Raw genomic sequence first — 248,178 nt, 5'->3', positions numbered from 1 at the left:
ACTATCTGTCTGTAATTTTAAATCAACAGCCCTCCACTAAATCATATGTATTTTACATATCATACGGTACTTACATCAAACAATAATTTCAATAACCTTTATCTGTATGTCTGTTTGTTCTTACTAATTTTTGTAATGGCTGCACCAATATTGACGCGACTTTCACTCGCAGATAGATTAATAAAAAAAAAATTCACGCGAACAAAGTCACAGTTATTCTGAAATATAAATTGGCACAAAAAGATTTTTATAATACCAGATTCGAACTCTAGATCTTTCTAAGTCAATAATAAACCACTGTGCCAAAACGTTTATTTTATAAATACACATATATAAATAAATATATATATACATATATACATATAAATATATATATAGCTTAGGTATTTGTGACAATATGACTGCATCTTCATTTGGCAGACGCCCAAAGTCATTAACCTATCACAAACAATTAGCTACAAAGTCGCAAAATGATTTTAAAAAAATAACTTTGTCTATAGTCTATCACCTAGAAGTCATCACCTAACTGCCTGTAACTTCATGTTATCCTGGTACTTTCACTGTATTACACTCATTATTTTATAAGAGGATGGAACTGACCCTGGCCTCAAACTCATCCTATCATCCTCCACTGGTGCCCCGCCAGCGCCTACCATCAGCACAGGCGGGGCCACAATATTATTATTATTATTATTTATCATGTATTTATTATATATGAACAGTGCCACAGACCACTGAACTGCCTGTAACTTCATGTTGTCCTGGTACTTTCACTGTATCACACTCATTTATAAGAGGATGGAACTCACCTTCATGGTCATCCTATCATACACCACTGGCCTCGCCAGCGTATACCGTAAGCGCCATGGGTGCACCATACAACAAAAACACTGATAACGTCATCACTGTACCAGACACCTTCAGTTCTACAATGTATAGAGTGTCAACCGTCGCCTATATACATGAACAGTACCAAAGACATCACCTAACTGCCTGTAACTTCATGTTATCCTGGTACTTTCACTGTATCACACTTATTACTTTATAAGAGAACCTGACATCATTCTCATCCTATCCTATACTGGTGCCCCGCCAGAGTATACCGTCAGCACAGGGCACCATATTGTTATTTATCAAGTATATTATGTATGATATATGAACAATACCAAAGACATCAACCAACTGCCTGTAACTTCATGTTATCCTGGTACTTTCACTGTATCACACCTATATGTTATAAGAGTTCTATGTCCTTTCTCAGAGACTATCTGTGTACCAAATTTCATTTAAATCGGTTTTGGCGTGAAAGCGAGTCAGCCAGACAGACAAACAGACAGAGTTACTTTCGCATTTATAATGTTAGTAAGGACTAGCTGTATCCGCGATTTCGACCACGTGGAATTAACTTTATTTTTCTAAAATAAAAGTAGCCTAAGTTACTCCTTATTACATCCGCTACCTGCCAAAAAAAGTACCGTCAAAATCGGCACAGCCATTTCAGAGATTAGTCGGAACAAACAGACAGACTAGCAAAAATTGTAAAAAATCTTACTTTAGTGTATGTACCGTTTTTATATTCATATGCATGTAGTAAAAAACGGTTATTTCAATATCACAAACAGACACTCCAATTTTATTTATATGTATAGATGTATATTGTTAAATATATACAAACACAGAATCAGCTGTTTAAACAAATGACATTTAGAAATATTTACATGTCACGCTGTTTCTCATTATGAATTAATGAGATGGTACATGGTAGGGTTTTGCCAGTGACATTATAAGGTAAACGCGTACCTTCTTATTCCACTGTAATGTCAACGGATTTGACGTATCACGGGTGTCACATGATAACGTGATATCCGTAGTGCTGTTCATGTATATAGTCGAGAGTTATTTACCATCAGGCGGGACGTCTGTTTGTTTGATTTCTCGATGGTAAATTTATATTTATTTGGGGTTTTATTTTTTTTCTCTAACTGACTAATCTCTTTATCACACATATAACATTATTATCAAAAATGATAACAAAGTATAACAACTTGATACTTTATCAATACTAGCGACTTGCTCCTGTCTCGCTCGTGTGAAATTATATTACCTAATTAACTGTCCCCGCGACTTCGTCTGCGTATTAACTTTATTTTCTAAAATAAAAAGATTTTTTTCTAAAATAAAAGTAGCCCAAGTTACTCCTTATTACATCTGCTACCTGCCTAAATAAGGCCCGTCAAAATCGGTCCAGCCATTTCAGAGATTAGCCGGAACAAACAGACAGACAAACAGTGGAAAAAATGTTCTATTGGTGTATGTACCGTATTTATATTCATTTAGTAAATAACTGTTATTTCAATATTACAAACAGACACTCCAATTTTATTTATATGTATAGATATAAACCTTCCTCTTGAAACACTATCTATTAAAATAAACCGCTTCATAATCCGTTGCGTAGTTTTAAAGATTTAAGCATACATAGGGACGGACAGACAGCGACAACGACTGTTTTATACTATGTAATGATTTCAATAGACATCTCAGAACTCGTAATTCTAGATACATAAAACCAAACCATATCCTTTTTCGTATGAAATTCAAATTCAAATTCAAAACATCTTTATTCATGTAGGTCTATTACAGACTCTTATATGTCAAATCTACCGTCAGTTCGGAATGATTTCGAGATGAGAAGAACTGACAAGAAACTCAGCTCGTATTCTTTTCAAATAAATGTTGTACATGTTTACAATAATACAGATTTATTATTAAATTCAAATTTGGGAGAATATAGTGACCACCAGCATATGATATAGCAATTTTGTCAAAAGCAAGGCACACAGAATACATTAAGTGCATTTTCTTTTAATTTACGTTTTACAGCTCTGGATACAAGTCCTTCTGAGTCTTCTCTATTCAAATTCAAATTCAAAATATCTTTATTCCTGTAGGTCTATTACAGACTCTGTTGTTGTTTTAAAATTCGTCCAATTTGGACAGGCTAAGAGCACTGCCCATACTGCCTATTATGATATGTCAAATCTACCGTCAGTTCGGAATGATTTCGAGATGAGAAGAACTGACGAGAAACTCAGCTCGTAATCTTTTTAAATAAATGTTGTACATGTTTGTAAACATACATGTCCTAAATATTATTATTATTATTTAAAAAAAAAAACAAAATCACATAGTGTGCACAGATTAATGCACACATAGACAGTGTGTACGCTTTTCAAACAGTCCTTTATCTATATATTAATTATTTTCAACCTTATAACTATGCTTTATAAGGTTTAAATTCCTTTGCGGTGTATTTTTATTATTACATGATACAGATAATGTACGTTCATACAGATTCATTTCTCGATTCGTTATAATATTTTATAATTAATTAATTATTATTTGCACTTTAGAAAATATTTGCTTTCATCTTTCACCCTATTGGCGCAGTGGTGAATGTGGTAGTGGGTTCTGTTCTTGTTCATTACATAGTATAAAATAAAGTCGCTGTCGCTGTCCGTCCCTATGTAGGGTTAGATCTTTAAAACTTTGCAACGGATTTTGAAGCGGTTTTTTTAATAGATACAAGTGATTCACGAGTAAGGTTTATATGTATACACATGCGAAGCCGGGGCGAGTAACTATTAATAACAGGTTCTTACGTTTTTGTCCAAGAACGGGGTCACCAGTTATAGGCTGTATCAGAGTAATATTTATGTACTAGCTCTAATTTGACTCTATTTTTCTAAAATAAAAGATTTAAGTTACTCCTTATTTTACGACAAGTATCTGCAGATTCCGCCAAACTGAAGAGGAAACGTCGCTTCACATCCTATGTGGTTGTAGCCCACTCATGCATAAACGAAATATCTCCTTTGGAAAGTTTACACTCTATCCTGAGGAGATAAAACCATCGCTCCTAAGAATATCCTTCAATTCTTGTCCCTGACGGGTCTAGGTAGCGAACTCTGAAAAGAGCGAGCACAATAGATCTATGTAGGTCGCAGTGCTACAGGTGCTACACATCTGACAATAGCCCAAACAACCCAATAAATAAAAAAATACTCCTTATTACATCAGCTACCTGCCAATAAAAATCCCGTCAAAATCGGTCCACCCATTTCAGAGATTAGCCGGAACAAACAGACAGACAGACAAAAATTTAAAAAAATGTTATTTTGATGTATATATCGTATTTATATTCATATGTATATATCGGCGCAGGCATGATTCGTAGTTGTATAAATACAAATATTCATAAATCAAAAGACGTATTATAGAGCATATCTCGTAAAGTGTACCCAAATGTTTTCGGACTGCGAAAGTCCGAAAACATTATCCGTAAAACTATAGCGTGTTTTTTCTACAAAAATTGAATAAAATTGTAGCAATTTCACATAAAAATTAAGCGGAAATCTAAATTTAAAGTGAATATCTAAAGATAAACATATTCTTCATATTCTAAATGTGGTCACGTGATCGCTCAGGTGTAATTTTTTTTACTTTGGTTGTCGTTGAATCTGCTTCCAGTTCAGCTTCCGTTCTGCTTCCAGTTTGGAATTAAAAATGGCGACTGTATGTGCTGTGTGTATCTATTATATTTAATAAGAATCTCATGCATCTAATATACATATATACATATAAATGACTTTGGATTGTCTGTTTGTAATATTGAAACAACCGTTTTTTACTACATGCATATGAATGTAAATACACCAAAATAACATTTTTTACAATTTTTGTCTGTCTGTCTATGTTCCGGCTAATATCTGAAATGGCTGGACCGATTATGACGGAACTTTTTTTGGCAGATAGCTGATGTAATAAGGAGTAACTTAGACTACTTTTATTTTAGAAAATTAACGTTAAATTCCACTCGAACAAACAACCATTGTAAGGATTATACGAATAAAATATAACAGTATAAATGAACATAAAAAAATTATTGAATTTTTTTTTACTGTCCGCGATATTATTAAAAAACATCCTTTAATTAAATTATTATTATTTCTCACAATATTCTAATCAACTTATCAACTAAATCGTCTTACAGACGGACACGAGTGTTTTTATTGTATTATAAAATAATATTTAATAGTGTAGCGGTAGCGGAGTGTGTACGCGATCTAAACAGCAATTTCAAGCAAATGGATACGACACGCGGCGGTCGCACACGGGGCGATTATTGCTGATACATTATTATTATTCATTTTTTTTCCCAAAAAATCTCATCTCCCCTCTTAAGGAGAGGAGATGGCAATTTACCCCCGGCAGAAGCACAGTCGGCCGGGGTTCAGGGCCCCAGGGAGAGAAACCGGCGTACAATGCGGGCAGAATCTAAGAGCACCGCTTTCTGCATCTTTCCCGGGAGTGAGCCGCCTCGGAATCCCAACCGTCTGAGATGTTGTTCCAGACTGGTTGGGATAAGACCGTTCACCGATATAACGATTGGAATGATTTCTTTATTATTATTATTATTATTATTTTTTTTTTTATATTATTTTGTCTCGACTATCGTCGGTAATCTTGGTATGTACGGGCCTAAGCCAAGTACATAACAATGTTCTATCTTAGCTGGATATACCATAATACAAATGTAGGCCTAATCTGTCTGTAGACACTTTCTAACAATGCGGCATGTGTTTAGAACTACAGCCTTCTGTAGTTGGCGGTATATATTAGGAGGCAAGTTCAGGGTATTTAGTGACTGATGCATGTGTTTCGGTATGACACTTGTAGTTGAAAGGACGATTGGGACTATTGTTACTTTTTGTAAGTACCAGAGTCGGGTTATTATTATTATTCCTAACTTCCAAAAAAGGAATAATAATAATAAACTTTATTCATAACAATATTATTATTTCCACCGTTTCACAATATAAATATCGGTTGTTTTATAGTGATAACAAGGACGGGCTTATATCACCAAGTCACATGTTCACACAATTAAATTTTTAGACATTGTTTACTGGGCTGTTTAAAAATTTCCTAACTATTGAACACGTATCCAATATAGTGGATTTCTTATTATTATTATTAGTATTAGTACAATTATTATTATTCATAATATATTAATTAGTATGTATTTATATCAGTTGTCTAGTACCCATATTACACGCTCGGCTTACCGTGGGACTAGATGGCGCTGTGTTAATTGTCCAGGGTTATTTATTATTATTATTGAAATATAATTTGCGCGTAGTGTGAACACACTGACCCGTACAATGTTCGCTTCGCCCAAATGAATGTGCACAGTCGCGGCTCACACGGAGCGATTATTTTATTATAATGTATCAAATATATATTTATACTCATATTAATTATATATATATATATATATCGTCGGTTAAATAGAAATTATTATTATTATATTTAAAACGTACGTTTTGTTTTAACAACACTAGCTATTAAATTTATTTTTTTAATTTATTTAAATTAATTTTTCCTTAAAAGTCTTAAATTTACACACAAGTATTGTATATCATTTTAAAAGTATTTAGATAATGATTAAGACGGCGTGGTTAATTTAATTGACTTATATAAATGGAGGCAATTGTAGCTTATAATTTTGAAATATTACCACTTTCTATTATTTGATATAAATAATTGAGCCTTAAAACTTAATATAGCTATATCCATTAAATTATATATAGTTATTAGTTATATTAATAATATAGTTATTAGTTATATTAAGTTCTTCTCAATTGGATCTATATACCGAACTGGACGGTAGGGAAAAAATAAAATTATAATGTAAAAATTTGACGTTCATGAGCGGCTAAAATGTCCTACATGAATAAATTATTTTTGAATTTGAATTTAATATAGATTCTATAAACTCGTCCGCGTGTGTACCTCAGTCTCAGCTATTTGAGCCGTCAAGCAGCTTGCTTTGTAAGCTATTTGGTTGTAGGGTGCAGATTAGGCAGTGAAATTACAGGGTAAGAGACGTGACAGCTTAGTACTCTGGAATGTTGACGCATGTGAGGTATCACGGGTGTATTTTCATGTATATGAGTTAGGGTTACCATTTACTATAAGCCGGGGCGTATGGTTGTTTACTATATTCATGTAGAATGTATAAACATAGTGTAACATGATTGAACAGATATTAAGTGCGTAGCGGTTTCTATGTTGATTGTCGCATGCCTAATCCTTGTTGTTAATTAAATATAAGTAAATCAATATTTATTTAAAAGAGCAACACACAAGTTTCTTGCTTATTCCTCTTGTGATGAGTCTGCATTCCGAATAAGCGGTAGAATCAAAAAACTTGACTATTCAAAAGTGCTTATATTAAGTTTATTTGAATAAAGATTATTTTTCTATTTCTATTGTAATATTACAGAAAAAGTACTAGGACTACATGAAGTTGTAGGCAGTTTTTTTTATCAATGTAGACTTTGAATAAACTTGTGACCGTGTGTACCTCAGTCTCAGGTATTTCGGCCAAGCAGCTTGCTTTGTAAGCTGTTTCGGTTGTAGGGTGCAGATAAGGCAGCGAAATTACAGGGTAAGAGACGTGACATCTTAGTACTCTGGAATGGCGACGCGTGAGTGGTATCACGGTTCTCACATGATAAAGTGATGTCCGTAGTGCTGTTACCCCTTACCATCAGGTGGTCAGATTGTTTGCATCAATATTTCTTTAGTAGAGCAACGCGCAAGTTTCTCGCTCGTTCTTCTTGTGATGAGTCTGCGTTCGTAATGAGTGGTATAGCATAAAGAAATTTGACTATTCAAAGATTATTTCTATTTCTATTGTAATATTACAGAAAAAGTACTAGGACTACATGAAGTTGTAGGCAGTTTTTTTTAATCAATGTAGACTTTGAATAAACTTGTGTGCGTGTGTACCTCAGTCTTAGGTATTTCGGCCAAGCAGCTTGCTTTGTAAGCTGTTTCGGTTGTAGGGTGCACCTTTAGACAGTTAAGGGTATCTTACTAATATTATAAACGCAAACATTTGTGAGTATGGATGATGATGATGATGATGATGATTATGATGATAGATGTATGATGTATGTGTAAGAGATGTAACAAACATGGGTTATAAAAAAAAATCTTTTTTAAAACCGTAGTTACTAAGAGTTGTGCGTACAAACAAAATCTTCAGTACTATTACATTACTATTATTTATTATTATAATAATATATATCTATATAAAAGTAAAGTGTCTGTTTGTAATTGCAAATTAACAATTTTTACCTAAGTGCTTATGAAGTATTCACGGCACCTAGTTTACAAAATTAATTTAAAAAAAAAATTGTCGTTTTGTTTGTTCTCGCCGATCTCTCGCCAATCTCTGAACCGATTTTGACAGGACTGTCACCAACAGATAACTAACGTTATGAGGAGTAACTTAGTCTACTTTTTTTTTATTGCATTATCTAAATATATATAATTCAAAGGTGACTGACATAGTGATCTATCAACGCACTGCCCAAACCACTGGACGGATCGGGCTGAAATTTGGCATGCAGGTATATGTTATGACGTAGGCATCCGCTAAGACAGGATTTTGATTAATTCTACCCCCAAGGCGATAAAATAGGGGATGAAAGTTTGTATGAAACTTTGTCAATTTTAAACCGATCGGGCTGAGACTTTGCATGCATAAAGCTACTATGACTTAGGCGTCCCCTAAGAAAGTATTTTGATAAATTCCACCCCTAAGGGGTAAATTAACGCGAGTGAAGCCGCGGGCAAAAGCTAGTTTAAAATAAATGTACAACGGACGAGCCACCTTACAACTATTTTAAAAATTGTATTTATTTCAGACTAAAAAAAAAGTTAAATTGCCAATATATATATATATATATATATATGAAGTAGCGCCATCTATTATCCATTTCTGTATATTATAATACTAGTGTGAACACTACACATTTGTTTCAATACTCCACTAAATTAGAATTGCCATATAAAAAATGTAAAAAGACTTAATAACACATTAAAATACACAATAACCTTTCTTTTATATCGGTTAAAAGTGGGCATAAACGGGAATTCATTGAAATATATTCTCGTAAAAACTGAACAACGAAATGCATGGAGACGCCTTGCTGTATTTAGTTTTTTTATTGATGATAAAGGAATGGTGCAGCCGTTTGCGTTAATGGTGTACTCTGGCGGGGCACCAGTGGAAGATGATAAGATGAGCATGAGCTCAGGTCAGTTAGCACATCGTGACAAATTCACCAGGACTTTATTAGGATGTTTTTTTTTTATTAGTGACCAAAAGCTAGCAATCTATGTTTGATTATGACGGCTTCCACACGGCATCCCTGTAAATATTTCGAAAAAAAAAACAACGAAATGAAACACAAAAAATAATCAGCGAGACGGCAGCCACTTACCATCATGTGGATCAATTGAATTTGTTTTTTGATGTAAATTTTGTTTCTTACCAGAAATATACTTATGTTGATTTTTAGATAGGATATTTATTTTTATCTTAACACAATTGTAGAAGGCATGTACAATTCGTTAGTAAACTAAACATTTGTGTAATAAATTTAACAATATAACAAGGCGGCCTTATTGAAGAGGGCTTTTTTTTCAAAACAACGCTTAAAAACGAATTAAAATTTTTAAATGTTGTATTGATATCTCTATGATTAATCCCAAATAAATATAATTAATGAAAACATCTCCATTCATTTTTATTTCCACACCATCCTTTCCCTCAGAAAGCCTGCGCGACAAAAGTTTTAATTATATCCCCGTCTCGCTCCTACATACTAACCCTCGATGGTGCCTTCTCTCTCACTTCTACTTTTGCCATCTCCCTCGCACTCGAGGTTGAACGCGGTGTCTCTTTCTGTAGAAAAATCGTGATCCGGTGTTTTTGAACCTGCACACAGTATATGATAATTTCACAGCTTTGCTTGTTTAATCAATGAATAAAAACATACCATCACGACTATTATCTTTGATGAGGTAGTCAGAGTCATTGTCAACTGTGGATGTTGTGAACGTAACACTTGACATTTCCACATTACGCTCGGTATATATGAATAAAAAAACAACACATTACTCCAATAGACGGTAGTAGGCTGTAGCGTACTTGAGAGTCATGTTCTCCTGGTACTTTCACTGCAGTATACCTATACTATATATTACCAAATAGTGAGATAACTTCACGACTGTTATCTTTGATGGGGTAGTGAGAGTCATTGTCATCTGTCGATGTTGTGGTGAACATTCCAGAGTACTAAGCTGTCACGTCTCTTATCCTATAATACTCCAATAGAATGTTAGTAGCCTCTGGACTACTAGCGAGTCATGTTCTCCTGGTACTTTCACTGCAGTATCGGTAATAGTAAGATAGCTTCACGACTGTTATCTTTGATGGGGTAGTCAGTGAATCAACTCTCGATGTTGTGAACGCAACACTTGACATGTCCACATTTCGCTCGGTATATTTGAAGAAAAAAAAAAACATTACTTCAATAGAATGTTAGTAGCCTCTGGACTACTTGCGAGTTATGTTCTTCTGGTGCTTCGCTCGCGATAATATATCCCCTTAGGGGTGGAATTTATCAAAATCCTTTCTTAGGGGATGCCTACGTCATAGTAGCTTTATGCATGCAAAGTCTCAGCCCGATCGGCTTAAAATTGACAAAGTTTCATACAAACTTTCATCCCCTATTTTATCCCTTTGGGGGTAGAACAAATCAAAATCCTTTCTTAGCAGATTCCTACGTCATAACATCTACCTGCATGCCAAATTTCAGCCCGATCCGTCCAGTGGTTTGGGTTGTGCGTTGATAGATCACTACGTCAGTCACCTTTGAGTTATATATATTTAGATAGTGTGCTTTTGAAGTGAAATAGCTTATAAACCAAGTGGCTGAAGTACGTGAGCCTGGGGTACAAACAGACGAGTGCACAATGGGTACCTCAGTTAAATCAATTAAAATATATAATTGTACAGTAATGTATGCATGTTGTATGTAGCCTTGACTTCTCCTAACTATTGATCAACCAGTCAACACGTAAATAAAGAATTTGAAACACGAGTTCAGGATTCCGTACATTAATTATACGGCTTCACAGGGTGGAATAGAATAATAGAAGAGAACAGAATAGAAGATTAATTTAAATAAAGTTAAATGTAAGCACCTTCTTTTTATTCTTAAAGCTGTCTTATCACATGAACGAGCGAGAAATTTACTCTGTATATTTATCAATATAAAAAAATGCCATATAAAATATTGCCATATAAAAATGGCCATATAAAATGTTCCATATAAAAATTGGCATATAAAATATTGCTATATAAAAATTGCCATATAAAATATTGCATATAAAAATTGCCATATAAAATATTGCCAAAAAAAAATCTCATACCAAATATTGCCATATAAAATAATGCCATATAAAAATTGCTATATAAACAATTCCATATAAAATATTACCATATAAAAATTGTCTTACAAAAAATTTAGGATTGTATATACTTTTTAATGTATGAAAAATTGTTTACGTCCTATTCTCAGACCTACTGAATATGCATACAGAATTTCATACGAATCGGTAAAGCCGTTTCTTAGGGGTTTCGTTATAGACACTATAAGACACGAGAATTTCATATATTATATTACGGTTGTGCAAAATTTCAAATGCAAACTCAAATATCTTTATTCATGTAGGTCTATTACAGACTCTTATGATATGTCAAATCTACCGACAGTTCGTAATAATTTCGAGATGAGAAGAACTGACAAGAAGCTCAGCTCGTATTCTTTTTAAATTAATGTTGTACATGTTTACAATAATACAGATTCATTTTTAAATTCAAATTTGGGAAAAATAATCGGTAATCGATAAAACGAATTTATTCAATCGATTGTAACCGATATTTTTCACTTCTTACAGTATGTCAAAGGATCGGGACATTTTTTTTATTATATTATTATTATTACAATCTGTAAAAAAAAAACATACAAAGTTATGGATTCCACTAGTATAAAATATAAAACAAATCACTGATAAATTCTTTTTATCATAAACATTTTTATGATAAAAAGAATTTATCATAGTTTGAACTAACCGACACGAACACAGAGCAGTCTGCATGTACAGAGACGCGTGTGTGCGTAATACTCTGTATTAGGTCGGTCGATCTCGAGGACATCTGTACCTACACATAACAGAATCTAAATATATAGTAATAAATAAAATTGAAATGTCTGTCTGTAATGTCAAATCAACTAAATGCATATGCTAAATACATTTTTATTCGTATATGATTTTATATACGAAGCATAAATGAAAAATAATTGTCTGTTTATCTGCCTGTTTGTTCTCACGAATATCTGAAACGTGTAGATCTATTTTGACGGGACTTTTACTCGCAGATAGAAATCCTAATGAAGAGTAACTTAGATTATTTTTTTACCTAAGTGCCGTTTGATATTCAAATTCAAATTCAAAAATCATTTATTCATGTAGGACATTTTAGCCGCTTATAAACGTTAAGTTTTTACATTAGAATTTTTTTCCCTACCGTCGATAAAATCTAGTACTTAGTTTTATATAAATTACATAAAGTTTTACAACAAACTGTCAGAGTTTGTCCTCAATTTGCCAGAAAAGAGATTCAAATGTCTTATAAAACACTATCTTTTTTTGTTTTATTTATTATATACAACATTTTTACTGTCAGACTGTGTGTTTTCTGAAACGTCTTATTTATATATGCTTATATTTTTTTTATATATGTATATTTATACATATAAATTAATAATTTATTTATATATATAATAGTTGACAGTGTAGAACGACCCTAATGCCGGTTAATAATAATACGAACCTACCTTGCGCGACTCTCCTCGGCAACGCGAGGGATTGCACTACGTCGATATCGATATATCGATAAGACTTTATTATTATGAAATGAAATGTAAACACTTCATTGTTCCTCTCACAGATAGAATAATTACATAATTTATTTTTACATCAAATATAAAAAGAAAAACAACATAATTATAGGTAACAATGGGCGGCCTTATCGCTAAATAACTATTTCTTCCAGGCAACCTTAGGATAGAGAGGAGTCATTAGACTGTCTGGTCGATGTATAACAATTAGTTATTACAATTTACTTTATTATTATATTTGAGCAAAGCCCCGATCGACCCCCGTCCAATTCAAACGGGGATCGATATTACGACGGCCTGAGCCGAGGTTCGAACCCCTAACGGTGTCCTCAGTCGTATCCGTCAGGCGGGAGCTGACTTTCATCTCCATAAGTCCACTTTCGTTTCCACTCGCCTTCTATCATCTGGTGATGCTGTAAAGGCCAGTTGCGGCCAACAGCATTTGAGTAGTCCGAAAAAAAACTCCGCCCGGAGTGATCTTAGAGATGAGATTTGCACTCTTTGTAGCGATACTCCTCCGAAACGACTTGACTGATCGAGACTAACATTTTAACGAAGGTCTGCGGAAAAAGTCGGTCAAGGTTGAGTTTTTAATAAGAAACGCCCTGTTATATTTATTTATTAAAACTTCAATAAATAAATATACAAATTATTTATTTATTTAATTCAGGCTACGTGGCCCATATTATAAATAACTTATAGACTAACATACATAAGAAATAATAATAAAATTGTCTCTATGGTCACGGCACTGACGACGGCAATCTGCCACGGTAGCGCCGATAGACCACCCCCATCGGCCAGTAGTCCTCCTTCATGAAGGTGGGCAGCATGTTGGTGGGGACCAGGGCCACGGACGCTTTGAAGCTCGCGTTGTGACTCGATTCCAACTGCGTCACCCTCAATGTCAGGTTGCTTTTAGTCCGGATGTAGTCAACAATGTCCTGTTCCTTGGTAGCGTAGTGTAGGCGGATAGGTACATTGCCGTGGTCGGTGTTGCGGCACATAACAAGAAGTTGGGCCCTGTCAGTGCTGTGCCACAATGGTTTCGATTGACCCTCTTTGTGAGCCTCTTCTTTTGTACCTCTCCTCGCCTCTTGTTTTGTATAATGGCAGACATATTGGCACATGGCAGACTTAAGACGACCAATTTACGACCTCGGTGGTCTAGTGGTCTAGCACACCGCTTTACGTCCGATGGTCGCGGGTTCGATTCCTCGCACGGCACAAACATATGTATTCATGAGTATGATTGTTAGTATCGGTCTGGGTGTTTTCTATGTATAATTTGTATCAGTTATCTAGTACACATAACACAAGCTTTAGCTAGCTTAACTTGGGTCTAGATGGCGCTGTGTGAATTGTCCTGAGATTATTATTATTAAGATGTAGAGGCATCATCATTATCATTACATAGTATAAAACAATGTCACTGTCGCTGTCTGTCCCTATGTATGCTTAGATCTTACTACGCAACGGATTTTGAAGCGGTTTTTTTTAATAGATAGAGTGATTTAAGAGGAAGGATTTATACAGGTACAGTTCATATACGTAATATGTTATGTTATTAATTATTTTTTTTCTATTCTTGTGCCACCTCCCACCTTTTGTCTTTTCTGCTCTACCCAGGTTATCTGGAAGAGATTGCAGCAAGCTGGCCGGTAAACGAACGATGCTGGGATGGTTCACTCCAGCAGAATGCTCGGGTAAGGATGCTCGAGGCTCGAACCCTGCGGTCCGCAAGGACCTGTGAAAGACACAAACTGGAACCCCGTCTGTATAAAAGTTTCAGTTCAATAAAATTAATTAGATCATTAAATTTATCGATATGTGGTAATTGTCCCATCCCTACGCACCGTATCCATTTAGTTTGACAAGCATTCGGTTTCATATATCCGTCGTATCGATGTGTGTGTGTGTACAAACAATGAGTGCAGCTGTGTTGGTGGACGCAGGGTTGTCACTTGTTAGTATTTCGTCAAATATTTTAATGACAATTTCGATGGTTTAGCGATTTATTTCCGTTGGTCGCGGGTTCGATTCCTCGCACGGTGCGAACTTTTGTATTCATGATCGTTTGAATTCGTCTGGCGGTTTCTATGTGTAATCTGTATGTATTATTTATTTATTTTATACTGTTTCGTAAGGTTTTTTATTTTGGTTTTAATATGTACATCCAGTCTCGATGCCATAGTTTTTTTTTAAGTGGATGACAATGGAATGGTGCACCCGCCTGCGCTATCGGTTTACGCTGGAGAGGCATCTGTGGAGGATGATAGGATGAACATGAGGTCAGGTCAGTTAGCCCATCGTGACAAATTCACCAGAAATTCATCACGATGGTTTCCAGGGGGAACCGCGTGGAGATCAAACTGACATGGTACATTACTAGTAATGGGGTTCCATACCTTCCCCCGGGGGGGGGGGGGGGAAGGTGATTGGTAGTAATGTGGATTCATGACCTCATTACTAGCGTAAACCGATGTTCATTCTATCATCCTCCACTGGTGCCCCGCCAGCGTAAACCGATGTTCATTCTATCATCCTCCACTGGTGCCCCGCCAGCGTAAACCGATGTTCATTCTATCATCCTCCACTGGTGCCCCGCCAGCGTAAACCGATGTTCATTCTATCATCCTCCACTGGTGCCCCGCCAGCGTAAACCGATGTTCATTCTATCATCCTCCACTGGTGCCCCGCCAGCGTAAACCGATGTTCATTCTATCATCCTCCACTGGTGCCCCGCCAGCGTAAACCGTTAGCGCAAGCGGGTGCACCATTCCATAATCACCCATAAAAAAAAAACCTCCCCCCGACGCAATAGTAGAAGTGTGTTTTGCTTCTTGAGTGATTCTCTACACTGAGCTGTGTCATTTTGTATTACTGTAGCACACTCATGCAGGTTTACCCATATTGTATTGTATTGGTTTAAATAATCGATTTGATTTTTTGATTTAAGTAATATATCTGAAAAAAAAATAAACAAAATTTGCATTGGGTACTACATTAGTTGCTCTACTAAATAGTAGAGCGGCAACCCTGCCCGCGTCCATATCAACAAATAACGTAGATGTACACACACAAACAAACACACACCACAGTGAGGTAACACGATAATTCTTACAAGTTGGCAAATTCTATTTTCTTACATTTGTACATTCTGTGTATTAAAATGATTAAATATTCACAACCGACTTCCGAGATGGTGCTTCTATTGTTTGTTTTGATTCAATAATAATAATAATAATCTCAGGACAATTCACACAGCGCCATCTAGACCCAAGTTAAGCTAGCTAAAGCTTGTGTTATGGGTACTAGACAACTGATACAAATACATATTATATATAGAAAACAGACCGATACAAACAATCATACTCATGAATACAAATGTTTGTGCCGTGCGAGGAATCGAATCCGCGACTATCGGACGTAAAGCGGTGTGCGAAATATTTATATTAGATTATTTCGGTTTTATACAAGATTGTTTTAATTTTAATTTATGTATATATATACTACATACTATATATATATATATATATACACTCGCGTTAAATTTCAATATAAAATATAGCCTATCATTACATAGTATAAAACAAAGTCGCTGTCGCTGTCTGTCCGTACCTATGTATACGCAACGGATCTAATCGGATCGGATACTATCTATTAAAAAAAACCGCTTCAAAATCCGTTGCGTAGTTTTAAAGATTTTAACATACATATGGACGAACACACAGCGACTTTGTTTTATACTATAGAGTGATAAAAATATCTTCCTAAGTAGATATATTGAGAATAGAACAGAATAGAAAATCATTTATTCAAATAAACTTACATTGAAGCACTTTTGAATAGTCATTACTTATTTACTCCAATCTACCGCTCATTCGGAAAGCTGTCTCATCACAAGAAGAACGAGCAAGAAACTTGTGTGTTGCTCTTTTAAATAATTTAGTTCTAAAGGTTTAAGCTATTACTCTGTGCTAAAGAGCCCTATGGTACTGCGACCTTCCGATCGATCCCCGTCCAATTCAAAAGGGGATCGAAATTACGACGGCCTGAGCCGAGGTTCGAACCCCTAGCAGTGCCCTCAGAGTAAAGTCGTATCCGTCAGGCGGGAGTTGGCCTTCAGCCGCTCCATAAGTCCTTCCTTTGGTTTGGAGTGCCATCTGCACTCGCCCCCTATCGTCCGGTGAAGCTGTAAAGGCCAGTTGAGGTACTGATGCGTATATAAACCTCTATTAATATTAAGAAAATGTATTTGTGTTTTCTTCTAAAGAAAATATATTAATTTGTTTTTGAGATTCGAGTCGATCTGACAGCGAGTAATAAATGAGCTACATAATAAGTTGGACGTTTTAATTCATATATATTAGGTACACACGCAGACGAGTTTGTATAAATTTCTCGGATCTATCGAGTATACATATAAAATTTCATCAAAATCGGTCAAGCCATTTCGGAGAAGTATAATAACTAACTTGTGACACGAGAATTATATATAGATATATAGAAATCTTGTCAGCCAATATTATATACACATAGCATCCAACAAACACTCGTAGCAACCATCTCCTTTACGGAAGTCGGTTAAAAACTAGCGTAGTCAACATCAAAATTAGAAAATTTATCCGAAAAATGATGTTTCCCAAACATTATTTACCTAACATGAGGACATTGGAGCGGTTAATAAAAAATGACATCGCACGACGCGACGCGGCGTAACTCACGAATTAACAAAAACAATATATTTAAATTTGTCATCTAATCGATGTAACTCACGTATTAACAAAAACAATATATTTAAATTTGTCATCTAATCGATGTAACTCACGAATTAACAAAAACAATATATTTAAATTTGTCATCTAATCGATGTAACTCACGTATTAACAAAAACAATATATTTAAATTTGTCATCTAATCGATGTAACTCACGAATTAACAAAAACAATATATTTAAATTTGTCATCTAATCGATGTAACTCACGAATTAACAAAAACAATATATTTAAATTTGTCATCTAATCGATGTAACTCACGTATTAACAAAAACAATATATTTAAATTTGTCATCTAATCGATGTAACTCACGAATTAACAAAAACAATATATTTAAATTTGTCATCTAATCGATGTAACTCACGAATTAACAAAAACAATATATTTAAATTTGTCATCTAATCGATGTAACTCACGTATTAACAAAAACAATATATTTAAATTTGTCATCTAATCGATGTAACTCACGAATTAACAAAAACAATATATTTAAATTTGTCATCTAATCGATGTAACTCACGTATTAACAAAAACAATATATTTAAATTTGTCATCTAATCGATGTAACTCACGAATTAACAAAAACAATATATTTAAATTTGTCATCTAATCGATGTAACTCACGAATTAACAAAAACAATATATTTAAATTTGTCATCTAATCGATGTAACTCACGTATTAACAAAAACAATATATTTAAATTTGTCATCTAATCGATGTAACTCACGTATTAACAAAAACAATATATTTAAATTTGTCATCTAATCGATGTAACTCACGAATTAACAAAAACAATATATTTAAATTTGTCATCTAATCGATGTAACTCACGTATTAACAAAAACAATATATTTAAATTTGTCATCTAATCGATGTAACTCACGTATTAACAAAAACAATATATTTAAATTTGTCATCTAATCGATGTAACTCACGAATTAACAAAAACAATATATTTAAATTTGTCATCTAATCGATGTAACTCACGAATTAACAAAAACAATATATTTAAATTTGTCATCTAATCGATGTAACTCACGAATTAACAAAAACAATATATTTAAATTTGTCATCTAATCGATGTAACTCACGAATTAACAAAAACAATATATTTAAATTTGTCATCTAATCGATGTAACTCACGAATTAACAAAAACAATATATTTAAATTTGTCATCTAATCGATGTAACTCACGTATTAACAAAAACAATATATTTAAATTTGTCATCTAATCGATGTAACTCACGAATTAACAAAAACAATATGTTTAAATTTGTCATCTAATCGATGTAACTCACGTATTAACAAAAACAATATATTTAAATTTGTCATCTAATCGATGTAACTCACGTATTAACAAAAACAATATATTTAAATTTGTCATCTAATCGATGTAACTCACGTATTAACAAAAACAATATATTTAAATTTGTCATCTAATCGATGTAACTCACAAAAACAATATATTTTATTGAAGAATTCGTTAACGACAATAATGTTTTTATAGAAAAACTTAAAATCTATAGCACTGACAACGTCGGATCCAGTGGGGGTTCATGGCGGTCATGACCCACCGCGTGGAATTTAACTTTATTTTCTAAAATAGAAGTAGCCTAAGTTGCTCCCTATTACATCAGCTACCTGCCAAAAAAAGTCCCGTCAAAATCGGTCCAGCCATTTCAGAGATTAGCCGGAACAAACAGACCGACAGACAAACAGACAAAAATTGTAAAAAATGTAATTTTGGTGTATGTACCGTATTTATATTCATATGCATGTAGTAAAAAACGGTTATTTCAATATTACAAACAGACACTCCAATTTTATTTATATGTAGAGATGTTTATTTATTTATTTATTCTTTTGCACACAAAAATGTATACATGGCAGACTTAATGCCTGATGGCATTCTCTACCAGTCAACAGTCGCGTTGATCAGAGATAATAATAATAATGAAATATATAGAAATAGAAAATCATTTATTCAAATAAACTTACATTGAAGCACTTTTGAATAGTCATTACATTTTTTTTAAACTACCGCTATGTATAATGTATAGATGAAATAAATAATTGTGAAAAATAATATCATAAAAAGGGACTTACGTCGCTTTGCATCGTATCCGGACTAGAGGCGACCCTAATTCGTTACTTGCCGCTGTGTGCGTGTGTATATTTGTGTGTATTGATAAAATGTAAGGGTTGCCACTTTGTATCTATTTTTATTATTATTATTATTTATTTATTTAACACTAGTCTTTACACGCGACTTGTCTTCTCAAATTTTCACCCTTAATATGTATATATATTTTTCATATAGGCGACAAACAAACTAAAAAGTAAAGGTTGTTACTTCGTATCTATTTATTATTATTTATTCATTTAACACCATCAACAAGCTCAGAGTCACTCAGAGGGCAATGGAGAGGGCTATGCTCGGAGTTACTCTGCGTGATCGAATCAGAAATGAGGAGATCCGCAGAAGAACCAGAGTGACCGACATAGCCCGAAGAATTGCGACTCTGAAGTGGCAATGGGCAGGGCACAGTTCGTAGGACAGATGGCCGTTGGAGCAAAGTCCTCGAGTGGCGACCGCGGACCGGAAGACGCAGCGTAGGTCGAATCTCGAAATTCGAGATTCGACCTACAACCTAAAAATCGAATTTCGAATTTAGAACATTTACCATTGTAAAAGTTACAAATAAATACATTTAAAAATCGAATTTCGAATTTAGAACATTTACCATTGTAAAAGTTACAAATAAATACATTTAAAAATCGAATTTCGAATTTAGAACATTTACCATTGTAAAAGTTACAAATAAATACATTTAAAAATCGAATTTCGAATTTAGAACAATCACCATTATAAAAATCACAAATATATCGATTTGTAATTCGAATTACGAATTCCAAATTCGAATTTAGAACATTCACAATTATAAAAGTCACAAATAGATTTAAAATCAATTATGCTACATTGTATTTTATAAGTTAAAAATAACGCTAACAATCCAAAACGTACATAAATTAGAAATTCTGTCAATTTATTGATGTTTTGGATGTAGAATATGTGTACATATGAATACGTGTACAAAATGCAATAATTTTGCAATAGCAAATTCGAATTTAGAATAATCACAATTATAGAATTCACAATGAATACATTTGCAATAAACGAATAGCAAATTCGAATTTAGAATAATCACAATTATAGAATTCACAATGAATACATTTGCAATAAACGAATAGCAAATTCGAATTTAGAATAATCACCATTATAGAATTCACAATGAATACATTTGCAATAAACGAATAGCAAATTCGAATTTAGAATAATCACCATTATAGAATTCACAATGAATACATTTGCAATAAGCGAATAGCAAATTCGAATTTAGAATAATCACAATTATAGAATTCACAAATAAATTAATAATAATAATAATAACAGCATCACCCAGCCCTGTACAGTTTAGTTTGCATTCCGCTCGTTCGCCGACACGCGCGCACAATCAAGTACAATACCAGACTACCACGAAAGAATTGTATGGATATGACTATGCATTTATTTTGGACGACTTTAAAAAAAAATACAAAGCTGACTAAAATAACTTATTTGTGCAGACCACGATCTGATAGGTTTTTATAATGTGAACAAGAAGAAAATATACCTACTAAATAATGTATTTAAATGCAATAATTGTTATATATAATTTTTTTTAATATATATATATATTACGCAATTTTGTACCAAATAAACGTTTGTGAAAATCGCTATCAGTTACGTTCGTTATTTATGTTAAAAACAACATTTATTTAAAAGAACAACACGCAAGTTTCTCGCTCGTTCTTCTTGTGATGACGCTATATTCCGAATGAGTGGTAGAATAAAAAAAATTATCTATTCAAAAGTACTTATATTAAGTTTATTTCAATTAAGACTATTTTTATTTTATATTCTTTATTGCACAGATAATACAAAGATATTATAATTTAGGGATAATGTGAGCAAAGGTGGACTTATCCCTAGAAGAAATCTCTTCCAGTCAACCTAAAACAGTGGGATATGTGGTACTGAGTGGGTAATAACTGGTGCAAACAAAAAAAAATGTCAAACGCTATATACTAAATAAAATTAAAATTTTATGTCTATTTAAATAATTGTTGATAACAAATTTCGTAAAATATCGCCCCGGCTTCGCACGGGTGTACATGTATTATATATATAAACCTTCCTCTTGAATCTGTCTATCTATTTAAAAAAACCGCTTCATAATTGTAGTAGCGGAAGATAACAAATTGCGTCCAATTATATATATAAATAATAACCCATGTTGAATCACACAGCGCTATCTAGTCCTAAAATCAGCTCGTAACTAAATTGTATAGGGTACTAATCAACTGTTAGAAATAATTCATTTATTTTCTAAAAAAAATTGTACGTAACATATATAGAAAACACCCCGACCAATACAAACAATCACACTCATGAATACAAATGTTTGTATGGTGCGAGGAATCGAACCTGTAGTAAACTGTATCAATATTATTCCTAACACATAAAAATTTATAATCATTACATAGTATAAAACAAAGTCGCTGTCACTGTCTGTCCCTATATAAGCTTAAATCTTTAAAACTACGCAACGGATTTTGAGGTGGTTTATTTTTAATAGATAGAGTGATTCAAAAGGAAGATATATTATGTCATACATGTACACCCCTGCGAAGCCGGGGCGAGTAGATAGCAACGGCGGTTCCAGAGGGTCATGGGGGTCATGACCCCCTCTGAGCCCAGGACTTAGATGGACCACTAATTGAAAATAATGATTTTATTTTGTCACCATACAGATTTTATTAATATTTTTAAGTACAGTACTTACGTACATTAATAAAATACCTACTTTTTACTTGTATCTATTGTTATCAATATTAAATAATAAGTTCTTGACTTGACCACGACTATGTGACCCCCTCCTGGTGCCAAAGGATACACTCTTGGTAGCTAGTTGTATAAAATATTATGATCCATACTATTCTATCGCTAACTCACACAAGCGCACAGATAACCTAACATTACAAATCGCTATATACCAATAACTTATACATTATGTAAGTACACGCACACAACCGCGCGTCGAACGCACACGAGCGCGGGAAAGTTTTTAATTTTAAAATCGTACAGAACGTTATGTAGTCGTTAAGTAGCTCTGTGTTGTTAGTAATTTGTTTAGAATGACGTTTTTAAATATAAATTGTTCTAAATTTAAATATTTTTGTTTATATATAGAACATTGATTTATATTTGAATAAATTTTGGCGCCATTATTTATGTAAGCATTATATATAGTAGGCATGTGTCACTTCATTAGGAACACATAAGGAATAGAAACATTTTTGTATTAATCTGTGTTACTTTTTTTTCTGAACGGCATATATGGAATTTGAAATATTTGCATGTCGTCACTTTGAGGGTTTTGTCCGGATATGCAAGCGTGACTCGTTAAAAGCAAAATATTCCTTTTGTGAACCGAGCAAGGTCTACTTTTCTTTTTTATATTTCGAGATACATTGATTTTTGAATATAGAATTTTGGTTAAATTCTAATAAAGGACAACGTTATTTAACATATATGGTGTTATTTACTTAATCTGTGGTTCGACCACAGACTACACTCCTAAATAGTAGCTCAGAGATAAGAGAACATTACATACTCTATACCCGCGGTTTGCCCGTGCCCGTATAGCTTTATTTATTTCTTAGTGATCTTTATGGAATGAAATTCTTAATTATATATAAGGAAAATAAAGTAGATTTCGTCAGCCAATAAATATATATATATTTTGCCTATACCAAATAAAAAAATAGTGTTTTTTCTAATATATATAGATACATATTTCAAATTTATCTAATAATAAAGTAACAAACAGATTGTTTACTAATTCTAAAAAAGAATGATGTAAAATTTGATATTTTTTTTTATAAGCATTTATTGTTTAGAACGAATTTTTTTTAATAGTTCCGTTCTAAGAGGGGCAGGGAACGTAGAGAAAGGGTAATAGATCACGGCTAGCAATGCTCTGACTCAGGTAGACCTCCACGCGGTCCCTCCGGAAAACCATAATACGACACGATGGGCTAAACCACTCATCCTACTTTCACAACTGGTGCTCTGCTAATACCATTAGTGCAAAGGAAACACCATTACAGCATCAACTTTTAAAAAAGAATTATAGAAGGATTCAAGCCACGTTGAAGTAATATAAGCTAGTAAATGAATTTAGAATCACAAGTAGTGACATCTAGGTTCTAATTAGAGATTTGCGTAGTTCAATGTTTTGTTCTGAAATAACTTCGACGACTTTCACTAGATGGCGCCACAAGAAATAAAGTATAATATTTTGTCAAATGAAATGTCGCTAGTAACATTATATTTTGTTATAAATGTATTTTGGTTTGATTTTTATTCTTTATTAATTAATAATTTTATTCTTTGCTCAATTTGGTAAAAGAATTCAATCGGTTTAATGGCTTCTATAACCGAACTTATTTGGATATATATTTATTTTGGGAATTGCGCTAAAGTTCGTTCTGAATATTTATTCGCAACATAAATATTGCCTTTTAATATACATAAGATTATTACATAAATATATTATGAATACTAATTTAAAATTTATAAAATGTATATTACATTATGATTGAATATATTGTATAAAATTTAAAGGAATTCATATAAAATATGGTTTTTATTTCCGTTGAAATTGATGGATACTGTTCTATTGTATGTTTTAAACATACGTCCATGAATAAACGTCAACCAGTCAGGCATGACATGACTCTTAAATTTATTCGCGTAAACTTCTATTGATGTATGAGATTTCGACACATTAATTGTTTGTTATTGTCGCATTATTGCGAATTTGCGAATTGTTTTATAAATGTTTTATTATTTATAATACAGTGTCTAGTGTTCATATAATTATTAAGTGTTTAAAATTAAAAAGCAGCCGTGGATCCCAATATTAGTGGTTTGTTTTTATATTTACTTCGCAGTGCGGTGCATTTCCAAATTTAATTTTGTGAGCGGATATAATTTAATCAAATGTAAAACTTTTAATATTAATAATTAGCTAAATAAATAATGAAATTAATGTATCGTAATAAATTTATCGCAAATATATTATTTTGTATATATCTATAAATAACTTTATAGATTAATTTCTAATATTTTAAATAGTAAATATTTGATTTTTTGTTTATAATACGTAAGCCCAAAGACGAATAAATCGATTAGATATTCTTTAATATATATAAAAACTACATTATCGGTAAATAACGTGGGTTGTCTTTCACGTGGGTAGTGCGATGTTAAATTATTATTTTACATATGAATGATATTTATAGTATTAAAACAAATATTTTTTTTAAGCGATGATAATGTAATGGTGCACCTGCCTGCGCTAATGGTATACGCTGGCGGGGCACCAGTGGAGGATGATAAGATGAACATGAGTTCAGTTCAGTTAGCACATTGTGACAAATTTCGGTGCAGCGGGTCTAGAATAATCTTTTAGTAATTGTCATTTATTGATTCCAGTTGAAATGTGCACCCCGGAGACGTGGAGGGGAGGCGGAGTGGCCCGCTCTCCCTCCCATGAGTCCGTCACCACAGAGCTGTCGTTGTTCAGTGTATCATCGGCTGCCTCAGATGCTAGAGTGCTCAAGTTGTTGGCTTGCAAGGTATTCATTTCTTATTTTATTTTTATAGCTTTAACTTCCACATAATATTTCTCAAACATATAGTTATTAATGATGCACCAGGCTGCAACGGTATACGCTGGCGGGGCATCTGTGGAAGATGACAAGATGAGAATGAGGTCAAGTCAGTTAGCATATTGTGACAAATTCATCAGGAATTTACCACCATGGCTTTCAGTGTCCACCGTGTGGAGGTCAACCTGACATGACATTGCTAGCAATGAGGTTATCAATCCACATTACTAACAAGCGTAAGCTATTAGTGCAGGCGACTACAACATTCCATTATCATCATTAAAAAAAATGCTCGTTGCAGGCTGGACAGGGTCCAGATCCATCGCTGAGGGTAGCCAGTCCAAATCCGGACAGCAAAACTTTAAGGTGAGTAGTCTGAATTTTATTTGATCTTTGTAGTACTTTTTCTATAAAAGCCAGTTTATTTACAATGTATATTTATATAGGTGTCTATGTCTAACATTAAATGAAAATCCAGTGCATGAACAACTATTGCCATGCACGCTCGTCATTCAAGTAATCGGTTAGTGAGTAAGGCTTTGCTCAGTAAATATGATTTAACAGATGTTTTGAATTTATTTATGAGTAATTCCAGTACCCAGACTGTTGAGTCTGAGCTTTCTTACGGATATTAAGTATTGTAGTCAGTACTTAGATAATATTTTTTTTTAGGTTAGGGTACGGTGATAAAATGTCTATCTATGTATGGTGATGAAACGTCTATGTATGGTGACGAAACGTCTGTGTATGGTGACGAAACGTCTGTGTATGGTGATGAAATATATTTATGTCTGGTGAGGAAACATCTATCATCTATCAATTTCTGGTGATGAAACATGTACGTGTGTATGGTGTGCAGGACGCAGTCGTCGCTGCGGCTGCAGGCGGACCCGTGCGGCGAGGTGCTGGCGAGCTGCGGGGCGCTGTGCGGCCAGCTCGGGCTCCGCCGGGCCTTCAGTGCTGGAGACGTGGCCGCCGCACACACGCACCACCACGTGCGCAGGTATGTTTTGTTTGTAACACTGGTGCAACATGAATTAGTAATTTGAGTGATTGTTGACTTAAAGCCTAGAAATTCGAATACATTAATATTGATATAATATAATAATAATCTCAGGACAATTCACACAGCGCCATCTAGACCCAAGTTAAGGTAGCTAAAGCTTGTGTTATGGGTACTAGATAACTGATACAAATACTTACATAGATATTTTTTTAAATACATACATCATGATTACATAGTATAAAACAAAGTCACTGTCGCTGTCTGTCCCTATGTATGCGTAAATCTTTAAAACTACGCAACGGGTTTTGAAGCGGTTATTTTTAATAGCTACGAGTGATTCAAGAGGAAGACTTATATATATAATACATGTACACCTGGGCGAAACCGGGGCGACTAGTTAGTAATAAGACATAGAAAACACTCAGACCGATACAAACAATCATACTCATGAATATAAATATTGGTACCGTGCAAGGAATCGAATCCGCGACCTTCGAAACTAGTGTGTTTAACCACTCTACCACAGAGGCCGTCAAATTTATTCTTTCTTTTATAAAATGTTCGTTCTTTCTTTCTTCTTTCTTTGATTTACTACATTGTGCTATATTTCGTATATATATTTATAGTGCAACGTCAGAAGTCGGTCTGTGCGCTGCGTTGGAGGCGCTCACCCTCAGCGCAGCCTCCAGATCTTGCAGCACGTGGGTTGCTGGTATGTACTGACAGACACATCAAAAATTAAAAAAAAAACTTTTATTAAAAAAAAATGTATAAATATACTAAATGACATTGTTGTTTTAATGGTTTTCTTAAGAGCTCACAACACGCACGTGATACCTAGGTGTTTCAGGTGTCCATAGGCTTCGATAACCGTTTACCATCAGATGAGCCGTATGTTTGTTTACCATCATTGTATAAAAAAAATTTTTTTTTTTATATAACACGGGACAAACGAGCTCGCGGCTCACCTGATGGTAAGTGACTACCGCCGCCCATGAGCACCCGCAACACCAGGGGAACTGCAAGCACGTTGTCGGCCTTTTAAAAAGGAATAAGCTCTTTTCTTGAAGGTTTCAATATCGTATCGGTTCGGAAATACCATTGCTGGAAGGTGATTCCACAATGTGGTTGTGCGCGGCAAAGTTTCTAGAAAACCGCACTGTGGAGGACCCCGTTCATCCAGATGATCAGGATGGTATTTCAGTTTCCGGCGGGTGGTACGGTGTTGAAACTCAGCAGCTGGTATTAATCCGAACAATTCCTCAGAACACTCCCCGTGATATATGCGGTAGAAAATGCAGAGGTGCAATATCTCGCCGCAAAGCCAATGGGTCGAGTCTGTCACATAGACGTTGATTACCAATGTATATAATTGCAGTGGGGGGCTCCCAGCTGCCGTCGCCTCAACGGTCACATCCGATGCTACCACCTCACCGTCCGGTGCCCATAGACAACAGAAAGGTAAACATGTCTTACTAATATTATTGTTAAAGTTTAAATAAATTGTAATCATTGAAACAATAGTGTTTGCATTCATCGCCAATAGATGGCGCTGGATCAAAATTGAAACGCGCTAATGTTTCGTTTTATTAATTTATCATATGTTATTTGTAATATTAAAGTACTTGCTTCCACCGATCGTTTCCCTGTCCAATTCAAACGGGGACCGATGTTACGACGACCTGAACCGTGGGCTAATTATGTAACTTCGTTCGCAACGATTTTCGTATGTAACGTAGTGAAAATGACGTCATCTGTCAATAATGCGATCATATAGACGCCATTTGACGCTGTCAACTAGCATTGCAACGTAAACGCAACTTTACATATCGATAAAAATTATTTCTATCGAATGTCGATTTAGTAACCTCGTTGCAACGTCACGTAATCGCTATTTTGCCGAAATGACAGCGTGGAATTGAAACGGTTTTTACATTATGAGAAACAATTTAGAAGGTGTTTCTTTTGGTTACAATCTTTAAAATATCAGCATTAGCAGCATTATTTATCTTGTTTTGGTAATTTTCAGTATTACATATATTTTTATTATATTAAATATTACGTAGAAAGTCGTGAAAAGGTTTTAAATTTATTAAAATGGGAAAATTGTCACGACTCACAACACGACATCAGTGTTGCCAATTCGATATTTTATTTTCGTCCCAAATCACATAGAATGTTGTATTAACTAGAGTAAATGTTTAATATAAAATTAGGGTTGATTATGATATTAATATAATTAAAAAACTATTTCAATGAATACGGTGCTCTGTGAACGGAATACAACGTTTATGATGCTCTGTGATTTGTTTAAAGTAAATAAATTTATTTGTTTAAAGTTTTTACAATTATGTACAAATTTAAAAAGATGTGCCCATATCATTTTAAATTTATATGGATACCTACATACTTAGCTAGGTATCTATAGCAGAAAAGAAAATTTAATTTGTAGGTTAGATTAATATTATTAATGATTATAAATAGTTTGTATAAAATATGCTTTTATATTCAAAATTATTAACCTTATTTTTTCATTAGAATAGAATAGACTTTCTTTATTTTATTTTATTAAATGTCTATTAATAAAATTAAAATAAAAGAACAAGTGAACGCTACAGTATATTTTGTAATTTTTGAACGCAATAAAAATTGTTTCAAATCAACCAACTAGTGTAACAACCCAATAAATTAAAATGTATCCCTCTAAAGGTGTAAGCTATCTAATGTACTGACTTTTTAAATTGGTCGGATTAACAATATTCCGCTGCAACTTCATAGTAGTGTTTTATCGATAGAAATGATTTATGTTGCGGTCATTCGACCTTACTTGATCGCATTTTTTAAATTGAAATGATTTCATATTGCATCACAACTTCAACAGAAACAATTTCATATCGTGTTACATAATTAGCCCACCGAGGTTCGAAAAAACAACTAGATGACCAATGATGAACCCCTGGGGGTCGATATAGTAGACCACTTTGGGAATCACTGGTCTATGCGAACATATTTTCAAAATTCAAATTTATATTAAAAAATAATTTATTCATGTAGGATATTTTATCCGCTTATGAACGTCAAGTTCTTACATTATAATTTTTTTTCCCTACCGTCCAGTTCGGTATATAGATCCAATTGAGAAGAACTGGCAAGAAACTCAATTGAATTACTTTTTTTTAAAAGCCAGTTTATTTACAATGCATAGGTATTTATATAGGTGTCTATGTCTAACATTAAATGAAAATCCCGAACATGAACAACTATTGCCATGCACGCTCGTCATTCAAGTAATCGTTTAGTGAGTAATAGGCCTTGCTCAGTAAATATGATTTAACAGATGTTTTGAATTTATTTAAGGGTAATTCCAATATATCCTTTGGTATCTTATTGTAAAATTTTATACCTATTCCCATAAAAGAACTATTGACTTTTTCTAAACGATACTTGGGGACAGCAAGTTTGTCTTTAAATTTAGTATTAATATTATGAATATTGCTGTTATATTATATTATAATATTGCTGAAATAAGTCAAGATTTTATGAACATATAGGATATTTGAATATATAAATTGAGAACCAACGGTGAGAATATTTGCCTCTTTGAATTTCTCTCTTAATGAGTCACGACTCTTCATACAGTAGATCGCTCGAATGGCACGTTTTTGTAATATGAATATATTTTTAATATCTGCCGCTTTTCCCCATAATAATATTCCATAAGAGAGTAAACTATGAAAATAACTGAAATAGACCAATCTAGCAGTATCAGTATCAGTGTACTGTCTTACCTTACGCACGGCAAAAGCAGCCGAACTCAGTTTCGCTGCAAGACTTTGAGTTTGTGCACCCCATTGTATTTTATAATCTAATGTGATTCCTAGAAAGACAGTAGACTCTATAAATTCGAGAGATTCGTCATTTAATTTTATGTTGCAATTAGTATTAAAACTTTTAGACAGAGAAAAATTAACACATTTTGTTTTTTTAGCGTTTAACATAAGATTGTTAGTTGTAAACCAGTGCAGGAGACGCCGCAAAGCACTATTTACATCGTCATAATTATTAGTCATTCTATTAACTTTAAAAATCAATGAAGTATCATCTGCAAATAACACTATCCCGCATCTATCCTGCATGGCATATGGGAGATCATTTATGTATACTAGGAATAAAAATGGTCCGAGAATAGATCCTTGAGGTACACCCATTTGCACAAGTGACCCGTCAGACATAGCGCTGCTAACCTTTACAAGGGACGCCGCAAAGCACTATTTACATCGTCATAATGATTAGTCATTCTATTAACTTTAAAAATCAATGAAGTATCGTCTGCAAATAATACTATGCCGCATCTATCCTGCATGGCATATGGGAGATCATTTATGTATACTAGGAATAAAAATGGTCCGAGAACAGATCCTTGAGGTACACCCATTTGCACAAGTGACCCGTCAGACGTAGCGCTGCTAACCTTTACAAGGGACGCCGCAAAGCACTATTTACATCGTCATAATTATTAGTCATTCTATTAACTTTAAAAATCAATGAAGTATCGTCTGCAAATAATACTATCCCGCATCTATCCTGCATGGCATATGGGAGATCATTTATGTATACTAGGAATAAAAATGGTCCGAGTATAGATCCTTGAGGTACACCCATTTGCACAAGTGACCCGTCAGACATAGCGCTGCTAACCTTTACAAGGGACGCCGCAAAGCACTATTTACATCGTCATAATTATAAGTCATTCTATTAATATTAATATAACGAAAGCATTTTCATTTTATACTGTGCAAGGTTTTAATGAATTTAATTTTATATATTTTGTTTGTAGGTCCGTCAAAACTATATCAAGAGACGTCTCCTGACCACGTACAGGGCGCTGGAGAGAATGTCCCAATCGGAATTTAACTTGGACAGGCTCGAGGTATGGTTTTTTTCTGATTATGATGGTACTAGCTACTCGCCCCGGCTTCGCACGGGTGTACATGTATTATATATGAACCTTCCTCTAGAATCACTCTATCTATTAAAAAAACCGCTTCAAAATCCGTTGCGTAGTTTTAAAGATTTAAGTATACATAGGGACAGACAGCGACAGCGACTTTGTTTTATACTATGTAGTGGTGATGATGAGGATGATGAGTTTATAAATATAATTATCAGCTGAGCCGTATGCTTAGGACCTATTTTTTTTAGGACAATTCACACAGCGCCTATACCCAAGTTAAGCTAGCTAAAGCTTGTGTTATGGGTACTAGATAACTGATACAGATATATAGATATTTTTTTTTGTAAATACATACATATTATACATAGAAAACATCTAGACCGATACAAACAATCATACTCATGAATACAAATGTTTGTGCCGTGCGAGGAATCGAACCCGCGACCATCGATCGTAAAGCGGTGTGCTAGACCGCTAGACCACCGAGGTCGTCATACCTATGCATAACAAACGTCATACCACAGATAAGATAATAATACATACATAAAATAGTGTTAATTAATTTTTTAAATTTAAAGTGTGACGAGTTACCGTTCCTTGTCACACTATGTCACACTTAATCGGTCTCTAGTACTTTCATTGTCCTAATTTTATTCTAGCGAAGATAATATTATATAATAATAATAATAATGTGGTATTATTATATAATATTATCCTCGCTAGAATAAAATTAGGACAATGAAAGTACCAGGACTACATAAAGTTGTAGATAGTTCAAAAGTCAAGATATCATAGTGATGGGTTGGCATAGACAAGGAATACTCTTCCTACGAGTAACTAATGGTAGATTTTAAAAACTCGTCCGCGTGTGTGCCTCAGTCTCAGCTATTTGAGCCGTCAAGCAGCTTGCTTTGTAAGCTGTTTGGTTGTAGGGTGCAGATTAGGCAGTGAAATTACAGGGTAAGAGGCGTGACAGCTTAGTACTCTGGAATGGGTACGCATGAGTGGTATAACGGGTGTATATGCATGTATATGAGTTACGATTACCATTTACTATAAGCCGGGGCGTATGGTTGTTTACTATATTCGTGTAGAATGTATAAACATAGTGTGATATTACAGAAAAAGTACCAGGACTACATGAAGTTGTAGGCAGTTTGATGGGATGTGCCAGTGAAATTACATATAGAACTTGAGTGATGACGGAGGAGTGGTATCACGGGTGTTATGATAATGATGTTCATAGTGCTGTTCATGTATATAGACGACAGTTACCACTTACCATCAGGTGGTACAGATTGTTAGTAATTTCATTTCATAAACACGTTTTATATGAAGTGCTTTTTACCTTTTGTGTACTGTATTACAAATATGAGTAAACTCTTTGTTACTGACTAACCACTTACGTCTTGTTTGCCATTCCATAACATAAATAAGTTAAACAGCAGGCAGCAGCCAGTGCCAGCGGTGCGGCGACCGGGGGGCCGCCCCGCACCACACTTGCAGTGCCGCCCCCGCACGCTAGATATGTACACCCCGGTATGTATTTACGCCGTTAGTTGTAATTGTATTTAATGATTACTATATTCCCAGATGGTCCTGGGTTCGATCCCCGCATAATGATATAATTCATAACTATATACATTTATATATTTACTAACTGTAAGCCGCGGCGTCGTCTGCTTTTATTTAGATATAATATATAATAATTATTTATTTCAGGCAACTAGGCCCTTATTATAAATACCTTATAGACTAACATACATATAATATAATATTTAAAAACTAATACAATGATATTGTCTGTGTGATCACGGTACTGAAGACGGTAATCTGCCACGGTAGCGCCGATATACCACACCTTTCGGCCAGTAGTCCTCTTTCATGAAGGTGGGCAAGTCAGTAGGGACCAGGGCCACACGTTTTGAAACTCGCGTTGTGACTCGACTTCGGCTGCGTCACCCTCAATGTCAGGTTACTCTTGGTACGAATATAATCGACAATGTCCTGCTCCTTAGCGGCGTAATGTAGACGGAACAGGTACAGTGTCGTGGTGGGTGTGGCAGCACGCAGGTAAATGATGGTACCGTGCGAGAAACCGAAGTCGGGACCATCGGAACTAAAGCAGTGTGCTGAACTTTTTTTTTTATAACACACGGGACAAATGAGTATGCGGCTCACCTGATGGTAAGTGATTACCGCCGCCCATGAGCACCCGCAACACCAGGGGAATTGCAAGTACGTTGTCGGCCTTTTAAAAAGGAATAAGCTCTTTTCTTGAAGGTTTCAATATCGTATCGGTTCGGAAATACCATTGCTGGAAGGTGATTCCACAATGTGGTTGTGCGTGGCAAAAAAAACTGCTAGACCACGAGGTCGTCAATTCCCATTTATTTAATGATAAATAAATGACCGTGCTATTTTCATTTCTAATGCCAATTATAATATAAGTATATTAAAATCTTAAGTGTATAAATATTTTTTGATTTGTGTAATATATATCAACTCTATGTACTAGTAAAAGTATGTATTATAATAAAATAACAACTATATAACATTAATTTAATTATATCTCTAATACAATTCACTTTAGCATTTAAAATACAATCAGCACATCCTGTGCACAAACAAACCGAATGCCGTGGCTTTTTTTTCGGACTACTCTAATGCTGTTGGCCGCAGCTGGCCTTTACAGCTTCACCGGACGATAGGAGGCGAGTGCTGATGGCACTCTAAACCTAAGGAAGGACTTATGGAGCGGCTGAAGGCCAACTCCTGCCCGACGGATACGACTTTAGTCTGAGGGCACCACTAGGGATTCGAACCTCGGCTCAGGCCGTCGTAATTTCGATCCCCGTTTGAATTGGACGGGGGATCGATCGGAGGGGAACAATGTGCGGCCCCAACTCGTTTATAAATACTGTTGCCTCCGCCCCCCACACCCCTGTAGTTTCGAAAATCCAGTCGTTCATCTCCAAGACCCCTTACTTACTTATTTAATGAAATTTAAGTTATTAATAAAAAAATTGTCTACTTAATATTGTTTTAAATAACTTGAATAAATAAGAATATCATCGTTCAATTCTCACTTAATTTATTTACCATAAAAATAAACAATAAATACTGTAACACGCCATATAACAGTCAAATGTGATGGGAATATCGATCGGAGGGGCTTACAAAAACCCACCCTTTTATACAGAGAAGATATGAGTGGGGGTTATATGCAACTAGTTTAACGATACCGAGTAATAATGAAACTACCTTCTTTTAATATAAAATATCAGATTTTCGACAATATCGATGTGAACCCTAACATTTGATGATTTTTTTTTCTAAAAGAGTATCATTTCAGATGTTATTTATTTACTAAATTGCTTGATGCTTGAAGTAGCTGATGTAATAAGGAGTAACTTAGGTTACTTTTATTTTAGAAAAATAAAGTTTAATTCCCAGCAGACGAAGTCGTGGGTGCAGCTAGTACATACATAATATACATAGTAAATATCCACATATATATATATATATATATTTACATAATACTAGCTGTCCCGGCAAACGTTGTTTTACCTTAAAATAACAAAAAAAATAGGGTGGACTACCCCTAACATTTAGGGGGATGAAAAATAGATGTTGGCCGATTCTCAGACCTACTCAATACGCTCACAAAATTTCATGAGAATCGGTCAAGCCGTTTCGGAGGAGTATGGGAACGAAAACTGTGACACGAGAATTTTATATATAAGATATATAATAAACTTTATCTGATTAAGATTTTTTGATTTTTTTTATTTTTTTATATATCATATGCTGGTGGTCACTCTATTCTCCCAAATTTGAATTTAAATGAAATAGTATTATTGTAAACATGTACAACATTAAAAAAAAATACGAGCTGAGTTTCTTGTCTGTTCTTCTCATCTCGAAATCATTCCGAACTGACGGTAGATTTGACATATCATAAGAGTCTGTAATAGACCTACATGAATAAAGATATTTTGAATTTGAAACTCACACATATACATACATATATACAACATATTGGAAGATTTCAGAAATAAATAGGAAAAAAACGAGAATCTATAGGGACAGATAATGAGACCTTAGACGATTTAGTTAGAGTACGAATTATCTTGTACAAAATATTGAAGTATATATCAATAAATGATTTTTGATTTGTTTTGATTTGATTTTCAGAAGCAGCACATCTGGCCCTTACCGCGGCAGATCTGGAACGCGAACGCGGCCGCCCTCTGTCGAAATACGAGCGTAACATGATGATATTCAATTGGTTACACACTCTAGACGAGGCTGCGCCCTTCTAGAACGCTCTAGAAGGTTACAGAAGTTGTTAAATGGACACAGAAGAATATGCCAGAATTGTCATTCTTTTCTAAATTCTATATAACTTATTAATATTAAATAAATGCGAAAGTTTGTGAGTATAGATGGATGTTTGTTACTCTTTCATGTAGAAACTACTGAACGGATTTTGATTGAACTTTACAGTTATATAGCTTATCAGAATAACACATGGGCTATAAATTTCACGCCTTTTTTTTTTATAACACAGGGGACAAACGAGCATGCGGCTCACCTGATGGTAAGTGATTACCGCCGCCAATGAGCACCCGCAACACCAGGGGAATTGCAAGTACGTTGTCGGCCTTTTAAAAAGAAATAAGCTCTTTTCTTGAAGGTTTCAATATCGTATCGGAATACACCTGTGAAACCGCGTGCTCAAACGCGATATAGAAAATGAATCAATATCTGTTGCTGTTTCACACAAAAATTACTGAACTAATTGGAAAGAAATTAAGTACACAGGTAGATCATATACTATATTAACATACAGCATACAGAACATTGTAAGTAAAAGTAAAGTTTTTGTTGTTACGAACAGATATACACGTTACGAAATCATGAAACATTGAAAACGCAGCGGCCTCAATACGGCGCATCGTACCATGCGCCGTAAAAACTAGGGCTGTAGACTTTTTATCTTACAGACAGTTTCCGCCTCATAACTGTATTGTTATATGTAAAGATGTTATTCACGTCTTTATCTATTGTACCAATTGTCCCTATTTAAGACTGTTTGTCCCTGAGCACATGTTTGTATTTAATTTTTTTTATTATAACGTGTTTGTGTGGGCCGCAATAAAAAAAAAATTAAATTATTCGATGACGAAAAAGGTTGCTCACTTCTGCTCAAGACCATTTGTCGAAAATCGTAAGATCGTAATTCATTTGAAGATTGTAAATCAATAGTTTAGGCGTGTTAAAGTAACAGATAAACAAACAAAATTACATTCGCATATATAATATTAGTACAGAATCGAGAAGAGGATAAAATAATGACAATTTTGACGTGAATTGTTGGAATATAACTTCTAGATATTTCTAGAAGACAAAAGTAGCTTCTAGAAGCTATGTATAGCTTTTTAAGCGATAATTTAATTTGACATTGTAATTATATAGCTAAAGGTGTTATTACATATTTGCAGACGTGCTTTTTACATTCCATGACTACTTCCAGTAATGTATAATATAAATTGTTAAAAAAAAACCCCGACGCAACGGTCAGATTGTTATGAAACACTAGCTTTGTCTCACGGCGGTGTCTGTACAATACAGTACATGTGATTCGCTGATTACATAGATTGGATCGTATTGGGAAGGAAATAAATAATAGTAAAATTGGTTAATTGAAAATATTCAGATGAAAGAATTTTTTATTGTTTATTGTGTAATTTATTTAGAAGTTATGCCCAATTTACATTCAGCCCGAGTGGGCAGGGAAGTGAGTAGCGCGAGAGTGTAAACACTTCCCATGCCATTGTCGGTTTTTCGCGAGTCAAAGGACTGGCGACAGCGCGAGTGGCAGCGTGTTTTTACATTCAGCCCTCTCGCTCAGTTGTCGCCCGGCAATTTCCGGCAGCGCGAGTGGCAGGGGAAGCGGCTGAATGTAAACGTAGCATTACAGACGTGAAGTTAGATCTCTTCCCAATATAATAGTGATTAAAACAAATGTAAACTATTATAGCACCAAAACTCTTTAGTAATATGTCAATCGGTTCTGTAGCAATGAGGTTTCATAAGTTATGTCTCATTTAAGTAAAAAAATGGCGAAGTGTGACATAGTGTGACAAAGTACGGAAGAAAGTGACATACCTCACATTTGTACACCCTATATTAAAATATTGAAACGCAAAAACTTTGCGTTTTAAACAAAAATCCAAAAGACATTTATAAAACTATGTGACATATTACAATATATGAGTGTCTTGAAGTATTTTGTATTGTCAAGATAAGTGTAACCGAAAAATGAAATGTTTGTATTTTACAATGGTATTTACGTGATGTTACAGACAAACATATAAACGAATCTTTGCGTCGGGGATTAAATATATTTTGTAAACGTTCTTTTTTTTTTTTTATTAATAATGGGATTGCGCTTGGTCTTACCTCATCTGATGGTAAATGATGGTAAGACCTAGGATGTAGCGCGCTAAACTAACTAAACGTTCATTGTGAATAATATTATACAAAGACTAATTATTATAAATATTCAACAATTTTGGAGGATTTCCATCTCAATGCAAATGATACTCTAAATTAATTGATATAATAGTCATTTTTCTGAGATCACAATCAGAAAATTAAAATAACAAGACAGTGTTACAATGACCTTTGAAACTGGATTGTTATTTTAAGTTATATATATGTATATATATATGCGTTCATTATTTATACGTGAAATTAGAAAAAAATCACGGGATTTTACCACTTTTTATTTATTTATGTTGAGTTCTCGATTGGTATTTGTGTTATTTTTAATTTTAAGTAAATTACTTAATCGTTTGCTTTTAAGAAATTTTAAATAGCAAGACAGTTTTACAGTGACCTGTAAGACTGTCTTGTAAGTCTAATATTCTTATTTATACAGGCTTAGTCGTAAATCGGGAAGGAGAAATCTCATGAACGTGACAAGATGTGACAAAAACGGTCACACTTTTATTTATTTTTTAGAAAATGTATTTTGTGTCACTCTTGATGTATGGCACCATACAAATTAAGATAATATATCGACAAAATAATTTATTGATGTATTCTAAGAACAGAAATTTTATTTATTTTCTATTCAGGAGGTTGCTTCAAAGTTTTAATATTATGAATATGTGACAGTTGGTTATTAATATTACAGTATTATAACAAAATGCACAAAAATGTATACAAACGAACCGCTTATACTGTTATTTTTGATCCAATAATGACTTGCAGTGGCGTAGCTATTTAGGGGCTATGCGGGGCAGTGCCCCGAGGCCCTCAAGTTCAGGGGCCTTCGAACCCTCGACAGAAAATCTCGATCAACTGAACTAAACGTACGAAAAATTTTAATTTTTCGTTCGTTTAGTTCGTTTGTTTAGACAGGTTGCAACCCAACTTTAATCATGGCTACTCAGTTGAGAGAAATTAGAAATATATACCTTCGGAATTTCCCGAAATTCTTTCTGTTGCTTGGCAGTGTTGTCAATTTGACGGATGGCGATATATGGGTTTTAATAAAACTGTAATATAGGACACGACTGCTGAGCAGTGGGATCCTATATTACTATTGTTGATTTGCCCCAGGGCCCTTGGTTACCTAACTACGCCACTGGTCTTTTGTGATGAGTCTGCGTTCAGAATAAGTGGTAGAATAAAAAAATACGACTATCCTCAAAAGTGCTTATTTGACTTTATGTGAATAAATATAATTTCTACGTAAGTAGCAACTTTATATGAAGAATATTGTCATTAATTTCGTATAAAATAAACTTTTACGACTTATCTTTGATGGGGTAGTCAGTGAATCAACTTTCGATTTTGTGAACGCAACACTTGACATGTCCACATTTCGCTCGGTATATATGAAGAAAAAAAAACATTACTCCAATAGAATGTTAGTAGCCTCTGGACTATTCGCGAGTCATGTTCTCCTGGTACTTTCACTGCAGTATCGGTAATAGTAAGGTAACTTCACGACTGTTATCTTTGATGGGGTATTCAGAGCCATTGTCGACTGTCGATGTTGTGAACGCAACACTTGACATGTCCACATTTCGTTCGGTATAAATGAAGAAAAAAAAACACATTACTCCAATAGAATGTTAGTAACCTCTGGACTACTTGCGAGTCATGTTCTCCTGGTACTTTCACTGTAATATCGGTAATAGTAAGACAACTTCACGAGTGTTATCTTTGATGGGGTAGTCAGAGAATCAACTGTCGATGTTGTGAACGCAACACTTGAAGTTATATCCACATTTCGCTCGGTATATTTGAATACAACGGGGCGAGTTTCCTGCAGTCTGTACTATAATTTAGTGATTAAAATATTTAAATTATGTGATTGTGATATGGTTCAGGTATTGTGCTTATATGTCCCTGGTTATTAACTGTTTTAATGTGACCATGTACCATTAATGTTTAACAACTGCCTTGATGACACCAAATTTTAAATTTGTAATCGATAATATATAATTAATTAGACATTTATACAGAACTATCCATAAGTTACGTCGCTCAAAATTATATATTTTTTACAATCCTAGTCACAGTCTGTCATATATGATGATGTGACGCTCCCCGTCTCTAGTGTTACGAACTATATTTTATAATTATACATCTAAAAATTATAAAATTAACAAACATTTTCATGATATTTTATACCATTGTCACAGACGGTTCCTCTGCCTAGTGTGACGAATTACGTTTTACAATTGAACATACAGAAAGGATTAAATTAAAAAACAACATTTTTATGCCTTTTTGTCATCCTTTTCACAGTCTGTCACATTTGTAACGACCTATATTTTACAATGAAACATCTAGAAATGATTAAATTATCAAACAACAACCTATTTTTATCTGTTGATTAATTAAAGCTACTCACACTCTTTGTCACACTATGTCACACTTTATCGACCCCCTCCCGTAAACATGTGACGTAATTTATGGATAAACCCCTTGTAAATATTATACAAAAGTGAAGTGTTGAATTGCATTAGACTGTTAGCCCAATATACGTGTGTAAGGACAAATAACGGTCTGAATTTGATCACCAATAGAGAAGGTCGTGACGCTTCCAGTAGCGGTGGTCAGGTTTCCACACTGAATATTTGTGGTCTCACACATGATAATGATAGCGGAATTAAACAAAATAATATAAATATATTAACCTTTCGAATGTCTGTCGTATGTCGCAGCGACCGAAAGTGAAGAGGCGGTATGAGCGCGCCAGCTGTATTTTCTCAAATACATTTCGATCTTATTTCGTTTTAAATAAGGATTAAATTTGTTAAAAAGAAGACACGGTTGCGGGCACAGATCTGTGGCAAGACGGTAATACGGTTTAAGAGGGGTGCACAGATCTGTGACAAGACTGTAAAACGGTTTAAGAGGGGCGCACAGATCTGTGACAAGACGGTAAAACGGTTTAAGAGGGATGCACAGATCTGTGACAAGACCGTAATACGGTTTAAGAGGGATGCACAGATCTGTGTCAATACGTTCGAAGGGTTAAGTAATGAAATGGACTTCCGCAAAATAACACCTATGTAAATTGATAAAATATATAAAATATGTGTTGCAAATTGAATATAAGTGTTAATAAAATATGTACCTATTTTGGTGTGAATTGGTACCCATAGAAGTTCCTAATATTTGGTTTAATAATTTATTCCCATCACATTTGACTGTTATATGGCGTGTTACAGTATTTATTGTTTATTTTTATGGTAAATAAATTAAGTGAGAATTGAACGATGGTATTTTTATTTATTCAAGTTATTTAAAACAATATTAAGTAGACAATTTTTTTATTAATAACTTAAATTTCATTAAATAAGTAAGTAAGGGGTCTTGGAGATGAACGACTGGACTTTCGAAACTACAGGGGTGTGGGGGGCGGAGGCAACAGTATTTATAAACGAGTTGGGGCCGGGCATTGTTCCCCTCCGATCGATCCCCCGTCCAATTCAAACGGGGATCGAAATTACGACGGCCTGAGCCGATGTTCGAACCCCTAGTGGTGCCCTCAGACTAAGTTCGTATCCGTCAGGCAGGAGTTGGCCTTCAGCCGCTCCATAAATCCTTCCTTTGGTTTGGAGTGCCATCTGCACTCGCCCCCTATCGTCCGGTGAAGCTATAAAAGGTCAGCTACGGCTGACAGCATAAGAATGCGAAAAAGAAACGGGTGCATTGCAAACCTTTCAATATATCATCTTTTCTGTACTATACATATTATACAAAGTACCTACTCGAGCCAGAGACTTTTTATCGTCAATTTCTTGCCTCCTATTGAGGCAAGTGTGGAGCGCCCGGTTGATTGCACGGTATGGTGTGGTTGAGGTCATCGTCTTCGCCAGCGAGGACGGTGTCCACCTAGCCAGGTCGCTAGACTTTAATAAAACAATTTATTGAATTATAAAATTTTTATTTCTTTCGACTCGACAAAAATTACAAATATAAATTCTTATACAAAATGAATTATTTTTTATACAAAAATTACACGTCGAAATCGGTACAGTCAACAAATAAGTACTTAAATTAGCGTTTAGATAAAATGTAGTTAGAATGGAAAACGAATGAAGCCTGAAAATTATTGTTGTATACAGATATAACAAAATGTTTGAGATTCTATATGTCTTGTATGCGAAAAATATGGCGTTATAACGTTGTTTATAAAAGAAATTTATTTTTCTTTCTTCTCGATATTTCACATAACGCCATCTAGTCCCAAACTAGGCTGAGCTTGTGTTATGGGTACTGGACAATTGATAAAAATACTTAAATATACTTAAATATTGGTATAGCAGTGCAATACAGTGCATGAATGTCGATGATGAAAAATAAGACATAATTAACCCGAAATAATATCTTAAAATATCGAAATAAAAGTTTAAATTATTAAAATTCAATTATAATATTAGAGAAATTCAAAAACATTAATTTTAAATAGTTATTTTTATTGAAACAAAGAACAATTACAAACATAGCTAAGGAACACAGCTATACAACCATATACTTCGCATTTTACACTTTCTTTTCCAAACATTTAACAATAACTTGCATATTTATATAACTACGTACCGGAATTTAATATGGTTTCACATTTCGCAAAAATTGTTATAATAATATAAAAGCAAAATTTAACGTAAGTTTTAATAATAATTCATAATATATATTGTTATAGTGATCACTGGACCTTTATTTTCAATTAAAGATCGTATTTTAGATATTATAAAACAAAAATATTTTTTTATGGTTTTCTAATAAAAGACATTATAAATATTATTAAATAACTATAAATAAACTCGTGGTATGTACATGTGGAATGAATCTTTGTTTAACAAGTTAAATTATAAGTGATCGATTTATACATGTTTTATTTTTCTTAAATATACAGAAATAAAGAGGAATTGATCGATACAGCTATATTTTCATGAATATAAAAAAAAAAGAAATTTAAATCCTCACAAATTTTAAAGCAAATAATTATTGATTTTGAAACGGATAATGAGTGAAATTAATAATGGAATATTTTTATAAACTTACAAAATTTTATGAAATAATAATCAGGACACTGCGTTTATATATTTATTAATACATTAATTCTTTTTTATTTTATTACTCGATATAGGGAATTTTGGAATGACATTAGCTCTAGAAATTGTATCGCAGTGTATACATTTTTTGACAGATGTTTTGTATGTAATGGCGCCATAAGTACAAAATTGGCGCGAATTTGTTTTTGTTTTTATTAGAAACAAATTGATTGTTTTTTATTTATTAGTAGCCAGTTATTTACGACGCACAATATAGTTTAGTTTTATAAGTACGTACGCAGTTTATTGTAAAAAAAAAAAGGTAGTGATAAAAGGTAATGAAAGGTACTTGCTCAGTGCTTGTGTATTCATATAAAGTTTTTAATGCAAGTAACAAAAATATATTTTGGTATGAATTTATATTTTCATATTTTAGCCAAAAATTTTTTTTTTTATTTTTTATTACAGATTAGACAAATTACCAAACAGCTAAACTCTTTAATTTTGATATAAAAGTTTACAAATATTTGGATAGAGTGACAAAACAATGTTTTTTCTGATTCATTAAAGGTGCAGATGTAGTGACAAACGTTACGGAATCGATCCCGTGTAGACAAATATTGCTGCCGGTACCCCCGCGCGACGCATGTGCTTCAATATATTATTTAAAAAATATCACATTTCAAGCAACTTGTGTATAATATTGTATATGGGCTATGGAGAATGAGAAGGCAGAGTGCATGGTTTACAAAAACATGTATCAATTCTGAGTATACTTTGGCTGTATAATTCCTTTCCTTTGATTACATTTTTTTTTAAACCATAGACAATATATTGCCAACTCAAAAATGATAATGTAATTAGAAACAGTACACTCTGACTTGTCAATCTTTAACTATTGTACATTATGGAGGAATGTAGAGGGGAAGAGGGGGGTGTGTGTATATCAGTGTGTAAATAACTCTGTAACACTATTGCTAGGTGGCGCGCCGGGCGGGTAACTTGCAACCAGTACGGACAACTATTCAGTCTTATTCTACAGTCATTAGAGCCTTCACTATGATCGAATTGTTTATTTATAAAAAGAAATATAATTTAAAATTAGAACAAAAAGTATTCCAATTTAAATTCATATTCATTTTTATAAAAACAATGTAAAATACGATTCGATTATTCTTGTCTATGACTCACTAAGGAAATAAGTCGTTACTTCACAATTATAACATTAATCTGACAGAACTTAACCTATTGACAACTATAAACATATTGTGTGTTAAATACTGTCAGATATTCATATATATGGCAATATTGGAAGACATCTTGTCTATGGCAAGGCAACTGTCATTAATAAAAAAAAATCTTTTTTATCCAAAACTGTGCAGAACTTAATGCAAGCAACACCATATCTCCAATTTAAGGCATTAAAAATCTATTTCCCTTGCTTCGGACAACTGTGAAAACGTTAATTCAAGATGGCATCCAATAATTTCCCGCCAAAACGATTTATTTTTTAAATGTCATAATGAGAAGGCTCAGACCAGCGCGTCTACATCGGACGGATTCCGTTGCGTTTCTTGGTGCGCTGTGCGCTGGTATGGGCCCGCGCGGGCAAAGCTGCGCGCGGGTACTGTAATAACGGACTTATTCTATCTTAATAATTCTATAAATGAAACCTGATGGCATGATTACAGAACCGCCATTTTGAAATTTCACATTTCAAACAAAATGGCGGGCATCTGTTTTTTCCAATGTACTTCATATTGTTATAAGAATGATGTTTAGTAAAAATGAACAAATATAGCGTAAGAATTATGAATATTGTCATTTCTTTAATTTAAACGAATATTTCTTTATTTTCATATAGTTTTAAAAACTATATAAAATTAATAAATTTGAATGAATATCCCGTTGAATGATTTTTTTTTAAATTTAAAACTAATATTTGTTTGTTCGTGTTTAAATTCTATATACTTCTCATATAAAGCTATACTTTAGAATATATTTAATTATGAACAATTGCTATTAATTCCAATTTGAAATGAAAATCATCGCTGGAAGCCTTGTTTCCAGCATTATGCTGAGTTATGGTCTGTTTTGTGATACGTAAATTGCTATTTTTTTGTCATTATTCTTCTATATGTGCAAGTCAATAATTTCTATTCTTTTCTATTAATAATGACAGTTTCGATTCATTTAACAGCTATAATTAACAAACTATAAAACTTAAGTTGCCAAAGACTAAAATAATTTATTTATGAATATCTATCAATATTATTTGTCACAAAATTTTGTCACTATTTTATTTATTAAATAAGATCCTGTGACAAAAAAAACGATTTCATATTCATAATTTATTTTTAAATTTTGTTAGTCATCCAGTTGGGCTAGCTACTTTTGCTAAGAACTGGCTACAATATCAACTTGTACATATATTTTGTATATCTTGTAACTGTAACTGTCAAATTGAATCATATAAAATCGAAAATCAATCTGTTGCAATAACGTTTGTAACTGACTTATATAATCAAACAGCACTTTCAAACATTGCAACCGGGAATGTCACACCTACTTTCCATACATATATACCATCAGGTTCCGTAAACAGGTCTTAACCCACAGTACAGTCATACATAAAAAAACCAAAACCTTCCATACATGAGTTAAACAATATTTACATTTCACCGTAAATTGTGTATGAGTGTACTATTGTGCTATCGACCATACAAAAATTAATACAACACTTAAGACTAAATAAATGTAGGCTTGTTAGGTGCATATGTACCGAATAGATGAAGAATATCAACGAATTAAAACTTAATTCCCATCGTAAGTGGGTTGTTAACGGTGTGTTCTTTACACCAGGTCATATGAGCGGAGCAAGTTTATTCCTAAAAAAACAATTTTAAACAATTTCTTTGAGTGGTAAACGATGGAGGCTTAAGGTCGACCTTCGATAAAATTTTGGTCTCGATCAGTCAAGTCGTTTCGGAGGAATATCATTACAATGAATGGAAATCTGATCTCTAAGTTCACTCCATTTGGTCTCAATCGGTCAAGTCATATCGGAGGAGTCTCGTTACAAAGTGTGCAAATCTGATCTCTAAGATCACTCCACGCTTCCCGCTTATACATCATTTTCGGTGCCATTTCCTCGTCAATTTTATGAGAATAAAGAATTTATCTATCTACATAAATATTGATATTTAGCACAAGAAAGAGCAAGAAACTTGTGTTACTCCTGTGTTGAATAAACTAATTCTTTCTTTGTACAACTTATAGATAAAATTTATTATTTATATATGACATTTTCGGCTTCATATTCTTGTAAATTTTACTAGGATTGTTACCGTGGTGCTGTTTACACACCAGCTCACATGTTGAGCGGAGCGCGATTATTATTAAAAACTTAGTCTTTGAAATTAAATTTTTTGCAGCAGCGCGTGAATTTTTCTGTCTTAGCATAGACAGAAACTTTATCAATGACCATTCCTCGAGGACGCGGCTGAGCGGAATCTTTTTGAGTGGTAAACGATGGAGGCCCAAAGGTCCATCTGATGAAATTTTGGTTTCGATTGCCCAAACCGTTCCTGGAGTATCATAACAAAGAGTGCAATTCTGATCTTTAAGATGGCTCTACGTTTGCGTTCCACCCAATAATTCTATAGAATTTATCTACGTATCTTAGCGTGGGAAGGCCTCCAGCAAGGTGGACCGACGATCTGGTCAAGATCGCTGGAAGGCATTGGATGCGAGCAGCGCAGGACCGATCGTCGTGGATATCTTTGGTGGAGGCCTATGTCCAGCAGTGGACGTCTTCCGAGCTGATGATGATGATCTATTTATCTACATTTGCATTTACTAAGAGTTCTAACCTGTTCTCTAAGACCGCTCTGCTTTTCGCGTTCCACCCAATAATTTTATAGTACCTATTTAACTACATTTGCAGTTACTAACATCGCTCTGCGCTTTGTGGTCCGCTCTATAATAATCAAGCATCTAAATAAGTACATCTGCACCGTCCAAATCCTACGATATCACATGTTTGCAACACAAAATGTGACCCTGCAGGTCTAACATGCGACGACGTTCGTGCAACTACGCGACGAAGTCCAGCGGCCTGTTGAAGCCCCCTTTCCTGTTCATGTACTGCCGGTACTTACGCTTCAGCACCACGTGTACGTCCCCTTCGACGTTATCCTCCACCTTTTTCCCTTTGGTCGTGTCGAACCCACAGAAACCCATTACCTTTAACATTTCCTGTTCCTCTGGCGATTTGCCCTCTAAATCCGCCGGGGTGACAATGGGCCGTTCTCCGAAGGTCTTCTTCGGCTTTACGAACGAGGTGGTCGGGCCTGGAGAGATGGAGCGGGAGCGTCGCCTGCGCGGGGAGGGGCTCCGGCGGCGGTCGGGGGAGCGCCGCCTGCGTTCGAGGGAGCGCGAGCGCGACCGCGTGCGAGGCCTGCGCCTGTCTCTGTCTCTGTCTCTGTCGCGGCGCTCCTCCCGCCGCCGGTCGTCGCGTCGACTCGGCGACCGACCCATGCCTCTGAATATAAACATATTTTTTTAAATTACACTGATGTTTTTTTATGGATGATAATGGAATGGTGAACCCGCCTGCGTCAAAGGTTTACGTTGGCAGGGCACTAGTGGAGGAAGATAAGATGAGTATGAGGTCAGATCAGTTAGATAGTTCCTAGGGGGACCCGCCCCGACTAGTTATGTACCCTGTCAGGTTGAATGAATAAACAGTCCACAAACAAAATTCAATTACAAATACATACTATTCAGTAGTGTGCAGTATAATTTACAATTTACATTTTTAATTCTTTGTTTTTTATTTATTATTAATTAAATTTGTAAATTCTTTCAAGATTATATAAAACCAGCTGTACTTGTGACTTTGTCTGCATGGAATTTAAGTTTATTTTTCTGAAATAAAAGTAGCCTAAATTACTCCCTATTACATCAGCTACCTGCTAATAAAAGTCCCGTCAAAATCACTCCAGCCATTTCAGCCGGAACAGACAGACAGACAAAAATTGTAAAAACTGTATGTACCATATCTATATTCATATGCATGTAGTAAAAAACGGTTATTTCCATATTACAAACAGACACTCGAATTTATATGTATAGATTACATGTTATGAGAAATTTACATGACCCCTAGAATGGTAATATAGAAGTGGCATTACAGACAGCTTGTCTACCACCAACATTACATAAAACAATTGGTGTTTAAGTATAGATAAGTTTTATATTGTCCCTAACGGGTCTAGGTGGCGAACTTTGATACAGGGCGAGCACAATAGTTCTAGGTAGGTCGCAGTGCTACAGGTGCTACAAACATCTGACAATAGCCCAAACAACCCAATAAAAAAAAATAGATAAGTTAATGTATTGCTGTTACTAACAATTATCCATTGTAACCAATATTTCTCTACGTTATTTAAATTATTAACCGGGTCTTAACACAAATAATTTTATGGCAAATAAAGGTATTTACCTCTCTCGACATTTCGATTAGGTTGCACTAGCCGTGGTCATGAGCTGACTGCTCGTCGGTTAATAATTTAAATAATCTACATTTGTCTGATGTTTTATTAACCATTTTAGAGTTGCAGATGCCAGTTCAGTCAAAGGGTTCTAAGTTCTGTTCATGAAATGGTTGTTACATAAATGAAAAATTGTGGATTTGAAATGAAAATGCTTTTACTCCGTAGACAAATATTTTGATGACTGACCGTTACTGTGGCTCAATTTGGAAATTAATATTGGTATTACTATTATTGATTTTATCGTTATTGGTATTATTATTTTGACATTGTTATTTTAGATTTAGATTTAATTATGTATTTTGAAATTCGACACAACAATTATTGTTATGAATAAAAAATTAAATCATGAATAATTTATTCATGTAGGACATGTCAGCCGGTTATGAACACCAAGTTTTTTGTATTAATATTCTTTCCCTACCGTCAGTAGTTCAGTATACAGATTCAATTGAGAAAAACTGGAGATAAACTCAACTGATTTTCTATTTTTTAAAAGCTAGTTTATTTACATTGTATACGTGTGTATGTCTATATAATCTAAGTGGAAACCTCGTGTAATTTAAAAATATTAATAAACACCTTGGTTGTTCAACATTGCTCCATAACTTACATGAATTTTTTTAGTAATACAAAACTTTATAAAACATGTGTGTGCAACAGACGCGGCTTGTCATTACCGACATTTTTAATGTACAATATAAGTAAATAAATTAATAAAGTTATTTTTCAGTTGGTGTTAAAACAGGAAATTACATTTATTACACAAAAAAATAGTTAATAAAAATTGGTATTCATGTTGAGATAACCTAACCAACAAATATTTTGTATTTTTATTAACAATGAATTCCGAATTATAACAAAAATTATACATAAAACATAATATTAATAGAAATAAATATATTTACCTTATTATCTGGACAACAGTTTTAAAATTTTGTCTAAAAATAAATAAAAAATAATGCAACAAACAAGCTATTAGAACGCCATTTTTTTAGGACTAAATTTTTTTTTTAATCCGTTTCGTTTGGTATGTTTGGAAGCGTAAATCCATGTATAAAACGAAAATATTTTTTTAACAGTGTCATTTTAATTTTTATACCAGTTTTAAAATATTCATTGTATTCATGAATAATAAAAATAAATTATAATATAGTTTTTGTAATTTTCCATATATCTGCATTGTGTACCACACTAAGTATGCGTAAACGGGAACGTAACGTAGCTACGGGTGTTAACACTTTACGAAAATTTCCCGTATATAGAGATATTTAGATTACTAGTGAAATAGGTGAATAGTAGATCTATTTCGATTTATTTAACATTTTTTACTAGATGTATACTGTAAAAATTTGTCTGTCACCTATTTCAGTCGCAAAAAAGCTGCCTTTTGTCTGTCTGTCTGTAAGCGGTAGTTTGCAATTAGGTTGTGCACTTATAGGATAAGAGGAATGACCTCTTAATCTTTTAAGCAACGCATGAGTGTATAGTATCACAGGTGTAAAATGATAACGTGTTGTCCGGCGGACGTTAGCTTGTTTGCAAAACAAACGAAATAGGTTTATGGCTGAATACCTATAAACACATTATGTAGGCAGTGCGCATGCGAAGCTTCGCACGCACCTTATAAATGTCATTCTGTTTGGTCTTATGGATAATTTTAAGTCTTATTGATAAATTTATATGGTATTGTCAAGGCTGTTATTAAAAAATGGGTAATCAGGGGCATTATCAAATGTTAATGTCATAGTGAAGACAAATTTTGACAACCCCACATACCTATGTCTGTATGCATTTGAAACCAACATGCCAGGGGTGAGCCTACCGTTGTCTCACAGATAATTTTTGATTTGTTGCCGATGTTTCCTTCTATGTGTATAAACAAAGCTTATTTTGTGTCGCTGAAATTTGAATTGTAATTCGATCTAGTAAACCAGTGGAACAACTACCCATGCAATGTGCAATAAATTTATGAGATACACCACCACTTAACCACTTAACATGTACACAAAATTTCATAAGAATCGGTCAAACTTTTTTGTAGAAGTTTTGTTACGAATACCGTAAAATTAAAATTTTGTATATTAGATATATACGCCAAGACGACTAACCTATTAAGGCCAAAATTAAGTATCTTTTTCCGTAATAGGATTCGTATTGTATTTGCAATATAATTTGCATTTATTTAAAAAAGTTACAGAAATAAATAAATTTTAAGAAATATTTTTAACAATATGAATTTAAGTATTTTAATGTTTTGGTGGTAATTAGTCATATTATTATGGCAATAACTACGCCAGCGCCATCTGGCCAAGAAAACGTGATAGCCGATTATAGCGACGCCGCGGTGCCGCGGTGAAAAAACGAAACTCGGGTCGACATCGATCTACTCGTGTGGCGTTCGGACTATATTCTTTTTTACGAACGAAATATTGAAATAAACGCGTTTAACCGTAATGTATTTGGTGCTAGTGGATTAAAATATACTTAAAAACATTCTGTGCGTGTAATTCTAAATAATGTTACGTCATTCCCGTGCTTAGTGTTAGTTACTTAGCTTCTATTAGTGAGAAGTGATTTTGTGAAGTGACTGCGAAAGATTCGACATTATCGCCTCTCGGAGCCAACTGCCGGTGCGTATTGCATGCAATCAGCTTTCTTTTGTATTATTATGTTTACATTTCCTCTTAGAATGCGGTCATACGCGCGTGAGAAAATCTAATATCTTTGTTCGTTTAGGGTGTGTCTGATTCTTCTATAGCCAAATGAGGTCGCTTTTTTTTTTTAGTTATAACCATGTCAATTTAGGCGCAGACGCCGAGATTGAGTGGCCTATTCTACTATAATTTTAAGGTGCACCTCTTATTTCAAATACTTGCACAGACTAATCTTTAGATTTTGAAATTAAAATTATAATGTTGTTTTCCCTTTAAAAATTGAAAATTACGATTTTATTATTCACTTAGTGATATCGTTCTGTAATCTGTATCGTTATTTTGGGCGTGACTGCAATCAATTCCCTACATATTATCTATCAAGTCAATATAAAAGGATGATGTCACCGGGCGGATGGCGGTATAACCCGACCGAATATGATTGACCGCTATCACTTACTACATCCATGATTTAAGCGGCGTTTTCACTTGTTGGACTGATAACTACACTACATGAAACTAAATTGCTGTCTGATACAGCAATACAGATTCGAATTATACATTTAATTGAGACATATCGTGATTTTAAACTGATTCACAATTTAAAAACAATTTTATAAAGTACACTTAACAACATACTTTGGTATTTGTACATCTTTTCATAATACATTGTTCTTTTTTTTTAAATATAATATAATAATTGTCTTTGACAATATTTGCGTGTTTTTGGCGGTAAATTTGTAAATAATGTATGGATGTTAGAATTTTTATTGTAATTCTTTGAAGCAATTTAATATATAAATTTAATAAAATTAGCATCAATAAAATATATAGGTTTTCCTTCCCTTAACATGGGTTTAAATTTAACTAGTAATAATTACTTAAAATAATCTGCAAATTTGTCTAATTTTAATATTATTATAATGTATTTAATACTTCTTCTGATCCATGTCCCATTTCCTACATCTATTAATTGTTTGTTACATAATAGTGATAGTGATTTATATATAGAATATTAGCCACATATATTTCAAGTAATAATATAAGATTGTAATATATTCATTTGTCCATTATATTGTAATTATACACCCAACCTCCTCTTTTTCCTTCAAAATTCCATTCCATTCCTTAGTATTTAAATTAAATTTCCTTAACTTGATATTGGAAAGGCAAAGCCAAAAATGGAGGAGTGAAAAAAAAGTGTTTTTAATAATAAATTAAACACTCCAAACTCAGGACAGAATTATTCTATACTGTCTGTAATAGAATAGAAAATAATTTATTCAAATAAACTTAATTTAAACACTTTTAAATAGTCATAACAATTTTTTTTTATCTACCACTCGTTCGGAAAGCTATCTCATCACAAGAAGAACGAGCAAGAAACTTGTGTGTTGCTCTTTTAAATAATCCTTGTAAGTTTACATTTACAAGTCGAAACATGTGAATATAAACTTATACACACCATATTTATTCATATACATTAAGAAAAGAACAGTTATTTTAATATTACAAAACAGATACTTCAATTTTATTTATATGTATAGATGTATAGATTAAAATATAAAGACCCCATTACAAATTAAAAGTAGTAATATTGTCTCTGAATGTAAGTATGAAGTAATATTGTCTCTCTATAATATACCTAGAAGACAGTGAAAAGGTTATTTGTTTTTTACATTTTAACAGGTTATCTGCCAGTGTGACCTCTCTTCTGACTCAATCCTAAAATAGTGCATGCTTTTTTTATCTCAATGGAAATATTGAGTGGACTCATTTAGTTTTTTTTGTTTTTTTTTTTTATGTTAACAGCCGGAAGGTAATTGGCACATGTTACCTATATACATGAACTCTATGAACTTCATATTAGTAATTTATTATTGTTTTTTGGTTATAATCTAAACTGTTTGTAGGAATTTTGTTACCATTGGCACATTTTACCTGTACATTACTGTACACTGTGGATGTCACATTGTCATTTTTTTTATTATCTAAATTGGATTTGTAGTTTTTGTTGCTAAATATACCAACCCTGTTATATATGGAATTGATCTGGGTGTTTTCTATGTATAATATATATGTATTTACGAAAAAAATATAATTTTATATATTTGTATCCGTTATCTAGTACCCATAACACAAGCTTTAGCCAGCCTAACTTGGGTCTAGATACCGCTGTGTGAATTATGTACACTTAATATAATAAATTAAAAAAAAATACTAAATTTATTACATAATTGTAGACTGAAAGGGACCTATTCATCAATGCACACAAACTACACATAAACAAACACAAATGATACATGTACATATACCCTTTCCCCTACATTTGAATATTGCACATCTGCATACGATTATGACATATTTTACTTACTCAATACATATCTGTTTACTTATATCTTTTAAACTATGCAACGGATGTTAATGTACTTTCCAGCAATAGATAGAGTGATTCAAGAGGAAGGCTTTTATATATAATACACGCTTGTTACAGTATAGAACATGCAGAGAGATTCTAAGATTTGTAATACATCCGTGTGAAGCTGGGACGGGGCACTAGTCTATACATCTATACTCTATACATATAAATAAAATTGGAGTGTCTGTTTGTAATATTGAAATAACCGTTTTTTACTACATTCTTATGAATGTATATATGGTACATACACCAAAATAACATGTTTTACAATTTTTGTCTGTCTGTCGGTCTGTTTGTTCCGGCTAATCTCTGAAATGGCTGGACCGATTTTGACGGGACTTTTTTTGGCATGTAGCGGATGTAATAACAATAGGAGTAACTTAGGCTACTTTTATTTTAGAAAAATAAAGTTAAATTCCACGCGGACGCAGTCGCGGGAACAGCTGGTTTGATATAAATTGTCATGGCACCATTGTATGTTGGACTCCAGTCTCCGCAATTAGCCTCTCATTCGGGCCGTTGTGCGTGGTCATGGGACCATCTACCTTCTTGTCAATTTGCATGAAGAACTGTTTAACCCATCCGATCGATCCACCGTCCAAATCAAACGGGGATAGATATGCGACGGTCTGAGGTCCTAGTGGTGTTCTCAGACTGAAGTTGTATCTGTCAGGCCGGAGTTGGTCTTCAGCCGCTCCATAAGTCCTTCCTTTGGTTTGGAGTGCCATCTGCACTCGCCCCCTATCGTCCGGTGAAGCTGTAAAGGCCAGCTGGTGGCGATAGCAGTACCCTACTGCTATCGGAACGGATGGGAGTCGGAATAATGTGAAAAAAAAATATAGTAACTGTTTAAATATGAAATTGTACGGTATTGTAATCTGTCTGTTGCTAGAATTTGTTCTTATTCCATGATGGCAATCAAGCATACGGCCTATCTGATGGTAAACGGTTACGTAGACTATGGACGCCTGAAACCTGGTGTCACGTGCGCGTTGCCAACCCTTAAGAAACCTTAATCGAGAGGCAGGAGGTTTTCAAAGAGGGTATCTCTTTGAAAACCTGCCTCTCGAGAAAACCTCGGCTTTCGTTCCACAATCTAATTGTAAATTTTATATTATTTACTAGCTATAACGGCAAACGTTGTTTTGCCTTAAAATAAAAAAAAATGTTAGGGGTGGACTACCCCTAACATTTAGGGGGATGAAAAATAGATGTTGGCCGATTCTCAGACCTACTCAATACGCACACAAAATTTCATGAGAATCGGTCAAGCCGTTTCGGAGGAGTATGGGAACGAAAACTGTGACACGAGAATTTTATATATAAGACATATGTATTATGTAATAAATGTATGATATGTATGTCATACAATAATTATACATAGAGACACGTACATTAAGTACACGAAACATAATAAATATTGATAAGGTATCAGTCTTTAACAATCCTAAGGTTATCTGCATTTTAGGGTTCCTTAGCTCTATCTATACATCTGTACATATAAATAAAATTGGAGTGTCAGTTTGTAATATTGAAATAACCGTTTTTTACTACATGCATATAAATATAAATACGGTACATACACCAAAATAACATTTTTTGCAATTTTAGTCTGTCTCTGAAATGGCGGTACCTATTTTGACGGGACTTTTTTTGACAGGTAGCTTATGTAATAAAGAGTAACTTAGGCTACTTTTATTTTAGAAGAATAAAGTTAAATTCCACGCGGACGAAGTCGCGTGAACAGCTAGTACAAAATATTAGTATAGCTTTTGTATAATAATATCTCAAGACAACTCAAGCGCCATCTAGTCGCAAGCTAAGCAAAGCTTGTGTTATGGGTACTAGACAACTTATATACATACATAGATACATATTTTTAGTGAATACATAGGTACTTGTATACTATATACCTTTACTTGTATATCGTATACAACTTTTTAATTCTTACTAATGTTATAAATTAATACCAAATGTCCACCGAAATCATTCCAATCGTTATGTCGGTGAACGGTCTTATCCCAACCAGTCTGGAGCAACATCTCAGACGGTCGGGATTCCGAGGCGGCTCACTCCCGGGAAAGATGCAGAAAGCGGTGCTCTTAGATTCTGCCCGCATTGTACGTCGGTTTCTCTCCTTAGGGCCCTGAACCCCGGCCGACTGTGCTTCTGCCGGGGGTAAATTGCCATCTCCTCTCCTTAAGAGGGGAGATGAGAATTTTTGTAAAATAATAATAATATATAAATTGCGGAACCAACATGGAGAAGAATGGCGTTAGACAGGGGAGGCCTATGTCTTGGGACAAGCTGATAATCGTCATCACAAAGGCTATAAACAAATATTATAAATACGAAAGTAACTGTCTGCCTGTCTGTCTGTCTCACTTTCACGCCAAAACTATAGAACTGATTTAAATGAAATTTAATACAGAAATAGATTAGAACCTGAGAAAGGACCTAGGCTATTTTTTAATCCGAAACAAGCGTTGTAAGGGGTTGAAAGGGGGGATGAAAGGTTATATGGAAGTATCGACAATTTACGCGGGCACATCTAGTTTGAGTATTATAAATTAAAAATACTCATATAAAATTCAAAATTCAAAAATCATATATTCATGTAGTACATTTTAGCCGCTTATGAACGTCAAATTTTTACATTATAATTTTATTTTTTTCCTACCGTCCAGTTCGGTATATGGATCCAATTGAGAAGAACTGGCAAGAAACTCAATTGAATTACTTTTTTTTTTAAAGCCAGTTTATTTACAATGTATTTTTATATAGGTGTCTATGTCGAACATTAAATGAAAATTCAGTGCATGAATAACTATTGCCATGCACACTCGTCATTCAAGTATAGATTTTTACAGTTCAAGAATCTTTCCCGAAGTAAAATATGACGGTGCCATACTGCTAAACCACCGAGACCGTAAAAGAAGGGTACCGTATAAAGTTTACAGAATTTATAACCTCTACATTAAAAGGATATTGACACCGACAGACAGTCCCGTCTGTGTGTCTATTGTTGGCGTTGTGCCATCTTTTAATGCTGACATATTTGGATCAATCGAGTGAATCTCTAACATTGGAAAAACATCGTACAAAGTCTGCTAAATGTAATGCTGAACAACGTTCGTTTGTTAAAGGAACACCAAAGACTGATGGTAAAAAAAATACTGTTCTCAAGTAGTTATATCGAGATGGTCTGATAACTATCAGAATCAATCGACATATTAAAGATATGGACGAAGCAAACAATGCTATTTCTGGTGTAAGATCGGAAGAATCTAGTGTTAAAATTGGTGTTCTTCAGGGATCTATTCTAGGTCCTTTTTTTATTTTATATATTTGTACACTTTACATGTTATGGTATTGTAATATATTATAATATGGTATGGTAATGGTTATAGACAAAATATTTAACAGCAATCCCTGTACTAAACTCAATCCTTGAGCTTAGTGCAGGGATTGCTGTGTCGCAGCAATCAGAAACTTTGGGACAGTAATTAATCTTTTTCGAATAAATGCTTACTTTATAAGCACTTCTGAATTATACAATATGTTTTTATTCCACCATTCATTCGGAAAACATTCACAAGAAGAATGAGCGAGAAACTTGCGGTGTTGCTCTTATAAATAAAAGTTATTCAGAATTACATATTCAAGATAAAAGCAAATAAATATAATAGCAAGTAGCTATTATATTTATTTGATTTGTGTATCAAAATAAATCAGTCGGTTAACGTAAGGCTAATTATATTATTTTGTTCATTCCTCTACCAGTAGCAAGTGTGAAACTACAAATATTCACTTATGAGCAAACGGTGACTATCGCAGAACTATTGTGGAACACTCGGATATAGGTTTGAAAGCCTAGTGTGGACTAGTCTTCCAACCTGTATCCGAGCTCTATCCTCTGAACGAGGCATCATTAGTTATTACCATATCACACCTAAACCAGAACCTATCTTATAAACAAAATCTGCTTAGCGGCTGGAATAGGTGAGACGGAGGCACCCAAAGTAGATGTTGTACAAAATTTACCGTGGTTCCGAGTCTATAAACAGAATCCTCTAGTCGCGAATTCAACGCACCGTTGTCCCGGTGTTTGTTTTTTATAATATCTGCTCTATTTACCTCAAAACAAACATCATTTGTACAGTCATTGACGGATATCAGTTCTGCGAAGTATGCATCACAGTTGGATGTAGTCCAAATGATGTCAGGCACTTGATCCGTAATAGTTACAGTAAGTCATTCAATTGAATGTATATAATAAAACAATAATGATCCTGGACAATTCATTCAATATATACTATTATATGTAAAGTCTTGTGATAAATTCCTGCTGAATTTGATTGGCAAATTGACCTGAATGCATGCTCATCCTATCATCCTCCACTGGTGTCCCGTAAGCGTATACCTTTTGTTTTTTTGATGGATCGTAATGGAATTATACACCCGCCTGTGCTAATGGTTTACGCTAGCGGAGCACCAGTGAAAGATTGAAAAATGAGCGTGAAGTCAGGTCAGTTAGCCCATCTTGAGAAATTCTCCAAGAATTTGTCATGATGGTTTCAAGGGGAACTGCGTTGAGATCAACCTGACATGGTACCATTGCTGGCAATGAAGTCAACAGTGCATATTACTGACAATCCACTTCTACCCAAAGCGTATACCGTTAGCAGCACAGGAGGGTGCATCATTCCATTATCATCCATTAAAAAAATATTTCATTCATTCATTTTTTCATTCTAATTTAAGAGCGACGCTCTTGTCAGCGGAGCTCTTGCCACTTTCCACGATCTACCACCGTCATACTCTTTATACCTTAATACGACATGACTCCAATTCTGTCTTTCATTTGCTAGATGTAGCTGTGCCTTGGTCTTCCTCTTCCCCTCTTTATTATTGAAAGAAAGAGGGGGAGAGGAAAAAATATATTAGAAAAAAAAAATGAGACCTAAAGTACCAGGACAACATAAACTTATAGATAGTTCGAAGACATGTTTCATTAAATACAGCCATAACATCATATTACACAACATAATGCACTGGTTAATCATACATTGTGTGAAACATGTGGTGCACAATCAGTTTCCAATATCGGAAACCGCCTTTGTTTACAAAACACGCTTCGTGCTTGGCAACCGATCAAATTTCTGCCATAGCTCTAAATCGTATACACACGACCTTTACACGTTGAAGACCGCATGCCCATCGGTGGGCCACTCCGCAACGAAAGCAAATTTACACGTTGGGACCGGATGATCACCCGTGGGCACTTTAATTGAATTAAATCTAGGGGTTAAATAATGTCTACCTCAAATTATTGTACACTAAAAATATATTTAAAGGATAATATAGGTAAGTAACAATAAAAAATACCGGTCCCTATGTGAGAAATAAGGTTTTTCAACGCGGGTCTTCAACGTGTTAAGACTACAGTTCTCTCTACAAAACGTAGAATCTTATGGATGATGATGGAGATGCACACGCTTGCGCTAACAGTTTACACAGGCGATAGAAGATGCTGAGTAGGAGTTCAGAACAGTTAGCCAATCGTGCCAAAAAATCACCAGGATTTATCACGATGGTTTCTAGGGCGAACCGCGCGGAGGTCAATCTGACAGGTTGACTTCCGCGCGGTTCTCCAGGAAACCATCGTGATTACTTCATGGTGAATTTACCACAATAGGGCAATCTGACAGGTTGACTTCCCCGCGGTTCTCCCTGGAAACCATCGTGATAAATTCATGGTGAATTTACCACAATAGGTCAATCTGACAGGTTGACTTCCGCGCGGTTCTCTCTGGAAACCATCGTGATAAATTCATGGTGAATTTACCACAATGGGCTAACTGACCTGACTTCATATTAATCCTGTCATCCTCCACTGGTGCCACTATTCTATTATGCAAGACCTTATACATACCTTCATGTTATCCTGGTACTTTTACTGTATCACACTTATTTTACAAGAGCATGGAACTTACCTGATTGATCTCATCCTATCATCCTCCACTAGTACCCCGCCTGGGTAAACCGTTAACGCAGGCGGGTGCACCATTTTTTGTTCGGTTTTTCCCGTTTCAGGGAAAGGCAAAAGGACTCAGACTATACAGCCATTGTCTTCAGTAGGATTTTCATATTATATTTTTTTCTAAATAATTGTCTTCAAATCTTAAATATCTTGACTAGCTACAAAATCCGTTGCGTACTTTTAAAAATTTAAGCATACATAGAGACGGACAGACAGCGATAGCGACTTTGTTTTATACTTTGTGTTGATATGACGATCTCAAAAATATGTTTATAAATTTCTGGGTTCTTCAATAGATTCTGGATAGAGCGCTGGACTGACCGTCATGTTGTTTGACATTCGAAATACATGAAGAATATCGGATAGTGCCTTCGGTAAATACCTAATCAGCTATAAGTATACAAACGCTATCTGCGTTGTATTATCTTATCGTTGCATAAGCACTTAAATAAATGGTATAGAAATCATAGACTAGTTACGTTGCGATCGTTATGTTGAGTCTTAGATTGCGTCAATATTTTATTCTTGTTAGGGCTCACATCGATATTTTCGAAAAATCTGATATTTTATATTAAAAGAAGGTAGTTTCATTATTACTCGGTATCGTTAAACTAGTTGCATATAACCCCCACTCATATCTTCTCTGTATAAAAGGGAGGGTTTTTGTAGCCGCGGCATTCGGTCTTTGAGCACAGGATGTGCTGGTTGTATTTTAATTGCTAAAGTGAATTGTGTTGGAGACATAGTTAAATTAATGTTATATAGTTGATATTTTATTTTAATACATACTTTTACTAGTACATAGAGTTGATATATCTTACATTCTATTCATAGAAGTAACTAGAGATGTGTTAACTCGTATTAAAATTGACTCGAGTTAACTCGAGTTGAAATTATGTTGCGATCACTATGTTGAGTCTTAGATTGCGTCAATATTTTATTCTAATCATAGAAGTAACTAGAGATGTGCTAACTCGTATTAAAATTGACTCGAGTTAACTCGAGTTGAAATTATGTTGCGATCGCTATGTTGAGTATTAGAATGCGTGAATATTTTATTCTATTCATAGAAGTAACTAGAGATGTGCTAACTCGTATTAAAATTGACTCGAGTTGAAATTCAACTCGAGTTACCTGGAATTAACAGTTTTTTTAATGTTTTTGGCCGCAGGTCAGCTTCTCCTATTTGAGTGCTATTTCCTTAATATGATTCAATAATGAGCTCGTGTTTCCTACATATTTGAAATGAATCCGAGCAATTTTTACATTTTACACTTATACTCACTGGCGATTTGAAAAATAAGGAATTTCTTCTTAAGTCCCGTTATTTATAAACTATATATATAGAAGTAACTAGGGCTTGCCCAAGCTAGGCGCATAAGTAATACATCAATTTTAACCATACTAAAGAGGAAACGTCACTACACATCCTATGTGGTTGTAGCCCACTCATGCATAAACGTAATATCTCCTTTGGAAAGTTTACACTCTATCCTGAGGAGATAAAAACCATCGTTACTAAGAATATCCTTCAATTCTTGTCCCTGACGGGTCTAGGTAGCGAGCTCTGAAAAAGGGCGAGCACAATAGATGTATGTAGGTCGCAGTGATACAGGTTCAAGCACCTGACAGTAGCCCAAACAACCAAAAAAAAAATCTAATCAAAAGTCATTTATTCATGAAGGAAATTTAATGCGACGACGACAGCCTCGAGGTCTAGCGGTTTAGCACATCGCTTTCATTCCGACGGTCATGGGTTCGATCACTCGAACGCTGCAAACTGTATTCATGAATATGATTGTTTGTATTGCTCTGAATGTAATCTAAGTGTAATATAATTATATATTGTAATACTATCAGTTGTTTAGTACCCATAACACAAGCTCTGCTTAGCCTGGGACTAGATGGCGCTGTGTGAATTGTAAAATATAATCTAAACATAAAGAATAAAGGTTTTTTTTGTATAATGTTATGGTGATAGATTACCATTTAATTTAAAGGTTTTTTTTTGTATAATATTATGGTGATAGATTAGCATTTAATTTAAAGGTTTTTTTTTGTATAATATTATGGTGATAGATTAGCATTTAATTTAAAGGTTTTTTTTGTATAATATTATGGTGATAGATTACCATTTAATTTAAAGGTTTTTTTTTGTATAATATTATGGTGATAGATTAGCATTTAATTTAAAGGTTTTTTTTTGTATAATATTATGGTGATAGATTAGCATTTAATTTAAAGGTTTTTTTTTGTATAATATTATGGTGATAGATTAGCATTTAATTTAAAGGTTTTTTTTGTATAATATTATGGTGATAGATTAGCATTTAATTTCAGCATATTTGCTATTGCAAGTCTATAAAAAAAAAGAATAACAAACGCTGTTAAACTCCTGTTACCTACATAGTACGCTTCCGGCATTGAACCGGCTATAAATAGACGCGAAATGGGGGTACTCGGGGAACTCGGCCGTACTCGCTATACAAGTTTCAATCCTTCATAAAATTATTTTAGGATATTAAAAAAAAATATTGAATATATGTCTAGATCGGTACCTTTTTTATGTAATTATAATTCTTACTTCCTTAGTAATATTATAAATGCGAAAGTAACTCTGTCTGTCGCGCTTTCATGCTGAAATTACTGAACCGAATCAAATGAAATTTGTTACACAGATAGTCTAGAATTTTAGAAAGGATATAGGCTATTTTTTAATGCGATAAAAGTTGTAAGACGTTGAAATGGGAGAGGAAAGGTTTTATGAAAGTATTGCCATTTTTGAATGTAGAAGCTTGAAACTTATTTTTAGGCTGTTGAGTAAATGTAAATAAAACAAATAAGACGTACAAAGTTACTGAAAATTTTACTCTTAAGGGGATAAAATAAAATAGGGGATGAAAGTTTGTATAGAAATTCGTAATTTATGGAGCTAGAACGAACTGACTTTTTTTGTGTTAGATTTTTTTAAATTTGGTATCACTATTCCACACGGACGAATACGCAGGCACACCTAGTCAAAATATAGTTGGAAAATATTTGTCTGTCAGACTGTTCTTGCTAATCTCTGAAACGGCATGACCGATTTTGACGGTATTTTCACTCGCAGATAGCAATTTTTTTAAGGAGTAACTTAGGCTACTTTATATTTAGAAATAATTTAATTTCACATGGAGTCACGGGTAATAGTTTTTAATAAGAAATGACAGATACATAACACAATAGGTCATCGACTCGATGATAATGATTTGATGATGGTCATAGGAAACAATTGACCCGCATGTCATTGTACGATAGTGATTTGTAACAATTATAATGGTCAATTGATGATTTCATATGTAATGAATGATTGTCGAAGTCAATATATATTTTTTTTATTAATAATAATGGAGTCGTGGACGGTAGACGTTGGTGGGGTACCAGTGGAGGATGATAGGATGAGCATGAGGTCAGGGTCAGTTCCATGCTCTTATAAAATATAGGTGTGATATAGTGAAAGTACCAGGATAACATGAAGTTACAGGTAGTTAGGTGATGTCTTTGGTACTGTTCATGTATATACGAAGTGAATTGTAACAATTACAATGGTCAATTGATGATTTCATATGTAATGAATGATTGTCGAAGTCAATATATATTTTTTTTATTAATAATAATGAAATCGTGGACGGTAGACGTTGGCGGGGTACCAGTGGAGAATGATAGGAAGAGCATGAGGTCAGGTCAGTTCCATGCTGTTATAAAAATGATACAATGAAAGTGCCAGGATAACATGAAGGTACAGGCAGTTAGGTATATAGGTATAGAACTAAAGGTCTTGCATAATGGAATGGTGCACCCGCCTTTGTAAAAGGTTTACGCTGGCGGGGCACCAGTGGAGGAGATGAGCATAAAGTCTAGTTAAAGTACCAGGACAACATGAAGTTACAGGTAGTTAGGTGATGTCTTTGGTATTCATGTATATAGTACGAAGTGATTTGTAACAATTATAATGGTCAATTGATGATTTGTAATGAATGATTATCGAAAACATTCATAGATAATGAATGTTTTTTTTTTAAATGGATGATAATGGAATCGTGGTCGGTAGACGTTGACGGAGGATGATACGATGAACATGAAGGTCAGGGTCAGTTCCATCCTCTTATAAAATATAGGTGTTATATAGTGAAAGTACCAGAACAACATGAAGTTACAGGTAGTTAGGTGATGTCTTTGGTGTTCATGTATGTATATAGTACGAAATGATTTGTAACAATTATAATGGTCAATTGACGATTTCATATGTAATGAATGATTGTCGAAGACATTCATAAATAATGAATGTTTTTTTTAATGGATGATAATGGAATCGTGGTCGGTAGACGTTGGCGGGGTACCAGTGGAGAATGAGCCTGAGGTCAGGGTCAGTTCCATCCTCTTATAAAATATAGGTGTGATACAGAGAAAGTACCAGGATGACATAAAGTTACAGACAGTTAGGTGCCCATATTTATAAGCGAGTTGCTACTTTCTATTATATTATAGAACCAATGGTCTTCCATAATGTACTGGTGCCCGCCCTTGCTAACGGTATACGCTGGCGGGGCACCAGTGGAGGATGATAGCATGAGCATGAGGTCAGGTCAGTCCCATCCTCTTATAAAATAATAAGTGTGATACAGTGGAAGTACCAGGATAACAGAAACTTACAGGCAGTTTAGAGGGCTCCTTTACTCTATCTATAAGTTATAATAGTGAAGTCATAACATACTAAAGTGAACACCTTAGTTTTGAAGAGCGATTACCTCACGCGAACCATCTCACCTAATTTTGAATACACACTAGCTGTACCCGCGACTTCGTCTGCGTGGAATAAATCATCTATTTTTCCAAAATAAAAGATTTTTCTAAAATAACAGTAACCTAAGTTACTCCTTATTATATCAGTTATCCGGCCAATAAATGTCCTGTCAAAATCGGTCCAGCCATTTCAGAGATTAGCCGGAACAAACAGACAGACAGAGAAAAATTGTAATAAATGTTATTTTGGTGTATGTACCGTACCGTATTTATATATGAGCATGCATGCTGACGACCTCGGTGGTCTAGCGGTCAAGCACACCGCTTTACGTCCGATGGTCGCGGGTTCGATTCCTCGCACGACACAAACATTTGTATTCATGAGTATGATTGTTTGTATCGGTCTAGGTATTTTCTATGTATAATATGTATGTATTTACGAAAAAAAAAACATATCTATGTATTTGTATCAGTTGTCAAGTACCCATAACACAAGCTTTAGGTAGCTTAATTTGGATCTAGATGGCGCTGTGTGAATTGTACAGAGATTCTTTATTTATTTATGCATGTAGTAAAAAGCGGTTATTTCAATATTACAGACCGACACTCCAGTTTTATTGTATGTATAGATTAACTATATCAATGCAACAACATATAGTATCTTATCACGATTTCTTATCACAACAGGGTATGTTTACTTCACAAATATACATACTTATACCAATATCACATTATAGCTTTATGGTACAGAGTATACCAATCTATACATCTATACATATAAATAAAATTGGAGCGTGAAATAAACGTTTTTACTACATGCATCTATTATCTATATATATATAACTCAAATGTGACGGACATAGTGATCTATCAACGCGCAGCCCAAACCACTGGACGGATCGGGCTGAAATTTGGCATGCAGGTAGATGTTATGGCGTAGGCATCCGCTAAGAAAGGATTTTGATTAATTCTACCCCCAAGGGGATAGAATAGGGTTTGAAATTTTGTATGAAACTTTCTCAATTTTATACCGATCGGGCTGAGACTTGGCATACATAAAGCTACTTTGACGTAGACATCCCCTAAGAAAGGATTTTGATAAATTCCACCCCTCAGGGGATAAATTAACGCGAGCGAAGCCGCGGGCAAAAGCTAGTCTGAATATGTAATATAATATGGTACATACAACAAAAAAACATTTTTTACAAAGCAATTAAATTGAGTGTCTCTTGCCAGTTCTTCTCAATTGGATCTATACACTGAACTGGACGGTAGGGAAAAAAAAAGAAAAGTATAACATAAAAAATTTTACGTTCATAAGCGGCTAAAATGTCCTACATGAATAAATGATATTTGAATTTGAATTTTGATGGCTATTTTATATTTAAAAAAAGTGGACGAGAAATTGCAACCTGGTTTTGATAAAGAACCTGCAAGATGAGGCGCGCATTTGAATTTGGAATCTCCGATGCTTCCAAATACAAACATGAAAAAAAAAATATTCCCCACAAAAAAGGCGACATATTTCAAAACAGTCCGTTACCGAGACGCGTCTTCCGTCCCTTTCTAACTTGCAGTCGTCTCGGCCGGCGCAGGATTTCGTTAGACCGGTTGGGTTGGTGTCGTGACTTGTTCCTTTTTGGTGAAAAAAAAAAGACAAATGTGTACACTCAGACGCATATATATGTGTATAAATTTTGTTCGAGAATGTTACATTTTTAACTCTGCGCGTGGTGAAAGCGGTGTCTGATTGAAGGTATTTCTGGTAAATGGATTGCACGATTCGTATGGGGTTGTTGGAAAAAGTATTTTATGGCATTGATTTAAAGTTGAGTTTTACTTAAATTAAACAATCAATTAAATACATTTATTGTATATGTGATACCTTAAAATTTGTTTTCCTGTCGCTTGTTCGTTTGCTTCCTCAATTCTGAAGCCCTTTGGATTTTCAATCGATCCCACTACCAATTCAAACGATCTAAATTACGACGGCTCTAGCCGAGGTTTGAACCCCCTAGCGGTGCCCTCAGAATGAAATCGTATCCCTCAGGGAAGAGTTGCCCTTCAGCCGCTCTTTAAGTCCTTCCTTTGGTTTGGAGTGCCATCTGCACTCACCCCCTATCGTCCGGTGAAGCTGTAAAGGTCAGCTGCGATTAGAATTAGAAAACCAACTGTTTTTCCAACTCTACCCCTCTGTGGTCCGGTTAGCGCACCGCTTACTCTATGGTCGCGAATTCATTCCTTGCTTATATTTATGAATATGGTTGTTTGTATCGGTCTGGGTGTTTTCTATGTATATTATTTATATATTTATAAATAAACATACGAAAGGTACACCAGTGGAGGAGGATAAGATAAGATCAGTTGTTTATGTATTTTTTTTTATGGTTGATATTTTTTTATTTTTTTATTTATAATTCTTTATTGCACCAATATTAAAAGTAGATACATAAAAAGAAAATAATATACAATACATTAAAGAAAGAAGAAAGTACAGAAGGCGGTCTTATCGCTAACGCAATCTCTTCCAGACAACCTTATGAAAAAGAGTATAAATAAAAATAAAGTAGTAGTAGTAGTAGTGGAAACAAGGTAACAAAATATAAAATATATATATAAACTTACTTAAATAAATTAAAATTAAAAAATACATACATACACATAAAAATTATACATACATATAAATATTACAAAAATAAAATTGATAATGGAATGGTGCACTCGCCTGCGCTAACGGTTTACGCTGGCTCAGGCTCTGGCTGGGCACCAGTGGAGGATGATAAGATGAACATGGTCAGGTCAGTTAGCCCATCGTCACAAATTCACCAGGAAGTTATCACGATGGTTTCCAGGGGGAACCGCGTGGAGGTCAACCTGATATGGTACATTGCTAGTAATGGGGTCATAAGTCCACATTAGTAACAATTCCCTTCCCCCCAGTTGTTTATGTAAGATAATGGAATGGTGAATACCAAAAGATACACCAGTGGAGGAGGATAAGATAAGATCAGTTGTTTATGTATTTTTTTTATGGTTGATAATGGAATGGTGCACCCGCCTGCGCTAACGGTTTACGCTGGCGGGGCACCAGTGGAGGATGATAAGATGAACATGAGGTCAGGTCAGTTAGCACATCGTGACAAACTCTTTACGAATTTATCACGATGGTTTCCAGAGGGATTCTTATGGAGGTCAACCTGACATGGTACATGGCTAGCAGTAAGATCATCCGCATAAGGTCAGGTTAGTTAGCTGTGGTAAATTCACCATGAATTTATCACGATGGTTTCCAGGGGGAATCTGACATGGTACATTGTTTGCAATAGAATATAATAGAAAATCATTTATTCAAATAAACTTAATTTCAGCACTTTTGAATAGTCAACATTTTTTGAAATCTACCGCTTATTCGGAAAGCTGTCTCATCACAAGAAGAATAAGCAAGAAACTTATGTGTTGCTCTTTTAAACAATCCTTGTAAGTTCACATTTTACAAGTCGAAACGTGTGAATACAAACTACCAACCAGCACTAATTTATTTAGGCTCAATGGGGTTATTGGCCCCCATTATTAACAATCCCCTTCCCTCCAATATATATATATATATGTTCTTAAAACACCATCCTGATCATCTATATGAATGGTGGTCCCCCACAGTGCGGTTTTCTAGAAACTTTCCCATGCACAACCACATTGTGGAATCACCTTCCAGCAATGGTATTTCCGAACCGATACGATATTGAAACCTTCAAGAAAAGAGCTTATTCCATTTTAAAAGGTGCTTATGAGCGGCAGTAATCACTTACCATCAGGTGAGCTGCATGCTTGTTGGTCGTCTGTGTTATATAAAAAAAGTGTCCTATACGTTGTCTAGTACTCCACATTGGTGCCGACTGTACCATAGATATGCGTCTGTTATTTATGGCTTCGGTATTAGATCTAGGTAGATTTAACGGCCATAGATTTTATGATGCAAATCATTTTTAAGTCAGTGTCATTGATCTTTACTCGATGTTTTTAATACAGTACACAAAAGCAAAAAACTGCAGATCCTCTAAAATGTGTCTTTCTATGATCTATACATATAAATAAAATTGGGGTGTCTGTTTGTATGTATGTACATTGAAATAACCGTTTTTTTATTACATGCATCTGAATATAAATACGGTACATACAAAATAACATTTTTTACAATTAATTATCTTATATATAAAATTCTCGTGTCACAGTTTTCGTTTCCATACTCCTCCGGAACGGCTTGACCGATTCTCATGAAATTTTGTGAGCGTATTGAGTAGGTCTGAGAATCGGCCAACATCTATTTTTCATTCCCTTAAATGTTAGGGGTAGTCCACCCCTAATTTTTTTTTTTATTTTTCAAAACTACCTTTTGCCGGAACAGCTAGTATAATATAAAATGAAATCGCTGTCTCTGTCTGTTCACTTTTTTTTATTTGTTCATTTATTTAAATGTATGTATGTCACAAATGAACAGCTGCATCATGATCTGGAGATAGACACTGTCAAACAAGAGATTTTAAAACAAACCAAATCATACGATGAAAGAATGACAAATCATCCCAACCGCCTGGCAAAGACACTGATGAAAGTGAGCCAATCTAGGCGTAGACTAAAACGCAGAATGCCTCAGGACCTTGTCAAGTAAACAGTGCATATATAAAGTAAAGTAGGATGTGTGTAACACATACCGAGCCTGTCACGACGAGATAACCCAACAAACATACTACTTAATGTTCAGTTGTGACAGATTGTAGTACACAAAAATAAATATTAAAAAAAAAAAAAACAGGCAGCTAATGGCCCCTATTATAAATACTTCACAGACTAACATACATATGAATGATATAATTATAAGAATAGAATAGAATATAAAATCATTTATTCAAATAAACTTACATTGAAGCACTTTTGAATAGTCATTACATTTTTTTAATCTACCGCTCATTCGGAAAGCTGTCTCATCACAAGAAGAACGAGCAAGAAACTTGCGTGTTGCTCTTTTAAATAATTTTATTATTACTGTACATTTTTAAGTTTAAGTGTGTGAATACAAACCACCAATTAGCACTAATTCAATTAAATACTCAAATAGAACAAATATTGAATATATAACCAACTGGTTAAACAATTAATAAGAGGAAATCAGTCATAGTGATTAGAGCAGACCAGTCCCTACAAGCAGCACCCATTCACGGGTATGGTAACTAACATTGACACGATGGGGGAAGGTGGATTGTTAGTTATGTGGACTCATGACTCCATTACTAGCAATGTACCATGTCATGTCAGACTTCCACGCGGTACCCCCTGGAAACCATCGTGATAAATTCCTGGTAAATTTGTCACGATGTGCTAACTGACCTGACGTCATGCTCATCTTATCATCCTCCACTGGTGCCCTGCCAGCGTAAACTGTTAGCGCAGACGGAAGCGCTATCCATTACCATCCCTTAAAAAAAACATTGACACGAGAATGTTATGTATTAGACATGTACGCCCGTACTAAGTTTCAACAGTCATAATATGAATCGCAAAGTATCAATTTTAGCCCTCCATAGCCCCTTCTCATTAGCTGCAGACAATGGCATTTCGTCGGCCATCACCTTGGTCATTGACCTTCATTGTCCCATGCATTGTCTATGCATGGCCCGAGGCACCATAAGAACCATAACATTTTCATTGTAACCTATACATCAATACATATAAATAAAATTGGAGTGCTGTTTGTAATATTGAAATAACCGTTTTTTACTACATGCATATGAATATAAATACGGTACACACACCAAAATAACATTTTTTACAATTTTTGTCTGTCGGTTTGTTACGGCTAATCTCTCAAATGGCTGGACCGATTTTGACGGGACTTTTTGGCAGGTAGCTGATGTAATAAGGAGTCACTTATAGTACTTTTATTTTAGAAAATTAGTTCAATTCCACGTGGACGAAGTCGCGGATGCAGCTAGTACATACATAATATACATAGAAAATATCCACATATGTATATTTACATGATTCCATTACATGGTGATTGTTAGCAATGGGAACTGGTAACTCCCATAGCTAACAATGTACCATGTTAGGTCGACCTCCACGTGGTTCCTCCACGTGGTGATGAATTATTGGTGAATTTGTCACGATGGGCTAACTGACCTGACCTCATGCTCATCTTGTCATCCTCCACTGGTGCCCCGCCAGCGTAAACCGTTAGCGCAGGCGGGTGCACCATTCCATTATCATACACAAAAAAAAAACCGCTACACCACCGAGACCGTAAAATGGTCAACACATTGATTGAATTTTCTGCCGTGTGGTAAATGCAACTCACGACCATCATAAGTAAAGCGGCTAAACCAGAGAGCTGAAATGGTCATAACATCTGACCTGAATGTGTTCACAGCATCCGATCTCTGAATTACGCGACCTCGCAATGTATTACACATCACAATGACATCAGTGATATGACGGCATCTGGACGAGGTCGAATTAAGGAAGCTGTGAGTGTTACAATTGTATTGGTGACTGGCTTTTGCCCGCGGTTTTGTTCGCGTGAAATTATTTTTTTTATTAGGTCACCTACTAGTTTTACATAAGTGTACTATACTAGCAGTACCCACGACTTCATCCGCGTGGAATTTAATAGACAAGTTTTTTTTTATTTATTTTAAAAACCAATAGCGAAATACAAATAATAACTAATAATTTGTACTTAAAAATAAGGCCAAGTAAAGGTTTTCTCACAATTGCAATATTCGGTATTACATCACTAAAGTATTAACATATTATTGTTCTGTTTATCCACAAGTCTAATTTATACAATACTAGATGTGCCCGCGACTTCGTCCGCGTAAATTGTCGATACTTCCATATAAGCTTTCATCTGCCCCTTTCAACCCTTTTTCGGATTAAAAAGTAGCCTATGTCCTTTCTCAGGTTCTAGACTATATGTGTACCAAATTTAATTTAATTCGGTTCAGTAGTTTTGTCGTAAAAGCGAGACAGACAGACAGAGTTACTTTCGCCTTTATAATATTAAGTAAGGATTAGTAAGGATAAAGCTTATACCATCTAATTTATGCAAATTTTACTAGTAACGGAACAATACTTCACATCATCATCATTGCCTTGCCTTTATCCCATTATTTGGGTTCGGCGCAGTATGTCATTCTCTTCCACTGCTCTCTATCAGTCGTCATATCTAAACATACTCTTCTTTTATTCATATCATCTTTCACACAATCCATCCATCTTTTCTTAGGGCGTCCCCTCCCTTTACATCCATACTTACAGAACAATACTTCACAGCATCTCAATTTAAGTTAATTAGAGAATTTTTCTAAAACAAAAATAGCCTAAGTTACTCCTTATTACATCAGCTACCTGCCAATAAAAGTTACGTCAAAATCGGTTCATCCATTTCAGAGATTAGCCGGAACAAATAGATAAACAAAAATTGCCTGAGCCGAGCCGAGTTTCGAACCTCTAGCGGTGCCCTCAGACTAAAGTCGTATCTGTCAGGCGGGAGTTGGCCTTCAGCCGCTGCATAAGTCCATCCTTTGGTTTGGAGTGCCATCTACACTCGCCATCTATCGTCCGGTGAAGCTGTGGCAAAAACATAAGTTAAGTTTATTTGCATAAAGGATTTTCTATTCTATTCCATTCCATTCTAGACGGTGTAATCAGAGGCATTATTATTCATGTTTATACGCGATTGTTATGTCTATCCGTCATCTTTTCTATTTTAATGATATATTAATGTTTTTTCTAATACTTACATCGTAGATTCCGCTTGTTTCTTGATGGGGTTAGTGTGATTCACAGCTAATCCCAAAAGCATTTGAGCGGTCCGAAAAAAAACGCTAAAACTACTGATCGGATTTTGATGAAAATCTCGACAGGTAATGAATTCCATAATGTAAGTGTACGCGGGAGGAAGCTCCTCTGAAACTGCTCTGACAGTCAAAATTGCGTTTATTGATCAGCATCATTGCCTTGCCTTTATCCTATTATTTGTGGTCGCAGTATGTCATTCTCTTACACTGCTCTCTATCAGTCATATCTGAGCATACTCTCCTTTTATTCATATCATGATGTCATGATGAGCAGCGATGGCTGGCTCATCCGGCATACTCGTGAACGGGTGCTGCTTGTAGGGACTGGTCTGCTCTAATCACTACGACTGATTTCCTCTTATAAATTGTTTAACCAGTTGGTTATATATTCAATATTTTTTCTATTTGAGTATTTAATTGAATTAGTGCTAATTGGTGGTTTGTATTCACACACTTAAACTTAAAAATGTAAAGTAATAATAAAATTATTTAAAAGAGCAACACGCAAGTTTCTTGCTCGTTCTTCTTGTGATGAGACAGCTTTCCGAACGAGCGGTAGATTAAAAAAATGTAATAACTATTCAAAAGTGCTTCAATGTAAGTTTATTTGAATAAATGATTTTCTATTCTATTCTATTCATCTTTCATACAATCCATACATCTTTTTAGTGCGTCCTCTCCCTTTCCATCCATCCACGTTCATATTATACACTTTCCATAAGACATGATCCTCGCATAACTTCCCAATATTGTGTTCATTACCCAAATTAAATTTGTCCCCTATGCTATGAAACAATATTTTATCGCGGTCAGTGAAGGCCATGCGGAAGTAGTGGTGTGCAGAAGTTAGTAGGTCTATAATTGGATTTAAGGATAATATATTCATCTGTACATATATATAAAATTGGAGTGTCTGTTTGTAATATTGAAATAACTGTTTTTTTACTACATGCATATGAATATAAACATATTTTACAATTTTTGTCTGTCTGTCTGTTTGTCTGTTTGTTCCGGCTAATCTCTGATTTGGCTGGACTGATTTTGACGGGTCTTTTTTTGGCAGGTAGCTGATGTTATAAGGAGGAACTTAGGCTACTTTTAGTTTAGAGATATTCTTTATTTTTTAGAAAAATAAAGTAAAATTCTACGCAGTCTGTAATTTCAAAACGTCTGTTTGTAATTTTAAATTAACTAAATGCATATGAAAGTTTCTATCGGCCTGTTTGTTCTTGCTAATCTATAGCCGCAGGTTCGATTCCTTGCTAGATACAAATATTTGTATTCATAAGTATGATTGTTTGTTCAAGGTGTTTTCCATGTGTGTTCTGAAATATAATAATAATAATCTCATGACAATTCACACACGCGGGAACTATGGAACTAAATTAGTAGGCCTAAATATAATATTTAGGTTAAGATAAAACATACCGATACGGAACTGAACCGCAATTAGTGTCCCTGGACTAAAATAGAAGGAATTACGTAATGTATTTATATTAAAGTAGTGGATCATAATATTAAATAACTAGCTACTACGTATTAATAACTAGTGTATATGTATTATATATATAAAACTTTCTCTTCAATCACTCTATTTAAAAAAAACCGCAATTAGTGCCCCGGGGGAAGGGGATTGTTAGAAATGTGGACTGATGTCCCATTGCTAGCAATGTACCATGTCAGGTTGACCTCCACGCGGTTCCCCCTGGAAACCATCGTGATAAATTCTTAGTGAATTTGTCACGATGGGCTAACAGACCTGACCTCATGCTCATCTTATCCTCCACTGGTGCCCCGACAGCGTAAACCATTAGCGCAGGCGAGTACACCATTCTATTATCATCCACAAAAAAAAAATACCATATCATCTTTCACACAGGCCATCTATCTCTTTTTCGGCCTAACTCACCACATTCTCATGTATATCATCTCAGCACGGAAGACGTCCACTGCTGAACAAAGGCCTCTCCCAAAGATCTCCACAACGATCGGTCCTGCGCTGCTCCCATCCATCGCCTTTCTGCGATTTGACCAGATCGTCGGTCCTTCCCACGCTGCGTCTTCCGGTCCGCGGTCGCCACTCGAGGACCTTATTGCGCAACGGCCATCATATGTATATATGTCAGGGTTACTCGTTTATTGCAAATTGCACGCCAATTGTGTAGAGGACACTAATGGTGACACCCGTCGCGCTTCACTGCCCGCACCAGATGACCAGAGTATCAGAGCGTGGCAGCAATTCGTACAATTGGTACCGACCTTTTGTCACATGTGAACAGGGATATCAACAGTACAAAAACCGACATTTGTACGACAAATAAGGAATTTTTAGCTTTTGTATTGTTTGAGAATATCTTCACCCTTAAGTCAGTTTGATGTTTTGATGTATGAAAACGTCATTTTTTTATATATTATAATAAATATTAGTTCAGTTTGGAACTAGATGGTCTTTTGTCACATGTGAACAGGGATGCCAACAGTACGAGAAATTAATACGGTTTTTTTATAGTACATTAGTTGTGCCTGCGACTTCGTCCGCGTGGAATAGTAACCTTGACCAAATAAAAATGTAAACAAAAAATCCAACAAAAAATTTTTTCATACCTGATAGTTTTTATTGGACGACAATAGCCCCTGAGCTAACGGTTCACCCCCTTAGTTCCGATGGTCGCGGGTTCGATTCCTCGCACGGCACAAATATTTGTTTTTATGAATATGATTGTTTGTATCGGTCTGGGTGTTTTCTATATGTTATATGTATGTATTTACGAAAAATATATACATCTGTGTTTTTGTATCAGTTATTTAGTACTCATAACACAAGCTTTAACTAGCTTAAGTTGGGATGTTATGGATATGAAATTTCGGATACGGATAGGTTTCGGATATATGAATGATTATTATATCGGATACGGATATGAAATTATTTCGGATTATCCGTTAGTTTCGGATAATTTCGGTTACAGATATTAATTTTTTAAGGAATTTCATAAGTATAATACAAATAGCTTATAAAATGGTTACATATCGTAATTCTATTAGACTCCGCCCCTATCCGATATTATCCGAAACTTTTATTTCGGATTCGGTTACGGTTACGGATATTTTTTTATATCGGATATCCGATAGTTACGGTTACGGATATTTTTTATATCGGATATCCGATAGTTACGGTTACGGTTACGGATATTTTTTTATATCGGATATCTGATAGTTACGGTTACGGATATTTTTTTATATCGGATATCCGATAGTTACGTTTACGAATATTTTTTTATATCGGATATCCGATAGTTACGGTTACGGATATTTTTTATATCGGATATCCGATAGTTACGGTTACGGATATTTTTTTATATCGGATATCCGATAGTTACGGTTACGGATATTTTTTTATATCGGATATCCGATAGTTACGTTTACGAATATTTTTTTATATCGGATATCCGATAGTTACGGTTATGAATATTTTTTTATATCGGATATCCGATAGTTACGGTTACGGATATTTTTTTATATCGGATATCCGATAGTTACGGTTACGAATATTTTTTTATATCGGATATCCGATAGTTACGGTTACGGATATTTTTTTATATCGGATATCCGATAGTTACGGTTACGAATATTTTTTTATATCGGATATCCGATAGTTTCGGTTACGGTTACGGAGCTTTCTAACATCCCTGGTCTAGATGGCGTTGTGTGAATTGTCCTGAGATTATTATTATTATTACTATTATCTGATTTTCTAAGCTTTTGGTGTTCTTTTACGCTTTGTGGCGTTTTTTTTTTCTCTTTATTTATTTAGGAGCTTAGCACAATAGTGAGCATGTTAGCTCCGTGCTGTCTTCTTAATCAATTACATAACATCTAAACTTTAAATTACTATAAAAACAAATATTACCTACTTTTGCTTTGGGCCGTTATTTTATTGTTATTTCTTTTATTGTTTCAGAGTTGTGCATGATTCCAGCAAAACGTCACTAATAAGTACCAGGACGACATATTAAGTAAGTGGTGTAACATTCTTATTTATTTATTTAAAACTTTATTTATTTATTTCAGGCAACTAGGCCCATATTATAAATACCTTATAGACTAACATACATATAATATAATATTTAAAAATCAATACAACGATATTGTCTGTGTGATCACTGCACTGAAGACGGCAATCTGCCACGGTAGCGCCGATACACCACACCTTTCGGCCAGTAGTCCTCTTTCATGAAGGTGGGCAGCAAGTCGGTAGGGACCAGGGCCACAAACGCTTTGAAACTCGCGTTGTGACTCGACTTCGGCTGCGTCACCCTCAATGTCAGGTTACTCTTGGTACGAATATAATCGACAATGTCCTGCTCCTTTTGATTTCGTACAATAGGCAGGCTTAATGCTAATGGCATTCTCTACCAGCCAACCTTAGGGAGTGCAGAGATACTCGAAGGCGGTTTAGTTTTAAGAAATTAAATGTAATTATATTAAATAGATATAAGATCATACATATACATGATAATATACTACATACAAACGAATTATGAGCATACATACATACATATTTATATATATTATAAACATACTACACATATAAATAAGATTCTTGTATTGAACCTAGACTTTTTTTCTTCTGGCTCCGACAGTATCTAGAATTTGACATCCGTCATACTCGTGAACGAGTGCTGCTTGTAGGGACTGGTCTGGTCTTATCACTACGACTGATTTAATCTTATTGTGTATTTATATTTGACCCTAATATATTAGTGCTGGTTGGTAGTTTCAAACTGTAAAATGTGAACTTACAAGGATTATTTAAAAGAGCAACACACAAGTTTCTTGCTCGTTCTTCTTGTGATGAGACAGATTTCCGAATGAGCGGTAGATTTCAAAAAATTGTCATGACTATTCAAAAGTGGTTAAATTAAGTTTATTTGAATAAATTATTTTCTGAATTTCCGAACTGACGGTAGATTTGACATATCATAAGAGTCTGTAATAGACCTACATGAATAAAGATATTTTGAATTTGAATTTGAATATGTACTATTCTATTCTTTTGTAAATAGTCGCTTTATGGGGGTATGACGCCATTATAAAATGTAGTAGTCTAGCCTTCGCTAGAAATAACCAGGCGTTTATAAATTGCCATAGATTCCGTCTAGTCGGCGTCTGTTGTAGACCAGAGACAGCGCAGAGGTGACACTTGTACGAGTAATTTAATGCCTACTAGAGACCCGTCCCGATGTCGCACAGATGCATTTCCTATCTTTGAATATCTCGGCTTGTTCTATACTACAACACGCATGTATTATACATATAAACGTTTATCTTGAACTAATCTATCTATTGCTGAAAACTGCATTAAAATCCGTTGCGTAATTTAAAAGATATAAGCGAAGAGACAACGGCGGAGACTTTGTTTTATACTATGTAATTTTTTTTATTTATTTATTTATATAAAATGTATAAAATAAAAGTTGCCTAAGTTGTAAGTTACTCCTTATAACGTTAGCTATTAGTGAGTGAAAGTCCCATCAAAATCGGTCCAGCCGTTTCAGAGATTATCAGGAACGATAGACAAACAGACAACATTTTTTAATATAAATTTTTCGATGTAATGGCCCTACTTTCGTATGCATTTCCTGAATAGATATTAATTAGAACTTACAAATTACACTTACAAACTTCAATTATAGTTAATTGTAAAGATTAGTTTTGCAGAGAATGTACAAGATGTTCGGACAATTCACACAGCGCCATCTAGTCCGAAGCTAAGCAGAGCTTGTGTTATTGGTACTAGATAACTGATATATAAATACTCAACCTGCAACCGTCGCTAGTAAAGCGATGTACTAAACCACTAGACCATCAAGACCTAAAATAATCTATAAAAAAGACTGAATTTTTTTTATTCCGTCTGCGGTATATATTCTTTAGTCACCCCCATGGTTCACGATACGCTAACAACCCTATTAAAATATTTATTCATATCCATACCGTAATGAAATGTAAGGGTGGCGCGGCGGCTGACTGAGTAATTGTATATTTTATCGGTTTTTTTAAATTGCATTGATTTTTATTACTGAAGAGAATTGTACAGTCTGATGTGGACTAGGTTGTTGATGATAAAAACACCTTTTGCTTGACCAAACTAGTTATATAGAATAGACAATCAAATAAACTTAATTTAAGCACTTTTGAATAGTCAACTTTTTTTTAAATCTACCGCTTATTCGGAAAGCTGTCTCATCACAAGAAGAATAAGCAAGAAACTTGTGTGTTGCTCTTTTAAACAATCCTTGTAAGTTCACATTTTACAAGTCGAAACGTGTGAATACAAACTACCAACCAGAACTAATTTATTTGGGTCAAATATAAGATTAAATCAGTCGCAGTGATAAGAGCAGACCAGTCCCTACAAGCAGCACTCGTTCACGAGTATGTATAGTATTTTTAAATTATACAATATCTTAATTACACTGAGCAACGTATAGCGCCTGTTAGACAATATCGTGGAAGAAAGTAAGATAAAAAGGAATTCAGTCAGTTTGTCTGTCTGTTTGTTCCGGCTGATCTCTGAAATGGCTGGACCGATTTTGACGGGACTTTTATTGGCAGGTAGCTGATGTAATAAGGAGTAACTTGGCTACTTTTATTTTAGAGAAATTCTCTAATTAACTTTTTTGTTAAATTTTACGCGGACGAAGTCGCGGGTATAGCTAGTATAATATATAATTATAACCATTCACAATCATATGGTACACCTTACTATGAACGTAACATGAAATAAAAAATATATCGCACGCATTAGAAGAAGACAAAACATAGAGAGGTTCCGGGAGCGGCGTTCCGCAGGACGCGTCCAATTGGGGTCGCGGCGGAAGCGCGCCGGTGCGGGAAGATGGTGCGATTTGAAATTCGAATCGGCGTTCGAAATTTGAATCTTTTTGTTCATTTCACATCTGACCGTTGACGTGGGCGGACGCGTTTGTTAATTAGGTGGCAATTTAGAGTTATTATAGCTTCAGTATTATGTCAGTCATAACCGTAAACTATGATGTAACGGATGCATATTTATATTGGGTTTATATTGGTCGACTAGTATTGTATGCAGTAATCATTAGAATGCATTTTTTTTGTTATAATTGGAATGACATAGCTGGCAGCATCCCCTCCGATCGATCCCTCGTCTAATTGAAACGGTAATAGAAATTACGACAGCGTAAGCCGAGGTTCGAACCCCTAGTAGTGCCCTCTTACTAAAGTCGAAGGTCAGGCGGGAGTTGGTCTTCAGCCGCTCCATAAGTCCTTCCTTTGGTTTGGAGTACCATCTGCACTCGCCCCCTATCCTCCGGTGAAGCTGTAAAGGCCAGCTGCGGCCAACAGCATTAGAGTCAGAAAAAAAAGCTGGCGGCGTACCTGACGGTAAGTGGTAATTATGTGTGGTAAGGTCACGTGACACCCGTGATACCATTGCGTAACCATTTCTGAGTACTAAGAGGCTTCTTATCCTGGCGACTGAAATAGCTTAGAGTTAGGTATGTAATAAGACGACTTTTGGGTCTTTGGTAACTTTGGTAAAAGTGTGATTTCTAATTAAATCACATTCATACCAAACAAGGTGACTGCTATGGTTGAACTGGCGTCTATCTATCTCTGTCTGCGTGTGTAGATAGAGCGAACCTCGTGCGCCTACGCACGGTCAAGGACCGATGAGTCATAGACTAGTAGAGTGCCCTTTAGTATTCACTGAGGTGATGAGATTTTCTTGCGTCTCGTATTTATCACGTAACTAGCAGTTTAGAGCAACTTCGTTGGCGTGGAATAACACAAAATATATGAGACCTAAAGTACCAGGACAACATAAACTTATAGATATATTTTGACGACCTCGGTGTTCTAGCGGTCTAGCACACCGCTTTACGTCCGATGGTCGCGGGTTCGATTCCTCGCACGGTACAAACATTTGTAGTCATGAGTATGATTGTTTGTATCTATTTACTTTAAAATCAATCCTTACCAATCCTTATTTCCTTACTAGATTTTCACGCGACTTCGTTCTCCAATTTAACTTTATTTTTCTGATATAAAAGTAGCCTAAGTTACTCCTTAGCTTACATCAGCTACCTGGCAATAAAAGTCCCGTCAAAATCGATACAGCCATTTCAGAGAAATAGAAATAATCTTTATTCAAATAAACTCATTACAAGCACTTTTGAATAGTCATAAGCCATGAATAGAGATTAGCCGTAATAGACAGTCAGACAGGCAAAAATGGTTAAAAATGTTATTTTGGTACCGTATTTATATTCATACGCATGTAGTAAAAAACTGTTATTTCAATATTACAAACAGACACTCCACTTTTTTTTAATTTATGTATAGATTAATATTATCGGATATAGTAGTGAATGGTACAAAATAGACACGGTCCACGACCTCCCATACAAACGTCTCATTCACAACGTTAATTACTGTAATTAATTTATGCTCAAGTTAATTAGCATAGCCACATGATACCCTATATAAAGTATAGAGTTCTCGAGTCACAGATTTCGTGTTTAAACTCCTCCGAAACGGCTCTACCAATTTTGATTAAATTTTATATATATTCAGTAGGTCTGAGAATAGGTTTATAAAAAGTTTAAGTCTTTAGAGAGGCTCACCCAAAAAATATTTTTTTAATATTTTCAACAAAATTTTGTATATATATTTATTATTGAAAATACGTATAACAAAATTTTCACCCTTCTATCACGAAGCCCTAATTTTAATTGTAATTTAATAGAAGAATTTAATTTTAATTTGATAATAGCCTTTTTGTTTTGCCATATAAATTAATAACGCTATAAAAAATAGGGGTTGATGATAGAAGAGTGAAAATTTAAGATTGTATGTATTTTTGTATGTTGTATCATAAAAGAATAGAAACTAAAAATTGTGTCTAAAAAATAAAAAAAAAAATTAGGGGTGAATTACCCCTAACATTTAGGGGGATGAAAAATAGATGTTGGCCGATTCTCAGACCTACTCAATACGCTCACAAAATTTCATGAGAATCGGTTAAGCCGTTTCGGAGGAGTATGGGAACGAAAACTGTGACACGAGAATTTTATATATAAGATGAAGAGGAAACATATACATATATATATATGTTTCCTATTCAGCTTGAAACTCCTTACCTAGCAACATGTCTTACTACATATCCAAATTTGTTATTGCGTCATAAATTAACATCTCAGTTAGAGGGGTAATCTTCATTCTGAAATAGGAACTAGGTGTTTGACCTTCCTCATAATACACGCGTTCATAGGTTTAATTAACATAATTAGGTAATTTTTTATGGCACGTTATATGTTTTCTGGTCCTCCTTCTTTTTTTTTACAATGTTTTCGTGTTACAAGTTAGTCGTCTGACGTCACTGTGTCTCTCAAACCATCTATATGTTTATGTTCTCCTGATACTTTCACGTTAGTTGCTACACTGTATTTCATAGCTTTTTTTTGACTACTCTAGTACTGTTGGGCGCAGCTACCATCTATATGTTCATGTTCTCCTGGTACTTTCACGATGGCTACACTGTATTGATTTTTTTTGGATTACTCTAATGCTGTTTGGTCGCAGCCGGCTTCAGCTTCACCGGACGATAGGGGGACGAGTGCTGATGGCACTCCAAAACAATGGAAGGTCTTGAGCGGCTGAAGGCCAACTCCCACCTGACAGATACGTCTAGCGGAATAGTAATTTCGATTCCCGTTTGAATTGGACGGGGAATCGATCTGGGGGCTACTGAGTGCGCTGGTGTGGAGCGCCCGGACTTAAGCCATCCACAGGACAAATGGACTATCCAAGGCAAAAAGAATTTTTCAATTCGAACCGTCGAAGTTCTTGAGATTAGCACGTTCAAACAAATAAACTCTTCAGCTTTATTAGTATAGACTTACGGTTGAATTTCAACCACCGGGCGATCATAAGTACATGTGAAATAGGTCCTATGGTGACACAGATATACCTACGCTATGGTGCAGTAATTGTACGTTGACCCCATATCGACCCGACTTACCTAGAATTGGGAATGATATCATTAGGGGTGTCGATATTGGAATTAAGTTTTTTTGATACCTACCCCTTACTATAGTGTATTCATATTTACCCTTTTATTATACCATTGGGGAACTTTATACAAAGTAAGAAGACGTTTGGGTTTATTGCTTCCAAGTAGTTTTTTTACCAGTGTGTGTAGTGTGATACTACAGTGAAAGTACCAGGACAACATGAAGTTGTAGACAGTTTGATTATTGAGATATATATTTTTATTATACCAGTGGGGAACTTTTTACAAAGTAAGACGACGTTTGGGTATATTGCTAGCGAGTAGTTTTTTTTATGAGTCTCTGTAGTGTGATACTACGGTGAAAGTACCAGGACAACATGAAGTTGTAGACAGTTTGATTATTGAGATATATGTTTTTATTATACCAGTGGGGAACTTTTTACAAAGTAAGACGACGTTTGGGTATATTGCTAGCGAGTAGTTTTTTTTATGAGTCTCTGTAGTGTGATACTACGGTGAAAGTACCAGGACAACATGAAGTTGTAGATAGTTTTATTATTGAGATATATTACAGTGAAATTACAGGACACAATGTGGAATTAGTACCAGGACAACAGGAGGTTGTAGATAGTTCGATTAACGAGATATATGACAAGAAATTACAGGCAATGTGAAAGAGTACCAGAACAACATGAAGTTATAGAAAGTTTGATTGGTGAGATATGTAACAGTGTAATTACAGGTTACAGAAGCTTAACCTTAGTCCTCGTAAACCACAGATGTCACGTGAAGACGTCATGTGTGTGGTAGCTGGTGTAATAAGGAGTAACTTAGGCTACTTTTGTTTTAGAAAAATAAAGTTGAATTCCACGCGGACGAATTCGCGGGATCAGCTAGTTTTGATATATAATTTTGATATGTAATTTTGGTATGTAATTTCCGATAAGTTTTTATACATACTGTTTAAATACATACATAACATTTGACGGCCTCGGTAGTCTAGCGGTCTAGCACACCGCTTTACGACCGATGGTCGCGGGTTCGATTCCTCGCACGGCACAAACTTTTTGTATTCATGAGTATGATTGTTTGTATTGGTCTGGGTGTTTTCTATGTATAATATGTATGTATTTACGAAAAAAAAAATATCTATGTATTTGTATCAGTTGTCTAGTACCCATAACACAAGCTTTAGCTAGCTTAACTTGGGTCTAGATGGCGCTGTGTGAATTGTCCTGAGATTATTATTATATTATTATTATTATAACATAAATAAAAAACAGCCGTACCGATACAAACTATCAACACGGTCTGTACCGTACGAGGAATCAAACCCACGAGCATTAAAAGCGGTGTGCTAAACAGCTACACCTTTATGCCGTCATACATATAGCTGAGCCATCAGGTTCCTTTACCATTACAATAAAAAAAAAGTTCTACACTCGCCAATTACATTAATTCTCAACCACGATTGGCACGTGCAAACTCGAGGTGCGTGCGCCAAATATCGATCAGACATAATGGCGCCAAACGCGAGGATAGCCGAACTACGAGTATGTACTTACTGACAGGTAGGCACGCATCACTTACAACAATAAAACATAGGTATATAGATAGATGAAGAGTAATCGTCTATCATGGTATGGACATGTAATGCGTAGGAACGAGGATAATATTTTAAGAAAGATGTTACAAATGAATGTGGATGGTTATAAGGGCAGAGGAAGGCCAAAAAAGAGATGGATGGACTGTGTGAAAGATGATATGGTAAGAAAGGAAGTAAATAACGCGATGACTGCGAACAGGGATGAATGGAAACGAAAAACATATTACGCCGACCCCAAATAAATGGGATAAGGATGAAGCAGATGATGATATATAGATAGATACAATTTTTATTTACCACTAGCTGAATCCGCGACTTAGTTCGCATGGAATTTAACTTTATTTATCTATAGTAAAAGTAGCCTAAGTTACTCCTTATTTCATGAGCTACCTGCCAATGAATTTCCCGTCAAAATCGGTCCAGCCATTTCTGAGATTAACCGGAACAAACCAAAGACAGAAATTGTAAAAAATGTTGTTTTGGTGTATGTACCGTATTTATATTCATATACATGTAGTAAAAAATGGTTATTTCAATATTACAAACAGACGCTCCAATTTTAATTATATTTATAGAGTGGAAATTAACTTTTTTCTAAAATAAAAGTAGCCTAAGTTACTCCTTATTACATCAGCTACTTACCAAAAAAAGTCCCGTTAAAATCGGTCCAGCCATTTCAGAGATTACCGTATTTATATTCATATACATGTAGTAAAAAATGGTTATTTCAATATTACAAACAGACACCCAAATGTTATTTATATATATAGATTACATATTAAAATTTCTTACAAAAATAATTCAATACAATGACGTCACTGTTGATATTTGGGTAAGGGTACAGCCGACCCTGCCCGCAATATCCTTCGAGGGTGGGCCGGAATTAGGTCACTTTTTTCCGTCGCAACCCTTGGAAGCTTTCTTTGTTGTCTGATATTTGGGACCCTGGCAACAAAGTAGTATTTTTGTTTTGATATCTGCTAGATTTGACTGACTATCTTTTGGCCGCAATTTAAGATAGCACAGTATATCATATGCTATTTTTTTTTGTTGTGTATATAATAGCACAGTATGTCATATGCTATTTTTTTTTGTTGTGTATATAATAGCACAGTATTTCATATGCAATTTTTTGTTGTGTATATATTATGTTCATCGCAGCCCGGAAGACGTCCACTGCTGGACATAGGCCTCCCCCAAAGATCTCCACGACGATCGGTCCTGCGCTGCTCGCATCCAATGTTATGTTCACATTATTTTTAATTTGTATTTATTCTAAATTATTATGTTTTGATTTAATTTAATTGTAAATGTAATTTATAATATCTAAGCTAACCCCGCGAAATAATATGTCATGAGTTTTGTGAAGTTTAGCAAATCAATAAATTAATATATATATATATATTTTTTTTATCTTTATGTATATTGTATTAGTATCTGTATTTTGGACATTATATTTTTATGTTTAGTTTTAATTATTTTGACATTTTCATAAAAAATATAATTTGCACATTTTAACCCACTCAACACTTCCTATGCCACGCTCTATTGGGTTGACTGGAAGAGATCTCTTTTAGAGATAAGTCCTCCTTTGTTAACATTAGCTGTAATTAATATACTTACAAATGTATTTAAGTGCAATAAAGAATATTTAAATTTCTGAACGCACCCTGTTTGACAAGTACGAATAGTTTGTATGGAAAAAGAAAACTTGTTTTTATTATTTTCTATGCAACTTTTTCATATTTTATTACCGTTTAAACCTTCTCTGGAGTTCCACGAATATTTCAAGACCAAAATTAGCCAAATCGGTTCAGGCGTTCTGGAGTTTTAGCGAGACTAACGAAAAGAAAATTGTAATTAAATTTTAATAGAAATAGATAAAATTAACAGTGGCACGGACCGTTGTCTGTCGAAATAAACAAATAAATAAAAAAACTATTTCATAAATAGAAATAATCTTTATTCATATAAACTTATTTATTCTACCACTCATTCGGAGCGCTGACTCATCATAAGAACAAATTCAAATTAAAAAATCATTTATTCATGTAGGACATTTTAGCCGCTTATGAACGTCAAATTTTTTACATTATAATTTTAATTTTTTCCCTACCATCCAGTTCCGTATCCAATTGAGAAGAACTGGCAAGAAACTCAATTGAATTACTTTTTTGTTTTAAAAGCCAGTTTATTTACAATGTATATGAACGAGCGAGACACTTGCGCGTTGCTCTTTTAAATAATTGTTCAGAATTTAAATGTTTAAATGCAACTATAGGTCGTCAACTTACTAAATGCTTTTTAAATGAAGCAACAGCCCAATTGTTGGTTGCAACAATATTGTGCAAATAAGACGAGGCGCTGAGAAAATAAGGCAATTTGTTTAATAGCGTTTGCGTAAGTCAACTTGGTTTTTACGGTGTTCCGTGTTACAAGTGTTGCGTAATGACGTTGCGTCTCGGGGCTAGTCATCTTAAACCATCTATATGTTTATGTTCTCCTGGTACTTTCACGCTACACTGTATTTCATTGCATTTTTTGACTACCTTTGCTGTCGGCCGCATCTGGCCTTTACAGCTTCGAACGATGAGTGAGTGCAGATATCACTCCAAACCAAATGAAGGACTTATGGAGAATTAACTTCATTTTTACGGTGTTTCGTGTTACAAGTGTTGCGTAATGACGTTGCGTCTCGGGGCTAGTCATCTTAAACCATCTATATGTTTATGTTCTCCTGGTACTTTCACGCTACACTGTATTTCATTGCATTTTTTGACTACCTTTGCTGTCGGCCGCAGCTGGCCTTTACAGCTTCGAACGATAAGGAGTGAGTGCGCATTTCTGTCCAAACCAAAGGAAGGACTTATGGAGCGTTAACTTCATTTTTACGGTGTTCCGTCTTACAAGTGTTGCGCTATGACGTTGCGTCTCGGGGTTAGTCATCTCAAACCATCTATATGTTTATGTTCTCCTGGTACTTTCACGCTTCACTGTATTTCATTGCATTTTTTGACTACCTTTGCTGTCGGCCGCAGCTGGCCTTTACAGCTTCGAACGATAAGGAGTGAGTGCAGATATCACTCCAAACCAAATGAAGGACTTATGGAGAATTAACTTCATTTTTACGGTGTTCCGTCTTACAAGTGTTGCGTCTCGGGGCTAGTCATCTCAAACCATCTATATGTTCATGTTCTCCTGGTACTTTCACGCTAGCTACGCTGTATTTCATTGCCTTTTTTGGGATACTCTAATACTGTTGGCTGCAGCTGGCCTTTACAGCTTCACTGGACGATAGGGGGCGAGTGCAGATGACACTCCAAACCAAAGGAAGGACTTATGGAGCGGCTGAAGGCCAACTCCCGCCTGACGGATACGACTTTAGTCTGAGGGCACTGATAGGGGTTCGAACCGAAGATCAGGCCGTCGTAATTTCGATCTCCGTAGGGGATTTCGTAGCTGTACTTTTTCTATATAGTCATTTAACAGAAAACCATCAACATCTACATGTTTATGTTCTTCTGGTACATTCACGCTAGTTGTACCGTGTTTATCACAGCTTTTTCCTATATGGATTTTTTAAAGTTTAATTATTATTATAGCATTTATGCAGTGAAGTATATATCATAAGGAGTACGAATTAAGATTGTTTTTTGAACGGACTTAATATTGTAGAGTAAACGTAATAACAAAGTACACGCCTGAGCATACAATGTTGTCCGTCGTTGCTTGTATACAAATAAAAAAAAAAAGTTCGTGAAAATTTAAAATTGGAACGGGCGGAAGCGCATTCCTCGTCTGCACTTCGTCTATTTCGGTCGTGTTGTTAGCGAGCTATAAAAACATTTTTTTTTCTCGATTTCTATAATGGGTGCAGTGTAGTCTTGTACACAATAGTTCGGTACTCAGAGCATTCGTTTTAGTTCGCAGCTGAGATGACTCATCTAGAGCGACACCTTGAGGAAGTTCAATCACAAAGTAAATCTTTGTTGGATCACAGGCGTTTGAGCAGTTATAACGAGACCATGGATCTGTATACAGAAATGTTAAATGCTCTGCTGCTTGTGATCATAGATTTGATACATACACCAAGCTCCTATATGTCCTTTACGGCTAAAATGTCCTACATGAATAAATGATTTTTTATTAGAATTTGAGAACTAGTTCGTTAGTTCTCGTCATGAGTTGCATAAAGACAGTACAGTTTCAGTTGGACCTCTATTGTTTTTTTACACCGGATTTTTTTTTAATGAATTTCAAATGATTGAAATTTATTTTTTAAATGTGTTACCGAATTATTTCTGCGTGAACGGAGTTTAATGTTTTTTTCTTTTATTTGAAAGCTAATGTTTTACTTGTAGTTGTATTAATTTGATCAAGATCTGTATCTCACCAGTAGTTTTTGAGTTGTCCTCAACAACACGAGCGGGTTAAGATCCTCAGGTCACGTCTTTTTGCGTAGTCACACTTTTTTTTTAATGAACTAAAGATGCCTGCGAGGCGTCGACGAACTATTGTATACTGTGCGCTCTTCTGAACTAGTTCCTTTGCGAACTACACAACACTAGCGTATTGTTGTGTGTTAGGAATGTAGTTACAAAAAAATATCTAAGTATTTATATCAGTTGTCTAGTACCCATAACACAAGCTCTGCTTACCATGGGACTAGATGGCGCTGTGTTAATCGTCCAGGGTTATTTATGATTATTATTATTTACTGAAATGCAACCGCGACATTGTCCGCGTGGTTTTTAACTTTATTTTTCTAAAATAAAAATAGCCTAATTTACTCCTTGTTACATCAGCTACCTGCCAATAAAACTCCCGTCAAAGTCGATCCAGCCACTTCAGAGGTTAACTAGACAGACAGACAGACAAAAATTGTAAAAAATGTTATTTTGGTGCCTATACCGTATTTATATTCACATGCATGTAGTAAAAAACGGTTATTTCGATATTACAAACAGACACTCCAATTTTATTTGTATGCATACATTATTATTGTAGTAGATAAAGGTAGCCGTAGAGATGGCAGCCATTGTCATGTCACAGTTCCGTAACGGAACGAATGTGAAACTGTATGTACGATTATAACGCGTGAATAGTTCCCCGTCACGCCAATGCGCTATCAGTCTACGTGACACAGGCCGTCACTGCGAAAAAACGGTTCCATAAAAATATAAACGGTACTTTTGAAACGAGCCGAGAACTGTTTCAAAAATGGAACAGGTATTTGTGTTAAAAGATCAAACTTGTGGCGGCGTGGTGGGTCGGGTCGATGTCTAATATGGTTGAGTGCAATGATGGCTGGCTCATCCGTCATACTCGTGAACGGGTGCTGCTTGTGGGGACTGGTCTGTTTAGGTTGCGATCAGTGATTGGATTTTTTGTTTTTTGTTTTAAATAACATATGCTGGTGGTCACTCTATTGTCCCAAATTTGAGTTTAAATGAAATTGTATTATGTAAATATGTACAACATTTTAAAAAATAATACGAGCTGAGTTTCTTATCAGTTCATATCATCTCGATATCATTCCGAACTGACGGTAGATTTGACATATCATAAGAGTCTGTAATAGACCTACATGAATAAAGATATTTTGAATTTTATTCAAATTCAAATTAAAAAATCATTTATTCAAGCGGCGACTATGAAACTAAATTCTTTTTTAGAATGATTAATAGCAAGGCCTCCAGCAAGGTGGACCGGCGATCTGGTCAAGATCGCTGGAAGGCATTGGATGCGAGCAGCTCAGGACCGATCGTCGTGGATATCTTTGGGGGAGGCCTATGTCCAGCAGTGGACGTCTTCCGGGCTGCGATGATGATGATGATGATGATGAATCGCAATGAACATTCTATCCATTGCAACTAGTATTTGTAGCTAGTATTAAAATACTAACATAACTAATAACAGTTCCGCGTTACGGCCTGTCATCGCGCGGAACACGAACTGTTCTATGAAGCTCCATAAAGAGACCTAGCGTTGAGAGGTGTACTTGAAACGTCTGTACTTATAAACTGTGCGTATTTTAGTAACAGATGACTATTTTAGTGACATACTTCGTCCGTGTGGAATTTGACTATAATTTTATGAAAAGAAAGAATATTTCTAAAATAAAAGTAGCCTAACTTACTCCTTATTACATCAGATACTTGCCAAAAACAGTCCCGTCAAAATCCTAGCCGAAACAAACAAACAGACAGACAAAAATTGTAAAAAATGTTATTTTGGTGTATGTACCGTATTTATATTCATATGCATGTAGTAAAAAACGGTTATTTCAATATTACAAACAGACACTCCAATTTTATTTATGTTATATACTAAGCTGTATCCGAGACCTCGTTCGCGTGGTTTTTAACTTTATTTTTCTAAAATAAAAGTAGCCTAAGTTACTCTTTATTACACCAGGTACCTGCCAATAAAAGTGCCGTCAAAATCGGTCCAGCCATTTCAGAGATTAGCCAGAACAAACAGATCGACAGACAGACAGACAGACATAAAATTATAAAAAATGTTATTTTGTAGTATGTATCGTATTCATATTCATATGCATGTAGTAAAAAACGTTTACTTCAATATTACAAACAGACACTCGTTTTATTTATATTATTATATAATACTAGCTGTCCCGTCAAACGTTGTTTTGCCTTAAAATAAAAAAAAATAGGGGTGGACTACCCCTAACATTTAGGGGGATGACAAATAGATGTTGGCCGATTCTCAGACCTACTCAATACGCTCACAAAATTTCATGAGAATCGGTCAAGCCGTTTCGGAGGAGTATGGGAACGAAAACTGTGACACGAGAATTTTATATATAAGATATAAATTTTATTATGACATAACGTAATGATCATTAATTAATAAAATAATAATCATTTATTCATGTAGGACATTTTAGCCGCTTATGCTAAAAAGTCCTACATGAATAAATGATTTTTTAATTTGAATTTGTTCTTCATGTGATGAGTCTCCGTTCCAAATGAGTGGTAGAATAAAAGAACATAAAATAGAAATAATCTTTATTCAAATAAACTTAATAAAAGCACTTTGAATAGTCAAGTTTTTTTATTCTACCGCTCATTCGGAATGCAGACTCATCACATGAAGAATGCGCAAGAAACTTGTGTGTTGCTCTTTTAAATAAATATTAATTTACTTATATTTAATTAACAACAAGGATTAGGCATGCGACAATCAACATAGAAACCGCTACGCACTTAATCTCTGTTCAATCAGATAACATTGTCAGCGCTATGAATTTTAAGTTAGATATTTTCTACAAAAACATTATTATCATTTATAAATTCTTCAATTTTATAATAAGCTTTTTTACAAAGAAAATATTTTATGACACATTTGAATCTTTTTTCTGGCAAATTGAGTACAGACTCTGGGAGTTTGTTGTAAAACCTTACGCAATTTCCATAAAACGAATTACTAACTTTCGTCAAACGGCACTTAGGTAAAACTATATGACTATTCAAAAGTGCTTGTATTAAGTTTATTTTAATAAATATTATTTCTATTACGTATATAAGGTATGTGGAGTTTTGTATAACATTTCTCAATGTATAATGTAACACTGTGTTCATATTACAATTGTAATCTGTCCGGCCATGACTCTACGACCCCGCGAAGCCATACAGTACGTCCGCGCAACTCGATCACTGGGGTACTTGGGTCATATACCTGTTGTAGTAATAAGAAAAGACTAGGTAAACGGAGAAAATATATTAATACAGACTACTGACAATTAGGAATAGAATGAAGGAATTGAAGTATCAAAAACAAGAATGTAATATAAAAGAAGTATAAATTTAAATAGAAATTTAGAATATAAAATACATATATGATTAGACAGTTACAACAACACCTTTATTAACTGACTTTGTAATTGTAATGACACACAATCTGAAATGTCACTTGATGGTGAGTGGTAACTGTCACCTATAAATTAGTAAGTTTATTTGAAAGTAGCTGTTCCCGCGACTTCGACTGCGTGGAATTTAACTTAATATTTCTAAAAATAAAAGATCTAAAAATGACTCTTTATTACATCAGTTACCTGCCATTTTTTTAAGATAAAATTAGCCTAAGTTATCTAGCAACGATATAATTAATTGAAAACTGTTTACGTAAGCATGGGGGGAGGGGGTAAGAGCTTTGCTTACTTTTGCTGAGAAGGGGGATGGAGGGGGGAGTTGTTAACAAAAATATCTACTTACGTAATACTTGAACAGGCCCATACTGTGAAGAAGAAGTTCCCCAGGAATTTGACATGATGGTTTCCAGGGGGAACCGCGTGGAGGTCAACCTGACATGGTACATTGCTACAATGCGGTTATTAGTCCACATTACTAACAATCTCCTACCTTTATATGTATACTAGCTGTACACGCGAATTCGTCCGCGTGGACTTTAACTTAATATTTCTAAAAATGAAAGATCTAAAAATTACTCTTTATTACATCAGTTACTGCCAAAATAAGTCCCGTCAAAATCGGTCCAGTCATTTCAGAGATTACCCGGAGCGTTTATTCCGGACCACCATCGTAGTATATGTGTAATAATAATAATCTCAGGACAATTCACGCAGCGCCATCTAGTCCCAAGTTAAGCTAACTAAAGATTGTGTTTTGTACAAGTACATAGATTTTTTTTAAATACATACATATTATACAAAGAAAACACCCAGACCGATACAAACAATCATACTCATGAATAAATGTTTATGCCGTGCGAGGAATCGAACCCGCGACCATCGGTCGTAAAGCGGCGTGTGCGCAGTAAAAAAAACACGACATACGACATCAACAGTGAGTCCGAAACAAACAGAATCATTAAGTCATCGACCCAATATAACGTTGTGACTCGTTAAAATCGTTTCATATTCTACATGCGTCTGATTTCCTAGTACCTATTTCATATTAACAATAATGTGCCGATAAAGTGGTTATTTTATTACATACATAATGATCACGTGACTTAAATATAGCGAGGAAATTATATAATTAGCATAGTAACTGTATATAATATAGTATATATATAGTATAATATAGTATTTGTACATATAAATAAAATTGGAGTGTCTGTTTGTAATATTGAAATAACAGTTTTTTACTACATGCATATGAATATAAATACGGCACATATATCAAAATAACATTTTATACAATTTCTGTCAGTTTGTCTGTTTGTTCCGGCTAATCTCTGAAATGGCTGGACCGATTTTGACGTGACATTTATTGGCAGGTAGCTGTTGTAATAAGGAGTAACTTAGGCTACTTTTATTGTAGAAAATAAAGTTAAATTCCTCGCGGACGAAGTCGCAGTACACCCGTGCGCAGCCGGGCGAGTAGCTAGTCGAGAAGAGATAATTGCCAGTAGTGTAAAAAATTTTGTTTATAGATAAAGATTGTTGTTATATATTTTGTAGTCAACAAAGAGAATTATGGTCTCATGGGGGTTTTTTTTTGTATTATAATGAAATGGTGCACCCGCCTGCCCTAACGGTTTATGCTGGCGGGGACCAGTGGAGGATGATAGGATGAGCATGAGGTCAGGTCAGTTAGCCCATCGTGACAAATTCATCAGTAATTCATCACGATGGTTTCCAGGGGGAACCGCGTGGAGGTCAACCTGACATGGTTGGCCCCCTCCCCCCCCCCCGGTCTCATGGGGGTCAAATGGAACGATTTTGAAGTTAACCCCATGGATATGGTCTGCGACTGCTCTGCCAAGGATGCCAGCCCAGATAAAGGGAAACGTTTATAAAACCGCAGTTAGACCAACGATAATATGGCGCGGAATACTGGCCACTCACAAAACTGGAATCGGACATACGTCATGTCGCCGAGGTGAGAATGCTCAGGAGTTACCCTCTCGGACAGTGCCAAATCACTATATCAGAGACACAACATTAACTGGATAAGCTTGTGGAAGCACGATTTAGATGCCCATGTGATGAGGAGACCGGAAGACCACTTGACGAGAAAATTTCTCGACCTCAATTCAGGACCGAAAAAGATTGGACCACCCCGATTAAGATGGATGTCAGTAGTTAGTAAGGACCTTAAAACGACGGAATCACTGGAGAAGACAGATAAGAGAGCCGACCCTAAATAAAAATGGGAACTGACCTGATTTGATATCATCCTATCATCCTCCACTAGCTCTTTAGTTAGACCGTCATTACCTAGTCCATGGGATTCCAGTTCTATATATCTATATAAATTAGTGCTCGTTGGTAGTTTGTATTCACACGTTTCGAATTGTATAATGTGGACTAGAAATAGAAATAGAAATAATCTTTATTCAAATAAACTCATTACAAGCACTTTTGAATAGTCATATTTTGATTCTACCACTCATTCGGAATGCAGATTCATCACAAGAAGAATGAGCAAGAAACTTGTGTGTTGCTCTTTTTAATAGATGTTTTTTTTTTATATAAATAATTACAGTGTAACAAGTAAGAGGCATGCGATAATCAACATAGAAATCGCTACGCACTCATTATTAGTGTAATCAGATAATATTGTCAGTGCTATGTATTTAAAATTTTTCTACAAAAACATTATTATCGTTAACGAATTCTTCAATTGTATAGTAAGCTTTTTTGCAAAGGAAGTGTTTTATTTGACATTTAAATCTTTTTTCTGGCAGATTTATAACAGACTCTGGTATTTTATTGTAAAACCTTACGCAATTGCCATAAAACGAATTACTAACTTTAACCAAACGACATTTAGGTAAAATCAGTTTGTTATTGTTACGTAAGCTTTTATTAGTGCAATCACTAACTCTTTTGAAACTGTCTATATTCTTCCTGGCATACATGATATTTTCATAAATATATTGGGAAGCAACGGTGAGGATATTTGATTCCTTAAAGCACTCTCGCAAAGACTTACAAGGATTGTTTAAAAGCAACACACAAGTTTCTTGCTCGTTCTTTTTGTGATGAGACAGTTTTCCGAATGAGCGGTACATTGGAGTAAATAAGTAATGCCTATTCAAAAGTGCTTCAATCTAAGTTTGTTTGAATAAATGATTTTCTATTTTATTCTTGGTCATTCTTGTGATGAGACAGCTTTCAGAATGAGCGGTAGATTAAAAAAAACATTGTTATGACTTTTCAAAAGTGCTTACTTTAAGTTTATTTGAATAAATTATTTTCTATTCTATTATCAAAGAGTATTTTTTTTATTGGGTTGTTTGGGCTATTGTCAGATGTTTGTAGCACCTGTAGCACTGCGACCTACATAGATCTATTGTGCTCGCCCTTTTTCAAAGTTCGCTACCTAGACCCGTCAGGGACAAGAATTGAAGGATATTCTTAGGAGCGATGGTTTTTATCTTGAACTTTCAAAAGGAGATATTACGTTTATGCATAAAAGAGGCGTTGGTAGGTACTTTCATATCAAACATTGTTTTAAGGTCATTCGTCTTCAGACAAAGGTCAATAGTTCATACAGCCATGCGAATAATGGGCACAAGACATTTCGTTATAATAGTGTTGCCAACACCAAATTTAAAAAGCTAGGATTTGAAGTTGGAAAAACTAGGACTCAGTAATATACTTGTTATAATTATATTATTATACTAGCTGTTCCCGCGACTTCGTCCGCGTGGAATTTAACTTTATTTTCCTAAAACAAAAGTAGCCTAAGTTACTCCTTATTACATCAACTACTTGCCAATTAAAGTCCCGTCAAAATCCATCCAACCATTTCAGAGATAAGCCGGATCAAACAGACATACTGACAAAAATTGTTGAAAATGTTATTTTGGTATGTACCGTATTTATATTCATATGCATGTAGTAAAAACGGTTATTTCAATGTTACAAACAGACACTCCAATTTTATTTATATGTATAGATGTATATTGGTAAGGATTTGTTATTTATTTGAATAAAACTGTTTTCTATTCTATTCTATTTCGGGCGAAGTCGGAACGGCCTGGTAAACAAATGTACTATGCAATGAGTAGATAGGTATCTATCATAGTAGGTACTATACCTACAAGGCCAGTGATTCCCAAAGTGGTCAATAGCGACCCCCATAGGTCTATGACAAACTACAAGGTCTACGACAGCGGTTATCTTGTTGTTTTTACTTTATGTTTTTAACACTAAACTTTACTACAGCTGGAAATGTAGAAAAATTCAATAGAATAGTTAGAATAGAATATGTTAGGGAATCCACTCTCTGCCACCAAAATGTTAGGGAAAATGCTATGTATATATATAGGGAAAAATATGTGTGGAAACGTCTGTCACGCACCTGCATGGCTCTGCGGACCTCCTGGGCCTCAGGCCCCCGAAGATATCTTCGCCAGATCTCCAGTCTCACAGTAGGTTTCACAGTAGGATTCACAGTAGGTTTCACAGTTCTAATTTATTTTAATTCACAACAAATGCGCGCGCGCGTCATGTCCGCCGTACGTTCAGTTCAGTACTAGGTAACGGAGGGGAAGTAAAAGCGCGGGAACACAAACTAACGGATTCTAATATAATAATCTGTGCTTACGATGATACAGGGTAGATTTTGAACATAATAGAATAAAACAAAAAATCCTGGTATTGATTTTTTGTTTTATTCTATAGAATTCTAAGAATGGGTGGGTCTACATAAAACAGAAAAATATGGCAAAGGGTCTACGACACAAGTAAGTTTGGGAACCGCTGTACTAGACAATAGTTATGGCAAGATGGCCGCCGGTCGTTGACTCCACCATGGTGACCATGACTCGCAAACTTGATACTCAATGTTACGTCGCCATCGCTGCATTTATTTGGCGCAATTTTTGACCAACTTGACAAAAGACGTATTCGATTTGATCGTATTTTTAAAATGGGATGTTTTGAATTTAATACCTTATATTCGTTTAGGGAGTAAATAGGTTTTTATTATGACGTCGCCGTGCCTAGATTTGTTTGCTGGAAATTTTTACCAATTTAAAAAAAGACTAATTACATTTTGCCGTATTTTTAAGAAGCCCTTCTTAAAAATACGGCTAAATGTAATCAGTCTTAATTATAAAAAACGGGTCTATTAGGTAGAATGCCGCGGGTATAGCTTGTATAAAATGTCTGTTTTAGCTATCGACCTTGACCGTTGTTAACAATATTCATATATTCAACATAAACATAAATATAGTAACATATAAATTTAATTATGACATAATGTAATGATGTTATATAATTAATATGTATGACAGAACATGTTTAATGAATGTTAATGAAATGCACCCGCCTGCACTAACGGTATACGCTGGCGGGGCACCAGTGGAGGATGATAGGATGGAGGTCAGAACAGCTTCAGGCTCTTATAAAATAATAGGTGTGATACAGTGAAAGTACCAGGATAACATGAAGTTACAGGCAGTTAGGTGATCTGTTCATTTATGTAGGCAAGCGTTGATCCTTTCTACATATTATAGAACTGATGGTCTTCCATGATGGAACGGTGCACCCGCCTGCACTAACAGTATACGCTGGCGGGGCACCAGTGGAGGATGATAGGATGGAGGTCAGAACAGCTCCAAGCTCTTATAAAATAATAGGTGTGATACAGTGAAAGTACCAGGACAACATGAAGTTAGAGGCAGTTAGGTGATCTGTTCATTTGTGTAGGCAATCGTTGATCATTTCTACATATTATAGAACCGATGGTCTTCCATGATGGAACGGTGCACCCGTTTGTACTAATGGTATACGCTGGCGGGGCACCAGTGGAGGATGATAGGATAAGTCAGGGAGATAGCCAATTGTAACAAATTCACCAGGAATTTGTCATGGTTTCCAGGGGGAAGTGCGTGGTCAATCTAACATAGTACATTGCTAGCAATCTCCTACCCGATGGTTGTGGGTTCAATTCCTCGCACGGTGCAAACATTTGTATTCATGAGTATGATTGTTTGTATCGGTCTAGATGTTTTCTATGAATATTATGTATGTATTTACAAAAAAATATCTATGTATTTGTATCAGTTGTCTAGTACCCATAACACGATATCTGCTTAACTTGAGACTTAATGGCGAGGTATTAATTGTCCAATCCTTACTAATATTATAACTGCGAAAGTAACTCTGTCTGTCTGTCTGTCTGTCTGTCTGCGCTAACGGTTTAGGCTGGCGAGGCACCAGTGGATAATGATAAGATGAGAATGAAGTCAAGTCATCACATTCATTTATTTAGCCCATCCTGGCAAATTAACTAGGAATTTACCACGAGTTTTTCCAGAGGGAACTGCATGGAGGTCAACCTGACATAGTATTATTGTCTGTCTGTCTCGCTTTCATGTTAAAACTACTGAACCGATTTAAACAAAATTTGGAACACAGATAGTTTAGACCCTGAGAAAGGACATAGGCTACTTTTTAATGCTAAAAAAGGGTTGTAAGGGGTTGAAAGGGGAGATGAAAGTTTGTATGGAATATTGTCATTTTTAAATCTAGAACGATAAAAAAAATTTCTTTTGCTTTTAAATAATTGAATATTTTTTCTTCATTTGGTCACTACAATACGCGGACGAAGTCGCCGGCACAGCTAGTATTATATATTTGTAGGCTACCAACCTCCTTGCATTGACTAGCCATATAACACAGATACATTTAATAAAAAGTATATTGTAAAAATGACAAATTCATTCGCTTGCAAATTACTGATTTAAATAAGTTAATTAAATTAATTATTATTTGTTATTTTTAATTCTGATATTATATACACCGTTATATATTCAGTCTTTCATTACTATTCACTCCTTCTGTATATCAACACGCCAACCAAACCACATATTTATTATTATTTATTTATTTATTAAAATTTTTAATGCACAAATATATAAATAAAGGTACACATGGCGGACTTAACGCCTTGAGGCATTTTCTCACAGTCAACCATTGGGCAAACAGAGATTAAGAAATTGAAATTGAAATCTATAAAAAAACAAAATAAAAAGAAGATCACTTTAATATGATTAAATATAAATACATATGCGAATATACTTTTAAACTATAATACATAATATGAATAAATAATCTATAATATATAAAGCTGCGTACGTACCTACATACATACATACATACAAATACACATACAATTGTAAATTTATCAAAAATCAAATCAACAGGGAAATTCAGATGCATAGAGGTAGGTAGAGGGTGGAGGAATAATACTACAAGGATAACAGGAGCCTACACTAGTTCTGGGAAAGGTGTTTGCGTAATTTGGATTTGAATGTGAATTTTGAAGAGCTGGACTTAATGTCAAGGGGTAACTCGTTACTGTGCTTAATGGCCTGTAAAGTGAAAGATTTAGAAATGAAAGCTCGTATGATGAGCAGGAACGTGGAGAAGTAAATTCCTAAACGGACGAAGGTTACGATAAGAGATGTATATTTCATAAAACCATTCTCAAATATAAGAATGTGAGAACCATAAATTGCCCATAGGCAATAATTACAGAGCATAGACTCGTCTTTGTTGCTTCCTACGCGTCTTACATTATTCAAAGGCGAATGACCCCAACTAATTTGATTATACCGGTCAAAAATTGTATGTAATTTCGTTAAGCCGCTTCCTTGGTAGGGCCTCTGGGCATAAGGCGCGTAATACACTATCGTATCTAGAATCTACGCGTTTTTAATGTCGTGAACTGTTCAAAGAGGGGGGAAAATGAACAGAGGTGAATGGAAGAGAAAAACATTACGTCGACCACAAATAAATGTGATAAGGAAGAAGCAGATGACTAATCCTTATACTAGCTGAACTGGACCCTACCGTCCAGTTAATAACAAAGTGACAAGGGGAGGTGTTGGTAATGTGGACTCATGACCCCATTACTAGCAATGTGCCATGTCAGGTTGACCTCCACGCGGTCCCCCTGGAAACCATCATGATAAATTCCTGGTAAAATTGTCACGAGGGGCTAACTGACCTGACCTCATGCTCATCTTATCATCCTCCACTAGTGCTCCGCCAGCGTATACCGTTAGCGCAGGCGGGTGCATCATTCCATTATCATACACATAAAAAACTGTTCAAAGTATGGAGGAAAGAAGATTGTTAGTAATGTGGACTGATGATCCCATTGCTAGCGATGTACCGTGTCAGGTTGACATCGACGCGGTTCCCCTGGAAACCGTCATGATAAATTCTTGAATTTGTTACGATGGGCTAACTGACCTGACCTCATGTTCATTTCGTCCTCCACTGGTGCCCCGCCAGCGTAAACCGATAGCGCAGGCGGGTGCACCATACCATTATCATCCATAAAAAAAAGCTATTTAAAGTAGGCAATAACAGTGTGCTGGCCGCTGCCCCCGGGAGTCGGAAGGCGCGTCGGCAGGCACCGAGTCGCTGGTACGCCCGGACGTCAATCTATCCTCCTCGAGGTGAGAGAGTGCCCTTTTCAAAGCACTCCCTACCTGAAGGGCCTCAATCAACGCCGCGGGCGCGTTGCGGGTGAAGGACCAGGTGCCTCTTTATAGGCACCACGATGATTCGTCCTGAGAAGGACGTTTACACGATGCTGATGCGACGGTGACACGATGCGATGACACGATGCGTGAAAAGGGTTGTGACGACTATGCTTGACGACGGTGATGATGGACGGGCAGTAAATGAGAAAACGGTTCTTGTGGTTCAGAATGCAGAGGCGAGGAGAATTTCTTCAGTGGTTGATTTTGCTATTCAGAAGTCGAGTTCGCTATTCGCTAATCGAGGTCAGATTCGCTATCCTGAGGTCAGATTCGCTATTCAGAGGTTGAATTCGCTATGATTTGTAGCGCTTTTGGACGCTACTTATATACGATTTTTGGCTACTAGCCAGCGGACCCTTGGCCGCCCTATTCTCCTCACCCCTTTATATAATTTTTATTATATTTTATCAATCTTACATTTTGTGTTTACAATTTGTGCATCAAACGACAATACCATCTTTAATTTACATTTTTATTATGATGTGTGCGCTGCGCGACGTGCGGTTTAGGAATAATTCGCGATTTCGCGGATCGCGCCTTTTATATGACCTCGCTCCCCTTCCCCCTCATATATATATAGCGCGGGAGAGCGAGGTCGCGCGTCAGTCGAACGAATGCTGCCGCGCAACGCACATTACAATTATTATTACATATCTACAAATGAAATGATACTATAAAAAGATCCCTATGTATTTTGGGATCTATTTTTTATACTATATTCTATTCTGTTTCTATTTGCCGACCTATTTATTTTTAGGGGATTGAAACCACAACCATTATAATCATTTATTTGTCATCTTATCCTATATATCCAAGCATTTTCGTAAATAATAACATAAAGTACTTAAATCTCTATAAACTTATCCCTATCGAATCTACTATTCTTAAGGTGTTACTATGTAACAATTGTACTATTTATAAATTTGCTATCTCTAATCGAACTTATTTCTACAATCTATGACTATACATAATCTTTAAGCGGTGGTCCGGAACATTATTCTCCCGCCGCTGCAGCGGTCGTCGAGGGCGCTGCAGGAGCCTTGTCTGGTTCCGGAACCCGCTCTTCACTATCAGCAACTCCCGTTGGCAGGACCACGAGTCGTTTGGTTGGCCTCCTCAGCACGCCATTCTTGGTCTGGATGTCGGCCACTCGGATGACGCCGTCTGGGCCGGGAAACACTGCTATTACCCTCCCGCGCGGCCATGTGTTGCGCGGGAGATTGGAGTCGACGATCAGGACTAAGTCCCCGATGCGCAGAGGTTGCCCCGTGCCGCGGGGCTCCCGCCGGTGTTGAAGTTCCGGTAGGTACTCCCGGAGCCATCGGCTCCAGAAGTGGTCTGCTAGCCGTTGCGCTCTCTTCCAGTGACTCCGGCTATCGATATCGGTGTCTCCAAAACTTCCCGGAGTTTGCACTTTGCCCGAACCACCCAGTAGAAAGTGGTTAGGCGTGATGGCTTCCTCGTCGTCCGGGTCAGTTGATACATGTGTGAGCGGACGGCTATTCACGGTATATTCCGCCTCACACAGCAGTGTGACTAATGTTTCTTCCGAAGGGTGCCGCTCATGCAGTGTGGCGGCTAATGCTGTTTTCACGGAGCGGATGAGACGTTCCCACGCTCCGCCCATGAATGGTGCGCTGGGGCTGATGAACCGCCAGCGTATACGATGATTAGCCGCGTCTTCGCGACTTGCTTCTATGGCGGCGCGACGTAGCTCTGCGTCTGCGCCGTGGAAGTTGGTCCCATTGTCGGACCAGATCTCGGTTGGCTTCCCTCGTCGGGCCATCATCCGCCTGAGTGCGGATATTGCGGAGTCTGTGGACAATGAAGTGGTTAACTCTAAATGTACTGCTCGCGTTGTCAAGCATGTGAACAACGCGACGTAGCGTTTGTGGTGTTGTCGCCCCACGGTGACACTAAGAGGCCCGAAGAAGTCCACGCCTGTGTATGTGAATGGCCTCTGGTGATGGGCGAGTCGGCTGACCGGATGGTCTCCGGTGGGCGGGATCGATGCTGTTGCGCGTCGTAGTCGGCACAGTTGACATCGCTTGACGATGCTGCGAATTGTCGGTCTCGCTCGAAGTATCCAATAATGCTGTCGAGCTTCGTTCATCACCAACTCGACTCCGGCGTGGTGATGTGTTCTATGCACCCAGTCCAGGTACAACTGGGTATATCGATGATTCCCATCCAGGACTATCGGTTTCTTCATGCTATCTGTAACATCGACGACTGCTGCTATTCTTGATTTCAACTTGATGTAACCGTCTTCTTCGATCACCGCTAGTGGTTTCAGTCTGCTATTGTTATCGACTGTCCCTTTACCGCGGAGTGTTTCTATTTCGTTCTTGAACGATTCTTGTTGCGCGGCCCGTATCCACAATTGTTCCGCGCGTCGTATATATTCCGCAGTTAATTTGACGAAATTTCTTTCTTCACTATTGTCGAACCTCGGCGCTGTCTGTACTATTTTGCGAGCCGTCTTCTTATTCCACGCCGGGTCCTTCTCTATATTGCGCGCTGTGCGCCTATAATGTACCGCGTTTTGTGAGGCGGTGTTTTTTCTATTTTCGACTGCTTCGCGTAACCGGTCGATGAACTGCAACACGCGTGCTGTGGCTCGTAGCAGTCGCAGCCATGACGTGAAGCGTGTGATGTCCGGGAGTACGCCGCTGTCTGTTGTGTTGCTATCGCCTGTGTATACCATGTGCGTGCGTTCTTCTCCGGTGTCTGTTGTTATGCCACCAGACTCATCTTGCCCGGGCCAATCTTCCTGCGGCTTGTATAGGAACTGGGGTCCGGTGAACCATCGGTGTTCCGTGTCGAAATCCGTGGGCACTCCTCGAGTTGCGTCATCGGCCACGTTGTGACGCGTAGGTACCCATTTCCATTCGTTCGCTTTCGTTTCTTCTTCTATTTCCGCGACTCTATGCGCCACGAATGGTTTGAATGTGCGTGGACCAGCCCTTAACCACGCTAATACTGTTCTTGAATCGCTCCAGAAGTATCGACGGTCCGGTTTAATCTGGTATTCTTCTGTAGCCGTGCGTGCTAACCGGCAACCCAGGACAGCGGCTTGCAACTCGAGTCTTGGTATAGATACTATCTTCAGAGGTGAAACTCGCGCCTTGGCTATGGCGAGTGTCACGTGAATGTTGCCGTCCTTGTCTTGCACTCTCCAATACACGGCGGCGGCGTAGGCGTTCTCGCTTGCGTCTACGAATGTGTGCAGTTCCCTGGATGACGCGCTGCTCAGCTCCGGATGACATCGTGGCACGTTGATATGGCGTAAATTGACTAAGTGCTGTGTCCACTTCGTCCAGTCTTCGGCTAACTTCTCAGGCAATTTCTCGTCCCAACCGATGCCGATTCGCCATGTTTCTTGTAAAATGCCTTTCGCTTGCACGGTGACGGGTGATGCTAATCCTAGTGGGTCGAAGAGAGACATGACCGTACGGAGGGCTTCTCTCTTCGTCGGTGTGCGACTTCTGTTGACTATCTCTTGCGGAATTCGGGCCATATTTAAGTTGAAGCCCAATGTGTCCGTGGCGGGCCTCCATGTGAGGCCTAATATTTTCTCTTCTTTGTCGGCTCTATCTATGGAGACGGTCCTATCTTCTATTCTTGTGCTGTTGTATTTTTCTTGTAGTTGTGGGCTGTTCGATGTCCACTTCCTTAAATGGAATTTTGCTTTCCTATGTACGGTGTCAACTTCATGGGTGATTTTTATAGCTTCTTCCTCTGTTTGGAAACTTTGAAGGTAATCATCCATATAGTGGTTATGGATAATTGCGTCGGCTGCTCTTGGATATTGTTCCTTGTGTTGTTCTGCGTTGTGGTTCTTGATGTACAAAGCGATGCACGGTGAGCAGGCGGCGCCGAAGATCACTGCCTTCATTCTATATTCGCGGGGTGGTCCCTCCCGCCGGTGTTGTCGCCACAGGAACCGCAGGACATCTCTATCTTCTTCGTTGATTTCTATTCGTAGAAACATTTCTTCTATATCTGCGGCGACGGCTATTGGATGTTGTCTGAATCGCATTAACACTCCTGGTAACGATTGAAGTAAGTCCGGACCGGTCAGCAGATGATCGTTGAGTGACGTCCCCCTGGCGCGAGCGGCTGCATCGAAGACTGGACGAACTTTCCCCGGCTTAGCTGGATGAAGCACGGGAAAGTGCGGAAGATACCAGGTGCGGGCGTCCGATGGGGTGGTGGCGGCTTCTTCTGCGTAGCCTTTTTCTATTAGGAGCGCTATTTGTCGCTCGTATTCTTCTTTCAGCTGTGGATTCCTATCTATTTTCTTCTCTGTGCTGTACAGCCTGTTGAGCGCCGCATCGTAGTTGTTCGGCAACTCGACTTTATCTGTTTTCCACAGTAGCGATGTACTATATCCCCCATCTGGCAGAGCGCGAGTCTTCTTCTGTAGTATCTGTAGTGCTCGCTCTTGAGGGTCGGCGCGTGTCTTTCTTGGCAGCACGCCTAGTGATTCTATAGAGAAATATCTTCTTAATTCCTCTTCTATTCTATCCTCGGCCCCCTCACGTATATGATATACATGGTGGACTTGATGGCCGAGACTGCGAGTGGACGCTCCATGCAGCACCCATCCGAGCGGAGTTTTCGATGCGACTGGTTGTGACGAAGATCCTCGGCGAACTTCTATGGCCAGTAACAGTTCCCAATTGTCTTGGCCGATGAGGATCGTTGGTGTGGCGTCGTGGTAACACAGTATCTTCTTGATGCCAGCCAGGTGTTGACATCGTCGGATATCCCTTTCTTCTATTTGTTGTTTGGCGAGTTTGAGTCCCTTCATTGTCCTGGCGGAGATCTCATACTCCTCTTCTGAACCGCATAACGTTAGAGTTACGCGTCTCGAACTATTTGTTCGAACCGTTGCGCCGGCCAGTGCTTCTATTTTCAGTGGTTCTGTCGGCCCCTCCGCGCCGACTCTTGTGGCTATTTCCTCATCTATGAGGGTGATGGTAGATCCATCGTCGAGGAGGGCGAAAGTGTCGATGCTGGCCCGCGGTCCGACTATTTTCACCGGCAGTATTTTGAGATAACTGCGCGGCGAACGTGTGAGCGAGACGCCTGTCGATACTGTTGCTGTCTCTGTCTTCTGTGTCTCGCTCGCTGCCCTGTAGTGCAACAATTTGTGATGCATACGTGGACAGTCATCTATTCCGCAAGTCTTCGTCTTGCAGTTATGTGTCTGTGTTCGATATTGTAGGCATCGGAAACACAGACGTTGCGCCTTCGCTATTTCCCAACGCCCGTAGCTATTTTCTTTCTTGAATTTTTCACACTGTTGCGCCGCCGTGTGCGAATTTGATTTGCACACGGGACACGTTGGCTTGTGGCGGGGTGGGCTGTCCGTCTTGCTCGCTGTATGTGTTCGCTGCGGACGGATTTGAACACGACGACTTTCCGACGGCTTCGGTTTGTCGTCCATGCTTGCTATCTTCATGGGTTCGGCGCTTACGCTATAAATTTCAGCTTCTATCTTCACGAAGTTGTAGTACTGTACTAAATCCGGTACGTCTTCGTGAGCTTGCTGCTGGCAGTAGACATACCACCTATGTCGAATGTTCGGCGGTAGTTTTTCTATTAATAACTTCGCCACTTCCGGGTTGTATAGGAAGTTGATCTTCTTCAACGTCTTCAATGACACGATGCTATTCTTGACGGCTGTGGCGAATCTGCAGAACTCCCCCGGTGTGTCCTTCGGTGGTGGAAGACTCCGCAGCTTTGCTATTTCGACTTCTGCTATGTTGTTCGGTCGACCGAAGGTGAGCTCCAACTCGTGCATGATCTCTTCGGCCGGCGTGTTTGCTATTAGGAGGCTCTTCATTGCTGACCTAGCCTCCCCTCGTAAGGCTCTCCGGAGCCTTTCTATGTTCTGCGACGGCGTTAGATACCCCGCAGATTCTTCGTAGGCTGCCTTGAAGGCCAGCCAATCTGTATGCGCCCCGTAGAACGGTGTGAGTTCCCCTCTATACTGTGCTGCTAGGGGACCCGACGTTGACGCTTGTGGGTGCGGCGCGACGGCCGCTAGCGACGATGTAGTCGCCCTGACGATTTCGGTTACTGCAGTTGCGAGATCACCAACTTGAATGGTGTCTGTGGGTGCCAATCGTTGGTGAGTTTCTATGGTACCCCGAAGCGGCTCCTCTATTCTCGCCGGTGTGGGCCTCTTCGGTGGATTCGGTGGTGCTTCTGGTGGAGGCGGTGGTGGCTCGGACTGCTGCTCGAGCCATTCGACGACCCTATTGTGGCCGTCTTGCGATGCTGGTTCCGACGGTTCTTCGTCTTCTTCTCCGAAGGCTTCCAGTCGGGCTAGCTTGGCCTCCGCCAACTGTAATCGATAGCGAATGACCTCTTCTCGGGCGATAGCGATTTGTTTCTGTCTCTCCTTTTCTCTATCGGAGAGCTGTGATCGCGCCGTTGTTTGTTGAACGACGGTTTCTTCGACGTCTTGTGTCCCTTGTGGCGACCTCGGCGGTATGCTATGTCGAATAGGGAACGGGTTTTCCCTCCGCGGTGGGTCTGGGACCTGTTCTGCATCTGTTTGATGCTCTTCTGTCTTCTCCTCTTGCATCTTGCCAGTTCTGCTTCGTGTGACGGGCATCTTCTATTTTGTCTTCTATTCTTCTTGATCCGGCTCGAAGGACCAGCAGATGTGCTGGCCGCTGCCCCCGGGAGTCGGAAGGCGCGTCGGCAGGCACCGAGTCGCTGGTACGCCCGGACGTCAATCTATCCTCCTCGAGGTGAGAGAGTGCCCTTTTCAAAGCACTCCCTACCTGAAGGGCCTCAATCAACGCCGCGGGCGCGTTGCGGGTGAAGGACCAGGTGCCTCTTTATAGGCACCACGATGATTCGTCCTGAGAAGGACGTTTACACGATGCTGATGCGACGGTGACACGATGCGATGACACGATGCGTGAAAAGGGTTGTGACGACTATGCTTGACGACGGTGATGATGGACGGGCAGTAAATGAGAAAACGGTTCTTGTGGTTCAGAATGCAGAGGCGAGGAGAATTTCTTCAGTGGTTGATTTTGCTATTCAGAAGTCGAGTTCGCTATTCGCTAATCGAGGTCAGATTCGCTATCCTGAGGTCAGATTCGCTATTCAGAGGTTGAATTCGCTATGATTTGTAGCGCTTTTGGACGCTACTTATATACGATTTTTGGCTACTAGCCAGCGGACCCTTGGCCGCCCTATTCTCCTCACCCCTTTATATAATTTTTATTATATTTTATCAATCTTACATTTTGTGTTTACAATTTGTGCATCAAACGACAATACCATCTTTAATTTACATTTTTATTATGATGTGTGCGCTGCGCGACGTGCGGTTTAGGAATAATTCGCGATTTCGCGGATCGCGCCTTTTATATGACCTCGCTCCCCTTCCCCCTCATATATATATAGCGCGGGAGAGCGAGGTCGCGCGTCAGTCGAACGAATGCTGCCGCGCAACGCACATTACAATTATTATTACATATCTACAAATGAAATGATACTATAAAAAGATCCCTATGTATTTTGGGATCTATTTTTTATACTATATTCTATTCTGTTTCTATTTGCCGACCTATTTATTTTTAGGGGATTGAAACCACAACCATTATAATCATTTATTTGTCATCTTATCCTATATATCCAAGCATTTTCGTAAATAATAACATAAAGTACTTAAATCTCTATAAACTTATCCCTATCGAATCTACTATTCTTAAGGTGTTACTATGTAACAATTGTACTATTTATAAATTTGCTATCTCTAATCGAACTTATTTCTACAATCTATGACTATACATAATCTTTAAGCGGTGGTCCGGAACAAACAGGAATAATCATATTTTTAAATCTATAAAGATATATGTATAATTATAGATAAATATAGCTATATTATTTTTTATAATACATGCCGTATTATAAAAAAAATATTTCGTCATAATCATAATGAATTAAAGTGAGAATGGCTTTTTATAACAGTTCTATCCTAGAGGAGGTGGGTATTTGCAACATATCTTATTATCGTTTATTAAAATTTTAATTATTATAACAAAGAGTTAAACACATTACAGATATATATATAGTTATTTATTCACGTTTTGATTTTAATTCTAAAGTTTCCAATGTAAATATTAATAAATGTAGGTATAATCATTATATTTAATTATCTAGTTTCTTTAATCAAATTCATTTAAACAATTATAGGATACGTTGAATTTTATTGGAATTTGTCTGCAATAATTATATCTAAATACCAATCTTCGAATATAATGTAACAAACTTTGGAATCTACTGTTAACCTTTCACTTCAACGGTTTCGGAATGAATACTCAACAACAAGAATCTGCATTATAAGATGGCGTTCTAAAATCGGTAAAGTAGTATTAGTGGGGACGAGTGCGCCGCTAGCGTCATCTAGTTTCACAATATTACAACTGCGGGTAATTTTAATAATTAATACTGCTTTGGCGTTGGTGCTTGCTTCCAGCGCCATCTATATCCGGAGCTAGCGATAACATTCGGTCATCCTGCTAACGCGTTCGTCCTCGGACAGCGTTAAAGTCTGATGCATGATCTGAGAACAAATTATAACCATTATTTGATAGTTTTATTCATGTAACCGGTAATATAAATATTCTTTTAACTTTTTATTAATGCCCACGATTGCTCAAACATCCTGCAGAGAGCCAGGTAGCAGCGAAAGTAGTTATTCCATCGGCGGCCAACTAATCCCGCCATGGCTTGAGCTAGATGATTCCAGATCATCTCAGCTGTGTATCGCCATGTGTACTACGGTGTTCACTTTTGGATCTCCGCATACATACTATCCCCTCACTGCAGGAATTAGGCGTTCGAAGAGAATGCATTTGACTATATATGACATATTATATGTGTTTGTGCAAGTATAAAGAAAATAAAATTAGGCAATAATAATAATCAAGATGTTCAGGAATGGAACATAATTATATACCACCTTAAATGTTGATAACATTCGGTTCTTCAACGTCCGATATACGTATCCACGGTTTCATGTTTTCTGCACATGAAATACCTTCATAACGCTTTGAAGTTCGTTCCGATCCTCTCATATCAGCGATTTTGTATCTATCATGTCCGAGTACTTCCGTAATTTGAAAGGGACCCTTGTAAAGCGGCATAAGTTTAGTGCTCTGCCCGTTATTTGAACAGCTTGGTACTTTGATTACCACCAAGTCACCAATGCTGTATAAAGGAGCTTCTTTTCTTTTCGCATCAAAGATCTCTTTTTGTCTTTTTGCATCTTTTTGTATATTCGTGTCTACTTTGTTTCTCAATGCCGTGAGGTCAACCGGTAATTCTGTACTGTCATCAATAATACCATCGCTATTCGTACGAATTCGGTATCCGAAGAAAACCTCACTAGGGATGGCAGACGTGGTTTTATTAATCGTGCTATTTATTCCCTGTTGTATGCTAGTGATTTGTTGATCCCATTTATTATTATCAGTGTTTGCACCCAAACTCCGCAATGCCTCTAAAATGGTTAGGTTATATCGCTCAACCTGACCATTTGAGCGTGGTATGGCAGTAGCAATTACATGATTTCTAATATTCCTTTCAGTACAAAAGGCTGTGAAGGCTTTAGAAGTAAAAGCACTTCCCGCATCACTAATCAGTCGTTTAGGATTTCCGAATACTTTAAATATTTTATTGAGCTCATTTATGACAACTTGAGATTTCGTATTTCTAACAGCCGAAATGAAGACAAATTTTGTGAACGAATCGACAATAACTAAAATGTATGAATTTTTATATGTAGATTTTACAAAAGGCCCTACATGATCTAAGTGTAGCGTATGGAATGGCCGGGCATATTTTGGGATTGGGTATAACTTACCGGGTTTTTTTCCATGGATGTTTTTATAATAGATGCAATTCAAGCAGTTTTTAATATATTTAGAAACTGTTCTTTTACAGTGAGGGAACCAATATTTAGATTTTATCCTTTCTAATGTCTTATCTACTGCAAAATGTCCTATGTCGTCATGGTTAGCTCTAATTATTTGCCAGACACACCGTTTAGGTACCAACCATCGCCTACCATACTCTGTTCTTCGGTACACTTTATTTCCGAGTAATTCGTATTGATTAAAAATAGGTTTATTTGTCTCGGCCTCCCCTGATAACAATATTTCTCTAATGCTACAAATGTTCGGGTCTTGTAATTGGACAGACAACATCCAATCACCTTCTGTTATGGACATAACATTATCAGAGTCTACGAAAACATCCTTTTGAACTGGATTGCGACTAAGTGCGTCTACATGTTGCATTTGAGTACCTGGTCTATGTACTATCTCAAAATTAAATTCCTGCGTCTGTAAAACCCACCTCCCTATCCGTGGAATTATCTCTTTTTTAGTTAAGGCGTATCTCACTGCATTACAGTCCGTAATAATTTTAAATTCCGTACCAAGCAGATAATGCCGAAATTTTTGTAAGCCTGTCACAACTGCTAATAATTCAAGCTCAAAGGAATGGTATCGTTTTTCATCACTACTTGTTTGTCGACTATAAAAATGAACTGGTTTTTCACCATCGTTTGTAACTTGAGTCATTATGCAACCTACCCCCTCGCGACTAGCATCTGTATATAAATTAATTGGTAAATTAGGATTAAAGATTTTCAAAACAGCATTATTAATAAGAGACTTTTTAATATCATTTACAGCTTGTTCCTGTTGAGGGCCCCATTCCCAAACTGCATTTTTCTTTAACAAACTGGTTAATGGACTACACAGAAGTGCACATTTCCTGATAAACTTTCTGAAATAGTTTATTAATCCCAAGAATTGGCGTAATTGATGTACGGTCTTAGGTGTAGGGAATTTTTCAATTGCCTTTAATTTTTTTGAACTCGGACAAATCTTATCTTCAGAAATATCATATCCTAGGAATGTAATACTATTTTGAAAGAAAGAGCATTTTTCAATGTTAATTGTTAACCCATTATTTTGTAGAATTTCAAGTACTTTTTCTAAACACGTTATATTCTCTTCTAAAGTCTCAGTTGCGACGAGTAAATCGTCCATGTAACAAATTACTTTTCCAAAACGTAAATTCCCCAAAATTGTATTCATTAATCTCTGGAAAATAGCTGGACCATTACTTAAACCGAATGGCATTCTTAAAAATTCAAAGTGTCCATCCGGTGTAATGAATGCAGTTTTGTGAATGGAGTCCGGTTTAATAGGAATCTGGTGATACCCACTCTTTAAATCTAAAGATGTGAAGAATTTACAGTCACGTAGTCTGTCAATTAAGTCCTCAATCATAGGCATAGGGTAATTTTATTTAATTGACGATAATCAATACATAGTCGTTTTGCTCCAGATGATTTGTCCACTAATAAAGCAGGGCTTGCGTATGCGGAGTTACTAGGTCTAATTATCCCATTTTTAAGTAAGTCATCTGTAATTTCTCGCGTGATTCTCTTTTCAGCTTCAGCCATTCTATATGGCCTGTAAAAAACAGGTTTTGAAGAAGTGAGCACTATTTCCAATTCAACGCTATTGGTTTTTCCCACAGTGGACAAATCATCCGAAACGCAACGTGGGTATTTTGAAATTATTGAATTCAAAATGTTCTCATATTCGTAGGGTACTTTCCTTTTTGTACTCGAGTTGAGGTTAAATATATTTAAAGTTTCCGCTGATTTGAAAGTCAATGAACTTCCTATACGAGTATACATGATAGAACTATCTTCCGTAAAGTTACGACCTATTAATATATTGCATCCCCTAAGCGACTCTATTACATACATTACTATTACTAGTTCAACATTATCAACCTTTAGTGTGACTGCCACCGCTTTAGAAACTTGAGTGGATGTGTTGGTAGTGAACCCAACTAGGTTAATCGGAGAATTTAAGGAAAAGGTTTTCAATTTATATTGTTCAACTAAAGCACTGGTAATTAAAGAGCAATCACTACCCATATCAAAGAAAGCCTCACATTCCCAATTATTAACTAAGACTTTTTTATAAAATTTTTGTTTATTTTCACTTTCATTTATCATTTTTACTTCAGTTTCTAACTTGGGTTTTACTTTAGTTTTACAAGCTTTTTCTAAATGTCCAAACTTTCCACATGAAGTGCAGGAAACATTATCTTTAAGGGTACATTTAGTTCGTTTATGGCCTACTTCACCACAACGAAAACAAGACCAGTTATTAAAATCGGTCAAGCTACTAGTAGGACGGTGAGGTTTTATAGAATCTGATTTGTTATCTACACTGGATACTGCATTGGATGTGTGTCTATTTGCAGGTTTTGTAACCGATTTTTCTGGCATATTCTTGTCAGGGCCAAGAGATACTGTATAAATTTTACCGTGTAAAAATGAGGCTAGGTCATCACAATAACGAAAGCTACCTGCGTCTGCCGCTGTATTAATATTGGGATCTCCTATTGATCCTACTATAATTGATATAATGTCTCGATCTCCAAACTCTAACTGTAACCTATCTATTTTCCCTTTTTGAGTGAAATAAAATTCGTATAAAGATTGATTAGGTAATGGTTTAGTTTCGATCAGATCTTTCAGTAACGCATACATATTCCGCTTGGTTTGAAAAGTATCTGATAATCTATCACGCCAATTTTTCCAACGCCAAGTAGTCCATGAGGTTTCATTTTTTTGCAGGGAATCTAACCATGTTTTAGCAGTATTTCTTAATTTTTGCAATGCTTGGAATTTGATCATACTATTAGCCCACCCAAAAGCACGAGCATTAGCCTCAACCACTTTAATCCACATATCTACATCATCCACTAGTGGGTCAAATTCAGGGATTACTGAAGACAATACAGCATTTTGACTCACGGTTGGTGACCTCTTGCGGCGATGCCTTCTACTTCGTTTGCGACGGTTTCTTTTACGGCCAGTGCTTGAAGAATCAGATTCGATCGTTACTGACGTGCTCGAACTCGTAGACGGTGCCCGGGTGCGTTTGTGTTTTCGTCCCATGATGACCAACAAGCGTGAATATATCCCACTTCTGATAACAAAGAGTTAAACACATTACAGATATATATATAGTTATTTATTCACGTTTTGATTTTAATTCTAAAGTTTCCAATGTAAATATTAATAAATGTAGGTATAATCATTATATTTAATTATCTAGTTTCTTTAATCAAATTCATTTAAACAATTATAGGATACGTTGAATTTTATTGGAATTTGTCTGCAATAATTATATCTAAATACCAATCTTCGAATATAATGTAACAAACTTTGGAATCTACTGTTAACCTTTCACTTCAACGGTTTCGGAATGAATACTCAACAACAAGAATCTGCATTATAAGATGGCGTTCTAAAATCGGTAAAGTAGTATTAGTGGGGACGAGTGCGCCGCTAGCGTCATCTAGTTTCACAATATTACAACTGCGGGTAATTTTAATAATTAATACTGCTTTGGCGTTGGTGCTTGCTTCCAGCGCCATCTATATCCGGAGCTAGCGATAACAATTATTATTATTTTGACGGCCTCGATGGTCGCAGGTTCGATTCCTCGCACGGTACAAACATTTGTATTCATGAGTATGATTGTTTGTATCGGTCTGGGTGTTTTCTATGTATAATATGTATGTATTTATGAATCAAAAACATTTATGTATTTGTTTAGAACCCATAACACAAGCTTTAACTAGCTTAATTTGGGTCTAGATAGCGCTGTGTGAATAGTCCTGAGATTATTTATTTATTTAATAACTAGCTACTCGCCCCGACTTCGTACATGCATGTATTATATATTTAAACCTTCCTCTAGAATCACTCTATCTATTAACAAAAAACCGCTTCTAAATCCGTTGCGTAATTTTAAGGATTTAAGCATACATAGGGACAGACAGTGACAGCGACTTTATTTAATAATATGTAATTATGATATTAATCGTAGTTTGTATTGTCCGCAGAAAGAAGAAATGGCCGATACAGACACAGAGACGCTGCCCAACGGCACCGGCCCGCTGTCCACCGAGGAGGAAGATGAGAGGCTCAAGCAAAGACCCGCTGATATTGATGCTGTAAGTATTAACCGTAATAAATTAATGCTACTTGGTAAAAAGACTCGCTAATATTGATGCTGTAAGTATTAAACGTAATAAATTAATGCTACTTGGTAGAAAGATCCGCTGATATTGATGCTGTAAGTAGTAACCGTAATAAATTAATGCTAGTTGGTAGAAAAACCCGCTGATATTGATGCTGTAAGTGTTAAACGTAATAAATTAATGCTACTTGGTAGAAAGACCCGCTGATATTGATGCTGTAAGTATTAACCGTAATAAATTAATGCTACTTGGTAAAAAGACTCGCTGATATTGATGCTGTAAGTATTAACCGTAATAAATTAATGCTACTTGGTAGAAAGACCCGCTGATATTGATGCTGTAAGTATTAACCGTAATAAATTAATGCTACTTGGTAAAAAGACCCGCTGATATTGATGCTGTAAGTATTAACCGTAATAAATTAATGCTACTTGGTAAAAAGACCCGCTGATATTGATGCTGTAAGTATTAACCGTAATAAATTAATGCTACTTGGTAAAAAGACCCGCTGATATTGATGCTGTAAGTATTAACCGTAATAAATTAATGCTACTTGGTAGAAATACCCGCTGATATTGATGCTGTAAGTGTTAAACGTAATAAATTAATGCTACTTGGTAGAAAGACCCGCTGATATTGATGCTGTAAGTATTAACCGTAATAACTTAATGCTACTTGGTAAAAAGACTCGCTGATATTGATGCTGTAAGTATTAACCGTAATAAATTAATGCTACTTGGTAGAAAGACCCGCTGATATTGATGCTGTAAGTATTAACCGTAATAAATTAATGCTACTTGGTAAAAAGACCCGCTGATATTGATGCTGTAAGTATTAACCGTAATAAATTAATGCTACTTGGTAGAAAGACCCGTTGATATTGATGCTGTAAGTATTAACCGTAATGAATTAATGCTACTTGGTAAAAAGACTCGCTGATATTGATGCTGTAAGTATTAAATGTAATAAATTAATGCTAGTTGGTAGAAAGACCCGCTGATATTGATGCTGTAAGTATTAACCGTAATAAATTAATGCTACTTGGTAAAAAGACTCGCTGATATTGATGCTGTAAGTATTAACCGTAATAAATTAATGCTACTTGGTAGAAAGACCCGCTGATATTGATGCTGTAATTATTGTTTAATTTCGATTTAAAAATGTAAAGTTATACTAGTATTTAAAAAAGCAACACGTAAAGCTCATTCTTCTTGTGATGAGAGCTTTCTGAAAGAAAGCGTTACATTAAAAGAAGGATAACTTAATGGAAGCACTTTTTTTTTTATTTATTTACACACAAATTTATACAATATAATATAAAAACAATAAGCCGTAATAATAATTTTCATTGGTCATATATTAAAAAGTGTTTAAATTAGGTTTATATTAATAAAGGATTTTCTATTCTATTCTGTTCTTTTCTATTCTATTGTATTGTATTAACATGTCGAATTTTTTAACTACACTTAAGTGTTCGTATCTGTTGTCTAGTACCCATAGCACAAGCTCTCAAGGCCAGCTTTGGCCAACAACATTAGATAAGTAAAAAAAACGGATTAATTTGTTTTTATGTCAGTACGCCCTTGGTCAAAGTATCAGTGAGAAATATAAAGTAACTCTCAAATGGTAGTGCCGTAGTTATTTTGGCATTTATAATATTGTAAGGATGACATTTTTGGTCCCTTATATTCGGTCTCGGCCCTCCGATCGATCTCCAGTCCAATTCAAACGGGGATCGATATTACGACGGCCTGAGCTGAGGTTCGAACCCCTAGTGGTGCCCTCAGAGTAAAGTCGTATCCGTCAGGCAGGAGTTGGCCTTCAGCCGCTCCATAAGTCGTTCCGTTGGTTTGGAGTGCCATCTGCACTCGCCCCCTATAGTCCGAAGCTGTAAAGGCCAGCTGCGGCCAACAGCATTAGAGTAGACCGATAAAAAAAAAAGGGCATTTATGTCCCTTCTCTATTTGTTATACCTACCGCCCAGTTCAGCTAGTATAAGGATTAGTCATCTGCTTCTTCCTTATCACATTTATTTGTGGTCGACGTAATGTTTTTCTCTTCCATTCATCCCTGTTCGCAGTCATCTCGTTATTTACTCCCTTTTTTTTTTATTTATTTTATTTAGGATCACCAACTATTGTTACAATTATACAATTAATTTAATTACATGTGATGGATTATGGTCTAATTGTACAATGATTTAAACACGAACACGGCAAGCAAAATAATATACAAAAGTTACATATAAAAAAAAAAGGAAATCTTAATTTAACTGTTTCTTTTATATTATGAATTATGCTTATTATCTATTACTATACTATATACTTATAATATACAATACACAATATATATTACTATTCCAATGGAGCTGTTAGATGTTCGTATATATTTTTCTGATATGTACGGATTGCGTCGAAGTGGATATCTACGATGTCACTATGTTAGTTCAATAATTTACATCCTTTCTATTACTCCCTTATCATATCATCTTTCACACACTCCATCCACTTTTTCGGTCTTCCTCTGTCCTTATAACCATCCACATTCATATGTAACACCTTCCTTAATGTGTTATCTTCATTCCTTCTTCATATAATTCTGAAGGATAAAGATTAGTAAGGATAAAATAATATTATCTTCATTCCTTCTTCATATAATTCTTAAGGATAAAGATTAGTAAGGATAAAATATCTTTTCCTCAGGATGTCCGCGAGATGGAGCGCCGCAAGCGCGTGGAAGCTCTCATGTCCTCAAAACTGTTCCGCGAGGAGTTGGAACGGGTGCTAGACCAGCAGATCCACGAAGGCAATGATGCACCGCTCCTGCAGCGCATAAGGGAGATGGTTGGAGGACGGCTGCATACCGGAAGTCTTAGGGTAAGTATTGATTATCGTTGTCTTATCGTTATCTTCCTTTTTTTATTTTAAAAGCTACTCGCCCCGGCTTCACCCGGGTGTACATGTATTATACATATAAACCGTCCTTTTGAATCACTCTATTAAAAAAACAGCTTCAAAATCCGTTGCGTAGTTTTAAAGATTTAAGCATACATAGGGACAGACAGCGACAGCGACTTTGTTTTATACTATGTAATGATTTCGCGTTTAGTATACATCTATATATATATATAAAATTGGAGTGTCTGTTTGTAATATTGAAATAACCGTTTTTTACTACACGCATATGAATATAAATATGGTACATACACCAATAAACCACTTTTTGCAATTTTTGTCTGTCTGTCTCTTGGTCTGTTTGTTCCGGCTAATCTCTGAAATAGCTGGACCGATTTTAACAGGACTTTTTTTGGCAGGTAGCTAATGTAATAAGGAGTAACTTAGTCTAGTCTACCTTTATTTTAGAAAAATAATGTTCAATTCCACGCGGACTAAGTCGCGTGTACATATAAAAATGTCGTAAATATAAAAATGAAGAGCTGAATGTGTTGGTAAGCGCAAATCTCGAGAACTACTGAACCGAGTACGCTAATTCTGTTTTTAGAATATTCCTTAAAGTAAGAATTTGGTTCTTAAGAAAAGAATTTTTTTAACAATTGTCTATAAATGTCTAATAACAACTCTTTTATAATCCCATACAAACGATTCGAATTAATTCTTAAAAGTCAATTTGAACCTTAATACCATACCATAAAGTTCAAATAATAGTGGGGGGTTCCGGGATTATGTAGATACATAGATAAATTCTTTATTCACAATTACAGACACATAACACATGAGATACAGAAAAAACACGAATTAATAAAAGAAATGTAGGTGACTTTATGTGCCGCAAAAGTGAAAAGGCAGCCAACTCAGCATAATGCTACAGATAACTCTGCAGCGCTGATATTCTGTTAGCTCCTTACTTATACTTAACTTATTACTAAAAAAAACATAAATATTAAACTTCGAGCTCTTTATCAAAATATATATATCAAATAATAATAATATATATATATCAAAGTATATACATATGTATAATACAAGCGTGTTATACTATAGTATAGAACAAACCGAGAAATTAAGAAATTTGTTATCCACCCGTGTGAAGCCAGGACGGGTCGATTGTTAATTTACAAGTTTGAGACTGTAAACTTACATATATGAAAATTTACATATGAGAGTGTAAATAGAAATAGAAATAATCTTTATTCAAATAAACTCATTACAAGCACTTTTGAATAGTAGATGTTTTTTTTATATAAATAATTACAGTATAACAAGTAAGAGGCATGCGATAATCAACATAGAAGTCGCTACGCACTCATTATTAATGTAATCAGATAATATTGTCAGTGCTATAGATTTAAAGTTTTTCTATAAAAACATTATTATCGTTAACGAATTCTTCAATTTTATAGTAAGCTTTTTTGCAAAGGAACTGTTTTATTTGACATTTAAATCTTTTTTCTGGCAGATTTATAACAGACTCTGGTATTTTATTGTAAAACCTTACGCAATTGCCATAAAACGAATTACTAACTTTAGCCAAACGACATTTAGGTAAAATCAGTTTGTTATTGTTACGTAAGCTTTTATTAGTGCAATCACTAACTCTTTTGAAACTGTCTATATTCCTTCTGGCATAGATGATGATGTTGTAAGATGTACTAATTATGATGGACGACTGAGGCTTTGAAGCCGGCTACCGCAAGGGAAACCCCAAGTAGCGCCCGTGACTTGTGACACGGGTGTAGGTTTAAAAGGCCCTTTTAGAATGCATTAACACTCACCTTCACTACTTGCAGCTTCCCCCCAGACCCAACTAAGACCGGGATAAACCCATTACAATTCACTTTAGTACCCAAAACACAACCGGCACGCTCTGCACTCGTCGACTGAATGCCGCGGCTCACCCAACCAAAGAGGATTTTTCAACTACCGACCTCTGTATTTATAGACCAAAGTCAGTGTACTAGTTTGGTCTATAAATACTAGATGGCGCTATTTACAATATTCGTAATAATCTTTACATTGGGTACTTCATTAGTACTAAAAACAAACTACCTTCTTTTAATATATTTTTTTAAATATCGGATTTTTTCTACAGTAATGATGTGAATTTTAACAAGAGACTACATATAGGAAATTAATTTGAATTTACATATATTTACAGGGTCCAACGTGCGTTCTGCCCATCAACGATATTCGAGGGATCGAAGGAGTGGGTTACGAAAAGGGGGAGAAGATACTGCGGTGCAAGCTGGCAGCCGTGTACCGTCTTGTGGATCTATTCGGATGGACCCAGAGTATGTAAAAGTATAGCATGATATAATATACATTTATGATATATGGATGGTGGCTTGATGTAGCGGAGAATAAATACCTTTCGGTCTTATTACAAAAAATCTATTAAAACTCGGACGAAAACGTGGTCATTTCGACCACGTTCATCGTGGTTTAAACCATTCCTAATGTTAACTTGAAATAAACCTAACATTATTACGAATCCAGATCTAACAGAGGACTACTTAGTACTACAGTTAAATCGTTCATTATATATTCCCCACAGATAATATGCAGAAATCAGTCACTCATATCTGTCAGCGTACAATTGCGTTCCATTTTACCAGAAAACTGAAATGATCAAAAATAATATTACTTCAAAGATAAATGTATAAAGTAAAAACAAAAAACTTGAAAGTACCAGGACGACATGAAGTTGTAGACAGTGTAATAAATGCTCTATTCGTTGTTCCAGCCGGCATTAGTGGTCAGATCACTGCGCGCCTCAACACCGCGGTGGAGCAGGTGCTGACGACGCCGCGGGGGCTGCTCCCGCACGAGGTCACCGCGTCCTCCCTTGTCAAGGTGGACATGCAGGGCGTTGTGCAAGACCAGGGCACCACCAACTTCCCCGTGAATGTTGAAGGTAAGAATAGAATAGAAAAGTCATTTATTCAAATAAACTTACATTGAATCACTTTTGAATAGTCATTACATTTTTTTAATCTACCGCTCATTCGGATAGTTGTCTCATCACAAGAAGAACGAGCAAGAAACTTGCGTGTTGCTCTTTTAAATATTTTTTTTTATTACTTTACATTTTAAGTGAGTTTAAGTGTGTGAATACAAACCACCAATTAGCATTAATTCAATTAAATACTCAAACAGAAAAAAATTTAAATATATAACCAACTGGTTAAACAATTAATAAGAGGAAATCAGTCAGTGATTAGAGCAGATCAGTCCCTACAAGCAGCACCCGTTCACGAGTATGACGGATGAGCCAGCCATCACTGCGCTCGACTATATTTTAGGGATCCGAATGACCCGGCCCACCACGCCGCCACAAATCTGGACATTTTAGTGAGCATGATTACTCAAACCACGTCAAAGCTACTTACAATTGCCATCTGATAGTTATAGTATTCACATTTTACATAAGAATGCATGCGGCAATCAATACAAAAACCGCTACGCTTTCATATTTCTAAAATAATTAAATCAAGAAGTAAGATCCAGTGAATGTCCACGGTAAGATCTAACCTAACACCTTTTAGGGTTGGCAACGCGTACGCAAGTTCATTTTGTAATTAAACAACAAATTCGTTTTCTAAATGTACAAAAAGCAATGTGAATCCTTCTTATGGAAAATGCTTCGAAAACGAGGCAAGGCGCCAAGGCTGTCTGAGGGAGAAATTGTTGGTAACGTCTAATAATTTCTCCCTCAGACAGCCTTGGTGCCTTGCCTTGTGGTGTAGTATATCTCATGCTCTCATCTCGAAACCAAATATTGCTCAATCTGCGGCAGGAGCGGATCTACCTACGGGCTTTATAGGCTGCAGCCCAGGGCCCCGTGGATACAAAGAGCCCCCAGCCCCCACTGAAAATAATAGGCAATATTTAGATTAAAAACCTATCATAAGGTTGACAACTCTGAGATTAATCAACCCATAGATATGCGCGTCTATCGAACAGAACGAGGAATTCCCTCTCGCTTGTTTCTGGTCGGTGTATTTTTTTAGTTGAGTAATATAATTAGGTAGGCCCCACAGTTTTAGACCAGGGCCCCACAAATTCACAATCCGCCCCTGATCTACGGCTTGTATCTCAAAACACTCGTATATCGAGGTACTACTGCATTTTGATTTGATTTGATTATTTGAAAAGAACACGAGCTGAGTTTCTCGTCAGTTCTTCTCATCTCGAAATCATTCCGAACTGACGGTAGATTTGACATATCATAGGAGTATGTAATAGATCTACATGAAGATATTTTGATTTGATCGTCGAGCTTCTCTCTTCATGCTAGAACAATGTTTGTTTGTTTTATCTTTTTTTTTCTTTCTGTTACATTATTGAATACTTTTTCTTTATTTGTCATAGAATAAAGATATTTTGATTTGATAGTCAGGCTTCTCCCTTCAAGCTAGAACAATGTAACATTACAGACTCTTATGATATGTCAAATCTACCGTCAGTTCGTAATGATTTCGACATGAGAAGAATTGACAAGAAACTCAGCTCGTATTCTTTTCAAATAATCAAATCAAATCAAAATACAGTAGTACCTCGATATATGAGTGTTTTGAGATTTGATTTGATTGTCAGGCTTTTCCCTTCATGCTAGAACAATGTTTGTTTGTTTTATCTTTTTTTCTTTCTGTTACATTATTGAATACTTTTTCTATATTTGTCATAGACTAAAGAGATTTTGATTTGTTTGTCAGGCTTCTCCCTCCACGCGTCAGTTCATGCTGCGAGGCCAGACGTCCGCTGCGTGCTCCACGTGCGTTCACCATCAGCTCTGGCCGTCTCCAGCATGAAGCGAGGACTTCTCCCGCTGTGCAACGAGGCGGCGCTGCTCGGAGAGATTGCCTACCATCGAGTTCCGTACGGTTAGTATTCCAACGGGTATCCTGAGCCGAGGTTCGAACCCCTAGTGGTGCCCTCAGACTAAAGTCGTATCAGGCGGGAGTTGGCCTTCAGCCGCTCCATAAGTCCTTCCTTTGGTTTGGAGTGCTATCTGCACTCGCCCCCTATCGTCCGTTGAAGCTGTAAAGGCTAGCTGCGGTCAACAGCATTACAGTACTACGAAAAAAAAAGTTAGTATTATTATTATTGACGACCTCGGTGGTCTAGCGGTTAGCACACAGTTTTATTTCAGATAGTCGCGGGTTCGATTTCGAGGAATCGGACATTTGTATTTATAGGAAATAGGGCTTTTTAATGTAGACAACTGAACACTATAATCACTTCTATATTTATCTTTTATTTTAATACTAGGAAGCCAATATGCGTCCGCTCTTTACAGTGTACAAAACAAGAGTGAGGGACCGTCTTACAGTGGTTATAAAGAAAACTAGGTCAACTTCAATATAAATATATATGTAGGTAGATGTAATTCTATTAAGTCACTCAATCAGTTGAGAGGTTAATTTTTGCATTTTAATACAATTAAATCAACAGTATTCATGAGTATGTTTTTTTTTTATTGTTGTTTGTATCGGTCTGGGTGTTTTCTACGTATATTATGTATGTATTTATAAAAAGTATCTAAGTATTTATATCAGTTGTCTAGTACCCATAACACAAGCTCTGCCTTGCTTGTGACTAGATGGCGCTGTGTGATTCGTCTAAGGAATTTATTACTAGTGGTAGCGCAATGCTCGAAATTCGACCTATTCGATCTATATACCGGTAACTGGACGGTAGGGAAAAAATGAAAATTAGAATGTAAAAATTTGACGTTCATATGCGGCTAAAATGTCCTATATGAATAAATGATTTTTGAATTTATAATTAATTTAACATTAAGACTATGCAAGACAGCCTTGTCACTCAAAGCAATCGTACAGACAAACTAGATATTTGTATTTGGTATATATGTATAAATTTTAAATGTATTTTATTATGTACTTGAATGTATATGTATATATATATATATAATATATTTATATTTATATATTCTTATTTAAGTATGTATGTAGTTGGATATATATATTTCAATTTATGAATTTTATTATAATTGTACCTTTCTCCTTTTATTATTTATTTCATGTTATTATTTACTTAAATGCACCGCCCACTAATCTCTGTTTGCCCTATGGTCGACTGGGAGAAAATGCCTTATGGTGTTAAGTCCGCCATATGCACCTTTATTTTGTTTTATATTTGTGCATGAAGTTTTTATAAATAAATAAATAAATATATTGCTATTAGCATTACGCCCGCCTATTGTACAAAATCAATAGTTTTAAATAAATAAATAAATAAATAAATATATTCTTACTAATATTATAAATGAGAAAGTGAGTCTGTTTGTCTAGGGGGATGGGGATTGTTAGTAACGTGGACTCATGACCCCATTATCAATGTGTCATGTCAGGTTGACCTCCACGCGGATCCTTCTAGAACCACCGTGATAAATTCCTAGTGAATTGTCATGATGTCGATGATCGTTCATCTTATCATCCTCCACTGGTGCATCGCCAGCGTAAACCGTTAGCGCAAGCGGGTGCACCATTGTATTATCATGCATAAAGAAAAACTCTGTTTGTCTGTCTGTCGCGCTTCCACGCCAAAGAATATAGAACCGATTTCAATTAAATTTGGTACACAGATAGTCTAGAACCTGAGAGAGGAAATAGGCTACTTTTTAATAAGAAAAAAAAATCCTAAAGTTGTCTGTAAGAGATTGCGTTAGCGATATATCGCTTCTTCGTTCTTTTATATATATATACTGTATGTTTGTGTTTTTAATAGTGGTGCAATAAAGAATTATAAATAAAAGTAAATAAGGGTTGTCCACCCCTAATATTATTTTTTATTTTTCGACACATTTTATTTTTATTTTAATTTACGATTTAGCATTGTAAACTACAAACCTTAAATTTTTCGCCTATTTTTTATATCCTATATATATAATCAACCCCTATTTTTTAATAGCGATTTTATTTTATATGACCAAACAACGTTTACGATGTCAGCTAGTATAGCTATATACATTTTTATTTACCTCCAGGTACTCTAGACAACGAAGAGCGCGACAAGCTGGTGCGAGCTCTCGGACCCTCAGCCAAGGTGCTGGTCCTCAGCAGCGGTGGTGCTCTGTGCTGCGGCGCGACCCTCGAGGAAGCGTTCCACCAGGCGAGGAACCTGACGGCCGCCTGCGATGTGCAGCTGCGTCTCGCATCCCTGCCGCTCGACGAGTTGACGCTCCTCGACGATGAGACCAGGCGACAGGTGGGTTTGAATTCTATTTCTTACTAGCTGTACCCGTGACTTCGTCCGCGTGGAATTTAACTTTATTTTTCTAAAGTAAAAGTAGCCTTAGTTACTCCTGATTACATCAGCTACCTGCGAAAAACAGTCCCGTCAAAATCGGTCCAGTCATTTCAGAGATTAGCCGGAACAAACAGACAGACAGACAGACAAAAATTGTAAAAAATGTTATTTTGTACCGTATTTATTTTATTAAACGTTCTTATATTTTAGAAAAATAATGTTAAATTCCACGCGGACGAAGTCGCGGCTACAGCTAGTCTAATATTAATACTAGAATTAGAAATATGAATTGTAATATAAAAATTTTGTAACGCAATGGTTATCAACTCACTGTAGCGTTGTATATGTTGTGATGAGGTGTCGCTACATAATATATTGTTTATTGTATATAGGTAGTGAGTAAACAGCTGTAATAATTGTACTATTTATTGTACATTAGTAAGTTTATTTGATAGTGTGCTACATGGCTTATTAGTAACGCGTACATTTGACGCGGAGTCGTAACGTGGGCTGACTTTACACTGAACTTAAATGTATGTTATCTGGAGTCTTAAGTGACAGAAATATTACAATTGTAGGTACAACGATTCGAATTTACGGCATCCGGACGATTTATTACAAGTGTAGGTACAATTTCTTTGAACAAGATTCGAATATACGACCTTTCATTAATGAAAGGGTTTTAAGTGACAGAAATATTGCAACTGTAGGTACAACGATTCGAATTCACGACCTTCCGGACGATTTATTACAAGTGTAGGTACAATTTCTTTGAACAAGATTCGAATTTACGACCTTTAATCAATGTTTCTAATTTGTCACTTTGTTTACAGATCTACGAGGCGTCTCGCAAGCCTCCCTCTGATGCTAACAAGTGGCGGGTAGGTGGGGAAGAGTTCGAGGCTCTGATGCGTATGCTGGACAACGCTGGCTTCCGCACAGGATACATCTACAGGAATCCACTAATCAAGGTACAATAATCTTAAAAAACTGACCTGAACTGAACGCTCAAAAACAAAATACAAAGAGTAAAACAGACAAAGTAGATGCATTGTGTCTGTTTTTTCTCCTACTGATCCCCTAAATCTACTAACCTCCCTAGAGGTTGAAGGTAGGGACCTCGGGGTCCCTTTGGAAATAACAGAATATAATGAAACTTTCCTACCATCAATATATATACCATATTCTGAGAAATAAATAAATAATTGTTATTTGCTCTGGCAACTCCAGGGGCAACAAGTGTGAGAAGAATAGAACCTGCTACCATCGGTAGTAACGAGGTATTTAAACTGTGTCTTGTTAATTTATTTTATTGTATACACATACATAATGTGCAAATCTTAGTAATATTATAAATGTGGAAGTTTGTGAGTATGGATGTTTGTTACTCTATCACGTAAAAACTACTGAACGGATTTTGACATAACTTTACAGTAATATAGCTTATGCATAAAAATAACACAGGATATACATTACATGCGGGTGTAACCGCGGGCACTGCTAGTATAAAATAAATAAATAAATAATTTAAGAACAGTAGGAAATAATATAGTATCACGGCCGTCACATGATAACGTGATGTTCGTAGTGCTGTACATGTATGTAGCGACGGTTACCACTTACCATCAGGTGGGACATTAGTTTATTTGCCATTTCATTACATAAAAAAATAAATTATTGTGTTTGTCTGTCCAGAACGACGTTCCGAAACCCAAGAATGACGTAGAAGTGCCCCCGGCGGTTTCCTCACTGGGGTACCTTTTGGAGGAAGAAGAGCTTTACAAGCAGGGGTGAGTTGAATTGTTTATTAGGGTTTTTAGACTATTGTCAGGTGCTTGGACCTGTAGCACTGCTACCTACATAGATCTATACTCACCCTTTATCTGAGTCCGCTACCTAGACCCGTCAGGTTTTCCACCCCGACCACACTTTTACACACACACACGACACCGTCCTCGCCGGCGAAGACGACGACCTCAAACACACAATATCGCGCATTCAACCGGGCGCCTGCGCGCGCCCGGGCGCTCCACACCGGCGCCCCCGGGCGCCCCTCCGATCGATCCCCCGTCCAATTCAAACGGGGATCGAAATTACGACGGCCTGAGCCGAGGATCGAACCCCTAGTGGTGCCCTCAGACTAAAGTCGTATCCGTCAGGCAGGAGTTGACCTTCAGTCACTCCATAAGTCCTTCCTTTGGTTTGGAGTCATTTGTTGCCATCTGGACTCGCCCCCGATCTTCCGGTGAAGCTGTAAAGGCCAGCTGCGGCCAATAGCATTAGAGTAGACCGAAAAAAAAACCCGTCAGGGACAAGTATTAAAGGATATTCATAGGATTTCTTATGTCTATGGATGACGATTGTCGCTTTCTATGAGGCGGGCCGTAAGCTTAATTACCATCGTGTTTAATTGTAGTATGATACGACATTTAAAGTACCAGGATATCATAAAGTCATAGGTAGTTGGAAAAGTGAGATATGGAGGTAGGTTAATAAGGAGACATTATAATGTATTTTGATATTTTTTCTCTTTATTTTGTAATTATATATATTGCTATTCAGGTGTATAGATACCAATCATTGGCTTAATCAATCTTGTATAATTAGTGTGATGCTAGAGTTAAAGTACCAGGAGCCTCGCCAGCGTAAACCGTTACCGCAGGAGGAGGCACCATTCCATTATCATCCATAAAAAAAAGTACCAGGAAGGGCGGGAGATGAAATTTTAACCATTTGAAAAGGTGGGTCCAATATTGTAAAGTCGTTGACAATCCACCACTAGTTTTTAGGGTCATTTAAAATATCATGAAATTTAAAAATACTCATTTAAAAAAACACATTTCAGATTATGGAAGAAAGGACAAGGCAAAACTGGCGAGCGCACCCGCTGGCTGAACTCCCCGAATGTCTACCAGAAGGTCGAAGTCCTGGAAACTGGCACCAACGACCCCAAGAAAATCACCAAGGTAGAATACTTGAGGGTCGAAGCGGAGTAGACTATATATCGCAATTTTAAACAGATCACAAAACTAACCAGATTAGCAACTCTCAGTCAATGTTAAAAATATTCCATAGTTTATACGTTCAGGCTATTTAGACGCTATCCAAAAATTATATCACATGTTGAGAAGGAGAGAGTGGAGAATGAGTAAGAGAGAGAGAGATGAGTTTTTTTAATGGATGATTATGGAATGGTACACGCTAACGGTTTACATGGGGTACCAGTGAGTATGATAAGATAAACATGAGGTTAAGGCAGTTAGCAGATCGTGGCAAATTGACCAGGAATTTATCACGATTTCCAAGGGGTACCGCTTAGATGTCAATATGATATAGTACCATACTAGCAATGGGGTTATAAGTCCACATTACTAACCTTTTCTCTTTATGTCACATATTGGGGTGGAGTGAGTGAAGAATGAGTAAGAGGAAGATGTGAACTCACCGTCCTCTTATTATAAAGATATCTTATATAAAATTCTCGTGTCACAGTTTTCGTTCCCATACTCCTCCGAAACTGCTTGACCGATTCTCATGAAATTTTGTGAGCGTATTGAGTAGGTCTGAGAATCGGCCAACATCTTTTTCATCCCCCTAAATTTTATTTTTTTATTTTTTAGACAATATTTAGTTTCTATTCTTTTATGATACAACATACAAAAATACATACAATGCTAAATTTTCACCCTTATATCATCAACCCCTATTTTTTTATAGCGTTATTAATTTATATGGCAAAACAACGTTTGCCGTGACAGCTAGTCCTCTTATATTATTATAAGAAATATAATAGAATCATAAAGAAACAAATGTCACTATAGATAGCAAATAGGGAGTGGCTTATCCATAGTGTGTTAAAGGATGGAAGGGATACTAAATTTAATGACGTCACATTTTGAGGGAGAATGAGAAATGAGTAAGATAGAGATAAAAAGAAGATAAATAAATAGCATAGACTCGTAAGTGATATAAGTTTAAAGACATTATCAAATTTGTCACATCCCGGACATTGTGTCAAAGGTTCTAAATTTAATGACGTCACATTTTGAGGGAGAATGAAAAATGAGTAAGATAGAGATAAAAAGAAGATAAATAAATAGCATAGACTCGTAATTGATATAAGTTTAAAGACATTATCAAATTTGTCACATCCCGGACATGTGTCAAAGGTACTAAATTTCGAGGCGTCACATTTTGAGGGAGAATGAGAAATGAGTAAGAGATAACATTACACAAAAAGAAGATAAAGCAATAGAATAGAATCATAGTTATATATAAGATTATAGGCATAAGCAAATATGTCACACTAGGGAGGTGATGGGAGCGTCAGACATGTGACCAACTGTGACGATGATGGGGATTCTCAACCTGTTATTACCACAGTTAGAATATGAAACAATTAGAATATGAAATTCATGCGATATAATTTGTGGATAGCATCTTCATTTAAAATTGCAAAATTCAGTTGGAGGTTGATTGTAAGAAAACATTGTCAGGATATATAGAAATTTATTTTAACCTTTCGAGTGTATGTCGTATGGCCCAGCGACCGAAAGTGAAGAGGCGGTATGAGCTCTCCAGCTGTATTTTTTCAAATGCGTTTCAATCTTATTTCGTTTTAATAAGGACTAAATTGGTTTAAACAAAGTCACGGTTTTGCGGGCACAGATCTGTCACAACACTGTAATACGGTTTAAGAAGGGCGCACAGATCTGTGTCAAAACATTCGAAGGGTTAATATAGTTTATATATTAATATATGTCAAATATTCAGGCATTGTTTTATATTTATAATGCGTTATTTATTGATATATTTCTTGATAGACTCAAAATAAAGGGCTATGTCAGGCAATAGAGAATGAATCAAATCAAAATATGTTTATTCATGTAGGTCTATTACAGACTCTTATGATATGTCAAATCTACCGTCAGTTCTTTTCATTCCAAGAACTGAGAGGGAACTGAGTCCTTACTAAAATAAAATAAAATCAAAATATGTTTATACATGTAGGTCTATTACAGACTCTTATGATATGTCAAATCTACCGTCAGTTCTTTTCATTCCAAGAACTGAGAAGGAACTGAGTCCTTACTAAAATAAAATAAAATCAAAATATCTTTATTCATGTAGGTCTATTACAGACTCTTATGATATGTCAAATCTACCGTCAGTTCTTTTCATTCCAAGAACTGAGAAGTAACTGTGTCCTTACTAAAATAAAATAAAATCTAAATATCTTTATTCATGTAGGTCTATTACAGACTCTTATGATACGTCGAATCTACCGTCAGTTTGGAATGATTTCGAGATGAGAAGAACTGACAAGAAACTCAGCTCGTATTCTTTTCAAATTAGCTTTCTGAGTCTTTGTAAGGCATTTCATGTATTTATAATAATATAGTTTATATATGGGTATGTATTAATTACTCAAGTATTCACAAGCATTCGCTGACATTTTCAGGACCAGGCATTCTCATACATTGGACCTATATTAACAATCCATAAACGCCACAGAATATATATTCAAATGTCATGATTTTTTTTTAATTTCCTTGACGCGTAATCATCTTCAATTTGACGGTAGTCAGTATCTTGGTTTATTAAGCGATTCAACTTATGAGGTCCTGAGTTCGAGTCTATCCAACATCATTATGGCATATTATAAGGATATAGAAGCCAAATCGAGTCTTGACGAAGCGTTATTGGGGTATATCACAATATCAACTGTATATTATATTTAGACCTGTCTAGGAAGCTACTACTATAGTCCCGTAGGCAAAGTCGCGTGTAGTGGCTAGTCTAGTAATATATCTCGAAATTATATATAACAACAGATTTTTTCATTTTTGTTATACATGTGAAAATGATGATCATAGTCACGCTTGTATTTTTTTTAAGACGGACAGCCACAAATACAGGCATAGAGTATATTTCTTGCACATTCCAATTTTTTTCAACTTTTTTTCTATATTTTTTTTATTTTAATCTTGAGGTTTTCGGTTAGTGAATTTAGTTGATTAAGTAAAGATTTTTTGCACCAAAAAAGGTTTATTTATTAATTTTATTATCTATATATAAATGTTTCATAGTGAATAGAGAGAGTATAAAATAATATATACAGAAACTGTTTAATATATATATATATATATACAGTCATATAGCATTAATATAAATGGTCATTTTTGTCTACAATAGTGTCTCGCTCAAAAGGCTCAAATTTTTTTTATATACCAAAATTTTTTCTTTCATAAAAAAAAAGAATCATCGAAAACTCATTCATTCGATATAGATATTATATGAAGGTGTAATAAAATTATTTGAAAATGTAATATTAGTGATAGAGATATGTCGCAATTGTGAAGGAAAAGTCGTAATTAAAAAAAAAAGTTTTTTTTTTTCAGATAATTATATTATGCAATATTTATTAAGAGATATTAATATATAAATTGCGTTTGAAGATATTATGCTTTTAGATTGTATATATGTTTTTTTTTAAATATAAAATAACGTGTTTTGTCGTCGATATACACTTTGATGTCACGGTCAAAACAAATCGAAAATCATTTATTCATGTAGGACATTTCAGCTGTTAAGAACGTCGAATTTTTGAAAAAAAAAATGCTGCATTTTTTATCACTGACCCTTTATAGTAAAGAGCAAAAAACAAGATAATGACATTCAATCTTCTTGAATAGCAATGAGCTTGTTGTATATGTATAATACATGCGTGTCATAGTATAGATCAAGGCGAGATATTCAAAGATTTGTAATTTCCTATGTTGTACACATAGGAAATTACAAATCTTTGAATTTCTTTGAAAATCTTTGAAAAAAAAAACATCGTGCGTGACATCAAAGTGTCGATACTATTTCGCTAAACGCGATAAGATCTTCAGCAAAAACTTTTTCGTACTATCTTAAAGAAGCATTATGATAATATTATGTTTTTTTTTTAAATTGAAAAAAAAAATGAAACTGAATCGTTATAAAATAATATTTCTATAATTATATGGGTACTGGAATTTAATTGAAGTCTCTTCATGTTTAGAATCTTTTGCGGAAAATTCGTCGTAATTTTCGTAAATTCCCGTACGTAGTCAATTAAATATTAATTTAAAAAGATCGTAAGTTACCGAAATAGTATATAATTTTATAAATCGGGTACTATAAAACAAGGTACTCAATCTTGTTCGCAACTCCATGAAGATATTTTCCTAAAATGAGATTTTTTAATATAAAAGTGCTACGAAAATTTTACCCACAATTTTGTGCACCGTTAAAATAATAATAATAATAATATAATAATGTATTTATTATCAGGCTTAATTGCACACTTTGTTAGTATTACAGATTTCTTATAATTAATGTTAGTACGTGCAGACTACAGACACAAAATACACACACAAAAATAATAATAATACAAATAATATCAAAAATTAATATTAAATTAAGTTAAAATATAAATTAAAATACATTCACATATAAATCAGTATAAAAATGTTGAGTGCTAATTAAAGGTAGCTCGACAGTTCTGTGGTTAGGATTGTATTGATTTTATATGTATATTTCGATTTGGAAGGTTGAGGTTACGATATAAATAATTGCCATAATTTAAAAAAGATTTTGCTGAAATCTGAACAGATGTAACTTCGCTTTACTATTGTGCTTTATAGAGCTATGTTTACAAATCAATAAAATATTTGTGAAAAAGTTAACAACTATTACTTGAATTGACATGGCGTCTCTTACAAATGAAATGCTTTTGAAATTTTTTTACACTACATTTTTTTTAATTGTTTTTTTTTTTTGCATTATTTGTGTATGTACTAATATTATAATGTTTTACAGTGGGTGGACGCTAACAACGATGAGGTAAATAACATTTTTTGTGAAGTTTTTCGTTAATTTTTAATTAACTATTTCGTAAATGGGTCGAATATTCTTTCGTTGTTCGCCAACAGTTCTATTTTTATTCTTCTTCTGTATATATTATGGTGTATATTATAATATACACAAAATTTCTTTTTAACAGCTATTTATTTATAATATTTATTTATTTTTAATTATATTATAGTTTTAATAATAAATATATTTATGTTTCTCACAGGCTTAGTCGTAAAGGGTATATCTTTCGATACACATAAAAACTCGTCTGCGTGTAACTCAGTTCCACCTATTTCAGCCGCGAAGCAGCTTGCTTTCTAAGCTGTTGAGATATGGCAGTAAAACTACAGAACATTCGTTCTCCTGAATGACAACGTATGATTACTGATTAAAAGTAATTATTTCTTATTTAATTTGAAATTTCATAAATAACTGATCACGTGACAGATTGTATAAAGGACCCGAACATATTAAAGGATTAGATATTGATTTGTTTTCCGATAGAATATCTTTAGCGAGGGCCGTGATGAGCAGGCAATTCTTTGAGTTATAAGTATCGAATTTAATGTTACTTACATGCATTTCCATTATTCAAAAATGTTTGTTTGTTAATTTCAGCATATGTTTTAATTTAGTGGATTGTTATTTTTTAATATATGATTTTATGAGTATTTATGACACAAGCACGCCTCTCGTGTTAGTACTGTAATTTATTTTATATTACGTTTCTATCCGTGAAAACCTATAAGTGGCCGTTCTCATTTAATTATGTTTATATAATAACCTTGATTTTCCGAAACCCAAAAAATAAATAAATAAATATTATTTTCAATATTCTGTGACAGCATACCTTCTACACGTGTTATCTGTATTATATTAAAGGTTTTTAATATAAAAAATATTGGATAAATAAGAAATCAGTTTGAGATGTTGACAGAATCTCTTTATTATTCTTTAGTACTAATGTTAGGGTTCATATCGATATTGTCGAAAATCTGATATTTTATATTAAAAGAAGGCAGTTTCATTATTACTCGGTATCGTTAAACTAGTTGCATATAACCCCCACTCATATCTTCTCTGTATAAATGGGAGGGTTTTTGTAGGCCGCGGCATCTCACACACACGACACCGTCCTCGCCGGCGAAGACGACGACCTCAAACACTCAATATCGCGCATTCAACCGGGCGCCTGCGCGCGCCCGGGCGCTCCACACCGGCGCCCCCGGGCGCCCCTCCGATCGTTCCCCCGTTCAATTCAAACGGGGATCGAAATTACGACGGCCTGAGCCGAGGTTCGAACCCCTAGTGGTGCCCTCAGACTTAAGTCGTATCCGTCAGGCAGGAGTTGGCCTTCAGCCGCTCCATAAGTCCTTCCTTTGGTTTGGAGTGCCATCTGCACTCGCCCCATAACGTCCGGTGAAGCTGTAAAGGCCAGCTACGGCCAAAAGCATTAGAGTAGTCCGAAAAAAAACAAGGCCGGTCTTTGAGCACAGGATGTGCTGGTTGTATTTTAATTGCTAAAGTGAATTGTGTTAGAGACATAGTTAAATTAATGTTATATAGTTGTTTTTTTTTTTTAATACATACTTTTACAAGTACATAGAGTTGATATATCTAACACTAATTATATGTCACTCACTAAGAAGTTTCTATATACAACAACATGGGGCGGCGCGTGTACGCGACACGTATAACTTAGTATATGGCCCAAACATTTTTATAATGAAAACACTTCTATTCTATCTCTCGGATCTATCAATAGAATAGAATAGAATAGAATTTTATTAACTCGTTTTTACAGTAATAACATAAGAAATACAAGAATAATTTACACATTAAAAAACGGAGTCAATGTGGACCACAACTCATCATAATGCTGGAAATAGTTTCCAGCGCTGATTTTCAGTTGGGCCCTCAGTACGGACGCGCAAATATTACAATTAAAAAATACATATACATAAACTTAATAAATCAGATATTATACAATTAAAATAAAAATAATAATATCAAGAGAAAAAGTATATAAATAATAAAAAGTAAAATTATAATAATCATAAAACATTATATACGTAATGGATAAAAGAAAAAATAAACAATTATAAAGAAATAAAATTAAAAAAAAAAATAACCAACAGTACAAGCTCCCAGGTTCTCGACGAAGTAGGTCATAGACCTTGACCTTAAGGGACGTGTACTCACACCCTCTTAAAATCCCATTAAATTGTTTCTTCGTGAAAGTTCTTCATTATCATGAATATTGTCTTTGGTTTTCAACTTGTTGTACTCTTTACTTCTAACCCTGTTTTGTTATATAAATATTTATTTTTATATATATAAATCTGTTATCTTATTAAGTTATAACTTTTTTTTATTATTGAATTTATAATTCAGGACAATTCACACAACGTCATCTAGTTCAAAGTTAAGCAGAGCATGTGTAGATAATGGGCAGAAATACAAAATTTTTTTTTGTAAATACATACATAATATTGAAAACACCTAGACCGATACGAATAAAAAATTCATGAATTTCAATCGTGCGAAGAATCGAACCTGCGACCAACGGAACTATACATAAGTCTACTAACACTATACCGCTGTAGAGTTTTTTTATAATATAATGTATACCACAAATATATAATGTTTGTAATTTTCCGATATTTCGATGCTGTCACAATGTTGATTATAACAGTATCGGAATATCGGTCACTCACAACAAACATAAATATCGATATATCGGAAGACTTTGTTTACCGTTGGGAGAAAATTTTGCGAATTAAAGATTTTTTGTTGTTACAAATAATATTTTTGTTGTTATCCGTGTTGTATTAAGGAATTTTTTTTGATATCTTTTTTGTTGTCACGTGTTAAATTTTTTTTTTTTTCTTAACGATAATCAAAGTCATCAGATATAAACTAGGACAAAGTTCTATCCATAAATTACGGCACAAGTTAAAGGGGTCAGAAAGGGTATATTAGGGTTTCTTAAGGGTCAGCAACGCGTGACCCCGCTGATGTTTCAAGCGCCCATAAGCTACGGTAACCGTATACCATCAGATGGGCCGTATCCTTGTTTGCTACTTACGTAGTATACAAAAAATGGATTCAAATTAAAAAATCATTTATTCATGCACAGTATTCATTTAGTATAAAAAAGGGGGTAAAATGACTAAAATTGTTTTTTTTATTAATGGTAATTTACCCGCCTGCACTAATGGTTGAAGCTGGCGGGGCACCAGTGGAGGATGATAAGATGAGTCTCATACTGATTCTAACATCCTCAGGTCAGTTCCATCCTCTTATAAATGAGTGTGATACAGTGAAAGTACCAGGATAACATGAAGTTACAGGCAGTTGGGTGATGTCTTTGGTACTGTTCATATATATAAGCGACGGTTGACACTCCATACATTATAGAACCGAAGGTCTTCCATAATGTAATGCTGGACCCGCCTGCGATAACGGTATACGCTGGCAGGGCACCAGTGGAGGATGATAGGATGAGCATGAAGTTAGATCAGTTCACGGACTTATAAAATAATAGGTGTGATACAGTGAAAGTACCAGGATAACATGAAGTTACAGGCAGTTGGGTGATGTGTTTGGTACTGTTCATATATAGGCGTCGGTTGACACCTACCTTCAGGGCATATGAATACAACCATTTGGAGGTCAAATTGACATAGTATATTGCTAGCAATGGGTCTTCAGTCCACGTCTATACATATAAATAAAATTGGAGTGTCCGTTTGTAATAGTGAAAAAACAGTTTTTTACTACATGCATATAGATACGGTACATACACCAAAATGTCATTTTTTTACAATTTTCGTCTGTCTGTCTGTTTTTCCGGCTAATCTCTGAAATGGCTGGACCGATTTTGACGGGACTGTTTTTTTACTACATTTATATAGATACGGTACATACACCAAAATGTCATTTTTTACAATTTCTGTCTGTCTGTCTGTTTGTTCCGGCTAATCTCTGAAATGGCTGGACCGATTTTGACGGGACTGTTTTTTTACTACATGCATATAGATACGGTACATACACCAAAATGTCATTTTTTTTTAATTTTTGCCTGTCTGTCTGTTTTTCCGGCTAATCTCTGAAATGGCTGGACCGATTTTGACGGGACTTTTATTGGCAGGTAGCTAATGTAATAAGGAGTAACTTAGGCTATTTTTATTTTAGAAAAACATAGTTTAATTCCACAGACGAAGTCGCGGGTACAGCTAGTTACTAATACTCTCTGGTGTGGTTTAATTTATGGATGGACTATGAACTTTATTATTATGATTTCTTGTTATTATATCGTTGGTGTTAGTAAAGCTTAGGGGGCTTATAATAATACGCTTCAATTATTAAAAATATATTTTTTTATCAACATACCATTCTATTACTGGAGCTTTTACTAAAAAAACAATAATTTCAACAGCATTTCATTATCCTACCCTGGTTAAAACAATTTTTATTTAATAACAAAAAGTAAATAATGTTTACAACAAAAAAAATCGAGTCTGTACAGTGTAGTGTAAGGAAAAGAAAGAAAATATTGGTTTGAATGTTGCCAGATGAAACTCCCATTCTTCCATCATGACCTTTTTTATTTCTTTCCCATATCGCTGTCCCTAAAGCAAATTTAAATGTTTTTGTGTGACAAAAATGTTTTTTTTAATATATTTAGTTACACTGCTTTGCATGATGTTGTATGGCGTTTTTTTTCTTTTGAAATCTGTACTGTACATGCTCGATGCTAACCAGAATGGATATTTGCAATATATATCTCATATTTTATACATTCCTGATCATTTTCATGCACTTCTTCTAATTCTATCCAAAAATAACCCTCTTTCCTAAATTGACATGTATTTAATATTTTTAAGCCATATTTAAATACACGTCGATACGCGCTGGCAACATTTTTACTAATTTTTTCATTTTTTTTTCTCCCTCTACGACACGAATGTGCAACGGAAACTCGACCGTGTTGTGAACGTCAGTGGGTACAAGATGGATCGCCGGCGCATTCCAGCACACCCCTCAAGATTGACACACTGCAATTTGTACCTAAAAACACGAATCCAAAAGAGTTCAAACAGCTTCAGCAACAGGTATGTATTTATATTTCTTTTAGTAATTGAAAATAATTTAAAAACCTGGAGGTCCCTATGCATTAGGGTTGATAATCGTAAATGATTACGTCAGAATAATAATCTTAGGACAATTCACACAGCGCCATCTAGACCCAAGTTAAGCTAACTAAAGCTTATGTTATGGGTACTAGATAACTGATACAAATACATATATATTTTTTTGTAAATACATATTATACATAGAAAATAGTCAATCCGAAACAATCATACTCATGAATAATGAAATAAAACTCATGAATTTAATCGTGCGAAGAATCGAACTTGCGACCAACGGAACTAACGTAACGTGAGTCTACTAACACTATACCGCCGTAGAGTTTTTTTTATTCCTCGCACGGCACTAACATTTGTATTCAACAAATGCTAGTGCTGTGCGATGAATCGAACCCGCGACCATCTGTAGTAAGGCGTCATAAATGTCTAATGACTCGATTTGCTTGGATTGAAGGCAAATTTTGGACGGGGTTGAAGAAAGGAAGGGAGACAGAATGATGATATTACATTTACAACAAATCCGTCAAAAACAACAGAAAAAAAATTAGAACGGCCTGAGCCGAGGTCCAAACTCCTATCAGTGCCCTCAGACTAAAGTCGTATCCGTCAGGCGGGAGTTGGCCTTCAGCCGCTCTATAAGTCCTACCTTTGGTTTGGAGTGCCATCTGCACTCGCCCCCTATCGTCCGTTGCAGCTGTAACCAGCTGCGGCCAACAGCACTAGAGTAGTCCAGAACGAGGAAAGAAACTTGCGTGTTGCTCTTTTAAGTTGAAATGTATGAATACAAACTACCAAATAGCACTAATTTATTGGTAAGAAATATACAATCAACTGGTCGTGTAACGAAATACCATTAAATCAGTCATAGTGATTAGAACAGACCAGTCCATACAAGCAGCACTCGTTCACGAGTATGACGGATGGCTGGCTCATCGCTGCGTTCGACCTCGTGGTATATTTATTTATTTGAATGAAAATTTATAGTCTATTGTCTATGCTTGTAGGGACTGGTCTGCTCTAATCACTATGACTGATTTCCTCTTATTAATTGTTTAACCAGTTGGTTATGTATTCAATATTTTTTTCTTTTTGAGTATTTAATTGAATTAGTGCTAATCGGTGGTTTGTATTCACACACTTAAACTTAAATTGTAAGTAAGAATAAATTATTTAAAAGAGCAACACACAAGTTTCTTGCTTGTTCTTCTTGTGATGAGACAGCATTCCGAATGAGCGGTAGATTAAAAAAAAAAAGTTATGACTATTCAAAAGTGCTTCAATGTAAGTTTATTTGAATAAATGATTTTCTATTCTATTCTATTCTATGTATTATGTTTTTGTGATTAATTAAGTAAATTCGGAATAGATCAAAGACAATCGCCGCGCGGATAAGATAAGCGCTGGACCACAGTCTCACATCTTGGAGGGAGTCACGTGGGATGAAGCCGCTAAGCTGGTCGGAGAGGATGCTGTTAATACCCACACCGGAGATCATGTCGTGAGTACCATCTGGACCTTTGCCTATCTAACCACCACCTAATGGAGCACCTGCTGCTATGTACTTTATGTTCTCCTGGTACTTTGATTGTAGTGTTACACGTTATTCACGGCAAACAAGCTAACGGCTAGCCTGATCAGTGTAGCACCCACAAGGGAGACCATGTAGTGAGTACCACCCTACTAGCCATGGGTATCTGATCACCACATAATGGAAGCTACATCTGCTATATACTTCATGTTATCCTAGTACTCCCATTGCAGTATTACATGTTATTTATGGCAAACAAGCTACGCTTACGGCTAGCCTTGTCTGTGTCAGCTGGGTGTCTGAACAGAAGATCGACAGACCCACCTAATGGAAGGTATAGTTGTTGTTATATAAATGAACAGCATAACACCTAATACTATATATATATATATATATATATATATATATATATATATATATATATATATATATATATATATATATATATATATATATATATATATATATTGTTCAACAAACTACCTATAACTTCATGTTGCCCTGGTACTTTATTTGTAGTATTAGCTGTGCCCGCGACTTCGTTCGCTTCAAGAAGTAGCCTGTTCTTTCTCAAGACCTAGACTATCTACGTATCAAATTTCATAATATATCGGTTCAGTAGTTTTCGCGTGAAAGCGAGACAGACAGACAGAGTTACTTTCGCATTCATAATATTAGTAAGGATTACATGTTATTTATGGCAATAAAGCTAACGGCTAGCCTGATAAGTGTCAGCATCCACTTGGAAGATCATCTATATGTTCATGTTGTACACGGGGCCCCTGCCCCGGGACCCCATTCTCAGTGGCCCCCCGAAGGACTGAAAATTTTTCTCACACATTTATTCTTAAAAGATTTTTGTCGGACACACTACACTGTTTTCACAAATCAGTAATATAATTGTTCCTATACCTAATGAGCTTTTTTTTGCTTTCCAAAAGGGCCCCGTAATCTTGTGGGCTCAAGGGCCCCAGCCTATTTTAAGACGGCGATGTAACCGTAGGCTTTGTGGTAATTACGTCCTGATCTCAGGTGCTGATGGGTGCGGCGTCGAAGGGCATCATCCAGCGCGGTTACCAGCACAACGCTACCGTATACAGCGCGCCGTATGCTAGAAATCCGTTCGACCAAGTCACCGACCGCGAAATCGACGAGTACAGACGCGTCGTGGAGAGGAAACAGCGCGGGAACGAATGTATGTACATAACTTTGACGACCTCGGTGGTCCAGCGGTTTAGCACACCGCCTCACTTCCGATGGTCGCGGGTTCGATTCCTCGCACGGTGCAAACATTTGTATTCATGAGTATGATTGTTTGTGTCGGTCTGGGTGTTTTCTATGTATAATATTTATGTATTTACGAAAAAAAATATTGTATGTATTCGTATCAGTTATCTAGTACCCATAACATAACCTTTAGTTGGCTTAACTCGGGTCTAGATGGCGCTGTGAGAATTGTCCTGAGATTAGTATTATTATTATTTTTATTTAAAACAAATTCTCATCTCCCCTCTTAAGGAGAGGAGATGGCAACTTACCCCCGGCAGAAGCACAGTCGGCCGGGGTTCAGGGCCCCAGGGAGAGAAACCGGCGTACAATGCGGGCAGAATCTAACCTTATTATTAATAATAATAATAATTTATTTCATTAACATAGATGTTTTACAATTATTTTTTTTTTACATATCAACAATCACATATTCTTATTTATATATTTCCTTAAGCCGGGGCTGGGATCTCCTTGTAAGCATAATTAAATACTTGTGATAGGAGATCACGCTCTTCTAGGGTTATTTATTATTATATTAAGAATTTGTTTCTACTGTAAAAGACTGTGTGTGTGTGTGTGTGTGTGTGTGTATGTAAGTGTGGAAGGGTGTTGGGTTAGGTTACTAAGTAAAACTCACTGAACGATATACTTGAATCGGTCTAAATTTAGACCATAGACGAATCACGGTTTAGAGATAAACTTCGTTTTGTAATTAGGTATACTTGTCACGTTAGGTGGACAGGTATGTTGAAGAAACCAGAAAGGAGTGTGGAATAAAATTTATTACAAAGTAAAAAGTACAGGTCGGTATTACATATGAATGTGGATGGTTATAAGGGTAGAGGAAGAACGAAAAAGAGATGAATGGACTGTGTGAAAGATGATATGGTAAGAAAGGGAGTAAATAACGAGATGACTGCGAACAGGGATGAATGTAAGAGAAAAACGTTACGCTAACCACAAATAAATGGGATAAGGAAGAAGCAGACGATGATGAGTACAAAACCTCATCTATACATATAAATAAAATTGGAGTGTCTGTTTGTAATATTGAAATAACCGTTTTTCACTATATGCATATGAATATAAATACGGTACATACCAAAATATCATTTTTTACAATTTTTTGTCTGTCTGCTGTTTGTTCCGCCTAATCTTCGAAATGGCTGGACGATTTTGACGGGACTTTTTTTGGCAGGTAGCTGTTGTAATATGAAGTAACAAAGTAAACATTCCACACGTGTCGTACTTTGGTCAATAGTTTATTAATAATGCTAAACTAGGTTTATCTTTGAGTAATAAGGCATCATCATCCTCATCACCATCAACAAACATCTGTACACAATAGGTGCTACAGACCAGGAAGTTAGTACATGAATGTAATGTAAAGAGGAAACGCCACTACACATCCTATGTGGTTGTAGCCCACTCATGTATAAACGTAATATCTCCTTTGGAAAGTTTACACTCTTTCCCGAGGAGATAAAAACCATCGCTACTAAGGATATCCTTCAATTCTTGTCTCTGACGGGTCTAGGTAGCGAACTCTGAAAAAGGGCGAGCACAATAGATCTATGTAGGTCGCAGTGCTACAGGTATCTGACAATAGCCCAAACAACCCAATAAAAAAAATAAAAATGTTCCCGTCCGTTCCACAGATGACACAGACCTGTCTGAGTCGGAGCCGATCAGCGCGGCGATGGTGACCTCCCCCGCCACAGACACAGAGGAGGAGTCCAGGGACGGTGAGTACTGTTTTTTTTTTATAGGTGATAATGGAACAGAGACGTGGTCGCTAACTATGGGCCCCATCAACAAGCTCAGAGTCACTCAGAGGGCAATGGAGAGGGCTATGCTCGGAGTTTCTCTGCGTGATCGAATCAGAAATGAGGAGATCCGCAGAAGAACCAGAGTGACCGACATAGCCCGAAGAATTGCGACTTTGAAGTGGCAATGGGCAGGGCACATAGCTCGTAGGACAGATGTCCGTTGGGGCAGTAAAGTCCTCGAGTGGCGACCACGGACCGGAAGACGCAGCGTGGGAAGGCCTCCAGCAAGGTGGACTGACGATCTGGTCAAGATCGCGGCAAGGCATTGGATGCGAGCAGCGCAGGACCGATCGTCGTGGAGATCTTTGGGGGAGGCCTATGTCCAGCAGTGGACGTCTTCCGGTCTGCGATGATGATAATGGAATGGTATACCCTCCTGCGCTAGCGGTTTACGCTGGCGGGGCACCAGTGGAGGATGATAGGATGAGCATGAGGTCAGGCCATTTAGCTCATCGTGATAAATTCACCGGGAATTTATCACGATGGTTTCCGGGGGAACCGCGTGGAGGTCAACCTGACATGGCACATTGCTAGATCAGTAGTCCATATTACTAACAACTCCCCCTGAGTGAGAGTGAGTACAAACAACGTGACACGTAATTTTTATATGTAAAGTTTTGTACGCTTCATACAAGCAGATTTTGTAAGAGCCGTGTCTTCATTAACATTTTATACCCAAAATCGTTAACATATAAATAAATTAATACTATTAACTAGCTACTTACTCCGGCTTCGCACGGGTCTACATTTTTTTTTATACTACAATGGTGGCAAACAAGCCGGCCCATCTGATGGTAAATGGTTACCGTAGCCTATGGACGCCTGAAACACCAGTAGTGTCACGTGCGCGTTGCCGGCCCTAACACATGTATTATACATATAAACCTTCCTTTTGAATCACTCTATAAGAAACCGCATCAAAATCCGTTGCGTAGTTTTAAAGATTTAAGCGGACGGACAGACAGCGACAGCGACAGCGACTTTGTTTTATACTATGTAATGATTAGTAAATTTGAATTTGTGTTATGAAATATTAATTAAACAATTTCATCAACAGAACACCGCGTATTAAGAATAGAAACCAAGCAAGTTCCTATTCGAAGCCAGCCGGAAGTTGTGCTGAGCGACGGTGAGTTTTGTTTTTTTTTTATGGACCAAATCTGAGAGACGGCGGTCGGTTCACCCCTGCCACGTTAAGAGTCCAAATGTATTAAGGGAACATCGGAATTTGAGCATGTCAACAGATAAACATATATTTTATATTCACCTAAAAATAGAACATTATTGTGTACTTGGCTTAGGCCCGTACATACCAAGATTACCGGCGATAGTCGAGAACCTAGATATTTTTTTTATTGGATGACAATGGAATGGTGTATCCGCCAGAGCTAACGGTATACGCTGGCGGGGCACCAGTGTAGGATAGGATGAGAATCAAATCAAGTTATTCATTCTCTTATAAAATAATAAGTGTGATACAGTGAAAGTACCAGGATAACATGAAGGCACAGGCAGTTGGGTGATGTCTTTGGGTACTTTTCATGTATCTGGGCGACGTTTGACACTCTATATATTATAGATCTGGTAATCTACTAATCTAGAAGTAACCTGACTTCATTCTCATCATATAACATCTCATCTCATAACTTGACAGTAAAAAAATCAACTGTCAAGGCATAGTCGAGGATGGACGTGGTGGTGAACGCAACACTTGACATGCCCACATTTCACTGTGTATATTTGAATCCAACGTGGCATCGGGCGAGCCTGCTGCCGTCTCTCAGATTTATTATCAGTATTTCTTATCACTAGAATCTGTCAGTTGTAAATTGATATTATCTTTACATTCTTAACCGGGTCTTAACAAGAATAATTTTGTGGTAAATAAAGCTATTTACCTCTCTCTCCCTTTATTTACCATAAAAATTGTTCATGTTTTTATTCATTTCTACCCGGTTAAGAATATAAATAATGTATATGAAACACGAAAAATATATTTTTTTGTATTTATAATATTTTTAGTTTTGGTCGGATTCGAACTCCAGATGGTTGGGTTCTAAGTGGGGATAGTAAACAACGTTTTTCATGGCCCTATAGGGTTCATGAGTCTAAATGGGGCACCGTTTTGGTTGGGTTCTCTGAATAGGGTAGGTTGTGGCCTGCCTAAACATGGCCTGTTTTTCACAGGGTCATACTTTATTACATATTACACTACATATATTTATGATTCATATATAATTGTATGTAGTGTAGTATGTACTTTATAATTAGGGGGCATCCATAAATTTTATCACACATAAATGAGGAGGTTGACGAAGTGTGACAATGTGTGACAAACTACGTCACACATTGAGGGTGTTGACAAAGTGTGACAAGGGTTAAATTGACTTCTAAGTTACGTGACGTCACATTTCAGTAGAATTAAATCGCGAAATAAGTATTAACTAAACCTAACTCTATATGTACGAGGATAAGGTTAAAATTCTTGGTACAATATTAGAAATATTGTACCTTTTCACTATTATTACTATTTATTATAAATAACTATTAAACAAATACATACTTTATATGTACAGGCATAAGATTAAAATTTATATCTTCGTACAATATCGAAACTGTTACTTAATTTGACTGGATTTCCTAGACCTAAAATTGCCAATGTGACGTCACACTAGGGAGTTGTAATATCAACGTTGTGATAAACTGTGACAAGGACGGGGATGTCACAGTTGGTCACACTGTTGACTTGAAAGTAGTATGACGTAACTCATAGACGTCTATAATATAAAAGCTCTGCATTATATGTATATTGGTTATGATTTGCATCATGCATTGAAAGTTAGCGATTGAAATGTTTTTTGGCATGTTCATTTTGGTTTTTGCATCCAAATTCAAAAATATATGCATGATTTCGACTCCTTGTCCGTGGATTAGTGACTCGAAAGGTTGTACTAGGGTTGTGGGCCGGCGGGTCTCCATGAGGGATTTTCTCCAAAAAAAAAAAAGGGTTGTATGAAGCCTTATGCCTTAGGGGTGGTAAGGCATGAGTACCACGGACGTTGCAAGTCTATAATGCGACGGTGACTGCTGACCACTAAGATGATCGTCAATGTGTTTGTATATATATATATTTACACTTATATATTTTTTTATACACTTTTTTTTTAAATATACAGAGTAAATAACTTTTGGAGTCATGTAATCTGTGGACTTGGTTTATGGTTATGAATACTTTTTTTTTTAATTATTTTTTTAGTACAACCGTCGAAGTAGATTGTCGGCTGTTGTACTATGGATTGTTTTGGAAAACACTTGCTTGCAATAAAACTGTGCACATGGATAGTTATGGATTTTAGAAATGTTATTTAAAATCTTGTTAATAAATTATATTTATTTAATAATAATAATCTCAGGGCAATTCACACAGCGCCATCTAGTCCCAAGTTAAGTTAGCTATAGCTTGTGTTACGGGTACTAGACAACTGATACAAATACATAGATATATTTTTTTTCTTAAATACATATTATACATAGAAAACATCCAGACCGATACAAACAATCATACTCATGAATACAAATGTTTGTGCCGTGCGAGGAATCGAACCCGCGACCATCGGACGTAAAGCAGTATGCTAGACCGCTAGACCATCGAGGTCGTCAATTTTCAGTTCAAAGTTTATTTCTCTGTAAAAAGATAACTATAATTAATATTTTTAAAATAGGTACTAATATTATAAATGTGCAAGTGTGTCTGTCAATTTGTCTGTTACTTGATCACTACTAAACGGAGCCATTATTAATAAAAATATCTGAATTTATTTCACACAGCGCCAGCTTCTGTTACGAGTACTAGACATTTCATATAAACTTTAACAATTCTGCACCCGCTCCATATCGTCCGGTGAAGCTGTAAAGGCCAGCTGCGGCCAACGGCATTAGAGTAGTCCCGACTAAAATAGCTTGGGACTAGATGGCACTGTGTTAATTGTCCAATGTTATTTGTTTGTTATTTTATTATATCAAAAAGGCCAGCTGCGGCCAACGGCATTAGTGTAGTCCCGACTAAAATAGCTTGAGATTAGATGGCGCTGTGTTAATTGTCCAATGTTATTTGTTGGTTATTTTATTATATCAAAAAGGCCAGCTGCGGCCAACGGCATTAGAGTAGTCCCGACTAAAATAGCTCGGGACTAGATGGCGCTGTGTTAATTGTCCAATGTTATTTTATTACCTCAAGCACAGTGTTATTGCAAGTACGTAGTTATATTTACATATATGTGATATGTTGGTTTTCTTTAGCGGATACAACAGATTTCCTGAATGCGGAACGAGTGCACGCCGACCAGAGCCGAGGTTAGTGTGGATTTTACGCTTGTGCATGAAATGGGTGGGTTTTTATGGGGAATTGTTTAATATTAAACAATAATAATAATAATAATATATTTAACGATATTGCTTCGTTTATTAACCGGTATTTGGTCAGTAGTTAAAATAAAAAACACGAAACAGAAATTTATTTATCTGGACTGAAGAATAAACTAAATTATGTGATACTAGCTGTACTCGCGACTTCGTCCGCGTGGAATTTAATTTATTTTTCTAAAATAAAAGTAGCCTAAGTTACTCCCTATTACATGAGCTACCTGCCAATAAAAGTCTCGTCAAAATCGGTCCAGCCATTTCAGAGATTAGCCGTAACAAACTGACAGACAGACAGAGAAAAATTGTAAAAAATGTTATTATGTACCATATTATATTCATATGTATGTAGTAAAAAACGATTATTTGAATATTACAAACAGACACTCCAATTTTCCAACAGTATACAGTATAAAATTGGAGTATCTGTTTGTAATATAGAAATAACCGTTTATAGTTCAATACCATGTATGGTGCAAGCATTGAAATATAGCATTCTTGGCTCGAACCACTTCCAGAAGTGACTGCAGATTTGATTTGTCGTATCTGTAATTAGATATGAATAAACACGTTATTAGGATTTGATTTGGTTTGATTTGAAGTTACATAGAAACACCTAGAACTATTTATCTAGCTATCAAAATTATTTTCTGATGTAAGCGTCCAGAGATCCCAGTCTGCTGTTAGATGATGAGGTGTTCTTACCATCGGATGTGACCACAGCGTCATCACCATCTGGGTCTATCGTATTGCACGTACAGAGAAAGGCTCTAGGTGAGACAGTGATAGTGGGTTCTAGCGTGTTAGTGGGTTTTATCGTGATAGTGGGTTAAAACCGTGATACTGGGGTTTTGCGTGATGGTGGGTTTTACTGTGATGGTGAGTTCTAGCTTGATGATGGGATACAAAGTGTGACGCTGGATTCCATACGGTAATGGGATAGGTGTTCGTGTTTCTATTTTCATATCAACATATATTGTATTATTCAAAATACAAAACTATTTATCATATACTCATGGTCATGTTAGTAGAGTGTGATACGTCTACAGTGTTAATAGGTTCAGAAACGTGATAGGATTGTGATGGTGGGTTCTGGATATTGTTACGAGTTTTTCATCTTAATGTAAGAATATTTTGTTGTGTAATTTTATTTATGATATCACACTTATACAAAATAAGATCGTGATAGTGAGATCTTAAGCGTGATAATGATAGTGGGTTCTTGATAGTGATGGTTTTTGATGTGGTGTGATTTGGGTTTGAGCTTGCAGTTTATGTATTGACGAAATAATTTCCTAAAATGCTTTATGCTATTATAACTCTTAAATTTACTAATGATAAGAGATATTTTTCAACGGTAGTCAGGGTAAGGCTTGTAATGAATTTTTAATCTCGGGTCACCAGTGAAGGGATGTTGGGATGAAAATTAAGTTAGGTCATTTAGCCCATCCAGTTTCTAGAATGGATGTTGTGGAAGTCATGACTTGGGCCCTCTAGACCACATTTGTGACAATCTCCTAGCCTGTATTAAGGGATTGTTCTACTTTCAAAGTTTCAATGAAAGGTGAATTTGTACATATAATTAAATGTTATGTTTAAATATATTTATGGTCTGGTTTACAAGCATTTTGGTACAAAAACACGGCAGCGAAAATATCTTACATGAATAAATGATTTTTGATTTCATTTGATTTTATTTGAAAAAGAAGAAATACATTTGTTGGCAAAACCGTTTTAAGTCTACCTTCACAAATTTCGAAATGGTGACCCCTATCACTTTGTTACTACGATGCGCTAAATGAATTAAATTAATCACAAAGCACGTCGGGACCCGAACCTCCTCTCTGACGATGAGGTCTTCGCGGATCCCCCACCGGCCGCTCCGCCCCGCAGGGCACATGGCGTTGCGGTCAGGGCCCAGTTACCCGTACAGCAAAGAGTCGTTAGAGGTGAGTTGTCGTTGTTGTGGTCTATGTAAAACGAGGAGAGGGTCGTCGAAGTCGTTACATGGAGTGTTTAGTGTGTTGCCAAATGTGTGTTCTCATCTCATCTGCAGTCGTCTCATTTTTCTAATCCGATACATAGTGTGGTGCCAAGTGTGTGTTGTATCATCTCACTTACGTCCTACCCTCAATGTGCAAAGTACTCTACCTAAAAATCCTTTCCTTTCCTTTGTTTGGTATACTCTTGTTCATTGCTGTCTGCAGTCGCTTCATTCTTCTAATCCGTTATATCGTGTGTTTCCAAGTGTGTGTTGCTTCCACCCTCTTCTCCCCTCTCTCTCAATATTGTCTAAAGTACCCCAAAGATTCCTGTTCCATCCTGTTTGTTAAATACTGATCTGTTCGTTGCTGTATACTTCTAATCTGTTACATCGTGTTTTGCCAATTGTGCGTTGTATCATTTCGCTTACGTCCTCGTCTCCCCGCATCCCTTCCTTCAGCATTGTCCAAAGTACTCTAAAAATCCCGTTCATTCTTGTTCGTGTCTGTCTGTAAGAAGAATGAGGTACCCTCATTCTTCTAATCCGTTACATCGTGCGTTATCAAGTGTGTTGTGTCATCTTAGTTCCGCCCTCTCCCCCCCATAGCAGTCCAAAGTATCGTTCTTTGTTTGCTAAATTCTGTTCAAGTTCTGTTCGTTGCAGTTTTGCAGTCGTTCATCTCATTATTCTAATCAGTTATATCGTGTGTTGCCAACCAAGTATAGTGAGTGTTACCAAATGAGTGTTATATCATCTCGCTTCTGTCCTTTTCCCTACGTATAGTTCTTCTCATTACGTATAGTTCTTGTGTGCTTTTTATCATTTGGTACATGTCCGCTGGAGTTGAATTTTTGGAACTGGTATTGGTCAACTTCATAAAATCTGTGGCATTGATTTTAGCGGACATATTTCGTCTTCTTCCACCACATTACTTACCAAAATCTTACTTTTGCCTCGCAACCTCAATAATCATCGTTATGGGCTAATATATTTGTGTCTGTACTCATTTTTATATCCTTTAAGTTACGTCCAAATAATATTTTCTTGGATGCTCTATTTGCCAGACTTACTTCACCGGGGACTAAATATTTTTTATGAAGCTCTCTAACAGAATTTTTTCTAAGTACGCTATATTGAAGAAATTGTTTTGTCTGTGATCGATCGCAATTCAAACAAAGATCGAAATTACGGCGGCCTGAGCCAAGTTTTGAACCCCTAGCGGTGCTCTCAGACTAAAGTAGTATTAGTCAGGAGACATTTCACCTTCAGCCGCTCCGTAGTCCATCTACGGCTTTGGAGTGCCAAGTGCACTCGCCCCTTACCCTCCGGTGAAGCTGTGAAGGCCAGCTGCGGTCGATAGCTTTAGAATAGTTCGAGAAAAAAGTAATTGTTGGCATAGACTAATTTTGTTTTAATTTCTATGTGAAAGCGTTTTAACTCTTCTTTTGTGTTGTAGAATAATCACAGGTTGTTATATTGATTAATAATTGGTTCAATTCTCGTGAGAGCAGCGCCGACTATTATCAATCTTAATGTTATTGTGAATTGCTCTGAGACATTTACATGCTCGGCTGTATAGTTTTTGATTTTTAATTTCAATGCTACATTTTTTAATATATATGTTTATGTAGTTTAACTTGTATCTATTTATATTTATTTATTTATATTGCATTTATTTATATCAATAAAATTTTAATCGAAATCGTCTGCGAAATAGTCTTTTTTAGTAGTCGTATGCGTGAGTACCTCAATTTCCTCTATTTTTGCTATCAACCAGCTAGCTTTGTAAGCAGTTCTGGTTGAAGGGTGAGGTACAGCAATGACATTATAGGATACAGATGCGTGAGATCTTAGTCCTCCCAAATAACAATCCATAAGCAGTACCACAGGCGTCACATGATGTCCGAGGTGCTGTTCATGCATATAGACAACGATCATGTAGATCGTCAGCTTTAATGCCATTCCATTTACATAAAAAAACAAAATATTCTTCATTTAACAAAGTTGGTTTGTATATTTTATGTTGCTTGCTATTAATTATCTGCCCTGCTCACCAGGTAAAAGTAAAGAAGCTAATCCGGACGAAGCACTTTCAGCTAATCAACGTACAAAACACGATTATACTCGTAATGCCAATTTCGATAAAGTCATTAAAATGTATGAAAGCGTCGTCTCTGATGATAATAGTCTGAAAAAAGTTAATACACTCAATACGATTCCCACAAAATATCCTGTAGAATATACAGATAATAGTAAAAAAGATCCCAAATGTAAAATTAGTCTTAATACGAAATTGTCTCAAGAAGTGGTAATAGACGCTTTAGATTTTCCAGGCAACGCCAGTAGTCGTTCTAGTCTATATTCCATACCTTCACTAGAGTGGGATGGTAAGGGTAAAACAGATTATGTCTTCCGTACACGATCGCTGCCTAGGCAAAGGGTAAGAAGTATTAATACAAATGGATTATACAGAACCACATCACATGGTGGTTTTATAAATAATTTTATTAGGGACCCCCACCCGGTTCATTATCATTTACCTAGATGTCGTTCGTGTGGTGCAAATAACAATTCATACGCATGGGAGTTGAATAAAGATGACAGACAGACCAACAGTCTAAAAACAAAACAAACTTCAATATATTTCTCAGTGGATAATATACCACAGAAATTTTCTGAAGAATCTAATCTGGAAACAAACGTTGTAAAAGTTAAGGAGAAGGAATTACCTGTGTATAAAATAGGAAAAGAGGTAACTGAATTTGTTGATAGTGAAGAGTTTACAGAAGATAATTATTTGGGTGATATTGGAACTAGTTTTGTGTCAACAAACGAGACTGTGATTGAAAAATCACCGATTAAACCAAATACAAATGGTGATGAAATGAAAATTGCCTCAGTAGATAATGAAAAGGTTGAAGAGGATATAGATGTTGACTTTTACAGAGCGGAAGTGGTTCCTATAAGCGCCGAAATGGAAGATATAACAAACAATACATTGAATACAACAGAGGGCGAATACCATAGCTTTATAGATGAGATGGAATTTGAAGAAATACAATATGAGAGTCCCGTCAAAGATCTGGTCGAGAAAGACATAAGAGATTATTCTGTACCAATAAACGTATACTGCGAAGATTACGACAAAGTAGGTAGTAGTAGTCCAAGAAAGTCACCACAAAAGCGTCGCGAAATGAAAACTACCATTCTGGAACCTATTTTAGAGGAGTCTAAAAGTACATATGATGAATCTAGTGATTCACAAAACAATGATAACATTAATACTGCTGTAGATAGCATTATTTCTGATATTCTGATAAAGGCTGTACCAGCAATTGAATTAAATAATGAAATAGAATACGTAGCTTGTGAAAAACATACAAACGAGTTAAAAGAAAATGAATATTTACATAAACACGGCAGTTATTTTGTTGCTGACGAAGGTTCTAACGATACTATCAATGATCTAGAAATACCTTCTAATCCAATACTGACTGCTGTGGGTATAGATAATAAAACGAAAAACATGGATATACAAGTATTAAAATCTGTTTATAAGCATGACTTCAAAATACCTTCTGCTACTGTCAACACTACAAATAATAATGAAAGTAACAAAAACGATAATGACATTATCAGAATAAGCACAATAAGTAACGCAAGTTCAGGAAATGAACTCACGAGTTTTAATTCAACTGTTGAATTCGAAAACTTGGAAGTCATTTCAGATATCATTACTAATATTTTGAATAGAATTGATTTAGAGAATATAAAACATGATAATATTTTTAATACGATATTAGAGCGTAAAGTTGAAACTAATTTTTATGTTGAAAATAAAATTGAACTAAAAACCGAAGAATGTCAATGCAAAGAACCGCTAATATTGAATTATAATGAACAAGATTTAAGTGACACAAATGTAGAAGAAATATTTTCAATAGCGAGAATTATTGAAGATCTGGAAACAAATGTTAATTTAAATGAGACAATATTAACAGACACAAGTGAAACTGATATTAATTCGTCTAACAAAGTAGTCGAAGCTCTAATATACTATATATTTGATGCAGCTTTTTACATATGCGCCGAAAAACATAAGAAAGCTATAAATAAAAACGAGAAAAAGGTAGTTACAGTTGTAGACAGTGAAGATATAATGTTAACGTCTAAAAATTTATGGTCCGATCTAGATAAAGTAAAAGAAAGTGTTAAGATTTCTAAAGAATTTGATAACAGTTTTATCGATTTGAAAGGTGATACGGAAGATAATGTTAAATGCATCTTAAATGCAAACCTTGAAACATGCTTAAGCAATAGTTTAGATATGGATGAAAATTTTAATACAGTTCCTAAAATTACTGAAACTAGCTTAGAAACAAGAAATGTAGATAATTTTGTTATGCATGACCATATTGATGATATAATAAATAGACCATCGTATATCGAATCAGTGTTAGAAACCATTGAAGTTATTAACAGTTTTGATCAGAATAATTTAATTAATGAAAATTTTACTGCAATTATTAATGATTATGATCACGAACAGAATCCTAATTTATTTATTACACAAACATTAAATATATCAGATTTAGACGTAACCAAATTATGTGAAAATGAATATGAACATTGCCAGGAAGAAAACAACAAAAGGACCGCGTCCATTGACAATCTTTCAAACGAAACGTTTATTTTAGATGTCCCAGAACAAAGCATGAATGATGCTTTCGTTGAAGATATGAATGTATCAGAAAATTCCAGTATTTTTCATAATTGCAACGAATCTCCTATTAAAAATACAAACGAAAGCTTCGCAGGTGACGATTTGAGTGTATTGTACGAAAAAGATGATACAATACTAGGTTCTCCATTTGTCAAGAAGGCTCCAGTTATATCTATGTCTCAGACTGAGAACACAGGAGGAATTAAGTATTGGTTATCTTTTGACGATAATGTTGCGGAAATGGGAGAAACTTGTAAGAGGACTGTACGTAATTTGGATGATCATATCCCCAGTTTTGTTGCAGTAGATTTAAAAGAGACCAAGGAATCGAACGATAGCAACGAACTCAATGTTAGTAACAATGGATTTAAAAGGTCTGGAGTTTTGTTAGATGATGCTCACATAAAGTCAGTTGGTAGAACTGATATCTTTGCGTCACCCAGCGTCTGCACGGAATATAATTCGTGCGATTCCGAAATATTCGATTGCAATGAAGTGCCGTGTAAACGATTACTGTACGATTCGAGAATCGATTCGCATTCACAATCGAGTAAACGATTGTATTCGAGTTGGCCTCCATTCGAGCATACGCTGTTCTATAAGATTATCACTAAATTTAGAATGTCTGAAAGTTTCGATGACGATTTCGAAAATGTTAATATACCTCATAGTGATTTGTGAATTTAAATTTTTCTATGCTTTGGTGTAACGGGTAATGTTATTTCTAAGTACGAGTATCGTAAAGTAGGAATGTACAAAGACAAGATAAATGAGACTTGATCGCCGATTTATTTTTAAATTGTGTTGGAGAATAACTTATTAATATGAAAACTAAATTTTTAAGGAAAGGGGTAATGTTATTCTATAACCTTAAAAGGGTAATATCATATCATAGAGTTATGACTTAATAATATGCTACCTCCAATATCAACGTTAGTCTTCGGCTTCGCACGGATACATTACAAATCTTTGAATTTCTCGACTCGTTCTATACTATAACACGCATGTATTATACATATAAACCTTCCTCTTGAATTGCGTAGTTTAAAAGATATAAGCAAACAGACATCGGAGATGACTTAGTTTTATACGATATAATATGAATAATTTAGGAAACATAAAAATGTTTTACTATACAATACTGTTTAAAAGTTTTTTAACGTTTATTTATACAACATTACACAGTAATGTTGTACACAGTAATAAAACAAAGTTGCGGTCGCTGTCTGTCCGTCCCTATGTATGCTTAAATCTTTAAAACTACACAACGGATTTTGAAGCGGTTTTTTTATAGATAGAGTGATTCAAGAGGAAGGTTTATATGTATAATACATGTACACCCGTGCCAAGCAGGGACGAGCAGCTCGTATTTTATAAACAAGGTATTTCCTGTGATAATTCTCGCTGTATCTAAGTGGTTGGTGATAAATATCATATTAATTCTTTCATTTATGTAATATGTATTAGTAACTATCTACTCGCCTCGGTTTAGCCCGGGTGTACATGTATAATACATATAAACCTTCCTCTTGAATCACTCTATCTATTAAAAAAACCGCTTCGAAATCCGTTGCGTAGTTTTAAAGATTTAAGCATACATAGGGATGGACAGACAGCGACAGCGACTTTGTTTTGTACTATGTAATGATATATCAAATTAAAATAATGGCATTAATATAAATAGAAATTTATATAGCATTTCTTAAATATTTTGCTTGCTAAAAGAGACGCAGTTTCATATTCCTCACTATTAATAAGATATATATAGATTTGTTTTTAAAACAACGGTAAGTGATTTTAAACGTAACATTGCCATACGAGTATAGTTGTGTTTTTTTAATGTTTTATTTACTTATATTGTATGCATGAGGTTTTTGTTGTTGTGTTTTATGTTTGCACACATCTGTTTTGTCCACTATTTTATTAATAAACAATTTGTCTTGATGCGTAGGTGAAATTTTATGTGTAAAATTTCGTATAAAAATAAAAAATGCGTGCAAATATTTGGGCATATACTAATACAATTAAATACTTTAAATATATGCTATTTTTTGATTATTTTTACATTTAAAATTTCATTGGCAATTTAGACCTTGCCACAAATAGTTTGTAAATCGTATTTTTGTTTTTTCTATTCTAAACATAATATTGCCTATGCGTAAAACAAGTAATGTTTTTAATTTCATTATGAAAATGTATAAAAAACGTTTCGTATTCTGTACTTGTGCTTATGGCGTCAGCTTAACCTCGATGTATGCTAAAAAATTACAACTTAATTATAATTGTGATTTTCGAATATGTCATTAATTAAATGTTTTTTTATAATTTTAATGTGCTTTTTGTGTTGGTTCTAATATACCCTATAGTATTAGAGGCATGAATGACTTATTACATAAATATTATATGATATATAAGTAATATCACTGTAAATTTGGTAATAGAAATGGTATTAATTGGGAACATTTAAAGAGTTTACTATATTTAATGCATTTTGTGACCATAATCGATTGTGTAGGCAAATAATCTATTTTGAGTTTTGGAGTTCTCCAAAATCCAAAATGTCCATATAAAGTTTCATGACGATTTGTTAAGCCGTTAATTACGAAAAAGTAGTAAAACACACATACTCTTGCATTAATGATACCAGTTAAAACATATACCTCAACACAGATTTTTTACACGAATAATGTACAAGAAATTTTTGTTCATGCCTCTAATAATGCTTCACAAACGCATGCTTAAGCTTTCGGCTGGCTCCGAGAGAGGACTCAAGTAACGACTAATGGTGAGTGCACGTGCTTTTTTACACACAATAATTCAACTAATATTTTTCTACACACTAAGTTTCACGAAGGAAATTTTTGCGTGTAAAATGCCAAAATTAGTGTCTTAACGCATTGTAACTGAACTTTATGGCATATATTATTCCTTTTTGAAACATAGTGTTATAAGTATATCTTATTATTTAAAGAATGACCTAATTTGTTTTTTTTTACACTGCATTGCACGAATAGTTATTTTTGCACAGGGAATGCTATTTTGCACGTGATAGTCAATTAAATTTCATAGACTGTGTAAAAAAACGTTTTTTTGTATAACACAAATGAATACATACATAGGATATTTTTTTTTGGACAAATTTTATCTGACAAATGTAGCAGCTAAGTGGAGCGACGACCTACGTAAGGTTACGGGTATTAACTGGATGAGAAGGGTTGAAGATTGGACCCAGTGGCGTGCCTTGCGAGAGACCTATGTCCAGCAGTGGACTGCAGTGGGCTGATGATGATGATGAAACTCCTTGCTTTCGAATGAACTGATGTTATATATACTTACAATACATACAGCGTATTATAGTATGTTCAGTTTAGGAGACTAATGAAAGAGGACTGTCGAGGGAATTTGTTAATTATTTATGTATCTTTTAAAGAATGTATCGTCTTTTTTTTCTTTTTGTTCTTTCCATCTTACAATCAGTAGAAGACTATGAACGTAGTCCTTCAATTGACGGTAGAAAAAAATTATAATATAAAAATTTTTACGTTCATATGCGGTTAAAATGTCCTACATGAATAAATGGTTTTTGAATTTGAATTTCATTTCTTGTCACTCACGGGCCTAGGTAGCGAATTTTTACAGGCGAGCACAATAGATCTATGCAGGTCGCAGTGTTACAATTCTTAGGATCTGACAATAGGCCAAAGCTCCCCAATAAAATAAAAAAATTAAGTGATCCTGAGTAGTCATAGGCTTCCTTACCTACCCCTTATAAGGCGACGGATGTTTTTTTTATAGATGACTAGCTGCTCGCCCCGGCTTCTCCCGGATGTATCACTCTATTTAAAAAACCGCTTCAAAATCCGTTGCGTAGTTTTAAAGATTCAAGCATACATAGGGACGGACAGACAGCGACTTTGTTATGTAATAATAATAATGATAAGGGAACGATAATGATAAGGGAACGGTGCACCTGCCTGCGCTAACGGTTTGCGGTGGCGGGGCACCAGTGGAGGAAGGTGACGTATATTGGGGACTATCAGTTGGTTGGTCAGCAGATTAGGATTACAGCCGTGACTTGTATTTAGAACAGTGTTTTTACTTCGGCTATTGTTATATTGAGATACTTACGAGTTAATGGGTATGTTTGAAGTTCGCAATTTATTCTATAATGATGTGTTTCTTGCAGGAGAGCACACAGTGAACGGGGATCATTCGGATGCACACCAGAGCACATTCTCCCATAGCAGTAAAGAGGTTAGTAATTCATACAACACCATCCAGTCCCAATTGTAAGAAGCACTAATTATGGTGAGGACTAGGGAATGCAATCCCGACTCGAGATTGCAAATTCGGGATCCCGCGAGATTAGAATATCAATCCCGCGGGATCCCGGAATTTTCGGGATCCCGTCTAAATTTAAAAAAAAATGTTGAATTCAGATGACTGAAAAAGCTAATAACTGCTTGTTTGTGATAGTGAGGTTAACTAAAATAACATATTACTCGAAAGAAAATAAAAACCTTTATTCTTTAATCTTACCGACTAAATAATAATCAGGTTGTAAGGAAATTAACGTAGGTAAATTATTTCACTTTTTTCAAGGGAATTAGGAAAAAGAGTGATTTTGAAAATGACTCCTTAAAAAACAAAGGGTATTAATAGTTTCATCTGCTAAACGGCATCTAATGTCCGTTGCAATCTACCCCGCTGCTGAGAATGCCCTCTCCGACTCAACGCTGGTTGGCAACAGCGTGGCGAAGCAATTATATGCAAACTGCAAAAATCGCCCCCTTGTTCCTCCACACTCAAACAAATCCATTTCTTTTTTAATGGTATATTCTAATTTGTCTAAGCTCGTGGACGTGGATATACGTGCATAAGGACTTTTAGAAGCTCGCAGAGTTTCTTCTAATTCCTCTTGAAGCGATTTATTAGTTTGTGCAGCACGTAAATTCAAATCTTCTGCAATCATTGAAAGAGGCAAGTCATCTTCGATTAGTACTGCCGTATTAATATCTGCTTGGTTTGGTTCTTTACGATATAATCGTGTGATTATATTTTTTATTTCTTTTTCACTGCCGCCCAATCCCGTCAATCTCGAACGGGATCTCGTCATATGGTGCGTCGGGATTGATCCCGAAAAATTACACGAGATCTCGCGAGATCGAGATCCCGCGGGATCGGGATTGCATTCCCTAGTGAGGACTTAGGCTTTGAAGCCGGCTACCGGAAGAGAAACCCCAAGTAGCGCCCGTGACTTGTGACACGGGTGTAGGTTTAAAAGGCCCTTTTAGAATGCATTAACACTCACCTTCACTACCTGCACCTTCCCCCCAGGCCCAACTAAGACCGGGATAAACCCATTTCTAATACAATCCACTTGTGTTTTGGAAACTTTCCTCTTGAATCAATCTATCTATTAAAAAAAACCGCTTCAAAATCCGTTGCGTAGTTTTAAAGATTTAAGCATACATATGGACGTACAGACAGCGACAACGACTTTGTTTTATACTATGTAATGATTATGCTCGAATTTAAACAATTTGCGAACAATTGTATAAAAAAAATATGTTATGAATTCCAGGGCTCCCCCTCAAAGGAAGTGTCTACAGAGGACTCGCCTAAAAAGGATAAGAAGAAGAAGAAGGGACTCCGGACGCCCTCCTTCCTCAAGAAGAAGAAAGAGAAAAAGAAGGACAAGTCCAGCACGCCACAACCCGCCTAGAGGTGATATATTCACCCGAATTCTCTACTGGCTATAACTTCATGTTGTCCTGGTACTTTCATTTCAACTACCACACTTTACTTATTGTTTTATACAATAAAGTGGTTATGCATACGGCCAGTCTGATAATAGTAATCTATAGATATTAATGGCATCACGAACATTGCAATCTCTATCACCTATGGTACTTTATTTTGCCATGCTGAGCACTATGGTACTCCGTAATTACAGTGCTATGTCTCACCTTCTATAACTTCATGTTGTCCTGGTACTTTTACTATCACACTTTACTTCTTGTTCTATTCAATTTTTAGTTTATTCATACAACCTGTCTGATGAATAATTCTAATCTGTAGACTGGCTTTTACGTGAACTACCACACTACTGTTTGTTTTATACAATAAAGAGGTTATGCATACGACCAGTCTGATGATAAATAGTAATCTATAGACATATAGCATCAAGAGCATTATAATCTCTAACACCTATAGTACTTTATTTTGCCATTTTGAGGACTATGCTACTTCGTAACGGACTATAGTAATTAGTATAGATTCCTTCTGTTTTGTTCCTTGTAACTTCTGCTGCAAAACAATAACATAAATATATATCTTTCTCTTTCAGATATACCCACAATCCACACTGCCATCTCGCTTTGGAATACTTGTAATTTAAATGTAAGGGACTCTTCAGAAACGCCTGTCTTACGAAAGCTTCAAATCGGTGGGATGTATATAGTGTAATGTCGCCTTAATTTTACTCTGGAAATAATTTGATAAAGCATAAACAAAAGATCTACTGTACAGTTAATCTCAATACCGATTTCAGTCCAATCCAATTTTGTACTCCAAATTTCTGTCATGAAATCTAGAATTTATACGTTGTTATTTAATTGAGTGAAAAGGCGCGTAACTGCGAAATCCAATGTACTTGGATCGGAATTGGAATTGGTTAAAACCATGCTCAGTAGGAACAATAGGGTTGTACTTGAACAAACTTAGTTTTTTATTCCGCAGTGGTAAAGGTCCATCTGATGGTAAATGGTTACCATAGTCTATGAACGCCTGAAATACTAGCGGTGTCACGTGCGCGTTGCCGAACCTTACCGAACCTTGCCGAACTTACCGAACCTATACTGAACCTTTTTTTTTATTTGACTTGGAGAAAATCCTTCGTGGAGACCCGCCCGCCCCGGGGGAGGCAGGTACTGTGAGTCTCCTACTCACTAAAAACTCCAAGATGTCCCTCACCCAACGCCTATGGCTGAGTCGCGGGATCGTAATCTGTCCACCGCGACTCCGACGTCACCTTTCCGAACATTACCGAACCTTGCCGAAAATACCCTTCCAAACCGCCCCGGGGGAGGCGAGCGGGTACTGTGAGACTCTTACTCACTAAAAACTCCAAGATGTCCCTCACCCAACGCCTATGGCTGAGTCGCGGGATCGAAATCAGTCCACCGCGACTTCGACGGCACCTTTCTGAACCTTTCCGAAAATACCCTCCAAAAACTCTGCAGTCTCAAATAAAGAAAATAAAAGAAAGAAATAAATAAATAAATAATCTTTATGTTTAATTAGTATTAATTTTGAACAACCTTCTTGAATGTTTCCGCTCAATTCCAACAGCTTGTTGGTCAAATTATTTCCAGAATAAAACAAAGTCGACAACAGAACAAGTTTATCCGCAATCGATTGCAAATTCTAATAATTATTTGTTAAATAATAGTATTTATAACACAATTTAATGTAACGTTATTTTAAACACATTTCCTATTTATCAGAAACAACTAATTTAAAATTGCAGTAATCATTCAAGCTAAAATGAACTCTTCCTTGTCTGCTATCTCGCTCACTCCTCAAATTAGAGATGCTGATGGAAAGAGGCAGTTATATCTACTCACGACTTAAGTTGAGTATTATGATAGTACTGCAATCTGTATTTGGTTGTTTCTGCATGCAATATTCAACTTATGGACACTTTCTTGAAATTAAAATCCTAAGCTCTCTGTAGCCACTTATTTGAACAGTTGTATGTAAGAATTAGCCCACCTATTGGCATTGGGTTGCTACTGTATTGCGCTCAGGCAGATGTCGCTCAGGCGGATAATGCTAAGCAATGTTACTCGAGAAGATATCGCTCAACAAATATGACAAGTATGACGGTCCGATGAATTACTCGAGCAGGTATCAGTTAGAGCATTGCTTGTGAGGATATCACTCAGCTTAATATCTCTAAGGGATGTTGAGTCAGGATATTGCTTAAGAGAATATTACTCAGATGTCGGTTATAGGATACCGCTCAGGCAAATGACAATCGCGGATATCACTCAAACCTACTCAATTTTAGCAGTAGCAATGTAGGGCGACGATTTAAGTCTTTATATAAGCACACAAAAAGCTTTATTACTCACCAATACGAAAGCTCGTATTGAAATGTTATGAATAACAAATTTTCGATTTAAAAATTGTTAATGGGGTAAATGTATTAAGATAGGGTGCTCGATTTTGAACCATATTCATATTGGAATACGGAATAAATTGAATTGAAAATACTGAAATGGATTGTAGAATGTTTGCCAATCTGCATCGTTGCCATTGAATGTTATCAAATGTAATGTAGGAATACGACTTTAAAGTTACAATTTTAAAGTCTATATCCTATTGTGTAGAATTTATTCTGTATTTTGATATGTGTAAGTATTGGCGAGTATAAAGGGCCACAAATTTTGTCACATCCATGTCACAGTTGGTCACAAAGTCATAGTAAAAAAATTGTATTTCATACTAAATTTAAATGTGATCTCACCAAATCTGCCCTAGAACTAGGGTCCTTGATTTCTTTTTTTGCATGAACTTTGTGAGTCCTCCAGCCGTTGGTTCCTGTCACATTTTGTCGGCCCCTATCCTCTTCAAGGTGTGACATAATTTGAGCATGGCCCCTAATAATACTCAAGGATACGGTTGAGTGCGATCTTGCTCAGCCACCTGAGCAGACACTGCTAAGAGCATTTAGAAATGTAAGAGCTAATGAATATATGTGTACAAGAGTTTTATTTATTTGACAATGATTATCACCTTTGACTTGCCAATCGAGTTCGTTTCGATTCGTTTTTTTTCGTTTCGTTTCACGTCTATGGTCGCTTTTAATTTTCTCACTGCACCGTACAGTTTGACCGGAAAATGTTGGTACAAAATATCTATACTTAGCGTAACTCTATGAGTTAGAAATAAGTACAAAGAACTGAATCTTTACATAGTATAAAATGAAGTTGCTTCTGTCTGTTCGCTTAGATCTATTAAACTATGCAGGATTTTAATGCAATTTTTAGCAATAGAGTGATTCACGAGGAAGGTTTATATGTATAATACATGTACATGCGAACCCGGGGTGGGTAGTTTATATAACAATCTCTTAGGCTCAGTAATGCGTCAGTAAACGTCAGTCTATTCTACAAAAGTTCAGATTAACTCTGATTGGTCCATTTAGTTGCTATGCCACGCCCATTCGTATATGCACCAATCGTATATACATATTATCAACCATAAAGTAAATTATTCTTTTATTGTGTCCATTTAATATTGGGGCAATATATAAATAAAAATTGACAACTAGTTTAAATATTTTCTATTACATTTTTTTTTAACAATATTTATGTTTATGAGAATTATATTCATATTTATTATTTAGTGGAAAAAGTATGGAAAATTGTAATACTTAAATAAGAAAAAAAAATCTCCTTAATATATGTTCAAATAGTACCTATTTAATATTTGTTTTAAAATTGAATAAATATCTTCAGTTTAATGAAATAAAAGTGTATTTTGAATTCACAAGACGTAAGTACAAAAACCAATATATTTCGGCTAAACCGCTACGGAGCAGATTTTGGTGCATTCTAGTGTGTAACTGGCATTTGATGCTTACGACAGAGGGACTGGCCGTTGTGGGCTGCCCTCTCGCCATTCGTGCTTTTAAAAAATAAAACTGTCACGTTATGACATTTTATAATAAAAAAAAGTTTATTTTTAATATAATGTAATCTTTTTTTTAAATGTACTAGTAATAGACAAGAATATTATTCTTTTATTTTTTTCTCAGAACATTTGAAAGTATGGGTAAAGAATGAGAATTATTGTCTTTTTTTTTTAAATAAAATTATCAATAAATTGATTTTATAATAAAATGTTGTGACGTAACGGTTATTATAATTAATATAAACAAAATATATTATTATACGTTAGCACTGTAAATGTAAGAAATTATTGGCTAGCCTACGTTTTTAGATTTTTAACTTATTTTCCTTGGAATATATTTCCCGCGTTAATTGGGCGCCATTTTTTATTTTTTTTAAATCGTTCAATAAGTTGTTTGTATACATTCGTAATTCGCGTCACATTCTAAGAAAATATTAGTTGTTATTCTTTTTTTAAATTAAATAAGCAGCTATTTATTATTGGCCAATCACGAGTGATTAAAACATTCTATTTTTTTTAATTGTTGTTATTTAGCAAAGGTGTATAGTTTTAAATGTTTTAAACAGCGACTCCCATTTTTGTATTAGTGAAAATTTAAAAATAAAATTTATTTAAGAGTGTAATCGGCTATTCTTATGAAAAAAAAGCGCCCAGTTAATATTTTTACTGCATGTTGTTATTAGGGTCCCAATTATTTGTGTAATAAATATTCTTTTATTTTTTAATATTCTATTTTTTTATTATTACTTTTTTAAACGGACCCGTCTCAATTTGACATTACCTAGATGGATCTAGTGTTCTATAAAATGACAAGTTGAATGACATCAGTTTATTTGTCAATAAATTTATTAACACTGACTCTGTGTATCTATTATGAATAAATTATTAGTTTTTAAATGTTTTTTTTTATTTGGTTCCTTCCGTCACAATGAAGTCAGGGAAACTTTGCTGGCATCTTTAGAATGTAAGTTAGCTTAAAAGAGGTTATGTTATTTCTATGTATTTTTTTATTTCTTAATTAAATATATGCTATTCAGAAGTTTATTAAGTAATTGGTAGTTTTATTTACTTTAATCTAGTCTAGGGTGCATCCATAAATACATAAGTAAAGAGGGAGCCGAAATCAGACAAGAGATGGGGGTGGGAGGGAAATATGCGAAATATCATGACATTTTTCAAAATAAATTAACGTCTGAGTATTAAAATATGTAATTTGAAGTAATAACGAAAAACATATATTTCCTATATTATATATATTTTTAAATAAAAAGAAAATAAACAAAAATATTTCCTATTTTTAATAAAATTACAAAAGATGTGACATGACACTAGGGGGGGGGGGAGTGAATGTGTGACACGCTATGACAATTATGAAGGGGGTAAAAAAAATAATGAAATTTATGCGACGCAATTTACGGATGACCCCTAGTGTTGCCAGGTATTCCTAGAAAGCTGAATATATATGTAATTAATGTTTTATATGATATTTTAAAATAATATGCAGTCTATCTTTTATATTTAGTATTTATTAGGAAACTTATATACTTACACAATGACAGATACTTAACAAGAGAGTGAGCAATATTTACAGATTAACCAACATCACACATTGACATTGACATAAACTTTGACATTCAAATTCAAATTCAAATTCAAAAATCATTTATTCATGTAGGACATTTTAGCCGCTTATGAACGTCAAATTTTTACATTATAATTTTATTTTTTCCCTACCGTTCAGTTCGGTATATAGATCCAATTGAGAAGAACTGGCAAGAAACTCAATTGAATTACTTTTTTTTTTAAAGCCAGTTTATTTACAATGTATATTTATATAGGTGTCTGTCTATGTCTAACATTAAATGAAAATTCAGTTGTTAGTAATGTGGACTGATGATCGCATTGCTAACAATGTACCATGTCAGGTTGACCTCCACGCGGTTCCCCTTGGAAACCATCTTGATAAATTCGCAGTGAACTTATCACGATGGGCTAACTGACCTGACTTCATGTTCATCATGTCATCCTCCACTGGTGCCCCGCCAGCGTATACCGTTAGCGCAGGCGTGTGCACCATTCCATTATCATCCAGTACATTGGGAAACTAGCTGACTCGCGCAACTTCGACTTTTCACATTTCCCGTTTTACATTTTTCATTGCAGCTCGGCTCCTATAGGTCGTAGCGTGATGTTATATACTTTAGAATACTCCTCGATAAATGGGCTATATAATACTAAAATTTTCACAATCGGCGTCAGTAGATCCAGAGTTGGCTCACCCATCATACTCGTGAACGGGTATTTTGGGGACTGGTCTGTTCAGTTTATGTCTACCGATTACATTATTTCTTTTTAATAAAATACAATAAAATATGCTGGTAGTCATTATATTCTCCGTAATTTAATTAAAAAATGACTTTGTATTTATTAATCATGTACAAGGTCATTTGTAAGAATAAGAGCTGAGTTTCCTGTCAGTTCATCTCACCACGAAAGCACTCCGAACCGACGGTAGATTTGACATATCATAAGAGTCTGTAATAGACCTACATGAATAAAGATATTTTAATTAGAATACCCCCCTACAACCTAACAGACTTTACCTCTTTTTATATTAGTATAGATAAATAAACAGCATTGTCAATTGAGAAGACTGTTGTCAGTGTTGTACAATTTTAGCGGCATATATCAGGGAGATTGGCAAATTCATTGTTTGTTGTTTGAACAACCGCACCGTGGACACGAAACTGTGTCAGCTGTTTTGTGAACTTTTGGAGGTTATGTCGAATTTGGGTCACGATTGTTGCAATGTTCTGAAAGAGTTCTTCAGGTGTTTGTGTGTTTATAAGAAATAAATTTGTCTTTATTATTTACTAGGGGCCATACTCAAACTACGTCACATGAGTTTCGTGAGTTTTGACCCCTCGTCACTGTCACATGTGACTTACTCTGACAGGGATGGGGTACTCCCCAATATGACGTCAAATACTATGAAATTGAAACATTTTTCAAATTCCGTGTTTTAATACTTATATCTATACATATAAATAAAATCGGAGTGTCTGTTTTTAATATTAAAATAAACGTTTTTTTACTACTTACATATGAATATAAATACATGCACCAAAATAACATTTTTTACAATTTTTGTCTATCTGTCTGTTTGCTCCGACTAATCTCTGAAATGGATGAGATTTTTTTTGGCAGATAGCTGATGTAATAAGGAGTAACCTAGGCTACTTTTATTTTAGAACAATTCTTTTATACAATATTAAAATTCGTTAAATTCAACTCAGACGAAGTCGCGGGAACATCTAGTAATATTATACATTCAATTATGATATGTGACATCACGAATTCCCTGCTGCCCCTACTAGGGTGTATTTAGGGACCCCAGGGTGAACCCCACTACGCTGGCTTCTTCCCGGGGACTACTATCCGGATAAACTCAGGGTTAATGCCTTGTCCTCAGGTCATGTTTCTTCTAGTTTATTATAACCTTAACTTAAATTAATTAAGTATATACTGTTTTAAATTTAACATATAATTAGTAATAATTACGGAATCTTACCACGTTTTATTTTTATAAAGTTCCCGATATTTAATAAAAAAAAATTATTTTCCATCTACCCGCTGCTCTTCAGTCTACCCGTGATCATGACGGTTGAAACACTGCCGAAATATCGGAACTTAATAAAAATAAAACCTGGTAAGATCCCGTGATTTGTACTAATTTATAATTTAACTTATGTACTTGTTCAAAATCTACCCTGTGTCATCGTAAGCACAGATATTATATTATATTAGAGTCCGTTAGTTTTCTGTTCCCGCGCGTTCCCTTCCCCTCCCTAACTAGTAACAAACGGACCGTACAGCGGCCTTGACGCGCGCGCGCATTGTGTTGTGAATTAAAATAAATTAGAACTGTGAAACCTACTGTGAAACTGGAAAGCTAGCGAAGATACCTTCGAGACCCTGAAGCCCAAGAAATCCGCAGAACCGTAAAGGTACGTGACTGACGCTTACATACTAAATCCCCCTATATATTCCCTAACATTTTGGTAGCAGAGTAGTTTCCCAAACAGTACTTATGTACTACAATAATAATAAAAACTCTTTATTATGCATAAAAAAAAGAACATATAATTACAAAAAAGAATGAAAGACAAATATGTGAACAAAAGGCGACCTAATCGTTCAAAGCGATCTCTTACAGACAACCTGGGAGATAAAAGTATTGGGTGAGAGAAAGGTAGGTAACGCACTATAAAAAGAGAGTTAAATATTATATGAATACTAAATATACGTATCATAAATAACATACATACTAAAGGTATATATAAATAAGATACACGTATATAAATAAAATATATAAAATAATACTCATACATGTATGATTTTATATATTGAAGAATTGAAGATTTGTATGAATTGAATCGAAACAAAAAATTGAAGATTTTTAATTAGAACTTGAGATTTGACTAGTTTTTTTTAAATGTAATGGGATTGAGCAGATCTAATAGAAAGTGGCAAGAAGTTCCAAAGACGAATAGCCTGGACAGTGAAGGATTGAGAAAAGAAGTTAGTATTTGCAATCCTGAAGTAGAACCAGTGTAATTCAATATATTTAATATACTATCAGATTTGTATTCACGACTCCCCAGTCGAATTCGTGTCAACAAGCCTGTAGCAAGTTTTGTATATTGAATATTAATTAAATAAATTCTCATTTATAATGGAAACATTGGAAATGGATACATATAGATACATATCCATACATATAACTTACTTACTTATTAACATATAAATAATAAAATTTCTTTTAAACATAAACTACGGGAACATTATCTCAATTTGTAACTTTTTACTACTCTCTTCTATTTCTCTTTCTTTCACTATTTTTCCATTCTACTCTCTATGGTTCTGTGACTGTCAGACTATTGAGTATCTAGTATATATTTATTTTATATATATATGTGTATATAATTATTTGTATATATGTATAATATAATATTTGCATATATTTATGTAATTTATGATTGTAATCCTTAGATATATATTGTATTTATCATTCTGTTTATATTTTGTTGCTTTTTATTTATCATTTATTATATTTGCACCGCCAACATTTATTCTCTGCACCACCCATGGTCGACTGGTAGAAAATGCCGCATGGTGTCCGCCAAATGTACTTTACTATATTTTGTATATTGTGTGCATTGAAGTTAAATAAATAAATAAATATCCTACATCCCGAGCAAAGTCGCTGAAAACGGCTAGTTTACCATTTCCGAGATAAAATAAAACAAACGAATAAAACTTAATTAGTTTATTTGCTATATTTTTTTACAAAATCAACAACCTCTTGCAAACTCACAACATATTCATAACTAAATGGTAAAAATTATTGCTAACACATAACTTATCATTATTAAAAGTCGGTTAAAACAATATTGTATCCGCCCTCAACAGTGCTTTATTTATAAAAAGTATAATTCCATACAACTTTAAACATTATAATTTTTGTAACTCCCCTTTTGAAATGAAACAGTTTTAGAGCCGGCTACGCGCACGTGACACCCTAGTGTTTCAAGCGTCTATGGGATACGGTAACCATTTACCATGGAGGGGGGGGAAGGGGATTGTTAGTAATGAGGACTTTTGACCCCATTGCTAGCAATGTACCATGTCAGGTTGACCCCCACGCGGTTCCCCCTGGAAACCGTCGTGATAAATTCCTGATTAATCTGTCACGATGGGCTAACTGACCTGACCTCATGCTCATCATATCATCCTCCACTGGTGCCCCGCCAGCGTAAACCGTTAGCGCAGGCGGGTGCACCATCCCATTATCTAGCCTCAAAACAACCATTTACCATGGGGGAATGGAACTATTATGGAGTGATGATCACACTTGTCCCATGTCAGGGTGAAATCCACACGGATCCCCCCGAAAAGCATTGAGCTAAATTTCTGAATTCACCCCATGTACTAACTGACCTCACTTCATGCTCATCTTATCCTCACTGGTGCCCAGCGTATACCATTAGCGCAAATGGGTGCACCATTCGACTATGTCTTGAAAAACTCACAAATAGACAATTACGCGTCGTAACAATTTTACTATATGTTAATATCCACCTTTAGATGTGCAATAAAGTATATATCACGCATTTATGTATAGGGTGATGATCACAATATCATTATTATTAAAAAATACAAACAAGATTTGTCAAGCTGCCTCACGTATCAACAGTTCAATTTCCACATATTATAAACTAATCACACCCTGTATTTATATTAAAAATAAAAAAGTAACAACCGTGCTTTGTAGCGCCCCCTGTGTCACACAATTCTTTTCAGCGTTTCAATACTTAACTGTAATTAAATGTGACGTATCGACACATAACTCCTCGCACCCTTTGTCACACTACGTTACACTTCAGCGAATTCCACACTAACGTCTGACGTTATTTATGGTCTAAAGAATTACCTTAAAACCTTTCCAAAGCCTATTCCTTTATATGCATAATAACATTTTCACTGAACCATGTGAAACTCGCCCCAATGTTTTATTTAACAACAAAAAAAAATATTAACACTAAATATTAAAATACGTACGAAAACCTCCAATCCAAAAGAAATGAAAGATTTGAATTAACATAATTCGACGGCTATTCAACATATTGGCGCGGTTTTATAAATCAGTTTAATTCATCAATTGATTATCAACAGTTGCAATTTGACTATTCGCGTTCAAAAATTACGATTTAATAAATAACAAATATATATATCGATAAAGTAATATTCTATAAACCTAAGCGAAAATTTAAACAACCATTACCGCCCAGTTTTTTTTATTAAGGGTTTTGGTCAGGTGCTTGGACCTGTAGCACTGCGACCTGCATACATCTATTGTGCTCGCCCTTTTCAGAGTTCGCTACCTAGACCCGTCAGGGACAAGAATTGAATGATATTCTTAGGAGCGATGGTTTTTATCTCCTCAGGATAGAGTGTAAACTTTCCAAAGGAGATATTACGTTTATGCATGAGTGGGCTACAACCACATAGGATGTGTAGTGGCGTTTACTCTTCAGGTTGCCAAAGCTGCAGATTTGTGAGCTACTGGTATATAGGATGCGTAGTGGAGCTTCCTGTTCAGTTTGGCAAAAACTGCAGATTTTTGTGCCCAAACTGTTAGATCACGCCTCATTCATGTTAGCAATTATTTCTAACAAAAGTAGTGTTTTTGTATACATTTTCGATCTTTAACGTATTTCCTACACATATGATATTGAAAATAATTTGTTTTTGTAAATTAACAAATTGAGTTTCGTTAACGAATAATTAAGTTTTTGAGAATAAAATAAACACCTCAGTTTCGTACACGCGTACATTACAAATAAAATAAAAAATTATCAGAAGAAATTCTCTAAATTATAGTAAAAACTGTATTATAAGTCACGTGGCTTAGAAAAACAGACACACGAACAAAACGACAGCGTCCCATTACTACATTAACTAAATAAAGAAATAACTTTATGTTCATTCCATACTAATAACAATACTATATACAATTGTATGTACAAATTTACATTTACAATTTTTAATATATATATATATTTATTACTAACATAAAACATATTCATATAATTTATCTGCATTGGAATAATTCGGAAATATTTTTCCAATCCTTGTTTACAGAAATTAACTATATAAAAGATCAGTTACCCTAAGCGATCTTTTATATCTTTAATTTAGGATAAAAAGGATTGGAAAAATGTTTCGAATCTCTTAGTTATGTTACACATTCATTAAAAAATATAGGATAAGAGGCATGGCATCTTAAACCTTTGTAATGACAAGGCACACGTATCACGGGCGTCACATGGTGACCTGACGTCCGGACAGATTATATGTCACTATACCATTCATGCGTTATCACTCTAAGTTCTATATATAATTTCACTGGCACATCCCACTTCAAACTGCCTACAACTTCATGTAGTCCTGGTACTTTTTCTGTAATATCACACTCTGTTTATACATCCTACACGAATATAGTAAACAACCATACGCCCCGGCTGATAGTAAATAGTAACCCTAACTCATATACATGCATATACATCCGTGATACCACACATGCGTCAACATTCCAGAGTACTAAGCTGTCACGCCTCTTATCCTGTAATTTCAGTTCCTAATCTGCACCTTACAACCGAAACAGCTTACAAAGCAAGCTGCTTGCTGAAACAGCTGAGACTGAGGTACACGCAGACGAGTTTGTATAAAATATACCTTAATGCATTTAATTATAAGATAACATTTCAAAAATATTTAATAACTAAATTCCCATAACCAATTTACTTGACTACGCAAAAAGAGGTAGTATAGCATTAAAATAAAACAGCCACATATGACGTCAGTACTTAAAAAGTTCTCTTGACTATTCTTAACATTGGGGGCCCCTGAAGGGATCCATAATTATACACAGAGATCGAAATTACGACGGCCTGAGCCGAGGTTCGAACCCCTAACAGTGCCCTAAGAGTAAAGTTGTATCCGTCAGGCGGTAGTTGTCCTTCAGCCGCTCCATAAGTCCTTCCTTTGGTTTGGAGTGCCATCTGCACTCGCCCACTATCGTCCGGTGAGGCTTAAAGACTTTAAAATGTTAATTTTTTTTGGACTGCTGTTGGCCGCAGCTGGCCTTTACAACTTATTATATATATTCAATACCACATTTTTTAATTTTTCTCTGTCTGTCTGTTTGTTCAAGCTAATCTCTGAAATGGCTGAACCTGACGGGACTTTTTTTAGTAGGTAGCTGCTGTAATAAGGAGTAACTTAGGCTGTTTTTATTTTAGAAAAATAAAGTTAAATTCCACGCGGACGAAGTCGTGAGTACAGCTAGTCTATACATATAAATAAAATTGGAGTGTCTGTTTGTAATATTGAAATAACAGTTTTTTACTACATGCATATGAATATAAATACAGTACACCAATATAACATTTTTTACAATTTTTCTTTGTCTATCTGTTTGTTCCGGGTAATCTCTGAAATGGGTGGACCGATTTTGACGGGGCTTTTTTAGGAGGTAGCTGCTGTAATAAGGAGTAACTTATGCTACTTTTATTTTAGAAAAATAACAGTATGGTAATATAACAAAACTAAATATTATGATGCCCCATCATTCCAGACCCTATTTGTGCCCCATACCCTTTCTCTAGCCTAAAATTGTAATCCTGCGTGCCATGTATGGTCCTGATGTGAATCCTTAAATACGAAGTTCTCGTGAAGAATTTATAACAAATATGACATTGATACTTCTTAAGACCGGAGTGCGTTTCCAAATGCCTCTTCAACTTCCCTTTGGTGATGAACCCTTTTCCGCACTGTTGACATATGTACGGCTTTTCTTTCGTGTGGGTGAAGTTATGTAGCTTCAAGTAGTAATGTAACTTGAAGCTTTTATTGCAAACGGGACACGTGTGTTTCTTTTCTTCTGTCTTTGTTATATCCTCTATTGCTATTTTAGAGCCGTGACTCTTTAAATGCTCTTCGAGGTAATAGAAATGTTGGAAAACCTGGCCGCATATGTTGCACACGCGGCTTCGCTCGTCCGGTGGTATCATGTCGATATTTGCTTGTCCGTCCGCGTGTTTGGGTATTTTACGAGCATTCTGCAGCACCATCGCTAGTATGTCGTTTCGGTTTTCTTCTATGATTCTGTTAAAGAATATTTATTTTAGTCATAATCATTACATGGTATAAAACAAAGTCGATGTCTATCTGTCCCTATGTATGCTTAAATCTTTAAAACTACGCAACGGATTTTGAAGCGGTTTATTTTAATAGATAGAGTGATTCAAGAGGAAGGTTTATATATATAATACGTGTACACCCGAGCAAAGCCGGGGCGAGTAGCTAGTAATGTTATAAACGCGGAACTGTGTATAGATGTTTGTTGCAAAAACAAATATCTAGCAAAAGTTATTAAACGGATTTTGATGAAACTTTACATTTAATATAGATTTTACATCGGAATAAAACGTAAGCTATAAAATTCATGAGGCTAAAACTGCATACAATTTCCATACACACTCATACAAATTACTACAACGCACAATACTTTCTTAAGTTCTCGCACGTCTATTACAACATAAACTACTCTCATACAACTTCCATACAAACTCCATACAAGATCATTAGAATTGTATAGAATCACGACAGACTTTTATTGCTGCATCTTATGTTGGTGACCTTTAAAAATAAATAAATAAACACAAATATGTGAGAATTTGACATAATATAACTATCATACAACACCCATACAAACTCATACAAATTGTAATAAAGACAATTTCCAACAGTACTATCCTGTGGTACATGGCTAACTCCATTACGACGACATACAACACCCATACAAACTCATACAAATTGTACCAACGTCACATTTTACTAAAGTTCTCGCACGTCTATTCCAACCTACTTTGAAATTGTATGGGTGTTGTATGAGAGTTATATTATGTCGAAATGGATTTAGGATCGTTCTAGAAGAAAGTATTGTGCATTATTGTAATTTGTATGAGTGTGTATGGGTGGTATTAGAGAGGCAAGCACATATCGGCGTAACATACCTCTCACACAATTTCCATACACACTCGTACAAATTACAATAACGCACAACACTTTTTTCTAGAACGATCCTAAATCCATTTCGACATAACATAACTCTCATACAATACCCATACAAACTCATACAAATTGTAATAAAGTCAATTACCAACGTAACTTTTTACTGAAGTTCTCGCACGTCTATTCCAACCTAAACTACTCTCATACAACTTCCATACAAATAGTAATAAACACAAATACTCACAGTCCCTCCTTCTGGTGAGTCGCCAAATGCATTTTAATGTGATATTTTGTGTTGAACATGTGCGCACAAACTGGACATTCGTAGCGGAGCACAAATTTGTCCACCCTATGGCTGACGATGTGTCTTTGGAGTTTGCATGGCGCGTTAAATGTCTTAGAACATATATCGCAGATGTATTCCTTCTCTGGTTTATGGTGTTTTCTATGGTATATCTGTGGGAATGGAAACATAGACTCAAAAATCAAAATATCTTTATTCATGTACATTTATAGAATATAATAGAAAATCATTTATTCGGTTTATTTTTAGGTTTTACAACTCCCAGAGTCTGTAGTCAATTTGTAAGAAAAAAATTCAAAATGTGTCATAAAATATTTTCTTTGTAAAAAAGCTTATTGTAAAATTGAAGAATTTATAAATGATAATAATGTTTTTGTAGAAAATATCTAACTTAAAATTCATAGCGCTGACAATGTTATCTGATTGAACAGAGATTAAGTGCGTAGCGGTTTCTATGTTGATTGTCGCATGCCTAATCCTTGTTGTTAATTAAATATAAGTAAATCAATATTTATTTAAAAGAGCAGCGGAATGCAGATTCATCACAAGAAGAATAAGCAAGAAACTTGTGTCTGGAGCAACACACAAGTTTCTTGCTTATTCTTCTTGTGATGAATCTGCATTCCGAATGAGCGGTAGAATAAAAAAAACTTGACTATTCAAAAGTGCTTATATTAATTTATTTGAATAAAGATTATTTCTATTTCTATTCAAATAAACTATAATTTAAGCACTTTTGAATAGTCATAACAATTAGTTTTTTATCTACCACTCGTTCGGAAAGCTGTCTCATCACAAGAAGAACGAGCAAGAAACTTGTGTGTTGCTCTTTATTTAATACAGACTATGTTAAATTTACCGTCTGTTCGGAATGATTTCGAGGTGAAAAGAACTTTATAATAAAGAGAAATCCACTATAATTATTAAAAAAAACACCTCACGTAATTAAAATTTATGTAAATAATAATCTTATATATAAAATTCTCGTGTCACAATGTTAGTTACCATACTCCTCCCGAACGGCTTGACCGATTTTTATGAAATTTTATATGCATATTCAGTAGAGTCTGAGAATCGGCTACTATCTATTTTTCATACCCCTAAGTGTTAAGGGTTGTCCACCCGTAACATTATTTTTTTGGACATTTCTTATTTTTTTTTATTATGTTAAAAAATTAATTAAACCCTAAATTTCACCCTTTTATCATCAACCCCTATTTTTTTATAGCGTTATTAATTTATATGGCAAGACAACGTTTGCCGGGACAGCTAGTAATCATATATTAAACTATATATACAGTTATACAATTACATAAAGTACATACATATTATACGTATTTTCCCACGAGACTACAGCATGGGGTTTTTCAAGAAGGGTATATTAAGGTTTCTTAAGGGTCGGTAACTCGCACGTGACACCCCTGGTGTTTCAGGCGTACATAGGCTACGGTAACCATTTACCATCAGATGGGCCGTATGCTTGCTTGCCAACATAGTAGTATAAAAAAAAGTACATAATTTTGAAGTTAAATAAAATAAACATTAAAGTCCCATACTGACTGATTCTTACCATAGTCTCTCTACGTTTGTATGACTTCCCGCATATGGTACATAGGTAGGGTTTGGGCCCCGTGTGAGTGGCCTCATGTGTAGTTAGGGCTTCATCATCAGCCGCCTCCTCCAAGCAGAAGTTGCATTTCAGCACCAGATTTTCACCTTCATGACTTTTTTTGTGTACCTGTAAAATTTCATTTGTCTATAGGTAATCTATTATTTATATAGATACAAATAAGTGTAAATTCAAAAATCATGTAACATCATGATTTTTGCCCGTTGTCAGTTAGCCCATCGTGACAAATTCATCAGGAATTTAATACGATGGCTTCCAGGGAGAACCTCGTGGAGGTCGACCTGACATGATACATTGCTAACAATGGGGGTTTTTTTTTTAATATAACAATAATATATTTCTTTAATTCCCACTTTTGTACAACTCCAGCCGAGATGTTACAATTTGCCTAACAGTGGCACCGAGGCAGACCTTATCCGTCTGGCCCAGAACCACCGCTGGCCGGCCGGGTGAGTTGACAACATGCAGTGTCACCTATCTTTATTAGGATTTTTTTCCTTTTTCTTCAGAAGTGTTAGGCTGTGCTCCTAGGCTCCTATATATATATATATATATATTTTGTTTGCAGTATTTTTTTTCTTTTCCTAGGAGCCAGTTACATTTACCAATATGCAATACAATTATATAAATCTTACACTACTACTAATTTCACAGTTTTCATTACATTGTGTTGTATTGTTACATTATGAATTCTTACATTGCGTATACAATTATGAAGCGATGGGGTTATCAATCCACATTACTAACAATTCCCTTCCTTCTTATTGTCAGATGTTTGTATCACCTGTAGCACTGCGACCTATATACATCTATTGTGCTCGCCCTTTTTCAAAGTTCGCTACCTAGACCCGTCAGGGACAAGAATTGAAGGATATTCTTAGGAGCGATGGTTTTTATCTCCTCAGGATAGAGTGTAAACTTTCCAAAGGAGATATTTCGTTGCACGAGTGGGCTACAACCACATAGGATGTGTAGTGGCGTTTCCTCTTCAGTTTGGCAGAATCTGCAGATACTCAGATCTGACTTATATATTATTTTAAAACAAACATAAAACTTGTTTTTTCTCATATACCCAAAGGTTTTTTTTGATGGTTGATAATGGAATGGTGCACTCGCCTGCGCTAACGGTTTACGCTGGCGGGGCACCAGTGGAGGATGATAAGATGAGCATGAGGTCAGGTCAGTTAGCACATAGTGCTAATTCACCAGGAATTTAACACGATGGTTTCTTTACCCAAAGGTTGCCTGGAAGAGATTGCTTAAGCGATAAGGCCGCCTTTTGTACCCTTTAATATTAATTACTCTATTAATGTAATTTTCCTGGTGCAATAAAGAGTATATAAAATAATAAAACTTTGAAACTTAAAATGAAATAATTATTTTATTATTTGTATCTTTTTTAATTTCTGTAGATCTTTTTTCCAATCGGCGAAGGCCTCCTCCAATCGTTTCCATTCTTCTCCTGCCGCCTTATATCGCATACAAGTACATAAAAATTCTCCTTCCGTCGCCTTACATCGCATACAAGTACATAAAAATCTCCTTCCGTCGCCTTACATCGCATACAAGTACATAAAAAATCTCCTTCCGTCGCCTTACATCGCATACAAGTACATAAAAATTCTCCTTCCGTCGCCTTACATCGCAAACAAGTACATAAAAATTCTCCTTCCGTCGCCTTACGTCGCATACAAGTACATAAAAATCTCCTTCCGTCGCCTTACATCGCATACAAGTACATAAAAATTCTCCTTCCGTCGCCTTACATCGCATACAAGTACATAAAAAATCTCCTTCCGTCGCCTTACATCGCATACAAGTACATAAAAATCTCCTTCCGTCGCCTTACATCGCATACAAGTACATAAAAATTCTCCTTCCGTCGCCTTACATCGCAAACAAGTACATAAAAATTCTCCTTCCGTCGCCTTACATCGCAAACAAGTACATAAAAATTCTCCTTCCGTCGCCTTACGTCGCATACAAGTACATAAAAAATTGCAGGTGAAAAAAAAATCACCTGTAAAGTCTCCAGGTGTAGGAATCTCTTGTGACAGAAGCTGCAGGCGTGTGGCCGCCGTTGTGACCGTCGACTTACTTCTGACTTCTTCATTTTCTTCGCAAACTTGGCCTTCGCCTTCTTGATCAGGGCCCTGGAATTATAATAGAATAGAATAGAATAGAAGATCATTTATTCAAATAAACTTAATTTAAGCACTTTTGAATAGTCATTACATTTTTTTAATCTACCACTCGTTCGGAAAGCTGTCTCATCACAAGAAGAACGAGCAAGAAACTTGTGTGTTGCTCTTTTAAATAATCCTTGTAAGTTCACATTTTTAGACCTACAATGAGAATCATTGGCTGTTTTGTATAATCTCTGCTGTAATAAATGTTTACAAGCATGTCCCTTTATTTTCATGTATGATTACTTTTTTAGTGGAAACGTGTACTAACTAGCACTAATTTATTACGGTTAATACTATACTAGATGCAAAACCAAAAATTGAAACAAACCACTGATTGCAAACAATCGAAAGTGGCAATTCCAAAAAAAAACCATCGATTGACAAAACGCCATCTGAATCTAGATAGGCCTAACCTCAAACTAATGATGAGGGTCAATAACGGGCCGATAACTACCAACCAGCACTAATTTATTAGAGTCAAATAGAAAAACACAATAAGATTAAATCAGTCGTAGTGATAAGAGCACACCAGTCTCTACAAGCAGCACTCGTTCACGGGTATGATAATAATAATCTCAGGACAATTAACACAGCGCCATCTAGACCCAAGTTAAGCTAGCTAAAGCTTTTGTTATGGGTACTAGATAACTGATACATATACATAGATTTTTATTTGTAAGTACATACATATTATACATAGAAAACACTCAGAGCGAACAATCATAAAACAATCATACTCATGAATGCAAATATTTATACCGTGCGAGGAATCGAACCCGTGACCATCGGAAGTGAGGCGGTGTGCTAAACAGCTGGACCACCGGGTCCGTCGCAATTATTATAATCAGAAAGAAAATAAGTTTATTTGATACACATAACAATAACAAAACTAATTTTTTAATCATAACGTATTTTTAATCAAAAACAAAGTTGAATTCCTTGTCAGTTCTTCTCAAAAGGGTATCCATAACTAGATCAGTTGATTATATAAAAAAACTAGTTGTGCCCGCGACCTCGTTCGCGTGGGTATCAAATACACTACCGCATATATCACGGGGAGTGTTCTGAGGAATTGTTCGGATTAATACCAGCTGCTGTTTCACCACCGTACCACCCGCCAGAAACTGAAATACCATCCTGATCATCTGTATGAATGGCGGTCTTCCACAGTGCGGTTTTCTAGAATCTTTTTGCCTCGCACAACCACATTGTGGAATCACCTTCCAGCAATGGTATTTCCGAACCGATACGATATTGAAACCTTCAAGAAAAGAGCTTATTCCTTTTTAAAAGGCCGACAACGCACTTGCAATTCCCCTAGTGTTGGTGCTAATGGGCGGCGGTAATCACTTACCATCAGGTGAGCCGCATGCTTCTTTGTCCCCTGTGTTATAAAAAAAAGCCAAACAAACTTTTCAGCGTTATATTAGTATAGATTAAGGATTAAGTTTTAATTCTCACTTTTTATCCACTTTTTTCTTCTCATCACCCTCTTCTTCTTCAGACTTGATATTCTCCATTTTTAGTTCAGCGCCGTCCTCACCTTAAACAGAAATCATAACATAGTATAAAACAAATTCGCTGTCGCTGTCTGTCCGTCCTTATGTATGCTTAAATCTTTAAAACTACGCAACGGATTTTGAAGCGGTTTTTTATAGTGATTCAAGAGGAAGGTTTATATGTATAATACATGTACACCCAGGCGAAGTCGGGGCGAGTAGCTAGTAATCTATATTCAAATAAACTTAATATAAGCTCTTATTGAATAGTCACATTTTATATTCTAATTCACTCATTCGGAACGCAGACTCATCACAAAGAGAACGCGTGAAACTTGCGTGTTGATGCTTAACTTTACTTGCGACTTCCTGTGTATATGTGAGAAAGAGAAGGCAGTATAATGTCGTCTCTTGCGTACACTGCTGGCGTCATGCGGGCATGAAGCTAACAACGTCGAATGAGAACAGTGGTGAGTCTGATAGCCGGGAATTAGGAAGAGAAACAGTGCGGTCTGCACAATTTCTCACCCCTAAGGAGTGTTATCAGAATTATCTATATATATAAATAAAATTGGAGTATCTGTTTGTAATATTGAAATAACCGTTTACTACATGCATATGAATATAAATACGGTACATACACCAAAATAACATTTTTTACAATTTTTGTCTGTCTGTCAGTTTGTTCAGGCTAATATTTGAAATGGCTGGACCGATTTTAACAGGACTTTTATACGATATGACGAATTTTTGCATAAAAAACTTTCATCCTCTATTTTATTTTATTTACAAACTTTGAATGTCATATTTAATTATATTTAATTAACAGCCTAATAAATAAGTTTGAGGTCTTTGCTTTGCTTATATTGGATGACATGAGGGGTAGAGAAGTTTAGAGGATGATTACGTCATCGGTAGTCATTTACTTACATTACGAATTTCAACCCTCACTTTGTTTTTATAAAAAAAAACAATACATTAGTTAATTTTAAACTTTCGTGTTTAATATACATTATTTAAATTATTAACCGGGTCTTAACACGAATAATTTTATGGCAAATCAAGTTATTTACCTCTCTCGATGAACAATAACAATAGATTAATTGAAAAATGTTTACGTAAGCACGAGGGGAGGGGGTAAGAGCTCCGTTTACTTTTGCTGTCAAGACCCGCGCCTGTAAAACTATGCAATAGCTTAAAAGATATTTTATTTATTTATTTATTAGAAACCAACAGCGTTACAATTTCATTTACATTAACTTATGTTGTAAAATTAAAGCTACTATAGGTTTCACTTAATTAACACAAAGTATGTAGTATTGGCTTGCGCTAAAACAAAATAACAAAATAGGAAATCAAAGAAATAACATGAACACATAAAAAAAAATGAATTAAATAAATGATTGAATGAATGAGTGTGGAAGCTATACATCTCCATATAATATACTACACACTGATGCCGGTAATTTGTCCATACAATGTATGCAGTGTGCATATTATAGATACTAGACTATCGCTTCGTAACTGTCACTTATATATTTAACTATGTGCTTTTTAAATGTGCCTTTTGTGTGAAAAAACAAGTCCACGTCATGAAATTCGTTATTGTATACACGAGGTATTCTAGCGAGGGGTGAGTTAGTTGCATAGTTTGAGGCACGGCGAGGTACTGCCAAAAGCGGGGTGTGCCGTGTGCGGCGCGACGGTGTACGGTAAGACACGTACGTACGTACGATATCGTGAAGTAGACACATATCCAACACGTTACGTCTATATTAGTAAGGTTAGCACTCACCTTCCCAAGACTCGGAATGCGTTAACACATGCCTATGCATCTTGCTTGACGTGATAAATCCTCTATTACAAATATAACATTTGAATGGCTTTTCTCCAGTGTGAGTCCTCATATGTATCCTCATGTATGATGCTGTGCTGATACTCTTGTGGCATATCTTGCATTCCAGTGGACCTTCAGTCTTACGACGTGACTGAATGGGAGATGGTGGATCGCTCTCTATTTTGGGAGTTGACGCCCAGGTGTTTGAAGGGAAATAGTCATCGTCTGATATACTGTAAACAATAGAATAGAATAAAATAGAAATAATCTTTATTCAAATAAACTCATTACAAGCACTTTTGAATAGTCATATTTTGATTCTACCACTCATTCGGAATGCAGATTCATCACAAGAAGAATGAGCAAGAAACTTGTGTGTTTCTCTTTTGAATAGATGTTTTTTTTATATAAATAATTACAGTGTAACAAGAGGCATGCGATAATCAACTTAGAAATCACTACGCACTCATTAGTGTTCAAGATGGTTTCAAATGTATAATATTAGTTCACTCCGTGCAAACTAGATGGCGCCACAGGTAAATGTAGATGGCGCTATTAAGATTTTTTTTTGTTTTGATGACCTCCCTATAGTATTTTTATTTAATAAATTCCTATCATCCCTATAGAATGGTAGTTTCAATTGGAACCCTCAATAGTAGCTTTTTGACCTCACGGTACCTATTTGTCCAATTAGTGTAATATTTATTCAGAGAAATTCAATAGAAACATTATTTATATTATTAACCGCGTCTTTTAACGACTAATTTCATGGCAAATTAAGTATTTACCAGTGCAGAATAATACAGAGCCATTCAAGTATTATGTAAGTAGATTTATTACAAATATTTACCCCCCTCCCCCCCCCCAACCCCCTTGTCAGAAAAAGAAAGCAAAGCTCTTACCCCCTCCCCCCTATACAGGCGACCATAGACAAATTGAGTTTTAAAATTATATTCATCGATTATTCTCACAATTTTCGAAAAATATATTTGAAAAAGAATGAAGAATTTATGTAAATAGTTTAGAATATAATATAGAATCAAGTAATTAAGGTAACTTACTTATCATCTTTACAGTCTTCTTTAAATTCTTCAGTTTCTTCATGTGTCGATTCTTCCTCGAGCTCCTTCTTCACTTCAACATCACAGTCCAACTTCACCACTTCAAAGTCCACCTTCACTTGTTCTAGAACTATATCCAGAGGTCTCTCTCCGTCCATGTCTTTGTTGTCTACCTCTTGAACTGCAAGAAAAGAGTATTTTCTATGTTGGTGGTCGTAACATTCTCCCTAACTTGAATTTAAAAATTAATATATATTTTTCAGGAATGTCAGGGATTCTCCGTAACCGTAACCGAAACTATCGGATATCCGATATAAAAAAATATCCGTAACCGTAATCGAATCCGAAATAAAAGTTTCGAATAATATCGGATAGGGAAGGACCCTAATTGAGATATGTTATATAACCATTTTATTTGCTGTTCGTATTTTACTTTTGAAATTCTTTAAAAAATTAATATCCGTAACCGAAATTATTCGAAAGTAACGGATAATCCGAAATAATTTCATATCCGTATCCGTATCCGGTATAACAATCATTTCTATATCCGAAACCTATCCGTATCCGATATTTCATATCCATAACATCCCTAGTATTTTTGTATAATAAATATTGTAACTGGCTAATCATAAATGTATTTTATATTCTGCATTTGTATTTAAATTTATAGTTCTTACATGTTACATCCTTGTTTTTATTAGAGATGAAAAGGATATTCGGTAACTATCCGGTATCCAGCCTATTTGGCGTCCTTAATACTATCCGGCCGGATAACTACTATTTGGCCGGATAGAGATCCGGCCGTATTAAAAAAGAAAATGTGTTATAAAAAATATTTTTTATAAATAATTATTTTCTTTATTTAGTTAGTCTTAGTATTAATTAAGGTGTGCTGGCCGCTGCCCCCGGGAGTCGGAAGGCGCGTCGGCAGGCACCGAGTCGCTGGTACGCCCGGACGTCAATCTATCCTCCTCGAGGTGAGAGAGTGCCCTTTTCAAAGCACTCCCTACCTGAAGGGCCTCAATCAACGCCGCGGGCGCGTTGCGGGTGAAGGACCAGGTGCCTCTTTATAGGCACCACGATGATTCGTCCTGAGAAGGACGTTTACACGATGCTGATGCGACGGTGACACGATGCGATGACACGATGCGTGAAAAGGGTTGTGACGACTATGCTTGACGATGGCGATGATGGACGGGCAGTAAATGAGAAAACGGTTCTTGTGGTTCAGAATGCAGAGGCGAGGAGAATTTCTTCAGTAGTTGATGTCGCTATTCAGAGGTTGAATTCGCTCTTCAGAGATCTATTTCGCTATTCTGAGGTCAGATTCGCTATTCTGAGGTCAGATTCGCTATGATTTGTAGCGCTTTTGGACGCTACTTATATACGATTTTTGGCTACTAGCCAGCGGACCCTTGGCCGCCCTATTCTCCTCACCCCTTTATATAATTTTTATTATATTTTATCAGTCTTACATTTTGTGTTTACAATTTGTGCATCAAACGTCAATACCATCTTTAATTTACATTTTTATTATGATGTGTGCGCTGCGCGACGTGCGGTTTAGGAATAATTCGCGATTTCGCGGATCGCGCCTTTTATATGACCTCGCTCCCCTTCCCCCTCATATATATATAGCGCGGGAGAGCGAGGTCGCGCGTCAGTCGAACGAATGCTGCCGCGCAACGCACATTACAATTACATCTATAAATGATTACATAATGATACTTTAAAAGATCCCTTTTTATAGTTTATGCCTATGTATTTTGGGATCTATTTCTTATACTATATTCTATTCTGTTCCTATTTATTTTCAGGGGATTGAAACCACAACCATTATAATCATTTATTTGTCATCTTATCCTATATATCCAAGCATTTTCGTAAATAATAACATAAAGTACTTAAATCTCTATAAACTTATCCCTATCAAATCTACTATTCTTAAGGTGTTACTATGTAACAATTGTACTATTTATAAATTTGCTATCTCTAATCGAACTTATTTCTACAATCTATGACTATACATAATCTTTAAGCGGTGGTCCGGAACATTATTCTCCCGCCGCTGCAGCGGTCGTCGAGGGCGCTGCAGGAGCCTTGTCTGGTTCCGGAACCCGCTCTTCACTATCAGCAACTCCCGTTGGCAGGACCACGAGTCGTTTGGTTGGCCTCCTCAGCACGCCATTCTTGGTCTGGATGTCGGCCACTCGGATGACGCCGTCTGGGCCGGGAAACACTGCTATTACTCTCCCGCGCGGCCATGTGTTGCGCGGGAGATTGGAGTCGACGATCAGGACTAAGTCTCCGATGCGCAGAGGTTGCCCCGTGCCGCGGGGCTCCCGCCGGTGTTGAAGTTCCGGTAGGTACTCCCGGAGCCATCGGCTCCAGAAGTGGTCTGCTAGCCGTTGCGCTCTCTTCCAGTGACTCCGGCTATCGATATCGGTGTCTTCAAAGCTTCCCGGAGTTTGCACTTTGCCCGATCCTCCCAGTAGAAAGTGGTTAGGCGTGAGGGCTTCCTCGTCGTCCGGTTCAGTTGACACATGTGTGAGCGGACGGCTATTCACGGTATATTCCGCCTCACACAGCAGTGTGACTAATGTTTCTTCCGAAGGGTGCCGCTCATGCAGTGTGGCGGCTAATGCTGTTTTCACGGAGCGGACGAGACGTTCCCACGCTCCTCCCATGAATGGTGCGCTGGGGCTGATGAACCGCCAGCGTATACGATGATTAGCCGCGTCTTCGCGACTTGCTTCTATGGCGGCGCGACGTAGCTCTGCGTCTGCGCCGTGGAAGTTGGTCCCATTGTCTGACCAGATCTCGGTTGGCTTCCCTCGTCGGGCCATCATCCGCCTGAGTGCGGATATTGCGGAGTCTGTGGACAATGAAGTGGTTAACTCTAAATGTACTGCTCGCGTTGTCAAGCATGTGAACAACGCGACGTAGCGTTTGTGGTGTTGTCGCCCCACGGTGACACTAAGAGGCCCGAAGAAGTCCACGCCTGTGTATGTGAACGGCCTCTGGTGATGGGCGAGTCGGCTGACTGGATGGTCGCCGGTGGGCGGGATCGATGCTGTCGCTCGTCGTAGTCGGCACAGTTGACATCGCTTGACGATGCTGCGAATTGTCGGTCTTGCTCGAAGTATCCAATAATGCTGTCGAGCTTCGTTCATCACCAACTCGACTCCGGCGTGGTGATGTGTTCTATGCACCCAGTCCAGGTACAACTGGGTATATCGATGATTCCCATCCAGGACTATCGGTTTCTTCATGCTATCTGTAACATCGACGACTGCTGCTATTCTTGATTTCAACTTGATGTAACCGTCTTCTTCGATCACCGCTAGTGGTTTCAGTCGGCTATTGTTATCGACTGTCCCTTTACCGCGGAGTGTTTCTATTTCGTTCTTGAACGATTCTTGTTGCGCGGCCCGTATCCACAATTGTTCCGCGCGTTGTATATATTCCGCAGTTAATTTGACGAAATTTCTTTCTTCACTATTGTCGAACCTCGGCGCTGTCTGTACTATTTTGCGAGCCGTCTTCTTATTCCACGCCGGGTCCTTCTCTATATTGCGCGCTGTGCGCCTATAATGTACCGCGTTTTGTGAGGCGGTGTTTTTTCTATTTTCGACTGCTTCGCGTAGCCGGTCGATGAACTGCAACACGCGTGCTGTGGCTCGTAGTAGTCGCAGCCATGACGTGAAGCGTGTGATGTCCGGGAGTACGCCGCTGTCTGTTGTGTTGCTATCGCCTGTGTATACCATGTGCGTGCGTTCTTCTCCGGTGTCTGTTGTTATGCCACCAGGCTCATCTTGCCCGGGCCATTCTTCCTGCGGCTTGTATAGGAACTGGGGTCCGGTGAACCATCGGTGTTCCGTGTCGAAATCTGTGGGCACTCCTCGAGTTGCGTCATCGGCCACGTTGTGACGCGTAGGTACCCATTTCCATTCGTTCGCTTTCGTTTCTTCTTCTATTTCCGCGACTCTATGCGCCACGAATGGTTTAAATGTGCGTGGACCAGCCCTTAACCACGCTAATACTGTTCTTGAATCGCTCCAGAAGTATCGACGGTCCGGTTTAATCTGGTATTCTTCTGTAGCCGTGCGTGCTAACCGGCAACCCAGGACAGCGGCTTGCAACTCGAGTCTTGGTATAGATACTATCTTCAGAGGTGAAACTCGCGCCTTGGCTATGGCGAGTGTCACGTGAATGTTGCCGTCCTTGTCTTGCACTCTCCAATACACGGCGGCGGCGTAGGCGTTCTCGCTTGCGTCTACGAATGTGTGCAGTTCCCTGGATGACGCGCTGCTCAGCTCCGGATGACATCGTGGCACGTTGATATGGCGTAAATTGACTAAGTGCTGTGTCCACTTCGTCCAGTCTTCGGCTAACTTCTCAGGTAATTTCTCGTCCCAGCCGATGCCGATTCGCCATGTTTCTTGTAAGATACCTTTCGCTTGCACGGTGACGGGTGATGCTAATCCTAGTGGGTCGAAGAGAGACATGACCGTACGGAGGGCTTCTCTCTTCGTCGGTGTGTGACTTCCGTTGACTATCTCTTGCGGAATTCGGGCCATATTTAAGTTGAAGCCCAATGTGTCCGTGGCGGGCCTCCACGTGAGGCCTAATATTTTCTCTTCTTTGTCGGCTCTATCTATGGAGACGGTCTTATCTTCTATTCTTGTGCCGTTGTATTTTTCTTGTAGTTGCGGGCTGTTCGATGTCCACTTCCTTAAGTGGAATTTTGCTTTCCTATGTACGGTGTCAACTTCATGGGTGATTTTTATAGCTTCTTCCTCTGTTTGGAAACTTTGAAGGTAATCATCCATGTAGTGGTTATGGATAATTGCGTCGGCTGCTCTTGGATATTGTTCCTTGTGTTGTTCTGCGTTGTGGTTCTTGATGTACAAAGCGATGCACGGTGAGCAGGCGGCGCCGAAGATCACTGCCTTCATTCTATATTCGCGGGGTGGTCCCTCCCGCCGGTGTTGTCGCCACAGGAACCGCAGGACATCTCTATCTTCTTCGTTGATTTCTATTCGTAGAAACATTTCTTCTATATCTGCGGCGACGGCTATTGGATGTTGTCTGAATCGCATTAACACCCCTGGTAACGATTGAAGTAAGTCCGGACCGGTCAGCAGATGATCGTTGAGTGACGTCCCCCTGGCGCGAGCGGCTGCATCGAAGACTGGACGAACTTTCCCCGGCTTAGCTGGATGAAGCACGGGAAAGTGCGGAAGATACCAGGTGCGGGCGTCCGATGGGGTGGTGGCGGCTTCTTCTGCGTAGCCTTTTTCTATTAGGAGCGCTATTTGTCGCTCGTATTCTTCTTTCAGCTGTGGATTCTTATCTATTTTCTTCTCTGTGCTGTACAGCCTGTTGAGCGCCGCATCGTAGTTGTTCGGCAACTCGACTTTATCTGTTTTCCACAGTAGCGATGTACTATATCCCCCATCTGGCAGAGCGCGAGTCTTCTTCTGTAATATCTGTAGTGCTCGCTCTTGAGGGTCGGCGCGCGTCTTCCTTGGTAGCACGCCCAGCGATTCTATAGAGAAATATCTTCTTAATTCCTCTTCTATTCTATCCTCGGCCCCCTCACGTATGTGATATACATGGTGGACTTGATGGCCGAGACTGCGAGTGGACGCTCCATGCAGCACCCACCCTAGCGGAGTTTTCGATGCGACTGGTTGTGACGAGGATCCTCGGCGAACTTCTATGGCCAGTAACAGTTCCCAATTGTCTTGGCCGATGAGGATCGTTGGTGTGGCGTCGTGGTAACACAGTATCTTCTTGATGCCAGCCAGGTGTTGACATCGTCGGATATCCCTTTCTTCTATTTGTTGTTTGGCGAGTTTGAGTCCCTTCATTGTCCTGGCGGAGATCTCATACTCCTCTTCTGGTCCGCATAACGTTAGAGTTACGCGTCTCGAACTATTTGTTCGAACCGTTGCGCCGGCCAGTGCTTCTATTTTCAGTGGTTCTGTCGGCCCCTCCGCGCCGACTCTTGTGGCTATTTCCTCATCTATGAGGGTGACGGTAGATCCATCGTCGAGGAGGGCGAAAGTGTCGATGCTGGCCCGCGGTCCGACTATTTTCACCGGCAGTATTTTGAGATAACTGCGCGGTGAACGTGTGAGCGAGACGCCTGTCGATACTGTTGCTGTCTCTGTCTTCTGTGTCTCGCTCGTTGCCCTGTAGTGCAACAATTTGTGATGCATACGTGGACAGTCATCTATTCCGCAAGTCTTCGTCTTGCAGTTATGTGTCTGTGTTCGATATTGTAGGCATCGGAAACACAGACGTTGCGCCTTCGCTATTTCCCAACGCCCGTAGCTATTTTCTTTCTTGAATTTTTCACACTGTTGCGCCGCCGTGTGCGAATTTGATTTGCACACGGGACACATTGGCTTGTGGCGGGGTGGGCTGTCCGTCTTGCTCGCTGTATGTGTTCGCTGCGGACGGATTTGAACACGACGACTTTCCGACGGCTTCGGTTTGTCGTCCATGCTTGCTATCTTCATGGGTTCGGCGCTTACGCTATAAATTTCAGCTTCTATCTTCACGAAGTTGTAGTACTGTACTAAATCCGGTACGTCTTCGTGGGCTTGCTGCTGGCAGTAGACATACCACCTATGTCGAATGTTCGGCGGTAGTTTTTCTATTAATAACTTCGCCACTTCCGGGTTGTATAGGAAGTTGATCTTCTTCAACGTCTTCAATGACACGATGCTATTCTTGACGGCTGTGGCGAATCTGCAGAACTCCCCCGGTGTGTCCTTCGGTGGTGGAAGACTCCGCAGCTTTGCTATTTCGACTTCTGCTATGTTGTTCGGTCGACCGAAGGTGAGCTCCAACTCGTGCATGATCTCTTCGGCCGGCGTGTTTGCTATTAGGAGGCTCTTCATTGCTGACCTAGCCTCCCCTCGTAAGGCTCTCCGGAGCCTTTCTATGTTCTGCGACGGCGTTAGATACCCCGCAGATTCTTCGTAGGCTGCCTTGAAGGCCAGCCAATCTGTATGCGCCCCGTAGAACGGTGTGAGTTCCCCTCTATACTGTGCTGCTAGGGGACCCGACGTTGACGCTTGTGGGTGCGGCGCGACGGCCGCTAGCGACGATGTAGTCGCCCTGACGATTTCGGTTACTGCAGTTGCGAGATCACCAACTTGAATGGTGTCTGTGGGTGCCAATCGTTGGTGAGTTTCTATGGTACCCCGAAGCGGCTCCTCTATTCTCGCCGGTGTGGGCCTCTTCGGTGGATTCGGTGGTGCTTCTGGTGGAGGCGGTGGTGGCTCGGACTGCTGCTCGAGCCATTCGACGACCCTATTGTGGCCGTCTTGCGATGCTGGTTCCGACGGTTCTTCGTCTTCTTCTCCGAAGGCTTCCAGTCGGGCTAGCTTGGCCTCCGCCAACTGTAATCGATAGCGAATGACCTCTTCTCGGGCGATAGCGATTTGTTTCTGTCTCTCCTTTTCTCTATCGGAGAGCTGTGATCGCGCCGTTGTTTGTTGAACGACGGTTTCTTCGACGTCTTGTGTCCCTTGTGGCGACCTCGGCGGTATGCTATGTCGAATAGGGAACGGGTTTTCCCTCCGGTGGGTCTGGGACCTGTTCTGCATCTGTTTGATGCTCTTCTGTCTTCTCCTCTTGCATCTTGCCAGTTCTGCTTCGTGTGACGGGCATCTTCTATTTTGTCTTCTATTCTTCTTGATCCGGCTCGAAGGACCAGCAGATGTGCTGGCCGCTGCCCCCGGGAGTCGGAAGGCGCGTCGGCAGGCACCGAGTCGCTGGTACGCCCGGACGTCAATCTATCCTCCTCGAGGTGAGAGAGTGCCCTTTTCAAAGCACTCCCTACCTGAAGGGCCTCAATCAACGCCGCGGGCGCGTTGCGGGTGAAGGACCAGGTGCCTCTTTATAGGCACCACGATGATTCGTCCTGAGAAGGACGTTTACACGATGCTGATGCGACGGTGACACGATGCGATGACACGATGCGTGAAAAGGGTTGTGACGACTATGCTTGACGATGGCGATGATGGACGGGCAGTAAATGAGAAAACGGTTCTTGTGGTTCAGAATGCAGAGGCGAGGAGAATTTCTTCAGTAGTTGATGTCGCTATTCAGAGGTTGAATTCGCTCTTCAGAGATCTATTTCGCTATTCTGAGGTCAGATTCGCTATTCTGAGGTCAGATTCGCTATGATTTGTAGCGCTTTTGGACGCTACTTATATACGATTTTTGGCTACTAGCCAGCGGACCCTTGGCCGCCCTATTCTCCTCACCCCTTTATATAATTTTTATTATATTTTATCAGTCTTACATTTTGTGTTTACAATTTGTGCATCAAACGTCAATACCATCTTTAATTTACATTTTTATTATGATGTGTGCGCTGCGCGACGTGCGGTTTAGGAATAATTCGCGATTTCGCGGATCGCGCCTTTTATATGACCTCGCTCCCCTTCCCCCTCATATATATATAGCGCGGGAGAGCGAGGTCGCGCGTCAGTCGAACGAATGCTGCCGCGCAACGCACATTACAATTACATCTATAAATGATTACATAATGATACTTTAAAAGATCCCTTTTTATAGTTTATGCCTATGTATTTTGGGATCTATTTCTTATACTATATTCTATTCTGTTCCTATTTATTTTCAGGGGATTGAAACCACAACCATTATAATCATTTATTTGTCATCTTATCCTATATATCCAAGCATTTTCGTAAATAATAACATAAAGTACTTAAATCTCTATAAACTTATCCCTATCAAATCTACTATTCTTAAGGTGTTACTATGTAACAATTGTACTATTTATAAATTTGCTATCTCTAATCGAACTTATTTCTACAATCTATGACTATACATAATCTTTAAGCGGTGGTCCGGAACATAAGGAATAAAATTAATTTTAATTTTTAATCACTCAATAGTAAATGACTGTTATAGAAAGAAAATGAATTTATTAATTCCGTAATTAGAATGGTAAACAAGCTGTCCATATAACAGTGAGTGGTAACTGTCGTCTACTATTGAGTAAAAACCAGAGATGTCACGAATATTCGGCTAGTATTCTGTTGTAACTAAACACTAGCGCCATCTGTGCAGGCGTTTAAACAAACACCAACCTACTCTGTTCCGTCTCTCTGGAATATTCTACTCTGTGTGTCTTTTTCTTTCTATTACTTACTGCGACATGTGTACTATTTCTAATTAATAAACTATATTTGTAAATTGCTGTTTTCTGTTATAAAATACAATATATTCGCTAGGTAATACATACTATTCGGCCGAATACCGAGTACCAAATCATGAAAAAGACACGTCATATTCTATGTATTTATTAACAAATTAAAATCCCTTAGTAAGTAAAACTTCCTAAGAGAAAAGTAAAAAAGTCTCTTAGTCACTAAGAGACTTTTTTACTTTTCTCTCTTTTTAGTAGTAGTAAATTATGATGAATGGAAACAAGTTTTTCAGCATTTGAACAAATTCTAGGAAACTTCCCGCACCGAGGGAGACATGTTGCGACCGGTTGGTTCTTGTTTACGCGCTCAAGCATGTCCTTTGTGCCGAATATTCGGCGCTTCGGCCGACAGCGTTACCGAATATTCGTGGCAACTCTAGTAAAAAACAGTATATGCATCTTGACTAGGGCCCTGGATACTGCAAGCTGAATAAGCACATGGCGAAACATCAATCTGCAGATTTTTCCAAGCAGAAGAGGAAACGCCACTACACATCTTATGTGGTTATAGCCCATGCATAAATGTAATATCTCCTATTGGAAGTTTACACTCTTTCCCGAGGAGATAAAAACAATCGCTCCTAAGAATATCCCTCAATTCTTATCCCTTACAGGTTCCCTAGGTAACGAACTTTAAAAAAGGGCGAGCACAATAGATCTATACGGGTCGTAGTGCTACAGGTCTTAGCATTTGACCATAGTCCAAAACCCAAAGAAAAGCCGTCGCCTATATACATGAACAGCACTATGGATATCACGTTATCGTGTGACGCTTGAGATACATATCATGTGTGGCCAATTTGGTGGAATAAGGGAGTCGTACATCCAATAATCGCAATATTTCAGGACAATTCACACAGCGCCAAACCAAGCTAAGCAGATCTTATGTAATGGATTAAAAAATGTATCTATGTATTTATATCAGTTGTCTAGTAACAAATTTGTACGCATACGACTTTGTAGAAAGTGTAATAGATGAGAATGAAGTATCACGGAGAACACTTTGTATAAAGTGAAATACGTGCGAATGAGGCACACCCGCAGATGACTTTAAAGAAAGTCTAAATGTCTAATAGGTGTAATTGAGATACACACGCATACCACTTTGTCCAAAGTGTAATAGATGAGACCGAGGTTCACACACAGATGACTTTGAACAAAGTCTAAAAGTCTAATAGGGTAGACTGAGGCACACACGCAGATCACTTTGAATAAAGTCTAAAAGTCTAATAGGTTAGACTGAGGTACACACGCAGATCACTTTGTGCAAAGTCTGATAAATGTGACAGAGGTACGCATGCTTAAAACTTCGTTGTTTCTCAAAGTTTACTCCGGAACTGGTATACTTACATTGGTTACTGGGCGGTGGCGGCCAGTCCTCCCACAAGTCTTCTGCCTTCGGCTTGGTCTCTTCTGCTTTCTCTCTCAATTGTTCTTCTAACTCTTTCAGATACGGCAATATCGCGTTGTAATCTACAAATGAAGGTAGGTAACTCTTAGTAGAATAGAATAGAAAATCATTTATTCAAATAAACTTACATTGAAGCACCTTTGAATAGTCATTACATTTGTTTTAATCTACCGCTCATTCGGAAAGCTGTCTCATCACAAGAAGAACGAAGAAAGAAGAATGTATATTTGGAATATATGGTAAACTATAATAGCTACTTGAACAAATACTCCAATAGACTACTGCTATTGACTAAAAACGTATGCATGATGACTAGGGCCCTCGCAGGACACTGCAAATTAAACAAGCATATGGCTAAACTAGGCCTATGCACGACAAAAATCTGCAGATACTGCCAAACTGAAGAGGAAACGCCGCTACACATCCTATGTGGTTGTAGCCCACTCATACATAAACGAAATATCTCCTTTGGAAAGTTTACACTCTATCCTGAGGAGATAAAAACCATCGCTCCTAAGAATATCCTTCAATTCTTGTCCCTGACGGGTCTAGGTAGCGAACTTTGAAAAAGGGCGAGCACAATAGATCTATGTAGGTCGCAGTGCTACAGATGATACAAACATCTGACAATAGCCCAAACAACCCAATAAATAAAACTAGCTATGGCCGCAGTTTCATCTGCATGAAATTTGTATCCTGTGTCATTTTAATGTATAACCTATACTATTATAAAGTTTCAACAAAATCCGTTCAGTAGTTTTGCGTGTAATAAACGACAATATATACGCACAAACTTTCGCGTTATACGGACTTAACACCACCCTGCCGTGGTTTTCTCACGAGATTACAGCATGGGGTTTTTCAAGAAGGGTATATTAAGGTTTCTTAAGGGTCCGCAACGCGCACGTGATACCCCTGGTATTTCAGGCGTCCATAGGCTACGGTAACCATTTACCATCAGATGGGCCGTATGCCTGTTTGCTACCATAGTAGTTTAAAAAAAAATGAGGCATTTTCTCCCAGTCAAGCATTGGGGAAACAGATTCATGTAGGCCGTACATTAACAAAATTTGAAATTCAAATCGAAAAAAAAAACTTTAATATGTTTAAAAATAAATACATATGCGAACATACTTATAAACTATAATACATAATATGTTATATGTTTGTTATTTTTTAGTTTTCTCCTATATGCAAATGATATACCTGTGTGAAAGATGATATGGTAAGAAAGGGAGTCAATAACGAGATGACTGCGAACAGAGATGAATGTAAGAGAAAAACATATTACGACGACCAGAAATGAGGGGATAAGGGAGGCGGCAGATGATAATGAATTTATTATCAATATATACATATAAATAAAATTGGGATGTCTGTTTGTAATATTGAAATAACCGTTTTTTACTACATGCATATAATAAATATATAATACGGTACATACACCAAAATAATTTTATTTACAATTTTTGTCTGTTCTGTCGGTCTGTTCGTTACGGCTAAACTCTGAAATGGCGGGACCGATTTTGACAGAACTTTCTTGGCAGGTAGCTGATGTAATAAGGAGTAACTTAGGCTACTTTTATTTTAGAAAAACGAAATTAAAATCCACGCGGGCGAAGTCGCGGGAACCTAAAACCTCCTAATTATGTAAGAAAGTTAAATTTAACTGTACCGTATGGTTCCCCCTCCAGTTTGTCTTCAAGATGTTTCTTGTCAAAATGTCTAGTCAAATATTCAAACCTGAAAACAAAAACACGTTTTAAAGTTAAAACGGGTTTTAAAGTTATGGGCTCCCTAAATTATGGTTGAGTGCAGTTCACCCAATGTAAGGGAGAAGGGGGATTATTAGTTATGGGAACTAGTAATCGCTATTTCTAGCAATGTCATAATATTAAGTTGACCTCCATGCGGTTCCCCCTGGAAACCATCGTGACATTATCCTAGTGAATTTGTCACGATGTGCTAACTGAATTGACCTCATGTTCATCTCATCATCCTCCACTGGTGCCCCGCCAGCGTATACCGTTAGCGCAGGTGCAATTCCATTGTCATGCACAAAGAAAGTCACCCGTCATACTCGTGAACTTGAATAATAACAAAGAAACAAAATGGGTATCCACCACTGCGGAGCGTCGTCACCGCTGTACTGATGAGTGTAAGGGGCCCATCTCAGCATTACGCCATGGCAAAAGCCCCGACGCTGATATACAGTGGAACCCCGAATAAGTGACTCACGAAAAATTGCGCGATGCTCATTTAAATAAATTCTGTTCAGGATTATATTTTTAAATAATGGTCTAAATATGGTCGAGCGCAGTGATGACTGGCTCATCCGTCATACTCGTGAACGGGTGCTGCTTGTAGGGACTGGTCTGCTCTAATCACTATGACTGATTTCCTCTTATTATTGTTTAACCAGTTGGTTATATATTCAATATTTTTTCTATTTGAGTATTTAATTGAATTAGTGCTAATTGGTGGTTTGTATTCACACACTTAAACTTAAAAATGTAAAGTAATAATAAAATTATTTAAAAGAGCAACACGCAAGTTTCTTGCTCGTTCTTCTTGTGATGAGACAGCTTTCCGAACGAGTGGTAGATTAAAAAAAATGACTATTCAAAAGTGCTTCAATGTAAGTTTATTTGAATAAATGATTTTCTATTCTATATGTACAGATTAATAACAAAGCTAGAAACGCCAACGCCATGTGAGCATGTCAAACATAATAATCAGTACAGATTCCTGCAGTCTCAACAAACTTAATTTTAAGTGTAAACTTTTAACTCACTTAGAAAAAAACCTATAACATATTCGGCACTGGTATCGGATGGCCAGATGTATTCTCTTGTTGTGCCTCCCGAGTTTGCTCGCCGTTATGAAGGACTGGCCACATATACTACATGTGTACGGTTTTTCATCTGAAAAATAAATTACGTTCCATTAAAAAATTATACAATACTAGATATGCCCGCGACTCCGTCTGTAAAATGACAATACTTTTATATAACATTTCATCTCCCCATTCAACCCCTTACATCCCTTTTCTTGCATTAAAAAGTAGCCTACGTCCTTTCTCAGGGTCCAGACTACCTGTGTACCAAATTTCATTTAAATCGGTTCAGTAGTTTTGGCGTGAAAGCGAAACAGACAGACAGAAAGATAGTTACTTTCGCATTTTTATATTAGTAAGATAGTAAGGATTTGTAGAAAACAATAAAATAATAATAATAATAATATTCACAAAACAAAGAGTAGGAGATCAACATAGAGTAATCGAACGAAGAGGACTATTGAATACCGAAAAAATGAATATAAACTCTCCCAATTATTATCTCGTCCACAGGTGTCACCCCAGCATCCCTACACACTAGCCTCAAGATATTACAACTTCACACACTTACTTTCATCCTTCTCCAAAAAGCTGTAATATTAAACACTTGTAGAATAGTCCGCAAATTTTTGTCTTCCACTTAAAAATTATCCATCCTCATCATTCATAACTTATACTGTCATTGTTTGGTGATTTTTACCCGCAATGATCAGTCTATTACCCCATCAAAGGGAGATATATAATATATACATAAAAAAAAATAATAATAATGATATTAAATTTATTTTTACATCAACATGACGAGCGTGCATGGCAATAGTTGTTGGAAATGCACGGAATTTTCATTTAATGTTAGACATAGACACCTATATAAATACACATTGTAAATAAACTGGCTTGTAAAAAAAAAAGTAATTCAATTAAGTTTCTTGCCAGTTCTTCTCAACTGGATCTATATACCGAACTGGACGGTAGGGAAAAAAAATATAACGTCTAAACTTGACGTTCATAAGCGGCTAAAATGTCCTACATGAATAAATTATTTTTGAATTTGAATTTGAATCAACAGATATACAGACATACACATTTTATAAGCCAATATAAATTACAAAAAAAAAAACAGAGTCTATTAAAAAAAGAAGAAACAGATATAATATTTAAGTCTCGACATAACATTGTGTCTTACTAGGTCATTATAGTGACCTGTATGAAGGACATTCAGTTACATTCCCTAGGTGAAAATTAAGTTCAATTAATATGAAATAAAAAAGTGTGAGAATTTTGAGTTCTAGATATCAATAAATATTAATTTTGTATTCACCACAATCACTGTCGCCAAATATTATGTATGGCTAGCTGTATCCGCGACTTCCTCCGCATGGAATTTAACTTTATTTTTCTAAAATAAAAGTAGCCTAAGTTACTCCTTATTACATCAGCTACCTGCCAAAAAGTCCCGTCAAAATCGGTCCAGCCATTTCAGAGGTTAGCCGGAACAGACAGATAAAAATTGTAAAAAATGTCATTTTGGTGTATGTACCATATTTATATTCATATATGAATGTAGTAAAAAATGATTATTTCAATATTACAAACAGACACTTCAATTTTATTTATGTGTATAGATGTATAGATTGGTATACTCTGTACCATAAAGCTATAATGTGATATTGGTATAAGTATGTATATTTGTGAAGTAAAATTATATTTTATAACGTAAAAACTCACCTGTGTGTGATCTTACATGTAGCTTCAAGTAATAACTCAAAGTAAATTGTTTCTGGCATGCAAAACACTTATATATCTTCTCTAAATTGAGATTGGGCTGCTTAACTCTACCGTTTGGTCCATTCTCATTTTCATTACTTCTAGAATTATTTCCATTACTATTTGCACAACTTTCATTATTTGTATTTATCCTCCCATCTACACTATTGTTAACTTGTCCATTTTCTGCGTTTCCATTATCTTTTACACCATTTCCTGGAATTCCGTTATCGGGATTTTCGTTAAAATTGAATTCTGAAGCTTTTTCATTACCAATATAACCATCCTCCGGTTTTATGTCGACAGTGAAATCTTCAGTTTTGATTTTCCCCATTTTTTTCAGTCTTTTCTGTTCTTTTTTCAACTTTTTCCGTTTCAATTGGTTTTTAATTTTCAAATCATAACTTGTTATTCTATCTTTGTGTATTGTTACATGCTGGTCCAGTTCGTGTAACGCTGTATAACGTACGTTACAGACGGCGCATCCGTAAAACGCGAACGTGTTATCTGTTATTTTTTCAGACCAATAATTGCTTTTCTTTCCATTTCTTTCTTTTTTTATACTCTTTACATCTATATTAGGTTTAACATCTTCATTTATAGTATTTTTTATAACTTCTTTATCACTTATGTTTTCTTGGTTCTGTTCTGGTAACTTTACATCATTATCGTTGTTCGATACATTCATGAATGATTGGAGGAATTCGTTTATAGGATTTTCAACCTTAACGTCATATGAATATTGATGGGGATTTGGTATATTATTGTAACTGCTATAAGTAGGATATTCGTATGTGCTCAATGGATCTATGTCTACATTCATGTTACCAATTTTGATGGAGTCTATGCTTGTGTGTGTATTCATTTTTTCTGTAAATTAAAATGATAATAATTACTAGTGATTGTGACAAAAATTATTTTGTATATTCTTTATTGCACTTAAATACATTCCTACGAATATTAATTACATCTAATGTTAACAAAGGAGGACTTATCTCTATAAGAGATCTCTTCCAGTAAACCCAATAGAGAGTGGCATAGGAATTTTATTCTACTGAAGATGTTTTGTGAAAGTTCAGAGTGGTGAAATTCAAATTAAAAATATATTTATTCATGTAGGTCTATTACAGAATCTTATGATATGTCAAATCTACTGTCAGTTCTAAATGATTTCGATGAGAAGAACTGACAAGAAACTCAGTTTGTATTCTTTTCAAATAAATTATGTACATGTTTACAATAATACAGATTCATTTAAATTCAAATTTGGGAGAGTAGAGTGACCACCAGCATATGCTATTGCAAAAAACAAGAAACCTAATCAGTGTTTGTTATCACCATGATTACCAGTTTATACTGTTTGATTATAAATCATTCTCATCTATTTCATCATCATCATCATCGCAGCCTGGAAGACGTCCACTGCTGGACATAGGCCTCATCTATTTACTGGACTTATATTATTTTGTTTAATGGAATTAATTACAATTAACCACATATGTTTATTGCCTCGTATAGTGGCAAAACATCTGTCGCAATACGGGTGTAGACTCAATAATGGTTGAATTTGATTACTATTAGAACTTTCTGCACTGTATTTGTAGTAAACAAAATAATATAAAATAGTACTCGCTTAAAGTTGATATAACTATGTAAAAAAAACTTTTTTATATGTAGCCCAAGCACGCTGAGTGTAATAATAATAATATTTGGGACTGTTCTAGACTATCTACATATGTATTAAGTTAAATATTTATTAATATATTTAGGAAACCGATAAATAAGATACTTTCGTAAATTATCAAAGACTTTCTAGAGTAATTTAGAATTTATTAATGTGTTTCAGTTGATCTCTACTAACTATTTGAATTGTTTTCCAAATTTTAATTGTCAAAAAAATAGTCCAAACAATACTTTTTTAATAACATCAACAAGTTTATAAAAATTAAAACTGAAGTAACATTTTACAATGCCTTGCTACGTGTCATTAGAAAAAAAATAAAAAGTAAACAGTTAAAAAAATTAAATCTAAACAAAACAACTCGGTATATACAGCCATAAACGGTTCTTAAAATGGAAACCCGTCTGTGGATTAATCGATACAGTGAAGAAAAAAGTACCTACCTACCTTAATGGCCTGTCGTCACGAAAAAATGATCTTTTTTTATCAACACACCAAACGTATGACAAAAGAAATCATCATGTTTCTCATGTAAAAACTCCGTTTTCGCCACAACACAACACATAAACACTAATAGAAACTTCTCCCATGATTATTAAACATAGTTTCAATTTTATTGATGGTTTAAAACAACAAATTATTAAACAGAAATTCAGATTTTTTTCTCGCGTGACTGATTGCGCTTCGATGGCCGTCACAGTGTATTGCCATTGTTGAAATACGATTTCCTTGAAAATGTCATTGTTTTTCTATTTAATTTCTGCTTATCCCATAATACAATTTGTAATATCTAGTTCTATTTAAAAAATACATCATTTATAAATGAATTGTATAGGAACTTATTTATATAATATAATTGTATAGAATTAAAAAAAAATTAATTATTAACTTTATTTATTAAAGAATTTCGAATTTGTTTTTGAATTATTACTTTTTAAGTATACTTTATAAGATTATGTCTTTACATTATTCTTAAGTCCTTAAGATAGCGTAGTATTATATAAGAACAAGAATTTAATCAATATTGTATTCAATTACCTTAAAATACATTTACTCATATACAAGCAAAAGATGTTTAAGTTATTAAACACCAAAATTTATACTCCTTTTAAAATTAAGATAATAATAGCTATTTAAACCGATTCTTAATTGAATATTATCTTATAAATTATTAAAATACACAGAATCACATACTTACAAGTTATGCGATAACATCTTATTGTTGTCACAATATGGAGACTGCCACTATTGCAATATAAACATATATATACTATACATAAATGTAGATATATGAAAACTCTTCTCGTATAACAATAGTTGATATTAAATTACATATTATTTATTATCATTACTTTTTATATTGCCTTTCTAATTTTCTAATTGCATATTAATAGACTCGTGTGTATTAAGTGAGCCTAGAAGAATAAAAAAACAAAAGTTGTAGTATTAAAAATTATAAATAAAAATAGAATCTTAAACTGTGAGAAATAAACATAGTATATTAATATAATTTTAAGTAATTAATAACTGCAGATCTGCAGATTTGCCAAACTAAAGAGCAAACGCCACAACACATCCTATGTGGTGGTAGCCCACTCATGCATAATCGAAATATCTCCTTTGGAAAGTTTACACTCTTTCCCGAGAAGATAAAAACCATAGCTCCTATGTAGCGAACTCTGTAAAATGGTGAGCACAATAGATCTATGTAGGTCGCAGTGCTACAGGTGATACAGGCACCTGACAATAGCTCAAACAACCCAATAAAAAAAATAATAACAACCATGTTAAATTTATCCTGTTTTATAGGAAAAAATGCTATATTAGGCAACATTTTTACTAAGTGTCAAAAGTCAAGGTCATCACGTTTTGCGTTTTGTGTCATCAAATTTAATATGTAATTTAAAAAAATATTTTTATCAGAAAATTAAAAATACGTAAATTAATGCGTTTGGTATGAAATAAGTAAGATCAACAGAGCCAATTACTGCTGCGAGTATGTTTTTCATTATTGTTGTGGACTTCATAGTGTATTGCTGGCCACTTAAAAGCCACTGTTTTTATTTTAAGAAGAATGTACATATATTTGAGTTGTTAATTTTGTCATACTAAAATATACAATTTTATTCTACACTTTTTTGCATTGATTTATTTTATATAGTTATCGAGTAGATACAATAGCTTTCTGCACATGTATGAAGAACCGACATACAAATGTATATATCCATACATATATAATATTATCCACTACAATTATGTTTTTTTACAGCACAGGAGTCAGTTATCTAGTACCCATAACACAAGCTTTAGCTAGCTTAACTTGGGTCTAGATGGCGCTGTGTAAATAGTCCTGAGATTATTATTATTATTACTACCAAGACTTCGCAATTTCCTGCCTATTGCTACCAAAATTGCGCTGTCTCAATCTCTTATTTTTGGTTTCCGAAAATATGATCACATTTTCGAGTTTCGCACTAAACTCAAGTGGCTTCCCATTAATTTTCGCCGGAATACTCACCTTCTTACCTTTCTTCATAACATTCTTTATAACCCTTCAACTCCTCACTACGAGTAGTACGGAAATTTGATCATATTTTCGGAGACCGAAAATAAGATCACATTTCCGAGTTTCGCACTAAACTCAAGTGGCTTCCCACTCGCTTTCGTCGGAATACTCACCTTCTTACCCTTCTTCATAACATTCTTTATAACCCTTCAACTCCTCACTACGAGTAGTACTGAAATTTGATCATATTTTCGGAGACCGAACATAAGATCACATTTCCGAGTTTCGCACTAAACTCAAGTGGCTTCCTATTCATTTTCGTCGGAATAGTCACCTTCTTACCCTTCTTCATAACATTCTTTATAACCCTTCAACACCTCACTACGAGTAGTACGGAAATTTGATCATATTTTCGGAGACCGAAAATAAGATCACATTTCCGAGTTTCGCACTAAACTCAAGTGGCTTCCTATTCATTTTTGACGGAATACTCACCTTCTTACCCTTCTTCATAACATTCTTTATAACCCTTCAACTCCTCACTACCTGAAGAAGGTTTACCAAGGTTTATCTTCCTCCATGTCTCAAATAGCGTTGATCGTAGGTCGTCAGAGAGTCTCCAGTTAAAGACACCAAGACATAGCACTACATTCTACGACAAATCGTTTAGTGTGCTAACTGTTCGTCTTTAGAAAGAACTTAGATCTTTAGAAGAACATCTGTTCGAAGACTAAAATCACTGCAGTGCTTCAAATTAGGCGTCAAAAACCATATTTACGTAAGTTATCGCAATAGTAATGGTACTGGCATCTTGTCTACCATTCTTTTTATTTTTTATATCTATTTTTTATATGTCACTTTTGACGAACTATTGTTTTGTTCCTTCTCGCTGTGAGCCCTTTCGGGAAAAATACACATTTTTACTAGTATTTGGTTTTTATTAAAATAGTAGTTGTGTTCCCAGTTCCAGTAACAAGTATATATTCATATATATGTATGTATATGTAAGTTTATTACATTATTTTGTATTGTATTGTGTTATATGTATATTTATAACATTTCTTCCAATATTGTTACCATCATTATACTATTACAGACTGAAGTGACAAATCTAATCACCTCTCTCCATCCTAAGGTTGCCTGGAACAGATCGCTTTCTGGCGATAAGGCCGCCAATAGTTATCTCTTTGTCTTTTTTTTTTATCATTTTATAAATAATTGTATTTTCTTTGAGAGGAACAATAAAGAGTTTCATTCATTCATTCAAAAATCCGTTTCGTAATTTAAAAGATTTAAGCGGATTATCATAGTTAAACAAATTATTATTTATTAAAACCGCATATCTACTTAGCTACTTCATTTTATACTATGTAACATGTTCTAATACAATTACTATGTTTATTACTAATATCATAATAAATATGACTAAACGTTAATGTGACACTCAGACTAAAGAGTTAGTTATCATTGTTTTCAATTACGTACTTAGTACTTGGTACTTGGTTCGTGCTAAACGTTTACCGAACGTAAGTGGAAACAAACTTATGTTTGCAATTGGTAAACCAAAACACTCAATTAAAATAAAGCGTCTATTGAAATGTTCGGCTGTATTAATAAATTTGTTCAACGTGAGATACTGTTTTGCCACATACAAATTATCGCTCTCAAAATTACTAATGAACTTTATTGCATGTCCATAGAGTTGAATTTTATAACACATCTATGTTTTTCGCTATAAAGTAAAGTTTGTACTTCTACAATCCTATATTTGCAGTTGCAGTACAAGAAAATGGTCTTTATTACCTATGTAATAAAAGTTTTATATTAAATAATATTGATAATTCAAATTCGTTGACAGAAAATTATAATGAAAATAGTATGGCGGGAAACCGCGCCGTAGTTGGTCGTCGGTTTTTGTAGTGCGTTCTAAATTCAAACTGTTCTTAAAAACTATCAAATATTTATCCTAATAGACGGTATTCTTAAGTTTTCCAACCAGTTACAAAGTTATTTTATTATAAGTAAAATTATAAAAGTTGTTTAAAAAATATATGATTATATTTTAATTTGTCATTTAGTTTCTTATTAACATTTGGTGTTCTAATAGTGGTATTAGAATAAAGTTAATACTTAACGTGTTTGTGAAGTATTATTATGTACAAGGCTGTATGGAATTGCGCCCCTGATTTACATAATGGTAAGAATTAAAAAAAAAAATTATAGCGCGAAATATAGTGACACCATTTTTGGTATACATATGTACTGTTACGAAATAGAATCAAAAAAATACATTTCTTAGGTACTATTTTACAAAAAATGTGTAGATTTTTTTATTTTTTGATTGGATGAATGCATCGTGGACCTAGAGATGTAAAGAAAATTAAAATAATAATTTAATAATACAGAAACAATATTTTATCCAATCGATTTTTTATGGATGACTAGCAGTTCCCGCGACTTCGTCCGCGTGGAATAGTGACCTCAGCCAAATAAAGAAAAAAAAAAATATATCCTAAAAAAATTAAGAAAAAGTTTAATTGTTCATTGAATTTCATCCCCTATTTTATTTAAGGGTAAATTTTTCACAAGCTTTGAATGTCATATTTATTAACAGCCTAAAAATAAGTTTCAATTACCTTTTAAAACGACGATACTCCCATACAACCTATAATGTCCCCTTTCAACACCTAATAACCCTTTTTTCGGATTAAAAACTAGCCTATGTCTTTTCTAAGGTCAAGACTATCTGTGTACCAAATTTCATTTAAATCGGCTCAGTAGTTGGCGTGAAAGCGCGACAGACATTCAAACAGAGTTACTTTCGTATTTATAATATTAGTGTTGCAGATTGACAGTTACTGGCAGTATACATAAATTTTGTAAAGAGAAATAAATAAATATGTCAAAAAATGGTAACAATAAATGGCTGTATGGGCGCAGTTCCCTTTGCCTTTCCTAACGAACCAAACTAACAAACGAAAAAAAAAATGGTAACAATAAAAATGCATGTTGAAAACTGAACATGTAGTATCATTTTATTATCTCGCTGTCAATATATAATTAAGACTGCACAACATCGATTTTCAACAATTAGTAAGGATTATATTGTAATTATTATCAACAGATCGAGCTGAAGTCGCGGGAGCAATTAGTATTAATTAAGTAACATGACCTACATATATAACATAGCTACCTTCCAAAGCAATTAGCTTTAGGGCTTCTACATTCATTGTAGTCGTTCTATGTCATAGTATTTCTTACTTTTTTTTATTCATTAATATTTTACGACTCTGGATACAAGTCCTTTTTAGCCCAACATAGAAAAACTTAAAAACAATCACAGTTACTTCACAGTGTTGGAAATAAATGTTGTGCTGGTGTGGCATGAATTAAAAATATATAAAATTATAGCTAGACAGAAATAAAACTGGCAGGTTGAGAAAACCATTAAAAATTAAGACATTTAAAAACATATATATCAACTGACAATAGTAAATACATATAGAGTAGTGTACAAAAATGGAAAGAAAATATAACTATTTAGGGCCGCTGATGTGTTATGTGTTCATGTAGAAGTAGCACCAGTAAGGGAGGTGAAGACAATGATGGTGAAGGGAGTTGAAGACAACTCAGGTTTTTGTAGAAAATATCTAACTTAAAATTCATAGCGCTAACAATGTTATCTGATTAAACAGAGATTAATTGCGTAGCGGTTTCTATGTTGATTGTCACATGCCTAATCCTTGTTGTTAATTAAATATAAGTAAATCAATATTTATTTAATAGAGCAACATACAAGTTTATTTTCTTATTCTTCTTGTGATGAATCTGCATTCCGAATAAGCGGTAGAATAAAAAAACTTGAGTATTCAAAAGTGCTTACATTAAGTTTATTTGAAAAAAGATTATTTCTATTTCTATTTCCACAACTGGAGGTTAAGTACACAATATATTATATTGATGAAATATTTACAATAAAAATGAACTGATGAAATGATACACAAGAAAGCGACTCGCTTTCGAATCACAGGCTTATTCTTCTTGTACCATCGTAACGAGGCAACGGTGTTGTTGCATGATGATAGTAAATTCGCAACAATATGAACAAAACGAGGAAAAGGAGTGAAAATATGGGATTGGGTGAGGATATTGAATACTGGAGTGAAGATATCATCACTCCAATGGAACACTACAGAAGCGAAATGAAAAGAGAATATAATAGTATAAACAAAACGTGGAAAAGGAGTGAAAATATGGGATTGGATGAGGATATTGAATACTGGAGTGAAGATATCATCACTCCAATGGAACACTACAGAAGCGAATTGAACAAAATGGAAAGAGGATATAATAATATGAACAAAACGAGGGAAAGGAGTGAAAATATGGGATTGGATGAGGATATTGAATACTGGAGCTAGGATAGGACACAGTACTGAAGCAAATTGTTAAGGGAGTAAAAATATGGGTGAGGATATTGAAAAAAGGATTGGAAGGAAGATACGACACACTAGGTACTGAAGCGAATTGTTGTAAAAGGCCAAAGTCTTTAAGAAGGTTCTAGAGAGATTTCGCTGATATACCTCTTGCTCCCACTTCGTCCGTATATAAATTAATTTTGTTACTAACAGCTTAATGACATAAATTATCCTATGTAGTAATAAAATATAAAATAAAAATTGAAACTAAATAAAAATATATCTTTTAACATATTACCTGACATATTAAGACATTGGGTGGGACCCAGTGTCTTAGAATGGGACAGTCTACTTTACAAGAAATTGCCTTTAGGACACTGTTGGATCTCACCCGCCTAATAGGGACTTTATTCGCTTCCGCCGTATAGCATAGAAATCATATAGTCATTTTTTGTTAATTCGTTTACTAGTTCGTTATATGTATTTGTTTTTATTGCTTGGTCTTTAGATATAGATTTCCTATGGTACAAATCAAATGTCTTTATTCATGTAGGACTATTACAGACTCTTATGATTTCAAATCTATCGTCAGTTCGGAGTGTTTCCGAACTTAGAAGTACTGGCAAGAAACTCTGCTTTTAATCTTTTCAAATGAACTTGTACATGTTTACAAAAATGCAGATTCATTTTTAAATTCAAATTTTGGGAGAATAGTGTGACCACCAGCATACGTTAGTGCAATTTTGCCAAAAGGAAATAGTCTGATCAGGGGTAATGCAAAATTGCAACATCCTATGTGGTTGTAGCCCACTCGTGCATAAACGAAATATCTCCTTTGGAAAGTTTACACTATAACCTGAGGAGATAAAAACCATCGCTCCTAAGAATATCCTTCAATTCTTGTCCCTGACGAATCTAGGTAGCGAATTCTTAAAAAGGGCGAGCACAATAGATCTCTTTAGGTCGCAGTGATACAGGTCCAAGCACCTCACAATAGCCCAAACCTATCAATGTGAAAGAAAACCCGAGTAATACCAAGTGAACCCGTACAGTAAGCTCTACCAGTATTACACGTTTAGTTTTTTTGGAATATATGAATATATCTGGTCTGTATGATAAATATCTATTAAAATAGTCCTATCATATGTGTTAGATATATCAACTCTATGTACTAGTAAAAGTATGTATTATAATAAAATAACAACTATATAACATTAATTTAACTATGTCTCTAACACAATTCACTTTAGCAATTAAAATACAACCAGCACATCCTGAGCTCAAAGACCGAATGCCGCGGCCTACAAAAACCCTCCCATTTATACAGAGAAGATATGAGTGGGGGTTATATGCAACTAGTTTAACGATACCGAGTAATAATGAAACTACCTTCTTTTAATATTAAATATCAGATTTTTCGCCAATATCGATGTGAACCCTAACATATGTAATACCTTGGATTTACCCATTGCTAGCAATGTACCATGTCAGATTGACCTCAACGCAGTTCTTCGTGGTAACCATCGTGGCGAAATGCAATTTGCCAAGATGGGCTAACTGACCTGACTTCATGCTCATTTTATTATCCTCCACTGGTGTCCCTCCAGCGTAAACCAATAGCGTAGAATGCATCATTCCATTATCATCCATAAAAAATATCTAAGATTGAGAAGGACTTGTTTTTGGAGTTTCGATGTAAGCCTTTAGAAAATTGCTTTCCTTGAAAATTTGGCTATAAAAAGCAGATTTTTTCATTTCGAATCAGTAATTCCAGATATAAATGCGATAAACCAAAAGACTTTTTATTTCGGTTATCATCCATAAAAAAATATTTAAGATTAAGAAGAGGGGCTTGTTTTTGATGTAGATATTCAGTGGATTACATATATAGCAGTAAATATAATTTACTTTCATTCCGATCACAGTTGCACGTTACATACAAACTGTTACTTAGCAACGATACTTATGTTAAATGTGATAGAGTGTCGAGTAAGTCATTGGTAAATTGCTTTCCTTGAAAAATTGGCTATAAATAATAGACTTTTTCAATACGAATCAGTAATTCCAGATATAAATGCGTTAAGTCAAACAAACTTTTCGGATTTATAGAAGTGGATCCATAATTTTTTTTCTATAATGTTGTTTTATGTACTATTATTTACCCTAAGGGCTCCGCTGAAAATCAGCGCTGTAGCTTCGGCTGCAGCAATATGCTAAGCGGATTCTTTTTTGGCAAATAATAAAAAAAATAGAACTAGATTTCCGGATTTATAGCCCTAACTTATGTATTACGACATAGGTCTATTCAATTAATTTAATAGGTTAATTAAAGTCGACCTAGTCACTTCGCGTAGGTTTACAACTCGTTTAGAAATATTCTCTCATCTTTTTACATTGATTTTTTCCTCCTGTTGGTATCCTGCCCCATTCAAAAGGGGATCGAAATCACGATGGTCTGCGCCGAGGATATTTTTAAGGGATGATAATGGAATGGTGCACCCGCCTGCGCTAGCGGTGTACGATGGCGGGGCACCAGTGGAGGATGATAAGATGAGGTCAGGTCAGGTAGCCCATAGTGACAAATTCACCGGAAATTTATCACGATGGTTTCCAGGGGGAACCGCGTGGAGGTCGACCTGACATGGTACATTGCTAGCTATGGGGTTATCCACATTACAAACAAGCCCCTTCCCCCCGCCGGAAATGAGTGAGTATCACTTCGATAAAAGCTAAACTTTGAACAAAGTATAATTTTGATCGTGGAGTTCTGTTCTGTGGAGGATGATAAGATGACTGGATGTTGACTGATGTTATGGATATTTTTATTTTAATACTACGATACCCTTATTAGAATACATAAAATGCACAGTACGCATCACTGTGGGTATTTTTTTAAATTTAATTCTTTATAATTGTTTATTTTTTCTTTTATCCATTACGTATATAATGTTTTATGATTATTATAATTTTACTTTTTATTATTTATATACTTTTTCTCTTGATATTATTATTTTTATTTTAATTGTATAATATCTGATTTATTAAGTTTATGTATATGTATTTTTTAATTGTAATATTTGCGCGTCCGTACTGAGGGCCCAACTGTAAATCAGCGCTGGAAACTATTTCCAGCATTATGCTGAGTTGTGGTCCACTTTGACTCCGTTTTTTAATGTGTAAATTATTCTTGTATTTCTTATGTTATTACTGTAAAAACGAGTTAATAAAATTCTATTCTATTCTATTCTATGACCATGAGGTAAGGTGACAAATTTACCAGGAATTTGTCATGATGGTTTCCAAGGGGAACTGCGTCGAGGTCAACCTGACATGGTACACTATAAAAAGATTATTATTATAGTGTACCATGTCTTTATTACTATCAATCAGGCCGTATGCTTGTTTGCCATTACGTAATAAATCGCCTTTCCCCATACTGCTACATTGAAAGTACCAGGATCATATAAAATTAAAGATTCAAAAAGAATTTATTTATGTAGGATATTTTAGCCGCTTATGAACATCAAATTTTATGTATTTAGGTATAAGTTTTCCCTGCCGTCAGATCAGTCAATAATCAATATACAAATTCAATTGAGAAGAACACACAAGAAACTCAATTGAATTTCTTTGTTTTTAATAAAGTCAGTTTATTTACAATGTATATTTATATAGGTGTCTATGTCTAACATTAAATGAAAATCCAGTGCATGAACAACTATTGCCATGCACGCTCGTCATTCAAGTAATCATTTAGTGAGTAATAGGTTTTGCTCAGTAAATATGATTTACCAGATGTTTTGAATTTATTTAAGGGTAATACCAACATATCCTTTGGTATCTTTTTGTAAATTTTTATACCTATTCCCATAAAAGACCTATTAACTTAGTAGGTATAGTTTTTGAAATATTATTATACATTTTCGTACCTCTAGCTATCCCATAAAAGATTTTTCTAAACAATACTTAGGAAGAGTAGGTTTGTCTTTAAAGTTTTAGATTTTTTTTTATAACACAGGGTACAAACGAGCTTAAGGATCACCTGATGGTAAGTGATTACCGCCGCCAATGAGCACCCGCAACACCAGGGGAATTGCAAGTACGTTGTCGGCCTTTTAAAAAGGAATAAGCTCTTTTCTTGAAGGTTTCAATATCGTATCGGTTCGGGAATACCATTGCAGGAAGGTGATTCCACAATGTGGTTGTGCGAGGCAAAAAGTTTCTAGACAACCGCACTGTGGAAGACCGCCATTCATACAGATGATCAGGATGGTATTTCAGTTTAGATGAAGATTACAGTTTTAGATGTAGAGATAAAATAACTCGGTTACGCGATGGAGATGACAATCCTAGTTCCCTATTGTGGGCCAAACCTACACAATAAATATAGAAATTGGTCGACAGAGTGAATGTAAAAATAAATTTGATTCCGACGGTTCGTTGCTTGTACCACATTATGTCAAGGGCGCTAATGGTTTGGATTTTGGAACGTTCTAGATTTTGCAATGTACATACGAGTCAAATAATACATTGAAAACTAGTTATGCCAGTGGCTTCGTCCATTTGGAGACGCCATGTTATGATGATAAAACAAACAAAAGATTTTTTATTGTATTTGTAGATTTTTTATATATATAGTAATAAAGGCTATAACAGAATAGCAGAGAGGATGGACTCACCGTTCCCTCTGAGTTATAGACCGTTTTGTCTAGATTATATATATATTTGGACTTTGAGTCTAAATCTAAATATATATATATATATATATAACTCAAAGGTGACTGACATAGTGATCTATCAACGCACAGCCCTAACCACTGGACGGATCGGGCTGAAATTTGGCATGCAGGTAGATGTTATGACGTAGCCATCCGCTAAGAAAGGATTTTGATTAATTCTACCCCCAACGGGATAAAATAGGGGATGAAAGTTTGCATGAAGCTTTGTCAATCAAAGCGAGCGAAGCCGCGGGCAAAAGCTAGTGTAACAGTAATGGTAAACAGCCCGGATGGTAGGTCGTAACCGTGGCATGTATACACGAACAGCACCATGGACATCTCGTCGTCTACTACCCTACTGAATACTTTCTATAACTTCATGTTATCCTGGTACTTTCACTACACCGTTGTACCAAACCACTTTGTTTGTATTTCAAACTAAACTAAAACCACTGGAAACTATCTATAACTTCATGTCATCCTAGTACTTTCTCACTTGTTTTTGTTAAATATACAATTAGATAAAGTTCAAGATATTGAGACAAAAGTCAAACTCGTTTCATTAACACAGTTAAAATTAAAACTTTAATATTTATACACATATAAATATAATATATGAAAAAAAAAAAGAAAAATTACATTTATATATATATAAACTTCTGTAAACAATATCGCATGCCGTGGCAACCTGTAATTAAGTCAACACTATATACCTGAACTCTTTGCAAGTTATAATAATTGTAACCTCCTGGTGTATGTCTTATTGGTCGCTCAAATAAATAAAAATAAAATAAAATACAGATAGTACACAAATGACAAAGCGAATTGTACTGGAGCGGGAACACAACTACTATTTTAATAAAAACCAATTACTAGTAAAATTGTGTATTCTTCCCAAAAGGGCTCACAGCGAGAAGTAACAAAACAATGTTGTTAGTCAAAAGTGACGTATATAATTTTTTTTTTTTCCATATTCGTCCAATATTGTTAGTCAAAAGTGAGAGTGACGTATATATATTTTTTTTTCATATTCGTCCATCTCCTTTTCAGTGATGGAACAGGCAAAGATCCTTAGACCGTACAGCCTAATGTGACGTATATAAAATAGATATAAAAATATTTTTTTTTTTTCCATATTCGTCCATCTCCTTTTCAGTGATGGAACAGGCAAAGATCCTTAGACCGTACAGCCTAGTCTACTTTTAAACTTCTTCATATTTGAACAAGTGATGAGGCCAAAGGCCGATTCTTATGTATGTTTATTTATTATGTTTTCATTTGTGTTCAAAATTTAAGTCTTATCCGTAGTCCATATCCTTGTATCAATTATTTAAAGTTTTATCGATAAAAATATTAAGTTTATAAAAAGAATGGTAGACAAGCTGCCAGTAACATGTATAAATACAGTCAAACAAACGGGATACAGGCTTTCTAATTACTCCTTTTTAAATGATTTTAAAAAAACCACGACTAACCGCGATAGTGTTTTTGATAATCACGCGAACGAAGTCACGGGTACAGCTGGTACTAATAACAGTGAAAGTACCAGGACAGCATGGAGCTGACCTGACTTCATCTATCATCCTCCACTGGTGCCCCGTCAGTGGATACCGTTATCGCAGACAGGTGCACCATTCCTTTGTCATCAATTAAAAAAAAACCTGCGACGTAAGTCTGTGACGTCACTAGGTGTAGGTACAGAATATCCAACGACGAGATGTTGCAATGTCTGTGGAGTCATAGAGGAAAAGTGGTAGATATGACGTAATCTGAATTTTATATGTAGATATTACGCTACACTAGATGTACCCGCGACTTCGTCCGCGTTAATTAAACTTTATTTTTCTAAAATAAAAGTAACCTAAGTTACTCCTTATTACATCAGCTACGTGTCAATAAAAGTCTCGTCAAAATCGGTCCAGCCATTTCAGAGATTAGCCGAAACAAACAGACAGACAGACAAAAATTGTAAAAAATGTTATTTTTGTGTATGTTCCGTATTTATATTCGTATGCATTTAGTAAAAAACAGTTATTTCAATATTACAAACAGACACTCCAATTTTATTTATATATATAGATGTATTAGTCAATACCAGGCATTAAAGTAATTATATAATACCTACTATTGACGATAACCTGCGATTTCGTCTCTTTTCTTTAAATTAGAAAAGCCTATATCCATCCTTGTCACACATCCACCGTAGTGCCCAGAAATTTCACATACCTTGAAGCTTTGTAACTGTATGTGGTCCTGGTACTTCCACTCTATAACTTACTTTATTTACATAGAAAACCCAATAATGTCGTACGAAGAATCGAACCCACGACCATTGAATAGTAAAACTTGCTGTATAACATATTAACGGCCTTGATGGTTTAGCGGTTTAGTCCTCCGCGTTACTTCCTATGGTCACGGGTTCGATTCCTCGCACGGTGCAAACATTTGTATTCATGAGTATGATTGTTTGCATCGGTCTGGGTGTTTTCTATGTATTTACAAAAAGATATCTATGTATTTATATCAGTTGTCTAGTACCCATAACACAAGCTTTACTTACCTTGGGACTAGATGGCGCTGTGTGAATAGTTTAAAGTTATTATTATTATTATCACAACAAAATTTCTTGCTCATTCTTCTTGTGATGAATCTGCATTCCGAATGAGTGGTAGAATCAAAATATGACTATTCAAAAGTGCTTGTAATGAGTTTATTTGAATAAAGATTATTTCTATTTCTATTTCTATTCAAACGGAGATCGAAATTACGACGGCCTGAGCCGAGGTTCTAAACCCTAGTGGTGCCCTCAGAGTAAAGTCGTATCCGTCAGGCGGTAGTTGGCCTTCAGCCGCTCCATAAGTCCTTCCTTTGGTTTAGAGTGCCATCTGCACTCGCCCCCTATCGCCCGGTGAAGCTGTAAAGGCCAGGTGCGGCCAATAGCATTAGAATATTTTGAAAAAAAAAATAATTTTATTTAAACTTCCCAAGTTTTTTTTAAATATATCATCTGCTTCTTCCTTATCCCATTTATTTGTGGTTGTCATAATGTTTTTCTCATCCATTCATCCCTGTTCGCAGTCATCTCGTTATTTACTCCCTTTCTTATCATATCATCTTTCACACAGTCCATTCATCTCTTTTTCGGTCTTCCTCTGCCCTTATAACCATCCACATTCATATGTAACATATATATATATATATATATACTTTCTTAAGATATGATCCTATATATAAAAATATATATTAATATAATTAATATTCTATCAACAGGTACATGGCTCTAGCTAGACAAGATGGCGATAACTGGTGACGTCAGGATCACTCAAAATGGCGGCCAGGAGAATGTCAAATTGCACCCATATTTGATATCTCTGGTGTAAGTTTTTTTTTATATATTTTAAAACACAGAAGGGAGTCTAAGGAACGAATTAGTTTTTACTTGTATCAAAATGTTTTTTTTTTATATTTTTTAAGATATTGAAGGCAGGCAAAGGAATAAAATAGATTTTAGCTGAATGAAAATGTTATACAAGTGTTTTTTTTTATTATTAGTAGATTACATTTGCGTGCAATTGAATGCATAGATATATTCATACTAGTAAATACTTTTTTTTTGTTATACTTTTTAAAACACAGAAGGCAGACTAAGGAATAAAATAGTTTTTACTCGTATGAAAATGTGTCACAAGTTTTTTTTTTAACACACTACATTTGCAATAACTTTTTTGCATATATTCATACTAGCTCTTTCTCGCGACTTTGTCTGATTTTTTTTTAGATAAACGATGGCATATCGTTTCTCATGTTATAAGTTATATTTGTGTCAAACATTAAGGTCGGTTCACACGTTTAGTCGCGCAAAGGTGACAGACATATACACTATTGCTGTTACGATATGAGTATGGTTTGGTGGTTTTGTTTGCACATACAAGTGCTCTATTACTAGCTATTTCATGTTATTTTAATTCACATAATTTCAAGGGGGTTGTCAATTCACCTTTTTTATTTACGCCCATGACACTCCTGCTGTTACAGGAGTCTATACGCTACGGTAACCATCAGACGGGCCGTATGCTCGATTACCACCACTGAGGCATAAAAAAAAGTACTTTATATAAAAGATAGACCATGTTTTGATGTTAGCGTTAGAGACACTGTAAGTATTATAACGAGGAATGTTGCATATCGGTCAACCATTCAACTCGTGCTTATCATAAACACAGGGCCGGATTACGTAAGACAGTGTACGCGTTGGGGCCCCGCGCGTGATGTGTGAATAGATGTTATTACAAGTGATGTTAAGGAGGTCCGTAACCGTAAACCAATCCGAAATAAAAGTTTCGGATAATATCGGATAGGTACAGAGCTTAATATCTCTCTTATTTTTTTAAATTATGTTATTAAACTACTTATACTACTTCTAAATAAAAAATAAATAAATATATATAACTCAAAGGTGACTGACATAGTGATCTATCAACGCACAGCCCAAACCACTCGACGGATCGGGCTGAAATTTGGCATGCAGGTAGATGATATGATGTAGGCATCCGCTAAGAAAGGATTTTGATTAATTCTACCCCCAAGGGGGTAAAATAGGGGATGAAAGTTTGTATGAAACTTTGTCAATTTTAAACCGATCGGGCTGAGACATATATGCTACGAGCCGTGCCCGCGACTTCGTCTGTGTGTTATTACAACCTGGACTAAATAAAGAAAAAATATTCAATAAACTAACCTGAAAAAGCTAAATAAAAATATTTCATCGTTCTAGCTTCAAAAATAACGATTTTTCGTATAAACTTTCATCCCTATCCATATTTAATTTTACTCCCTTAAGTTATATTTTTTTATATTGAATCACAAACGTTCGACAAGAAACTCAGCTCTTATTTTTTTTTAATAAATGTTGTACATGTTTACAATAATACAGATTCATTTAAATTCAAATTTGGGAGAATAGAGTGACTTTTTTTTATGGATGATAATGAAATGGTGCTCCCGCCTGCGCTAACGGTTTACGCTGGCGGAACACCAGTGGAGGATGATAAGATGAGCATGTGGTCAGGTCAGTTAGCACATCGTGACAAATTCACCAAGAATTTATCACGATGGTTTCCAGGGTGAACCGCGTGGAGGTCAACCTGACATGGTACATTGCTAGCAATAAGATCAGTCCACATTACTAACAATCCCATTTCAAAAAATAAAAAATCTAATCAGTGTTCGCAACTTGAACTGACCAGTTCCCGAGTATGACCTGGGACAACCTGGGAGATACAAGTATTGGTTAAGTGAAAGGTGTCGCACTATAGAAACTTATCTGAATTGTGCTGAGTTATTATTGTAGGGCCCCGTGACTCTTCCCCGTAATCCGGCCCTGTGCTGAGTTGCGCAGTACCTATGGTCTTTATGCTAAATAGTAGATTAGATAATAGTATGGTACATTGAGTCATAGACAATTTCTAGGTCACCTCGAAACATCTACTTGCTAGTGTAGAATTTAATAAGGAATATAAAGTTAGCAGTTAGCAGTTATGCTTATCTATAACAAGAGGTAGAATAGAATAGAATAGAATAGAAAATCATTTATTCAAATAAACTTTTAAGCACGTATGAATAGTCATAACAATTTTTTTTTATCTACTACTCGTTCGTAGAGTAAAGGCTAGTCTATGTTCAAATTCAAATTCAAAATATCTTTATTCATGTAGGTCTATTACAGAGTCTTATGATATGTCAAATCTACCGTCAGTTCTTTTCATTCCAAGAACTGAGAGGGAACTGAGTCCTTACTAAAATAAAATAAAATCAAAATATCTTTATTCATGTAGGTCTATTACAGACTCTTATGATATGTCAAATCTACCGTCAGTTCTTTTCATTCCAAGAACTGAGAGGCAACTGAGTCCTTACTAAAATAAAATAAAATCAAAATATCCTTATTCATGTAGGTCTATTACAGACTCTTATGATATGTCAAATCTACCGTCAGTTCTTTTCATTCCAAGAACTGAGAGGGAACTGAGTCCTTACTAAAATAAAATAAAATCAAAATATCTTTATTCAGGTAGGTCTATTACAGACTCTTATGATATGTCAAATCTACCGTTATGTTTATAACGCTTTATATTTCATAATATCTGTGCCCGCGACTTCGCCCACGTGGAATTTAACAAAAATGTTGGTTAGATAATTTTTCTAAAATAAAACGCATGAGTGGAGGAATCGAACCCGCGACCATCAGAAGTTAAGCGGTGTGCTAAACCGCTAAATCACCAAAGCCGTATTGATTTATTACATTCTGTCTATTACATAAAAAAACAATATGAACTATGGTACAATACACTACAGTGAAAGTACCAGGAGAACATGAAGTTTGAAGAGCATAAGGCGACGATTGAGATTTTCCTTCAGGTCACATTTATTACCGTTCAATAATAATAATAATAATCTCAGGACAATTCACACAGCGCCATCTAGACCCAAGTTAAGCTAGCTAAAGCTTGTGTTATGGGTACTAGATAACTGATACAAAGACATAGTTTTTTTTCTAAATACGTAAATATTATATATAGAAAACACTCAGACCGACACAAACAATCATACCCATGAATACAAATGTTTGCACCGTGCGAGGAATCGAACCTGCGACCATCAGAATTAAACCCTTAGACCACCAAAACCGCAATGATTTCTATTCTATCTATTTACATAAAAAAAAACAATACGAACTATGGTACAGTGAAAATACCAGGAGAACATGAAGTTTGAAGAGCATGAGGCGACGGTTGAGATTTTCCTTCAGTCAGTCAATCACCGTTCAATCATAATAATAATCTCAGGACAATTCACACAGCGCCATCTAGAACAAAAAAAAACAATACGAACTATGTTACTGATATTACAGTGAAAGTACCAGGAGAACATGAAGTTTGGAGAGTATGATGTGATTTTTTTTTTATTGGGTTGTTTGGCCTATTTTTTTTTTGTGGATGATAATGGAATGGTGCACCCGCCTGCGCTAACGGTTTACGCTGGCGGGGCACCAGTGGAGGATGATAAGATGAACATGAAGTCAGATCAGTTAGCCCAACGTGACAAATTTATCACGATGGTTTCCAGGGGGAACCGCTTGGAGGTCGATCTGATATGGTGTTTGGGCTATTGTCAGATGTGTAGCACCTGTAGCACTGCGACCTACATAGATCTATTGTGCTCGCCCTTTTCAGAGTTCGCTACCTAGACCCGTCAGGGACAAGAATTGAAGGATATTCTTAGGAGCGATGGTTTTTATCTCCTCGGGATAGAGTGTAAACTTTCCAAGGGAGATATTCGATTATGCATGAGTGTGCTACAACCACATAGGATGTGTAGCGGCGTTTCCTCTTCAGCTTGGCAGAATCTGCAGTGTGATATTTTCGTTTTAATATTTTCTTTATAGTGGGCCATCACACCAATTGCCATTTACTTAAGTTACATTAAAAAAAAATTACATATCATTATGTATGTTTTATCTGTAATTACATATGTGAATAGTTAGTTTATTTTAATGTGACCTTATTACAAACCTTGATACATTGGTTTCGTAATCATTAATAAATTAACTTGGTTGCTATGTTAACCACATAATTTTAACCCACTTCAAAAAAGTATGTACAATTCTAATTTTTTTTTAGGTTCGTAGATATATATGTTCCTCAATCGATTATCAAAATTATAAGAGTCTGTAATAGACCTACATGAATAAAGATATATTGTTTACGGGTTCGATATCCTCTCAGATTTCTGCTCCCTCCAAAAGAATTAAGATTTAAGTATACATAGTGACGGACAGACAGCGACAGCGACTTTGTTTTATACTATGTAATGATAATAATGTCTTCCTAAGTAGATATATTGAGAATAGAATAGAATACAAAATCATTTATTCAAATAAACTTACATTGAAGCACTTTTGAATAGTCATTACTTATTTACTTCAATCTACCGCTCATTCGGAAAGCTGTTTCATCACAAGAAGAACGAGCAAGAAATTTGTATGTTGCTCTTTTAAACAACATATTATTTTAATCGCAATGGCGAACGAGCTGACGGCCCGCCTGATGGTAAGTGGTAACCGTCGTCTATATACATGAACAGCACTACGGACATCACGTTATCATAACACCCGTGATACCACTCCTCCGTCATCACTCTAAATTCTATATATAATTTCACTGGCACATCCCTTCTAACTGCCTGCAACTTCATGTAGTCCTGGTACTTTTTCTGTAATATCACACTATGTTTATACATTCTACACGAATATAGTAAACAACCATACGCCCCGGCTTATAGTTAAATGGTAACCGTAACTCATATACATGCATATACACCCGTGATGCCACTCATGCGTCCCCATTCCAGAGTACTAAGCTGTCACGCCTCTTACCCTGTAATTTCACTGCCTAATCTGCACCCTACAACCGAAACAGCTTACAAAGCAAGCTGCTTGACGGCTGAAATAGCTGAGACTGAGGTACAAACGCAGGGGACTTTATTCAAAGTCTATATTCATAAAAAACCGTGCTGGTAAATAAAGAATTTGCATCGTATAATGTTACCGTCGTTGTTATGTATATTATATACCTAAAGATCTGAACAATAGAGTTCAAAATACATGTGTAAGGTCAATGCGGTCACCTCTTGTGCTGTAAATAAGGAAGGTGTTACATTATAACGATTACATAGTATAAAATAAAGATAATCTAGAATCACTCTATCTATTAAAAAAACCGCTTCAAAATCCGTTGCGTAGTTTTAAAGATTTATGCATACATAGGGACGGACAGACAGCCACTTTGTTTTATACTATGTAACTAGCTACTCACCGCGGCTTCGGCCGGGTGTACATGTATCATATATAAAAACCTACCTCTAGAATCACTCTATCTATTAAAAAAACCGCTTCAAAATCCGTTGCGTAGTTTTAAAGACTTATGCATACATAGGGACGGACAGACAGCGACAGCGACTTTGTTTTATACTATGTAATGATTAACTTGTGACCGAATGTGACAAGTATGACAGAGGTACACTTCTGTCACACCTACTGAAATTGATATGATGTACTTTAAAGATAACTTCTTATAAATTGTCTTTTTTTATCGATTATTTCTGATTTTGAACAAAAAAGCAATATAGTTTATGTATGTATATTTGTAGTAGCTGTGCCCGCGACTTCGTCCGCATTTTATAATTAACTTGACAAAATAAAGATAAAATATTAAACACAGTAACCCGAAAATAGCAAAAAAAAATTTTTCATTATTTCATTTTTGAATATGACGATTTTCCATACGTACTTTCATTCCCTATTTTATTTTACCCTCTTAAGGGTAACATTTTTTGGAAAGTAACATTTACAACTTTTTAATTGTAAGTTAACAGTTCAGATTTTCCATACAAACTTTCATCCCCAATTTTATTTTACCCTCTTAAGGGTAAAATTTTTTGGAAAGTAACATTACCAACTTTTTAATTGTAAGTTAACTGTTCAGATTTTCCATACAAACTTTCATCCCCAATTTTATTTTACCCTCTTAAGGGTAACATTTTTAGGAACGTAGGACTAAAAACATTTACAACTTTTTAATACTAGGTTAACTGTTCAATAGGGGCTGTTCAAGTGTTACGTAAACACTATGGTGGAGCGATAACATGAGGGGTGGGGTGTCTAGATTATGATTACGTCATCGGTAATTATTTACTTTTTTACACAAATGGCAACACTCACATTGTCTTTGCTAAAAAACAATACATTAATTGAAAAATGTTTACGTAATCATGGGGGAAGAAAGAAAGAAAAGAAAGAAAATTGTTTATTTGGTACACTGAAAATAATTTTTAAAATTTAATTTACATTTTATATTAATAATTAGAGTACCAACTAGGTCTCCGCTCAGCATATGTCGTGACGGGGTGCCACGACGCTGGTTTTCAGCGGACACCTTATATACAATAAATATAATAAAATAATAATAATAATACACATACATACATAAATCCAGGCGGACAACACAAAGCAAACATTTACGACATACTACCATATATAAATAAACATCAAACATACTACATAACTACACACTGAAAACAAAATAAACATAAATTCTGGTGACACTAGTATTACCCTGCATTACCCCGCTCTTGGAGTGCAGACACATCACGGCACAGTTCTAGTGAGGAGTATTTTTTTTAATTTATTTTTAAAAATCTGCACAGTTTACAGGAAGGGGGTAAGAGCTGTGCTTACTTTTGCTGACAAGGGGGATGGGGGGTAAATAATAGTAATAAATCAGCTTACGTAATACTTGAACGGCCGCATAGTGACTGTGGACCAGGAACAAGCGGTTTAAATAAGGTCGCCAAGGTCGCGAATAAATTGAAGTATAAAAAAAACAAGAACTCTAGAACATACAGTCTAAAAAAACTGGTCGTCAAGGCCGTAACATTGTACGGTATTCTACCATTTCGGCCGGAAATAGGTTTTGTTGTGGTGCACCCGCCTGCGGTTTACGCTGGCGGGGCACCAGTGGAGGATGATAAGATGAATATGATATATTCATATGCATGTAGTAAAAAACGGTTATTTCAATATTACAAACACACACACAATTTTATTTATATGTATAGATATGTATGTATTTACGAAAAATATACCTATGTATTTATATCAGTTGTCTATTACCCATAACACAAGCTTTACTTACCTTGAGACTAGATGGCGCTGTGTGAATTGTCCAGATATCTATCTAAAAGGGTATGAAGTTGCGGGCTCGGTAAATACTTGATATGTATGTACGTCTAGTTAGTATGATCACGGTAACTTGGTGTCAAGGCTGAGAAACCTTATATCGCTCACTTGGCAAGCGTTACTCATACATATCTATATATATCTATAGATATAAATAAACTATCTGACACTGTAAACGTTGTTTTGCCATATAAATTAAAATCGGTATTAAAAATAGGGATTCTTGATAGAAGGGTGAAATTTAGAAATAGAAATAATCTTTATTCAAATAAACTCATTACAAGCAATTTTGAATAGTCAAGTTTTTTTATTCTACCGCTTATTCGGAATGCAGATTCATCACAAGAAGAATAAGCAATAAACTTGTGAGTTGTTCTTTTAAATAAATATTGAATTACTTATATTTTAATTAACAACAAGGATTAGGCATGCGACAATCAACATAGAAACCGCTACGCACTTGATCTCTGTTCAATCAGATAACATTGTCAGCGCTATGAATTTTAAGTTAGATATTTTCTACAAAAACATTATTATCATTTATAAATTCTTCAATTTTATAATAAGCTTTTTTACAAAGAAAATATTTTATGACACATTTGAATTTTTTTTTCTGGCAAATTGAGTACAGGCTCTGGGAGTTTGTAAAACCTTAGTAGATATATATATATAATACACTAGCTACCCACCCCGGCTTCGCACGGGTTTACATGTATTATGTGAAATGAAATCGCGGGAAGGCATTGGATGCGAGCAGCGCAGGACCGATCGTCGTGGAGACCTTTGGGGAGGCCTATGTCCAGCAGTGGACGTCTTCCGGGCTGCGATGATGATGATGATGATGTGAAATGAAATGATTTTTTTTGTAGTTTTTTATACATATAAACCATTCTCTAGATCCATTCTGTCTATTAAAAAAACCCGCTTCAGAATCCGTTGCGTAGTTTTAAAGATTTAAGCATACATAGGGACGGACAGACAGCGACAGCGACTTTGTTTTATAGTGTGTAATGATGATATACACCCGTGCGAAGCCGGGATGATTGGCTAGTTTTCTATATTATATTTTTTCCCCTACCGTCCAGTTCAGTATATAGATCCAATTGAGAAGAACAGACAAGAAACTCAATTGAATTTCTTTGTTTTTAATAAAGCCAGTTTATTCACAATGTATATTTATATAGGTGTCTATGTCTAACATTAAATGAAAATCCCGTGCATGAACAACTATTGCCATGCACACTCGTCACTCAAGTAGGTAAACGTTTAGTGAGTAATAGGCTTTGTTCAGCTCTGCTAACAAATGTTTTTAAATTAAATAACTGTACGTGTATTATTTAAAAACGAACAATAATAAGTATGTTTGTTTGTATTGTATAATTTCTATCCAGCTACATGTTAGCTACCGAGCTAGCATGATTTCATTGAGTGGGAAAAAATGCCCGATCCTATAGCTAAGATTGCCCTAGCACCGCAAAATTAGTAGAACCAACCACATATAACATGGAATAGGGGTCGTTCAAGTATTAAATAAGCATTATGTGGGGGCGGGAGGTCTTTGCTTTGCTTATTTTGGATGACATGGGGCGTGGGGGAGTCTAGAAGATGATTACGTCATCGGTAGTCATTTACTTTTTTACACGAATGGCAACACTCATATTGTCTTTGTCTAAACAACAATACATTAATTGAAAAATGTTTACGTAAGCATGGGGGGAGGGGGTAAGAGCTTTGCTTACTTTTGCTGAGAAGGGGGATGGGGGGGGAGGTTGTTAACAAAAAAATCTGCTTACGTAATACTTGAACAGGCCCATACTGCGAAGAAGAGATTCCCCAAGAATTTGACATGATGGTTTCCAGGGGGAACCGCGTGGAGGTCAACCTGACATGGTACATTGCTGCAATGCGGTTATTAGTCCACATTACTAACAATCCCCTTTCCCCCGATGGATGTTTGTTGTCTTTCACGTATAAACTACTAAACGGATTTTGATGAAACTTTACAGTAATATAGCTTACACATCAGCGATAAGGCCAACTTTTGCCGCCTAAATATTAATTACTCTATTAATTTTATTAATGTAATTTTCTGGATCGTCGTGGAGATCTTTGGGGGAGGCCTATGTCCAGCTTTGGACGTCTTCCGGGCTGCGATGATGATGAAGTTTCCTGGTATAAAAAGAGTATATAAGAAAGAAAGAAAATTGTTTATTTGGTACACTGAAAATAATTTTTAAAATTTAATTTACATTTTATATTAATAATTAGAGTACCAACTAGGTCTCCGCTCAGCATATGTCGTGACGGAGTGCCACGACGATGGTTTTCAGCGGACACCTCCATATACAATAAACATAATAAAATAATAATAATAATACACATACATACATAAATCCAGGCGGACAACACAAAGCAAACATTTACGACATACTACCATATATAAATAAACCTCAAACATACTACATAACTACACACTGAAAACATAAAATAAACATAAATTCTGGTGACACTAGTATTACCCTGCATTACCCCGCTCTTGGAGTGCAGACACATCACGGCACAGTTCTCTGAGTGAGGAGGAATATTTTTTTATATTTATTTTTAAAAATCTGCACAGTTAAAGAATCTTTTATATAAATAAATAGGCTAAAAATACAAGCGCGTGAAGCCGCAGGCACAGCCATTATAATAATAAACCTAACAACATGGTTATTAAAGTCTATTGTTGTAATAGAGCCGGTTGTTATACCTTGTTAAACATTATTGCGATATCCGGCCCCACGCTGCGGGCCCCCACGCACTATAAGTGAGTTATACAATAAGTTCATATAACACCTTTCATAAACACTAGCTGTTCTCGCGACTTCGTCCGCGTGGAATTTAACTTTATTTTTCTAAAATAATAGTAGTCTAAAGAACTAAAAAATTATTTTGTTTCGTCTTAATTTAATCCATTAGGTACTGATAGGTTCAAACTAATACATTTACATGCTGCATCATCCCTTATTTTATCCCCATGGGGGTTGAATTTATCAAAATCCTATTTAAGCGAACGTCTTCATCATAGTAGCTCCAATCTTTAATTTCAGTTCAATCAGTTGAAAATCTAAGAAGATTTATACAAATTTTCATCCCCTATTGTATCCCCTTAGGGGTGGAATTTACCAAAATCCTTTCTTAGGGGATGCCTACGTCATAGTAGCTTTATGCATGCAAAGTCTCAGCCCGATCGGTTTAAAATTGACAAAGTTTCATATAAACTTTCATCCCCTATTTTATCCCCTTGGGGGTAGAATTAATCAAAATCCTTTCTGTGCAGATGCTTACGTCATAACATCTACCTGCATGCCAAATTTCAGCCCGATCCGTCCAGTGGTTTGGGCTGTGCGTAGATAGATCACTATGTCAGTCAGTCACCTTTGAGTTATATATATTTAGACTAGATCCGCCCCGGCTCCGCACGGGCCTAATATTTGTAAACGTATTTATTTGGATAAGGATATATGCCACAAAGCGTAAAAATCCAACAAAAGCTGAGAATTTCGACATCAGTGATAAAATAATAATCTCAGGACAATTCACACAGCGCCATCTAGACCCAAGTTAAGCTAGGTAAAGCTTGTGTTATAGGTACTAGATAACTGATACAAATATATAGATTTTTTTCGTAATTACCTACATATTATACATAGAAAACACCCAGACCGATACAAACAATCATACTCATGAATACAAATGGTCGTACCGTGAGAGGAATCGAACCCGTGATCGGAAGTAAGAGTAAGGCGGTGTGCTAAGTTACTTATTACAGGTAATTTTACCTTACAACCGAAACAGCTTACAAAAATATTTGATCAAATGGTTATATTGCTTGTCATCAGGCGCTGGTGCGTATCTCGCTTGTGGAGTACAGCCACGGTGGTCCTTCATCGACTGATGATCAGACCCCAGTACCGGTCACTCACGGGTAAGTGGATTTTATAGGATACATTTTGGCGAGGATTGTGCAGGATATAGGATACATTTTGGCGAGGATTGTGCAGGATATAGGATACATTTTGGCGAGGATTGTGCAGGATAGTGCGTGTGGTGCTGCTTCAAGAATCCACCACCTCCCTCTCTCTTAATTTACTAGCTTTTGCCCGCGAATTCTCTCGCGTTAATTTATCCCCTTAGGGGTGGAATTTATCAAAATCCTTTATTAGGGGATGCCTACGTCATTCAGCCCGATCGGTTTAAAATTGACAAAGTTTCATACTAACTTTCATCCCCTATTTTATCCCCTTAGGGGTGGAGTTTATCAAAATCCTTTCTTAGGGGATGCCTACGTCATAACATCTACCTGTATTGAGTATGTCTGAGAATCGGCCAACATCTATTTTTCATCCCCTAAATGTTAGGGGTAGTCCACCCCTAATTTTTTTTTTTTTAAGGCAAAATAACGTTTGCCTGGACAGCTAGTATATATATATACATATATATATATATATATCATCATTTTTTTTTACCTCAGCGCGATGCAGCCAGTATGAAGTTATGCGAGTAAAGTTTATTTTCAAAAAAATAATTAAATTAAATCAATATTTTTAAAAGTTTCTTGCTTATTCTTCTTCTGCATTCCGAATAAGCGGTAGAATAAAAAACTTGACTATTCAAAAGTGCTTATATTAAGTTTATTTGAATAAAGATTATTTCTATTTCTCGCGAACCGAGTCACGGGCAACAGTTAGTTAATAAATAACTGAATTAAATAACTGGTAAACACCACAAACGTTTCTACTCATTAAAATATCTTTTAACTACCTAATAATGTTATAATTGATTTGACGGTAAATACTTTTATTAATGAACTACCTGTAACCGCGACTTCGTCGGCGTGGAATTTATATTTTTGTATTTCTAAAATATAAGATTTTTTTTTTAAAAAAACCGCCTAATTTACTCCTTATTACATGAGCTACCTGCCAAAAAATGACCCGTTAAAATTGATCCAGCCATTTCAGAGATTAGCCGCAACAAACAGACAGACAGAGAAAAATTGTAAAAAATGTTATTTTGGTGTATGCACCGTATTTATATTCATGTATAAAACGGTTATTTCAATATTACAAACAGACACTCCAATTTCATTTATATGTATAGATGAAAATTAAATGATTTTAGTAATTAATTAAAATTAATTCAATCATTTAAATTTTGCGTGTCTAATGAGGTTAACACAAAACTAAATGGCCTTGTGTGAATTGACTAGGGTTATCATATTATACTAGCTGAAACTTTTATTACGTTTTCAAAGGCGAGATTACTGAAAAGTCAGGGATTAACTTTTATATTTGATATTATTGCGAGAAAAAACAATAGTACTTTATCTACGTAACAGTACACACTCAATGAACAAACAGTGATATTTATCTACCATCGTCTTATATATAAAATTCTCGTGTCACAGTTTTCGTTCCCATACTCCTCCGAAACGGCTTGACCGATTCTCATGAAATTTTGTGAGCGTATTGAGTAGGTCTGAGAATCGGCCAATATCTATTTTTCATCCCCCTAAATGTTAGGGGTAGTCCAACCATAATTTTTTATTTTTATTTTAAGGCAAAACAACGTTTGCCGGGACAGCTAGTAAAAAAATAAAAATATCAAATATCAAATTATATGTAGGTAGTTTGAACCAGAGAACAAGGTGGTAAAATTAAATGTTGCACTAAATATGTGCTTAGGTTAGGTTAGGTTAGTTCCCAGGACGCGGCGAATCCCCTGGCTCCGGCATAGGCGCTCGTAGGTACACCGTGTGGTTTTTGGTGAGTACAAATCTCACGCACCGCCCCGCCCTCCTTCCGGCGGGGTGACGGTCTTTTGAAGATTTTCCACACGATAAAAAAAAAAGTTCCCAGGACGCGAGTGATCCTTGGAGCGTGGGCGTGGAGTGGCCCCGCGCCCAACTTCGTCGGCTCCTTCACTGGAGACCCGCGGCCGGAGTGCGGTCGAATGCAAATCCCAACCCGCATGAAAGCGTCTTTCCTGGTTTTTGTAGGATCACCGAGGGGTTTTGGTGGGTCGATTGAGTTCAGTCCCACAGTATTTGTCCGCACCCCTTCATAAAGGCGGACGTTTCGGTACTGAAACCTTACCCCTCAGGAAAAACAAATAAAAGAAAAAAGTAGGTTAGGTTAGGTACAAACAAAAAAACATCTAACACTAGCTGTACTTGCGGTTTCAATAGCATATAATTTATAGTCTACTAGCTGAGCCAGCGATTACACCCGCGTTAAATAAAAAAAAGTAATCTATGTGTCTCATGCATAAGCGGTAATAACTGTAAAGTTTCATCAAAATCCATTCAGTAGTTATTGCGTGATAGGATAAAGAAAGAAAGAAATAATCTTTATTCAAATAAACTCATTACAAGCACTTTTGAATAGTCATATTTTGATTCTACCACTCATTCGTAACGCAGACTCATCACAAGAAGAATGAGCAAGAAACTTGTGTGTTGCTCTTTTGAATAGATTTTTTTTTTATATAAATAATTAATTACTATTCAAAAGAGCAACACGCAAGTTTCTTGCTCATTCTTCTTGTGATGAGTCTGCATTCCAACAGTACAGTATAACAAGAGGCATGCGATAATCAACATAGAAATCGCTACGCACTCATTATTAGTGTAATCAGAGAATATTGTCAGTGCTATGGATTTTAACTTTTTCTATAAAAACATTATTGTCTTTAACGAATTCTTCATTTATAATGGATGACAAACATTGATCTCTTCAAACATTTTCGCGTTTATAATATTAATAAGAATTATTATTGAAGATACAACGTCTTCTCGTTGCAGCATTAAAATCTCCACGGAGTCCAAAGAGACCCAGAACTGCTGGCACTGACCATCTGCATCCTGAGCCGAAGGTCGACTGCGTGGTACTGCATCAGCCTGTAGACCATAAGTTTGATGTTATTTTTGTACACGGTCTTTATGGTATGTAATTTTATAACCGACTGATTATGACGACCTCGGTGATCTAGCGGTCTAACCGCTTCGATGATGGTCGCGGGTTCGATTCCTCGCACGGCAAACATTTGTATTCATGAGTATGTTTGTTTGTATCGGTCTGGGTGTTTTCTATGTATAATATATATGTATTTACAAAAAAATCTATGTATATGTATCAGTTGTCTAGTACTCATAACACAAGCTTTAGCTAGCTTAACTTGGGTCTAGATGGCGCTGTGTGAATTGTCCTGAGATTATTATTATTATTATTATAACCCTCCAAGTTTTTTTTTGTAATTACAACACGTGGCCCCACATAGTATACATAAGATAGTTCTCAGTGGTACTGGACTATTCTAAGGCTGGCCGCAGCTGGACTTTACAGGTTCACCGGGCGATAGGGGGCGAGTGCAGATGGCACTCCAAACCAAAGGAAGGACTTATGGAGCGGCTGAAGGCCAACTCCCGCCTGACGGATACGACTTTACTCTGAGGGCACCGCTAGGGGTTCGTACCTTGGCTCAGGCCGTCGTAATTTCGGTCCCCGTTTAATTTGGACGGGAGATCGATTGGATGGGACAAGGATTATGTAAAACTAGCCTTTGCACGTGGCATCACTCGCGTTAATTTATCCCTTTAGGGGTGGAATTTATCAAAATCCTTTCTTAGATGATGCCTACGTCATAGGAGCTTTATGCATGCAGTCTCAGTCCGATCGGTTTAAAAATCCCCTATTTTATCCCCTAGGGGGTAGAATTAATCAAAATCCTTTCTTAGCGGATGCCTACGTCATAACATCTACCTGCATGCCAAATTTTAGCCCGATCCGTCCAGTGATTTGGGCTGTGCGTTGATAGATCACTATGTCAGTCATCTTTGAGTTATATATAATATATTTAGATATAGATACCCACGTCGTCTCGTTACGGCCACTAATTATATTATTTCTGTTTGACAAAAATGCAATAGCATTACATTCTTCCTAAATTAAAAACTAAATCTTTATTTTTATAATCATGTACAGACTCATTTGAAAAGTATAAGAGCTGAGTTTCTGTCAGATGTTCTTGGCTTGTAAGCAGTCCAAACTGATGGAGATTTCATCATAAAAGCCTAAATAAATGAAGATATTTTGATTTGATTTGACTACTATACAAAGCATATTTATCGGGAACTAATTACCTTAATTAATATGTATATCTGAATATAAATAACTACTAAACTAATACACTTTCAGGTTCCCTCGGTAACACATGGAGACAAGGTGACTGGAGGCCGAAATACAAAATGGAACCAGATATTGTACCTCTAATCGATAGGAATTTAACAAATTGTGAATGCCAAAAAATAAATGAAACTGGTCTATATGAAGGTGAATTAAATGAAACGAATCTATATGAAAATGAATTAAACGATGTTACATTTAATGAATCTTTTTACGATGACATAAAAATAATACCCAGCGATGACGTTTTCATAACTGAAAATTTCTACAACAACACTTTGTTGGATCAAGTGGAAATCGTTGACAATTATGAAGTACAAGCCGAATTTGTAAGGGATTTATTTAATAAGGAAAACATTAATAATTGTGATCAATACGAATATAACAATGAAACTGGTTTAAATGAAGCAAACATATGTACATTTAATGAAGTTTACATAAATGAAAACATTAATGGTAAATATGAAGCTCAAAATGATATTAATCATAATTATAATGAAATTGCAAATGAAATTCATACGAATGATAGTAACTGTTGTAAATGTGACAAAACTAATGAAAAGAGAGTAAATATTAATGTTAGTGATAAATATGAAAATATGGAAACTGATATAAATGAAAGTGAATCATGTAATTGTAAAACAAATGAAAGTAGGCGCTGTGATGTAGGTTGTGGGTGTGTTTGTGATGAATGTTATTCTACATGTTGGCCCAAAGATTGGATAAAAGAAGATTATCCTAACGCTAGAGTTATATCGATTAATTACACGAGTGACCCCCATCTGTGGAGACCGCTATGGGTTAAAGAAAGTAAGAGGTAAGAAATGTTTTCTTGCAAATACACACTTCCTAAAGAGTCTGCAAATATCGTTTAAAGTTAATATTTTTTATGGGAATGGACATTAAATTCAATACAATATGATACAGAAAGATATTTAGGATCTATATATTTACTAGCTGTGCCTGCGATTTCATCTACATGAAATTTGTAGCCTATTTGTTATTAGCTATATTACCGTAAATTTTCATCGAAATTCGTTCAGTAGTTTTGGCGTGAAAGAGTAACAAACAGCCATCCATCCATATTCACAAATATTCGCGTTCACAATACACTAGCTTTTGCCCGCGGCTTCGCTTGCGTTAATTTATCCCCTTAGGGGGAAATTGTCAAAATTCTTTCTTAGGAGATGCCTACGTCATAGTAGCTTTATGCATGCAAAGTCTCAGCCCGATCGGTTTAAAATTGACAAAGTTTCATACGAACTTTCATCCCCTATTTTATCCCCTTGGGGGTAGAATTAATCAAAATCCTTTCTTAGCGGATACCTACGTCATAACATCTACCTGCATGTTAATTTCAGTGGTTTAGGCTGTGCGTTGATAGATCACTATGTCAGTCACCTTTGAGTTATATATATTTAGATATTAGAAAGATATTTTTTGTTGGCTTAGTTAAGTTGTCTCTTAAACAAATAAATCAATGTAATTGGGATTGTTAGTAATGTGGACTTGCTAGCAATTATTGTACATTGCTAGTCAGATTGACATCCACGCGGTTTCCCCTGAAAACCATCGTGTTAAATTCATGGTTTTGCCACGATGTGCTAACTGACTGACTTCATGCTCATCTTATCATCTTCCACTGGTGCCCCGCCAGCGTAAACCGTTAGCGCAGGCGGGTGCACCATACCATTATCATCCATTATAAAATAATGTACATAGAAATCATCCAATCATTTTCTTTTTCGCACTATCCCACTTTACATGGGTTCGGCTCTTCTAATTTTGCGGCGCCAGGACAATCCAAAAAAAGCAAATAAATAAATGTAATTATTCACGTATACTCGTCTAACTGTTAGTTATCAATTTCATCAGGTTAGTGTCAGGGTTAGCTTGTTAGCCGTTTCCAACTGCCGTTAGGCGACCGTTACCACTTACAATCAAATGGGCATCTGCTGGTTTGGCATTTCATTTATATGAAAGAACTAGCTGTACCAGTAATTTCGTCCGCGAGGAATTTATTTTTATTTTCCTAAAATAAAATAATTTTTCTAAGATAAAAGTAGCCTAAGTTATAGAGTTATATATAGTTATAGCCTAAGCCTAAACACACAAAAATACGTTTTTAAAGCAATCATTATCATCATCATCATCTCAGCCCGGAAGACGTCCACTGCTGAACAAAGACCTTCCCCAAAGATCTCCACGACGATCGGTCCTGCGCTGTTCGCATCCAATGCCTTCTAGCGATCTTGATCAGATCGTTGGTCCACCTTGCTGGAGGCATTCCCACGCTGCGTCTTCCGGTCCGGGGTCGCCACTCGAGGACTTTACTGCCCTAACGGCCATCTGTCCCACGAGCTATGTGCCCTGCCTATTGCCACTTCAGAGTCGCAATTCTTCGGGCTATGTCGGTCACTCTGGTTCTTCTGCGGATCTCCTCATTTCTGATTCGATCACGCAGAGTAACTCCATTGCCCTCTAAGTGATTCTGAGCTTGTTCATGGGGCCCACAGTTAGCGACCACGTCTCTGTGCCGTAAGTCATCACTGGCAACACTCATTGGTCATAAACCTTCGTCTTTAAAGCAATCAAAACATGAAATTTGAAAAATACTTTTTTTTCCTAAGTCTTTATTTTTTCCTATCCAAACCAGTTTATACGTTTTTTACAAAAAAGGCTGGCAACCCTACTTACCATCATCTTAGTTGCCATTAGAATTCAATAAAAAAATGTATGTAAATTTGCAGGTTACGTTTACACGAGCGAGCGCAACAGATGACAGAACAACTCTTAGCATTAAATGTGGGGGAGAAACCAATCATATGGGTAGGACATTCAAAAGGAGGCCTCTTCATAAAGCAGATATATTGTGAAGGTAATATTTTGGGGCGTAGCTACCGTATCAATTACACGGGTCCTGTACAGAGTGGGTCTAAAGATAGCTTTTAAAAAAACAATTATTTAAATTTCAAGAGGATTTCATCATATTTAAATTTCAGTAACAGAAATAGAAACAGAAATAATCTGTATTCGAAAACTCATTACAAGCACTTTTGAATAGTCATATTTTGATTCTACCACTCATTCGGAATGCAGATTCATCACAAGAAGAATGAGCAAGAAACTTGTGTGTTGCTCTTTTTAATAGATGTTTTTTTATATAAATAAGTACATTATAACAGACGGAATGTATCAAAAGGGTAATTTTTTTTATGAATACAATATATTGATGTGGATTCTAACACGGCTTTTTCTGAACCATTGTAACTACTGTATTGTGAAACTGCAACAGTCCCCCAGGGGCGTGTGTAAGACCCAACGTGCATGAGCAAAAATTAACGTCCAAAATTATTTTCATTTCACAAATGACAAAAGTAAAGAAAAGCAATTTCTTCTTGTCCCGCAGCAAAAATTAACTTCCCAATTTTGTTTTATTTCACAACTGACAAATATACATAAGTATAAAAATTGACAATAAGATAATAATAATAATAATAAAACTCTTTATTGTGTACACATAAAATAATAAGAAAATACAGTAAATAGTAAAATAATAACAAAAGGCGGTCTTATCGCTAAATGCAATCTCTTTCTGATAAAATATCAAGATACCAAAGGATATATTGGAATTACCCTTAAATAAATTCAAAACATCTGTTAAATCATATTTCATACTCACTAAACGATTACTTGAATGACGAGCGTGCATGGCAATAGTTGTTCATGTTCGGGATTTTCATTTAATGTTAGACATAGACACCTATATAAATACCTATAGAAAACTCTTTATAAACTATAGAAAGAATGTCAGATATAAGGTATGGCAACGCCAATGTCATTGTTGGTGATAGATCTTGCCAGGAAATCTTTGTTTTCATTGCCGAAAACACCAATATGTGATGGTGCCCATAATAAAATAATATCATAACATTCCAATGAGAGCTCATATAATAATTGCTTAACCTACATTATAAATAATCTGGCTTTAAAAAAAAAGTAATTCAATTGAGTTTCTTGCCAGTTCTTCTCAATTGGATTTACATACCAAACTGGACGGTAGGGAAAAAAAATTATAATGTAAAAACTTGATATTCATAAGCGGCTAAAATGTTCTACATGAATAAATGATTTTTGATTTTTGAATTTACTCTCTGCTACCAAAAGGTTAGGGAATTTACTATGTATATATATAGGGAAAAAGATGTGGAAGCGTCTGTCGCGTACCTGTATGGTTCTGCGGATTTCTTGGGCTTCAGGGTCTCGAAGGTATCTTCGCTAGCTTTCCAGTTTCACAGTAGGTTTAACACAGTTCTAATTTATTTTAATTCACAACACAAATGCGCGCGCGCTTTAAGGCCGCTGTGCGGTCAGTTCAGTACTAGGTAAGGGAGGGGAAGGGAACCGCGGGAACACAAACTAACGGACTCTAATATAATAATCTGTGCTTACGATAGTACAGGGTAGATTTTGAACAGAAATGTAAAAAATAGCAATTTCTTGTTTTTCCGCATCAGCTATAAATGTTTTAATAAATTAATTGCCGGAAAAAAGGCAAGGAGAATGTATATTTAATTTGAATTGTTTGTAACAAATTTTGGAAAAAGTGACAGATAATTGAGATGAATAAACATTTTTTTTTTAATATACCTTTTTAAAAAACATTGTTATGACTCTTCAAAAGTGCTTAAATTAAGTTTATTTGAATAAATTTATGCAATTTTTTATTCTTTTTTGAGAAATCTTTACGTATGGCCCAACAAAAACAAATGTTTATACGGGGCCCCGCCAAGGCACGCTGCACTTCTGTTATTGTTTAAACCTTAACTTTTAAGTTACTCTTATCATCATTGTCAATTAAACTTTAGAGAAATATATTAATCCAAAAAACTTGTTCACAAGCGACTAAAATGTCCTACATAAGTAGAGGACGGCCTCAGTGACCTAGCGGTAGCACACCTCTTTACTTCCGATGGTCGCGGGTTCGATCGCACAGTACTACTGTACTGTATCGGTCTGGGTGTTTTCTATGTATATTATGTATGTATTTACAAAAAATCTAGCTATTTATATAGCGCTGTGTCAATTGTCCTGATTGTTCACCCGCATGAAATTTATAGCATATATGTTATTCTGATGTATAAGCTATATATTGGACAATGTATTATTCCTATGCGTGTATCACAGTTACTGCTTGCATTATTTTGTGTTGTGTTGTATCTATTTATTGCATGTTGTTATGTATGTATGTATATATATAATATTAATATTGGTGTATACTGTTTATATATGTAATATGTTATGTTATTCATTATTATTCATTTGTCATTATTATTATTATGTTTTTTTTTATCTCTCCTATTCTAGTGCCACCTCCCACCTTTTGTTTTTTTCTCCTCTACCCAAAGGTTGCCTGGAAGAGATTGTATAAGCGATAAGGCCGCCTTTTGTACCCTTTTATTTTAATTACTCTATTAATGTAATTTTTCCTGGTGCAATAAAGAGTATATAAATAAATAAATAAATAAATGTCATAAAAATCCGTTCTGTAGTTATTGCGTAAAAGAGTAACAAACATCCATCCATACTCACAAACATCCGCGTTTATAATATTAATAAGATAATTTGTAATATAAAATATCCTGCGATTTCGTAAATAATAGTAAATTTAGTTATAACTAGCTGTTCCCACGACCTCGTGGGGTGTTATTTTTCTAAAATAAAAGTAACCTAAGTTACTACTTATTACATCAGCTACCTGCCAAAAAAGTCCCATCAAAATCGGTCCAGCCAATTCAGAGATTAGCCGGAACAATCAGACCGACAGACAGACAGGCGACAAAGATAAAAAATGTTATTTTGGTATATGTACCGTATATATATTTCTATGCATGTAGTTAAAAACTGTTATTTCAATATTACAAACAGACATTGCAATTTTATTTATATGTATAGATTTATTTTGTTACATTTATTTATAATTGTTTCAGCATATGAAGCATATTTAAAAACTGAAAAAGATTTATTTAAAACTAATAATAGTAATGATGTAGAACATAATGAGACAGAATATTTAGATATGACTAAACATAATAACGACAACGAAATATACAACATAAAAGATTATAAAGATAATAAAGAAGAAAAAGAAATTACAGAAGAAACTGACAAAGATTATAAAACAGACTCTCAAATAACAAAACTTATTAATGATGTAACTGAACAATATTCTGAAAGGAGCAGCGTCTGTAATGTAACAAATGTTAAAGAAAGAATGTGTAAAAGAAACGAAAATGAACAAATTAGAAAAGATTTTGATGGAGTTAGTGAATCTGATTTCAAAATCATTGATCAAGAAAGAGGTAGGATCTACAGTGTTACAAGCGTTAATAAACATATAATTGCAGATGTTGAAAATGCCAATGAAGATAATGAATTTGTTAATAATAATATACATATAGAAGTAAATGTAGTAGATAATGAACTGAATAATAATGTTAAATGTGATACAATAGACAATATTGTAAGTGTTGATGCAGATAAAGATGTTGTAAGAATTGATGATCAAATGAGGTCTTCAGAGAATGAAGGTAAAGTTTAAATGTTGGAATTTTAATATACAACTAAAAAAAAAAACTTTTTGCCCCGCACAACCACATTGTGGAATCACCTTCCAGCAATGGTATTTCCGAACCGATACGATATTGAAACCTTCAAGAAAAGAGCTTATTCCTTTTTAAAAGGCCGACAACGTACTTGCAATACCCCTGGTGTTGCGGGTGCTCATGGGCGGCGGTAGTCACTTAGCATCAGGTGAGCCGCATGCTCGTTTGTCACGTGTTATAAAAAAAAAACTTTTTTAAATTTGAAAGTACAAACGAGTTAACGGTCCAACTGATGGTAAATGGCAACCGTCTACTATAGGGATGTTCAAGTATTACTTAAGAGCTAATGGGGTAGATATTGCTTTGCTTATTTTGGATGACATGTTTATAGGGGGTGGGGGAATGGGGGTCTAGATGATTACGTCATCGGTCACGCCTCTTACCCTGTAATTTCACTGCCTAATCTGCACCCTACAACTGAAACAGCTTACAAAGCAAGCTGCTTGACGGCTGAATAGCTGAGACTGAGGTACACACGCGGACGAATTTTTCCTGTCTACCTTTCATGATGAATTTTTAATCACTACAGAAGATCCTGAGTCGAGGATACATAGTCTGTGGTCCAACAGTGTAGGCTTCATGTTCTACTCTGTGCCCCACAGAGGGTCCCCGCTTGCAGACTTCAAAATGCCCATCACGGCCAGGAGTATAGAGCTACTGGAAATAAGCAAAGGTAATTGAAAGACCATTTTTTATGTAACTATCTACATTTATTTTCTTTTCTATAGATGACTAGCTGTATCCGTATCTTCGTCCGCGTGGAATTTAACTTCAACAAGAAAATCGGTCCAGCCATTTCAGATATCAGCCGGAACAAACAGACAGACAGAGAAAAACTGTAAAAAATGTTATTTTGGCGTATGTACGGTATTTATATTCATATGTATGTAGTAAAATCTGTTATTTCAATATTACAAACAGACACTCCAATTTTATTTATATGTATAGACTAGCTGTACTCGCGACTTCGTCTGCGTGGAATTTAACTTTATTTTTCTAAAATAAAAGTAGCTTAAGTCACTCTTTATTATATCAGCTACCTGCAAAAAGTCCCGCCAAAATAGGTCCAGCCATTTCAAAGATTAGCCGGAACAAACAGTACTCGTAACTTACATTTAAGTTCGAGGAGTGCAAGGAATCGAACCTGCGACAATAAGACAATAAAAATAAATAATAAATAACCCTTTACCATCAGATGGGCCGTATGCTTGTTTGCCACTATCTTAGTATACAAAATCTTTCAGATTGCACCTTGGTCCTCTCTCTACAAGAACGATGGCTGCGAGCGACCGCACCAGCTAAACCTGCAGTCAGGAGTCTGGTGGAAACCACACGTACCCTCATGTCCATTCTATGGTTGAGAATTGTCAGCATTCACTCCGCTGGTAAGGAATATTCTATACAGTAATATCTGTCAACACTCTAGTAAATTGAAACACTACTAACAATTCCCATTCTCTCCTATAAATTTATGTAATCCTGGTACTTTCACTGTAAAACCACTGTTTCACACTTGCCTTTTTATGTAACTGAAATGGTAAGTCAACTGACGGCAGGTTTTTTTTCAGATGCCGGTATTGGAGGATTGTACGGCGTGTCGGTTGATCATAGGGAGATATGCAAACCTTCCAGTCGACACTGTATGCTGTACAAGGAACTACTAAACCTTATGAACACTGCACTTAACAAATGTCGCTGTAATTGAAATTAGATAGAAAGAATTAAAAACCAATAACATTAACGTTAGAAATACATAGTATGGGCGGATCTACCAGAGGGATTTTAGGCTGTAGCCCAGGGCACCGTGGATATAAAGGGACCCCCAGGTCCCACTGAAAATAAGTGATGATATAGATAGACTTCTATATATCGTTTATTTGTTTGTTACTAATCACACACAAATACAAATTCATCATCATCATCATCGCAGCCCGGAAGACTTCCACTGCTGGACATAGGCCTCCCCCAAAGATCTCCACGACGATCGGTCCTGCGCTGCTCGCATCCAATGCTTTCCCGCGATCTTGGCCAGATCGTCGGTCCACCTTGCTGGAGACATGTTCTTTTATTTAGAATTTAAAAAACAGCATCAGGGGTGGATCTATTTAAGGGCTTTTTAGGTTATAGTCCAGGTCCCTGTGGATACAAAGGGGCCCCTAGGTCCCACTGAAAATAATAGGCGATATTTAGAAAAAAAATATATCTTACATAACAAAAACTTTTAAATACAACTTACAATACAGACAATAAACTTTACTCTTGAATACTCTATGACTAAAAAATTTATTAAAATCCGTTGCATAGTTTCAAAGATATAAGCGAACAGACAGCGGAAACGATTTCATTTTATATTATGTAAAGATATTGAAAGTCGCAAAATAAAAAATGTTTTACTGCCATCTAGCGTATTTTTGAGGTACTTCTCTTTGTACTATTTAATAGTAGCCAATTAGTGCGTTAAAAGTATGCTAGATGGCGCTAAAAGACAAAATCACCTTTTTATTTTCTATCTTCTACAAAAGAACACTTGAAATGAACCCTGGCGAATCTTTGTCGCCCAAACATTGGTGGTGGAATGTAATAAATAATGTTTAAGAATTTATAAGAATAATATTGTAAATAAATGATATGAATGTTTTTATTGTATCAATAAATTTGTTTAGTTTTGTTTTCATTCGCCTTTTATTATGTATTACCTTTTACCCGCGGCTTCGCTCGCATTGAATCCATTCAACTTCATTGGCTGCTAGATGACGCTGAAGTAGCAAAATGCTGATATTTTATTTTGTTTTTTACATTATAATTTTTTTTTTTTTAAATTATAAGTATCCTATGTTAATTGTAATACCTCCATGAACATGTGTACAAGATTTCATGATGATCGGTTCAGTAGTTTTTGCGTGAAAGCGTAACAAACATTCCTACTTTCACATTTATAATATTGGTAAGGTTTTGGACGCTAGTAATATGTGGACTACCTGATGGAAAGTTCTAGGTTGGTAGTAGTGGCGTAGCTGCCTAAAAGCTAGGCTGGGCAGTGCCCCGGGTCCCTCAAGCTCAGGGGGCCTACCAGCTTATACTCTAAGGGCTGGGCTTACCAGAAAATCTTGATCGAACTGAACTTTTCAAAATAAATATGACAAATTGCAACCAGACTTTAATCATGGCAACTCAGTTGAAATTCGAAAATCTTGGGCTAAGACTTTTATCCATAGTCGTAAACATTTTAATAAAAAAAAAATCGAAAGTTATACCTTAGGAATTCACCTAAATTGTTTGTTGGTTGGTCGTGTTGTCAATTTGATGTATAGTGATATGTGCGTTTTAATAAAACTGTAATGTAAGGCCCCAGAGCTAAGCAGTGGAGCCCAATTTTTTGATTTGTCCCAGGGCCCTTGGTTATCTAACTACGCCACTGGTTGGTAATAATTGTCGTATTTTATAACAATATAAGTAGTACAACCTATAAAAATTTAATAATAAATAATCTGTTATATAGATTGCCCCAAACCAAATAACTTTTGAAGGTGCAATTTCCTCACCGGAAATTTCACTAAATGCATATGAAATAATATACGGTACTTACTTTAAAAAAAATGTCTCTTTATTCTTGCTTAACTGTGAAGCGGCTAGACCGATTTTAACGGTACTTTCACTCGCAGATAGCTAATGTTATAGGGAGAATCTTGGGTTACTTTTATTTTTGAAATATTTACTAGTTGTGTCCGCCTTACTAGAAATTTATAGCCTATGTTATTCTGATGTATAGACTATATTACTGAAAAGTTTCATCACAATCCGCTCAGTAGTTTGTGTGAAAGATACAATATATAACCGCGAATTCCGTTGCGCCTTAAAATTAAATATGTTAAGTTTAGTTACGCAATAAACTAAACGTTTGAGTTATCAGCAGTTTGTATGGGAAAATAAATTTGTTGTTCTTACTATTTTACATGCAACTTCTTTATATTTTATAACCGTTTAAACCTTTCCAGTACTTCCACAAATATTTCAAGACTAAAATTAGCGAAATCGGTTCAGCCGTTCTCGAGTTTTAGCGAGACTAATGAACAGCAATTCATTTTTATATATAGAAGATATTTCTATATAATCCGGCTGACTACTGGACTTTTTGTACAGTTACAGTTACAGTCTACATGGGTATTTATTACGGGTAGAATTGAGCGAGACTGACTCGATCAATTCTAGCGCTAAGGTTCCTATGTGTGAAGAGTGTGAAATAAGCAAAGGTAACTGTAAGCCCAAACTCTATCCCACTAACTATCTATAACTTCATGTTATCCTGGTACTTTTGATCTGTAACTGTAGGGGGGCCCCTACAGTTACATTTCAAAAGTACCAGGATAACCTCCCCTTAGTGGGGGAAAGGGATTGTTAGTAATGTGGACTCTCGACCCCATTGCTAGCAATGTACCATGTCAGGTTGACCTCCACGCGGTTCCCCCTGGAAACCATCGTGATAAATTCCAGGTGAAATTATCACGATGGGCTAACTGACCTGACCTCATTCTCATCTTATCATCTTCCACTGGTGCCCCGCCAGTGTATGCCGTTAGCGCAGGCGGGTGCAACATTACATTCCATAATAAAAAAAATATTTCCCTTCCACCCTAATTCTAGCGCTAAGGTTCCTAATTCTAAAGGGATTGTTAGTCATGTGGACTAAGAACCCCATTGCTAACAATGTACCATGTCAGGTTGGGCTTCATGGAAAACCATCATGGTAAATTGCCATTTGCCAAAATGTGCTAACTGACCTGACCTCACACTCACTGGCGGGGCACCAGTGTACACCGTTAGCGCAGGCGGGTGCACCATTACATTATGATCCATAAAAAAAAATGCAGGGGAAAAGGATTGTTATGTGGACTAATAACCCCATTGCTATTTACCAGGTTCAGGTTGACCTCCACGCGTTTCCGTCTGGAAACCATCACGTTGTTTCTGGTGATATTGTCACGATGTGCTCTGACCTGACCTCACTCGTCCTATCATCCTTCTAAAAACGTTAAATATTAAACTGTTATTATGTGTGAAAGTCTTTGGCTTTTTTATTATTTTCTTATTGGAGGGTTCGGGCAATTGTCAGATGTAAAGACCAGTAACACTGCGAGAGACTAGTGCCTCTTGACGTGAGCTCTCTTGACTGCCTAAATCTGTTAGGTTACTCGTCAAACTTTCTATTGTCTTTTCACATAGATCTGTTCTGCTCGCCCTTTATCAAAGTTCGCTACCTAGACCCGTCAGGGACAAGAATTAAAGGATATCCTTAGGAGCGATGGTTTTTATCTCCTCAGGATAGAGTGTAAACTTTCCAAAGGAGATATTTCGCTTATGCATGAATGGGCTACAACTACATAGGATGTGTAGTGGCGTTTCCTCTTCAGTTTGGCAGAATCTGCAGATTTCTGTTGTGCATAGGTCTTAGTGTGTTTTTATATTGATTCAACATGTGTATAGTTAGACTTTATTTTTATTAATAAATGAATAAATAAATATTGTTTTTTTTATTTGTCTCTGGAAGAAATACTATCTACGATACAGGTACGGCCTATAGTCTGTTTTTTAATCCAGGAGACAAATTTGACATTACCAATGTTGCCAGGTTTTTGGATTTTTAAATAGGGTTGTGGCACTATCGGAAATTAAAACTAATATGTCAAAATAAAAGTTTCCGATTAAACAATCGGTATCGCAGGTACACCACTACCCCGCTGTAGGTGGTAACATTATTTTAAAATTTCACATTTACACCCGTTAGTTTAGTCTCCGGGATTAAAAAACTGACTATAGCAGTAAATTCTCTGAAATGTATGCTTATTTAATAAGAATGTAAGTTTGTGAGAATGTCTGTAAATATATGAAATAGGTGTCAATAAATTATTATTATTATTTAGTTTTATTATCAGTTTTCTGTTCCTTCGCAATTTTTTTTTATAAATAAATGTAATACCTTTTATAACACACAAATGGCACGCAGATGGAATTATAGAGCGGTCGTCTTATGATTAAATATAACATATAACAGATTTAGCACAATTATATTTGGTACGCTTTATATAGTGAGACCCCGTTTAACTCGGGTGATACTTTCTAATAAGTTCCAGCGCTAAACGAAACAGCGATAAAGAATATAGTCATCTTTAATAGAGTAGAAAATCATCTATTCAAATACTAGCTACTCGCCCCGGCTTCGCCCGGGTGTACTTGTGTTATATATATAAACCTTCCTCTTGAATCACTATCTGTTTAAAAAAAACCGCTTCAACATCCGTTGCGTAGTTTTAAAGATTTAAGCATACATAGGGACCATCACAAGAAGAACGAGCAAGAAACTTGCGTGTTGCTCGCTCTTTTTCTTTCTTTCCTTTCTTCGGAATCATTACTATAAATATTTCAGTTTTCTTATTCAGTTAAATCCTCGAGCTCAATATTATAAAGAAACCGAAAAAGCGCTAAACGAAATAGAGTTAAACAGGGTCTTTCTGTATACATACATAGGTAGTAATTTAGGCTGCATAAAAAAATTCAACGAAACAGTTGTCATAATCTTGTAATTTAAAAGTATAGTATTAATTTATATATATATATACGTAATTAAACAAATTTATAGCATTATAAACATACTAACTTTGATATTTAACTTATTTTCGAGGTGGAATCATAGATTATGACAACTGCTTTTTTAAATTTAAGTTATATTAAAAGCAGTTTATATTGCTTTAAAAAATTAAACGGACTTATATAGATTGTGCTAATTCCGGTATATGTTATTTATGTAATATGCTCATAAGAAATACCAATAAAGAAGAGACAAGATAATATTCAGCCAACATTTAAACGTCTGCTGTTTAATAGTGTTGATTGCAGCTTCCCAGATGCCGCCAAATTTATAAATTAATATACATGACCGCTCTATAATTACCTCAGTGGCTCATATAGATTACATTTTAAAACGGTGGGTACATAATCTGACCAGTGGCGTAGCTACCTAGGGGCTAGGCGGGACAGTGCCCCGGGGCCCTCAAGCTCAGGGGACCCTCGAACCCTTACCAGAAAATCTCGAACTGAACTTTTCAAAATTTCTCCCATTTTCAAAATAAATATTCCAGATTGCAACCCAAGTTTAATCATGGCAACTCAATCAATTGAGAGAAATTCGAAAGTTATACCTTTGGAATTTCCCTAAATTCTTTGTGGGTTGGCAGTGTTGTCTGGCGGATAGCGATATGTGCATTTTTAAACTGTAATGTAGGGCCCCTGTTGAGCAGTGGGCCCCATTTTTTGATTTGCCCCAGGGCCCTTGGTTACCTAACTACGTCACTGAATCTGACACCAAGGTTGGTCACGCCCTATGCGTATATAACAAGGAGCAGGGTAAACAAATGGCGATTCAGGCGATGGTACGGAGATGACGGGTTCCATATCTCTCTAGCAACTTCATTCTTCCCCTGAAGGGAATTGTTATTAATATGGGTTCATGACCCCACAGCTAGCAATGTATCATGCCAGACCTCCACGCGGTTCCCTCTGGAAACCACTGTGATAAATTCCTGGTGAATTTGTCACGATGGGCTAACTGACCTGACCTCATGTTTACTTATCATCTTCCACTGGTGCCCCGCCAGCGTAAACCGTCAGCGCCACCGGGTGCACCATTCCATTATCATCCATAAAAAAAAACTAGCATTCTTCTCATAAAATTCTCCATAACACAAGCTCTGCTTAGCTTAAAACTAAATGGTGCTGAGTTTTCTTGGATATATTATTATTATTGTTTATTCTCATAGAATTTAAAACAATAAGCCGTGTACTAAAAAAATATCAAATCATAAAATACATTATTAGAAATTAACTAGCTATGTCCGCGAGTCACTCGCGTTAATTTTCAATAACAAATATAGCCTATATGTTATTCTGATGCATAAGCTATATTACTGCAAAGTTTAATCAAAAGTTCAGTAGTTTTTGCGTGAAAGAGCAACACACATCCATAGTCACAAACTTTGGCGTTTATTATATTGTTAAGATCAAGATTAGCGAAGTAAATATTTAAGTAATTTTAAAGTTTTGTTAGAAATTAGAATGTTGTTGTGGAGAATTTGTAAAAACATACTATGTTATAGACACGTGTTATAATTTACTATATTTTCCTCATCACTCGAAGAAAACTAAACTATTAATACTGATTTCTGGTATCTGACTATATCTTGCAACTTTACATCTCATTCTGGAACTTTCTATGTGATTTTTAAATTAAAACTTAACTTCTTAGTTAATTAAATGAAGATTTATTTATATATTATTTGTACTAGGAGCCGTTCAAGTATTACATAAGCTGATTTATTACAATTATTTACCCCCATCCCCCTTGTCAGCAAACGTAAGCAAAGCTCTTACCCCCTCCCCTGTGCTTACGTGAACATTTTTCAATTAATGTATTGTTTTTTTAGCAAAGACAACGTGAGTGTTGCCATACGTGTAAAAAAGTAAATTACTACCGATGACGTAATCATCATCTACATTCCCGTGTCCTCCCCTACCGCTCATGTCATCCTAAATAAGCAAAGTAAAGAAAATAGTGCTTACGTAACACAGGAAGGCTCTCTGCGGATTTCGTGGTTTATTGAACTGCAGCCTCCCATAATCCACCAAGTTTGCGATACATATTTTAATTCTGTCATATTAATTTATTTAAATTGCCTATATCACCTTTATCCTTATATATATATGCTAGTAAGAGCTTTGCTTACTTTTGCTGACAAGACAACCCCTCCCCCATGCTTACGTGAACATTTTTCAATTAATGTATTGTTTTTTAGCAAAGACAATGTGAGGGTTGCCATTCGTGTAAAAAAAAACTACCTATGACGTAATCATCATCTACACTTCTCTACAGCCCATGTCATAAAAAAAGCAAAAGGAATTTTTTTTCTAACATTTCTCATTTATTTTAGTGCACCGCCAACAATCTTTCTCTGCACCACTCATGGTTGACTAGTAGATAACGCCGCAAGGTGTTAAGTCCACATGTACACATTGTTTTTGTGCATTACAGTTAAATAAATAAATAAAAACAGTGCTTACGTAATACTTGAACGGACAGACATAAGTCAAGGCATGTATTTTAATATGACTCAGAAAAATAATCAACATTTCGAATGCTAAATTTCCTTAATTCATTCTTCTTTTTCTTTAGATAGATATAATTATTTGTTCTCTTGTATAAATCTAGATATTATTCTGGAGTTGGACGTGAATAATTTTTATGAACTAAGAACCAAATCTGTTATAGCTATTAGGGGCTGTTCAAGTATTACGTAAGCAGATTTATCACAATTATTTACCCCTCATCCCCCGTTGTCAGCAAAAGTAAGCAAAGCTCTTACCCCTCCCCCCATGCTTACGTAAACATTTCTCAATTAATGTATTGTTTTTTTAACAAAGACAATGTGAGGGCTGCCATTCGTGTAAAAAAGTAAATTACGACCGATGACGTAATCATCATACAGACTCCCCCACCCCCATGTCGTCCAAAATAAGCAAAGAAAAGACCCCCCGCCCCCCTATAGTGCGTACGTAATACTTGAACGGCCCCTTATGTTTATTAGAGATGTGTCAACTCGAGTTGGAAGAATTCAACTGGTAAATGAATGAATCAAGTAAAAGAGCGAGAGCATGATTCTATCATCGAACCGACAATGACATGAAATTTTCCGATCATTTCATATCATACAATTTTCACTCGTCATAAATATTTCAATATTGATTTGTGGTCGTTATCATTTTGTTTTCGCATATTCGTCCGGTTATGTTATCATTAAAATGATTATGCGTTCTATAAGTCCTTCCGCGGTATTAAAGAGCCTTTTCTACTCGCCCCCTATAGTTCGATGAAGCTTTCAAGGCTAGATGCGCCCAAAAATAGAAAATTAAAAAAAAATGAAAAAAACTTTTTATTCCTGGTAATTCGAGTCGACGAATCAACTCGAGTCATGTTTATTACGATTTAGCACATCTCTAATGTTTATTGGTTCTTATAATTCTTATATTTATAAGAAATGGTGCAGTATTTTTACTAACATTTCAGATTTGCCGTAATTTAAGGACAATTTCTTGGCGAAACTGAAACCAATATGCAACTACGAGTTTTCCAAAATATACGGTTTTATCGGACATTATATATTTCCATGTCTATTCCGTCGTATCAGAAATAGAATCAATGTGGACATACATACATTATAGGTCTTTAATATCGAAGTTGTAAATTTAAAAAATTAACACAGTTGTTAAAAAAACATCTTTTTACGTAATTGGTTTGATTCTGTTCTTATACATTTCTAGTTTTCGTAACAACAATGAATTTTTCACTTTATTCGTGTCCTTTGCGTTAAAACTGAATTCTACTTCCTCCGATTTTGACTGAGAATCATTTAATATTTGTATCTTTTCTAATAATACATTTTTGGTATCTAATTGAATATAATTTTGGGATTTAGAATCATTTGGTGGTATTAAAGAATTTATATTTTTACTCGGATTAGGATTTGAAACAGATTTAGATTTATTATTACAACTAAATTGCATTTCAGAATTAGTAGTACTACTAAACAATGATTCAGTAGTTTGTTTACCCTCAATTTCTGCATTAACTACCCCTTTAACAATATCATTATTTATACCTCTAATACATTCTGAAATTAACTTAAATTGTGTACGATCTTTGGCAATTTGATCACATTTTTTTTCCTCATCAATATCTAGTTTAGGTTTCTCCTTATGTAATTTTTTTAGTTTTTCTAATATAACTCGATTATTACAATTTTCGTTGTGGGGAGGACTTGTATTTATCGCATAAAATTCATTGACATTTGAATCAACTTTAGGCGTTACATTGATTTCTTTAACATCTTCATTACTGACATGATTTTTATCATTATTGATCTCTGAATAACTATTATAATTACTATTTTTAACGTGTTGGTTTATTTCAATTTGTTCAGTATTAGATGTCTTTAGTGGATATGGAAGTTCATTAATATCTTTAGATTTTATATCTTTATTATTAATAGAAGAATTCACATTTCCGTCCATTGATTTTTTAATTTCAACATCTTGATCAGTTTTGGTTTCAGTAACAAAATCATTATTACCTACAATTATATTGGATTCTTCATTTTCTTTAGCTTTAACTAGACTATTTTGTATTTTCGAAACTTTGGGCGATTTTTCTTTGTTAGAATTTTGATTTTTAATTCGAGTTTTTTGTACTTGATTTGAATTTGTAGGGTTTGTATTTGTACTATCTGACTTTACATCTATTGGTTCAATTACAGCAACAGCATTATTGTTTACTTCAAAACTATCACCTGTTTCTTTGGTTGCATTATTTGTACCTAATTCATTACTTTCA

At 35.8% G+C, this 248,178-nt stretch overlaps 6 protein-coding genes across 8 annotated transcripts; 3 read left to right on the top strand and 3 right to left on the bottom strand.

The window, feature by feature from the left end:
* The first annotated feature begins 24,551 nt into the window (after nucleotides 1-24,551).
* Nucleotides 24,552-36,341, top strand: LOC131840664 (uncharacterized). Its single transcript, XM_059188842.1, has 9 exons — nucleotides 24,552-24,702; nucleotides 25,272-25,414; nucleotides 25,749-25,813; nucleotides 26,307-26,450; nucleotides 27,080-27,165; nucleotides 27,832-27,914; nucleotides 31,291-31,383; nucleotides 32,853-32,946; nucleotides 35,605-36,341. Exons 2-9 carry the CDS (start codon nucleotides 25,277-25,279, stop codon nucleotides 35,730-35,732), a joined length of 831 nt encoding a protein of 276 aa, XP_059044825.1. The 5' UTR covers nucleotides 24,552-24,702; nucleotides 25,272-25,276; the 3' UTR covers nucleotides 35,733-36,341.
* A 10,260-nt stretch (nucleotides 36,342-46,601) lies between these two features.
* Nucleotides 46,602-49,542, bottom strand: LOC131840665 (U4/U6.U5 small nuclear ribonucleoprotein 27 kDa protein). The gene is made up of 2 exons (XM_059188843.1): nucleotides 49,462-49,542; nucleotides 46,602-47,541 (listed from the first exon to the last, which is right to left on the bottom strand). The coding sequence occupies exon 2, from the start codon at nucleotides 47,535-47,537 to the stop codon at nucleotides 47,094-47,096; it is 444 nt and encodes a 147-aa protein (XP_059044826.1). The 5' UTR covers nucleotides 47,538-47,541; nucleotides 49,462-49,542; the 3' UTR covers nucleotides 46,602-47,093.
* Nucleotides 49,543-50,895: 1,353 nt separating this feature from the next.
* LOC131840667 (protein hu-li tai shao) lies at nucleotides 50,896-160,434 on the top strand. The gene is made up of 22 exons (XM_059188845.1): nucleotides 50,896-51,186; nucleotides 76,263-76,317; nucleotides 114,448-114,558; nucleotides 117,288-117,461; nucleotides 119,701-119,833; nucleotides 120,286-120,456; nucleotides 122,258-122,425; nucleotides 124,552-124,772; nucleotides 125,648-125,785; nucleotides 126,510-126,604; nucleotides 127,660-127,780; nucleotides 132,663-132,686; nucleotides 137,705-137,815; nucleotides 139,218-139,349; nucleotides 140,412-140,574; nucleotides 142,307-142,393; nucleotides 143,535-143,606; nucleotides 146,777-146,830; nucleotides 148,717-148,845; nucleotides 157,790-157,857; nucleotides 159,188-159,330; nucleotides 159,953-160,434. Exons 3-21 carry the CDS (start codon nucleotides 114,457-114,459, stop codon nucleotides 159,326-159,328), a joined length of 2,304 nt encoding a protein of 767 aa, XP_059044828.1. The 5' UTR covers nucleotides 50,896-51,186; nucleotides 76,263-76,317; nucleotides 114,448-114,456; the 3' UTR covers nucleotides 159,329-159,330; nucleotides 159,953-160,434.
* Nucleotides 101,456-107,092, bottom strand: LOC131840840 (uncharacterized). The gene has a single exon (XM_059189035.1). It carries the CDS (start codon nucleotides 107,090-107,092, stop codon nucleotides 101,456-101,458), a length of 5,637 nt encoding a protein of 1,878 aa, XP_059045018.1.
* LOC131840663 (zinc finger protein 700-like) lies at nucleotides 138,228-200,105 on the bottom strand. Of its 3 annotated transcripts, XR_009357426.1 has the most exons (13): nucleotides 199,865-200,105; nucleotides 197,698-198,606; nucleotides 195,928-196,057; nucleotides 194,809-194,876; nucleotides 193,073-193,195; nucleotides 182,464-182,644; nucleotides 181,361-181,635; nucleotides 179,528-179,609; nucleotides 177,898-178,030; nucleotides 175,818-175,985; nucleotides 174,188-174,399; nucleotides 171,944-173,034; nucleotides 138,228-138,529 (listed from the first exon to the last, which is right to left on the bottom strand). XR_009357426.1 is itself a non-coding variant. In XM_059188841.1 (12 exons), the coding sequence occupies exons 2-12, from the start codon at nucleotides 198,599-198,601 to the stop codon at nucleotides 172,476-172,478; spliced, it is 2,835 nt and encodes a 944-aa protein (XP_059044824.1). In that variant the 5' UTR covers nucleotides 198,602-198,606; nucleotides 199,861-200,105; the 3' UTR covers nucleotides 171,872-172,475. The 3 variants fall into 3 exon arrangements, 2 of the variants coding, with proteins under 2 accessions (XP_059044824.1, XP_059044823.1); XM_059188841.1 differs by lacking the exon at nucleotides 138,228-138,529 and having other exon boundaries at nucleotides 171,872-173,034; nucleotides 199,861-200,105; XM_059188840.1 differs by lacking the exon at nucleotides 138,228-138,529 and having other exon boundaries at nucleotides 171,872-173,034.
* Nucleotides 200,106-203,818: 3,713 nt separating this feature from the next.
* LOC131840654 (uncharacterized) lies at nucleotides 203,819-239,418 on the top strand. The gene is made up of 10 exons (XM_059188829.1): nucleotides 203,819-204,120; nucleotides 214,330-214,435; nucleotides 225,736-225,821; nucleotides 228,699-228,839; nucleotides 230,092-230,896; nucleotides 232,830-232,957; nucleotides 236,070-236,669; nucleotides 237,274-237,417; nucleotides 237,989-238,129; nucleotides 238,313-239,418. Exons 2-10 carry the CDS (start codon nucleotides 214,353-214,355, stop codon nucleotides 238,447-238,449), a joined length of 2,265 nt encoding a protein of 754 aa, XP_059044812.1. The 5' UTR covers nucleotides 203,819-204,120; nucleotides 214,330-214,352; the 3' UTR covers nucleotides 238,450-239,418.
* The last annotated feature ends 8,760 nt before the right edge of the window (nucleotides 239,419-248,178 follow it).

The sequence above is a fragment of the Achroia grisella genome, unplaced genomic scaffold (genome assembly GCF_030625045.1).
Source record: "Achroia grisella isolate CSIRO2021 unplaced genomic scaffold, CSIRO_AGI_Agris_v1 utg149, whole genome shotgun sequence".
Lineage (NCBI taxonomy): Eukaryota > Metazoa > Arthropoda > Insecta > Lepidoptera > Pyralidae > Achroia > Achroia grisella.
Note: the sequence above shows the minus strand (reverse complement) of the source record. Positions and strands in the feature narration are given on the sequence as shown.

Excerpts from the sequence above, each read along its gene's own strand:
- LOC131840663 (XM_059188841.1), bottom strand. The coding sequence starts at position 198,601 with ATGAATACACACACAAGCATAGACTCCATCAAAATTGGTAACATGAAT. Across the intron at positions 179,610-181,360 it reads GCATTCCGAGTCTTGGGAAG|GTGAGGACGGCGCTGAACTA; the intron begins GTGAGTGCTAAC and ends TTTCTGTTTAAG. Across the intron at positions 175,986-177,897 it reads TACACCTGGAGACTTTACAG|GTACACAAAAAAAGTCATGA; the intron begins GTGATTTTTTTT and ends GAAATTTTACAG.
- LOC131840664 (XM_059188842.1), top strand. The coding sequence starts at position 25,277 with ATGTGCACCCCGGAGACGTGGAGGGGAGGCGGAGTGGCCCGCTCTCCC. Across the intron at positions 26,451-27,079 it reads ACGCACCACCACGTGCGCAG|TGCAACGTCAGAAGTCGGTC; the intron begins GTATGTTTTGTT and ends ATATATTTATAG. Across the intron at positions 27,915-31,290 it reads TGCCCATAGACAACAGAAAG|GTCCGTCAAAACTATATCAA; the intron begins GTAAACATGTCT and ends TTTTGTTTGTAG.
- LOC131840654 (XM_059188829.1), top strand. The coding sequence starts at position 214,353 with ATGGCGATAACTGGTGACGTCAGGATCACTCAAAATGGCGGCCAGGAG. Across the intron at positions 225,822-228,698 it reads CCAGTACCGGTCACTCACGG|CATTAAAATCTCCACGGAGT; the intron begins GTAAGTGGATTT and ends TTCTCGTTGCAG. Across the intron at positions 228,840-230,091 it reads TTTTGTACACGGTCTTTATG|GTTCCCTCGGTAACACATGG; the intron begins GTATGTAATTTT and ends ATACACTTTCAG.
- LOC131840840 (XM_059189035.1), bottom strand. The coding sequence starts at position 107,092 with ATGCCCGTCACACGAAGCAGAACTGGCAAGATGCAAGAGGAGAAGACA.
- LOC131840667 (XM_059188845.1), top strand. The coding sequence starts at position 114,457 with ATGGCCGATACAGACACAGAGACGCTGCCCAACGGCACCGGCCCGCTG. Across the intron at positions 140,575-142,306 it reads GAAACAGCGCGGGAACGAAT|ATGACACAGACCTGTCTGAG; the intron begins GTATGTACATAA and ends TCCGTTCCACAG. Across the intron at positions 146,831-148,716 it reads GCACGCCGACCAGAGCCGAG|CACGTCGGGACCCGAACCTC; the intron begins GTTAGTGTGGAT and ends TTAATCACAAAG.
- LOC131840665 (XM_059188843.1), bottom strand. The coding sequence starts at position 47,537 with ATGGGTCGGTCGCCGAGTCGACGCGACGACCGGCGGCGGGAGGAGCGC.